Raw genomic sequence first — 288,358 nt, forward strand, 5'->3', positions numbered from 1 at the left:
GTAAAAATGTATGTGCTAATCCGGGACAAATCGTAGACAATGATAAAAGAGTCACCGGCCAGTTTGAACTTAGGGTGTCAAAGGACGTCAGAGGGTAAGACTTGACTAAACATTTATCTCCTGGACAAATCAAATAATTGATTTTTTTTTTTTGGTTGTTGTTGTTATTTAACGTCCATCCGGAGAATTTTTCACTCATATGGAGACGCCACCACTTGCAGATGGAGAGCTGCAAATTTAGACCTATTCTCGGCACTCAAGCCATTGAGCAGTGAGGGATCTTTTTCGTTGCAACATCTACTGCGACACGGGGCCTCAGTTTATACGGTCTCATCCGATGGACCGGTCTCCACGTCCCACAGTGGGATTCGAACCCGCGACGTAAAGATCAACTCTTCACTACGTGACTCTAGAGCAGACGTTCTACCACTGTGCCACGCAGGTGACAAGTTCCTTTGTAAATGTTATGTAATTATGTGTAATTTGTTGTTTTGTACATTTTATTCAGTTATCGGCTGGCTTTCGTCAAGACGGTCACGATGAACAGTGCTTTCGTCCGCTATATGGCGGAGCCTGTCCACTTTGTTAATAAATTGTTATAGCTGTATATTTGGAGTCCCGTCTTACAATTGACATCTAGGGTTAAATTCTGGTAATTTTATTAACATCCTTCGTTTGTCTTTTACATGTATATGTGCTTCCTCTCGTCACTGAGCAGCAAAGAACCATTTCAACTACTGCTGTATATTTGGAATAAATAAGGGCGAGTCTTACAGGCGGTAAGATAAAATGGGGTCCTCTTCAGGCTTGAGTGGAGGCGAACGCCGAATTCGCTCTAGCGGACCCAGAGCTGACCTCAAACGAACGCTCAGCAAACCCAGAGCACAACCAAAGCAAACCCATTTTTTTTATTAATCAGTCGCTCATTTAAACCATAATTTGATTAAGAGCATTAAATATAGTAATGAACAAAGTTCTATAATGTCAATGTAGGTAAATACGTGTTATAAGACGACAAATCAAATTGCATTGAGAGAGCGAGTTTCTTCTTTTTCGCCGCTTCTCCCTCGCTAAAGTGGCTTTTAACAGGTTAATTTACTATGTTTAAAGTTTTTGCAAATTTTCTCTCGCTGACATTTAAAAAAAATAAAGTTTGGCATCCAACCTCATCGGCAAAATCAGTGATTTGGTCGTCCATAAAGCAGAATAAAGTTTGTATCGCGTATATTCTAGTAAAATCAACTTGAACAACTGATCAGCCATTGTCACCTTTGACGTCACATGGTCACGTGATCCCTACAAATCCCTTTGTTATCAAAACTATGCTTCAAACGTAAGTACGTCTTAACATGGAGGTATCCCATGCTACCTTAAAACTAATGGCATTTCATTTAACATTTAAGGAGATCTATAATGTTTGGTATAAATACTAAGTTAAAGAGATCCAAACATAGCAGAATAGAACAATTTTAGTTTTAAAAAAATAAAAAAACAAAGTTTAATGAAGAGTATATACATGTACATCTTTAAATGTATAAGAAGTCCATGTAAACATATAAACTCTTTTAATACTTTTACAATATTATAGTATATTGTTTCACATACACGCTTAAGTCTTAGATAATAGAACAGGTAGAATTGACGGAATTTCGTTGCAGGATCAGTATAATCTTTGCAATCTTAAAACCCTCAAAATCCATTTCCAATCCCCGCCCGAACCCCCACCAAGTCTTTGCCAGTCTAAGGCTTCCAGCCCCTATAGTTTTGCCTTACTTGGATTTAAAGTCAAGCTACGCCCCTGGAGTACTTACACTTAACTGGCATAGGCAGGTTAATTATCAACATCGTCAAATTCACTAACCTTTCCTTCATTACCTGTGTATATTATCGAAATTAAAACTGAATTTTACAGGAGTTAAAATCGCACACTGGACTAAGAGTAAAACCCAAGAATAAACTTAACTGAATTTCTAAATGGTTATGGGTCAAGGATTTATACGGGCCCCGCATGGATTTGAGGGTGCCCTATAGTTATCACTTTTTCTGTCTGTCTGTCTAGCTGATTGTCTGTCTGTCTTCCGTCCACATTTTTTTTTTGTTTTCTAATAACTTTTTTATGAATGACTAATTCAGTTCAAAATTTGGTGTGTTGGTTGAATAGGCAGTAAGACATATTTTCATACTAAGTTTGGTTCCCTATGCCATCCGATTTCCAGCTGGGGTGGAGGGGTAGATTCCTTAACTTTATATAAGAATGAATGGACAAAGAGAGATAACTGCTTGGAATATTCCTAATGTAAACTCTGAAAGCTGCAATGAGCCCCGTGGGATTAATTAACTTTCCTCTTCAAGAAAATCTAAAGCTTTATCTTTATCTGTCACATTGAGATTAATTAACACCTCTGTCTGCAAAGGGATATTGCATACAATGTCAAAGTCCACAAAATAAAAACTAAAGACGGATAAAATTTCAAGACCACAATACTCAATTGAGCATGTCATAAAATATGTAGAAACAACAACGAGATGAATCTCTGCCGTTCAGTTAACTGAAAGGTTACTAAAAGTTTTTACTGAAAGGTATCTGTATGGCTGTATGGCAGAAGTCTGCTTTGCTGTTTCATTCACCATTCAACTATACGGTTTCTATTTGCCATTTTTATTCCTTCCGTCTTTATTACATATTCCCTCATTGTAATGTCATTATTTTGCTCAAAGTCTAATCCCTGCATTTAAATGACCTAATAGAGACTTAGAGTGCTAATATGAAAAATCAAATGAAAATGAGACCAAAGGACGGCAAGAATATTTATATTGAATGCAATATAAGAATGATTTGTTTAATTTATTATTGAATTTATATATCTCTACATTGATCTGACATATGGATTTTTTTTTTTAAATTCACAATTTGATACAAGGTCATATAGCTCATTAAGAAAGAATATCAACTTGCAAGTTTTGAACGAATCGGGGGATACTTTGTTGCTTAAAAAAATCAAATGTCCAATTTTCAATAATGATAAACCTTCTTTTACGTCCATAAACAGTTGATTTATTTTCTTTAAATGGTATAATTGTGCTATGTTTACAAATGTTTTAGTCTGGCATTGTCTATTTGTTGCACATGCCTTTTGGGTATTCCTTGCGCTCAACCTCATTTTATTTTATTGGAATTTGAACTTGATTTCCTTTCAGTAACTTCTCTAGTTTTGAGGAAGTTATACATAAAGGATCCATCCAATGTCAAATCATGTGACATGTCATATGTGACGATAACTCAACATCTTTTTTCATATAATTGTTCATCTTTTCAAGGAATAAATACTATTTCAGCTGCGCCCTTTACATGTTATCTTAAAAAAATAAAATCACTAAGGTTTCAAAATACGATTTATTATCAATATAGATAATTTTAAGAAGGAATCACTGTGTTGTTTCAGAAGAAAGCAAATGGTCTATTTTGAAAAATCACAAATTTTAAATTTCATGAAAATACATTACATTTAGGGAATGTTGAAAAAATCATCAATCGCCTTCTGTATTTTAAAATAACCAAATTAGGGGAAAAAATACTGGATTTGATGTACCTGTCCTTTCAGTTTCCTTGTTTCCTTTGTAAAATAAAAATTCACATTTTTTGACCGCTGCTATTCCTTGAGCTCTCTATTGTTAGAATCAAACAGTGCTCACAATTTCAATGCAAATTGAAAATTTTTTTTTACCGCTGCTATTTCTTGAGCTCTCTATTGTTACAATCAAACAAACAGTGCTCACGATTTCAATGCAAATTGAAATTTTTTTTTACCGCTGCTATTTCTTGAGCTCTCTATTGTTACAATCAAACAGTGCTCACAATTTCAATGCAAATGAATCGCAGCTTCCTATTTTACATATAAAATTATTACATGCACGTGTCCATTTTAAAACACGAGAAATGTTTAGTTTAGGATTCTTTTTTGGAACATAACTAGACACAGGCTAACAATATAAAATAATAATTGAACTGTTTTTTTTTTTTTTTAAATCAATAGAAATTTATTAACTTTAAAATTTAATAATAAAGATGCATATAAGGAGTATATTTTGATGCATATGACTGAATCAATTCTGTACAATGCATTAAATTAAAAAAAAGCTCTCAAATATTGAGAAAAAATATACCCATGACAGTATTTTCTACTCCTTCAAAATGCTTGCCTTTTTATGGCAATGTATATCTGTATATGTGTTATCATTAGCCTCTTGTAAAGCGCAATTCATTTATTGAGTTAAGCATCAATTTAAACCTGAGCTAAATATGTTTCAAAAATCATGTCGAAATTAATTTGCCATTAAGTCCTTGACAATATGTTTGAAAAAATATTCTTTCAGAAAACGAAGAGATAAACAACACAGACAAAATATAACATTTTCCAGATCTTTTTAATGTACGAATTTACGTGATAGTATTTCGCAATTCGTTTCCATTTTTTAAGTTTGAATTTTAGACACTCGTTTTCCTGATTTTCATGTCTGCAAACTTCAAGGAATAATTATATCCTTTCCAGTCGAGCCAGTTTACACCATTAGCAAATGATGTATGATTTCCTTTCAAGTAGAGACCGTTAAGGTTAGATTGATGACAAGTTTTGTACCACCAGCCCCCTTTAAATCTTTTTGCACAAGTTTTCTCATTATCCCGATCCTTTGAGACAAATGCGACATTATTATGGTAAGACAACGAGTCGCCTAAAGAAAACAAAAAAAAAACAACAAAAAAACAAAAAAAAAACATTGTTGAGATTAGAAACATTAACATGTAATCAGACAAGAATAAATTTAAAATAATTAGGCAATTTTAGAGACCTACCAGCGTCTCCACTGTAGCCTGAGACGGTCAAAAGATATCCCGATTTCTCATTTCCAACAATGAAGGTATTGTAGATTGCGTGTCGAAAATTTCCGGAAAAATCCTTCATGTCAATTCGTAAAGTGTATTTTCCAGATTCTGTCATAGTGTGGATTTTGTCATTTCCTGTTAAAATATGTTTTGATGAGTAGGAAATAATATTTCTTTGCATCAAGAGAAAGAAAACTGTACACCCTTCAGCCAAAAATCCAGTATATATGATAAGTATGCATATAAACCACAAAGAAGATACCTTGTACTTCGCTTTAACATGTATATACTATGCGATTGAAAGAAAAACTTTGAAAATTTTCTGTTAAAATTAATTGAGTGGTTAAAAAATATTGGTAAAACTATAATATTTTAAATTTGATTTTACCCATTTAATGTAATTTCATATGAAAAAAGACGAATCTCGGTAACGGTTCTTTTAAAAATGCCCCAATAATGTTTTGTAACAAATTGTCTCCAAATACTAAGCATATACTACCATTGCTTGAATATTATTGACATCTTCATCTTCTTGAAATTATTTCTTTCACATTAAAAAATCATTTTAATTTGTGGTTGTTATTTGAAAGTAAGAAATGTTAATCAAGTGAAAATGGAGAATTATCTTTCCAGCGAAAAGTATTTCTTTGATTTGAAAAATTAGTCCATTTAAAAAAGAAACTAATTACAGACTGAAACCACTAGTACTTTACCTAGCCAAAACTCATTTGACAAGTTTCCGAATCCACTTTTGTAGTCTTTCCAGGTTCTGAAGAAATCTTCAGATCCATCCTGTCTCCTTTGTATAACCTTGAGTAAAAATAGAAGTGAAAGTTTCTTCTATTTTGATCCACTTATGTTCCAATCACCACTATTTTTTTGGTTTGTTGCTGACTGTTTATGCAAGCGTATTATAGGATTGATCAATAGCGTAGACAGAAAGGAGAGTCATCTATGAGTTTGAAAAACCCGATATTGCCGTACAGTGTAAATGAATTCTTTCTTATCTCCCAAACAATACAAAGATGCTGACAGAGAAGCAACAGTTTTCAACAAACATTTCAGTCCAAGGAAAAATATATTTACGCTTTGGATTAGACCGACACATATTTTTCTTTTAGAATTAAAAATGCTTAAGATGGATCCTCCACAAGAAAAAAATCTTTCTTAAAAAACCAAAATTTTTGAATCTCTGAAACATTTGTATTGTACATGTATGTGGGTCAGAGTTGAATTATCATCTAACTTCAGTCTTGGATTCTTATCAATGACATGTACTTTTTATGGAAAGAACCAGAAGGAATTAAAAATCACTTAAACAAGTATCTTGCTATCCAGTTACACTGTAAGTTTTGGAGAGGAAAAATAAAATCATACAGCAGACTTCTCGTCGATATAGTATTATATCATTTTTCTTAAATTGTTATTATTATAAGTATTGAATATTTTTGACAAACTATTATTTTTGATGGATGAGTTACTCATTCAAAAAATAATCCAGAGTGATTGAAATAGTATAATGCATGAAACCTATTGTGTAAAGTATATGATAGAATTTAACCCAGTTAAGTATCATGCAACAAATTTATAAATCATAGTTAGTAGGAAAATGCGCTAGTTGTCAATTTGAATTCGATTTAATGTGTTTCTTACCGTCCATCCGCCACCGTCTGTCTCCTGATCACAGTAAACCTGGAATCTAGATCCTTCCTTTGGGTAAATTGTGTATACCTTACTTTCTCTATTACCAGTCAGTAAAATGTCATAACAGTCCCTTGGATGAAATGTACTACATATGTCTGTACAATAAAAAACATTAAACTAGTCAAAGTATTGTTTGTTTATGAAAAAAATCTTAAAACTATATAAAACACATAGTTACACCCTCACACACACACACACAACCAAAAACATAGACATGTTGTATTGTTTGTTTGACTTATAAAACAAAATTTAAAACTGTTGGGTAATTCTTTCCGATGAGTTATCCTTCAGGGTTTCTTTTTTAAAACAAAAAATAGTTAATAGACTAAAAGGTAGCAACTGTTTTCTTACCAAGCCCTCGGTACTCTGAAGTGAAAGTTACGGGTCTTTGATGACCTTAAAAACAGAGACCTCGTGTCAAGGCAGGCTTGTCACGATAAAAATCTATCACTGCTCAATGGCTCAGAATATTAAACCCTTCACCTGTACATGGTGGCGTCTATTTATGAGCAAGAAATTGTCGAACGGGACGTAAAGCAACACACATCAATCAATTTAGATCAGATATGAGATGTGAGAGTAAAATAAAGGTATCGCTTTGATAACATGCCTTCAAATATCACAATTTCTTTGAATTTGGAATTTATACGTAAAATATTTTATTTATGCAAAATATTGACGTGGTAAATGATGTGCCTGAAATTTGCGTATGGTTTGTTTTGTATTTCATGTGAGATTAATACGCATTCAGAACTAAATTCAATTTTTTGCAAATCGTAGATATAGATTTATTGTTACCTCTTCCACAACTTTGTTGTAAACTATCCAATTTCATCTTAATTTCTCTGATATCTTCTTTTGTTGCCAACTCTGGTTTTTGGTTTCCCCCCGTTGTCATAATTCTAATTTTGTTGCAGTTAGCTTCCTGTTGCTTAGCAAGTTGTGTAGCAAGGTTAAGAAGTGTACGAGAAGAATCCATTTCCGTTGCACATTGATCTGTTAGTTCAGGTATACTTGCAATTGTGGCCGGTACCAAGAACAGTACAAACAGAACGATGTTCATTTTAATACTGATCTTCTGTTGTAATCTAGTGCAAAATTTAAATTCAAAACAGTATGTAGAATTCATCTCAGTTCATGAAATACCTAAAAATATATAATAAATAGATTATACAAGGTGTTTCATACTATCTGCGCCGATTATAATTGCCTGTAAAATGTTTAATCTTAATCAAATTAAAATATATATATATATTATTCTCAAGACGAAAAGAAATATTATATCTTCCAAAAATCAGGATGATGCCATCTTTGACATCATAAATACACACTACAATGTCGTTGTCTCTGTTTAAATATCAAAGTTGAAGTCGAAGTTGTGTGGCCATACAATTATTGACATTCACCAGTAAAGTTTCATCACGACAATACATAAAAATATCAGTATCAGAAAAAAAAAATCATTACAATTCAATTAGTATATCGTGAAAACAAGAGATAAAAGAATATTTTCCTGTGGTGATCAGAATTTCAAAACATGTTAAACTATTTTGTTTAGAAAAAGCGCGTTATTCAGCACGTATAATGCAAAAATGAACTTTTCTAAAGATAGCTTTTTGAAAGAAATTATAAATGTATATACAAGAAAGAAAGTGTTGAAAACATATTAACTAGCTTAGCAAAACCTTTTAGATAAATTAGTCTTATGTATTTCTATACCAGTGTAACTTCTCTGAACTACCTAGATATGACGTCATAATGGCATATGACGTCAAGTCACTGCAAATTTGAGCAGACATAACGGGGAAAGTGTCATAACTTCTACATTCCTTTCACATCACATGTAGAATTTTTTTTTTACGTTGATGTTTAATTCATGTGTCTGGATTGTTGTTTTAAGGCTGTTGTGATGGTGAATATTTGCAGTATAATATCGTTATTCCTTTTTCTTGTCTAACATGTACGTATTCAAACAATTACAAAAAATGTGAAACGCTCCCCCTTACGCGTCTGTAGACAGAGTGAGAATGTATAAATCGTGTATATATTAGACTGGCACAAGTGAATAACAAGGATAAATTAAAGATATTCTATGTGAATCTACTAGAGAAATATGTCCTCTAACTGAATTTTGCTGGGGGATTGTATGTAATTTATCCCATTTTGTATAAATTGCGATGAAGAGTGGAAAATGACCCCTTGTATGTGGGTAAGTTGAATTTATCGTGAAATATTTTCTCAAGAAATAAAATTCAGACTTGCCCCCAGCACTTTATACAGTGGCTGCAACGTTATTGTTGACAAACCAATCGCGTAGAATTGTTCGTGTAACTTGCGTGATCGTTCGTGTAACGTGCGAGATCGTGCGTGTATCAGACTCAATCGTTTGCGGTTTTAAGCGTGCGTGATCATGCCTTAAGAAACGTGTAAATTTCGTTTTGTTAGTTTTTATCGGAATGTTATTTGTTATAAAAGCACTTCGCTTGTCTGGGTTTTTTTTTCTATCCAAATAAAATAAATGAAGCGCGATTTACATAATTGAGAGCAGAACGAACTAATTATCGCTTGGAAATAAACAATATAGCAAGTCGTACAATATTGTGTTCTCGTCAAATAGCGTGATTTTTTGTGATAAACCGTACTTAGATGTTTAAGGATTTTCCTCTGATGTTAATTATGTTTACTGCTAATTATGGTCAAGATATTTTTAAAAACAATAGATCAAAAAAAGATATTTTTACAAATTAATAAATAAACAATTCTCAATGCTTACATGATATTTAGTCAGCGAATGTACATGTGCAAGATATGATTGTCGGTGTTTCGTTTATCAGTGTTTATTCTGGGGCTTACTTTTAATTATTTTTATATTTTCTGCAAATAAATGATTTGTAAAATAATTGTTGATCTTAAAGATTGACAAATGGAAACTTGGATATAGCTTATAATTTAATTCATTTTCATGCCATTTTTCTCCCAAACTTATCCCTTTCTGCATATTATGAAATCCAATTAAATCAAAACTCACTGTCCACCTACATGTACATCTTACATCATAAAATCAGTTTTCTTAAGTCGGAGAATTACGTAAATAATTATTTGTAATCCAAAATAATTAATAAGTCTTATATGTATTTAGTTCCAGAAATATTCATTTCTACTTCTTTTTTTTCATTTTTCAAAGTCGATGAAATAATATCAATAATTATTTGAAATCTAAAATAAATATTAAGCCTTATTTCGTTTTGAAAATATCCATTCCTAAAGAATTTGAACTATTTTGCGTGAAGAATCGTGCGTTTGCGTTAGCAATCTTGTAAGATCGTGTAACGTGTAGAATCGTGTGCATGAAGGATCGTATCAGATTTTATCGTGCGTTAATCGTGCGGAATCGTTCGTGTTACGTGATCGTTCGTGTAAGTTGTCAACAATAACGTTGCAGCCACTGTATATACCCAAGAATACGTTTAATTGATTTATGTAACAAGTCGTTCACAATTATTTTGTTTTTCACTTGTGCCGATGCGATTTTTGTGCAACATTAAGAAAATTTATAAGTGTCCGTCACGTGATCAACACAGTCATGTGACATCACAGAAATGCTTTTTTTATAATACCTTGTTCAACTCTTACAACTAAACGGTGTATGTATACAAAGAGTACAAATTGAAATCAAAACATAGCTCAAAATAAAATAGTATATATCTAATGCATATTATGCCTTCGGACAGCCTTAACATAGCTGCGTAAGATATATATTAAATTGGTGGAGTGAAAATGCACTCTAGAATGAATTCAAATCTTCGATTTGGAGATACAATTTTACATTCAAATCAAATAATCCTAAACTTTATAGAATGAAAAAAATGAAGAAAACGAACAGTGATTGGTTTAACAAAACACCTACAATCAACACAGATCTGTAAGCAGGGCATAAAACACAGTGTCTAGCTAGGAGGAGTAAGTATCCCTTGAAAACAGGTCACATTCGCAGTGGTCACTATGTATTGATCAAGTAATTGGAATATAAAGTAGTCAAATTTAATATAAAAACAAAGATCTAATAAATCGTAATAAAACACGTCGGCCAATATACGACTCAATGATAGAAATAATTACTAACATGGTTATTATAACGACTATTGAATTCACGAAATGCTAACTTTCAACGAGGTTGTTGAAATCCCCTTAACATCAACTTATCTTTCAACAGGCTGCCTCGGTTTAAAAATTGATTGAAATCACAGCACGAATCTGAGTGAATAAGTTGGTAGAAATAATCATCATATACTACATAAATAAGGAAAGTTGATAATAAAGAAACTAAAGTTCTCTTGTTTTTCATGCAGTTTAGTTGTTGGTTGACCCTAATTGTCTATAGTCAGTAAAACATTTAAATATGAAACAGACGTAGCATATTTTCTGCTGTCGTTACTTTCACGTTCCCTGGAATACATCGATTAAACATATGATTTGAAGTAAATATTGTTAATTTAAAAAAAAATCGTCTATATTTTGGAATGTCGAGTTGAAGGCCATAGGAAGCGTTCAATTCTTCTCACGCACAAGTACAAGTACGTGTTCGAATAAATTTTGCTTCATAGAAATATAAAAACAGGTTGGCTAATAAATGTGCCAAGCCAATGCACATGGGAATTACAAAGTTTGTTCTTGGTTTCCAAAGACTACATATATATTATCAAAGAGAAACTCCAGCATCCACTTAATAACAACCACAGAGTATTGTGTGTACATGTAGAATCAAATTGATTTTTCTAGCAAGTTCATTTTTTATGAAAAATCAAAAGATATAGGCCTGTTTTTATGGACTTTTTTTAAATGATGCATGAATGGCGGTCATACATTGCAGACCTCAAGAATTTAAAAAAATAGCGAATTATGATTATTTTTATCAATTTTATATCAATTTAACACTGGTGTTTTTTTTTTTTTTCTTTTATGATTTTTAGCATTGATTCCGAATAAAATATATTTGTAGTGAAAAAAAAATGAACATCGTGCATTTAAAGTTATTTTAAAAGAGATATGAAAAATCGAATCATGCAATTCTTGTATTTTTTTTCTTCTCATTGTTATGTTTTTAATCATGTATCTGTTGGTTTTTATTTTCAATTATATAGGTAGTTTAATACCAGATTCTAAATATTATAGGTGAAAAATAAATTTATTGAAATTTGATAAAGATCTACCTAATCATGTATATTCAGAAATTGAAAGTACAATCTTTGATTTTATTTTGATATTATTATCATATTTCAAAAATATTTGGACTTGCAACGATGTTTTCTTTCTGGAATGAAAAAGTGTTATTTTCCTCAAAAAGGCATCTCTTTGTAAACCTGATTGAGATCTAGCATGACCTGAATACTTTCAATGTTCAGCAAAATAAGCTTTAAAAATGTATGAAAGGTATCAACTAACAATATTATGGGATACTTGGAGGAATAAAATCAACACAGAAATAAGGAAATAACTACTTACCTTTCTTTAGTAAAGCTTGTAAGCTGTAGTAGTTACACTCACCTAAAATCAAAGAGGAACGATAGTTTTATTCTTCCTTAGCCCCAACAATCGTGATGTTGTTAGTCTGAAATTTGCAACATGTTGGTGTCACAGATTGTTTATGTCCTTTCTATGACTGCAACCCAGGGCCTCTAGCAGATCGTGCCAGAACTCTTACCACTGAACTGTTTAAACCAGATATTGACTGATATTTACACAGCAATCAATCTGGTGACATGATATATTTCCCTTCTATGAAGAAATTCAAGATGCAGCGACTATTGAGCTAATGACTAACTCATATTCACAAACAGGTGTGCATAGAGGATAAATTTTTATTCATACGGATGTTAAAAATGAATTTGAGATTGCTGTTTAAAACTATCCTTCATATCCGATTACATTAAGCAAACTATGTAATTTAAATATGACATTTTAGCATATCTTGAAACATGTGAATGTGAAAAATTTAACCAAGGCTACCCTAACAAAAAATACTATAGTTAACTATAGTTTACTATAGTTAACTATAGCTAACTTTAGTGATAACTTTGAAATTTTGAAAACTTTGATTTACTATAGTGATAACTTTGACACGTTGATTAACTATAGTGATAACTTTGACACTTTGATTTACTAAAGTGATCACTATGAAAACTTTGATTTACTGTGGTGAAAACTTTGATTTACCATAGTAATAACTATGACACTACAGTGTTCACTTTGAAAACTTTAATTTACCATAATGATCACTATGACACTATACTAATTACTTTGAAAACTTTGATTTACTATAGTGATAACTTTGACACTTCGATTTACTATAGTTAACTATTGTTCACTATAGTAAACTATAGTTAACTATAGTAAACTATAGTTAACTATAGTAAACTTTAGTTAACTATAGTATTTCTTTTTTGTTAGGGTTAATTTAACACTGAAGATTTTGTTTACATTTGTACAAGAGTAGGATGAAAATTTCATGAAGTAGCAAGAAAAATAAATTGTTTCTATTAATATTATTACTAAGGCTTATACATGTATCATGATCTTGGAACTGCGAATCAATAATCAACACGATGTTAAATGATGAAGACAAATATACAATAATTTATTTAGAAACAAAGACTTATATTGATATTGGTATAAAATGAAGACAATTGAATGCTACATGAGAAATGAGCAATTGAAAATTATATTTTATTTGCCCGATCATGACAAGGACCACGCGGTTGGTATGATCGGTGAATAGGGGATGCTTACTCCTCCATGGCACTGTTACCACTTCTGATGTTTTAAGACGTCCGTGTTTTCTCTGCTCTAAATTCCTATTGTATTAATGGCCTTGATTACATTTTGTTATCTTCAAAACATATTGCAAAGATTGATTGTATCTTAAATATATTCTGCAGCCTTCAGAATATAGGTGCCCTCCCTAAGGATAAAAAGTAAATGTGAAAGACACAAATAAGAACTCATACCAAATATTAGACGTCGGTATTCTTCCTGCATGATGGATATGTGAAGGTTGCATTGATTTATCAGCTTATACTCATTTTCTCTCGATTTAGTTATAAGTATTAAGAGAGCATGTCAGTAAGCATTGAGCTTTCTATGGAAAGTCAAAAATATGATTTTTTTTTTTTTAAAATAGTGTGTATGGATTATTTCTGTCACAAATAACATGAAAAATACAAAATTAATGATTTCAACCATAATCACTGAGTCGTATCCAAGGAGAAACATTTCCTTAGTTACCAGAACAATCTTTCACATTCAAAACAGGCAAATACTGACATAATTAAATGTATTTTTCACACAAATGTTCTCAAAAGATGGTTTAAAACTACCCATTTTTTAAAAATGACTAAATTGATAGTTCTACTTTGCCTGATTAAATTGGATCAAGTTCTTCTGTTATGTTGCTATGGCAATGGGAAAAAGAGACAAGTTTAGCATTGAAAAAATAGCTGAATTTAAGACATTTTTAAAAGGCATTTGACAAAAATCCGTACAACTGCTTGTAAATTCTATAATGAAATTTTGTAACTGTTTGAGTATACAAAAAAATTAAAAAATAAAATTTGGTAGACTTTCAAAAACATTGTTGCCATGGAGATTCAAAAATATGCAAATCTGGGCATTTTTAGATGATTTCCTGTTAACAATTCAGATTACTAGAAGTAATCTGTCCTTTCAGAAACAAGATATCCTTATTCCACATGGGTGCAGTTGTAACAGGAAATGAGTCATGCACTACTATGACCTTCTCCTCACTTTGACCTTTGACCCCAAAGTCAAATTATTCTGTATTATATATTCTACGTCTAATAATTTCTTATCTAAATCTACATGGTTCTTGATATTTTGAACCTTGCTCCAAATATTTCATACATTGATGCACAGTGTACATACTGTTAGACAATTCAAGAAGATAAATTTATGCTCTACTGTTGACCTTGACCCCAATGGCAAGGTCAGTTAATTAATTGAGGTCAAAGTTAAAAATTTTATCTGTTATGACCTGTTCTTTAAATACATGTATTTGAAACATGTGCAAAGTAATGCATCATGAACAACCTTCAGTCAACACTAAATAATGATGCTTCAACATCAATAGAGATTAAAATGACCTTGATGTTCCCTAAAACGTTCCTCCACTGCACTATGTAAAATTTTAGCCCCAACCATACCTAGAGGTTGACAATCTGAGGGAAAAAACTAAAATCTAAATAACTTGGGAATCTTTGCAAATTATTTAATATGATTTAGTTTGGTCTTGCCTATTCTTGAAAAGAATATCTGAAAATGTGTACATGTATTCTCATTTAGTCTCCATTTTAGCCTCATCTTAGCCCCTGGGACCACAATTAGTACACAATGACATCTGCATTACCCGAGAATTCCTTGCATAATATGACCAATCCTGGCTTCGCTGTTTTTATTTTTTTCTGTATACTTTGATTCCCTGTTGTGGTTTCACCATATATCATATATATCACCATATTTGATATATCAGGAAGCTTTCACATCATCTTTTTCTTAAGATTTATGCAAATATAAATGACCCCACCCTATTTTTGGCTTTCCCTGATTATCTCCTCTTGGGAAGGAGCTCGGCCACTTATTTGAACGAACTTGAAATATGCCCCTTTACTGAAGGATATTCAGTGTCCAGCATGGTCCAATGGTATTTTCAGTAAATTTAAAGATGAAAATGCAGAAGTGTTTAAGATGATGAAAACAACAAAACAAATTTTTTAACAGAAAAGCCCATTAAGTACAGCTATGGTTAATGCCCCTTTAAAAATTTCTCCTTCAGTAGTTCCATAAATACACTACTGAAAGCAATTACAGGAGAAATCCAATGAAAAATCTATTTTATTTCCCCCTCTGCTTATATCATTCAATCTCTTAATTCACATCAGATTGAACTAAAGTAAATGTTTATTTAGACTAAAAATGATTCAACAAAAATTAATTTGACCACATTCATTAAAAACATCCTTAGAGTTCAGCCTAACCCCTCCCCCCCCCCCCCCCTTTGTTTTTTTTTTTTAAATAAATTAAATGAAAAAAATATAATTTGACCCTTTTGTAAAATCGTCAATTTTCTTTTTAAGGAGGAGGTTTCTTTAAAGTACATGAATGATGCTTCAACCTTTGACAACTAGTCCTTAAGAAAATAAATAAAATCAGAATGTTCTTCCAAGTCCCCAGTTTTAACTTGGAAAATCTTTAGAACCAAAAATAGAAATTTAGTGGCTACTTATTCTTGCAAGTCCCATTTACTAATAGCTCAAAAACACAAAAGGAATTTTCATAATTTTTCAAGTCATTATATTAGATCATTTAATATTCAGTTTATACACACATGAGGCTCAAAAACAATACAAAAAGTCCAAGCAAGTCCAAGTTTTGCCTGTGATTTAATTGGGCACATACATGTATTAACTGTCTATATCATCCAAAAAAATACATAACATATGCAAACCTCCATTCCTTCAGATTCAGTTCTGGGGATTACCGGTATGTGGTTATTAGACAGATATCTGATTTGGAACATGGTAACACAAGATAAAACTTTAATAATGGTTCCAGTCAAGATATATTTCCTCCAGTGGCTTCTTTAAAGGATCAGGGTGTCATCTTCAACTATCTATAAAAGCTGTAAAAATAACAAAAGTTTATGTATTAATACTACTGAATAAGTGATACAGTAGTAGATTAACACACTTGTACATCCTATCTTCTGTAAAGGTTGCATTTAGAGTAGATTAGCACACATGTACATCCTATCTTCTGTAAAGGTTGCATTAATGATATATGCATGTATATTCCACCATGCTAGTCAATGTTAATAATTACATGTAGCATGAAATTATTGAACCAGTTACATACATGTATATGCAAACAAGGAAACAATTCAGATATATGAACAAGCTGCAAAATATATATAGGAGTTCTGGATTCTGGAGTGGGGGTGGGGTGGGGTCAATTTTCATAGACAAACATCACTTAATTCCTCCTTCATATGTATGACTCTTTTGACCAAATAATGAGGTCTGGTTTCCTGAAGATGGAGGGGTGATATGATAATTTTATTGATTACTTTATTATATACATTTTATAAACTTGGGAATTGTACCCAATAATTCATATATATTTTTTTTTTCAATTCATAAGTTTTATTCACACTTTTACATAATTATATTAACACTCAGACATATTGATTTATAAACTACCTACACATTTTCAATCATACTTCCTTTCATATAGATTAAACAGAATCCATTGTTTTCTGTAGAATAATTAACTTTTCATTGTGTCAAGTTATATTTTTATTTCATCCAAAACTTAAAGGTAAATAAATTCGATGCTATTTTTCAACATTGAATTGGTGTCAGTACCATTCCCAATCCATTTTGGCAATTGGTAGGAAAAAAAACTGATTTGATATGTTTGTTGCATTGATTGTATGGAAGATGCAGGAGAAAAAAATAAAATGTGAACAAAGTTTTAGTTTTAATGTGAAATAATATAAACTCTGATTTATAAAAGAGGAAGGGGGTGAGTTAGAATGACTTTTTTGTGTGGTTAGGGACTTTAGTCTTACCTGCAGTGTGACCCTATGACCTCTTTAAATACACTGTTTATATTCACAAACATCATAGACATATCTCTAATTATTTTAAATATCATTATAGAATTTATCTATCCTTAGTTGCATTAAGTGTAATCTAACAACTGCAGAATTAAACATTAGTGGTCATATAACAGGTTGCTCACAAGCTGTAGGTACGTTGCATCACTTAGTCTTATGCAGTCAGTGTTTGTATCACATCATGGGAAAGAGAAATGAATCTGTGAGTACCTTCCTAATCTTTAATTTTGCTTTAAAAAGATAAACTTATCAAAAGTCTACCCAAAAATTTACATGAAAAAAAAAAACATATTCAAAATACCACTATCTGTTTTTGTCCAACTACTCCAAGTTGGAAGTTTTCCTTTTTCTCCCGCAATTCCTCTATTGTTGTCTGTTTCATTCTTTCTGACCTCTTTTGCTAGAGAGCTCTTGCAAGGGAGGTAATCCAATCGTTTTTCAACAGTGTTTTACAACATTTCATTCAGATATTTTTCTTAAAATCTTAAGTGTCTACCCAATTTTATTTATTTAATTTATTGAACAGAGTATTCTCCTTCTACAGATATATGTAAAATTTTCTAAAGTTGTCTGGATTTTGCAAACTACGTAGCTCTTCATGCAATATAATTCTATAGGTAAAATCTAATAAAATCAATTACAAAATAAATTTTCCTTATAAAACAGAAAAATGTATTTCAAAGCACTTTATGACCCACATTATAAAATTATACATGGAGTTTGGATGTAAAATACATGAATTATAACAGGATAAGGCAGTCCAAGTATTTCTGTAATAAAATATAGCAAATGCCCTGGTTGCCATGGAAACAAGAGGTCATATGCCTGGGTAGGTATGTTTTTTTGAAAGACTATTCATATGCATCATGTTCACAAAATTTGAGCTAGAAATATTTTTTTCCATTTTCCATGTTTATATAGCATGAAGCTCAATGCTTAGTGACATGCTCTCTTAAATCCTAATACATATCACAAAATACATAATGTATATTAGAAAGAAATTTTTTTTTTGAATTTTATGCTTGATTGGAACTCAGTGTTGTCTCAAAATGATGCAATTGTTCAGGGTGCTCTTAAAAAAAATCTAGTTTTTTTATCTTGAAATGTTCATATTATTTGTTTGACGAAATCAGACATCAGTCTGGCTCTGCTCAGTGCTTCACCTTTGATATCGTCTTCTGATTGTGTAAAACTGTATACAGTGCTATTTTCGCCCTACGTTATTTTCACCCTTTCACACTTGCAAGCAATTAACCCCGTTTTAAGTTTCCCCAGCCACAGTTCTGTTTAGGAAATTGTACTGTGTTCTTTGAATTCGCCCCGTTTTAAATTTGCCCACCTGTCAGTAAGGCGAAAGGGGCGAAAATAAAACGTGGGTGAAATTTGATAATTTCCCTGTATACGTTACATTTCTTCGGTCAGATTAGTAAACAAGAGGCCCAAGGGCCTTATCGGTCACCTGAGTACAACAATTTAGAGGATCCATAAACTGATAAATGAAGCTTTGTTGCCCAATAGCAAGAAAAATACTATGATTATGATCAAAACAATAACTGGTCTAGTATCTTTCTATCTGTCCCCCATTTACCACTATTACCATGCAGACTTTTAATAAAATGTCTATATTATTACCTCTCACATTGGCCTCACTTGGCTTTTGAAGAACATTTAAGAAGATAAGTTATTTTTGTTTCATTTTTATTCATCTATTATTTCCAAGTCTACCTGATTATTAAAACTATGAAAGTACTTTTTGTATTATACAATAAAAGTTCTTGCATAATTATCTTATTCTATTAACCTTTCAAATACATTTTCTACAGTGATTAATTATCAAAAGTGAATGGCAAAGGGGAATAACTTCACTCAATAGAATACAAATTAACAGATCCCTGGCCAGGACCAGAACACTTGACTAAATGGTCCAAATTTCAAAATTCTGGTAAAAATACCCTTGCTCATTAAAACTTTTACTCTGTTTGCTTCCAATATGCCCTGGAGCAGAGGAGATTTTCGAAGAAATAATGCATTTTCACTATTTAACACAGCCCTACCCTAACACCAGAACCCATGACCTTGGGTCATGAAAATTTACAGATTTGGAAGAGGTACTCTCATCATCATAACTATGCAATTAGTTGAAGATTTTCAAAGAATTCACACATTTTCACTATATAATCAAATAGAGCCCCCCCCCTCCCCCTTTAGAAAAACATCAGAACTCCTGGGACAACAAGTTTGAAAAATTTTTGAAAAGCATTCTTGCTCTTCATAACTATACACTTGTTTCTTTGCTTTATAACCAGGAGTAGAAAAAATATTTTGAAAGAAATTATTAATTTTCACTATATAATCAATAGAGTCCCCCCCCCCTTCATCAGAACCCCTGACCCAGGGGCCATGAAATTCAAAATTTTGGAAGAGGAAGCCATGCTCATCATAACAATGTACTTAGTTAGTTTATTTCATACCCAGGAGCAGAGAAGAAGATTTTCAAAGATATAATGCATTTTCACTATATAAACAATAGAGCCCCACCCTAACACCAGAACCCCTGACCCAGGGGCCATGAAATTCACAATTTTTGAAGAGGCAGTCATGCTCATTATAACTATGTACTTAGTTAGTTTATTTCATACCCAGGAGCAGGAAAGAAGATTTTCAAAGATTTAAAGCATTTTCACTATATAATCAATAGAGCCCCGCCCTAAACCAGAACCCCAGACCCAGGGGCAATGAAATTCACAATTTTTAAAGAAGCACCTATGCTCATCATAACTATGTACTAAGTTAATTTAGGTAATTCCCATGAGCAGAGAAGAAGATTTTCAAAGATATAATGCATTTTCACTACATAATCAATAGAGCCCCGCCCTAACACCAGAACCCATGACCCAAGGGCCATGAAATTCACAATTTTGGAAGAGGCAGTCATGCTTATTATAATTATGTACTTAGTTAGTTTAGTTCATACCCAAGAGCAGAGAAGAAGATTTTCAAAGATTAAATGCATTTTCACTATATAATCAATAGAGCCCGCCCTAACACCAGAACCCCTGACCCAGGGGTCATGAAATTCACAATTTTGGAAGAGGCAGCTATGCTCATCATAACTATGTACTTAGTTAATTTATTTAGTACCCTGGAGCAGAGAAGAAGATTTTCAAAGATATAATGCATTTTCATTATATAATCATTAGAGCCCCACCCTAACACCAGAACCCCTGACCCAGGGGCCATGAAATTCACAATTTTGGAAGAGGCAGCTATGCTCAACATTACTATGTACTTAGTTAGTTTATCTAATACCCAGGAGCAGAGAAGAAGATTTTCAAAGAAATAATGCACTTTCACTATATGATCTTTATAGCCCCACCCTAGCACCAGAACCCCTGACCCTGGGGCCATGAATTTCACAATTTTGGTAGAGGGCTCAATGCTTATTACAATAATGCCAACAGTTTGACTGCTTGATGTCCAGGAGTAAAGAAGAAGATTTTTAAAGATTGCATTAATTTTAGTGGTTTTAGCCCCACCCCACAGCCCCCAGGGGGGCAGGGACCATGAAATTCAAAATTTTTGTTCCCCTTCACCCATAGATGCTATATACCAAATTTGGTTGAAATTGGTTGAGCAGTTTCAGAGAAGAAGTTGAAAATGTTTAAATGTTAACGCACGACGACGGACAAAAACAGATAGCAATAGGTCACCTGAGTGACTCAGGTGACCTAAAAAGAGAATACTTCTGTAAACTTTATTCTTATAACGACCTAGCAGACCCACCAGGTAGTAGGAAAAAATATTAAAAGAATGTCCTTATTGGTTTTAATTATGTGTAGTTCTAATAATGGTAGGAGACAGAATAGCACTTGAAATGCATCTGCAGATGGTTTAAGCTGCGTAATTGCGTTAAAACGGAGATTTATGTAGAGAAAAAGGTACTTTTTTCAGTACACGCGGGTGTAGCGTATAATAAAGAGAGGAATAATAACGGCTGTTCTCAGATTTATAATGTTCATAGATTTTTGGGGGGATCGATTAATGTACATCAACACTTTATCTTTGGTAAATTTTATAAATGTGTTAAAAGTCTTAAATCTTTTATTGTTTGTGTCTTCCTTAAGGCTATCTGTTTCTTCATCTATAGATGAATTCATATTCTCATATTCAATCTTTCAACTTTAAGTTTAATATAATGTATGCTCAACCTTAACGCTGCTTGAAACATTGCGTAACAGACGCATTAGTTAAATTCAATAGGAATTTGATAATCGATATCTTTAAAGAGTTTGTTATTCATCATTCCATGATAAATATAGAATACAAAATACCAACTTCCAAAAACTGGATCATTTTTTTTTTTGATTGTGATTAATGCACTTTTTAAATATATATATATATATATATATATATATATATATATATATATATATATATATATATATATATATATATATATATATATATATATTTGCACTTCCTTTGCAAGGGCTTGTACGCTGCGATTTTGAATTTGATTTTGAAGAAAAGAAATTTAGCAGATTAGAAAAAGCGTAGTTAGGATTATGTCAAGACTACATTTATGTGAATAAGACAATTAAACATAACCCCAGATAGCAAGACATTGTTGGGCCAACGTTGGCCCAATGTTGGTAGTCCTACGTTAGCCCACGGTCATTTTGCTCATCGGCCCGACGTTGGTCCAACATGATGGCATATTGTTGGGCCAACGTAGGTATAATTGTAAGCCAACTAACAGCCAACCTTAACAACTGGTTGGTTAGGTTGGCCTAATGCTGGGCTTTTGTTGAAATGTCGGATGGCATATTGTTGGGTCAACGTAGTTACATGTGTATTATAGTAAGCCAACTAACACCCAACATAGAAACAACATTTGCAATCGGTTAGTTAGATTGGCCCAACGTTGACCCTTCATTGAATGATTGGTCCGATATTTACGGTTTATTGGCCTTAAGCTTCTTTCTGTTGGCCACTTGTTGGATGAAACTTACATCTGTTTAAATAAATTGAATGAATACTTCTTGAAAATACATTTATAAATAATTCTTTACATAGACCTTTCTCATAATTGTTTAAAAAAATAATACACACTTCAACCTGCATTCATAATGCATACACGTTCAAAGAAAACATTACAAGTGATTCACTGTAAAATTATTTTATAGATATATATCAATTCAATCAGAATTTACAAAATTACTTTTAAAATAGATAATGGTGGAAATGTATGAAAAAATATTAATTTAAAGTTCTTAATCCTGGCTCACTTCCTCTATCACTGCCCTTTTGTTTTGTTTCCCGCTCTTTCTTTTTTCCTCCCTTTGTCGCCTCCCCAGGCCTCCATCTTGATCTTAGGCATACGTACTTCATACAGTCCTTTATGTTCTTCAGTTTCATTGTCAGTTACCGCTACAACATTTGTTTTCCTTACATTTTCTGATTGAAAATACAAATAATTTGGTATTGGAAACAAAGCAAATACGTACAGACTCCAATATATAGATCATGTAATTAAGTCTTTTAAAGACAACGATGTAAAATACTACTAGTACATGTTGATCTATAAACCTTAGTATCCTTGTTAAAATCATAATCGTGTATGCAATAGACAATAAATGGAGACAAGTTGAAAGATGTTTTTTTACCTTGCTTATTATTGTATTTCTTAATGAGCACTAGAAGTTATTGTAAATAAAGTTTAAAGTACATGTATGTGCCAACTTTATACATACATATATAATTCATATTTACATTAACTTATATAGTGCTTGTGAGCATAAACAAGAAAAGGATGAATTCCGAACAATTTTAACAGTAAACTTGAATTAATAAGAATAATTATACTTACATCGCTTCTAAGATGCAGCTGTAACAATGGTAAAATCCATAGTTTTTAAATCTCCCTTCTTACTTGCTCTGCATTTTGAGTCTATCACCCACCTGTGAGCAATTGAATCTGACAGCTCACCCAACAGTTTGGTGTTTTAATCGCCGCGACTCTCCAAGCTTTAGCGAACGCCTAACTTTTGTTTCAATTTAATTATAAAGCTGTGTTATCTTGATTTATGTATAGTTAGGCTTCATTCACAGCCTGTTTTTGGGAACTTTTTAAATGTTATTCAGTCTTCTCTTATTCTCATGAATACAACGCTCATGAAATAATTCATAATTTAGAGCTAAGGATTAAAACTAGTAAATAATCATGCACCCACTTAAAAAAAAAAAAAAAAAAAAAAAAAAAAAAAAAAAAAAAAAAGAACAAAAAACTTTTTGGTGCTGTGATCACTTTAGTTCAAAGATAAGAATGGTGAAAATATCAGATCTAAACAGATGCAGTCATCCAATTAAAAGCAAGGACATCGAATGCCCTCTATTATTTCAGAATGTGCATCTAAATTAATGTTTTGCAATCAAATAAGCTTGCAACACAATAGTTCAATGGGGCAACATTGGGAACATAACGATTTAAGAACTTGGAACCAACGTTGGCCCAACGTAACGCTCATCAGCTTACATGGACACTATCATTTAGTTGGCAGTACAATAATTGGGCCAACATTGGCCCAATATAAATATCCCATCTTGAAACACTTCTACATGCTAACATCGGGCCAACACTGGGCCGACGTACTACTACCAACTTGATTAGACATTTTCAGTAAGGGTGTATTACAAACATTGGGCCAAAGTTGGGCCAACATTAGAATCCTAACTCCCTTTGAAAGTTGAGCGAATATAGAAGTTGGTTACGTTGGACCAACGTTGGGCCAACATAGGAATCCCAACATGATCAAGAAGGTTGACATGGTTACATTGGTCCAACGTTTGCCCAACGTTGTCCACCCAACGCCAACCATGCAACCATTTACCAATGTTGGCCCAACGTAGTCATGCTATCTGGGACACTAAGGCAATAATGTAATAAAAATTGGACTTGCAGTATGTGTCTATAAAAAAAAGACTATAAATTAGCAAAATAGGTCGCCCCTAAAGCGTGACTAAGAAGATGGACTTTTCGAATTTCCTTGCCCTATGTGTAAATCGCCTTCTTGTAGCTTTTGGGTATGCTATAAGCCGGAAAAAAAAGAAGCATGGTTTGTGATGCTATGAATCACAAATTTTACCTATGTCATGACATGGTGCCAAATAATAATCTGATAAATTTTCGTAATTAACAGCAACTCATTCTATAAATTTATACAGATGAGTATGAGGTTATGTCTTTGTGTGTACGATCCAGGTATAAACAAACTGCATATAAGATGTCCTGATTAAAAAATCACAAATCTAAATAAATCTTTTTTGTACTTACTTATTTTTCAGAAATGATTGCTTATCTGTATTGGAAAATTATTTTCTTGTTTAATGCTTACCGTTTTGAGACTTCATTCAATTTATTTGTCATTGATCAATCAGCAACTCGTAAGTAAGATGTTAACGATATGATTCAAGATAAAATAAACAACATGAACATTAACATCATATAGATGTATAAACATTTGATTTTGAAAATGGAGGAAAAAAATCAAACGAAAAGCAACATTTTTCTATATTGTTTATTCATTTCTGACAAGGACTTTATCTCATACTTCGTTCAAATTTTAGTTGTTTGTTTTCCTTACTTTCATCTCAGTAAATTTCAGGGAGTAATAGAACCCTTTCCAGTTATACCAGTTCACACCGTCAGCATAGGATTTATGTTTCCCTTTCAGGTAGAGACCGTTTAAATTAGCACGGTGACAGTCTGTGTACCACCAACCTGCTTTATGTTGCTTTACGCAGTTATCCTTGTTATCATGATCCTTTGTAGCAAACTTTGCATTATTATGGTAGGCCAATGAATCACCTGAAGAATGGTTTTGTTAATATTTCAAAGATTACTAGATACATGTATAACTTACGTATTTTAACACAATTTTCAAACAATATTAACATTATAAAGCGTTGTGGAAGATGTTATACTAAGCTTAAAATATATCTGAACACATGTTTTTATTGTTTTAGGTTGACTTGAGTCAATATTGTCGCATTATCTATTGTCTGTAATGTCACTTCTAAATATTTTATGCAAAGCAATGTTTGTATTTAATAATAATAATTAAAAGATTGTAACTTTTTAGAAATAATTTTCATATATGGAAAAGTTTATTACTTGTAAATTTTTATATCTTACCGGCATTTCCGCTGAAACCTGACACTTTTAAAATATATCCCGATTTCTCACTTCCTACTTTGAAGATATTGTAGCTTGCTTGTCGAGAATTTCCGGAAAAATCCTTCATGTCGATTCGCAGTTTATAATTTCCGGTTCCTGTTATTGTGTGGATATTGTCATTCCCTGTTTAAAAAAATTGTGTTAGTCGGTAATGCATAAAGATAGATATACATATAAACAACTATTAGCTTTCCTAAAAAGCTTGTCTGACTTGAGCAAATTTATTTTTACGTGAAGAATCAAGAAATGTTAAATACAGTGTAATTAACATGAGTCTGAGTCAAAAAATGAATTCTTTTGCTAAAAAACAAGAAAAGTTCAATTCAGTGGCATCAACATAAAATAAAACTTGACATGAATTTATTCTGTATACTTTATATTAGTTGTAAATTCTTTTTTCTTAGATGTAGGAACCGGAAGGGGGGGGGGTGTGTGCCCCCCCCCCCCCAATAATTTTGCCGATTTATATACATAGCTATTTTATGATTGTGTCACCTAAATCATGTAAATATTAACTTCTGATAACTTTTGTATGCTCTATAAGAAATTATTCCTTGATAAGCGTCCACTCTAAACTGAAAATTTCTGTAATTTCTCCCAACGGGTCTGTTCATGGATACAAAGTTATAACCAGTGTTTTTGAAAGAAAAAGTTGCAACACATAAAAATCTAAACATCAATTGGTGAACAATTTTGATAGTTAAGAAATGTCTTATTTAAAATAATAAACGTAGCTAACATCTTTGCATTTATTCAAAAGAATATTCAACATCTATCCTTCACTTTGATAATTTTTTAACTATGTTATAGTTACATTATAGATATTAATTGTTTATTGGTAAATACACTCACTATTTTTAATTCACGAGGGGAGGAAATCAAACATCTGCAAGTTATGAATATGTGTATATTTACAAAAATTCTAAAGGTAGAGAGACTTATTATGCATTGAAAATAAACATCCATTAGTTAATCTGATACAGATAATCGACAACTGTTGACCTGATCAGTTTCATTCCTGCTGTTTTGCAGGACATGAATGATATTCATTCGAGAATGGCCTAATGTTATATAACCTGTGATGTATAATTTGATAATAATGACATCAGCTCCAACACTCTGAGTGTTTTAGCATGTTTTCTTTACTCCACATGCTCTCCAATTGATAGTTAAGATAGTATGAAGTTTCCAAGATCAAGTTATCACAAGAATTCTATTGAACGACTTGACCAACAAGCCTTGGCTAAATCTAGTACTGTCTGACGCCATGACGTCAGACAAAGAAACAAACAGGTCAATTTCTGTCTCTGCAGAAATGTATTACATGTAACATCAAAACCGGACATTTTTTCATTGATAAACTGTGTATGTAAAAAAAAAAGGAGAAGTACAATGCAAGCTTTTCCTAAAAACAGTTTACAGAATATCCAAGTAAGACAAGTAACTGATACAGAAAAGTGGCACATTTTCTGAAAACTGAGCCGTAAAGAGCAATGTCACAGTGTCTATTTCCTGAGAGAAAAGATGCTTAAAATGATAATTCACTGTGATTTCTTTATTCTGTTTTTTATTCCTAGAAATGGGCTGTTGAAGCATTGCTGCATGTGGAAGAATGTACACTAATTTTGTTTTAACTATCTTTAATAAATCTCAAAAATAATTTAGTTCTTGGTTTGACTTTTGTAGAAAACAACTGTCCTTTTCTTTAAAAGAAAATATATTTTGTAAAATATTGTTCTTTATCCTTGAATCCAGAGGGTCCAAAATACCTACGTTCTACTTATTCTTTTTTTTTTAAATCAGGTTTTGTACCTTTATAACAGTCAGATGTCCAAGTCAGTCCAGGTCCATTTAGCATTAAAATAAAATTACTGAGGAAAATATCTAAACATTTTTTCAATGAGGGATGTATCTATAATTAAAGATATGTTGTATCCCTTTTACCTAGCCAAAATTCGTTGGACAGATTTCCAAACCCGTTCTTGTAGTCATTCCAGATTCTGTAGAAATTTTCAGATCCATCCTGTTTCCTTTGTATAACCTTTAAAATAAAATGATTAAAAGACTTATACGTGTATACTTTAATAAACCTTAATTTATATCACTTGCATGTGATTGGAAAACCGGGTTCGATTCTCGTTCTCCGCGTTGCGTCAAACCTTAAGACCTAAACATAAGTAGTGACAGTTCCTTTGCTAAGCACCAGGCATTATAGGTGAAAGTCAGGGGTCTTTCGGATGAAACCTTAAAAACCGAGGTCCTGCGTGTCACGGTAGGCGTTGGTCCGATAAAGTAGTGCTTCACTGCTTAATGGTTCTTATTGAAATATAGCAGACTAAATAAAAGCCTTTCATCCGTATATGACTACGTCTCTATCTGAGTGAAAAATTCTCACATTGGACGTTAAACAACATACAATCACGCAATATACCAATTTTATATCATATTATAAAACATTAATTAGCAAAATGCACTCTAATTTCTGTACGAATCAGAGGATTTAATTTCTTATTTCATAACTTTTAACTCGTCTCATATAGTAAAAAAAATTCTCTTGGGACATAAAAATACAGAATATTTTCATTCTTGAAATGTCTACATTATTTTTTTATTAAGATTTTATTAGTATAGCAAGTCTATTCGAATTGAATTTTGTCTTATTCAGACTTGTATTAATTTTGTGAATTATTGTGTCGATTTAAGTGTTAATTACCGTCCATCCACCACCGTCTGTCTTCTGATCACAGTAAACCTGGAATCAAGATCCTTTATTCTGGTAAATTTTGTACACCTTACTTTCTCTGTAACCTTTCACTAACAGATCCTGATAGTCTCTTGGATAGAATGTGTTTCTCTTGGCTGTGTGATAATATGGATATTCATTTAAACAATCCATATGTTTTTGAAATTGTTATAAAAGTTCTAGAGAGAAAAAATCCTTTAACCTGAAGTGCTCTTTAGCAAGTTATGCATTGATTTCAATTCCTCCCTTAATTTTCTTATATCTTCTTTTGTAGCCAACATGGTTTTATTTTCCTTCTTTTGGGTTTCTGTTGACTCAAGCTTGTTACAGTTATCTTGCTGAAGTTTGACAAGTTGTGAAACAAGATTAAGGAGTGTTCGAAAGGAATTCATTTCCGTCACACATGGATCTATTTCTTTAGCTTTAGCTTTATTTTTTATAGTTGTAATTGTAGTCAGCGACAAAATCAGTACAGAAGGCGCAAGATTCATTTTGATGTAGATCTCCTACGATGAAAACGTATGAATGATAAAATGTAAACATATAAAATATATGAATAAATATATAGATGTTTTATAAAATGAATTAAAAAGGTTAAAAAAAAACAGAATTGTTAAATATTGTTAAACATTCGAATAAAATATTATTGTAAGTTTTTTTTTTCTCCGTGAAGAGAAGCAGCGAGTAAAATTACTATAAAAATCGATGAGAAATTAAAATCTTACCTTCAAATTAAATTATCTTAAAAGGTTATGATAACCCGACTTCCGTTTAATGAGTTTTATCTGTTTTAGTTTTACCACCAATAATAATTTATTCCAATTCAACACTCACCTTTCCTACGTAACAATGCAAATAAGTACAGTCTGAGATAGGTTTGAGTGATACGAGAAAACGAATCTTTTATATTTTTTTCATTACTTGTGAACGTGCAACATATGTTTCTGATATTTGAACAAAGTCACGCTAATTTATATTCATGTCTATAGTTTTCCGAAACATTTTAGTTTCAAGATACCGTATCGCACAGAAAGCTGTTACTAAAAAAAATTCTCACTGCTCAATACCTTTAAGTACCGAGTACAGGTTGAAATTGGATGGCTACCCCTGATAAATGGTGGCGTTCCAAAATTTCTCTCACTGTAAAACCATATTAAAAAGGTGATTCATACAAAGAGGTTAACTAACTACATAAAATGGTCATCTCCATATACCAATTAACTGACAAAGTCCTAATGTCCCATTTAGAACATGAATTTCCAATAAAAAAGTTTTCCCCTGAGAGTCCAAGTATTGAAGAACAGAATTTGTGAAATTGCAATGTTCTTGAATTTTGAAGAAAATGGGTGAATTTGAGCATCTTCAACTAATAATAAAAATATGAGCCCACCCTGCGATCTAACAAAAAAAATTCTTTCATTATATAATTAGACATATTTTTCTATACTGAAATATGCAAGTTTAACTTCATGATTCGACACATCATGTGCGTTTCGTTTTATTCTCTGAACATACATTTTATATGATTTTCGAGTTTTTGTCTAAGCTTTGCATGTACAAAAAATTATCTGAAAAACTTTAAATACATTTCTTACCCCTATCCGACTTATCCACTTCAGCATGATACCTTTTCATGTTTTATAATATTGAATGTATATTTAAACTAATTTAGTGATGTTTTGCCTTTAAACAAAATTCAAACAAAAAAATATATCTTGTGTCATTACATTTTGTTTTATAACAATCTGCGTCGTCTTCAACGCAAAATCAAATAACGCAAAATGTAACAATCATAAAGAGCGTTATTGCATTCTGCGTTAATCTCGACGAAAATGTAATAACGCGAAATAAGTAATAATCCGAAAATTGTATTATTACATTTTTTATTATTACATTTTGCGTTGATCTTGACGCGAAATGTAATAATGCAACCCGAAATGTAGGAGAAAATAGCGGTAATGAGTTAAATTGTTTTGCAATGTAGCAGTAATTTTGACACACACCCCCCTCCCCGTTTTCCCTTGTATTGTTCACGAGTAAAACGGCGGAAATACACAATGTTTAAACAAGCGATGTGATCTTAAAGTTGAAGTTCCCTAATGCTGAAAAGTATTAGTTATAAGGACAATGATGATTTATAGAATTTATTTAAAAATAGAACTCAAAAATCTTGTGTTATTTAAAAAATAAATAAATAAATAAAGTTACTTAGAGTCATTCTTTTATTAACATTCAATCGAAAAGGTAACAAAATACGACCGAATTATCAGTGCAGTCAATTTTAACTGGAGAATCTCTATGTTGTTTCGGGAGAAAACAACTGGTCTATTTTGAAAAAAATCACGAATCTTACATTGTATGAAAGGACAGCAGCATTTGGTAATATTGAAAACAGTCTGTTTTAAAGTAAATTAACTGAGAAAAAAATACCCTGCTTCATGTACGCGTCAACTCAGATTCTTTTGTTAACAAAACTTTTCCCATTTTTCCGTGTTTGACTTGACCGCAGGTATACTTTGTGCTTTCTTTTGTTACAATAAAACAGTGTTTGCTATTTACAAGCAAATAAATCCAAGCTTTCTGTATCACAAATCCTACATCCACGTGTACATTTACTGGTAAAAACACGAGGAATTGTTAGACAAGAATTTATTTTTGAACTTAATGATATTCTGTCTAAAATCTAATGTTTTTCATCTATTATTTAATGCAATAAAAATATATTAACATTTTTTATAATGAAAGTGCATATGAGGAGTATTTGTTGAAGAATCAAATTTGTGCAACATCTCGAACGAAAACTCACAAATATTGAAAACAAAATATCCTTTTTTCTATGACATTGTATGTAATTATGCGTTATCACCAGTCTCTTTTACAGTGCATTTTGTTTCATCGAACCTGAGTTAAGGACAGATGATACAAACCGAATAAATAGATACCTGTATTGGTATCTATTTTTCGACCTATTTTGGTTTTTAATAATGCGAATAATAAATTTCTAAAATATTAAGAAACTGTAAACTTCCTATGATGTTCAAATTGCTACTTTTCTGCAAACATCCTTATTAATCTATTCAACTTTTTGTCACTTTAAATCACATTTTTTCCGTAGACAGTAGTAACTTACTTAACAAGTTATTTATTTTACAAGGATTGTAATGTGATTTTCTGATCAGAAATTTATTTATTTATTTATTCATTTATTTATTTATTTATTTTTAATATTGAACCATTTTGGCATTGTATTATGGACTAGTTAAAGTTGAATAATAATCTTTCATCGATATCAGTCTTGTGTCATGTTGATTATTTCGTTTATGATAGTGTTATTTCAAGTTTGTCTTTGTGGATTTTATAAAAAAAAAAAATAAAAAAGTCTGGTAGTTTACATCAAAACAATCAAAACGAAATATAAATAACTTGAAAATATCTTGCTTTTCAGTTATTCTGCAAACACCTTATCAAATAGTTTTAACTTTCTACTATTTATGAATGGAATGGAACAAATAATCGTTCACTGAAAATGGTACATACATAAATTATAGACTTTGACATATTACGTAAAGTACGAGAGGTTATTGAAAAGTTCGTGCGTTGATGCGATAAAATTAATCCTTTGTAGTCGATGTTTACAAAATTTATAACATATATAAAATAATATGATAAAATAATTACAGTTTGTATATATTTTTTTCACTAAATGCTCGTGTAAATAGATGAATTTATTTTCATTCATTTTGTCTTTCGGTCTTTTTGATTTACCTATGCTGCGGTTTTATTTTAAAGAGAAAACAACACTATATATATTTTACTGATTGATCCTACAAAGAATAAAAAAAACCTATTATTACGATTTTTTGCAATTAGAAATATACATGTACATGTAGTTCCTTTTTTTTTTTAAGTTTTAAATCTATCGTTTAGATGTTTGACTCATGAGAGAAAAATCAGTTTAAAAAAAAGGAAAACTTAAAGCGCGTAGAATAGTTAAATTAAAAATTATTTGTTTATTTTCTAAAATATTTTAAACAAAGTGTTTTCTTCATTAGTGTATATAAAGGCTTTATGAACCGGAATATTATTAAGAAAACGATTAACGCAATTAGAATTTATGTACAATTCCATTTACAGTACACTGTTATTAAAGTTGAAAATTAACGTGATTGAAATGTTTTATTGATATTTTTAAAGTTTTTTTTTTCTAATTTATTATTTTATTTATTTATTTACTTATTTTCTTATGTATTTATTTATTTATTCATTTATTCTTTCTTTCTTGAATGAATGAATGATCGATTGAATGAATGAATGAAAAACAAGATCACCGCTTAAGCTTCGATTTTTGTTTGTCATTTACATCCATGCCGGCACGTGGGGTTGTTGCACGCCAAACCTCTCAAGGGATCTTTACAACACAAATCCGCTGACAAGCTACATTTCTCTTTCCCCAACCACCCCCCCCCCCGTTCCCCCAACACAACAATGGCAGGGTTGGTATGGCTTCGAATGTGTACAAGCTACATGCCTCCATCGGGAAAAAAAAAAAAAAAAAAAAAAAAAAAAAAACAATAGATTGGACAACAGGGCTTCAATTGGTTGCCTGATATATAGACGTCGTTTAACTGTGCACACATCAAAACCCGTTTCTCCTCAACAGCTGTATCTGCAGTAGAAGAACTTATCCTTGTGTCTGTAAGTATATTTTTTAAAGTTATTAAAATGCGCACGTTACCTCATCTTCACGTTGGTGTAGATACATACAGCTACCTGTCACATATACAAATTATAAGTTACAGATCTTTGCAGCACGATATAAAAAATAATTATTGAACAATTAATTGAAACATCATACGTATATGAATTTAGGAATATTTCAAATAAGTCGTGAACACGTTTATATCTTGGTTAAAATTACCACGAAGAAATTCAAAATAAAATACAGATGTATCTAGCAATGTTTTTTTTTTTTTTAAATACTCATAATTTATTTTTATTTATTTATTTATTTGTTTAATCCTATCTAATTGATTTTAATTACACAAAGTCTAAGAAAATTTGAAAGCGCCCTATGTCAATGTACTACTCATTAAAATTGTCAGAGTTTTGTTGTGACTGAGATTTTCAATACCGTCCCTTATTTTAAAGTACCCCCTTTTTATGGCTTCTAATATTCAGAATCATGCATTTTTTCATTGAAAGCCCCCCCCCCCTTTTATGGCAATGCGATTGAACACCCAGGGTATCCAAGAATAAAAACCTACCCAAAACTAAAATGGGGAAAACGAGTGAACCCTTCTCATGGACGGGGTGGGGTGGGGGGGGGGGGTTAAAGGTCATTTCCTAGGTTAAAGTTCTATAAAATTTATAAAAATTCTGACGATCACATGCACATAATTACCCAAACAAAATAGTTATGAGCATAGTGTAAACTCTTTTTTTTAAATTATAGAAAAAAAATCGCGAGGTGTTCACAGCTGCACGTAGCACGGATGTCGACAATGCTGTTATAGTTTACAAGAACTTCTTTTTGACCTTTTCAGTTCCCTTAGTATTTATATGTAGTTAATCGCAGAATACATTTGAAACACATATCAAAGATATCAAATGTTATTTATCATTGATAACTTATTCAAATTTTATTTTAAAAAAAATCATAAAATGTTTTTACACTTTTTATATGTTTTGTTATTACCCATATTACTGGTAGGGTAAGCGCAAGGACTTTAAGAATTAATTGATTCCTATGTAACATTTTTTACACTATTAACGATGACATTTATTAGTCCCCTACTTGTGAAACCGGAGGGGACTATAGGTTTCCTCGGAGTCTGTCCGTCCGTCTGTCTGTCTGTTAGTCTGTCCCTCTGTCTGTCTGTCAGTCTGTCCCACTTGGTTTTCCGCACTTTTTTTCTAAACGCGTGCAGATATTGAGCTGATTTTTGGTATGCGAATGTATCTTGATGAGTTACAGACCAAGTTTAAATTTCGTTCCACTTCAATGATTTTTGACGGAATTACGACCTTTTCAATTTTTCAGGGTTTTCCGCAATTTTTTCCTAAACGCTTGCAGATATTGAGCTGATTTTTGGTATGCTACTTTACCTTGATGAGTTATAGACCAAGTTTGAATTTCGTTCCGCTTCACTAATTTTTGATGGATTTATGGCATTTTAAATTCTTAACGGGAACCAGATTACACTTGCCGGTAGGGGACTAGTATTGCTAACGCAATACTCTCAGAATGCTTGTTTGTTTTACAATTTCGATATCAAATATATTAAAATCTGTAGTATAATTATTTAAAAAAAAATGTAAGCTTAAATTCATATAAATATAACATTTCTATTCGCATTGCACAATCATTGCTACGTAAGTTTGGAATTAAAAAAATGTGCAATGCGAATAAAAATGTTGTATTTATATGATTTTAAGCATACTTTTTTTTTTAATAATTCCAATCCTGCAAGTTTTAATGTCTTAAAATGAAGGGTGAACAACAATGATTGCTAAAACAGTATTTACGCTTCTTTGGTCTCATCTGCTGAAAACTGTATTAGAAATCAAATAAGAAAAACGAGTCTGAAACGTACTTCCACTTCTTTCTTCATTTTTTTCCCAATAGATATTTTCTTTTAAATTAGCTTCATTCATGATCAATATAACTTTTATTTTAAGGTCAACATCATTTTGTTTTAAGTATTTCATGACATATTCATTCTTTGATCATTCAGGTATATTTTTAACTGTCATACATAGATGTAATTACCGGTAGGCAATAGGGTAGAATTAATCTTAGTTTAAGGTCAAAATGTGGCGAGTTTAACATAACCGCTTCAATGCAAAAAATTCCAACTCCTTGCTGTTACTTTTCGTTTAAACGGCTGCTTATTACAGGTACATATACATGTACCACTACATCTTATCAATTGAGACGATTGGCGATTACAACTCCTTAACCTGTTACGGCTACATACGCAAATCTGTCCCCGACGCGGAATGGCAAAGAATATGTAATTCACTCAAACTATAGACGAAGTACAATTTAATTGAGCAAGAGTTCTATTCAATATATAATTCTTTCAGCCACTAGTCGAAATGCAATGAAACTTTTAAATATTGTAAGTGTGCAGATGTGTAGGGAAAAAAAACTTGCCAAAAAATATGTATTAAAAATAGCCTGGTCAAGAATTTCAAATTTAATAAAGTGAAAATAAAAGAAATCCTGCTTAAAGTTTTAAGTCATCTCCTCCAGCTTAACAAAGGAAATTGTAATCCATGTATATGTTGTAATTAGGAAGCGTTGTACATCTGTAGCGGTAATGCGATACTTATAAATGCTAAAGATTATTTTGAAAACGGAGGACGGTCCAAAAATAAGACTGTTTCCGTCTCTCCCTTTCACTTTAAATTCCAGTTTCTTTATTTAAACATATGGAGAAATGGTGTTCATTCTTCTCATTTACATATCGGCCATATTGGAGCTATAATGGCGACAGATTCCGTAAAGTTTTATATAGAGAACGAACTATTTCGGATAAAGTTCTTCCGCCGATGTTTAAATTTTTCTTAATATCTCCTACCGGAAATGACAATATTGTTGATGCCAAAGTGAAAGTTGCGACCGCCTTTTTGATTTGAAATTCCGAAGCGAGAGTATAATGTTTTAATGAAGGAAAGAGCACAGAATTGGTGTCTTTATCATTTTTGGTGATTAAATGTAAGTGTTTATTGAAAGTTGACAGAGTTCTTCCGCCGATTAATAGGTGCAGACGAATGCCTATTTTTCTAAAATACAGATGATTTATCATTTCATGAAGAATTACGACCGCCTTTTTAATTTGAAAACGGCAATTTCTTGAATCAGTGTGACCTACTTATTACCAAAAAAGATGGTTTCATGAGTTGTCAACTGTTAATAACCCCAAATTCTGCCGAAATAACTATGACGGAGGCTTAAAAAAACAAAACAAACTGTTTTTGCAAGTTTTAATATAAAAATTTAAAGAAATGAAATATTTCGAGTTTATGCAGGATCTTATAAATATTAATGAGAAGTAAATCACGTGGGAGCTACCTCAAGAATAAACTGTACATCATATCCCCATATGATATGTCTATTTATGTACATGTAACCTTTTCTCCATGGAAGTCTCTTTTTTTTTACACCCCTCCCCCATCTTTTTCTCTCTACATCGCCCCTGGCACCCAACTGGCATCGGACTCGCAGTTTGCACTCGTGAAAATACATTCGTGTAAAAGATGTTAAACTACTAAATATAAAGTTCCCATACGCATTGTTGTGTTAAGGGTGCTGGATCCTGGTACCAAAAAAAAAAAAAAAAAAAAAAAAAAAAACTTACCAAATATTTCCTTCTTTTTTTATTTATTTATTTATTTTTTTTTATTATTATTTTATTTATTTATTTATTTATTTATTTATTTTGAAATCTTTTGCTTGGAAATGAATTTAGTGGATATTTCATCGGGATCGGGATCCCTACAAAAATGGGAATGTTAGGTTTCACTGGTTTGCACGTTTCTTCAAAAAGTTAATGCTCAAGATAATCAGTCAGTAGATACTATTCAATATTTTGTGATTAGCAGTGATATTTTAATCAAAAGAAGGTCCAGGTGTAGCCTTCTCCCCGTAAGTCAGGAGAATCGGCAATTTGAAAATCGTTATTTTGACCGAATAAAAACTAGCCATAATTTAGTACTCCAGCATGCTAGAGGTTCACGGCGAGATACCTTTGACCTATCGCCGCGTAACAAGTCCGAGATATATAAGGAGTGTAGGGATGTTAACCAAGGTTGTTACTTGTAGGAGTAGCCCTATCAGTAATTAGGAATTGAGACACATGCACTTGTTTACTTGTACTAAGAGAAACTAAATTAACTAAATTAAATTCATGTAATAATTATCGTCTACCCTTGTCAGATTTTATGCTAGGTTTTATTTTGTGGATGATTTGGACCAGTCCCGCAAATGGCCCGTTTAGGATATCCCAAATGGAAATACACTATTTAGGCTTTAACATGAGCGGATCTTTAAAGGGGGGGGGGGGGGGCTCCCCCTCTGGAACTTGCATTGTTATTTTACATAACTGAACAGAATGTTTTATTTCTAATTTAGAACCCAGAATAGACATATGAAATGATTACAATAGTAAGGAAAGGATATGCCAATGAATAGTATAGAAATATTACATGTAGAACATTATACATTCTTAAGGACATATATTATGCAACGTAGTTTGAACTTAATTGTCTTTTTCAAACTATAGCAAGTGAAATATATTGACGTACAGTACAAGATGAGCTATTGTTTTATTCTCCCCTCGCCCTCACAAATGTCACGTTTTTAACTAAAAAATTTGCAGTATATTTGTTGCACAGCTGGTGAAAATATGCCTAATTTCTAAATCCTGTCTAATCAATCCCAGACTAACCCTCTTCTCGATCGTGGCATCGCTTTACCTCTGAGCCATTTAAATCAGATATTTTGAATAATATTCACACACTTATTTACCTGGTGACATTGTCACTTTTGTAGAACGTTTCAACCGGGACTCACCCTAAAGTTTCGAGCGCACCTTGCTAGCACTCTAACCAATGAACCCTGACACTGGATATATTAATTGATATTAACACTGGAGTTATTTAATGATAAAAGTAGACTTTCAGAGTTGAACGTACTAGGTACGTCTTTGTTGTTCTTTTGAGGGTGTGCAGAAAACGTCGTTTTATTAAAAAAAAAACAGTTCGGGAAATTTATGATCAATGACAACTTTAATACTAGATCATATTAAGTATATTATGTAATGTGAATGTAGCATTTATTTACATATATGTAAGAGTTGTATGAAAAGTTCATCAAGTAGCCAAAATAAATAAATAAATAAATTCATACTAAAGCTGATATTAAGAGTTTCGAACTCAATAATCAAAATGTTGATTTTTTGTAGAAAAAAGTACAATGATTTGAAAACAAGACAAATCATATAACATGCTATGGAACGAGTTAACAATTGGAAACTATCACAGAAATTCTTATGTGTAGATGTACAATGCAGTCTTCAGGCCCGAATCAAAATCATCCACATAATGAAGAAAAAAAAAAGATAAACACAACTAAATGATTCAATATTAATTAATATTGAGTAATATTACAGTGTGTTTGTATCCTTCTGTATGATGACCTCTGGAACTTAATGTTGTTTTACCGCTCACTCAATCTTCCTTTTTGGAAACAAGTTAAAAATACAATGAGAAAATAAAAATGTTAAGGATTTTACACTGCATGAAAAGTCGGGTTTACTTTTACCTTAAATGCAATTTAAATGCTGCGGTTATTTAATGTTTAACTGCATAGTATAACATATTGTGGGATCGTAAACGTTAGAAAATAATTAGCATTTAATACGAGTTTAATAGAAAATTAAAAGAACAAATTTAATAAAGTTTGGAAAATTGTAAACTTACTAATACATTCAGATTTAAGTCTTCCGTAAACACATGTTATACCTTTAATATGCAAAATGTATAATTATTATTAAACATGCACATAAAATAAAGTTTTATGTTTATATTATATTGTTTGGTTAATAAAATTTAATGTAGAGTTTTACCTCATAATTTGTTCTTGTTTAATTCACACTTTACCTTGTAATACATCCCAAAACTGAATTATATACGGAAAATCGTAAACTTACTAATACGTTCAAATTTTACTCTTTCATAAACTAATATTATACCTCTTGTATATGTGATGAAAATATATGGATTAAACCTGCCAATATCATAAAGATTTATGGTTGTTTTAGATAAAATTTAATAAAATTATTTCATCATTCACGATTCTTTTTTACTATATATATATATATATATATATATATATATATATATATATATATATATATATATATATATATATATATATATATATATATATATATATATATATATGTCTGGCTTTATAATTGTGTTTTCTGCAATTATTTTACAATCACACACAAATCCACTTCTCATTCAATTTTATTACATGTTATCTCAATGGTGTACAAACAATGAATTCTAACAAAGAATAAAATATTTCAGAATTTATGCCTAAATGACAGAATTTAAAATTTAAAAATTTACAATGTCAAATTAATGCTTTTATTTAAATTTTTACATACTAGTAGTAAGTACTAAAATACTGAAGTAAATGACAGAATTTTGAATTCTACAAAACACTTTTAAATGGAATTCAAGTTTTAAATTACCCTGACAAAAATGGGTCACCAAATAATTCATGTCCAAACAAATCAATAACAATAATTAAAAAAATAGAATTGTATGTAAAATTTAAATCTGTCGGCAATGAATCAGAACAATAGGTCAAAAATGCAATCTGGACTCCAAAAGAATGCAAAATCCGCGATTGAAACTGCCCCTATAAAAACTACTGCATGGGTTTGTAAATTATACTAAAACTACACTTAATACATGTGATTTCAAAAAAATTTCTAATGTTTTCCAGTATTGAAAAGTGCTTGGGCAGAAGAGAAAAGTACATTATGACCAGACAAATCAGTAAACATTTTTGAGACAAATGATTAAAAATTTTGGAATATATAAAGGAATTCATTTATTTAATTGACACAAACATTGCAAGGCAAACAGCAAATGATTGTGTATCAAGATCTAGAGGAATGGTACATTAATTTTATAACATTGAACATCCTTTGCTGTTTCATTTTTAAGAATGTCAATAAACAAAACAGTCAATAAACAAAACAGGTAGACAGGTACAAGATTACCGTGTTAAAAATTACATATATCCTATTAAAAGCAATTTCAGATTGGAATTCGAAAATGAAACATAAAATTACTTTTCAGTAAATATTCTTCTAGTCTATGCCTAATAAGTCCAGAAACAAGATCTGGCATATGTCTGTACAAATTATTATACATTAGTACATGTATATGTACACACAATAAGAATTCTTTAACTCATACTTTTCATAAAAGGAAAAAAAATGCCCATTCTTTTTCTTACAAGAAACATCCTCTTAGTCTATTTCTTACATGTACATCTAAGACAAACTAAGCCACTGACAGAGAAGCCTCACTCACCCACAAGCAACGGCAAAAGGATCGGTCTTAGACACCACCTTTCTCTTACTTGGGTATCAAGATCTGCAATTTACTGCCAGCAAAACTCTTTCAGACTACCCTTGCATTGTCTCCTAATTATTGTCACAATAAATATCCATACACTAATTATTCAAGTTAAACTTGTAACCAGAAGTCTCTGATGAGACTGTAGCTCTACTGGTTGTATTTATAAAGGAAGATAAAAGTAGCACTTGGACTTGAAACTTTGCAACAGCAATAAATAGAATAATGATCCTTGGTTTAGTCTCTTTTTGGCAAGATTTATTATTATATCAGACTAAAACTGTAGGAGGAGTAGCCTTTTAAAACAATTTTACTGAAATTTTGATTTAAGTAACCATGGCAACATCATTCAACAAAATCAAAAAACAATTATGTATCTCTGTAGTCTACTTGTATGCCACATTATTCTGAAATCAGACAAAAAATGTAGGAGGAGTAGCGTTTTGAAAGTATTTCAAGAAAATTTCTATTTTTAGTAACCATGGCAACACCATTCATCAAAATCCGAACCTGGTACAGAGAATTATGTATCTTAGTGTAGTTTACTTGTATGCTAAGTAATACTAAAATCAGACCAAAACTGTAGGGGTAGCATTTTGAAGGTATTTCAAGGAAATTTCTATTTTTAGTAACCATGGCAACAGTGTTCATCGAAATCAAAAACCGATACACAGAATTATGTATCTTAGTGTAGTCTACTTGTTTGCCAAGTTATATTGAATTCAGACCAAAACTGTAAGAGGAGTAGCATTTTGAAAGTATTTCACAGAAATTTCTATTTTTAGTTACCATGGCAACATCGTTCATTGAAATCAAAAACCGATAGTCAGAATTATGTATCTTAGTGTAGCCTACTTGTGTGCCAAGTTATATTGAAATCAGATCAAAACTGTAGGAGGAGTAGCATTTTGAATGTTTTTCACAGAAATTTCTATTTTTAGTAACCATGGCAACACCGTTCATCGAAATCAAAAATCGATACACAGAATTATGCATCTTTGTATAGTCTACTTGTGTGCCAAGTTATATTGAAATCAGATCAAAACTGTCGGAGGAGTAGCATTTTGAATGTTTTTCACAGAAATTTCTATTTTTAGTAACCATGGCAACACCGTTCATCGAAATCAAAAACCGATATACAGAATTATATATCTTTGTATAGTCTACTTGTGTGCCAAGTTATATTGAAATCAGATCAAAACTGTAGGAGGAGTAGCATTTTGAATGTTTTTCACAGAAATTTCTATTTTTAGTAACCATGGCAACACCGTTCATCGAAATCAAAAATCGATACACAGAATTATGCATCTTTGTATAGTCTACTTGTGTGCCAAGTTATATTGAAATCAGATCAAAACTGTAGGAGGAGTAGCATTTTGAATGTTTTTCACAGAAATTTCTATTTTTAGTAACCATGGCAACACCGTTCATCGAAATCAAAAACCGATACACAGAATTATGTATCTTTGTATAGTCTACTTGTGTGCCAAGTTATATTGAAATCAGATCAAAACTGTAGGAGGAGTAGCATTTTGAATGTTTTTCACAGAAATTTCTATTTTAAGTAACCATGGCAACACCGTTCATCGAAATCAAAAACCGATACACAGAATTATGTATCTTAGTGTAGTCTACTTGTGTGCCAAGTTATATTGAAATCAGATCAAAACTGTAGGAGGAGTAGCATTTTGAATGTTTTTCACAGAAATTTCTATTTTTAGTAACCATGGCAACACCGTTCATCGAAATCAAAAACCGATACACAGAATTATGCATCTTAGTATAGTCTACTTGTGTGCCAAGTTATACTGAAATCAGATCAAAACTGTAGGAGGAGTAGCATTTTGAATGTTTTTCACAGAAATTTCTATTTTTAGTAACCATGGCAACACCGTTCATCGAAATCAAAAACCGATAGTCAGAATTATGTATCTTAGTGTAGTCTACTTGTGTGCCAAGTTATATTGAAATCAGACCAAAACTGTAGGAGGAGTAGCATTTTGAAAAATTGTTTACAGACGGACGGACAGACAGACAGACAGACAGACAGACAGACGGACGGACGACGGACACATTACTATCGCATAAGCTCTTCTGGTCTCTGACCAGTAGAGCTAAAAACATGGAAATAAGTCGGAGATTAAGAATGTTTGGCATGTGTGCTACACAATAAGCCAGTTGATCTGCAAACAATAAAAAATATGACAGCTTTTCAATCATTAACCGAGTACAGTAAACATTTTATGTTGACTGTGAAAAATACACCATCAAGAAAACTTCTTTTATATCATGGTTATGTGAATTCAAATTAAGGAAAAAGCATCACAATTACACAAAACAAATAACAGCTGATAATTTATCTCTAATAGCCCATTTCTGTTCAATCGCTACATCATCAGGTTTATCGCTTGTGGATTGAAACATAGCATATCCTCATCAAATCAATTTTACATTGGAATGTAAGACATTTTGATAACGATATTTTCAGTAAATAATCTTTTAGTCTTTGCCGTAAAATTTCAAGAATAAGCTCCGAAACGTACATATAAAAAGGCCTGTATAAACATATGTACAAGTACATGTTACAAAATTTTTTAGCCTTACTCTTTAATCTTAATGCAAAAAATTCTGGTCTTAAACTCTTTACTTCAAATGAAAGGAAACAAATTAATTTCTTACTCTTGCAATATAATATACATTAAAGTCACTATTTACCCTATTTACTCAGAAATGTCTTTATCTGGTCTATTTTTTACATCTAAGACAAACTAAGCCACTGACAGAGAAGCCTCACTCGCCCACAAGCAACAGCAAAAGGATTGGTCATAGACACCACCTTTCTCTTACTTGGGTATCAAGATCTGCAACTTACTGCCAGCAAAGCTCTTTCAGACTACCCTTGCATTGTCTCCTATTTCTTTTCACAATAATTGTCCATACACTAATTATTTAAGTCAAACTTGTACATAAATGTAATTTATAAATCAAGATTAAAAATGTATGTGCACGTGTACTATACAAAATAAGCGAATCGATCTTCAAACAATAAAAAATATGACTGAGTTTTAATCTGTAACCAAGCATCAGAAAACACTTTAACTGTCAAAAATACAACACTAGGTATATTTTTCTTATATAACATTTGAATGTGTCAATTCAAGTTAAGTAAAAAAAGCATCACAATTATGCAAAACAGTAGCAACTCAGATATTTGATCTCTAATAGCCCATTTCTGTTCAATCGCTACATCATCAGGTTTGTCTCTTTTGGATTCCTTATTTATCCTAATTCTTCTGATGCTCTGCCTTTTAGACAGCTTTGATTTGTGAGTGGCACTTTTGGTGTCTAGTTCTTCGAATACTTTTTAACATTCATCAGAACGCCACTTTCTTTGGTACATCACCATTCTTTGCTTTAATGGAATCAGCTTTTGCAATCGGCGTTTCTTCGTCTTGTATGGATTGAAAGTATATGTGTATTGCACCTAAAATATGACATTGCAGCAAAAATTAGCAAAAGTTAAGAATGTCTGAAATCTTTAGTTAGATACACTATTTAATAAATGATTATTAAGATTCTTTTTCAAAACTTGAGATTACAATCACACATATATCAAATATCCAAGGTTGTAAAGTAAACCCACAGCTAGAGTAACATATACCCTTTATTGACTGTGAGCAAATTAACATTTACATTTATTTAATTCTAGACATTAACAATGAAAAAATATAATTATAAAAAATTTTGAGCTCTGCAGAGCTCCAGATAATTTTTTACCTCAAAGTGTATTTACTCCCTGATTTTGAAATCAATGCAGATTTTGCTTTTCAGCAAAATAATCAAAGAGTATTATGTTAATCAATTGCTCTTTTGACATCTAATGTTGGACAGTGATCAGAAATGGCGGCGGGAATGTTCGAGTAACCGCCGTATTACGTTTTCAACAAGATTTTTAGCTTGTTATTGATACAAGTGTTTTTGAAAGAGGAATGTAAAAGAAATGTTAGTTTCTGCATTTATCAATTAGGTTAATGAAATTTTAAAAATTTTGTCAGCTTTTAGTTATAACTGAGAAACATTTCGGTTTTTTTTTCACAAGAAAGACCATACGATAGGCAAAGTTACCACGGGCACGCTGAACTCCATTTAAGACTAGGCCTATATCGATCGTAGCAAGAGTTACCGAGACCTTTGGCCAAATAAAATTAATCTTTAGATTCTAATCCCCACCTGCCCCTCTCAAAATATCCAGCCCCATTGTTTTTCCGTGTTGTTTGTTTGTTTGTTTGTCTTTTTAATCAGAAATATATACTAGGTTTTGCTATATAAATTGTTGGCATCGACAGAGGTAAAAGTTTTAGAGTTACTCCCTGTTTGCACTAAAAGTCGCGTGGTGCTATTTATAGCACAAGAGCATGTGAAACGCAAAAAAGCAATATTTTCATACAATTAATAAAAGTTGTCGGCGGACTATAGATGATATTGTTGCTACAGAAAATGGTTAATATACAAGAACTGTTTAATAAACAGTGATAACGAATAAATTACAGACAACGCGTGTTCAATTTTGCCCAATTTTGACAATATCACCTGTACGTGTCAAAAACGAAAATTTGGATGTTATATGAACAGTGGGAATCTGTGATATTTTCAGACAAAGTACGAGTATTTAATATTCAAATCTTTCTCTCGAACTGGAAATCGGTCTAGGTTATTCCAAATACGCTTAATCAAAATTTCCTTTTGATAAAAATTCAAACACTGAGCTGACTTCAATTCACATAATGAGTTAAAATCCAATCCATTGTACGCAGTACTTTCGTAGTGTAATGCTTATTTATGATTGCTAATGCGTAAATGTACGCCCTATTTTAAATTTTAATGCGTATTTTGAAAAATTCAATGCATATTTCTGCAAATACGCACCTTATCTGGAGCTCTGGCTCTGTGTCCAAGTCTTTTTGAATTTTGCACTTGGTTGATCTCTTTCAGAAGTTAACAATTCTTTTCTTCCACTATCATCATATGAGCAATGTTTGAATTTTTGACTTGCAAATCAAATAAAAAATTACATGATTAAATTAAAGTATATTTATATAAATGATACCATCATTCACCAGATGTATTAAATATTATACAATTATGGACTCTTTTGGTGTTGAATGTGGTTTGTTATTCACCACTCACCAGAAAAATATCAATATTGACCGAGACGAAGCCGAGGTCAATATTGATATTTATCTGGTGATTAAAAAACTATATTCAACACCATAAGAGTCCATAATTATTGTTTTGTTATATAGTCCAGATTTGAATAAATAAGATATTGAAGGCTGCATGACGACACCATTTTCATTTAAGAACTTCCGTCATTGAAAATAGAAAAAAAATGTTCAGATTACAATTTGTAACTTCCGTGTTTTCCTTTCCGAGTTACGCTATGTGGAATATGTCCAAATAATCCTGCGATAGGTTTAATGTATACCATTTTTCCTGCTCAGATACACAGCTGGCTGCGGCCGTTGCAACCATTGTTTACAATGTTGTTTGAGGTGTTGATTGTGACGTCACAATGCATGCGCACTAACCCTCCGGTAAATAAGGCCTCAAATCCGGTGATTATGTAGTGTTATGAACTGTTTACGCTTGTATAGATTATGTAAGGACTTTAAATAGACTATATAATAATAAAGTATGTTTAACATACATTTAAATATTATTATATAAACTTCACATTTTTTATTCTAGATTAAAGATATGCTTTATACTGACCTCTGACAAATGCTCAGCAAGCTAGATAGATGCCTACGATGTACTGGCATATATGTTCAGTCATTCGTTGTTTCCATCTGATGAAGGTCTGCAACACATGATCTCATCATATCAAATTACCTGAATTCCATTTAAAGAACAGTACTATAAATTTTATTCCACAGAAAATATTCTACATAATCCATAAACTAATACTTTTACCTTTAACATAATCATTCCAGCATTTGAAATTGAATGTGATTCAAAAATAAATTACTAAGTAATGGTATATGCATGTTCTATATCAACATTTCTTATCCACTAGATAGCTATCTCTATCATAGCTTAATTGTTGGTAGATTGTTTATTTTCTCTTGTCTTTCAGTAAAAATTTAATAAATACTTCAAACCAACAAAGGATCCAAAGGCCACATCACTCACCTGAGCAACCATGGCCATAACTTCGACCAAAACAAAAAAAAGGTGGGGGGATGGGGGGTCAGGAGCACCTCATGGGGTCATATAACACTTGAAATGCTACACAAGTTGTGTGGTGTATCAAGTGTTTTTAAGATCTGACAATTGCAAGGAACAAGAATATATGATTTAGTGTAGCCCCACCCTACTTTCGGGTGATCAGCATGTCATAGTACAATTTTCATATGATATGTATTCATATCAATACACAATATTTAAGGTGCCAAGTAGAGTTTGGTCATCTGATATCCTGTTCAACTATGTCTGACACACATGTACAGATATTTAATCACATATCATGGAAAACAATAAGGTACGATGATTTGAACAAACTAAAAGCTACTTTAATTGAGGATGCTTCAACATAAGTTTCAATTTTTCTGGATAAATGGTTCAAGATTTTCTTTTAAATTGCCAATACATTTTCATTACATTTGAATCATCTCCCCTTGAAAATGTTACTAGTTTTTTTATGGTTAGATAGAAAGACATTTTCATTAAATTTAAATCATCTCCCCTTGAAAATGTTACTAGTTTTTTTTTTTTTTTTTTTTTTTTGTGGTTAGATAGAAAGACAGATGGAAGACGACAAAATATGATCAGGAAAACTCGCTTAAGCTTTCAGCTCTTGTGAGCTTAAAAGTACATGTTATTAATATTTTTCTTACTTCAACGTTTGGTTTCCACCATCAGATTTCAGTTTCCATTCAAGCTTTTGTGAATTGTCATGGGGATATCCATCATGCGCAGCAGTCTGAAAGTATACATTCACAGATTAACATATCAATTACAAATAAAACATCCTGATTATGCCTTTAAATGAAATCATTTGAAGCTAGACACAATGATAGTACATCATTTAGCTTTATCATAATACATATTGCTTTATTATAATTGCAGCTTTAACAAAACAAGAAATCTGTGAGCCAATCATGAATGCTCAATAGTGATATAACCAACCAACCCCCCAACCCCCCAACCCCCCTTTTCATGTGAATACACAAGTCAGTTAAAAATAACTGTGATATCATCATGATCATTTGACAAGAAGTTGACATAACATTTAAACAAAAATGAATCCCAGTAATGTATTCCAGAGTTAGTTACGATACTTGTACAGGTACAGTATACATTATTACATTGTATATGGGAATAACATATATACATATACTGCAATTACGGCAATTCTGCAAAACTCCTTTATAGCAAATTTCAAGGGACCAAAGAAAGATCTTCGCTATAATCTTAATTCATTATATGTTTAATATAGTGAATTCATAAGAAATCCTTTACCGAATTTGTTATAAAACAGTCAGCTGACAGTACTTCAAACTATTGTATGTTATATAATCGATATCACCCTCAGTTACAAAAATTGTCAATACAACCTTTTCACTTCCTTAGATGCACAATTAAAGAATTTAGTGTATAATATTTAGATTTGAACATTTAATAGCGATTCTCTGTAACCACTTAAACTTCTTTGCCACGCATGGTCACCGATTTTGATGAAACTTTGCCCATTATTACAACTTGACACCAGGAACATATATTAAATAAAATTTCGTTGCTATGTGTCTTGGTTGCCATGGTAACAGCCAGAAAAGTTGAAAAAATTGAGATTTTCAGCTACTTTGAATCTTTATTACAGTGCAGGGAACTAATTTTGTTACATAAACCAGCATCAGCATAAGCATTAGTAGCATCAGGATCGAGCTAGCATCAGGATCAGTATTTAAAAAACAGCATTACCAGGATCAGCATCAGCAAGCATAGGATAAAACCAGCATTGACCTACATAAAACCAGCATTATCCTACTAGCATCAGAAAATCAATGAGTTTTAATTCAGTAAAAAATTAAAAAAGAAAGAAAGAATGTTGGTTAAAGTATTCACATTATTAATACATAGTGAGATATTATGATCAAATAATTGTAAAAGGCACTTTTATTGCTTTAAACAGCAATGCTGAAATTCATTATCTACTTCCGGTAGCATGATGTGCTTCCGGTAGCATTGACCTAATTATAAAACAGCATCAGGATAAGGATTACTAGCATTTAATCAGCAAGCAAAGGAAGCATTCAAATCAGCAAGCAAAGGAAGCATTCAAATCAGCATAGATGCTGTAACAAAATTAGTTTCCTGCACTGTACGCCTTAATAAAGACTAAGAAAAACAAACAAACCATTCTCTCAAAAACATGACACCTTGTTGCCACTTATGCTATAAAGAAACTATTTAGAATTTATCTCTTAGTAAGTGGTTACCATGGGTACATTTGGAATACATTTTAGATGCTGAAAAATGCTGAAAAACGCTCAATATTCACCAATGATAGATGTTACATGATCAAACTCAATCAACAACCTAAGAAAAACAATAAAAAATATTTGACCTTATGTAATTAGGTATTGGCAATATTATTCTAAAAATAACTTTCATGGTTGTCATGGTAACACAGCGTAACCACGCAAAATCTGTTGCTATGATTGGGTTAATGCTACTATCTTGAGGAAAAACAATAAAATTCATGACTAACACATATGCATCCTTGGAACCTTGCAACACCGACAACATAAGAAAAATTGGGATTAAATGTTACTTTGCATTGTAACCATGGAAACAATGTATCAGTCGTTTAAAGTGATATTTTTTGCTCCTTTAGGAATTTACTTACCTTTTAATCAAGAAACATATTATTTAACTCACCTTGAATACTACTTAACTGGTAGAACTAAAGTTGAATATCATATATTGATAAAGTTTGTTGGAAAATACATCACTGTTGCTATGGTTTCCAAGAAGGGAAAATGTTCAATTTTGTTAATTTTATATCAATATTAAACCTTATGTGCCAGCTTTTTGCATCCAGTTAGAGATTGGATGGTAGTCAAAATTCAAAGTCAGGTTAGTTGTTCATATATATCAATCATAAAAGTTTTGGGAATCTACTTGCAAGGGTGCGTATCCAAGGAAACAGAATATTTTTCAGATTTGTATGCATATTTTTTCGGCTAATTTCCATAGCAACGCTCTATTTAAAGAATTGAGTTTGAATTTTTTGAAATGTGAAAATTAGGGTCACACCAATGCCTTTAAAAATTGATCATCAGTTACATAGAAATATGCTTTTTAAAAAGATAGGATAAGATTAAAACACTAAGAGAGTAAATTTAAAATCCTTTCGAGGTAAATAAACCATAGCAACCGTTGCCAACCTATAAGAAATATCATATTTCGTCCTTGGTATATGTTACAAGGATCTCTTGTCTATTATTTGCTTGCATTTCAACCTATAATTGTTTTTATTCTTAAGTATATGACTTTATAAAATTAAATGAACAAAATTATTACTTTTGAATACTTTGTTTCCATAGTAACGTATGTAATAGTTGATTTACCAAACGTGTTTATCATGCATTTAAGACATCAGGCCTTCAACTTTCAGAAACAGTCATTGTCACTTGTTTGCTTTGCTGCAAACGTTAACTGGGGGACTCTGAACATGTTGAAAAATGCCATTTTTCAAACGTTAGGACATGTTGCTATGGTAACCATGACACGTAGCAACCAATTTTTGCCTGACGGTATCAAAGACTTTTATCATAGAGAGTTTGGAGAAATTCTGAGACTATGCGTGCCACAGCTCCTATATAAAAGTTCAAGTCATTACAGAGAATGGCTCTTAAATATTATCTAACCAATGCATTTGAAATGTCAGAAAATAATGAAACCTGCCATATATATTCATCCTTTAGCTGCATAATCATATCCATGCTATCGGATACATCTGTAACAAATTAAAAATAGAACCGATGAAATAAAGATTTTATTTCCAGAACAATTTTTTTAATTGTGGCAAATATATATGATTTACATACATGGTGACTCACAAACATACGAAGTATTTATTGATGACTCGGGTGTCCACAACTCAAATTTATTGTCAACATGAACAATATCATTAAAGGATCCATTAAATTTCTGAGTTAACAATGCTAATGTAGTGTCATCTGCATCTTCATCGAACTCCTCACCATGATCTTAAAATCTTATGTATATTTAATGAAATTTGTAATGAAAAATATTTGTTATACTTAAATGAAAAAAAAATGCATTAAAATATCTTAAAATTACTTCGTTATAGCCATAAATTTGTTATATATAGCCATGTTCGTTACATACAGCGATTTTCTATAGGTTTATATAAGGACTTTGCTGGACATGAATAAAAGTTCGCTATCTGTATCTATGTTTGTTAAATTTGAGTTTTGCTGTATATAGGAAATAGAATTTCAAGCATCTGCAATTAGCAGTTGCTGAGAACTGTGATGGAAATTCGTTATGGACAAAAAAATGCATGCACAGACAGACAGACAAAAACGGTATTATACTGCCCTCTCATTCTGAAGGGACCTAGCCGGGGTACAATTATTCGGCCTATAAAAAATGTTTTGTTTGGTAATGAATTCTTGCATTCTTTTAATTTCAGCTATAGAAATAATGAAATAAAACTTTTGCACATTAATTCTATTTGAGTAATACAGTACATTTGTGTATCTCTATAATCGCAAAACCCCCTTACTCCTTCACTTTCGGGAAACTGTGAGCTGTTAGTAAACAAATGCGATTGTAATGTCATTTTCTACATGCAGAAAAACTACAAAATCAAATGCCGAGAAATTAGTACAGTCAAGTTCAAGAATGCGATAAAAAAATATTAAATAGCAATTACACTTGATCTATTGTATCTATCATATTTTATGTGAAATCAGCGAATACTTTTTCCTTTATCAGTGAGTGTTTATGCACTAATCCATCGCTATTCCTCCGACATGTGTGTAATAGCGAGTGCAGCGAGGCGGCGCAAAGCGCCGCTCACGTAGCGAGCTCCATAGACAACGTGCATGAACGGAGGAAATTCGGGTTGAAATCTGCACATTGTTCAAAGAAATTTTTATCGTCCCACGTGAAAATATTCCATACTCCCAATAATCCTCTGCGGTGCATAGCAACATGGTGGCATAAGCATAACAACAACTTACTTGATAAAATTAATAAATAACGAATTAATTCAATTTCCATGTGCCGTAATTACCCACAAAACTATCGCTTGCGTCCTTGGTAAACACGACTTTGTACGTGATGTCATATTTTTGTCACTTCACTGACTCGGGATTTCCAATTTTGTCGGAAATATCCGAGAAGCTAGGAATTTCGATCTCGATGCATTGGGAGTCTGGAACATTAGAGAATATGTACGTCAATAACGGTTTAAAAAAAATTATGTACGATACTCAGTAAACGTGCAATAAAAGTGTAATAAGCAGAATGTAAAACGACATTTGAGATGTGTTGAGTTTTAGAAAATGAACTGCGCTCGCCCTAACGGTTTCACCGTCGGACATATTATGCTCATTTTTACATGTCAGTCATTTTTATGAAGGTTTTAGCCAAAGGATTATTATGACATACCATATTGAATAGTTATACGGCTAAAAATATTTTATTTTTCGTCTCAAATTGCCCCAATATGCTACGTTGGATATAACATAGTGTGACGTTCATTATATATACGAGTCATCTATAGATATTGAAGGTCATCATGGTCATGTTGCACGTTTTTTAGTGTTGATGTCGCTGCAGAACTGTAGCTCTCCGAAAAAATATATATTGACAGACCGGAGACTGGTCGTCCATCCCAATTGTTTCAGACCAGCGAGCTAGATTTTGCAGCTAGTGTTGATGTACATGTAAATAATGACTTTTTCGCCATCTTTTTTTCTTAAACAGTATGTTTACCTGCTTGACCTTGAGCATGTTGAGGTGCCCTTTTCTTCCCTTTCTCAAATGTCTTGCATTTTCCCCAACAATTTCATCGATGTATGAATCCGATGGTTCTGGTGAATCGGAACTATTCCATAAGCATGATAAGGATCCATCCTCCTCACTAATTTCCGATACTTGGCCTGTCCGACATGTTTGGTGCTGTTTGGCGGGCTCGGAATATTCGCGATGCTGCTGCCTGATTTTGATTGGCTAATTCATAATTATGTATCGCGTGCGCGTAGAGGGAAAAATCATTTTATATTAGATAGGCCTATTTGATTTTTTTCATTATTATTTCTCAAACTTTAAAAGGAAAGAAAATTAAAAAAAAAAGATTTTGATTTAAATTTTTTGGAAGGGCAGATAACTCTATTATAAAAAAAAAAAACTGAGCCTGAGGTGTAAATGACATATTGATGAGTTTTAGCTCTACTGGTCAGAGACCAGAAGAGCTTATGCGATAGTAAGGTGTCCGTCGTCCGTCCGTCTGTCTGTCTGTCTGTCTGTCTGTCCGTCTGTCTGTAAACAATTTTTCAAAACACTACTCCTCCTACAGTTTTGGTCCGATTTCAATATAACTTGGCACACAAGTAGACTACACTAAGATACATAATTAAGTGCATCGGTTTTTGATTTCGATGGACGGTGTTGCCATGGTTACTAAAAATAGAAATTTCTGTGAAATTTCTTTAAAACGCTACTCCTCCTACAGTTTTGGTCCGATTTCAATATAACTTGGCACACAAGTAGACTACACTAAGATACATAATTTGGTGCATCGGTTTTTGATTTCGATGGACGGTGTTGCCATGGTTACTAAAAATAGAAATTTCTGTGAAATTCCTTTAAAACGCTACTCCTCCTACAGTTTTGGTCCGATTTCAATATAACTTGGCACACAAGTAGACTACACTAAGATACATAATTTAGTGCATCGGTTTTTGATTTCGATGGACGGTGTTGCCATGGTTACTAAAAATAGAAATTTCTGTGAAATTTTTTAAAACGCTACTCCTCCTACAGTTTTGGTCCGATTTCAATAAAACTTGGCACACAAGTAGAATACACTTAGATACATAATTTAGTGCATCGGTTTTTGATTTCGATGGACGGTGTTGCCATGGTTACTAAAAATAGAAATTTCTGTGAAATTCCTTTAAAACGCTACTCCTCCTACAGTTTTGGTCCGATTTCAATATAACTTGGCACACAAGTAGAATACACTTAGATACATAATTTAGTGCATCGGTTTTTGATTTCGATGGACGGTGTTGCCATGGTTACTAAAAATAGAAATTTCTGTGAAATTCCTTTAAAACGCTACTCCTCCTACAGTTTTGGTCCGATTTCAATATAACTTGGCACACAAGTACACTACACAAAGATACATAATTTAGTGCATCGGTTTTTGATTTCGATGGACGGTGTTGCCATGGTTACTAAAAATAGAAATTTCTGTGAAATTCCTTTAAAACGCTACTCCTCCTACAGTTTTGGTCCGATTTCAATATAACTTGGCACACAAGTAGACTACACTAAGATACATAATTTATTGCATCGGTTTTTGAATTCAATGGACGGTGTTGCCATGGTTACTAAAAATAGGAATTTCTGTTAAATTCCTTTAAAACACTACTCCTCCTACAGTTTTAGTCTGCTTCTAATATAATTAGGCATACAAGAAGACTATACTAAGATACATAATTTATTGCATTGGTTTTTGAATTCGATGAACAGTGTTGCCATGGTTACTTAAAATAGAAATGTCTGTGAAATTCCTTTAAAACGTTATTCCTCCTACAATTTTGGTCTGATTTCAATCTAATTTGGCACACAGTTAGAATACACTACGATACATAATATGTATTTCTGTTTTTTTTTTATTTGGGTGAATGGTGTTGTCATGGTTACCGGTACTAAAAATAGAAATTTCCGTGAAATACTTTCAAAACGCTACTACTCCTAGTTTTCATTTGATTTCAATAAAACTTGTCACAAAAGTAGACTACATTAAGATACATAATTCTATTAATTGTTGCATGTTGCAATGTTTCAAATCCAAGTGCTACTTTTCTTTTGTTATACAAACAGACCAGTGGAGCTACAGTCTCATCAGAGACTTCTGGTTTTCCCTAACATTTAGATATGTTAAGTAAATTAGATTTAAGTCGTCTTTAAGAATTTTAAATATATGAGCATTTATTCATGTTTATAGATGAATACAATAGTAAATAACAATCTATGATTATTAAGAGTATAGCACAGTCCAATTTTTACAAAATTCGACATTTGCAAATACAGCAGCGATCACAGTATAAAGTAAAATCTCTTTCGAATTAAATCTCTCTCTCTCTCTCTCTCTCTCTCTCTCTCTCTCTCTCTCATGATATTCTCCTGAATCAAACGTTATATCAAAAATTCAAATATCTTTATTCATTTGGTTCATAATAAAATTGTTAAAAATTCAGGGTGGGGCACCTGTTTTTAAAGTATGTTCTACCAATATTTTTGATGACAGTGGTCTATCGCCAGAATACTTGAATAAGTAGTAAGTCTTGCGTCATTCTCAAATTAATTTTTGTACGTTCAAAGATCTGATTGAATTAATATTTTATGCAATGCGTTAAGTAAAGGCTGAGAGAGAGAGAGAGAGAGAGAGAGAGAGAGAGAGAGAGAGAGAGAGATGATCCTTTGAAACTGGACAATTTTGGCTACCAAACGGGATCGAGTAGGTTTTAGAATAAACAGCATCAAAGTAAACAGAACAATTTGATCCAGTTTCATAATACATTTTTTTTCGACAAATCTAGATCTAGTACTACCGTACTAATAATATACATTGTCAATATTAAATTATTTCAGAGTTAATAAAAAGCCAAACAAAAGCGATATATGTAGGATGCTTTAATGTAAATGTTTTTGTCTTTTTGCAATAATAAATATGTAAACAATATTTATTCTGTATAAAAATAAAAAAAATTACTGACACATTATTTATCACATATATAAAATACCAAAAACATACTTAAACTTAAAGTATAAGCGGATTTACTTTTACATGTCGATTTTCTTAAACGAAGCGTATAATATCTTCTATTAAACTATATTATTCTCGATGTTTTTTGCATTAAATCTGATCATACTTATTTGAAAAATGTAGTAAATTATATTACAATATATTTTATATATAATGTAACGTTATACATAAATTAAATTCAAAACAAGAAATTTAATTAAGTAAACAAATTTATTAAATTATATTAAACGCAACTTTTCATGCAGTGTTAAGGCTCTGGATTGACTGAATCGTCAGCGTATCATTCATATTGTCACTGATACTGAAAATACATTTGATTGGATATTTCTGTAATATCTTAAAGTTCAAATTTTATTTCAAAAATTACACACTTCTCTGACTACAATAAGCTTTTTATTTCAAATAAATACAAGATATGATATGATGTCAAATGCAAATAACAATAATTATGGAAATTTATTTTCTAAATTAAGAACAACGTCAGATAGGGAGGCTCATGAGGATTTTGTCTTGTATGTTTGAACGCAATATCTTCTATTGAAAATATTATATATATATATATATATATATATATATATATATATATATATATATATATATATATATATATATATATATATATATATATATATATATATATATATATATATATATATATATATATATATATATACTTTACGGATTAACCTATCCCTCAGAAATGGTCGATTATCATTATTGAAGATAAAGAACAATGATTATTTACATAAATGCAGTAATCAGAACAGATCGAGAACAGGGCATAAAGGACCCTTGTAAACAGCGGAGGAGGTGGGATCATGTACCTCAGAGGAGTAAGCATCCCATGTTGTCCTGTTATACCAACGTAAGACCGTACCTGTGTATCAACCAGGTATACAGAGTCATAATTGTTATACCAACTTAAGCCCTATGTATTAATAAGGTATTCGGAGTACTCCACAGTCAAAGCAATTACAAAAGCAACGGCCTAACAAATACTTTGAAATTTGTCAAACTATTAAAATATGACTCTATCCTATTTATTTATTTACAAACAGAGTTATTATAAAGACCGCAGAATTTGTGAAAGGATGTCTTTTATGAAAAATGTTAAAATCCTTGTAACATCAACTAATTTTCAGGAGATTGCTTCGTTTTAAAAACTGATCAAGTCCCAAGACCGTAAACTGAGACCAGTCTTTATACAAAGTTTCAAATCAATATAACTAAAAAATAATTTTGATAATGAACCAAAGTTTTAAGCTTACCTAAGCTGAAAGGTCAAGTTAGCTTTTCTGATCACATTTTATCTGCAGTCCGTCTGTCCGTCTGTTTGTCTGTCCGTCCGCCTGTAAACTTTTTCACATTTTCGACTCTTTCTCCAGAGCCACTGGGCCAATTTCAACCAAACTTGCCACAAAGTATCCTTCGGTAAAGGAAATTCAAATTTGTTTAAATGAAGGGTCACGCCCTCATTCAAGAGATAATTCAGAAATAGTGAATTTTTTTAATCTTCTTATGAAGAACCACTGGGCTAAAAACGTTGAGACTTATAGGAAAACTTCTTTACATGTTGTGAATTCAAAGTTCAAATGATGACCCCTGGGGGTAAGGTGGGGCAACAATGGGGGATCAAAGTTTTATATAGGAATATATAGGAAAAAATCTTGAAAAATCTTTTTCTCAAAAAACATTGTTATTTCATACTGATATGGAAGCATTCTTATATAGTTAAGATTCAAGTTTGTTCAAATCATGGACCCTGGGGTAAAATGTGGCCACAATGGGGGATCAAAGTTTTGCATAGGAATTTATAAGAAAAACTTTAAAAAAATCTTTTTCTCCATAACAGCAATATCATGTGTAGTCGTATTGATTTGGGAGCATCATCAGGTAGTGTAGATTCAGATTTGTTCAAACCATGACCCCTGGGGTTAGGGTGGGGCCACAATGGGGGATCATAGATTTACATGGGAATATATAGGGGAAAAACGTTAACATTTTTCTCAAGAGCAGAAAAACCATGTTTAGCCATATTGATATGTAAGCATTTCAGGTAGAATACATTCAGGTTTGTTCAAATCATGACCTTCCAGGGGTATTGTGGGGTCACAATGGGGGTCAAAATTTTAAATAGGAATATATATGAAAAAAACTTTAAAAATTCTCTTCTTAAGCACAGCAAAGCCATGTTTAGTCATATTGATATACATGTTTAGTCATATTGATATAGAAGAATCCTCAGGTAGTATACTTTCAAGTTGTTTAAATCATGACCCCTGGGGGTAGGATGGGGTCACGATGGGGTCTCAAAGCTTTACATAGGAATATATAGGGAAAACCCTTAGAAATCTTCTCCTTAAGAACGGCAAGGTCCTGATTAGTCTTATTGATATGGAAGCATCTTCAGGTAGCGTAGATTCAAGTTTGCTCAAATCATGAAGCCCAGGAGTTTGGTGGGGCCACAGTGGGGAATCAAAGTTTGACACGTGGTAGGCTGGGGCCAAAATGGGGGGTCAAAGTTTTACATAGGAATATATAGGATTTAAATCTTCTTTTCAAAACAGAAAAGTCATGTTTAGTCATATTGATTTGGAAGCATCCTTAGGTAGTGTAGATACAAGTTTGTTCAAATGATCCCCCCCGGGGGGGGGGGGGGGGGGTAGGGAGGGGCCATAATGGGGGATCAAAATTTTAAGAAAAGGATGTATAGAAAAAATCTCTTGCTCAAGAACAGCAAATCCATTTGTTATACTGATATGGAAGCATCCTCAGGTAGTTTTAAGTTCAAGCCTCCAACCCCCAACCCCCATCCCATGTAAAGTTTTTAATACTAAACTGATTTGTGCTTTTTCCTAGCTAATGTGCTCAGGAAATCCATGTGGTCCATAGGCCTCTTGTTTTTAAATATATAGATAAATTTGTATATCATAAAAACCTGCAAATGTTTGTGCATATATGGGAAATAGAACTCAGGATATTGAAAAGTTCGATATTAAAAAGCTTTGGCTTAAATTTGCTCTCAGTTTATGGTTTTCAGGCCAGAGCATCTTCTTGCTGGACAGAGTACTCTGAAGTAAAATTCAGTATAAAAACAAATGTTTTACAATTTGTATGAAATACTGCTAACATTGTTATATTGAATGATTGAGAGTTTGACTACTTCGATATACAAGAAATATGGCGAGTAAAATTTTGATAATCAAATTGTATTTACCATTGCTCTTTAATGAGAATAAGAACTTTCAATTGACGAGTGAAACTTTGACAATTTCTATTCATTCGCCAATTTCGTCAACCTTAAATTTTCCACATATACATTACGTCCGTCAAAATATGACTTTAGAACATGCTTCTGAGTATCGAATCAGCTAAACATAATGTTAAAAACACCATACAGGTGGTAGTAGAATGTTACTAAAAAAGTAAACGATAGCAGCTTGGTTAAAGACTTACACATTTAATTTCAATTTAAAATTTTAATCAGTGTAGCTATTATGACTACTATTTTAAAATGTTATATGAAATGTTTGTGCGGATATATTCCGTAATTTGACAATATTTCAATGCGTATTACATGTACGACTACGTAGGAAACTTAGACGACTTAATTTTACACAATTCTCGAGCATAAGGAAGTTGCTACTAACAGCTAACAAAAATGACGTCGCTTTGACAGGACTCAGCAGTGACATGAAATATACAAATGCAAACAGCAGCAGAATTCCCATTCATCATAAAACATGCTGTTATTTTTTTTTTCTATTTTCTAAATATATATTTATGACGTATTTCCTATTGGAGACTTTATCCTAGCTGCTTGGTGATAAAAGTGGTCATCCAGTTTGCCATACAGTGTACTGTGGAATCTTCAATGTTCGTGGATTTAGTGGGTCAACCTTATCAACGAATTCGAATTTACATTTCCACGAACAATTATTTTTCGAACCTATATATTCATTGAATCATTTGTATAAACGAGATACCCACGAAATAACGTTCCCACGAACAAACAAAATTTTGCTTGCCTACGAACATTGACTCCAACAAATTAAAATGATTCCAAAGCAGTTAATAGTTGACCATTATTGTATTTTGTCAGTAAACCATCCAAATATGAAACCTATGTGGCTGTGACAGATTCTGTAATTCCTTTTTATTTCGACTTGGAAGGAAGTAACAATTCAATTATAAACGGAAAAACGTTCTGGATACAATTCGAAGTCATGGCAAGTGTTTCCCTCTCCTGGTATAGAATTGTTTTATAAATTAATTATTCTGCATAGGAATATTGAAGCAAATCTGTTAAACAAGGAGCACAATAAGATGTCATCGGTTTTCCAAGAGATTGGTCTTCTAACACAACATAGATTTTGTCAGCGAGAACGTCTAGCCTCCTTTGAATATTAACTGCAGAGTACTTGTGTGCGGGATTATAATGATTTTTAACAAAGTAATTTTGTAGACATTACAAATAACAAAATATGAAAATTGCCGAATTCAAGATATATTGAGGAAGCAGCTGTCTATTATCTTAGTTTTTAATCTATCATAAGAAATGGTTGTATAAAGCGTAAGAAATCCCAAACGTTTTGATGTTACTGACTTTTAATAAATTGTGATTTTAAATTATCCAAATGTTCTTTGGAGTGTTTTAAAATCCACACTTAAATTATGCATCATCTCAAATATGCCTCAACACAATACGTCTCTCGTATACAGCAGTTAATATCTTTGTGAGGAATAAGGATAAGGGCTAATTTGATATATAGCAGTTACTGGACCTGCAATATATCTTTATTTGTAAAGATCTTTATGATGTTTAAGAATCCAGTATAGGCGTCGTAGATCAAATTTTCTTTCCTTGAGCGGAAAGGTAAAAGTTTTAAAGACTGAAATATAATTTTGAAGAATGTCCTCCTCAGAAAGCAAACAGTGAGAATAAGCTGCGTTTCCTAAAAAAGTATTGTTGTAATTATGAGCCTTACATTTGAACACCATATTGTTAAAACCTTGTCTATTAAAGCCATAACATATTGTACATTTAATTGTTCATTTTTATATCACTTCTGATCTAGTGAAAACGAAAAATAAATGGTTCGTCTTTTAACTTTTATCATGTTTCTTAAACATATGTCCAACACACTAAATTCATTTGAACAAAGTGTTCCTGTCTTCCCTTTCATATTTCCTCCGGCAACCAGCATTATCCTCTACAAAAGCAAATTAAGAAATGAAGTTCTGATGGCTGTTGAATGATTGGGACTCTCTGTACTTGGGATCTTTTAACTGATTGCTGTAAGCCTTGAAAGCAAGAGTTTGGCAGTATCTGAAGGAACAGCAATGTGTATAATTCGACATGAATTAAGGTGGATTGCAAGACCCCAACTTTTTAGGATTAAGATTTCCGCAAATTTAAGTTCAATAATCAGAGGGTCTAGGAGAAGTTATATTCTGATACACTTGATGGCTCTACAATCCATAATCACAAACACTAGGTTGAATTCTGAAGTTGAAGAAGCTAAGTTAAGACTTGTTTAAGCTTCAAATAGTCCAATCTAAAATTTAAAAGTAACCGAGTAAAGTAAAGTGCGAATGTGTTGAAGTCTTTATTGTTTATTGACGTAATGGAAGAGTGAATCTATTGAGATTAAATTTAAATTTAGTCTATTGTATGATCGATGTAAATGAATACCCAGCGTATGGGTGTATTGTTAAAAATTTTCATCAAATTCACCCTGGCACATTGTGGGCTTAAGATTTCTACATTATTTATGTGGTCGTTGGAATGGAGTACTTAAAGTAAATCGATTATAATTAGAATGTATATTTTTCCCAAAATTCTAACCGGCATTGAAAGGATAAAGTGAACCAGGTGAATTGAAAATATGTTAATTAATTAAGATGTCGATGTCCGTAAACCATTACATATCTCAAACATACGCCCCAACATTTACTTATTAAGTGAACCCTTTGTTACCCCAATATAAATCTATCTGCATACACTATATTCAATTCTACAAACAACGTTTAAAGTTATACTGTTTCTATATCCGCGCAGTTTCTCTCAACTATCGCAGTTCTAATGTGGTCATTTCCTCATTGTGGGCGCGGTTCACGTGCACAAGCGGTACTTACAATGTACACGTCTATCATCATGTAAGTTATAAAAATTTACTGTCATACAGTGGTCTTCTGATGTTTTCATAACTTAAACATCAATGTACTATTAAAGTGAAAAGAGATTTTTTTCACTGTTTTGGGACATTGTGGCAAGTGGATTATTGTGTGAATTCCGACCCGTAGATGTCTTACGCAAGAAATCCTTGACTTGCAACAGCGACTGAGGGTATATATACATATATATATATATATATATATATATATATATATATATATATATATATATATATATATATATATATATATATATATATATATATATATATATATCTCAAGTATTAAATGTGCTCTACATGTAAACTTCTCATCTTTTATATGAAGCACTGAATTATTTTCATTGAATCATTTTAAACAGACTTAGAACAATCTATGTCTTTAAATTTTTTTCCGAGAACAACGAAGCACAATGCAGTCTATAATAGATCGGGGTTGTGAATGTACGCAAGAAGCACTCCCTCTGGTTGGAGCAAATAATACAAGTCGTGTAAATCTTTTTCCCAGAATTCCAAATTAAGCAAGCGCACTTGCAGTTTCATTCCACTGCAAATAGTCAGCCCGTTTGCTGACTCAGTGACTAATAAATTTTGTAAATAAATTCCAAAACGACTGCACCAGAGTTCTTACTTAATTACTCCTCTAGAAATACACTAGATATAAGGTGATGTCCGTAAACTATATTCAGATTTCACTCGTATAGTAATTATCGTAATGTAATAATTACTAATTAAAAGTCTACTTTCATTTTCATTTTCGATAAACAACCTCGATATAGCAAAAAAAGAGAATACGGTGGTGGTTCCGGTTGGCGGATCTAAGTTACTGGCCTTTTTAATAAAACGACAACAAGCAAGCACTTAATTATTTCATAAAACGTCATTAATGAATTATTCAATCAAAACTTGATTTTGGTGATATAAAGAAACAATCTGTGATTGTTGAGTCATGTTTTGTCCGCCGTCACATTATGTCCGCCGTCACGAAATGTCCGCCTCTTTTACAGAAAAATCGTCACGTTATGTCCGCCGTCACGAAATGTCCACCTTTTTTCCAAAAAAATCGTCTTACTATGTCCGCCGCCACGAAATGTCCGCGCCTTTTCTCGGTAAATTCGTCACTGGTCACATTATGTCCGCCGTTAAGAAATGTCCGTCGATATTTTGGATTGGAAATATTGTCTCGTAATGTCCGCCTTCGCGAAAAGTATGCCTTTTATTTCAGAAAATCTTCTCGTTTTAACTGTCGTCACAATTCTTTTGCCTAAATAAAATGAAAATAAAAAAAATGTTTCTGTCACGATTTGTCGGCTAATATTTAATGTCAACTTCTTTTACCCAGAAAGTATTATAACCATACGGAGACAGAAGTATACAACCATACCCCTTTACAGAGCTCGACCTTTACCAACTTAAACACACTTTAAATCAAACCAATACACAATTGTCCCTTTCTATATTTTAAAATAATCACGTGAATACATCATCCAATGGGGAACGTGTTGCTCGGTTGCACCTGGCCGCAGGTAGGTATCAGTTTTTACTTTGACCCCTGCTGCGCCACGTGACAGGTTGATAAGAAAAGTTAAGGCTATCGGGTTAGTATTAAATAAACAATAGCTGCATGCTTGCTGTAAAATAATTAAAACAATATGATTATTAATTTATATTGATATTTCATTACCATCCTCTAATATCTTAATAAATAAAGTCGGTTTAGATTTATTTTCAAGCATATTGTTCTCAAATAAGGCAATGTTTTCTATTTATTTCTCCCTCATACCATTTATTCATGTTTATTTCAATTAAATATTTTTTTCTTCAATTTAAAAACAGTTTTTCAATTTAAACCACTGTGTTTTTTTTTTCTTAATTTAAATGATAACATAATGCAGTATATGTACATTTATCCCTGAATCAATGCATCTTTGTAAGAGAAATATTTGTCTAATTTTACAATCAATACGTTAGTTAACGCTTACTTTTTCTCATAAACTTTGTTTCATTTGTCAATTTTTTCAATGTATGTCTTTTCTTTATCTCTATCTTATGACAGGCAAGAGATTATTTTTTACTTACGTTGATATCCTTTCACATTGTGAGAGAAAATCACTTTGGTATCCTTTCATACTGTGAGAGAATATCACTTTTATTCAGTAAATAATGCACAGTTTTTCACTGTTGAAGATGTAATAAATATATATACACGACACACCTACATACATATGTACTTAAGTTGAACAGTTCAAGATTTTGTTTTGAAGAATGCAGTCTAGTAAAGAAAGAAGAAACATGCTTTCATAAAACAATAAACAATAAGGATATACATGTACTGCCAAATTAACGAAATTTTTTTAAAAGGTATAATAAATCTTCAACATTTATTCATACCGCTGTTTAATAGTTGTGGACTTTGTCTGTTTGTTTGAGTGTGTGGTATATATAAATCATGAATGTTTAACTTCACTGAACTGACTTCAGATCGGAACTTTTATTCTTTCAATGATAATTTTATTTATTGAAGAGTTTATCTTTTAAAGCGTAAAATTTCAAACAAATGTAAATTTTATTTATTTATTTCAGCCAAGTATTGTCTGTGCAGTTGAATTTTAGAAGGAGTATTTCTTACTTTTAAATTCTGGCAGTTTGACAAAATCTATATTACGTAATGAATGTACCCTTAATGCATTTCACTTAATAACTTTATACCCTTTCAACTATAGAACATACATTTTTTGCCGCAAAATTAAAATTCTACATTGCATGCACTATGTCATTGACGGGACACGAATGTCTAGTTCAATAAAGCACTTAACATCTTTTATTCAAAGTCATAGGAACCGTGGAATCACCAGTGAAGATTAGTATTGCATATTTTTTTCATATTTGCACCAGGTCTTTGAAATGTTTTTTGTTCCCGTCACATCCAGTTTCTACGAAAGCTGATCTAGAATCATTCTTGTCTCTCTTTCTGCTGCTTGTTTCATCTATTAACTGGGCATTTCGTCTTTGACAATCCCCAGCTTCCATTCTTGGTTCTAACTTCCTCTCTATGCCCACACCTGTGACGATGACGTCATTATTTTGATCAGATTTCGTTCCCCGTGTTCCATTTTTATTATCTCCTTTGATTAACCATACTAACCCACATAAAATTAACAAAATAGCGAGATCAAATATTGTTACTGGCAATAGGATTCCAAGATACGGATCTGCAGTAGATCTTATTAACATGGATGTTGGTAGTTGTGTTACATTCTGAAGTGTCTTAGATTCCTTGTTTAGTTGAACAGTGTATGAAGAAAATGTCTGCAGGTGTCTTTTCGTCTTCTGTGTGGGACGCCCAACAATGTTTTTCCCGGAATTATATTTCTTCGTAAATTCATTGGTCTTTTCAGGGATGGGACTGGTTTTATTCGTTATCTCGTTCCCTTTTGTGGCACGTCCGACAAAATTTATTCCGGGCATGACTTATTTTCTGAAAGAAAAATGAAATATTAGTTTCTCGTTCAAAGGAATTTTTTTTTTTTTTTTTTTTTTTTTTTTTTTTGGACACTTTATCAAATCTTTGATCGGAAAGTCCATTTTACGTGTGTACATTGAAGTTATTTTTGCTTAAAGTAAAATTCACAAAAAAAAAACTAAAGCATGGTTTTAAACATGTACATATTTCAATAGGACGAAAGTAAATGTTGAAATTTCCAAGTTTTCCTCATTTTCTTGGCCTAAAAATATTTCATAATGACACCGAAAATGTTCATTTTTTAACGACTTTTGTTACATGAACGAGGGTTTCAATTTGTAATACAGCAAATTAAATACCTGCTTGGGTAAATTAGTGGCATTTTTTAATTACATTGTGTTCAAATGTGTTATTGTCGAGACGTAATTATAGCTTAATGTCCTATTGAACTTCAACGGCGCGTGAACCAGGTAACATAACATTATCAGTTTAAGGTTGATACATTATGATATGATATAAGATTCCCCTTGGATCTTTTGATGAATTTTTTTAAGATTAGATCTATCTTTGTGAAATATAGGTTCCTTAAAAGTAGACCAAAACCACTTCATAATATTGTTTATCGGAAAAATTCAATTTTGTCAATTTTCACGATATTTTGTTGAAAGTTCCCTGTGTATGAATACGGTTATTAGAGTAGTATTATTCCAAAACGGTAAAATATATTACTTTTTTCCTTCTCAAATACATATCTCATAACAACACTCAAAGTGAAATTTCTTCCAAAGCTGTTGCTACATATCTTTCATGAAATTAGCAGGATGAGATAAGATTCACAAGTTTAGGTAGATGACTCAATTTGAATATTTCCAGCGTGCACTTTTAATAAATGATTATCTCTAAATTGACAAGTATTACCAGATCTGAATAATGTAATATATTTCATGTAAAGAGCTATACACAGTGCAACAGATAAACATCTCTCTCTCTCTCTCTCTCTCTCTCTCTCTCTCTCTTACAGAAGGATTTGAATGAGACAGTGGTTTCAAATTTAAAAGGAACTTGCTCAATAAAGAAATTAATTCATCTTACAAGTTTCCATCTTTTAACAAGATTGTACCATTCTAACGTTTTATGAATTTAAAAAATATTACGGTACCTCAAAAAACTTACAAAGCCAACTTTTGAGTTATTCCTCTTTTCTTGCAGGAGTATTAATTAAATTTTATTTGTTACATTGGGCATATTTAGATGATTATTTTTCCTTCCAATGAATGCACTTTTACTAAAACATTTTAATGCAACTAAGGTGGAAAATGTTTTGCATGCATATGTTTGGAAAAATAAGGGATAACAACCCCCCCCCCCCAAAAAAAAACCCTTAAAATATTGAATTTTGTGTTTTGAAATAGGGCGTTTCAATAAGAAAACTACTTTTTAAAGCAGCTTTGTTGGCAGAGGCAGCGAAATTAATAAACCATTGCTGATACGCGATTTTTCAGTTTATTGCATGACACGAATAGATTCAAAATGGAAAAATGGAGGCATATTTTATCAAAAGATAGTATTTCTCACCTTAAGAAAATGGACTATATATTCCTATAAGTTCATCAACTTGTAAGCTGTATATTCAATTTTGACGACGCAGTCGCAAAAGTGTACTTCCACGTTGAACCAATGAATTTCCGCAAGGCAATGTTCCGTTATGACTCACTCTCCCTCTGTTGAAGTCATCACAAAGGCCTTATTTAATACCCTTTCATTTAACTTTATATTCCCACGACCCTAACATGAAGACCAGTGCAACCTCCAACACAGTGAAAGCGATATGTCAGAAAAAAAGATTTATAATGCTTTGAATTTATTATCTACTGTAGATATTGTGGATACTGTAAATCTAAACCAAACTAGCATGGCGCGGTGCCATGCCCTTTATATATATATATATATATATATATATATATATATATATATATATATATATATATATATATATATATATATATATATATATATATATATATATATATATATATATATATATATATATATATATATATATATATATATATATATATATATATATATATATATTTAAATCGTCATGTCAGTGTGTGAATTGTATTATGTTGTTTTTCTTTTTTTAAAGTGAATAATTGAAAACAGATTTAAAATGTCATCACCTTTTAATTACTTGTATAAATAAAGATTTAAGCATAATTGTAGTTAAAATACATAAAGTAAAAGTTTATAATTTCAAAGGCACGTTAAAGAGTGCCCCCATGAAATATTGTCGCGGTATAAAGTGCCCCTTTGATTTTTGGATTACCTTTTTAGGGTGTAGATTCAACACTAACTACAGGTGTTGTGTAATCCGGGCTACTTAGGCTTCTTTCAGAAAAAATATGATAATGCAATAACAGTTTGCATTTCAATGTTTGCCGGTTTTTTGCTGGGGGAAAATATGAATAATTTATCTCTTGCTTTATTCAAGTGCTCAAAATATTTTGGTACTGAGAAAAATACGAACGAATTTCAATTGTTTGAGTATATACTTTGACAATATGTATTACTTTTCCCCTGGATTTTTATGAATTTCTCTGTACGTGAAGGCTTTTTCTACGCGCAAATCAATTTTTTATTGTTTATGCAATACATTACAATGTAACTACATGTACATGTATATCCATTCAACGGCAGTAACATAGGAAACCAGATATGAACAAGCTAATTCAGAGAATTTGTGTCCCCCTCTTAAGGAAAAGAGAAGAGCATGCGCAGTTCGGGGGGGGGGCACAATGCCCCCCCCCCCCTGTATTTGTAGAATTATTAAATGTATACATGTATATTGAAGCAATTTTAAAAAAAAAAGCCAGTATGGATATAAAGATTTCATTGATTATCTTTAATGTGTGTATAGAAGATTCTTTTTAATATACTATATACAGAATATTTATCACACTGTAATAATGATTCTATAAGTTCGTACACGCCAGACATCATAACTTTTTCATTTCAAATGTTGAATAGTATCATGTAGTAAATCCAAAACAAAAAAAAATAAATTAATAAATAAAAAAAGAATCGTCCGGGGATTGAACCCGGGCCTCTCGCCTGCTGAGCGAGCAACACACCACTAGACCATGGGGACACTTGATTATACAGCAAAGTAAATGCAAACATTAAGTCACATATAATGTGTATATTCACGTTTGATATTGTCAAACTTTTACACAATAAATGTTGTCTAATTTAGCCTTTACTAAAAAGTTCGGATAGATGTAATTAGAATATAAAGTCAGCCGAAAACCTGTATTATACGTAATAACTTTCATTGCAAAAGCTTAAAAGCCTCTTGAGATATCGCCCGGAAACGAAAATGTTACACACAGACGGAATTTATGAAATTACGACCTTGAACTTTGAACTTTTGACCTCAAAAACAATAAGGCTCCTCCTTAGGCCACAGGGAGTTATGTAAAATTTCATTGCAAAAGCTCAAAGAATTCGAGAGAAATCGCGCGGGAACGAAAGTGTTAAAACAGACAGAATTTATGATTTTATGACCTTGACCTTTGACCTTTTGACCTCAAAATAAATTTGTTTCTTCGCTGGGCCATAGGTAGATGCTATGCAAAATTTCATTGCAAAAGCTCAAAGGGTTCTCGAGAGCAATAGTTGACATATGATTAATACGTTAGAATAAGTTAGAGTTGTTTTCATGACTTGACATATCACACAATAGCGACTTTAAACGTTATTATTTAGTAAAAAAATCTATGACTTAAAACAAATGTTTATGCACAAAAGTATAAAAAGTTTACATGAAATATATGGAGATAACGAACAGTATTCAAGCTCAAAAGTCCATTATATAATACAAAATAGGAGCAGAGCAAACACGGACCTCCAAACATCAGAGGTGGGATCAGGTGCCATGGAGGAGTGAGCATCCCCTGCCGAACGGTCACACCCGCCGTGGGATTAATAGTGAAATGAAAAAAAATATTATCCGTTTTACGTTGTGGATATAAACAGAATTTTTTTTATATCCGTTTTAATACACTGCCGTCGAAGGAAATCACATTTGAACCCTTAAATTTATAAACGATTTATTATCCTACCATTCTAGGGGTACCTGAATATATATAATTTTATATAATAGAATTACTTTTATATAATAGAATTAATTCATTTTTTAATACATTATCAATAGAGCCTCACCCTAACACCAGAACATCTGACCCAGTGGCCATGAAACTCACAATTCTGGAAGAAGCATTCTTGCTCATTATAACTATACACTATTTTTTTTTTTTTTTTTTTTTTTTTTTGTTTTATATCTAGGGCGGAAAAGAGTATTTGCAAAGAAATCATGCATTTTCATTTTATAATCAATAGAGCCCCCCCCCCTTTTAACTCCCGACCCTTGGGCCATGAATCGCACAAATTTTGAAGAGGCAGCTTTGCTTATTATAACCATGTATTTTGTTTGTTTACATAATACCTAGGGGCAGAGAAGAAAATTTTCAAAGAATTAATGCATTTTCTCTATATAATAAGTAGAGCCCCGCCTTAACACCTGAACCCCTGACCCAGGGGAGATCAAATTCATAATTTTGGAAGAGGCATCCTTACCTTTTAAAGACATGCATTTAACTTGTTTGCTTAATACCCAGGACCAGAGGAGAAGATTTTCAAAGAATTATTCATTTTCACTAATCACCGAAATATGGTTGAAATATTGCCGACTCGGCGTTAAACAATAATAATCAATCAATCATTTTCACTATACATGCATGTTTAAAGGGGGAGGAAATAAGCACCGCCCTCAATTTTACCTGGTCTGTGAACCCCTGTCAATCAGATGAAATTAAGCCTGAGATTGGATACTGAAAACTGATTGACATTTTGTTACCTGCCGTTGTGTATATCTTGTATACCTCGGCTGGGGATCGTACCGATCATTGAATAAACATTCAGTCTTTGATGCCTACCGCATATAATTTATAACATCGTGATAAAGAAGCAGCCAGAGCTAATATTATTTTTTTTAACTTTATGATAAAGTAATTAGCCATATATAATTTATATTTAATCAGTCTGTCAAATAATTAAATAAATGAAAAAGAAAATCAGTCATATATCTATTTAAATTGTAATTAAGAAAGGGGGGTTCATTTCACTATACAATCTATAATGCAGTATAGATTATCCAAATTTACACCTACATCGATTTTACTTAATACAGAAAATACCGAACTGCATTTGAAGCATCGTGTAATTTAATAAAATAATAATTCCTTTTTTATAATTATGAGATAGTCATATTGTCCAAGTTAAAAATTTTAAGACGTGTAATATTTCTTCGAGACATTGTGATGAAAGTTACGGTAAAATAACCAGTTTTAAAGAGAACTAAGCATTATTATAAAAGCTGTCATTGCATATACAAGTTATGTTTAGAATTATGTATCCCGAGGAAAAAAGGAGGATAAAGTGATTATATTCCCGTTTCGTCTACCTGTCGGAGAAACAATACGCGGATGCCTTGACCATTTTTTACGGAACATGCATGCGACATGGGTTAATCAAATAGGAATCATACAAAAAATATTTATCTAATTTATTATATATTTTCTACAAAATTTAGCCTTCAAACAGGATTTTTAAGTTTTAGAGACTTAATTATTCAGGACTGCGCTTTTTTTCTACTTTCGTTTTGTGAATGACTATTTCCCTCGGTGTCGCCAGCTTACAACCAAAGATTTGAAATTTATTAAAGCACAAAGTTAAACTAAAATTGTCTCCTTTATTCAAACATATTTTTAAAAAAAAGAATTGAACTAAAGGAATCAGTCTACATAAAAAAATTAGCATGTTTTATTTCATAAATTTGACGATCAACATTTCGATTGACCAACACGCGAAGTTAAACTATGTCTTAGGAAAACATTTACAGGTAATCTACAGGTAACATCCTGTGTATATAGGTAGGTATACACAAGCCAGCTTGGTTCCCTCGGGGCTTCACAGCCGTTTCAATTAAGCTCCACCCCACACCAAACTTACCTGAGGAAAACCGACCGGTTGAAAACCTCGGCCTTTAATCAATAGAGCCCCCCATCTACTCGGGCGAAGCAACTGTCAAAGCGTAAGAGTTTCTCAAGGGTTATATTAACCGTACAGCGAATGTGTTCCTACATTATGATACAAAATTGAATGCAAAATCGTGCGTGAATGTGTGCTGTGATTGTAACTTATTATCGTAATATGTACTTGTATATTATTATGGTAATATCTATATATTATATAGAAAATATGGTCATACTCGTGTGCTGAAATTAAATGGGCTTAGATTGTAAGGGATTATAACTTCCTTCCTTCTTTAGGAAACATGACACAACTCAGAGTGTATTAAATATTGCTTACAAAGGTGTTACACTTTGATATCATCAGAAAAAGAATACGAAGACATGCATGAACATGTGCTGAATTATGATTGTTCCGATCTTTCTACGATTTCAGTGAAATTCTTTGAAATCTAAAATATATCTTTATATCTGTACGAATAATAACATAATTTAAATGAGAGCCAACCTTACATTAATTACCGATTGGATATATTATGAAATGAAGACAATTTTCGAAAAGGTGTGCATGCACTTGATCTGAAATCTGCTATTTTGAATTTTGCAAGATTTGAATCGATTTCAGTTGAAGACAATCCGTGGCCACGTATAAAGGAACGAGACAACATTTAAGAAATTCATTAGAAAGATACCTAAAACGTGCCCTAAAGCCTGTAGGTCCGATTCAAAGGCTCTCAAATAGGAAGATAAGGTAGAAACTGAAAGATAATAGAAAAGTATAAATAAGTACTAAGGATAATGTTACAGTGTGTTTGTATCCTTCCTGTATGGTGGCCTTAGGAAGGACACCTTGTAGATCATGCTACACACGTACTTTCCTACAATTTTAAAAAGTTTTAAGCATTAAATCCTAGATACATACTGTACATGTGCACTTTAAAGGAATCGTTCTTTGAAAATTTGGACTTTATAAGCGGATTTGGACTTATTGTCTAACCCAGGTAAGATTTATATCCAGTGTACTCTTTGAAAGATTTCAGTTTTAATTCCTTCTTTTAATTTTCCTTTGGTTATTTTTTTTATTATTATTATTATTTTTACATAAAAACAAGGGAATAACGGTAGTATCTGCCTCGGCTGTCTTACATTCGATATAGCCTTCTGCTGAACAACCAATAGAATGTCTTTCAACATCCTTTGCTTCTGTTTTCTCCTCTGTTAAGATGTGCAGGGTAATTGATTGTGTTCTGGATGTCATTATTTATTTTCATTTTTTATGATAACAATCAGTACAGCAAGACTGGATGGCTCATTTTATGTTGTTTTACATCACATTCCAGAATTTTTTTCACTCATGTAGAGACGTCACTATAGACATGTACCGGTGAAGGCTTTCAAATTTAGACCTTTACTCGGAACTAAGGGTCATTTAGAAGTGAAAGATCCTTGTAGTGCCAAAGCCTGCAGTGACACGGGCCTCGGTTTTAAGGTCTCATCCAAAGGACCTGCAACTTTCACTTCAAAGTGGCGAGCGCATGGAAAAGGAACAGTTGCTACCTATTTTTATTGACTTAGATCAGTCGCGGCCTTGATTCGAAAACACGACCTTATATTACGATCACGGAGCGAGTGCTCTACCGACTAGCTCATTTATGGTGATGTCTTTAGCTTCGGTTTTCAAGGTCTCATCTGCAAGGTCCACAACTTTCATTTCGAGTGCTTGGCGAAGGAACAGTTGCTACAGATTTTATCGTCTAACATGTAGGTCACTTGCGGCCGGGATTTCAACCCACGACCGTCCGATTACGGATCGAGCGCCAGTACAGCAAGAAGTAGTACTAATAAGGAGGATGATATTACAAGTATTACTACAAATATTCATGGATGGTTTCTAAATTACTAAAAGAATCCTTGTCGTATACTACAATGTATCCTCATTAACTCTGGGTTATTCGGTGTTAATCCTACCCCCCCCCCCCCCATTGTGCAGGACTGCTACTTTCCACACTTCCTCTTTATCTGATAAATGCAGCAAATGCATTTTCGGGGAGGGAGGTCTGTATAAGAAAAAACAATTGAAACAGAGTAATTACCTATATAATATTCAGGGGTAATTTCATAGATATATGAAATAGATTCATTACCTTCATTTTTTTCCCATTTTGATACATTTAATTGATCATGTACTTTCTTTCTTTCCAAATTATGCTTTAAAATTTTCCAGAAATATTAAGTGAGCTGCTACATGTTTAATCGCCTATGATTTTTTTAATGCTCCCTATTCTCAAATAATACATTTATACCTCTATACATTTATTATGCGTTCCCAGGCTTGAAGGATGTTATCCATTAATTACCAATATAGTTTACTACTATATTTTTTATACTTTATTCACCTTTCAACGAAAACAAAAAACCCTATATGGCTTTGGGATGTCAGTTAAAATTATCTCATTGTTGGGTTGTTTCACAATAAGGTTTAAATTTCAGACATCAGATTTCCAGAATCATACTTAAGGAGGTTGGATCCTGTCATCAAAAGTAATGAGAATTTTTTATCAAGTATATTTTTAGAATTTATACACATAGCTTTATTAAAAATCAAAACAAAAAATGGGGGTCAATGCGCTTCTTTTGGCGCTACAGAGCATTTAGTTTGACCTTTTTGCACTGAAAATACATCTTACACATAAATCAATTTTTAAGTTTTTCCTTCAATATTTTTTGTTCAAATAAATTATGGGAACAAAAACAGTCTTATTTTATCTTAAATAGACACATTAAAATTTGTGACAACGAAGAACTTTTCAAATTACTCCGCATGTTCAATTATTTGACCTTTTTGCACTCAAACATTTTCATTTTTCTGGCATTAAAAATTTAACAAGCAAAAAAATCATTTGAAAGTAATGACATTTTACTGAATTTAAGAAGAATGGTAAAGAGTATCGTATATACTCAGAAAAGAAAATTAAAAGTGGGGGTCTGTGATGTTAATTTTTAGATATTACTAAAATAGTGCTAAATTTAAGCTTAAATCAGGGCTATTTTTTTTCTTCATTTTCACAATTTATTTGCTATATTTATCAAATATGATGATAGAATTCATGACAGTTTATTTAATAGATAATTTAGGACCAGTATAAAACAGTCCACTGCAAAAAAATAACTATGTGTGCAGACTGCATGTAAAAATAGGAATCCAAACTTAACATACTTTAGATACTTCGAAAGAGAAAAAATGATCATTTTCTTCTAAAAAACCTTCCGCCACAAAATATAGTTCCTCACTTAATGCTTTTGGTATGGAATTCAATCATGGAGTTTTAACTGAATATAGTTAAATTGGCATTGTAGAATCCAAATTTATTGTAAGAATTAAAACATTATGGAGAATTTTTGAAATATAGGTTAAGATAAAAATCTGCTCAAAAGCTCAGGAGCGAACCTCGTTAATGATAAGTAAACGTTATCGAGTAATAAACCGTTCACAGAAATACCATCTCCCAAAATTCACGAAAAAATTACGATGTCCGTACCTTTTATTTGGAGAAGGTCAGTCAACGCAACACAATCTGCATTATTACGATCCTTTGTAAAGAATTTATTTTATTATGGTACGTCCGCGATTAGGCTGCAGTAAAATTAGATATTATTGAATGGACATACAACAATTAAAATGCAAGCGTTATTACTGTAATCTGACTCATTAAAATACATTTTGATATTCAAATTTTACTTTGGCTGTTCTGTATCTTGCGTGATTCGAAAACATCTCTCATATTATTACATTATTTCCTGTATTCCTTTTTGTTTAAAGTTTCTCCACCTGTTTATCGCGTCAGATCAAAAACAGAAAAAATCTGCATTTATTCCTTTCAATCTGACTTGAAAAGTATCATCTTTTCCAATTTATCTGATATAGCTAGCGACTAGTTCATTTCAATGTTTATGATTGACTTTGTGTGTGTGAGGGGGGGGGGGGGGTAAACAAATATATCTTAATAAAAGTTTAAAGCGCTCACACAGAGATTTCCTTATTTGTAACCTATTTCTTTAAGAATGGTAAATTCAGTTATTACTTTAAAGATTTAATTGTATTCTACCAATATCGTATAATGACAACTGAATGTGCACAAGGCTTTAATAATATAATAATTAAATCCATTCTTGAACAAACCTTATTTTACTTAAACTTTTAAAGCCATCTTTCAGTTTCATCGTACATGTAACATCATAATATCAAAAGACTTTTTTTCTTCTGGTTAACTGTGCAATGCTGCTTTCATTATAATTTTTCCTTAAAAATAAATGACAAAAAGGTAGATTCACCCTGTTTACACATTTCTTCAATAAAATGTATGCGAGAAAAAATATAAAAAAAAAAATAACTTTTCCTGCATGCCGAAAAAAGAAACAAAAAGGAATCTCAGGATCTGTGATTGATTCTTTAAAATGTATAAATAATATGTTGGGAAACGAAAATGAATTTAACTTAAAACCCAATTGTTTCAAGTCAAAAGGGTTGAAGACAGGGCTGCAAAATTAATATTCTACATTGCATGCACTATGTCACTGACGGGGCACGAATGTCTAGTTCAATAAAGCACATTATTTTTTATTCAAAGTCTTAGAAACTGACGAATCACCAGAGAAGATTAGTATTACATATTTGCTTGATATTTTTACAAGGTCTTTGAAATGTTTATTATTCCCGTCACATCCAGTTTCTACGAAAGCTGATCAAGAATCATTCTTGTCTCTCTTTTTGCTGCTCGATTCATCAATTAACAGGGCATTTCGTCTTTGACAATCCCCAGCTTCCATTCTTGGTTCTAAATTCCTCTCTATGCCCACACCTGTGACGATGACGTCATTATTTTGATCAGATTTCGTTCCCCGTGTTCCATTTTCATTATCTCCTTTGATTAACCATACTAACCCACATAAAATTAACAAAATAGTAAGGTCAATCATTGTTACTGGCAATAGGATTCCAATGTACGGATCTGCAGTAGGTCTTGTTAACATGGATGTTGGTGGCTGTATTTTATTTTGAAGTTTCATAGATTCCGTGTTTAGTGGAACAATGTATGAAGAAATTGTCTGCAGCTGTATTTCCGTCTTCTGTGTTGTACGCCCAACAATGTTTATTCAGAATTATATTTCTTCATAAATTCATTGGTCTTTCCAGGGGTGGGACTGGTTTTATTCGTTATCTCGTTCCGGTTCGTGGGACGTCCGACAAAATTTATTCCAGGCATGACTTGTTTTCTGAAAGAGAAATGAAATAATAGATTCTCGTTCAAATGAAATATTTTGTGGATTTTTTTAACACTTTATCAAAACTTTGATGGGAAAGTCCAATTTATGTGTGTACATTGAAGTTATTTTTTAACAAAATTCACAGAAAACTAAAGCATGGTTTTAAGCTTGTACATATTTCAATATGACAACAGTAAATGTTAAAATTTTCCAAGTTGATGCATCATGATATGATATTCCCATTGGATCCTTTGATGGGATCTTTTAAGATAAGATCTTTATGAAATACAGGTTCATTAAAAGTAGACCCAAAACACTTCATAATATTGTTTATCGGAAAACTTAAATTTTGTAAATTTTTACGATGTTCTATAGAAAGTACCCTGAGTATGTATATATATACAGTTATTAGAGTAGTATTTTTCCAAAACGGTGAAATTAATTACTTTATTCCTTCTCAAAAACATATCTCATAACAACATTGAAAGTGTATATTTCTTCCAAAGCTGTTGCGACATATCTTTTATGAAATAAGCAGGGTGAGATAAGATTCACAAATTTTGGTAAATGACTAAATTTGAATATTTCCAGCGTGCAACTTTAATAAATGATTATCTCTAAAATGACAAGTATTATCAGATCTGAATAATGTAATATATATCGTGTAAAGAGCTATACCACACAGTGCAACAGATATACAGTACGTGATTTCCTCACCTTAGGAAAATGAACTATATACTCCTATAAGTTCATCAACTTGTAAGCTGTATATTCATTTTCGACGACGCAGCCGCAAAGGTGTACTTCCACGTTGAACCAGTGGAAGTTTAATAAATTTTTTCAAGCTATTTTTCCCTTATGACTCACTCTCCCTCTGTTGCAGTCCTCACAAAGGCCTTATTTAATACCCTTTCATTGAACTTTATATTCCCATGACCTACCATGAGGACCACTGCTTCCTCCACCACAGTGAAAGCGATATGTCAGCAAAGGATTTATAATGCTTTCAATTTAAAATCTACAGGTGTTGTGTAATCCGAACTATTTACCCTTCTTTCAAAACAAAAACCTTTTATGATATACAATAACAGTTTGCATTTCAATGTGTGCCAGTTTTTTGCTGGGGGAAAATATGAATAATTTATCCCTTTATTTTATTCAAGTGCTCAAAATATTTTGGAAATGAAAAAAATACGAACGAATTTCAATAATTTGAGTATATACTTTGACAATATGTATTACTTTTCCCCTAGATTTTTATGAATTTCTCTGTACGTGAACGCTTTTTGTACGCACAAATCAATTTGTTATTGTTTCTGCAATAACTTAAAAAAGTAATTACATGTACATGTATATCCGTTCAACTGCAGTAACATAGGAAACCAGATATGAAAAAAGCGGTTTATATAGCCAAGGGTGATTTTATGGAGGACAGCCTAAACGTATTTAAACGGTTCCTATAGCTAACAGTGTTTTACCGCGGAAGATTACGAGAGATTTTGCACAAAATCTTAATATTCAATAATGCCTTCTGAATTTAAGCAAACAATTGAAAAAATCAAGTGATTTTTTCTTGAGAAATTACATAGACGCCATCCTCAGGAGAAAAAGTGTTGACATAAATAAAATATGAATTTATTTTCTTTTTTAAAAAAAAAATTAAAAATTTCATAGTCGGTATTTTGCAGATATTTAAAAAAAACTGCATATTGCATAATCCACAAAAACGAAATGATTACAGGTTGTTGTTTTTTTTTTCCAGATATGAATATTTTTCGTAACACACTCAGCTATGCTAAACAAGTCCAAAATATTCAAACATTGCATTACATATGTGCATTACGTAATTAAAAGAGAGCACATTACACAAGAATACAGTGCAAGTGTTCTTACAACATTCATACAATTGTGCTTAAAAAGGTGACATCTGTTTTTACCACTTTAAATTGTAATATAAGCAATAGTTGACATATGATTAATACGTCAGAATACGTTAGAGTCGTTTTCATGACTTGACATATCACACAGTAGCGTCTTTAAACGTAATCATTTAGTAAAAAAAATCTATCAACTCAAAACAAATTTTATGCACAAAAGTATAAAAAAGTTTACATGGGATTAATTGTGAAATGAAAAAAAATATTATCCGTTTTACGTTGTGGGTATAAAAAGATTTTTTTTTTATATCCGTTTTACTACATTGCTTTTGTAGGAAATCACATTTGAACAGGTAAATTTTTAAACGTTTTATTTCGCTACGACTTTAGGGGTACCTGAATATATATCATTTTATATAATAGAATTACTGTAATATAATAAAATTGATTCATTTTTACTACATTATCAATAGGGCCTCACCCTAACTCCAGAACATCTGACCGAGGGGTCATGAAACACAATTCTAGAAGAAGCACTCTTGCTTATTATAACTATACACTAAGTTTCATTGTTTCATATCCAGAAGCAGAAAAGAATATCTTAAAAGAAATTATTCATTTTCATTTTATATTCAATAGAGCCCCCCCCCCCTCCTTTCACCAGAAGTCCCGACCCTTGGGCCATGAATTTCACAAATTTGAAAGAGGCATTTTTGCTTATTATAACCATGTATTTTATTTATTTACATAATAGCTAGGGGCAGAGAAGAAAATTTCCAAAGAATTAATGCATTTTCACTATATAATCAATAGAGCCCTGCATTAGCACCTGAACCCCTGACCCAGGGGAGATGAAATTCATACTTTTGGAAGATGCATCCTTACTTATCAAAAAACATGCATTTGACTTGTTTGCTTAATGCCTAGGAGCAGAGGAGATTTTCAAAGAATTATTGTCGCCAGCGTGGCGCATTGGTTAGAGCGTCTGCTCTGGAGTCGCGGAGTTAAGAGGTTGATCCTTACGTCGCAGGTTCGAATCCCACTGAGGGACGTGGAGCCGGTCCTTCGAATGAGACCGTATAAACCGAGGACCCGTGTCGCAGTACGTGCTGGCACGAAAATGATCCCTCACTGCACAAATGGCCGTAAGTGCCGAGTATAGGTCAGAATTTGTAGCCCTCCACCGGCAAATGGTGGCGTCTCCATATGAGTGAAAAATTCTCAAGATGGACGTAAAACATCAATCAATCAAAGAATTACTCATTTTCACTATGCATACATGTATAATCAATAGAGCCCCCTTTCACCAGAACCCCTGACCCAGGGGCCATAAAATGTACAATTTTGGAAGAGGCACCCTTGCTCATCATAATATGTATTAAGTTTGATTGCTTAATACCCAGGAGCAGTGGAGAAGATTTCCAAAGCGTTAGTTCATTTTCACCATATAATCTAGAGAGCCCCCCCCCCCCTGAACCCCGATCCTAGGGCCACACATTTCAAAATTTTGGAAGAGGCACCCTAGCTTATCATAACCATGTATTTAGTTCATCGGCATAATACCCAGGAGCAAAGAAAAAGGTATTCAAAGAATTAATGCATTTTCAAATTTTCACTATATAATCATGAAATTCACAATTTTGGAATTATACATAGATCAACTGCTGGATGTCCAGGAGCAAAGAAGAAGATTTTTACATATTGCATTTATTTTGATGGTTTAGCTCCACTCCTCAGGTCCGGGGGGGGGGGGGGGGGTATGGGGGCATGAATTTCACATTTTTTACTCCCTTTCGGCCAAAGGTTCTAAATGCCAAAATTGGATGAAATTGTTTAAGTGGATTATGAGAAGATGCTGAAAATGTTCAAAAGTTTACGAACGACGCATGACGGAAACAGCTAGCAATAGGTCACCTGAGTGACTACTGCATTTCTCGGCTGCTGTCGTCTTACATGTCAACAGCGTTCCATGCAAGCACTTGACTGAAGCTCCTTGCATCCAAATGACAATAAAAGCGAATTTTTTCGACGATATGATTTTTTTTTACAAGTGAAAACACTGCTGTTTATTATTTTAAGTATTTTAATACTGTTGTTTGTTGTTTTTATCATCATTATTATTTATTAATTTATTTAGTTAGTTAGTTAGTTATTTTTTTTTAATTTTATTTATTTTTTTTTTCCTATTACGTAGAATATCTATATTTAGCCCTATTACCTGATACAGATCTATTAGGGGGAAGCATCTGTCAAAGCGTTAGAGTTTCTCATGGGTAACATTAACCGTACAGCGAATGTGTTCCAACATTATGATACAAAATTGAATACAAAGTCGTGCGTGAATGTGTGCTGTGATTGTTATTTATTAACCTATGCAGTACTATGAAATTTAAGCCATAAAAAATAAGATACTTTAAGAATATATATGTGAGATAATATCTATATATTATATAGAAAATATGGTCATGCTCGTGTGCTGAAATTTGATGAGCTTAGATTGTAAGGGACTATAACTTCCTTCCTTTTTCAGGAAACATGACTAAATTCAGAGTGTATTAAATATTGTTTACAAAGGTGTTACACTTTGATATCATCAGAAAAAGAATACGAAGACATGCATGAACATGTGCTGAATTATGATTGTTCCGATCTTTCTACGATTTCAGTGAAATTTTTTGGAATCTAAAATGTAGTTTTATATCTGTGGGTATAATAAGATGATTTAAATGAGAGCCAACCTTACATTACCGATTGGGTATACTATGAAATGAAGACAATTTTCAAAAAATATGTGCATGAACTTGATCTGAAATCTGCTATTTTGAATTTTGCAAGATTTGAATCGATTTATTGAAGACAATTCATGGCCACATATAAAGGAACCAGGCAACATTTAAGAAATTCATTAAAAAGATACCTAAAACGTACCCTAAAGGCCGTAGGTCTGATTACAAAGGCTTCTTAATAGGAACATAAGGTATAAAATGAAAGTTAATAGAAAAGCATGAATAAATACTAACTAAAGAATAATGTTACAGTGTGTTTGTATCCTTCCTGTATGGTGGCCTTAGGAAGGACACCTTGTATTTCATGCTACAAACGTACTTTCTTAGATTTTTGAATGCTTTTAGCATTAAATCCTAGATACATACTGTACACTTTAAAGGAATCGTTCTTTGAAAATTAGGGTTGTTATAAACTGGTTTTGGACTAATTGTCTAACCTAAGTAAGATTTATTTCCAGTGTACTCTTTGAAAGATTTTAGTTTTAATTCCTTCTTTTAATTTCCTTGTAACTTTTTTAACTTTATTTATTTATTCTTTTTTTTTTTTTTGTATCATAAAAACAAGGGAATAACGGTTGCATCTTACTCGACTGTCTTACATTCGATATAGCTTTCTGTTGGACAATCAAAACCAATCGAATGTCTTTCAACATCCTTTGCTTCTGTTTTCTCCTCTGTTAAGATGTGCAGGGTAATTGATTGTGTTCTGGATGTCATTATTTATTTTCATTTTTTATGATAACAATCAGTACAGCAAGACTGGTTGGCTCATTTTATGTTGTTTGCATCCCGTTCCAGATTTCTTCACTCATATAGAGAGGTCACCATATACATGTACCGGTTAAGGGTTTCAAATTTAGACCTTTATTCGGCACTAAGTGTAATTGAAAAGTGAGGGATCTTTATAGTGCCAACACTTCATTGACACGGGGTTTCGGTTTTCAAAGTCTCATCGGAAAGATCCATAACATTTATTTCGGGTACAGTTGCTACCAATTTTAACAACTTAGGTCACCTGCGGCCGGGATTTGAACCCACGACCTCCCAATCACGGATCGAGTGCCAGTACAGCAAGGAGTAGTACTAAAAAATTTACACTTTAATCTGTAAAATTTACACTTTTATCTGTACGTTTTACACTTTAATCTGTAAAATTTATACCTTAATCTGTAAAATTTATACTAACACGTTAATCTGAAAAAAAAAACTTATACTGTAATCTGTAATACCATTCTTTAAGCCTTGGAACGCATGCTATATGTATAGAAGTATAAATGTATTATTTGAGAATATGGAGCATGAAAAAAATCATAGGCGATTATACATGTAGCAACCCACTAAATTTTTCTGGAAAAATTTCAACCATGATTTGGAAAAAAAGTACTACACATAATCAATTAAATGTATCAAAATGAAAAAAAAAATGAAGGTAGTGAATCTATTTCATATATCTATGAAATTAACCATGAATATTATAAAGGTAATTTATCAGTTTCAATTTTTTTCCTTATGTATTTTTCTTTTCTCTTATTCTTATGTAGCAACTCACTTAATTTTTCTGGAAAAATTTTAACCATAATTTGGAAAGAAAGAAAGTACATGATCAATTAAATATATCAAAATAAAAAAAAATGAAAGTAGTGAATCGATTTCATATATCTATGAAATTAACCATGAATATTATAAAGTTAATTTATCAGTTTCAATTGTTTTTTCTTATACAGAACCCCCCCCCCCCCTCCCCAGCATTTGCTGCATTTATTATATAAAGAGGAAGTTTTGAAAAGAATCAGTCCTGGCATCGGGGGTAGGATTAACACCGAATAACCCAGAGTTAATGAGGATACATTGTAGTATACGACAAGGATTCTTTTAGTAATTTAGAAACCATCCATGAATATTTGTAGTTATACTTGTTATATTATCCTCCTTTTTAGTACTACTCCTTGCTGTACTGGCACTCGATCCGTGATTGGGAGGTCGTGGGTTCAAATCCCGGCCGCAAGTGACCTAAGTTGTTAAAATTGGTAGCAACTGTACCCGAAATAAATGTTATGGATCTTTCCGATGAGACTTTGAAAACCGAAACCCCGTGTCAATGAAGTGTTGGCACTATAAAGATCCCTCACTTTTCAATTACACTTAGTGCCGAATAAAGGTCTAAATTTGAAACCCTTAACCGGTACATGTATATGGTGACCTCTCTATATGAGTGAAGAAATCTGGAACGGGATGCAAACAACATAAAATGAGCCAACCAGTCTTGCTGTACTGATTGTTATCATAAAAAATGAAAATAAATAATGACATCCAGAACACAATCAATTACCCTGCACATCTTAACAGAGGAGAAAACAGAAGCAAAGGATGTTGAAAGACATTCGATTGGTTTTGATTGTCCAACAGAAAGCTATATCGAATGTAAGACAGTCGAGTAAGATGCAACCGTTATTCCCTTGTTTTTATGATACAAAAAAAAAGAATAAATAAATAAAGTTAAAAAAGTTACAAGGAAATTAAAAGAAGGAATTAAAACTAAAATCTTTCAAAGAGTACACTGGAAATAAATCTTACTTAGGTTAGACAATTAGTCCAAAACCAGTTTATAACAACCCTAATTTTCAAAGAACGATTCCTTTAAAGTGTACAGTATGTATCTAGGATTTAATGCTAAAAGCATTCAAAAATCTAAGAAAGTACGTTTGTAGCATGAAATACAAGGTGTCCTTCCTAAGGCCACCATACAGGAAGGATACAAACACACTGTAACATTATTCTTTAGTTAGTATTTATTTATGCTTTTCTATTTACTTTCATTTTATACCTTATGTTCCTATTTAGAAGCCTTTGTAATCAGACCTACGGCCTTTAGGGTACGTTTTAGGTATCTTTTTAATGAATTTCTTAAATGTTGCCTGGTTCCTTTATATGTGGCCATGAATTGCCTTCAATAAATCGATTCAAATCTTGCAAAATTCAAAATAGCAGATTTCAGATCAAGTTCATGCACATATTTTTTGAAAAATTGTCTTCATTTCATAGTATACCCAATCGGTAATGTAAGGTTGGCTCTCATTTAAATCATCTTATTATACCCACAGATATAAAACTACATTTTAGATTCCAAAAAATTTCACTGAAATCGTAGAAAGATCGGAACAATCATAATTCAGCACATGTTCATGCATGTCTTCGTATTCTTTTTCTGATGATATCAAAGTGTAACACCTTTGTAAACAATATTTAATACACTCTGAATTTAGTCATGTTTCCTGAAAAAGGAAGGAAGTTATAATCCCTTACAATCTAAGCTCATCAAATTTCAGCACACGAGCATGACCATATTTTCTATATAATATATAGATATTATCTCACATATATATTCTTAAAGTATCTTATTTTTTATGGCTTAAATTTCATAGTACTGCATAGGTTAATAAATAACAATCACAGCACACATTCACGCACGACTTTGTATTCAATTTTGTATCATAATGTTGGAACACATTCGCTGTACGGTTAATGTTACCCATGAGAAACTCTAACGCTTTGACAGATGCTTCCCCCTAATAGATCTGTATCAGGTAATAGGGCTAAATATAGATATTCTACGTAATAGGAAAAAAAAATAAATAAAATTAAAAAAAAAAATAACTAACTAACTAAATAAATAAATTAATAAATAATAATGATGATAAAAACAACAAACAACAGTATTAAAATACTTAAAATAATAAACAGCAGTGTTTTCACTTGTAAAAAAAAAATCATATCGTCGAAAAAATTCGCTTTTATTGTCATTTGGATGCAAGGAGCTTCAGTCAAGTGCTTGCATGGAACGCTGTTGACATGTAAGACGACAGTAGCCTAGAAATGCAGTAGTCACTCAGGTGACCTATTGCTAGCTGTTTCCGTCATGCGTCGTTCGTGAACTTTTGAACATTTTCAGCATCTTCTCATGATCCACTTAAACAATTTCATCCAATTTTGGCATTTAGAACCTTTGGCCGAAAGGAAGTAAAAAATGTGAAATTCATGCCCCCATAACCCCCCCCCCCCCCCCCGGACCTGAGGAGTGGAGCTAAACCATCAAAATAAATGCAATATGTAAAAATCTTCTTCTTTACTCCTGGACATCCAGCAGTTGATCTATGTATAATTCCAAAATTGTGAATTTCATGATTATATAGTGAAAATTTGAAAATGCATTAATTCTTTGAATACCTTTTTCTTTGCTCCTGGGTATTATGCCGATGAACTAAATACATGGTTATGATAAGCTAGGGTGCCTCTTCCAAAATTTTGAAATGTGTGGCCCTAGGATCGGGGTTCGGGGGGGGGGGGGGGGCTCTCTAGATTATATGGTGAAAATGAACTAACGCTTTGGAAATCTTCTCCACTGCTCCTGGGTATTAAGCAATCAAACTTAATACATATTATGATGAGCAAGGGTGCCTCTTCCAAAATTGTACATTTTATGGCCCCTGGGTCAGGGGTTCTGGTGAAAGGGGGCTCTAAAATGAGTAATTCTTTGATTGATTGATGTTTTACGTCCATCTTGAGAATTTTTCACTCATATGGAGACGCCACCATTTGCCGGTGGAGGGCTACAAATTCTGACCTATACTCGACACTTACGGCCATTTGGGCAGTGAGGGATCATTTTCGTGCCAGCACCTACTGCGACACGGGTCCTCGGTTTATACGGTCTCATTCGAAGGACCGACTCCACGTCCCTCAGTGGGATTCGAACCTGCGACGTAAGGATCAACCTCTTAACTCCGCGACTCCAGAGCAGACGCTCTAGCCAATGCGCCACGCTGGCGACAATAATTCTCTGAAAATCTCCTCTGCTCCTAGGCATTAAGCAAACAAGTCAAATGCATGTTTTTTGATAAGTAAGGATGCATCTTCCAAAAGTATGAATTTCATCTCCCCTGGGTCAGGGGTTCAGGTGCTAATGCAGGGCTCTATTGATTATATAGTGAAAATGCATTAATTCTTTGGAAATTTTCTTCTCTGCCCCTAGCTATTATGTAAATAAATAAAATACATGGTTATAATAAGCAAAAATGCCTCTTTCAAATTTGTGAAATTCATGGCCCAAGGGTCGGGACTTCTGGTGAAAGGAGGGGGTATATATAAAATAAAATGTATAATTTCTTTTAAGATATTCTTTTCTGCTTCTGGATATGAAACAATGAAACTTAGTGTATAGTTATAATAGGCAAGAGTGCTTCTTCTAGAATTGTGTTTCATGACCCCTCGGTCAGATGTTCTGGAGTTAGGGTGAGGCCCTATTCATAATGTAGTAAAAATGAATCAATTTTATTATATTACAGTAATTCTATTATATAAAATGATATATATTCAGGTACCCCTAAAGTCGTAGCGAAATAAAACGTTTAAAAATTTACCTGTTCAAATGTGATTTCCTACGAAAGCAATGTAGTAAAACGGATACTCAGCTATGTTAAGGAAGGATATGGAAAACGCGATCTAAGTACCTTCTTAAAATGTACTATTTTTAAAAACTTTATAACAGAGTAACTGTTTACATGTAGGAAAGGTAATATAGATATCCATAATGGATAGGTTTGGGTTCGCACACGGTACCATTTACATCGCATGTATCAGCTGTGTGTCAAGTGACTGGTATAAAAATAGAAATGTTAGGCTGAATGTAGAAAATGACCCTAGTGCAAGGGCATACGCATGTTTTTGGAGAAAAAAATTGTTACACATTAAAAAAGATTTAAATCGGCTACCCGAAAAGTGCTGGGAGCTAGTTTGAACTGTTTCGGAAATACTCGTAGTTTTGCTGAAAATGCGTACAATAGCTAAAAATTCCCACTTCGCTTAAATTCCGTCATGAATAAAAATAATGATACCCTGACCAGAATCAGCTCCCAGCACTTTTTAAAATATACATGATATAAGTAATTGATATTCCGTGTTTCAGCTCAAACAGTCTAGTCTATGCCCTTGCACTTTTGAGGTTAATCAGGAATACATTTATCGTCTTAGCGATACTCTTTACATTCTCTGTCGTTGTGCAGCTCCATAGCACCTAGATAAATTGATAATCTACATAACTGTTTTAAATAAATTATTTCCTTTCATTTTTATTGATTAGATTTAAACATTGGCGATAGTTTTATATTTATTTAAGCATTTTTGTAATTATTAAACCAATGGATCCACTCCTCTGGATCACTTGTACTGCGTCAAGTCAAGGCTAGTGACGTCATTTATGACATAAGATTTGCTTCTAATTACTCGGCAGTATTGTTATCAAATGTTGTGATTTTACATGCTTTTATAAATAACTGATAAAATAAATGAATGCAAGTGTCATTTACGCATTATCATGTAGTTTTATTGATTTTTGTCGCTTGTGAAATTTTTAATGACGTCACAATGAAACTTCCCATACGGTGCATCACAAATGTGAACTCAGGCCTTCCTTAACATAGCTGAGTATAAAAAAAATCTTTTTATACCCACAACGTAAAACGGATAATATTTTTTTTTCATTTCACAATTAATCCCATGTAAACTTTTTTATACTTTTGTGCATAAAATTTGTTTTGAGTTGATAGATTTTTTTTACTAAATGATTACGTTTAAAGACGCTACTGTGTGATATGTCAAGTCATGAAAACGACTCTAACGTATTCTGACGTATTAATCATATGTCAATATTGCTTATATTACAATTTAAAGTGGTAAAAACAGATGTCACCTTTTTAAGCACAATTGTATGAATGTTGTAAGAACACTTGCACTGTATTCTTGTGTAATGTGCTCTCTTTTAATTACGTAATGCACATATGTAATGCAATGTTTGAATATTTTGGACTTGTTTAGCATAGCTAAGTGTGTTACGAAAAATATTCATATCTGGAAAAAAAAACAACCTGTAATCATTTCGTTTTTGTGGATTATGCAATATGCACTGGTTCCCAATAAGTTTTTAATGCACTCATTTGCGCCTATTTGGATGACGTTTAGGCTATCATTGGTGTCTGTTGGAGGAGGAGGAGGGGCATACCAGATATTGATCTTAGATGACCTTGAACTTCTATAATTGATATTGCAATTGTTTACCACATTTTTTCTTTGTTCTCAAAACATCATTTTACTAAATAACCTTTATGTTCATTGTGTCAATAAAACTTTACTATGTGTTTCTTTTTTTTTTTTTTTTAGCATTATACATTTATATTACACGTCGATCGCAGCCATTCACATATTTGGTTAAAATGGATCAAGCGTGGAAGAAAACTGAAAGGACTGAAAAAATAAAATATGCAATTTTCAAATTCATGACAAGAATCTTGCCATGAATTTGAAAAAGCATATTTCATGAACTACAATCAGACTGCACGCAAATAATGCATGGGATACAAATTATATTTAGACTGATTGATTGATTGTATGTTGTTTAATGTCACATTTAGAGACGTTACCGTATACCGTTGAAGGGCTTCACATTTAGACCTATGCTAGGCACTCAGGGCCATAGAGCAGTGAGGGTTTTTTTTATCGTACCAACGCCTACCGTGACACGGGACCTAGGTTTTTAAAGTTTCATTCGAAAGATCCGTGACATTCACTTCTAGTACCGGGCTCTTGGCGAAGGAACAGTCACTAGCTATGTTTACGTCTTAGGTTTGACGCGGCGCAGCAAACGAGAATCGAACCAGGGCCTCCCGATCACGAAGGGAGCGCCCTACCACTAGGCTACCGTGACCGGTATACCGGTATTTATTTAGATGATTTTGTTTCCTGGTAGTTGTTTAAAGTTATTGATACCATATCATTTATTTGTTTTGGTTTTCATTCCTCTTCGCGTAGGGCAGTTTTTTTATATCCCTTGGGAGCTAATGGAAAGTCGTTTTATATCATTATTTAAATTAATTATCTATAATTAGTCTTAGTTATTTCATTTAGCGCCCTTTGTTAGATTGTTTAGTAAAATGTTTATTTATAGTACAAATACCTGTTGCTCCTTGTGAGCAGCTGTTGAGTAAATTATGTAACTGACCTCGATAAGAGCGTTGCTCTTCGTGGGGATTGAAAGTTTCTGGGCAGGGAGTTTTTGGGTCAGTAGTCAGTTTTGTGGCTATTGAATATACAGATAGTCAGTGCTGTTCGAGGATATCTTACTTTGTTATTTTTAATGGATTATTAAAACTTGATATCATGTAAATTAATTGTGAAAGGATAACCAAGTATTTTCACTTAAGCAACATTTTGTTGAAGAATGAAGGATTTATTATTGACTTAATTAATTCTGCCAGATGAAAATTTAGTGTGCAGTTTACCGCTCGACGGCGCTACACTAACATAATCAATGTTGCCCTCAACCCCAGTCAATATTCTTGTAGTATTTCAAACCTTCCAAGCTGATTGAATAACTTTTTTTCTGATATCGATTTTACCATTTTAAAACATAATGTTGTACGTAATTCTGCTCCATTTGGATAACTGGCATGGCTTTCTTTCTGGCATCGGACCTCCAAAAACATCAGAGGTGGGATAAGGTACCATGGAGGAGTCAACATTCTTTTTCTACTTGGTTGTATTGTATCAAAAAAGAGTTTGTATTTGAAATGAACAACCTTCCATTTAGCCAATCGTAGCCCCGGTTACATCCGAACGATGCCGTGTAATATAAAGATAAATAGTAAATAATGTCCTCTACTTTTATTTAAAGGAATAAACACTCCAAAAAAATAAAAGAATCTTAAAATCCTAAAAAGGAATCAACAAATCATCAATAGTCTCTGAAATTCTATTACATCCAGAGATTTGTAGAATGTATTACTTTTATAATATCATACGTACATGGTATTTTTGAAAAAGTTTTGTTGCACAAAGTAAAGGTATTTTTTTAATGTTTCCTTAGGTGTTACCATGGTAGGACACGATGTAAAATTAAATGAATATTTCTGTTTCCGAACCAAAACAAATTAATACATACCACTAAACAATATTATATTTCAGCTTGCATTTTTGTGGTAAGAATCATATACATACTATGGTGTTTGCCTAAACAATTAACAATAAAATGTTTTTTGGGGTTTTTTTTCTGTCTATACGGGGTTGAAAAGTTATAACATACCAGAAACATTAAAAATCCCACATAAACCTATTAATATTTTTTTTAAATAATTGGCTCTGTCTATTCTCGTAAGATCAATATTAAAATGCTTTTTATTTTTCATAAAGTCATAAGGGAAATATAAAGGTAAACAGGTATCAATCTAGAAGACGAATTTTGATCGAATCCACATTCCTAAATATTGTGCAGCATTTGTTCTTTGCTTCACTATTCCAAATAGAGTGTTTCTTTAACTAATATTTAGATAGAAAGAACGTGACATAAGCACCTTCCAAATCTATATATTTAGTAACTCTTTCCCTGCATATAATAAAATTTTTCTTATAACTTGAGCTAACGAAAACTTTTCTATTCGACGTAATTTACGGTTATCTTTACATGTATTCTATATCAAAAAGAATGATTCTTGTCTCAGATTTTATAAAATCGTCCTTCAGTTACGTAAAAATTAGTAATTTTATCAATAATCTCAAATTTAAGAGCAGGGGATGCTCACTCCTCCATGGCACCTGATCCCAATTCTGATGTTTTAGAGGTCAGTGTTTGCTCTGCTCCAAAATTTGTATTGCTTAATGGACTTTTGAGCTTGAATACTGCTCTTCATCTCCTTACATTACACAATTAATTAGAAATTAATTTTCAGAGAAATTCACCCTATCCACCTCCCACCACATCCCATCCCCCTTTTCTTTTCGTCCGTGATGCCCTAATTGCAAGTGGTGAAATTTATAACTGGCGAATGCAAGTATTTCAACATTATCTCCATTATCTCTAAAACACAATTGTGTCTGGACAAAATTAAAACGGGGCAAAATTATTTTCAGGTTTTGAAAGGCAATAAGGTGTTGTTACACCGTAAGAGTAAGTAAACATGAAATGGGCCGAAAAAATGACTTTTCTCCATTAGACTCACGGTAAAAAAAAATGTCATATTTGAGGTTGTACATGTAGCTCATCATATCATTGTTTTCAAAGACACTGATAAATTGATAATTTATGAAGATAAACCGTTTGTCTTCAACGGGAAAAAATAATGTTGAATAAATGTGTAAAAAAAATTGATATACCTTGGGCAGTTTAGATTCTATTGCACTCTGCCGTCTATGAACTTTTTACATGTAACAACCCTTAGGTTGTAGGCCTTATTTTTAAACATTTATATATCTGGTGATTGTATTTCATATTGAAGATTTGCTATCATTTCTTTTACTCAAAATAATACAGAAAATATCACATGTTAAGAAAGGTCACATGTATATTTTTCTGAAAAATACTGTTTCAAATTTCGTTTAGCAAAATATATGTTAAATCTGGATTGTTTCTCTATTTTTTATTCATACCGGTGTTCCTTGATTGGAATCTTGATTCGCTAGCAAATTGGATAAGTTTACACCTGCAAATATTCTCTGTTTTTTCCAGTGATATATTAGGAATATTGTGATTGACAATTGCAAGTTAAATTACCATTCACGATTACTATTACTGAGTACAATGAAAATCTGTCTTAGAATTTTCTTTTTTTAGATTAAGAGCTGAAATTTCTTTCTTCATTTCTTGATATGTTACAAAATGTCCAAAATGATATCAAGCACAGATCAATTTTATGACGGGTTATCTATCAATGTTGTTGTAAATTTTTATTCAATGTTCGAAAATTTTTCACTCATATAGAGACGTTACAATTTATTGGTGAAGGGCATCAAATTTAGATCTATACTCGGCACTCTAGGCGATTGAACTGTGAGGGTTCTGTATCGTGCCAACACCTACCGTGACACGGGACCTCGGTTATTGAGGTTTCATCCGAAAGACCCGTATCTATCACTTCTAGTGCCGGGAGCTTGACAAAGGAACAATCACCGCCTATGTTTACGTCTTAGGTTTGACGCAGCACCGGGAACGAGAATCAAACCCGTAACCACCCGATCACGAAGCAAAAGCTCTACCACTAGACTACTCTGACCAGTGTTGGTTTATCGTGTTCTGTATCTGAAACACATAAAAGATTGAGTCTAAATTTTATTAAAGCTATCATTTTGGGGACATTCTAAAATTATTTTTTCCATGAAAGAAAGTATTCCTCACTTTTGTAACTGAAAAAGATTTACTTATGTGTTTTAGAAAAGTGCTGCACTATTTCTGATTATTTATAAAAAGCAATTCTCATTTAAAAAGAATAATAGTTTTCAAGTTATCTGTGGTATTAATAACCCTGTGTCTATATTTAATCCTCTGGGTTTCCCCTTTTATTTTATAGACGTTAAAAAAATACATCCTTGTAATAGACATTAAAAATACATCCTTGAAATAATAAATAAAGATAACTAATGTTATGTGTGGAATACAAAATGAGAAACAAGAAACGAGAAATGAAATACATGTATAAGTCATGACCTCAAAATGACAACCAAAGGGGTAGCTTTTGCCATGATTTAATTTTGTTAGATTAAACAGACGCTGAAATTAAAAATCTAACTTAGGGTTAGATTTATCAGCGATCTGACACTGCTAACCCATAAAGTTTTGACAGATTTGATTAGACATCAACAGCTGAGAAGTACACGATTACATGTAACTAATAAGAGACTGATATCCTCAAATTATTTTCTGACTGTTACATAATCAAAGAATAAACAAAACATATAATACATTTATACGTCTGTTTATCAATAAAAAATATGAATAGTAAGGAAAGCCATTGTACCACTGACATAAAATTTCACCTATATATTACCAGAATTACTAAATCACAAAGAACAAAACATTAATAACATCCCTTTTTTTTATATACTTTTTCAAAGTAGTAGATGATTAGTCCTAGTTTTTCTGTTAAAAGATACACAGTTTTTGAAATGAACAGAGATCAGTACATATCTCGGAAGTATGAGAAATCTCGATTCTGCCTATTATATCGAGGTAGGAAAAAATGATTTACAAGCTTCACACTCAAGTTTTTGAAATATATCAAAACAAAACTTTAGACAAGGAAACCTACCGGTTTTCAAGCACAAATAAAAATGCAACTTTGAAATGTGGGAGTCTGTAAAATATATAAAATAACCAATCAAGTGCTTGATACAGTTTTAAAAGGCCAATGCAGCATCCGAAAAATTCCATCCACTGAAAGTTTGGTCACTACTGTGATCATTTCCTCGTGCCCATTGTTCATAAGCAAAATTAATATATCAAAGACATGTCCGATTTTATATAAAAATAAAATCTCTGATTGTATTAGACAATGTCATCCTGGTTACCTATGATGTGACCAGCCATGTACATCAACTTGGAATTTGATGAATTACGACAATCTGTCGAAAAAGTATATCTATAGCAGACTATTCTAATCTAGACTTACCTCGAACTTACAATTCTGATCTTATCTTCTTTCTCAGGGGTATACTAAATCTATACTTATAAATTAATAAATTTTGCAAATAAACTCCGAAACGGGTGCACCAGAGTTCTTACTTGCTCCTCTAACAATACACTAGATACAAGATGATGTCCGTAAACTATATTTAGATTTCACTCGCATAGTAAGTATCGTACATTAAATTAAAAGTCTACTTTTATTTTCTATAAACAGCCATGAAATAGCAAAAACGTGAGTACGGTGGCGTTTCCGACTGGCGGATCTAAGTTACTGGCAATTTTTAATGAAACTGACAACAAGCAATCGTTTATTTATTTCATAAAACGTCATGACTGAATTATTCAATCAAAACTTGATTTAAATGATGTAAAAGAAAAAAATTGTGATAACCGATTAAAAAGGGAAATGTGCAAATTATTTTCGTCATTCACCGATCTTAATATTGACGGAAGCTTCTAGAACATCATATAGCATCGAGCCCGATGTTTAAAAAAAAGAGGCGCTTAAAGCTGCACAACATTAAAAAAGGCTTTTGTGTGATTGGTCATTGAAATAATGGTAAATCATTGATAAAACTATAAGTTGTGAATATATTTACATATCGAAAGGATTTTACAAATATATACATGTATGTAGTAGGTTTTCCTAATAAATTTATCGGTAAAATTTGTATATATTCCTTACTGAGACAACGTGGCAACGATCCCGAAGTACAATTTGTACTTCGTTTGTTTGTTGGTTTGTATATTGTTTAACGTCCCTCTCGAGAATTTTTCACTCATAAGGAGACGCCACCACTTGCCGGTGGAAAGCTGCAAATTTCGTCCTATACTCGGCACTTACGGCCATTGAGCAGTGAGGGATCTTTTTCGTGCCAGCACCTACTGCGACACGGGATCTCGGTTTATACGGTCTCATCCGAAGGACCGGTCTCCACGTCCCACAGTGGGATTCGAACCCGCGACGTAAGGATCAACTCCTTACTCCGCGACTACAGAGCAGACGCTCTAACCACTGCGCCACGCGGGCGACATTTGTACTTCGTAATAAACTTGCTTACATGTAAAGAGAAAATTAATGAATAAGGTGTTGTTAAAAATCAATTACAGTAAAATTTTGTGCTTTAGTCAATACATTTCATTTTTTTTTTAAAACAGTCTTTTATATCAAATACTCGGCCTATTGATAGGACGTTAGAAGTTAATTTTCCAAAGGTACTTGAGTCTTGGTTTATAAATATGTATGTACCTTATTGATATGTAAAAAAAAAAGTAAGTACATTATTTACATATCAGTAAGGTACAAACATATTTGTAAACCAAGACCCAAGTACCTATGAATTTTTAAACCCCCCCCCCCCCCAAATCAATTTATCAGTAAAATATGCATATTCACTGCTTTTATCCATGACGGAAATGAAATAAGAGCATCTGAAATACAATATCTATGACATAGTATAATAGGTTTCACAATAAACGCCAATTAATGAAAAAATTTGTTAATTTTCAAGTTTTTACAAATGGGGGTGGGGTGGGGATGGTGACTTACATCTACTTCATGCGAGATTTTGAACAAAGTATTTCTTCCTGCTATAAGCCTGTAGGCTGTCAGTAGAAACTACAAAATATTTTCTGTCGTTAGTAGTATAAATTCAATTCCCCGCGCTTGCGCGGGATTTTATCTAGTGTATTTGAATTCATCGGACGATACTACAAACAAATTATAGGCGCGGTGATGGGGGCACGCCCATCACAAAATAACAGATATACGTATGAAAGACATCACTAATGATGTTATTTCAAAATTTTAACATGTCGCAAAATTCATTTCACGACCCCTCCTACGGTTGCATATAGTAAACACGAATATATAGGTGATCTGATAATTAGAACAAAACTTAAATCAAATGAAGTTAAAAAAAAATGATTAACTTTTGCGTAAGGTGGACCTTGGGGGGGGGGGGGGGGGCTTATTACATAATTTTATTGACATGAATTTTTAATACCACCGAAACAAACTAAATTATTTGTGATATTTAGCAATTGACAAATGCTTCATTAAAGGTATCAGGTTCTAATAAGTTTAAGACATACCAGGCTGTTAAGACGCCGTCGTTTTATTACGCTATATCTTTATTGATAAATAGATGTGTAAATTTATTACTCAATGTTTTGTTTATTCTTTAATTATGTAATAATAAGAAAATATTTTGAGGTGATCTCTCTCTTACCAGTAAATTGAGTTCTTTTTGACTATTGATATCTAATCAAATATGTCAAGAATTTATGGGTTAACAGTTAACAGATCACCTACAGATGACTTAGTTTGGGCAATCAGAAGTTAGAAGGTTATTCCCTATTCCCTATTGACTATTCGAATGGCGAACCGGATGCTGCTACCGGTTCCCTATTCAAATTACCGTAAGTGTCCTAATAAATAAATAATAAAAATTGATGACAATGGATAGAAAAGGTAAACCTTCAACAAAGACCTGGTTAACACCGTAGATCCCATATTTTGACCTTCATCTTTTTACAGAGGAGGGGTCTGGGTGGGACCATTGGACTGTCAAAAGGAATTGAGTTTACAAGAGCGGTAACCCATTTAGCTAGCCCGGTCAAAATTGGAAAAATCCCGTATAATACAGTTATAAGAGTACATAGTTCTAGGGGCTGGCTAACACCCTGGATCCCATATTTTGACCTTCATCTTTTTACAGAGGAGGGGTCTGGGAAGGACCATTAAACTGTCAAAAGGAATTGAGTTTACAAGAGCGGTATCCCATTTAGCTAGCCAGGTCAAAATTGGAAAAATCCCGTATAATACAGTTATAAGAGTACATAGTTCTAGGGGCTGGCTAACACCCTGGATCCCATATTTTGACCTTCATCTTTTTACAGGGGAGGGGTCTGGGAGGGACCATTAAACTGTCAAAGGAATTGAGTTTACAAGAGCGGTATCCCATTTAGCTAGCCCGATCAGAATTGGAAAAATCCCGTATAATACAGTTATAAGAGTACATAGTTTTAGGGGCTGGCTAACACCCTGGATCCCATATATTTAACCTTCATCTTTTTACAGGGGAGGGGTCTGGGAGGGACCATTAAACTGTCAAAAGGAATTGAGTTTACAAGAGCGGTATCCCATTTAGCTAGCCCGGTCAAAATTGGAAAAATCCCGTATAATACAGTTATAAGAGTACATAGTTCTAGGGGCTGGCTAACACCTTGGATCCCATATTTTGACCTTCATCTTTTTACAGGGGAGGGGTCTGGGAGGGACCATTAAACTGTCAAAAGGAATTGAGTTTACAAGAGCGGTATCCCATTTAGCTAGCCCGGTCAAAATTGGAAAAATCCCGTATAATACAGTTATAAGAGTACATAGTTCTAGGGGCTGGCTTACACCCTGGATCCCATATTTTGACCTTCATCTTTTTACAGAGGAGGGGTCTGGGAAGGACCATTAAACTGTCAAAAGGAATTGAGTTTACAAGAGCGGTATCCCATTTAGCTAGCCAGGTCAAAATTGGAAAAATCCCGTATAATACAGTTATAAGAGTACATAGTTCTAGGGGCTGGCTAACACCCTGGATCCCATATTTTGACCTTCATCTTTTTACAGGGGAGGGGTCTGGGAAGGACTATTAAACTGTCAAAAGGAATTGAGTTTACAAGAGCGGTATCCCATTTAGCTAGCCCGGTCAAAATTGGAAAAATCCCGTATAATACAGTTATAAGAGTACATAGTTCTAGGGGCTGGCTAACACCCTGGATCCCATATTTTAACTTTCATCTTTTTACAGGGGAGGGGTATGGGAGGGACCATTAAACTTTCAAAAGGAATTGAGTTTACAAGAGCGGTATCCCATTTAGCTAGCCCGGTCAAAATTGGAAAAATCCCGTATAATACAGTTATAAGAGTACATAGTTCTAGGGGCTGGCTAACACCCTGGATCCCATATATTTAACCTTCATCTTTTTACAGGGGAGGGGTCTGGGAGGGACCATTAAGCTGTCAAAAGGAATTGAGTTTACAAGAGCGGTATCCCATTTAGCTAGCCCGGTCAAAATTGGAAAAATCCCGTATAATACAGTTATAAGAGTACATAGTTCTAGGGGCTGGCTAACACCCTGGATCCCATATTTTGACCTTCATCTTTTTACAGGGGAGGGGTCTGGGATGGACCATTAAACTGTCAAAAGGAATTGAGTTTACAAGAGCGGTATCCCATTTAGCTAGCCAGGTCAAAATTGGAAAAATCCCGTATAATACATGTACAGTTATAAGAGTTTTTGTTTTGAATAAACATCGGGTTCGGAAGACTGATATCAATATACACGTGGGAATTATATACAGAAGCCTCCTTACATCCTTTTAAATACGCTTCATGTATTTTGAATTTGCGATAAATATCCAACCTGTTAATTGTTACAGACGAATTTTCTTCCGTCTATGTGTTTAAAGAAATACTGCACGAACAATAGCAATGATAGAAAACAGAAACTTCATTTTTGAGTAGCACTATCTGCGTGGTCAATGAATGAACTCCTGTGACCCCGTCTCAACCGAAAGAACTACGCACGCTAACCCTCGATTTTCGCCTATACTTTACACCCATTTAAATCAATTTTAATGAGAATTATGTCCTTAAAATTTTTTTTCAATGCAAAAATTAATTTAATAGTAATTGATCAATAGATTAAATACCAGTGCCAAATAGTTTATCACTCTTAATGACAGGGCTTTTTAGATTTTTTTTTTTTTTTTTTTTTTTTTTTTTTTTGAGGTGGGGGGGGGGGTGATATCCATTGAAGCTCTAAAGCATTACTGGGTTTTTAAATACTCATGGATATGGATAAATGTCCTTTTAATCTTTCCGTGTGTTATGTTTAACTCATGTAAAATCAAACATATGAGGTTGATAAAACAGATGTAAACTTTTTTGAAATTGGTGATAACATGAACAAATTTGCTATAAACATATGTTCCCCGTCAAACAACAAAGAAGTTGGTTGTTTTTTTTTACGAAAAAAGGGGAAATGTCCTTTCAAAATATTTTCCTTTTAATTTCAATGGATTTCTAATGTGAAAAAAAAGTTTTACTAAAATTATAGACTTCTTTCCCTATTACATGTTAGTGCCGAAATAAATTGTGATTTGTAAAAATTCACATAAATATTTACGTAAGTATGAAAAATCATTCACATATGTTTACTTCTGAAAATTGACTTGGAGGTAGGCGGCAGAACAATATTTTTGTTCGAAGTTCTTTGAATATTCCTGCAACTTTATATTTTAAAATAAATTCAGAAGAAAAAAAATCCAAATTGCCTTGAAGACCTTTCCATATGATGTCCATTAAATGTACGTAATTACAAATTTGGGTTGTATGGATTATTTAAAGTGAAGATTCGAAATTTAATGCAAATCCTGCAATTTCAAAAAAAATAGGGGGGGGGGGGGCAAAAATATTTTTGAACCGTAGTAGATCATATCCAATATTTTTTTTATTTAAATCGACATGTGTATTATTTAATACTGTGTATTATTCAATACAAGATGATCCTTTGATATCTAATATTTTAACTCGACAAAGCTTATAAAACCTTATAAACGCACGTTTTTTCTTATACGTGATGACAGGTATTTAACAATATCGATCATATTCGAAAAATGCACAGATGTCCAACTTCTGGGCCATTCCCTCCAAGAATTTTCTTACGTCATGTTCTCAAAATCGTTGTGAAATATAATCAAAAGATTAAACAAGTCTAATTGTTTTCCAGCTTATTTCTACTTATATTTAGCGGCAATGCCTTACTTTAGCGCATCATGTGCAGTTTTATTAATTGCGTAGTAAAAATTATCTTCATTTCTTAAAAAAAAAAGATTTATAACATATATCTATCTGTATCATTCAATCAAATAGTGTGTAACAAGTAATTAATTTCAATACTTTTATCGATCATTACATTTCAGATAAAGAAAATCATTATCAATAAGTGAAGTCAGTGCATTTTGTTCAAAATTTTAACCAAAAATTCCATTCCAAAAATGCCCATTTCAAAACATTACTATAATGATTCACATAATTACCAAGTCTTGAGGATGGGATGGTATAGCATGAGGGGTGTATGGTGATAGACAACGCAAAGTGTAAAATATGAATAAGGACATATTATACTTATTCATTACTTATATGAACTTAATTAAGAACCTATTATGATGATGTGTTAATTCTATAATCAATAACGTAAGACGTTATGGGTTGTAAAGGCAAAGAAGGCGTTGATTTATAAGAGTTTTGAGCGTGTGTGTTGGGGGGGGGGGGGGGTCATAAATAAATCTAGTTGACTTCATTTTGTAATAATTTCATCTTTTTCGAGAAATCGTTCTCTGCAAGTTTTTTAATTGACTGATATAATCTGATGGCTAGAATCTAACTGTACGTGAAAATTGTAGTCCCCGGGGTAGAGGTCCTCAATATTCCTAAACCTGATGTTTAAAGATTCTCAAGATTTGAGTGGCGGATCTCACAAATTCAAATTCCAAATCATCAAGCGTGTTGAGCCCGAAGTTTATTGACGCAATATACAAGCAAGAGGCCCGTGGGCCAAATCGCTTACCTGAGTTATTTGGTAAGTGAAAAGCAGAAATCAGTTTAGCAATGAAAAGTTTAAATCTAAAAGAGGCCTCACCCAACCCCAAAGGGAGAGGGGGATAAGATCTGAACAAATCTACACTAACTGAAGATATTTCCATATTAATTTTATATGACTAATCATGGCTTTAAAAGATTTCTTATTAATTTCTCTTATATATTCTATGTAAAACATTGATCTTTTATTGTGGCCCCGTCGTACCCCCGGGTGTCATCATTTGAAGAAGCTTGCATCTAAACTACTTGAAGATGTTTAAATATTAATATGATCAATCATTCCTTTATTTGTTGTTCTTGAGGAGGAGATATTTAAGGATTTTTCCTGTATATTCCTATGTAAAACTTAGATCGCTTAACATGGCCCCACCCTAGTCCCAAGGGCCATGATTTGAACAATATTGAATCTACACTACCTGAGGATGCTTCCTTCTAAATATTACTAATCATGGCTTTGCTTTTCTTCACAAAAGAATTTTAAAAGATTTTTTCCTATATATTCCCGTGTTAAACTTTCATGATCCATTGTGGCCCCACCCTAGCCACAGGTGTCATGATTTGAACAAACTTAAATCTACGCTATGTAATGAGGCTTTCACATATGTTTCAATTTTAGGTCACCTGAGTCACTCAGGTGACATATTGCTATCCGTTTTTGTCCGTCGTCGTGCATCGTCCGTCGTGCGTTAACATTAAAACATTTTCAGCTTCTTCTCTGAAACCGCTCAACCAATTTTGGCATATAGCATCTATGGATGAAGGGGGACAACAATTGTGAATATCATTGTCCCTGCCCCCCCTGGGGCCTGAGGGGTGGGGCTAAAACCACCAAAATTAATGCAATCTTTAAAAATCTTCTTCTTTACTCCTGGACAACAAGCAGTCAAACTGTTGGCATGATTGTAATAAGCATTAAGCCCTCTACCAAAATTGTGAAATTCATAGCCCCAGGGTCAGGGGTTCTGGTGCTAGGGTGGGGCTATATAGATCATATAGTGTAAGTGCATTCTTCTCTGCTTCTGGGTATTAGATAAATACCTAAGTACATAGTTATGATGAGAAAGACTGCCTTTTCCAAAATTGTGAATTTCATGGCCCCTGGGTCAGGGGTTCTGGTGTTAGGGCGGGGTTCTATTGATTATATAGTGAAAATGGATTAAATCTTTGAAAATCTTCTTCTCTGCTCCTGGGTATTAAATAAACTAACTAAATACATAGTTATGATGAGCATAGCTGCCTTTTCCAAAATTGTGAATTTCATGGCCCCAGGATTAGGGGTTCTGGTGTTAGGGCGGGGCTTTATTGTTTATATAGTGAAAATGCATTAAATCTTTGAAAATCTTCTTCTCTGCTCCTGGGTATTAAATAAACTAACTAAATACATAGTTATGATAAGAATATATATAGCTGCCTTTTCCAAAATTGTGAATTTCATGGCCCCAGGAAGGGGTTCCGGTGTTAGGGCGGGGCTCTATTGATTATATAGTGAAAATGCATTAAATCGTTGAAAATCTTCTTCTCTGCTCCTGGGTATTAAATAAACTAACTAAATACATAGTTATGATGAGCATAGCTGCCTCTTCCGAAATTGTGAAATTCATAGCCCCAGGGTCAGGGGTTCTGGTGCTAGGGTGGGGCTATATAGATCATATAGTGAAAGTGCATTATTTCTTTGTAAATCTTCTTCTCCAGGCTCCTTGGTATTAAATAAACTAACTAAATACATAGTTATGATGAGCTTGGCTGCCTTTTCCAAAATTGTGAATTTCATGGCCCCTGGGTCAGGGGTTCTAGTGTTAGGGCAGGGCTCTGTTGATTATATAGTAAAAATGCATAAATTCTTGGAAAATCTTCTTCTCTGCTCCTGGGTATTATTTAAACAAAGGAAGTGCATGGTTATGATAAGCAAGAATACCTCTTCCAAAATTGGGAAATTCATGTCCGCAGGGTCAGGGGTTCTTGTGAAAGGGGGGAGACTCTATTGATTATATGGTGAAAATTCATAATTTCTTTCAAAATATTTTTTTTTCTAGTCCTGGGTATAAAGCAAAGAAACAAGTGTATACTTATAATGAGCAAGGATTCTTTTATAAAATGTTTAAAACTTGTGGTCCCAGGGGTTCTGATGTGTCTATGAGGGGGGGGGGGCTCTATTGATAATATAGTGAAAATGGATGAAATCTTCAACTACATGTAATTGCAGAGTTATGATGATGAGGGTACCTCTTCCAAATTTGTAAATTTCATGACCCTTGGTCATGGGTTGTGGTGTTAGGGTAGGGCTGTGTTAAATAGTGAAAATACATTATTTTTTGTAGATCTTCTCTGCTCCTGGGTATATTGTAGGCAAACAGAGTAAAAACGTTTAATAAGCAAGGTTATTTTTACCAGAATTTTGAACATCTGGACCATTTAGTCAAGTGTTCTGGTCCTGGTCAAGGCTCTACTAATTTGTATTCTACTGAGTGAAGTTATTTCCCTTTGCCATCACCTTTGATAATTAATCACTGTAGATAATGTATTTGAAAGGTAAATAGAATAAGAGAATTAAGCAAGAACATTTATTGTATGATACGAAAAGTATTTTCTTAGTCTAAATTGATCAGGTAGACTTGGAAATAATACATGAATAAAAATGAAACAAAAATAACTCTTATAAATCTTCTTCAAGGGCCAAGTGAGGTCAATGTGAGAGGTAATAGACATTTAGTTAAAAGTCTGCATGGTAATAGTGATAAATTGGGGATAGATAGATAGATAGATACTAGAACAATTATTTTTTTTATTTTAATCGTTCCATTTTTCTAGCTTTTTTGCAACAAAGATTCATTTATCAGTTTATGGATCCTCTAAATTGTTGTACTCGGGTGACCGTTAAGGCCCTTGGGCCTCTTGTTCTTTGGCCCAGTGGTTATTGAGGAGAGAAAAAATGTAAATGATGCCATTAAATTTTCACTGTTTTTTAATGATCTCCCCGAGCGTGACACTTCCTGTGAACAAAATAAAACCCCCTTCAACCAAGAATGCTTTGTGGAAAGTTTGGTTGAAAATTGCTCAATGTTTCTTGAGATGAATTCGAAAATGTCGATATAGCGACTCATTAAGACGGACGACAGACACTCTTCGATCAGAAAAACTCACTTGAGCCGTCAGCTCAGGTGAGCTTAAAAGTAAGGGGCAAATCTAAAAAGCTACAAATGGTTCACTTAACTTTTTTCCCCACAGAGTTAGAAGTTTTCCGGTTACTCGGTCGGAACGATGGTAATCTGCAAAATCTGTGATCGGTTAGTCAAAAAAGAAAATGGAATTTAAGTATAATTTCCTATATTCAATTAAAATTATTTAAATTTCTGAAATGTTAGCATGTTCACACATCTATTAAAGCTGATTCGGAGATAATTAAGGTTCTCCGAATTGACGTCGAGGGGTAATAGGCCAGTTTGTGAGATGTTAACTGTGAACTGATTATAATGTGTATCTAACCACTTCTATCATTTGCCGTTACCTATCAAATTATATTGTAAATTAAGCATTTAGCACCGACTCAGTTCTGATTATCCTTATATCATTATTTCTTGTCTGTTAAAATTGAAATAAAATACATAATAACACCCTTTTAGTCTTTTTGTTTATTTCAATAGAGTCTACATGATAAAATAGAATGTTTGATATGATTAACCGATTAATCGGTCGGGAGTCCAACGTTAACCGATTCGTTATTCTGTATTCCATTGTATGGTGTACAATGGAGTATTGTACACCATACAATGGCGTACAATTAATTCTTTGAAACTCCTATGCTCCTGGGAATTATGTCGATGTATGCCGATGATCTAAGTACATAGTTATGATGAACAAGGGTGCTTCTTCCAGAATTGTGAATTTCAAGGGGTCAGAGTTACCCGGGGTTGGTTGGATAATGATTATATACTGAAAATGAATTAATGCTTTGAAATCTGCTCCTTGGTATTAATCAAACATTAATGATAAACAAGGGTGCCTTTTTCAAAATTGTGAAATGTGTGGCCCCAGGGTCAGGGGTTCCTTTGGGTTAGGGCACTACTGATTATATAATAGAAATGCATTTTTCTCTTTGTTCCTCTGCTCTGCCTCTGGGTATTAAGTAATAAAACTAAGCATGCTAAGTGTATAGTTATGATGAGCAAGGGTGCCTCTTTCAAAATTCTGAATTTCATGGCCTCTGGTTTAAAACAAGAACCAAATTCAATTGTTTGAAAGTTGATACCTGATACTCAGGTGACCTATAAGGTCCATGGGCCTCTTGCTTCAGAAATGTGATATATAACAGGGGGGGGGGGGGGGGATTGATGAACCACAGAAGATAACCTCTTATTTCCATTTGATATGCAACATTAGGTGACCTTTCCTGTCGGTAAGTGTAATGTTTTAAAGATATAAGAAAAGTACACGATAAAGGATCATGAGTAATATCCAGAACATAGAGCTATGCACTCCTATAACAGTATTATACGAGTTCTTCCTAATTTTAACCGGGCAAGCTATATAGGTACCCGGTCGTTTAAACTCAGTTCTTTTTTACAGTAAGGGGGTCCCGCTCAGATCTCTCTACTGTAAAAAGATGAAGGTCTAAAGATGGGATCTTGGATGTTAGCCAGCCCCTGGAACAATCTATTCTTCTAACAGTTTAATGAGTGTTCTTACCACTTTTGACCGCGCGAGCAAAATAGGTCACCGATCTTGTAAACTTAATTCATTTCAAAAGTCAAAAGTTACATCTCAGACCCTTCCCCTGTAAAAAAAAAGATGAAAGTTAAAATATGGGATCCAGGGTGTTAGCCAGCCCCTAGAACTATGTACTCTTATAACTGTATTATACGGGATTTTTCCAATTTTGAACGGGCTAGCTAAATGGATTACCGCTCTTGTAATCTCAATTCCTTCTGACAGTCGAATGGTCTTTCCGAGACCCCTCCCCTGTAAAAAGATGAAGGTCAAAATATGGGATCCAGGGTGTTAGCCAACCCCTAGAACTATGTACTCTTATAACTGTATTATACGGGATTTTTCCAATTTTGACCGGGCTAGCTAAATAGGTTACCGCTCTTGTAAACTCAATTCCTTTTGACAGTTTAATGGTCCCTCCCAGACCCCTCCCCTGTAAAAAGATGAAGGTCAAAATATGGGATCCAGGGTGTTAGCCAACCCCTAGAACTATGTACTCTTATAACTGTATTATACGGGATTTTTCCAATTTTGACCGGGCTAGCTAAATGAGTTACCGTTCTTGTAAACTCAATTCCTTTTGACAGTCAAGGGGTCCTTCCTCGACCTTTCTCCTGTAAAATGATGAAGGTCAAAATATGGGATCCAGGGTGTTTGTCAGCCCCTAGAACTATGTACTCTTATAACTGTATTATACGGAATTTTTCCAACTTTGACCGGGGTAGCTAAATGAGTTACCGCTCTTGTAAACTCAATTCCTTTTTATAGTCAAGGGATCCCTCCCAGACCCTTCCCCTGTAAAAGATGAAGGTCAAAATGTGGGATCCAGGGTGTTAGCCAGCCCTAGAACTATGTACTCTTATAACTGTATTATACGGGATTTTCCCAATTTTGACCGGGCTAGCTAAATGGGTTACCGCTCTTGTAAACCCAATTCCTTTTGACAGTTTAATGGTCCCTCCCAGACCCCTCCCCTGTAAAAAGATGAAGGTCAAAATATGGGATCCAGGGTGTTAGCCAGCCCCTAGAACTATGTACTCTTATAACTGTATTATACGGGATTTTTCCAATTTTGACCGGGCTAGCTAAATGGGTTACCGCTCTTGTAAACTCAATTCCTTTTGACAGTCAAGGGGTCCCTCCCAGACCCCTCCCCTGTAAAAAGATGAAGGTCAAAATATGAGATCCAGGGTGTTAGCCAGCCCCTAGAACTATGTACTCTTATAACTGTATTATACGGGATTTTTCCAATTTTGACCGGGCTAGCTAAATAGGTTACCGCTCTTGTAAACTCAATTCCTTTTGAGAGTCCAATAGTCCCTCCCAGACCCCTCCCCTGTAAAAAGATGAAGGTCAATATATGGGATCCACGGTGTTAACGAGCTCCTTGTTGAAGGTTTACCTTTTCTATCCATTGTCATCATATTGGTCAGGCTAGCTACATTAGTTTGGGGTCCTCACTCTTCCTTTTCAAGTGGTGTCTTTGATTTGCTTCTTTTACATGTATTATAATGAGTTATTCAAGTTTTTTGAAAAAAAAAATTATTAGGACACTTACGGTAATTTGAATAGGGAACCGGTAGCAGCATCCGGTTCGCCATTCGAATAGTCAATAGGGAATAGGGAATAACCATCTAACTTCTGATTGCCCTTAGTTTGACTTTTAAATTTCACTCAGCATCTGTTTTCTAAGAAAATTAAGGAAGCGATTGCAAGGCGTCACGTGATCGACTCGTGATGTTTAAAAAAAGAAGATGAACGGTAACCATTTCCGGAATAACAGCTGAATAAGGAGCGTGATTATGATTACGCCCATGACAAAAGGTCTTCGTGGCAATATTTTTAAAACAGAGAAAGGATAAGATAAAGATGTGATTTTGCAGAGTGCTGGTGAGCGTCGACGCAGATTTTTTTTTTATCCCTGTGGTTTTTTTTTCTTTCGACACGTTCTACCTTTTGCCGTAGTTCTGAACACTGAAATCTATTTCAATTTTAATTCATGTCTGGCTCTTTATGTCCTCTAGTTTTATTTAAAATATTAGAATTTTATTTGAGATCGGTTTCTTTACTATAGGATCTACATCTATGAATAGATATATTCATTTCCTAGAAGCTTCAGACAGCGTGATTTTCTAAGTGAAAGTCATGAATATAGGCCTATATGGATGAACAGATAAACGTATGCGATTTTCATTTATTATACTTTCATGTTAAATACTAAAATCTGATTGGTTTAGACGCATTTAACAATCCGTAATGTTACCCTCAGCGTTAGCAACACACTTGACAACGGGTAACATTACAAAAATATCACATGCGTACAAATCATGCGCGTACGGTTCACCGTAGAATTCTCAAAACGTCGGTTGTGCGTTTGAAAGAAGCCGAATAAACGACGTCAATAAAAGCTTGCGTCCGATGTAGCTTACTTGAAAACAACAAACGACAGACGAAACATCCTTGCGAGTGCATTCTTTAGATGATAAAGGACTTTTTAAGTAGCGAACAAACAATAAAGAGGTTGGTAAATCTTTTCCGAAACTTTCTTATTGAGAAAAATAGAAGCGGGGAGTTTGAAAGCTTTCTAAGCGTGAACTTAACGACGATCTCCGAATTTTTTTTATGACATCCGAAATCAATAAGACATTCAGTATAATAAAATAAATAGTGCACGTTTTTGAGGGTAACAGTTGAAATTGACACCCCTCGGAAAACCATTGTCAACCTCCGCTGACGCGTCGGTTGACAATGGTTTTCCTTGGGGTGTCAATTTCAACTGTTACCCTCAAAAACGTGCACTATTTATATAATATACGTGTATAGACCAGTTTGAGGTCGCTTGACATGAACGTATTTTTAAAAATATCGCAGAGGAAATTGTTTTTCTCAGTAAGATCTTCTCTAGCAATTTCAACTCTTACATCGACCATGTAAACAATGAATCGTCGGCACGAAACTAAGAGAAGTTAATTCGGACAATCGAGGTACTACGGAGGTACCAGGTATACCAGAGAGAGAAAATTATTTTGAGCACATAACCTTACATTTAAAAAAAAATTCAACTCATCATGCTCACGGGAATATATTTGAAAAATGAATTTAATCTTTTAAAATTCAGGAGGACATGAATAAAGACGCTTCACCTCAGCATATTTCATGAACTGCGTGGGCATGAAGCACAAATTTATAATTATGTCATTCAACGCGATTATTTTTGAAACAAAACAGTTTGCATTATAGTTTTGACGTCAAGTGTGGCATTATGACGTCACAATGGAGATATGTGTAGGCTTACCTAGTTCATGAGAAAATGAATTGTTTTCTAACTCGCAATGAATCTGAAGGAAAAATATTTGCAAATGTAAATAGCAAATCACTAAAACCTGTCAAATAAGATAATAGCTAGAATTTTTATATACGGTATATATTGCAGGTACAAGTTCTCTGAAATAACCTATTCATTCAATGTGTTCAAGTGACCCCCCCCCCTCCCCTTTCTGATTCCAAGGCACAGTGCAGAGAACTCGATAAATGTTCAGAGCATGAACAATTTGGCCCTTGGACCACTGTGCACTGGTTTAGAATGTATATATCTATATTGATATGATAACGGAATGAATATTTTGGAGATAGGAAAATTAAAAAAAATATATGCATATTGCTTTTTGTGTACTTTCTGTTCGTATCAGGTGGTACATGATACTTTTATCATTCCGCTCTACGTATAAAATGAGCAACCACCACAAGATTTTCAGAAAAAAATATTTATTAATCTATACGTATTTTCTATAGTTTTTTTTAACAGATTATGCATATTAAACGTTCAGCAACAAACCATCAGATTAAAATTTATGAATTCTTTTAATATTTTAGGAAGGGGGGGGGTATTGAAATGCATGTAGCTTAAAAAAGAATGTGATGACCCCACTTCATATTTTAACCATAAAGCACTTATAATAAATGTTACAAAATATATTAATTTTAGGAAAATTCATTGGGCAATTTTTTTTCAAGACGTTGAAAACTGCTCTTGGGGTGAAAATATTACTGCAAATTTACAATGACTACTCCCCAAAGCAACTGTGGCATTACTACATCTATCAATAGTTTCCGATACAATTTTTATTTTCAATGAATATAAAGCATATTATGTAATATCTGGTGAAAATTATTTAATTTGTTTCAATTTTGATACCTGTATGGCATACTTAAAATTCCACTACATAAATATCAAAATATTAAAAAACGGTGGTTACCATGGCAACTATATCTTTCTTATAACCCTGATGACCTTGGTTGACATTTTCATATTATGATACCATTAACGTAAGGCAAATTATATGTAAAAATGAGAAAAATTCATAGAGCGGATTTTTTTCGTGGACCCTTGCAATCTCTTCCTTAAGTCAAAGGCAAAAGCTGTTCCCTTGGGTGACATTTTGAAGTCATAAATAATCCTCTTCATTTCGTTGTTTCTCGTTTCTCATTTCTCGTTCCTTGTTTCTAATTTTGTGTTTTACACATATACCCACATGTTTCGGTCTTCATATATGCTCTCATGAAATCGACTGGACGAATATTCCATCATTATATGTGACAGAATTAATGAATCGTTCTGAATCCTACCCAAAAACTTGACATGGCAATATGATATAATTTATTTCATCCTGCATTTATTAAAAAAAGAAAACAATTTTAAAGGAATGGGTAAACAGTTATGAATGTAAAGTTCTTTCTTTAATATTTATAAGATTGTATGTCTACAGAGTATGACATATAACTCGATTTTTAAAAGAAAGAAACACTTTTCTTGCAAACACCTGAAAATCTTGGGGATAGAAAAGTCGTTTATTTGAACATACGTTTTTGTACTTGTAAATTTAGAGTTGACATAAACAAATAATAAAAGATTTTAATTCTGCCAAAGGCGAGTTAACCATGCATTGAACATAAACCTTGCAAATATAAAACAGGGCAAAATTATTTGCAGGTGGGAATGGAAGAAAAAATCGGTATACAGTACATCTTCTAAGTTCAGCAGGGTGAAAATAAAACCTAAGGACTGATTCATTAGGTGATCTGACATGAGTACAGCGCCGAGGTCAAAAATATCTTATTTGATACGTTGATAATTTGCCAATTTATCTTTTAATACAAAACACATTATCTAATCACTCGGCGCATTCGCAGTTGAGATGATGACGTCTGATAACGTCAAATGTTGAAACCCGAACAGCGCTATTCGACATCAGATATGTCTGTCTCCTCCCGGAATTTCTTTGCAGATGTTGAGAATCGGGACTTATTTAGTTTTTCACCGGTCTGTTCAATCATTTACAAAGTGTATGCGCGGTTTTTTTTTTTTTTTTTTTTTTTTTTTTTTTTTTTTTTCAAAAGTTAAACTATAAACTATGCCATACAGACACACCCAATTCCACTCCTAAAATTTTAAGGAAATTTTTTGCATTCGCTATCGAAGATAAAATCTCAAAGTAATGACAAAATAAGGAATAAAAAATTACAATTTATGGTAGAATTGTGTCACACCACAAGAGAGAGAGAGAGAGAGAAAGATAATACAAGATCGTCTGCGTACAGTAAAAAACTAAGGCATACTTGGTCATCTTTACAGTCAAACATATCAGGCAGCATTTATCAGTATTTTGAACAAAGGATAACTGCACTTAACGCCGGGTTTTGGGTCCTTTTCCGTCGCTTCTGTTGCTTTTAAATCTTAACCTTTTTTTCACTTTTGTATATTTACTAAAGAATTTTGGACTGTGATACAATTGAATAATTATGTTTTTTGTCCTTACTGCTTTCCAAATACATAGATTTTACACTTACCTGCCTTTGATTAAACATAAGGTATGCATGAGAGGTGGAGCTAACATTGTAAGAATGGCCCTAAAATTGGACTAGATGAATAACAATGACATGTACAAAAATACGAGATTACTCTTTCCCATCTCCCCCTTTATTCTGTATGGCACAAGTACATTATTAACAAAGGTTTCAAAACGAAATAAACAACATGAGCACGTCCATGTAAGTAAAGACTATTTTGATTTGATGTCTGACAATTCAACGTGTTCGAGCACATTGTCCTAGTAAGCACAAAACATGCTACCTTACAAGTCATGTGACGGAATTGAGTATTCACAGAGTTACCCGAGATAAGAAATCACCTGGTGAATTATAATATTCAACATGCCAAAACCTTTGGTTACAACAGAGAGAGCGAATGTAAGAAAAAGCAGTTTTTTCTCTTTTAAACCATGAGCGCATGTTTGTCTATTAATCTCCTTTTGACACAACATTATCAATGCAAATATACAACTACTGTTAAACGGAGAACAATAGAGAAACATGCACTGACTATTTATATAGTCAGTGAAAAAGTGGGCGTCCTCATTATCGTACGGAGATTCAAGAATTTGTGACGACCCCCGCCCTTGAAAAAAGCTTTAGCACTTCGTAAATACATACTTTTATCAAATGTAATTACGTAAAGTTGTAGATTAGATGATGACCATTCCTGCAATTTGAAGAAAAATGCTTGTTTTGAAAGTTTATTTTGTCACAATTTTCGCATGTCCTTAAGTGCAGTCATCCTTTGGACTCAAGTTATCCCCTGTCTTACTCCTAATTCTGGTGTGAAACTGAGAGATAATTTATTGCCAATCCGGATAAGTAAACTATTAGAGGTATATATACTTTTTATCACATTGGTGGCGCCTGATATTGATATTAGAAAGTCTGTATGAAAGAGCAGAATGTAGTACAGTATACAAGGCTTTTAAAAGGTCAATAAAGCAAGCATAAAATTTCGATTTTGCAGCTATATAATGTTTCAATCAATGTTCTTAGTACAAACATATGATCAGAAGTTCGGCTTTAGGTTGAAAGCCTATTTGGGTTTTGTTAACAATTTTATTTTTATCTAATAAAAGTAGCTTGCAGCAAGGTATTAAGATTGCTATTGAGAACTTTAGACATGACATATTCACTATTGATATTGATATTAGAAAGTCTGTATAAAAGAGCAGAATGTAGTTCACATGTACGGAGGAACGGGATTGTTAATAGATAAGAAAACCTTAGTAGTTGTCATATGTGTGGTGGTAGGGGCACTAACATATTTTACCGGAATGCTATCAACACATGCAATAAATGATGGGAGGCAGAATAACATAACTTTAAATACCTTATTTGTGAGGGATAGTGTTTCCTTTCAATCCAATTTTCTAAAGGTATCACATAATTAAGAAAAAATACATCCCGAAAGGAAAACTTGGAGGGATTTTGTCAAGGTGGGAGAGGAGGAGAGGGCAGTTGTAGTTCCCTTTCAAGACAATGTAATATGTGCTTTGAAATGGCCCATTATTATCATTTTATTATCTGTTAAACTAATTATTTCTATCGGAAAAGAGCTTCCGTAGATTGTCCATGTGTAATCGTCGGGCGTCGATTGTAAAAGTCAGTGCTTCTCCCAAAAGTCCACTAGGGTTATCAACAAAATTTCAAATAAATTCGAGCAACGATTAATTTTATGAAGGCTGAACAATCACATTCTGTATCATAAACATAAAATGTTTAATGTGAGCGAAATTTGATTACATGTTGGCACCCCTTTCTTCAGCTCTTCAAGGTTTTATTTTTTTTAATCATTATTATTATTGTCTAAATACTTCGGATTTTTTAACGTTTCGGCATGAGCATCACTGAAGAGACATAATATGTCGAAATGCGCATCTGGTGCATCAAAATTTGTACCGTATATGATTATCATGTAATGGTCTCACTTTAGGGGCAGTCTTGAATGTTTTTATAAGAGATTAATTGATTGATTGTATGTTGTTTTACAACCTGTTCGAGAATTATACGCTCGTATAGAGACGTCACTATATACCGGCTTCAAATTTAGATGGACAGATGCTAGAAAGAAGAAAGTACGTGGATGATACATGTAAGCCTTTCAGGTAACATTCTCTGAATCCGATGCTATGCTCGATCTGCATGCACGCACAACAAAATGAACATGTAATATGGTTAATGAAAAGTGCAAATCATGTTTTATGAAATAGGTCAGAAGTAGACGCTCCAGGACAAGTTTAGAGTATACATTAAATAAATAATAAATTAAATAAAATTAAGTATACTAGTGTGTTAAAAATTTAATAGATTTACGGATGACCTGAAAATGAGCGCCGAAGAGTAACGTCATTTAGACATCGCTATATTATTTTCGAATTGTGTTCCCAAGTTATGAAACAAAATAAATTTATGATTTTTAATTTTTAGATTTATAAAAAAAAAATTAAAAAAAAAAAAGAATGGATCATCATGAAGTAATCAACCTATTCATTTCAAATTTCCACGCGCTTGTTGTTGTTGTTGTTGTTTTTGTTGTAATGTCAAGAAGTATCATGAACTGCGTCCTTTCGTCCCATTCCACCTTTCACATACTAATTAGTTTACCCAAACCTCCCACTGTCCACTTACGACCATTTTAAATTGACGACCTACAAAATTTTGCAATCGTCGACACCAGTGAAGAAGTTCATACGTTTTTTTTTTTCATACGTTACTTGTGCATGGATCTCTATATGGACTCTGCCGATATTCTGCCTAATATTAAAACAGTCTATATGTGGCACCTCAATTTTGTCAGGTTTCTAAATATTTGTATTGGCGCCTTATTTTTAGCTAAGAGGCAGCTGGAGTCTAAATTTTAGAAGCCACTTTGAGGCCTGCGTTTCGACGCTCTAGATCTGTCTAGAGTGAGATACTCTAATGGATGTATCTGCTAGCATCATTCCTCCTTGGAGATACAAACTGTTTTTGCTGCCTGTTGACATTTTCAATTTTCACTAACATTTTTTTTTCACATTCCAGTTATTTTCTCAACTCTTAGAGATTTCGAGTTTGATTACGCTAGTTCAAAATATGAAATTTCCAATTAATTTTACTTTTCTACAGGATATATTTTATTAAAGAAATATGACTCTATTATTTCCAAAATATACAAATAAAGTAGAAAAAACAGACAATCATAAAGAAATGCTTCTAAAATTTTCCACTGAAAAGTTAAAACATGATATCAACGATGCTGGTTGATATTGCTAAAAATACTAAGTTTTGGCAAGACAGATTATATCCCTTGCTTTAATGTTCTTTAAACAAAATTGGGCAATATGGTACAGTGCCTGCAACGTTATTGTTGACAAACCAATCGTGTAGAATCGTTCGTGTAACGTGCGTGATCGTTCGTGTAACGTACGAGATCGTGCGTGTATCAGACTCAATCGTTTGCGGTTTTAATCGTGTGTGATCGTGCGTTAAGAAACGTGTAAATTTCGTTTTGTAAGTTTTTATGGGAATGTTATTTGTTATACAAGCATTTCGCTTGTCTGATTTTTCTCAATCCAAATAAAATGAATAAAACACGATTTACATAATTGAAAGCAGAACGAACTAATTATCGCTTGGAAATAAGCAATATAGTAAGTCGTACAACATTGTGTTCTCGTCAAATCGCGTGATTTTTTTGTGATAAACCGTACTGAGATGTTTAAAGATTTTTTCTCTGATGTTAATTACATGTAAGTTTACTGCTAATTATGCTCAAGATATTTTTTAAAAATAATAGATTAAAATAGATATATATTTTTACAAATAGATAAATATTAAACAATTCTCAACGCTTACATAAATATATAGTCGGCGAATGTACTGTACATGTACACGAGATGAATGCAGTTGTTTCGTTCTCTGGAGCTTACTTTGAACTATTTTTATAATTTCTGCAAATAAATGATTTGTAAAATAATTGTTGATTTTAGAGATTCACAAATGGAAACATGGATATAACTTATAATTTAATTCATTTCATGCCATGTTTTTTCAAACTCATCGCTTTCTGCATATTATGAAATCCAATTCAATCAAAACTCACGGTCCACCTACAGGTACATTTTCTGAGAGAACGAAAAAATATCAGTTTTCTTAATTACATAAATAATTATTTGTTATCTAAAATAATTAATAAAGTCTCACATGTATTTAGTTCCAGAAATATCCATTTCTTTTTTTTCTTTTTTTTTTTCAAAGTCGATGAAATAATATCAATAATTATTTGAAATCTAAAATAAGTATTAAGCCTTATTTCGTTTTCAAATATCCATTCCTAAAGAATTTGAACTATTTTGCGTGAAGAATCGTGCGTTTGCGTTAGCAATCGTGTAAGATCGTGTAACGTGTAGAATCGTGTGCGTGAGGGATCGTTCGTGTAACAGGTTTTATCGTGCGTTAATCGTGCAGAATCGTTCGTGTAACGTGATCGTTCGTGTAAGTTGTCAACAATAACGTTGCAGCCACTGTATTTAAGTACATTGTTCAATACAAAAAATGAAGATTGCATATTTACATATTGATTAACAATATTCTTTTTAATCATTGCAAGTAAATTATGCATTTGCAATTTTTTTTTCGTATTTAACAGTAAATGATTTTAAAAAAAGTAGGTAGTGTCCATGCTTTTTGTTCTGCAAAAATATAATGTAGGAAAGACATGTAATTGTTGTTCCGAACATTTGTTGTTCCTTTGAAAGAAAATTTATTTAACTTACATGAACAGTATGTGTGGATTCGTTCAATTTTTTCTGAGCATATTATCTTTCTTTTAAATAATGAGAGAATAACTGCAGAAAATAAACTATCATAACTAATTATTAAAATAAAATGTCCTTAAGTAACATCAATTAAATACATTTTAAAGCATAAAATTCCTCCATTATGTATCAATAGTTTGAGAGATTATTTCTGTTTCCAGAATATTGTATTGTTTATAAATCTTTTATGTCTTAAAGTAGGAAAAGAACTGAAAGTTATGTTTAATAGCGTAAAGAGGCTGAATATGATTTTTTTTTTACCAGGAACAATTGCAAATAACTTACTCAAAGTAACTGCAAATGAAATTGCTATAGGATATTTTTGAAATGCACAGTATACTACATGTTTGTAATTAACACTACACTGTAAAAAATGTGTTTACAATTCAAACACTTTTCTAAACACTTTCTTGTCACCTCCTTTTTTATATGTTTAATTCCTAAACATGTAAAATTCCTAAACATGTCTTAGAAAGTGTTTAGAATTTAAACACTTGTGTGCTTAGAAATTAAACATATCTAAACACATAAATACAAGTGTTTAAATTCTAAACACATAACAGCAGATGTGTTTAAAATCTAAACGCATCATAAGTATAATTTGTACCTGCAGAAAAACAAAACACTCTCGTAAATTTAGGCAAAAAAGTATATGTTTTCTAAATGCGCATAATTGTCAAAATTTTCAAAATATGTAACCGATATTAATTATTTTCCATAAAGCCACTGAACCCTGGGATATGTATTCAGTTATACAATACAATGGACACTGTGCGATGCACATGTAGTTAATTTACACAAATAATGTAGGAGATAGAACTGAATAGATTTGTTTAGTCTCAACAATTCGATCAGAATGACACATAATTTATACGTACACATAGATAACAAACTTTTAATCTTCCAAATTATTAAGAAAAATATATTAAGCTGACAATTTAATATCAAAACTTCATTGATTATTTCTAAAAGTCTTTATTAAAGAATTTTTAAATTAAAAATATATAAAATGTATATTTATATATATATTTATTATAATCGTTATAATTTGAATCTGCTGCAGAGTTTTCCTCATGTCAATCACAAAAATATCAAATTTTATTAACTTTCAGCAAGTCCCAAAGCATCACATATTATAATCTATATCCCATCAATAACTGCCAGAAAGTAATCCATTTCGAATGCACGAGAATAATTGTAAACACTGTCGAATTAACTCAGTAGTCTTCAACAAATGAAGTTTTCAAAGTGTTGATTATGGAAGTCTTCAACAAATGAAGTTTCAAAGTGTTGATTATGGAACAACAAAATTGCATTTGAATATGACACCAGGTACTCTGATACGTATATTCTGATTTCGATCTGGACTACAGTGCCTGTAAGAAAGAAAGCCAGATTTTAGAAAAAAGTACAATATCATTGATATTTTACATTACTTAGAAAAACAAAATAGTTCAAATTTTAGTGAAAATACACTGATATAAATATAGATGTTTTTAATGACATTTAATATTATTTCCTCTCCTGCAAGTCTATGAACGAATTCAAGATATCCCAAGTCAACTTTATTTACGTTGCTCATCGTGGTTAATTAATGCAAAGAAAAAGAAAACAAACCTTTACTGTATTGCAGTAACAAGATGCCCTTTCACGTATTTCACTATTTCGTCATGGTTATCCCTTGAATTGGGTTGTCATAACTCTCATTGATACATCACCTTAGCTTGTTGTGTTTTCTTTGTTTAGATAGCCGCTCAAATTAACGTTCAAATATATGTGTGTCATTTCCGGGAAGATAACTCTGCACTTTACAGTAAAACGTGTTTAATTTCTAAACGCGTTTAGATATAAAACATGTTAAGACATAAGTGTTTAGTTGTTAAACACAATACTCTACACGTTTAGATCTAAAACATGTAATAGAAGTGTTTATTTTCTAAACACAATTTTTACAGCGTACAGAATTTATACTAGTAACGAAAGTCTAAAATTTGTTTTATAGCGTCATTCCATTAGCTACTAAAATATGTCTAGCCACATGTATCTTATTTTCAATTTCTTTCATTGATTACAACAGGCAAATTACAAAAAAAAAATAGAAAAAAATATTTCATTAAGCGAGGCAGCAAAGAACACCGATCTCTATGTTGATTCCTACTTCCGTTACGCATTCACTCACCCACCCACCCATACATACGTCTCTATATCCCTTCCGACTTCGTTGCGAGGGGATAAAAACCTATGTTTGGCAGAAACAATGGCATTTTTCAAAATATATCATTATATTATAATTGTATTTTCAGGGTTTCTCTTTGCTATTTCCGTATACACTATTTTTTTAATTTGATAACTCTATATGCTTTAGCCATAATGTTATTACATGTAAAATAGTTTGCCTTTTGTGTTAAACAATAAATGAAAATATCTGCATATAACATACCCACTGCATCATATGAAATGCTAAACATAACTAAAGTCTATTCTCTACAGAACTAGTCGAGTTGTCCTTCCTCTCCATGAAAAATTGATCCCATTACAACCTGTGTACTAACTCACTTGAGCAATGTACGAGCATTAAGTGATTTAGACGCATTCCCAAGTAACTTTTGACCTATGATAGTAATGAGATATCTTCGAGAAGTTCTCGAGAGTATTTTCTTGCTGAGCTTCTACCATGCCTCCATAAATCTAGATCTTGTTTGGTCTAGTCCTGGTCACTATACGGAAGTCTCGAGAAAATATCACAGTGAACATTTTAATTTCTAGTAATTTTAAATAAATGTGTGCACGATAATTCTTCCCTTTCATGAACGTACGTTTTGGTGTTTGTATGCACACTTTAATTTTTTTTTAATCATTCATCGACTTCCCTTTGTTCCTGTTTTGTACACAAATCTAATTTTACCCAAAACATTCCCTCGCCGTAAGGTGCTGCTGCAAGCGTGTAAACTTATTATCGTCGCCATTAAGTAGAATTCCTTCAATCTTATTCATAGGATTTCTTTTAAACCGGTGTAATATATCACAGAAAAAAATCAGAGCATGTATTTGAGTGGTGAGACGCCCAAGTCCAAAACGTTTTTTGTACTTTTGCATAGAACGCAAGTATTGCTACATGTATAAAATATATGAACACTTTTTAAACAAAGCAATTTGAGATGTAACTAGTACTTGTGTATGAATTCATCTAAAATTGACTGTCATCTTTTTCATTGCATGATGGGAGTAGTTGAAGAAAGCTTGAATCTGCTGAATCAAAGTTTCTCTTGTCATTAAAATTTTTATTTTCTTCTGTATCTTCTTGTATTAAAGATCCACTGTTTTGATCATGAATTATGCCCCCCTTATTTTCATTTGGAAGCACAGAAGTAATTTTTTTGTCGTCATCCATTTCAATGCATTCAGTGTTCGATTTCTCTTTATTATGTCTTTGTCTAATTCTTATCATATAAACAACTGCTAGCACAAAAACAAAAAGGACAGAACCACAGACTATAGGTACAATTTCATCTGAATGCAAGCTAGATCCTGTTCCTGTAAAAGACCAAGTTCCATTTTCAGCTGAAGAAATATTATTTTCACTCGCAGATGAATTGTTGGAAAAGAAACCCGAGAAATTGTTTTCAATAACACTAGAGTTTTCAAGAAGAGCTTCTAAAAGTGTTATTTTGTCTCTCTTTAATGGTGTCGCCTTCCTTCCCATTCCCAGTGTAACTGATTCCGCTCATGTTGATATTTTCTTCTGTAACAATGTTTATTCTAATATTTAATAAATAAATAAAAAGATAAGGTAAACTGTATAATGAATTTCAATTGATGTCCAACTTAGATTTTATCTGGAGGACATAAATTTTATAATATTTGTAGAGGGCTATCTGCTCATAATTATCATGCAAACAATTTTCCTGGTAGATGATCATGCGAATACACCTTAGATTTTAAGAAGATTTTCCCAAAAAAAAATGATTATACACATGTTCAACTTAACACCAACCTCAACCTTTGACCATGTGACCATTTATTTTCCACTTGGGAAAATGGCTGACTTCAGTATTAAATTATTATTATGCAAACAGTTTATCTACTACATCTACAAGATGTCTATAGCTTAAAGATGTTATTTGAATTTCATGATTGACCAACGTAGCAACGCCCTGCCACCTGAACATAGGACAGAGTCATTTTGGAAAAGAGATTTTTCTTTCTTTTTTTTTTTTTTTTTTTTTTTATAATTATACCAACAGTAGGCCCCAAGATTTAAAGAGTCTACACTGTAAAAATTGTGTTTAGGAAATAAACACTTCTATTACATTTTTAGATCTAAACGTGTACAGTATTGTGTTTAACAACTAAACAATTATATCTTAACATGTTTTATATCAAAATGCGTTTAGAAATTAAACACGTTTTACTGTAAAGGTGCAGAGTTATCTTCCCGGAAATGACACACATACATTTGAACGTTAATTTGAGCGGCTATCTAAACAAAGAAAACACAACAAGCTAAGGTGATGTATAAATGAGAGTTATGACAACCCAATTCAAGGGATAACCAAAGCGAAATAGAGAAATACGTGAAAGGGCATCTTATTACTGCAATACATCAAAGGTTTGTTTTCTTTTCTTTGCATTAATTAACCACGATGAAAGATGTAAATAAAGTTGACTTGGGATATCTTGAATTCGTTCATAGACTTGCAGGAGAGGAAATAATATTAAATGTCATTAAAACATCTATATTTATATCAGTATAGTTTCACTAAAACTTGAACAATTTTGTTTTTCTATCAGTGTTAGTGAATAAGTGTACTTTTACTACAATCTGGCTTTCTTTCCTACAGGTACTGTAGTCCAGATCGAGTATCAGAATACCTGGTGGCATCTTCAAGTGCAGTTTTGTTGTTCCATAATCAACACTTTGAAACTTCATTTTGTGAAGACTACCGAGTTAATTCGACAGTGTTTACAATTATCCTCGTGCATTCGAAATGGATTACTTTCTGGCAGTTATTGATGGGATATAGATTATAATATGTGGTGCTTTGGGACTTGCTGAAAGTTAATAAAATTTGATAGTTTTGTGATTGACAAGAGGAAAACTCTGCAGTCGATTCAAATTATAATGATTATAATAAAAATATGTATAAATATACATTCTGTATTTTTAATTTAAAAATTCTTTAATAAATCCTTTAGAAATATATATTCAATGAAGTTTTGATATTAAATTGTCAGATTAATATTATTTATTTAATAATTTTTAAGATTAAAAGTTTGTTATCTATGTGCACGTTATAAATTATGTGTCATTCTGATTGAATTGTTGAGACTTATCAAAGCTATTCAGTTCTATCTCCTACATTATTTGTGTAAATGGAGTACATGTACATCGCACAGTGTCCATTAATTGTATAATTAGACACATATCCCAGCCTTCATTGGCTTTATGGAAAATAATTAATATGGATTACATATTTTGAAAATTTTGACATTATGCGCATTGAAAAAACTAACTTTTTGTGCCTAAATTGACGAGAGTGTTTTGTTTTTCTGCAGGTACAAATCATACTTATGATGTGTTTAGATATTAAACACTTCTGCTGTTATGTGTTTAGAATTTAAACACTTGTGTTCATGTGTTTAGATATGTTTAATTTCTAAGCACACAAGTGTTTAAATTCTAAACACTTTCTAAGACATGTTTAGAAATTTTACATGTTTAGGAATTAAACATATAAAAAAGGAGGTGACAAGAAAGTGTTTAGAAAAGTGTTTGAATTGTAAACACATTTTTTAAAGTGTAAAGTTGCATTATTTTTCATTGTTTTGTTCAAACCCTGCAGGACACGGGGAAGGAAAGGCCATGAAGGAATTTATGTTTCCTTTTACCCACAGATGCTATATATAACCAATAATGGTTGAAATTGGTTCAGCAATTCATAAGAAGCTGAAATTTTTCGATCGAGTTAACACCCGACGCGCGGCGAATATTGACCAAAAGCTTTTTAAGATAACAGTGGGTCACATTTCTGACTGGTTATCTAAAATATTTGAAAGATTTTTTTTAATATTTGAATGACAAATTTAAAATCAAGATGATAAACTATTGCTTATACACTGTAGTAAATCAAAGTTCTTCTATTGATAATTAAAATAATAAATTTGTTTGTTTACTTTGATTAAATCAAGATCAAGAAAAGAAACTGTGCTTCACAATTATGCGAAAAATAGATTCTTCAATTCGTGTTTGTTTCGAGAGTTTCCTTAAGTTACTTTGTTTTGTGAAATGTCAAAATATGGTAAAGCACTATCATTTAAAAATGATAAGTATTCAAGGAAAAGCAATAAACCTGTACTTACAATCAAAAAAAAAGATGTTAGAAACTAGATGGTCACCTTGGGGGAAAGTAAATACGAGTTTTGCATTATTGCATTTTCAAAACTGAAAACTACAGACTAAGGCACTTGACTAAGCACTTAAGAAAAATGTTTTTAAAAGATACATTGACTTTACCTTTCCATGATTTGATAATGTATATTAATTTGCATTGAGGTGGGACTTTGATAACAAAAACGAATATACGGTCAATATCTTCCACAAGGGAATTTCACTTAATGTATCTGACCCATAAAAGCATCAGATTCAATGAATCTGAATGCATAAAAGATATATATTGGCTGAATACTCAGTATATTTAGACATATTCTTCATGTTTTAGTATCAATATGTAAGAGTGGAATGTATCCTAATTTTTGACCTTGTCCTGTCCTTCAGTTATCCCCCTTTGCTTTTAATCAATAAAATTCAATTTTAAAAAATCTTTATGGTAAAAAAATTGTTTTCAATCATTTTTCTATTCCTAATAATTAAATACATTTTTTCCACCATAGCATTTATTGATATTCTTAGTATTTAAATTTTTTTTTCAAGAATTTGTATATCCTCATAGACCTCAATGCAATCTTCGTTAATTAATAACTGCTTAGTTAATTACGTTTTTGAAAATTTCTCTTGGTAAATCCCTCTCTACTCTAAAATGCTTTGAATTTATATCAGAGTATTTAATACATTATGGATATTTAAGGTTAGAAAATTAGATCCTAATATGGGTAGGATACCTTAATTTTCAATGTAGCCTTGTTAAATTAGTTAGTTAACAAAGACTCATAGCAGATGTGACGGAACAGAAAATAAAGATAAATGCTTGGAAGAAAAAAGAAATCAGTAAAGATAAACATTATGCCTCATTTAAGAGAGAAATACTCGAAAATACATGTGGGTTTTTCATATAAACAAGTAGTGCACACACTATCGAGGATGTTACATCATGCACATCCACATCTAAAATAACAAAAGAAATTTCAACAATTTTACTTAAGTTACGATATTATTGATACATTTATCTGAGTCCAAAAACAACTTTATGGCCTAAAATAAGATTTACATGAAGGCTTAATATAAGGAAAAAATGATATTTCACTGTGATATGTTACTACATCGTCTTGATTGAGTTAATCAATTATTTCGATTGATTTTCCGTAGATAATTAATGAAAAAAATAAAGATAAAATCATTGATAGAGTTGAAATAAGCCAGTAAATTGAGCGTAAACATGTCTACCAAAGTTCACGTGGGTTCCACTTAGTTTCACATCATCCAGGAAGTTGCATCATGAGTATCTAAAAGAAAGGTTGTTAATTTAGTTTTACTATACATACTCTTATCTTTAAAATCCAAATCAATACATTTTGCCACATGTAAAATAACAAATATATTGTACCTCTCTATTAATAAAAAAAAATACGCTTGGTAGATTTTCATTGTCATTTATTTGCAAAAGTCTCGCACGAGGAAATATTCCCTTTTACGTAACTATATGACCTTGAATTTAAGAAAACTAATTGGATTCTCAGTGGATAAATAATGAAAAAAAAACTAAATTGCCAAAAATTATTAGTGATTTCATGAGAGGAAATAAGAGAAACATGCTTACTCTAAAATACACGTGGGTCTCACATGGAGACAGTCTACACCCCATCCAGGAAGTTCTATCACCTAAAAAGAATTCCATTTAATATATTGGGACAATTTCAGTATACATTGCCTTTAAAACATTCTAAACATTTGACTGGAAAACTAATATTAAAGGCCTAAAAATAAGGTGCATTCAGGGCACCACATACCGGAGTATACCTTCGCAAAAAGAGTACTTCGATCCCGATACGAATTAATATCAACTAACCCACACAAAAAAGCGTGTTACTATTTAAAAAAAAAGATAATTAAGATAAAATCTTATGTATATGTATATGATTTTTTTCTAGCCCAAGGACCAGGTTGTTCGTTTAGGTGTTGGTACATATGCGATTTTGAAGGAAGAAGTTATTCAAAATCAAAGTTTATCTTATTTTAAAAAATCAAAACATTTATGAAAATTTTTTATGCATATTACATATCAACAATGTAAATATATAATATGTTATGTAATCTAATCTGTACGTGTAATTATCACATGCTTAAGGGGGCGACCGGGGTTTTCCTTTGTGCAATATGTCGCGCAGCATAGTGAAATCAAGAGTACAATTTTAAAGCAACTATTTTCACTTGATTTATCAAATTTAACAAAATTAAGAAAACAAAGCTGAAGTTAAAAAAAATCTGAGACAACTGATTTTAACGATTTTTCAAATGATAGGCAGATGGTCGTCGTAAAAGTGTGTTTGTGACATTAATGTGTCCATGCCTCATATTTGTATCTTATATTGAAATATTTACATTTGCTGTGTTTTTCAAGTAAGCCAACTGTGAAATTGATTTGAATGCCATTTTCGTGTATACTCACGCGTGAAAATAAACAAGGAGGAACTCGCGCTAAAGTGACGTCACAATGAGGTAACAGGGACGTTAATAAAAAATATAACAGTATAGGGCAGTGAGAAATTGCGTATATTTTTGGTACTTTTAAACATGTAGAATGTAAATATATGGAATGCTTTTTTTTTTAGCTTAGTGTGATATATTGGTGTGTAAATCACACAGACTTGCACGTAGGCATATTTTTCATGAAGCGCTAGAAAAAAACATTCCTTAAATATATGTTAACAGCATGTCTCAGAGAAAATCATGCAAAATGGTCCGGAAGCAAGTTTCTCCGATTGCCTTCAAACTTTATGAGCCAATTCTAGTATGCATAAATAGAAATCAGACAAATTTTTATCGTGCTAATCAAACCCGTATAAGTTGTATGGCCTGTTACTAAAAATAGCTCTTATGCAACAAAATTTGAGGTATATTTTTAATTTTTTATTCACATTTAGAGGAGAAATAAAATTGCAAGTCTAAAAATTATTCAAAGATTTTATTTTGTAGTAAAACAACGAAGGTTAGTTCTTCTTAGATGCATAGTCAAGATGATTGACATCCATTTTGTTTTAGTGCAAAAAGGTCATAAAATTGGCATTGTTCCAATTTTTTTAAAAAAGTGACATTTTTCTGTAGAATTGAAATAACTCTAACAACCAAAGTGGATATTTTAATCCAATAAATTTTATTGCTTATTGTTAAGGATGGTTATGTTAACAAAATATGAAAAAACTGCTTGAGGCAAATTTTCATTTTAGTAAAAATTGAAAGTCAAAGTTTGTCAAATTTTCACATCAAAGGTTTCAAGAACACAGTTAGCGCTACTCAGAAAATACGTAAAAACTCCTCCAAAAATACAAAAAAATAATTTCTAGAGTTTTTCATATCTGCATTTTAGAATTTAAACACACATAACTCAGAATTTAAAAGATAATGACTTTGAATCCAAATAATAAATCAAAAAGGGGGGGGGGATTTATGAATCTCCTATAATCCATTACATGGATAATGTACAAGCATTTAAAGTACTTGTTTACTCAGAATAAAAAAAAATCCACTGATGATAATCAAAACTCAGCTATTGAATTACTAAGACACATGTATGTATTGATGACCTACCTTTTTTGCTATTAGCCAATGAATTTATAGCATGAATTCACCATTTATAGATGTGAATTTTTAAATGTTAATACTTCAATCTTTTGACAATATTTTTTTGAGAGCAGATAAATGAAACATTTCATCACATGAATTTATCAGTTATGGTTTGCATTTAAAAATGACATACATTTTTATTTTTTAAATTTCCTCTGTTTCACAATATTTTATGCATAAAAAATAATCTTTTTTCATTCAAATATTCTAAAAATGTGACTGGTGATAACTCTTATTGGTTGATATTTACATATAGAAAGCACCATAAAAGAAATAAAAATAAAACACAAAGTGGGTGTCAATTAATGATCAAAATTATGATATATTTTGTAAATAAAATAATCTGAACTTCCTTTGTTATTTTTCAATTTTATATGAGTAAACAAGTACCTTAATTACCTATAATACATGTATAGTTGTATACATACTTACTAAATATTTACAGAAGTAAACAGATGAGTCATTTGATCATCATATTCATTATGAGTGTTACTTAAGCACAAACAATTTCCACAAATTTCCAATGCATCAATACAAACATTTTTAAAAGATATTTCAGACAACAACTGTCTTTTTACTTGAGGATGTGCAATGACTTGGAATTTTTTTTCATTTTATTTTATTTTATTTTATTTTATTTTATTTTTTTTTTTTTGGCAAATGTGAGACAGTTATGAAATCCTATATATATCAAAGTATGGCGGCCTCCACGACCGCACGTCGCAGTCGAAGGTCCCCCGAAATGAATCAAATACAGGACTCCCAAGACTTTGAACAGGGTGAATTCGATATAGATGAGAACGACAACAGTAACAGTCCACATGATGATCAGTTTGCAGAAGAGGAGATATCAGAAACAGAAGACAACGAAATCAGTGAGTTTACACAAATGTCTGAACACAATCAGAGCAGTAGTCAAACTTGTCATGATTATGAATTACAGCAATCAGATATACAAAGACTAAACACAGAATTGGAAAATCTTCCCAAAGAAAGATACATTGAAAAGTTATTGAATTTGACAAACAGCAATGAGTTTGCAATTGAAACGTACAGAAATGCACTGCACGATAAAGCTAGGTCAATAGAGGGGTTCCCACAGGGCACACTCATAAAAAGAAAGTCTTCTAAAGCAGGTTCGCGTGCTGAAAAGTACGTCAACGACTGCTACAGTCTCTATATGTATTTAAACGACGACCCATCGCATATTGAAGGGTTAATTACAGAGCCAAAAGCTGTGCAACCAGGTATCGAATTTTCACATACTGCAGATACTGAAATTCAAACACAACTCCACAATTTATTAGAAAGAGTGACAAAATTAGAAAACGAAAATCGTGCAAAATAGAACACAATCAGGGTACTTCAACAAACTGTGCAATTATTGTCTCTTGATAACCAAAGGCTCCGAGAAGAGATTTCATCAAAAATAAATAATTTGATATCCCAACAAAAAATTACAAATCAGAAAATGGACAGTGTCGGTGAGTTTCATTTTCAAACATATGAAAATCAAATTACCGCATTAGAGTCTGAAAACAGAAAGATAATGAGGATGTACCAAAATCAACAAAAACAAATAAATAAAATAAAACACAACGATTCAAACAAAGCCTCACAACCCCTTCCTGCGCCCCTCAATTACATTCCTAGGACTAACGGGACCAAAATAGACAATTCTCCCAGAGGGGCCCCACTTTCCACAGAGACTCAAACAATCAAGCTCACACAGGTAGAAAATGACCAGTCACCCGTGACATTTAACAAGTCGGGGAAAACCCAAACTGAAATAAGTATACTGGAAGTCGAGAGTACATACGTGCCCTTTGACAGATCAACTTTTCATACAAAACCCACAACAGTTAACCTAAAGCAATTATATTCTGCACAGATAAATAAATCCAAAGATCAAAACAAGCAAATAACTGACGAGTACGGAAGTGTTAACTCGAACACACAGCAACGAGGCCCTAGCGGATATCGACCAAGAGCCAGAGAGCAGACCAAAGAAAGGAACCAAGATGGAGAAGAAGAAGTGTTCCAAGGTGTAACATATAAGCTGGCTGCCAGATATTATATGTCAGGATTAACTGAAGATACAACTCGTGCTGGAATCCTTGCATTCTTTAATCGTCAAAACATCAAGGTCACGCACATTAGGGTGTTTGAATCAAAGTACGGAAAATCCCCAAAGTCAGCAAAAATAAACATATGTCCTTTTAGCGAGGACTTTGTCGAATCGGACCAATTTCAACTACCGGACGGAGTGCGTATGAGAAGGTGGCTCAGCGTAAAACAGTGGCATCAGAAATGGGCGGACAGAGAAGAACAAGAACAGGAAGAATACTGACTTTCATTCAAATTACGAATATTAAAGTTACACTTATTTCCTTAATGTTGCTTAGTCTAATGACTTGGAACGTTAGAGGCATCATATCTTCATCATTATGTTTGTCAAATATCATGAGACAAATTAATTGTGATATGATAGTCTTATGTGAACACAAGCTTTGTCCACAATATTCAAAGTTTCTTAATAGTATAGATTTCAAGTATCAAAGTTTGGTTAAATGTGAACAAATTTCAACAGGTAGTACTCATGGAAAATCGGGTGTTGGGATACTGTACAAAAAGTCTATGTGTTTTAATGTAAAAGAAATCAATGTTGAATCAAGTAGAATTATTGCATGTGAAATAAAACAAAGGTCTGGGTACCCCATTTTTATCTTTGGAGCGTACTTACCAGCAGATAGTTCTATTGACACATACATTGAAGAGTTAGTGAAGCTAGATAACATGTGTACATATTTTTCAAATTTTGGTCATGTCATAATTGCCGGCGATTTTAATGCAAGCTGCATGGTACAAGATTATGGAAAATCAAATTTGAATAAGTCAAAGGAATTAGTCAATTTTATAGAGTCAAACCGGTTATTTAACCCATACCATAGTTTTAAAGCAACAAACCATAATCCCCAGTACACTTCTATTGGAAATGATACCATGCTAGACTATATATTCCTAGATGAAGGCTTTACAGATCAAGTGAAAACATTTAAAATCTTTAACGAAGGTGAAATTTCGAGCACATCAGACCATCTACCGGTATATATTGAGATAAATGTAAATGAAAATCTCCACATTTTGTCACCTATCGATAAACAACTGCCAGCATGGCACAGGGCATCAAACGAACAGATCTCATCCTATGAGAATGTAATGAATTATGAAATGACCACCACTGACGTGGAATCAAGGATACAAACATCTGAAGAGATAGAGACTGTGTATAATCGTGTCACATCTATGATGATTAAAGCAGCACAAAAGATAATACCAGTCTCTAAATACAACACTCACACTAAACCGTATTGGACACCAGATGTAAAGAGCGCACACCAGAAAGAACGTCATATGAGAAAATTATGGATGAACGATGGAAAGCCACTAGGATTGGAATATATATCCTATAGTAATTACAAAAAAGCTAAGCGTGAATTCAGAAATACTCTCGACAGCGCGTATGAAACGTATATTGATGGTGTAAATAAAGATATCGATGATGTAGCAGGATGTGACGTAAGATTATTTTGGCGCTTACTTAAACAACAAATACCCAAAAAAGACAAGATATATCCGGAAATTAGACATAAAGACAGCGTAGGAAACACTCCGGATAGTGTTGCAAAAGCTTTTGCTAACTATTTTCAAGAAATCTATCAGCAGTGTAATGATAATCAGTTTGATGAGATTTTCTATAGAACTACACAACAAGAATATAAACAAATGAAAGCATTTATTTCCAACGACAGCATACCAGGAGGTCCCATATTGAGTTCTGAAGTTTTAGAAACCGTCTTATCCTTAAAAAACAGAAAAGCCCCTGGCGTAGACCTAATACAAGCGGAACATATTAAAAACTGTGGGAAGAGAACAATACAAGTTATTTGCAATATATTTAATGCTATCTTAGAGCTTAAATATGTACCGTCATTGTGGAAAAAAAGTATTATTGTACCTATACATAAAGGTAACAACAAACCAAAAACAGACCCTAATAGTTATAGACCAGTATCACTGTTGTGTACAATGTTCAAAGTGTTTGAAAAAATTATTCATGATCGAATACACTCATTCATTATTTGTAATGAACATTTCCCTAATGCCCAACAGCAAGGGTATCAAAAATGTTTGAGTTGTACAACAGCAGCATTTGTATTGCAAGAAACTATATACTACAATATAGAAAACAAAAGCAATGTATATACTGCTTTTTTGGATAGTACCAAAGCTTTTGACTCCGTGTGGAGAGAAGGTTTGATGGTTAAGTTGAATAAATTAGGGATTAATGGCAAATTATGGTCTATCATAGATGATTGTCATATAGATACACATAGTGCTATTGTTGTTAACGGATGCATGTCAAAATGGTTTAGTGTAGAACAAGGTGTACGACAAGGAGGAGTTTTATCAGGTTTTTTGTACTCTGTTTTTATAAATGACCTGCTAAATGAGCTTCATAATGCAAGTAAAAATATGGGGATTCTAAATGCTAAAATTTCAAACCCAACCTTGGCAGATGACATAGCTTTGTTAAGTTTGACACCTGCAGGTCTTCAGACATTACTTACAGTTGCCTATGAGTACTCATGTAAATGGCGTTTTACTTTTAGTGCTGAAAAATCAAATATTCTAATATTTAGAGATAATAACAAAAAAGTATTTAGTAATTACGCATGGCATGTTGGTGACAAGGTCATACCAATTTCGACAAATTACGTCCATCTTGGCGTACAACAGACATCAAACCTTCAATCTTTACCGAACACAACCCGCTCCTGCGAAAAAGGAAGGAAATCCTACTTTGGAATAAAAGCAAATATGCTGAAAAAGCCTCACCCCAAAACGTTAGTTAATATTTATAAGAAAGTTGTATTACCTTCAGCGTTATTCGGTTGTGAGTTATGGAACAATTTGAAAACAAAAGACTGGAACATTTTGAATAGGTTTCAACATTTTATTGTAAAAGACATACAAAATTTCCAAAAATCAACAAGATCGGCCATTTGTGAAAGTATGCTCGGATTACACCCAATACAAGCTGAAATTGATAAAAGAAAACTATATTTCTTTGGAAAGCTTTGCTGCATGGATAGTAATCTCCTTCCGAAACAAGTTTTTACGATACGAATGTTCGAGTATCTCAACCACAACCAAACATCAAAATTCGGTATTGTTAGAGATCTTGTTTTTATTATCCAGAAATACTCTTTAGAAAGATTCCTTCGGACATACATAAGCAATACCAGTTTTCCACCAAAAAATATTTGGAAGAAATTGTAAAACAGGCCATTAATTCTTACTACAATTCTTCATGGAAGATTTAATTCACACCGATCCAGATTTTGATGACTTCAAGTTTCTTCATACAACTGTACATTTGGCGTCACTTTGGACATATTCACTTTCAACAAAAGAAATGCAAGCTGTTAAGTACATAGCAAATCTGTGGACTCTTGTACCAAAGAAGAATTCTATAGACCAGTGTATTATCTGCTCAAAACCCTTTACAAACAGTTTTCAACATGCTATAGCGACTTGTTCTATAACATCTAATGAAAGATCTGAATTTATGTTTGAATTATCATATGAATACAATGAAGTTTACATAGATTTTGTTACATTAAACGAGTACAATTTTTACCTTTCTGTTCTTAGGGGTACCCATGACCAAGTTTTAGACAAAAAGAAATTCATGTTAAAATGTTTTTCATTCATAGTATCTAGCATAGCCACTTACTACGATAATGTGTATGATACACACACATGAGATGTTTTTATGTTTTCATACAGAGTATATAAGCAAATTGTACATGCCGCATTTTTTTTTCTTTATTATTTTCTTTTTATATATTTATATATTTTCATTAATGTAGATATGTTGTAATAGTTGTTTCGTTTATCAAATCTCCAAATGGAGGAAATAAAGATTGAATGAATGAATGAATGAATGAGTAAACAAGTACCTTAATTACCTATAATACATGTATAGTTGTATACATACCTACTAAATATTTACAGAAGTAAACAGATGAGTCATTTGGTCATCATATTCATTATGAGTGTTAATTAAGCACAAACAATTTCCACAAATTTCCAATGCATCAATACAAACATTTTTAAAAGATATTTCAGACAACAACTGTCTTTTTACTTGAGGATGTGCAATGACTTGGAATTTTTTTTTTTATTTTATTTTATTTTATTTTTTTTTTTTTTTTTTTTTTTTTTTTTTTTTTTTTTTGGCAAATGTGAGACAGTTATGAAATCCTCTATTCTGTGAGCTACTTAGCCATTCATATCTTTCATAAAATCTTTCATCATTTTCATCTGTTACTTTCTTCAATTCTTCTGCCATAAAACACAATCTGGACAATTTACTGCTCTTTCACATTCTTCACATACAAGTAATCCTTCACTTTGTGGTAGAATTTTTTTCTGTATTTTAATGCCCAACCAATTCTATTTCCTGTTGGCTCTAACTAGATTCCATCAATAACTGTTCCTGATAGGACACTCTACAGTTTGTATCAGTAAAATGTGAAACTCTCTAATGCTTTCAAATTTTGTGGCATACAAATTTGCAACAATATATGTTCTTACTTTATCTTGAATTTGTATACCGTAATAAGTGTGATTTCCAACTGCCAAATGTTTTTCAAGATTGCAACATTTGCAAATACTTTTTGGCCTGATGAATCTGGACAGGAGTAATACATGTATTGTTGAGTACCAGTCTCCTTGCTTGCTACAGTGTTTCCACAACTGGTATCATCTGTCACTTGTTCAGTTAGCTTATGGTTTTGTTGAAATGAAACACTTCCACTCCTTTGTCCTGCAATCTTGGAAAATTCTGTATTACCTATGAAACAAAATGCACCATGAAATGAAAAGAAACATACTATCCTTCTCTAGGCATATATCAGTGAAATATTGAAAGGAAGAATAATTTATTTATTTTTGTACATACAGAACTTAAGTAACTGCAAAATGAAGGAATAGAGACTTTAGGTCATTGGAAAAGTCTAAGTAAGAAAAATATGACAAAGTGATTGCTGTCACCAATACTGACTTAGAATATTAAGTTTAAAATTACAAAAATCAAAAGTCATTTCAGTGAAGAGAAAAAGTGAAGTCATGAGAAAGGTCAAGGTAAAAAAGGACATTGTCAGATTGCTCTTACCATTATGTCTAACTTTTTATAAAGTTTGATAAAATATCTTGAAAAATGAAGTTAAGGTCATAGGGAAGGTCAAGGTAAAAAAAAATTGTGATACCATTGCATAGTTCTTACCAATTTCAGGTTTTGCATTTTAATTAAAATATTAAGTACAGTTTCTTCTTTATTGTGCTAAATGTGAAACAATTAATAGTGAGATTAAGGTCTTATTGAAGGTCATTTAGAAGTTATGACCAAGGATAAAGTTTTTTGTTTCAGAAAGATGAACAGCTAGCTTAACAGCTGGAAAAACAAATGAGATTTAATGTCCCCATGCTCTCGTGAAACAGAAAGCAGGGAACAGAATAAATATTTAATAGTATTATATATGTTAAAATAAAAACATATTTTTTGAAAAAATATATCTACAATGTAAAACTGGTGTATCTGTATGCATGTGCACCACTTCCACTTAACATTTCTGACAAAAAAAGTGATAAAAGTAACTTGTGTCTGTCTAAAAATTGTAATACCAATAATGAAAGACAATAATGTCAAGAAACCTGACCAAAGCTGACCAGCAAGGAAAAAAAAGTTTTAAATATTTGAAAGTCTCAACATCTGAAAATAAAATATAAACAAAATTTCATATTGTTGTTGTTGTTGTTGTTTTTTTTTTTTTTCTTGATGCAGTTGTCAACTTTTGATTGATTGATTGTATGTTATTAAAGGTCCCCATTTGAGAATTGTCAACTTTTGATCTACAAGAACCTCAGGAAAAAAAGTGTTTGGAAAAAAATGATAAATTAGAATTTTAAGTGTAAGGGCAATAATTTTCATGCAAAATGGTCATTCAACATTTACCCTTACACTTGATCTATAGATAAATGAATCGATATTAAGAGTCTACCAAAAATCAACTCTCAATCAACCAAAAAAGTCAGTCTTAACTAACTGGCTGTATGACATTTTGTGTCATTCAAAAGCACTAAAGAGCTTTTGATTATTGTTTTTCTTCACATCAGACTTTAAAATAATTTATTTTTTTGGATTACTTCTTACAAATATTAATGAAGTAGAAGGATAGATGCATTCCATTATTAAAATGCATTATCAGTGAACTTTTGATCAAAGATTGTGCATGAACTTTGATACTCTACCATATAAATCTGGATCAGGACATTTTTCTTCCAATTCAATGGGATGCAAAAAAACCTCCTCTGCACAATGACAAATGTTGCTACAAGAAGTGAAAGTTAATCAATTGTAAATTATTTATAACTTGACCAAGATTTGTAAGACCATTTGAATTTAGCAGTTGAAATCTCTTCAACATATGGTGTAACACATAAGCATCCTAAAATAATCAGTACAAACCTGCTGCTATGAATTCATATTATTATGACCCAAGTTAAATCTTTTAAAAATATCATCATTTTGAAAAACTGTGTATTCATTTGAATGTTTTTTTTAAATATTGAAAAAATATAAGTGTGATAAAATAACTTTTAGAAACAATCTCTGGATAAATTTGAATAAAAAACTACCTATTCCTTCTTCAAAAACCACTTTCATACCCCCTGATTCAGCGTATCTTTAAGAAGCACACTACCTGCAGTTCTAATTTTATTTTTTTTCCCCCAAACAACTGCTTTACATTTAATTTCTTTCAAAAAGTATACATTTACAGTTGTACACACATATTAAAGCATCAACATTACTGTTCATAGTTAGAGTTTAAGATTGTAGACTTTTACACTACCCCCTCCCAAATAGCAAGATTAGCACTATATTTTGTAAAATCACAGGAGACGGCAATTTTATCAATAAGTTGAAAATAAATGAAAAACAGGCATAAATACTACCAGTGAGCTTCGCGAGCGTAGCGAGCGAAGCGACAGGTTGGCAACGAGTTTTCTCGATTTTCTCTAATTCGCTATCCAACCAACATCAAACACCAGATATCAACTCCGAAGTGTCCATTAATTAATTCCTGACATTTTTTACCATTCAACTACCCTACATTATCAATTTAATCACACTTCTTCAAATCTAGTTTACAACCAGCGGCCATTGACAATTCTGCGTGACGTCACATACACTTCAGAAAATATTAATTCATCAAATAGATACATATGTTATTAAAAAAATATTTACCAATTCATTGTGGTTTTCTTTATTTTTTTAATGTTTAAATAACCAAAAAACATTAACCAACTCTATCCCTAAGAAAAATTGGAATATGCTAATTCAAAAAGAAAGGGGGATAATCATGTACTTTCATTTGCGGGAAATTTGAAAAAGGTTATTGAAAATCGTTTCAAATAGCTTATTCAAGATAGTTTAAGATGTCCAACAACTTTGGAGCTTCTGTTTGGTAAGTAGATTTTTTAAAATCACTTAATAATGCTGAAAACACATTAAAAGAGAACCGAAGTTTTGATATTGCCTAAAAATAAAAAAAATGTGGTGTTTACTGCAATGTCACACAGTTTAAAAAAAGATTACACATACACACATATGCACAATAAAAATACTTCAGAACAATGTCTACTCTTATATACATTTTTAAACAGTAAAATATAAATAATAATAGAATTTGGATAACAATTGGGGAAGGTAATTTTAGCATGAACACCACATTTTTTACTCTGAGTCTTTATCAATCTGAATAAGAGAAAATAAAAATACACTGTACATATTTAGGGTTCGAAATTCACTATATACAACTCGCAAAACGCAAGTTAGAAGTCCCAAATTGCGAGTTAAAAATTAGGTAACTCGCAAAAACTTGCGAGTTGATTTTTTTTTTTTTTTTTTGCATTGAAACTATAACAAAATTATATAATATGACAGAACACAATTTGCTTTTGATTTTAATCAGTAATTTAACTAAAACTTAAGTCACACTGTAGTTGTATTTTGTGTTTTGTACAGTAGTTACTTTTTCCTTAAGTTACATGTATTTAATTTATACAAATTTAACTTTATATGAAAATTGCGAGTAGTCTTATAAAATTGCGAGTTCACTTTCTTGGTACTCGCAATTATTTGCAAGTTGTAATTTTAGGGAGTTTCTAACCCTGCATGATATGTAGCATAATCACAAAATTTTGAAGTTAGAAAAGAATATTTCACAGTCTCATGAAAGTTTATCAACTTGATAATCTTAATAAATTTTTCACATGTTTAGGCCACTCCAATTTTTTTCTCTGTTCAGCGTCCTCCATCTTTCAAAACCTACCGACTTATTCACAAAAAACACAAAACCCAAAAATATAAAACACAGCCTTCATAAAAATGACGTCATATAAAGGAATACATATCATTAATCTTTCTTTCTCATAGAAAGATATATATACTTCAGCATTTAATCAATGTATCAAATGCTTAAAATGAACGATATATTGTAGGCAAATATTTGAAGAAATTGACAGAATTTAAAGATTTTGACAAGTATAATAAATTTTAGGACTACTGATTTAGTTTTTTCCCATATGAGGTGTGGAAAACCAAGATCCATGTGGACGATGAACTTAGAAAAAAACATGGAATGGCCTTACTCCTTTATATAGTGGATATAGCCCATATGATATTATTCAATAGTCTTGATAACTTTTTCAATGCTTACTCTTTTACAAAGTGGATATAACTCATAACAGTGTGCACACTGATCATTCAGAAAGGGGTGGGGGATAAATTGTCTATATTTTTCAAGTTAAGAAATTTATTTGTTCTAAGATTTGCTTTCATATGGACTCGTAACAAGTCACACTTGAACATGTTAAACTGAATTATACACAATTCATATATTACTTGTTTTAAAAACATTTCATTATATGAAATTTACTTCTTGTACACAAATATTGACAAGGAAAAAGAGAGATAACTCTTGTATATATATAAAACCAACAGAAAAAAAATTGTCTGCAATTCATATTTTGGCTGAATTAAGAATCTCTACCGTATTGTTAGTCTTATATAATTATATGATTGTTTACCTATTTTTTTGAAGAACGTTTACCACGTCCCTTTCCTTTTTTGCTACAGCCTGAACAGTACCATGTTGTACTTTTCTTTCTCAGAAAGGCTTCATTTCCCTTTAAATTCACACATTTATAGTGGAACCATGTATTGCATTTATCACATGCAATGCTCTCATCCCCTATATCTGTTGGCTCCCACTCACAGTTACATTTGCAAACATTACACGAAAAAGATTCTTCTTCTTCTTCTTTCTCATCTATACTTTCTTCTTTTTATTGTCTTCCCTCTCACATAGGGCTTGAACTTTTGTTCTCAAGACTTGTTTTTTCTTTCGAGGAACAGAGCGTTTGAAATTTCGAAAAGCATCAACATATGAAATCATAATAAAATGCTCTGTAACATCACGATAGAGTTCCATAACTAAAGTTATAAAAATTTCATCATCTACTTCTTCATTTGAAACCTCTGCATCATTAAACAAAGAAATCCACTCATCTGCTAAATTCATGTCAGAATCTACACTTCTACGGACGACATTATGCAAATCTTCATGAAAGAGATGGAAATGCTCTGCTGTCAATTTCTTTTGTACAATTTCATGAAGTGATTTAAAGAAAGAGAACACAGACTCACTCACTACTGTCAATCCCCTGGTTGGTCCTTGCGTATATTCAATCTCTCTCATGCTCTCCTCCCCTTCATCAACATCAACTTCCCTTATCCGAAAGTTTTTCAACATTGTTTGCTTTCTATATTCTAATTTTCTGAGAATTCTACTATTTTTGGAACATTTCCCAGCTTTCCTCAAAACAGACTCTTTCATTCGTTTTGCAACCTTTTGAATACAGGCTCCAGCAAGGTACCGTAATTTTGCCAGTGCTGCTGCAGATAACCCTGGAGAACTTTTGGCCTTTTCTGTCTTCTTGATATGTTCCTGAATAACATCTTCTGCTTTCTTTCCTACTTCTTTATCCATGAACCAAAGAACAATTTTTGTAGACAACTTGAATTCCTCTTTAGTAAGTTCATTTTTCTGAAACATTGTTTTCACTGAAGAAGTATGTTTATCACTTAAAAGAAAAGTGTTCATTTCACTATAAGCAACAGTCCAATCTTGTGGTGATTTGGGGGTTTTACTCAAAATGTCACTCACGTGATAATATAAAAATTTCACATGTCTTTCAAATGACAGAGAGTGAAAGAAGTCATTTGAGAAATCCATCACGAATGGACATTTCTGGTTTGCTGTAATAATTCGTGTATATCCCAGGGTGACTCCATTTCAGGGAAATCTCCGCTTGATTCAAAAATTGGACCAGACAATCAGGGTTCCCCTGATGTAGAGGGCTCATCACTTAAACTCTGAGAGGAAAGTTTTGATATGGTTGGTTTGTCACAACAATGCAGATCTGTGAAAAAGTCTGTAAAGGGGCTTTCATAAAACTCAAAAACCTCATCAGGATGTTTGGTAAATGCAGCTGTAGAGTTGAAGTTCAACACTCTTAATCCACTAATCCTGGTAGCTCTGCCAACTGCAACTCCCATTTGACCAGGAGCAAAGAAAGAGAAGCAGTCTACTTCTACTAAGTCTAATGTTTGCCCCTGCGCTCTGTGTACTGTTAATGCAAATGCTAGTAAAACAGGAATCTGAGTTCTAGAGGCTAATGTCCGCCGTTGCTGTGGGTCATAAACATCAAACTTTACTTTTAGTATTTCAAATAGTTTTCCATTAAAATTGATGATTGGGTGTTTGTCATGTTGAAATTTGTGAACAAATCTTTTCATACCATTATAGAGTCCATCTGCAATATTCTTTATAAGAATAACCTTGGCACCCTCTTTCAAGACCAAGCGCTTTGGAGCAGTACAATCACGCAACATTCTGACTTCACCTGAAATTAAACAGAGAAATAAATATAAACATTTTAATATCATTAATATTAAAGAATGTTTGTGCAACTGCTTCTAAAAATAGACTGATCTGCATATAATATAACAGTATTATTGAACCCTTATATATGTAATCTATAGGACTTAATGTTCTGTACATTAAGTCCTAGAATGCATGTCCCCAACTGCATGCATTTGTACCTGGTGTCTTAATTCTCTTACCAACACATGGAATCTATTTCAAATATCCCAATACAATAAAAGTTCATTAACAAATTGACATTGTTATTCTTAAATAATCCATGCATTTATTACTTGAATTTATGAACTGACCTATTTTAATGATAATAAAAAAATTCTTATTAAATACAATAACATGTACCTTCACCCGTTGCTTTGTAATGGAATGTTGCCCCAGGCATCTCCTCCAAGGTGTCCTGATTGATCACGCTTGCATCAAAATTTGCGCCAAACAGTTTCGTAACATCCTGTGCGGGGGCATCTAGAGACCTGTCAAGGCTTCGCAGAAACTACATCGTCTCCTCAGACGGCTCCCCATCACAGAGCTCGTTCACAGCTTTAATCAATAGAGGCTCACTTTGCCTAACGACCTAACAGAAATTTAAAAAAAAATATTGACATAAATTTACACATCAATGTTTTAAGAGTCCATCTTCACTCTTCACATAAAAATGGTGCAAGATATACTTAATCCTACCTCATGCAAATTGATATGATGAGGGGAGGTTGAAAAGAAGTTCGCACTTTGAAAGCAGTACTGTCCGTCATCCTGGTATCTACGATTAGGGACAGGTAGTAATTGTTTGAAATCACCACATCCTATGACCTATAGTAAAGAACCTAAAATTAATTAAAGTGAAATAAATATTGTTCATGGATAAATGACATTTTCAGCAAAGTTCTCATATAAACATTACATAATACAGTGCATTAGTGTGTGTTAATGAACATAATGCAATGATCATGTGATGACGTCACATAATCATGACATTATAAATCATGTCATTAATTAGAAAAGAAACTTACATGTACTTTTATTCTGTTTGTTATTTTTTTTCATTTTGAACATACCTGTATCCCTCCAAAAACACTGTTATTTTTCTTCCAAATGCGACAGACAAATTCCACCATGTCAAAAGCAGCTGCTGACAACATGCTTATCTCATCTATTATCAAGCATACTGTGCGTTCAATTCTCTTTTTCGCTGCTGCAAAATTGTCGTCATTCTGGAATAGTTCCTCGAGGGCAGCATGGGAGTATCGACCATCATATATCCCTGACCAATGATGAAGCGTGGTCGCTTCATCATTGATTCCTTGAATTAATTCCTTAATTCTTAATTCTGCTACATAATTTGATAATTGATTTTTATTTATGAAACATATACATTTTTTAAGGTAAAAGTGCTCACATACATACCCCCCCCCCCCAAAAAAAAAAAAAAAAAAAAAAAAAAAAAAACATGGGAAAGGCTGTTTACTTAAGGGACAACCATTTGATTTTGGAGGGGTTGGGGACCAAGAGGGGGTGGGTCAAATTTTGTCAAGTCAGCTCATTATGCCCCCATAATCAAGATTCCAGGGTATATATTTTTTGCTCTGTGGATCCGTTTGTCTGTCTGTCTGTTTGTCCAAACACTTTAACCTTGCCCATAAGTTAACTTTTGATTCCTTGGAACTATGGTTTTAATATTTCACATGTGTATTCCTTGTGACAATTTGAGACCTTCCTTTGGGTATCAACATATTGGACCTCTTGACCTTGACCTTGGAGTTTGACTCACTTTTGCAAAAAAAATAACAAACTTTAACCCTGACTAAAACTTTCATATTTCACATGTGTATTTATCGTGACAAGACCTTTCCATATTTTTGACATTGACCTTGGAGTTTGATCCACTCTTAAAAAAAAACTTTAACCTTGGCTATAACTTTGAACAATTAATACTAGGGCTTTCAAATTTTACAGGTAAATTCCTTGTGACAAGACCTTAGTTTGGATACCAACAATTTTGACCTTTTGACCTTGACTTTGGAGTTTGACTACTTTTGAAAAACTTTTAATTTCTGCCATAAGCTTCCATATGGGGGCATCAGTGTTTTACAAACACATCTTTGTTTTCATGCTTCTGTAGGATATTGTACCCATATTAATTATTTTTTGTAAGATGATTAGAGAAAGATAATTCATTTCTTCCCTAGAAAATGACAAAAAGAAAAAAATATGGTGTATGTTCCAAACTAGAAAATTATATTTCAGGGGTAAGTGGGTGTGTGAGTGGTAGGGGAACCACCAGTCACAGTTAGCTATCAGATAATTTCCTTCCAAGTCAAGGATAGGTGAATTATTCTCATCAGATTACTTATTTCAAAAATCTGCTAGACTTCCCAACACCCCCCTTCTGAAAGAAATGGTTATCCTCTTAACATCCATATCAGTCTTCTTAAAGAATAAACTGTTATTAATAGCAAATAGGACTATAATTTCAACTATAAAAATTCCTAGACTCATATTTTTAATTTAGGCTGGCCTTGAATTTAGAAGCAAAGACGGATGGAATGTTTGTAAGCCTTCGAGACATCCATAATGCCTGTGTGCAGGCAATCGGAGCAAATGCACCATGCCCTGAGACACTTAGCAAACTCATAAGAAGACTTTTTGATGTCGAGTCAACATGTCCTAAGAAGGTGATGAAAGGAGACAAGGGGGTCATTCTGTTCAAAAATCTTAGTCCAAGAGTAGTTACAGCCAACAATAGCTCTGTACGGTTACCACCTATGTGTACAGTACAAGAAACATTAATATTTTTTTGCTTTTAACTGTCCGCTACCATACCTCAGAGATAATGTTCGGTAAATTGCACAGTTGGATTTGAACCAGGTAACTTCTGGATGCAAGTAGAAGAAAAAAAAATATCCACTGGCATCTCCGTTCCCCTAACTCAGTCAAACATAGATGGAATTATTCACTTAATTTCAACTTTAAATGTCTGCAAAGGCTTTCGAAAAGATGATGATTATTTTCCAAAATCATTTAACGAGGAGAAATTCTCCGCTACTTTTGAGGCGGAACATGTTTCTGTTATGCAATCAGAGTACTGCAGCATTTTCCTGGAATGGTTGGCTAAACAGGATGTATGTTCCTCCTGCAACATTTCTAGAGTCAGGAAAACAGTGAGAAAAAGGAAGTACCCAGATAGCAGTAAGGACGAGGAATTTAAAGAGAATGTAAAAGTTCAATGTCCTCTTGAAATGGAAAAGGATTCCACTACGGTGAAGAGTATATTGAAAGAAGTGAAGCAGAACATTCAGAGTTCAAACAATGCAACACTTGTCGAACAATCCAATAAGGACTGCAGAACAGACAGTATGTTTAACCAAAACTTGACTTCCGAGGAAAGTGTTGCCCCCTTTATTCTAAACATCAGGACCATAAGGACATGGAAGACCTAGTCAATCTAGTTCTAAAGCAAGAAGGATTACCAGAGCATTTTGGGATTTTATTAAAATCACAGCTTCAGAACTGTGCACGTCCAGATTTAGAGAAACGTCAACGACGTTGGGATCCGAAAATTATTAGCCTCTGTTTAACTTTATATATTCGTTCGCCACAGGCATATGAAGACTTGAAGAAATCAAACTTCTTAGTTAGTATTGCCGTCTAAACGGCTACTGCGTTTTTACAAGAACTCTGTAAAACAGACTCCAGGATTTTGTGAGGAGAATTTGTTGTGGATGAACAAATAAATGGATAAACAGAATATTTCTGAGTTTGGAAGACATGGTGGTCTAATTATCGATGAGATGACAGTTCAAGATGATCTTATTATTACAAAATCAGGTGATGGTTGGAATTTGATTGGATTTGTTGATATGGGAAGTACAAACAACAATATAGACATCATTTGTAACGGAAAGAAAGAGATGAAACTAGCCACACATGTTCTTCAAATTGTCTTCCATGGATTAACTGGATTCGGGTAAATTGTGTTTAATATGTATTGAAATTCACTATGTTTAAAATCTTAAATGAGCTATACTGAGTGCAGTCATACTGATTAATATAGAAACATATATTCTTTCTAACAGATTTCATTAAGTCATTGTCAGTATTACATGAGTAAGTAACAGGGTGATCACTCTTTTTACAGGTGGCCAGTAGTGTATTTCGGATCTAATCCAGGGACAGCACACCAAATCTACAACATTTTTTGGAAATGTGGGGATAGGAATGTTCATGTGGATTATGTTATGACAAATGGAGCTTCAACAAATCGAACGTTTGCGGGGATGTTGTTCGCTCAACCCGAGACACCCAGAAGTTCTGATTATGTTTTCAAAGACATATTCTTTTCAAGATGGTGTATATTCAAGATGTGATGCATTGCCTTGAGAAAATACGAAACAATATAGAATCAAGTAAGTTACAACACAAGACAGAGGCAGGAAGATATTTGCTCCTTGGAAAAAAAATGTATTGTTTGCGAACATTGGGAAGAGAGCTTTAGTTTTAACTTTCAAGGTGGGTTTTCCATTTATAGGAAGCTTACAGAGGAACATATCAACCTTACACGTGTAGCAAAGATGAGAAATGAACTTGCTATACAGGTTCTCAATAAGGACATGCTGTTCTTGATGAAATCGTACCAGTCCACCCTAAAAAATCCAGAAAACCTTGCAGCAAGCATCACACTTCTTGAACATACATCACAGATAGTCGACAAATTCTGCACAACCAGGCAGCCAATTACTTCTTTGGATGACAAGAAATTTGAGTCTATTAAAAAAAACTCTCTTTCTTCAATTCATGGGAAGAGGAAGTGGAAAAATCTGTGATGCACGTGACTTCGATAAATCTAATGACACAAGAAACGAGAAATGACTTAAATTCCTCCTTAATGGGATTTGTTTCCTTGCGTAAATTAAGGTTGAATGGGAAAACAGCATTAATTCCGGCTACCTAAATTCAGACATAGTGGAAAACTTATTTGGTCAACAGAGAGGTATTAGAAATGGTCTAAATACAAATCCTACACTCGCGCAATATTGTCCATCGAACACTGCGATACTTCTTGGACAATGTACAGTATCAAACAAGTCAAACTCTAGTCAGAAAGCCTTATTCTTCTCTGCTACTACTCCTTGTGCGCTCAACACTGTGAGAAAAGTCCAATAAATCAAGAAGAAGAGGGATTCGTTTATAAACTAAAGGTATGAAGACTATAGTACTAAGACAATTTTAAAAATGTTTGTTTTCCCTCTGGTAAGTGACAAACAAAAAAATACCTCACTCAAATGTTTTTATCAGATTTCTGAGCATCTTTTTTTAAATTTACAAAAAAGTTGTTTGCTGAACCATTTTGCATAAAAGTTTTAAAATAAACTTTGCACAAACAACCAAAAAAACAAAAAAAACAAAAAAAAAAAGGTTTAACAAAACCTATCAAGTACAATATTAGTGGTTTGACTTTTCGCGGTAAAACGTCGACAGAATCTTAAAATAAACAACCTTTTCAAAGAATTGTGTGTAATTACTGAATTATAAACTAAAGGTATGAAGACTATAGTACTAAGACAATTTTAAAAATGTTTGTTTTCCCTCTGGTAAGTGACAAACAAAAAAAAATACCTCAGTCAAATGTTTTTATCAGATTTCTGAGCATCTTTTTTTTAAATTTACAAAAAAGTTGTTTGCTGAACCATTTTGCATAAAAGTTTTAAAATAAACTTTGCACAAACAACCAAAAAAACAAAAAAAACAAAAAAAAAAAAAGGTTTAACAAAACCTATCAAGTACAATATTAGTGGTTTGACTTTTCGCGGTAAAACGTCGACAGAATCTTAAAATAAACAACCCTTTCAAAGAATTGTGTGTAATTACTGAATTATAAACTAAAGGTATGAAGACTATAGTACTAAGACAATTTTAAAAATGTTTGTTTTCCCTCTGGTAAGTGACAAACAAAAAAAAATACCTCAGTCAAATGTTTTTATCAGATTTCTGAGCATCTTTTTTTTAAATTTACAAAAAAGTTGTTTGCTGAACCATTTTGCATAAAAGTTTTAAAATAAACTTTGCACAAACAACCAAAAAAAAAAAAACAAAAAAAAAAAACAAAAAAGGTTTAACAAAACCTATCAAGTACAATATTAGTGGTTTGACTTTTCGCGGTAAAACGTCGACAGAATCTTAAAATAAACAACCCTTTCAAAGAATTGTGTGTAATTACTGAATTACCTCAATAAGTAGGTTTTTCCAGATCCATATTGGCCCGTTATTATAAAACTATGCCCTTCTAATGCTTTATGGTAAGCTTTTTCTCAAAGATCCTGCATTTCCATGCTGCTTTGGATGTTTTTAGCCATCTTTTCGGAATATTTCGACCTTTTTCATTTCGCTAATACGTGTTCCGAAAAGTTCAATCTGCAGTGAATGTGACGTCACGCAGAATTGTCAATGGCCGCTGGTTGTAAACTAGATTTGAAGAAGTGTGATTAAAATGATAATGTAGGGTAGTTGAATGGTAAAAATTGTCGGGAATTAATTAATGGACACTACTGAGTTGACATCTGGTGTTTGATGTTGGTTGGATAGCGAATTAGAGAAAATCGAGAAAACTCGTTGCCATCCTGTCGCTTCGCTCGCTACGCTCGCGAAGCTCACTGGTAGTATTTATGCCTGTTTTTCATTTATTTTCAACTTATTGATAAAATTGCCGACTCCTGTGGTAAAATTAAGAACAGCTTCATTCATTATTTCAACTTCCATTGCAAACTCTATATTGGCCTACCTAATCCAACTGTATGGTTTTGCCTCTCTTGTTTTCAACCAGTATTCTTTACAAAAGGTACTGCTAATAACATAATAATAATGAGAGTAATCCCTCGGTCTGGTTTGGCTTTGCTTTCTTCGTTAACTTCAGGATAGGAGTCGCCCGCGTGGCGCAGTGGTTAGAGCGTCTGCTCTAGAGTCGCGAAGTAAGGAGTTGATCCTTACGTCGCGTCTTCGAATCCCACTGTGGGACGTGGAGACCGGTCCTTCGGATGAGACCGCATAAACCGAGGTCCCGTGTCGCAGTAGGTGCTGGCACGAAAGAGATCCCTCACTGCTCAATGGCCGTAAGTGCCGAGTATAGGACAAAATTTGCAGCTCTCCACCGGCAAGTGGTGGCGTCTCCATATGAGTGAAAAATTCTCGAGAGGGACGTTAAACAACATACAATCAATCAATCAATCAGGATAGGAGCACCTTGATTTTCATCTTCGCCTTTTTAACCCCAAATTATCTGCATGTCTTTGACAGATTCATAACTTTAAATGCACTACTGTCAACATGCAACATGGTCAAGGGCAAAAAAGAAATCCATTTCACAATCGAACGATTACCTCCAGTAGATCCATAACGTTTTCCATACAGACTGATAGGGGCATGGTTAGAGCTTCAATCAAGCGCAAATAGTGTGATAGATCCTTAATACAGTCATACAAATAATTACCTGACCATCAAGGCACGAAATGTTTGAAAAATTGCCGAAGTCACATTGTTCTTGGTGACCCTGACACATTGCAATATCATTTTTCCCTTTTTTATATGAAGACTTCCACTACGGGAGATAACTCTTACAGACAAATATTCATTCTGTTATCTTATCTTCTTTTATTATTTTTAGAGTATTTTTTTAAATTTTATCAACTTTTTAAATTTTCATAGACTTTCTAAACATATATTTACACTAAAACATGTTTATTGATCATCAAATGAAGCCAAATTAATAACATTTGATTAATTCTACAGTACAAATAGAGAGCTATGCTAACATCCTAAGGTCATCATTTCAACAATTTATTAAATATATGTTCACTAAATTGCCAACGGTGAATTATTTATATTTGGTAGGACATCAATTAAATATTATAAAGCACATTATTAAATCAAATTATTTTATCCACTTACGTTGTACCACTGCAATAAATATCCATATTAATTCTGAAGTTCCAAATTCAGCCTTACATGTGGCTTCAGCATAGATTGAAAATAGATGTAATCATTGGGAAAAATAAGTATTTGTGATCTTTGACATATATGTTTTGATGATATAATAAAATACTGGATCGGAAATAATTTTGCAGTGGTTTTATGGGGCTGCAAACTTTCCTATTTTTACCTACTATTCAATGCCAATTATTGCTAAATATAGAAACTGGGTTGTTACTAAAAATAGAAGCAAATGACACACTTTTTGAATTTATTTTTTATATCCTGATACAACCTAGATCTTAAAAATATATGACAAAAAGAAAAGTTCTATATACCCTTTCGGATGATTTTTCAGATTTTGCATGTCTTTTCTCAGAGACAGGCTGTTAAGAATATACAATTATATATAAATATAGGAATACGTCATCCTAGTAACGAGGTGATTTAGAGATCGACGAGCTTCAATCGACGGCCATTTTTTCGGAAGTCAACAACACTTTAGCCAAAACAAGCTCTGTAGTGTAGGTTATATCTACTTGGATGTGAAATTAAAGACACTTTGGTGAAGAGCAGAATTTGATATGAATCCAGAGGAGAAGGTAGATGACTGGAAAGCAATTGGTATTTCTGCTGATGTTATTGGAGCTGAGACATCAAGAAGTTTACATGTGGCGGCATGGCTGGATCCTGTAACCTGTGGAACAGTGTCGTTTATTTCCGTTTGTGGGACGATCAGATTAGACAAAGCTCTACTCATTGACTCCTTCTGGTAAGTAGCACATTCTCGGCTATAATTTCTTACAGTGGATTCGTTTTTATGGCCACTCATGTGCATTATATGTCGCAATTCAAATCCTGCATCGTTCATGCCTTGTATGGAGGTTTCACGTAAGCTGTGTGCAGTGTAAGAATTTTCACATTTTGCGTTTTTACAAATGTCAGCCATAAAACGTGTGAATTGGTATTTTTTGATTGGAACGTTAGTGTACCAAATTTCCTCGGTTGTTGGAGAGGATAACGCTTCTTTTGAACATCTGTTAAAAAGAAATGTTGCAGAAGGGTCCATCTTTGAGAGGTATTGCTTTAAAGAGTTAACTGGAAGTGTTCCCCTGCATTTGGTACTGAATGCATTCTTTTTCCCTCAGGGGTTACAGACACATCTTTGCCCCCTTGCCAACTTTTTTGTTTAGTTTCATGAGACAAAACAGCATACTCATGTCCATTTTCATCGAAGTGAAACTCAAATGAGTTGAACCTTTATTTGCTCGTGAGACTCAAGTCCCCTGCTGACAAACTGAATAGCGATTAAATACCAGATGCGGAATCTTAAAGACACAGGTGTTGAATCTCCATAAAGGTACGCTGAAATTTTATGAAAATCATTTTAAGGAATAACAGCCTTGTGCTTTGCTGGTCGAGAGAGCCCTTCTTGTAAATTTTGAACTAAAACTAGTTTTCCATCTAAGACATTATTGCTACCCCTAAATTCTCTGTCACGTACTATGTCAAACTGACGTCCAATGTCGTGGACATGGCGGTTATTTGCTGATCTTATGCTCTTATATGTATTACTGTGATATTCTGTTGCTTGTTCTTTTGTCATAGATTGTGCTCTTTTTTCATTGGGCTTAAGTGTAGCCTCTGCATAAAATTTTTCAAGATGTTTATTCAGCTCAGTAGCAGAAATTTTGTGGAAATCAGTTGGCTGTCCCAAAGCTTCAACACTCCATTCTACAAAAAAGGGGACCTTTTTTTTTATTAATTTATCAAGTCATATTTCATATCAATACAGATAGCTTAAAGGTTAAGCAACCATGCAATATGTGTGGGGAATATGGGTTCAAGTCCCAATATGGATATTAAAAATGTTGATGACTTGATATAATTTACATTAAGTTAAAACATGCATTTACCTTGAAACAAATTTACTCCCCACTTTGTATGAAACTTTGTAGCTTTTGACTGCCTTCTTTCTTTCAATTCCTGCAGCTCTGTTTCATTAACAGTTTTGAATCTTTTTTTCCTGCAGACTGAATCTGGGGCTCTCAGCATGGTTTCCTCTGTTTTTATAGGATTTAAAACCATTTCCATCTCTTCCTCAGCCACCTTTCTAGATGTTGATGCATCAAATTCCCCATCAAAGATTTAATGAAGGGTTTCCCAGTCAATTTCTTCAATTTCAACATTTTCTCCTACCCCAGCATGTCAAAATCTGCCATTGTGCAAACGAAAACAAATCACAACTCATATAGTTCCATCTTATTAGTGCCTTCACTATTTATTGACATAATTAATGTGTAATTTACCATAAGATGGCACAAAAAAAAATTAAAAGAATTTCTTTAAAATTATTTTTATTTCTTTTAAATGATTAACATTTTACTACTATCTCTAATGTAAACAGGAAGTTATGGTAAAAAATAGTTCCGGTTTACTGTTGCCAAGGGGGCGTGGCTCTATACCTACATTCTTTATACTATATAAAAACAAAGTCATGTGACTGTCTTGTCCAATCAAATTACACTATTTAGACTAAATTATATATATATATAGATTTCAGGCCGTTATTTCGTCAAAGAACAGAATTCTAATTTATCAAGGTACACTCACATATAAGAAGTAATCTCAATATCTGGAAGCGTTGAGATAAAGAAAAAATGCAGAAAACCACATTAAGTGGAAAGGCAGACAGACAGACGAGGAGGAAACCTATAACCCCCTCAAATACACCCACCCACACACACACGCTCGTGCGCTCTTTATGAAATATGCCTACATGACAAGTCTGTGTTTTTACAAACCAGTAACTCACACAAAGCTTAAAAACATTTCTTAGATACTAAATAATACAGGGAAAAAAGAAGATATCTTAAATGGTCTCATTCATTAGGACAAAAGCTTAAAAAGAGCTGGAAAACTCTTTTATTTGAAACAGCCAGTAACAAACTTAGAAAAGCGTTTAATCCCTATTAAAACTTTTTGTTCTGCATAGAATGGTGTTTTATGCCTTAGATGTCAATGTTTAGAAATATATTTGGGAATGTCTGATTGATTTCATCCTTGATATCCGATCAAATTTAGCAAACAATGTCATGTGAATGCATCATTTTAATATTTTTAAAGCCAAGGAAATTAAAACTTAATTCAAGATGAAATTTGTCGAAAAGGATACTGTAAATCTGGAAATTTTTACGTCGATTTATTTTTGCGAATCTGGGTCAAAAAGCTGTTGATTAATTTTTATGTTTCAAAATTTTGCGAATTGTCATTAGCGCTAAAATTATAAAGCGCTTAAAATTTTAATAACAGTTTAAAAGTTACGCATGTACATACAATAAATTACACATGTACATACAATATTAAACAATGCCAACGTTCAATAATCAGATAAAAATATTACAAGAGATGAAACATCTAAAGTGTTTAAAGTTTTCATAACACTTTATTAAATCACGCATGTATATAAGGTATATAAAACGATGTTAGCTTTAACCAGCCTTCAGATAAAAACATTCTCTACAGGGTATAAAACAATCTGTCGTGCTAGGGATTCATTGTTTCATTAAAAAACTAGCCTCTCTTTCTTGGAGAAATAATTTAAAAGAAACATACTGCCTGTCAAACCATCGGATGATATTATATGTAGTGAAAGCACTCCACGCACGGATTATCACGGGTAATTAGCTTGTAGTATAAACAGGTTTCTAAAAATGACCACTGCTTATAAACACCTGTTCACCAGGTGAAAAATAGACACCAGCTTTCATCAAAAGTGTTTACATTTTTTGTTGGTGATTTATTTTTAAGAAAAATATTTTTGCGAATGCAATGTTCGCGCAAATTTGCTAAAAATTTATCTACAGTAAAAAATTCCAGATTTACGGTATTATCTGAATTTATATGAAAGTACGGTAGAATGAAAATTTGGTAACACAAGTAATAATTCGCTATTTTCTTCAAATTAATTCTGAGATTGATGTAAAGATTTTCTATTTTAGGATTAGTAATCAAAAAAGGGTTTGGGATGAAGTAAATTATTGACAAATAAGTTGATGAAACAAGAATATCAGCTATCTCGTTTAAAGTCATCATTTCTTAAGTTCTATGGTCAATACAATGACCTTGTCAGCAAATACAATTTATCATTGAGTCAAATGCTGACTGACGTTTTTCATAGTAATTGTTAGGCCATTCTTTACACACTGAATTGTCGACGGATTTTTCCGTTATTTCCCTATCATGACAAGGAGCACACGGAGGGTGTGAACGGTCAGCAGGGGATGCTCACTCCTCCTTGGCACCTGATCCCACCTCTGATGTTTGGAAGTCCGTATTTGCTCTGCTCCTATTTTGTATTGTTTAATGGACTTTTGAGCTTGAATACTGTTCGTTATCTCCATATATTTCATGAAGTAGAATGGTCAACAATTTAAATGCACACTTTGGTTACTGTTTTCAAAATTCAACTTTTTTTGTTTCTAGAATTCCAATTTAGTTGTTGACAATAGTAACGGCATGGGTTTGGTTTCTTCCTTGTGTGTCTTACTTTCGGTAAGTCAACTACAATGTAAGCTATCAAAGTTAATGGAGAATTGCGTTCTTTAGGCAATTTTTGTCTCTGATCTTTGATTCGTTTTAAGTTCTTCAGGGCATCAGAAACATCATTAATGTTGTTCTGGCCGTTGTGCTTTATTTTCTGATGAAAACAATCATCACCACGGGAATAAATATTACTGATATGATATGTAGTTTAATAACTACTAAGTATTGAAGTTATAGTTAACAAATGTTCCACAAAATGATTCTCTGTATCTGAAACAATTCTGTACTCTTCATTAAAACTTGGCTCAATAATGAAAGTTATTCCCTCGATAGGAAGGCTACTACTGTTCACAGCTGTGGATTCCTTATAAGAAAATGACATAGGAATTTTTTTTTTGGGGGGGGGGGGGATTTGTATAAAAAGGGATTTGAAATCTATAATTTACCTTTAACATGTTTCACATCTTCAGAGAGAATTTTATAAACATATGAAAAATAAACTTTAATCTTCTTTCATTCTTTGATACGTGTTATTCGTTATTTTCATTCGCTTAAAACAACAGAAATCAAATTTTCACTAAAACGTAAAATGTGCTAATGCATATTAAGTCGACAAATGTTGTGGAATAAATAGAAGTCTCTAATTCTAAAAGTCTACTCCTTTACGTCAAATGGGGCTGGTGTCTTACTGAGGGGTATAATCTAAAATGCCCCTCAGATCAATAAATTGTCTCATTTTCAACCTTCTGACTCTTTTGCTTGTGCCTATTTTTTTTTCTTTCTAATCACTATAACTCACACTTAATAAACAAAATTAAACATAACCGTTTCATAACCTTAAAGCTTCTGAAATCCTTTTCTTATAAAGTTTGTATCAATACAAAAGTTCATTTCCACTTGAACATAATAGTCAATATCTTTTTATCCATATTTCTTATAGAAATATGAACCATCAAACCATAAAATTCAACCATATTTTGTCACAGTTGCTAAAAAAGAACATGCATTTTGACTTTTTCAAACTGTCAGGTTGCTGTCATTTTGAGAAAAAATAATTTAGCAGACTTGACAAAACATCGCACAAATTATATCAAACAATATTTACTGTGTATCCAAGAGCAAAGCAACCAAAATATGGAAAGAGAAAAACAAAACATGAATTAAATTGTAAGTAAATTAATACCAAGCGATGTTTAATTCGCTAGATATTACCGTACAAAAGTCAATGAAGGGGTAATTCCATTTCCAAAGGTAAATATTATTGTCTTAATGACGATTTAATTACGTCAGATGCTGTTTCATTTTCATTTTGGTGGCATATCTGTGTCATTGTCGCGAGTAACGAGATCTCCCAGTTGATCGCTATTTCCCGAAATGGTAGCTTTATCATAAGGTAAAGATATCGAATAGAGATCGATGTCGTCCATAGTCAGTAAAGCATCTAAATGAAACAGATGAGGCAAACACTGTTTTGTTTCCTTTTCCGAGTTAACCGGGATATGTTGAGTCGACACATGACTGCAAGACACTATTTATTGATAAAAGGTCGTCTGGATGCTTAAGCTTTCTTCTCGTGTAGAAAATATTTTAGACAAAATCTGCTTCATGGGAATCTTAAAGCTAAATCAAGAGCGCCCATCGAACTTCAAATAGTTTTTTGGAAGACCAGGGCCCCGTTTTACAAAAGAATTTACGACTAAGAGCAAAATTTAATACTTCTTATTACTTTCTATTTTACATTAATTTGAAAATGATTTTAATATTTTCAAAAAGAATTTAACAACATGTTTTTATGCTAGCAATTTCAAACAGAATAATTAATTTACAAAATTTTTACAATCAACTTAAGTTTTTGGTCTTTGTCGTAAGTTCTTTTGCACCCCTCCCCCCCCCCCCCGGTTTCCAAACATCTTAGATGTTGTCAATGAGGAAATCCAGCATCTTTTATTATCAAGTTCAAAGTACTTGTATGTAGAATCATAGTGATTTTTAACAAAGTGATATTTAAATCATAAACACTTTTTTATAAAATATAATCTTCTTTACCTTTCTCTGATTTGTTTTAAAATGGTTTTTGGAATAAGGTATAGATAATAAATATATCAAGATTCGAAACATATTCTTTTTCTACACACTCATCTATCCAGAGTGATTTATAATCTCAATCCTAATGTCCTTGACACTTTAAATAAAAAAATATAAAATGTCAGTTATACAAAATTATTATCAGTATATAATTACTTGGAATATCACGTTTATTTAATTAATAGTTTGCAATCTTTTTCATGAAGTAAAGCTATTTTTTTTACTCACGATTAGATTTTATCTTTAGAAAGAAAATAATTCAAGCTAGATCAATTTCAAATGCATTTCTTATTTGTTAGTCAACAGGATGTTTAAATGCTTTCATAATAGTTGGCATTTTAATGTTTAGATTCCAGGGTACTGCACACAATTATGTTCACAAAAGCTTTTTTTGTCTGTAATGAGTTGTCCAGATTTTCAACAATATTTGATTTGGGCAAGCTTGAGTTGAAATTAAATTGATATGAAGAATAGTCTCCTGTTCGGGATAGTTTACTCAAATTCTTCTTTCGTTAATTTGGCTTACCCAAGTGCTATCAATGTTAATTTTGAAGGTCCAACGAGATTTCTAGTACAAAAATCATCTTACAATTAACGTTTCGTAATACTATATGCTGTCCTTTTTGATGCATTTAAATATTTGTTTGGAAATACTTTAATTTTGAATTACATTGTGTACTTGGTAACTTACAATCAAACTCAAGTAATCTTTATCGGTCAGCTCTGATTAGAAGGTCAGCATCTCTTCTTTTTTTTTTATCCACGTTTTAAAACCTGAAAGTCTGAAAAGAGATTTGTCGTGATTAGGGCCCCTAGATCTGTTACACTATCTTTGTTTATACTCTCCTAGAAAGATTCAAGCTGCCTCCTTCCCCTATTAGAGGAATTTTCTTTATGAATAAGCATTCTGAGAGTATTGCATTAGCAATACTATAGTCCTCTACCGGCAAGTGTAATCTGGTTCCCGTTGAAAATCGAAAATGCCATAATTCCGTCAAAAATCAATGAAGCGAAACGAAATGCAAACTTATGATCTTATGATATAAAAATCTATGATTCATCAAGGTAAAGTCACATACAAAAACTCAGCTCAATATCTGCAAGAGTTTAGAAAAAAAAATTGCGGAAAACAAAACCGTGAAAAATTGAAAAGCTCGTAATTCCGTCAAAAATTATTGGAGCGGAACGAAATACACACTTGATCTGTAACTTATCAAAATACACTCACATACCAAAAATCAGCTCAATATCTACAAGCGTTTAGAAAAAAAGTGCGGAAAACCAAGTGGGACAGACAGACAGACAGTAGGACGGACAGCTTCAGAGGAAACCTATAGTCTCCTCCGGTTTCACTGGTAGGGGACTAATAAACAACTTATGATAAAACATATGCAATTACTAGTATACAGATTTTAGAGTTAATCATCACTGAATTCTATACACGTTCTATGAAATGATACTACCGGTAATTTTGTGTTTAATCAACTAAGATTTCTTTTTAAGTCATTGCAAAGATCTCAAATCATTTTATGAGTACATCAAAACTGTGAAACATGGACAATCTTTCATATAAAAAGTCTCCTTGAACTTTTTGAAGCTAAAACTTTTGCTATAGGTAGAAAATGTAGATAAGAAAATTTAACAAAACTAAATTCCATGATTATCTTTTTTATTTCAAATAAAGGTTTTATTTCTTTCATTTAGGTTTCTAAGAACGAATTTCAGACGTTTCATTTCCTGATTTTCATCTCAGTAAATTTCAGGGAATAATAATATCCCATCCAGTGATACCAGTTTACACCGTCAGCATAGGATTTATGCTTTCCTTTCAAGTACAGGCCGTTCAGATTTGAACGGTGACAAGATTTGTACCACCAACCGCCTTTATATTCCTTTGCACAAGAGTCCTTATCATCACGATCCTTTGTGACAAATTTGGCACCATTATGTCGAGACGAAAATGAGTCCCCTGAAGAAAACAAAAATTAGTTAAGCGTTAATCAATTTATTAAGACAAGTTGTGTCATATGAAATAAAGGAGTATATATTCAGTGGATATAAATTTATTGCAAAATTAACACGTAATAAGATAAGGATTAAAATAAAATGATGACGCAAGGGACTTACCAGCGTCTCCACTATAACCGGAGACGTGCAAAATATATCCCGCTTTCTCATTTCCAACATTGAAGGTGTTGTAACTTGCATGACGGGAATTTCGGGAAAAATCTGTCATATCAATTCGCAGTTTGTATTTTCCTGATTGAGTAATTTTGTGGATTTTCTCATTCCCTGTAATATTCATCATTATTATTAGGAGTAGTAGTAGATATTTATATTTTTCATGAAAAGAATCATTCTTCCGGTTTTAAGTAATTGAAAGTTATTTAAAAAGGAATCATCAGTTTGTAGAATAAATTTTATAAGTTATTGGATTGATTGATTGATTGATTGATTGTATGATGTTTTACGATCAATTCGAGAATTTTTCACTCATATAGAGACTTCACCATATACTGGTGAAGGGCTTCATTTTGACCTATCAACGCCTGCCAAAGGACCCGCAACGTTCACTTTAAAGTGCCAAGCGCATGGCGAAGGAACAGTTGCTACCCATTTTTTATCGACTTAGGACAGTCGCGGCCGAGATTTGAATTCACGACCTCCCGATCACAGAGCTAGCGCTCTACCGACTCAGCTCTGGACATGGTGTTGCTTCAGTGTAAAAGTTGTGTGAGATTCAGGCGGTAGTCATGAAATGTGAAGAGAACGATCAGGTCCAATCAAATAATACAATCCATGAACAGAGCCTGTTAAATTAAGATTAGATCTTCCATTCACCTCCGATTTTTTTTATATATGTTGCGCTACATATATATATTTTTATTTTTATTTGTTTTTTTTCTGCAACAGAGCTTATATATCATAACATATATATATAAGATATAGCTATCGACGGGTAAGAATGTCAAAAAAAGATGGAATCACGCATTATTCAGACATATCATACACACTTAAAGACTGAAAATAAGCAGCACTCCAAAGAAACGATAAATTAGAATTGTGCTGAAGTGGATATTTGTTTATATATATATATATATATATATATATATATATATATATATATATATATATATATATATATATATATATATATCAGGAAAAAGAGAGGAAAAAGTCAAACGCAATTGATTGTAGAACTTAACAATTTTAAGAGCAATGAGTTTGATACACTACAGACATACATAATATTTACCGATCCTATTTTTTTTCTTTAATATATTTTCTAAGATAACAGTATTAAATATTTTTAATTTCAAGCGAAAAGTCATCAGGACTATGGTCTTTCCCTTCGTAATAAAAGAACTATAAACGATAAGTAATTTAGAGCCATTGTACTGGTACATATAAAAATGGTAAAATGATTAATGTGAAATAAATAAGTTATTCAGACAAAATCCAAATGTAATGACAAACACAAGGTTGGATGTTTCAAGTTGTATTTGGATGGGATGTTTAAGTCACTTGAAAACAGAAACTTTCAATACTAAGTCTTGTAGTTACAAGTAACATTAGTTTATTAGCATAATTTAATGAGAAAAGAATATTTTGATAAAAATAAATATAGCGCATTTATAAAACAAAATAATAAGTCTATCATACCTAGCCAAAACTCATTCGATAAATTTCCAAATCCGTTTTTGTAGTCATTCCAGGTCCTGAAGAAATTTTCCGATCCATCCCGTCTTCTCTGTATAACCTAGAATTTAAAAAATAACAAAACGTAATGTCTCCTTTATTATGTAAATATATAGGTATGCATTTAGATCTATCATATCCATACATCAGCACTCGATGTTGAATGGGAGTACTGCTTTCATAGAATGAAATATATCTTATTTCAGAATTCACAATACTATTTACTATTCCTTTCTCGAGAATTTCAAAAGAATATCGGGAAGAAAAAAATTACTTAACGTCTTTGAAAAAGGTACGTGTTTGATAAGTAAAATTAAATTGAAACTTTATGTAACAACAGTGTTTAAAAATTAATCCTAATAATTAAAACTATCGTAAACTATAGTTAACTATTGTTAACTATAGCATCAATAGTTTGCATTATAGTAAATCAAAGTTTTCACTATTGAAGATCAAAGTGTTTTCAATAATTATTTGAAGTTTATAATTTTCATCAATTCCTTTTTAATTATAAGAAACTTTTAATTTTATATTTCCGAAATGTTCCTCAAAGATTTTAATATACAAAAAATATATTAAGGCTCTTAATCTCAAAAAAAAAAAAATACAGCGTACATCCTTTCGGCGTAATATATATATATATATATATATATATATATATATATATATATATATATATATATATATATATATATATATATATATATATATATATATATATATATATATATATATATACAGAAATAAACTCATAGGATCTGAATGTATCTGAACGGGGCATACGAGGAGACATAGTATTACTACTGTACGAAATAATTCTTTAGAATGGACTTTTCGTCATGTTTTATATCAAATTGCCAAACAATTACATAACCATTTCATTAGGATAGTTTCTCCTCTTATACATTTTCACAAAAAATTTAAACTTAATCCTTATTAATCACTTGAGCAAGTCTGTTATATACACACTCATATAAACTCTTTTTCTAAAGAAGGTCCTGTAAACGGGAGTATTAAATTTTTAATGTCAAGTTTTGCAATATTTTATTGAACACATTTAATTTGAATTCTGAAAAATTAAAGTAATGTTTGAATATTCGATATAAATACAACACCCACAAGTATAAAGCTACAGACAAGATCTTTGAATTACCAATATTATTCTAACACTTAAGACGAGGTTTGAAATAAGATGGTTAACTTTAGGCCCGAAGAAAGCCGGGGGGGGGGGGGGGGGACCAGCCACCCACACTTTTCTAGTATAGTATTTTGCTAAATTAAATTTAAAAGTTAATCTTCCTTTAGATGCTGCCCCTGCTTTCAATTTTTGTTGCTCTAAGGTCGATCACAGAAAAACATCCAGAATTGGACAGATAATTTTTTTTTCTTGTAAGATTATTTAGGGAAGTCCCCCCCCCCCTCACCTCCACCTTTTGGTCAGTATAGTTTGCAAAATTAAATTTTTGTTAGAAATACGTTTAATATCATAAGTAATCCAGTATCTCCTCGTTGATATTTCAAAATTTACATTAGTTTTTATTAAGAAACAAATACAAACGTTGCATTTCTGTTTCTCTCCAAAATAACATATTTTTTTTTAATTATATAGTTTGCTGGACATCTTTGCAGTCTTTTAGTAAGACAGAATACACTTTTAGCGACCCACCAAAGTCATAATTAATATCGGATGTACGGTTCGCATTGAAATTGATTTCTAATTAAACGATAAAACAGAACTGAAATAAAGGAAATTGAATATTAACTAAAAATTTCTAAATTTTCATTATAATACAAAAGTCCTTGATAAAACAACGAGAGAAACCAAACAAAATCAGCTATTGCCCATTTAAATTAGATACTTCATTTAAGGTTCAGTATTTTGATGCAGGAATGCCAAAAAGTATATATTAGTTTTTTAAAGTCGATTTAAAGTGTTAATTACCGTCCATCCACCGCCGTCTGTCTTTTGATCACAGTAAACCTGGAAACCAGATCCTTTATTCGGGTAAATTGTGTACACATTATTTTCCCTGTAACCTTTCAGCAACAGGTCCTGGCAGTCTTTCGGATAAAATGTTTTACTTATATCTGTTTAATTAAATTATTATATGACTTAATAAATATAAAGAAAAAACATTTTTCTATAATAATACATATATATTATAGCTATAATAATACATATAATAAACTCTGTAATTAGACTAAGTTCAAACTTCCACATATCTTACAAACAAATTCTTGCTACCTTTTCTACAGTCCCGTAGTAAATCATAAATTGATGCCAATTTCTGATTTATTTCTCTAATATCTTGTTTTGTAGCCCACTCTGTGTTATTCTCCTTGCTCATAATTCCTGCTGATGTGGCAGTATCACTTTTATTGCAATTAGCTTGCTGTAGGTTCACGAGGTGTGAGGCAAGGTTAAGTAGTGTACGGAACGAGTTCATTTCCGTCACACATTGATTGTTCCCTTCATGATTAGGTGTATCTTTTATTGTTTCAACAGTAATTGGCAGCAGGAAAAGCACTAGTAGTGCAATATTCATCTTCATCCTGATCGTCTGCGAAAAGGTGATCTAAGGGCAAAAATAAAAACTACAAGTACTGAATTTAAATTAAATTAAAACCTTATTTATTTATAAAATTTCAGAAATCGGATAGTGCGCTCATTTTTTTCCTGGATACGTTATTAAATTGTCCCAGTTTTTACACGTTATATCGATTTTTTTCCACCATAATATTTTGCATGATAATTTAAATATAATCCCTTCAAATTTCCATTTACATTGATTCATCCCAAGAAATCCCGTCCGGTTTAGCTATGAGCTGAACTCAATACAAGTGCTATTAACGCTAATCACCGATATTCCCCTAAGAGTGATTCGAGACAATTTATGGCAGAATCTTGTAGAGGTGGATCTAAAAAAAATACTTTTACAAATATTTTCCTCGGATGTCATTGATAATTATAGCATTTATTTCCTTTAATATGCTCAATATGATTTTGCTACCACGCGTTCTTCTACCTTTTTGCATGTAGAATTCATTTAAATTTTATTTAGAATTAATTAAATTTATCTTGAAATTTAGCGATTTCTTTTTTATTATAGCCTTAAAATATTTTTAAATCTAAGGAGAATCTATAGTGTACAAGTCCCTCTAAGACACCGTGAGTTACCCCATACCCTGCATATTTAACTTACCCCTTTAGAAGAAGGTAAACATGGCCTATTTACACCCTTCCTACTACGCATTCAAAGGCAATATTTCTCAATATTTGAAATTTTAATTCTTTTCCCCCAGACACTCTCCTTCCCATCTATGCCCTAAAATCAGCCCATTCCACCCCGTATACATCCGAAGACATATTTATGAAAAAACCTGTGTTTTTATATGGCACTACTTGCGTGGTCAATGAAAAGGGGTAAAATTAGTAACCTATGATACGCTTATACTTTCTAGAAAAAAAAAATAAGGGTTACAAACTCAAACATGGAATTTAATTTCCTTTTTATTTTAATTTGTTTATCGTTTACTCGTTTATTTTCTATAATTATATGTTTCATTTTAAACTCGTTATTATTATTGAGCACGTAGGAAATTGAAATCACGCCGCCTCCCCCCCCCCCCCTCCAATGAAAGGCCTTATATTATATTGTTCTTTTAAAGCTTTAATCTTAAATCTGAAAAAAATGTTGGATCCTTCCCTCAACAGTGCTGCCATCATTTGTCTCGCATCACTCTCATGGGTAATATAAAGATTAGCGTTAATTGCGCTTTGATTGAATTCAGTCTAAAGCAACACCGGAGAAAATCCACAGAATTTCTTCCCATGTAACAAGATCAAAAAGCCCCCCCCCCCTTTTTTTTTGTTTTGTTTTTTTTTTTTTTTTGTTTTTTTTTTTGTTTTTTTTTTTTTTTTTGTTTTTTTTTTTTTTTTTTTTGTTGAATTGATTTTTAAAAATATGCATATTTTTCCCTATGTTTCGGATTGAGTGAAATTCGTGAAAAACGGAGAGCTCCTTATTTAAAAGCTTGCCATTTCACTTGTAAGCATTATCCATGCTAACGCAGTTTTGAAATCCAGATATTTGACTATATAAGACACAATCCAAAGCCAAGTAAATTCTTCTTAACCGGTAACAAGATCAAAAAGCCCCCCCCCCCCCCTTTTTCAGTTTTTTTTTTTTTTTTTTTTTTTTTTTTTTTTTTTTGTTGAATTGATTTTTAAAAATATGCATATTTTTCCCTATGTTTCGGATTGAGTGAAATTCGTGAAAAACGGAGAGCTCCTTATTTAAAAGCTTGCCATTTCACTTGTAAGCATTATCCATGCTAACGCAGTTTTGAAATCCAGATATTTGACTATATAAGACACAATCCAAAGCCAAGTAAATTCTTCTTAACCGGTAACAAGATCAAAAAGCCCCCCCCCCCTTTTTCAGTTTTTTTTTTTTTTTTTTTTTTTTTTTTTTTTTTTTTTTTTTTTTGTTGAATTGATTTTTAAAAATATGCATATTTTTTCCTATGTTTCGGATTGAGTGAAATTCGTGAAAAACGGAGAGCTCCTTATTTAAAAGCTTGCCATTTCACTTGTAAGCTTTATCCATGCTAACGCAGTTTTGAAATCCAGATATTTGACTATATAAGACACAATCCAAAGCCAAGTAAATTCTTCTTAACCATCCCAAGAAATCCCGTCCGGTTTAGCTATGAGCTGAACTCAATACAAGTGCTATTAACGCTAATCACCGATATTCCCCTAAGAGTGATTCGAGACAATTTATGGCAGAATCTTGTAGAGGTGGATCTAAAAAAAATACTTTTACAAATATTTTCCTCGGATGTCATTGATAATTATAGCATTTATTTCCTTTAATATGCTCAATATGATTTTGCTACCACGCGTTCTTCTACCTTTTTGCATGTAGAATTTATTTAAATTTTATTTAGAATTAATTAAATTTATCTTGAAATTTAGCGATTTCTTTTTTATTATAGCCTTAAAATATTTTTAAATCTAAGGAGAATCTATAGTGTACAAGTCCCTCTAAGACACCGTGAGTTACCCCATACCCTGCATATTTAACTTACCCCTTTAGAAGAAGGTAAACATGGCCTATTTACACCCTTCCTACTACGCATTCAAAGGCAATATTTCTCAATATTTGAAATTTTAATTCTTTTCCCCCAGACACTCTCCTTCCCATCTATGCCCTAAAATCAGCCCATTCCACCCCGTATACATCCGAAGACATATTTATGAAAAAACCTGTGTTTTTATATGGCACTACTTGCGTGGTCAATGAAAAGGGGTAAAATTAGTAACCTGTGATACGCTTATACTTTCTAGAAAAAAAAAATAAGGGTTACAAACTCAAACATGGAATTTAATTTCCTTTTTATTTTAATTTGTTTATCGTTTACTCGTTTATTTTCTATAATTATATGTTTCATTTTAAACTCGTTATTATTATTGAGCACGTAGGAAATTGAAATCACGCCGCCTCCCCTCCCCCCTCTCCAATGAAAGACCTTATATTATATTGTTCTTTTAAAGCTTTAATCTTAAATCTGAAAAAAATGTTGGATCCTTCCCTCAACAGTGCTGCCATCATTTGTCTCGCATCACTCTCATGGGTAATATAAAGATTAGCGTTAATTGCGCTTTGATTGAATTCAGTCTAAAGCAACACCGGAGAAAATCCACAGAATTTCTTCCCATGTAACAAGATCATAAAGCCCCCCCCCCTTTTTTTCAGTTTTTTTAGTTTTTTTTTTTTTTTTTTTTTTTTTTTTTTTTTTTTTTTTTTTTGTTGAATTGATTTTTAAAAATATGCATATTTTTCCCTATGTTTCGGATTGAGTGAAATTCGTGAAAAACGGAGAGCTCCTTATTTAAAAGCTTGCTATTTCACTTGTAAGCTTTATCCATGCTAACGAAGTTTTGAAATCCAGATATTTGACTATATAAGACACAATCCAAAGCCAAGTAAATTCTTCTTAACCATCCCAAGAAATCCCGTCCGGTTTAGCTATGAGCTGAACTCAATACAAGTGCTATTAACGCTAATCACCGATATTCCCCTAAGAGTGATTCGAGACAATTTATGGCAGAATCTTGTAGAGGTGGATCTAAAAAAAATACTTTTACAAATATTTTCCTCGGATGTCATTGATAATTATAGCATTTATTTCCTTTAATATGCTCAATATGATTTTGCTACCACGCGTTCTTCTACCTTTTTGCATGTAGAATTTATTTAAATTTTATTTAGAATTAATTAAATTTATCTTGAAATTTAGCGATTTCTTTTTTATTATAGCCTTAAAATATTTTTAAATCTAAGGAGAATCTATAGTGTACAAGTCCCTCTAAGACACCGTGAGTTACCCCATACCCTGCATATTTAACTTACCCCTTTAGAAGAAGGTAAACATGGCCTATTTACACCCTTCCTACTACGCATTCAAAGGCAATATTTCTCAATATTTGAAATTTTAATTCTTTTCCCCCAGACACTCTCCTTCCCATCTATGCCCTAAAATCAGCCCATTCCACCCCGTATACATCCGAAGACATATTTATGAAAAAACCTGTGTTTTTATATGGCACTACTTGCGTGGTCAATGAAAAGGGGTAAAATTAGTAACCTGTGATACGCTTATACTTTCTAGAAAAAAAAAATAAGGGTTACAAACTCAAACATGGAATTTAATTTCCTTTTTATTTTAATTTGTTTATCGTTTACTCGTTTATTTTCTATAATTATATGTTTCATTTTAAACTCGTTATTATTATTGAGCACGTAGGAAATTGAAATCACGCCGCCTCCCCTCCCCCCTCTCCAATGAAAGACCTTATATTATATTGTTCTTTTAAAGCTTTAATCTTAAATCTGAAAAAAATGTTGGATCCTTCCCTCAACAGTGCTGCCATCATTTGTCTCGCATCACTCTCATGGGTAATATAAAGATTAGCGTTAATTGCGCTTTGATTGAATTCAGTCTAAAGCAACACCGGAGAAAATCCACAGAATTTCTTCCCATGTAACAAGATCATAAAGCCCCCCCCCCCCCTTTTTTTCAGTTTTTTTAGTTTTTTTTTTTTTTTTTTTTTTTTTTTTTTTTTTTTTTTGTTGAATTGATTTTTAAAAATATGCATATTTTTCCCTATGTTTCGGATTGAGTGAAATTCGTGAAAAACGGAGAGCTCCTTATTTAAAAGCTTGCCATTTCACTTGTAAGCATTATCCATGCTAACGCAGTTTTGAAATCCAGATATTTGACTATATAAGACACAATCCAAAGCCAAGTAAATTCTTCTTAACCATCCCAAGAAATCCCGTCCGGTTTAGCTATGAGCTGAACTCAATACAAGTGCTATTAACGCTAATCACCGATATTCCCCTAAGAGTGATTCGAGACAATTTATGGCAGAATCTTGTAGAGGTGGATCTAAAAAAAATACTTTTACAAATATTTTCCTCGGATGTCATTGATAATTATAGCATTTATTTCCTTTAATATGCTCAATATGATTTTGCTACCACGCGTTCTTCTACCTTTTTGCATGTAGAATTTATTTAAATTTTATTTAGAATTAATTAAATTTATCTTGAAATTTAGCGATTTCTTTTTTATTATAGCCTTAAAATATTTTTAAATCTAAGGAGAATCTATAGTGTACAAGTCCCTCTAAGACACCGTGAGTTACCCCATACCCTGCATATTTAACTTACCCCTTTAGAAGAAGGTAAACATGGCCTATTTACACCCTTCCTACTACGCATTCAAAGGCAATATTTCTCAATATTTGAAATTTTAATTCTTTTCCCCCAGACACTCTCCTTCCCATCTATGCCCTAAAATCAGCCCATTCCACCCCGTATACATCCGAAGACATATTTATGAAAAAACCTGTGTTTTTATATGGCACTACTTGCGTGGTCAATGAAAAGGGGTAAAATTAGTAACCTGTGATACGCTTATACTTTCTAGAAAAAAAAAAATAAGGGTTACAAACTCAAACATGGAATTTAATTTCCTTTTTATTTTAATTTGTTTATCGTTTACTCGTTTATTTTCTATAATTATATGTTTCATTTTAAACTCGTTATTATTATTGAGCACGTAGGAAATTGAAATCACGCCGCCTCCCCCCCCCCCCCCCTCTCCAATGAAAGACCTTATATTATATTGTTCTTTTAAAGCTTTAATCTTAAATCTGAAAAAAATGTTGGATCCTTCCCTCAACAGTGCTGCCATCATTTGTCTCGCATCACTCTCATGGGTAATATAAAGATTAGCGTTAATTGCGCTTTGATTGAATTCAGTCTAAAGCAACACCGGAGAAAATCCACAGAATTTCTTCCCATGTAACAAGATCATAAAGCCCCCCCCCCCTTTTTTTCAGTTTTTTTAGTTTTTTTTTTTTTTTTTTTTTTTTTTTTTTTTTTTTTTTGTTGAATTGATTTTTAAAAATATGCATATTTTTCCCTATGTTTCGGATTGAGTGAAATTCGTGAAAAACGGAGAGCTCCTTATTTAAAAGCTTGCCATTTCACTTGTAAGCATTATCCATGCTAACGCAGTTTTGAAATCCAGATATTTGACTATATAAGACACAATCCAAAGCCAAGTAAATTCTTCTTAACCATCCCAAGAAATCCCGTCCGGTTTAGCTATGAGCTGAACTCAATACAAGTGCTATTAACGCTAATCACCGATATTCCCCTAAGAGTGATTCGAGACAATTTATGGCAGAATCTTGTAGAGGTGGATCTAAAAAAAAATACTTTTACAAATATTTTCCTCGGATGTCATTGATAATTATAGCATTTATTTCCTTTAATATGCTCAATATGATTTTGCTACCACGCGTTCTTCTACCTTTTTGCATGTAGAATTTATTTAAATTTTATTTAGAATTAATTAAATTTATCTTGAAATTTAGCGATTTCTTTTTTATTATAGCCTTAAAATATTTTTAAATCTAAGGAGAATCTATAGTGTACAAGTCCCTCTAAGACACCGTGAGTTACCCCATACCCTGCATATTTAACTTACCCCTTTAGAAGAAGGTAAACATGGCCTATTTACACCCTTCCTACTACGCATTCAAAGGCAATATTTCTCAATATTTGAAATTTTAATTCTTTTCCCCCAGACACTCTCCTTCCCATCTATGCCCTAAAATCAGCCCATTCCACCCCGTATACATCCGAAGACATATTTATGAAAAAAACCTGTGTTTTTATATGGCACTACTTGCGTGGTCAATGAAAAGGGGTAAAATTAGTAACCTATGATACGCTTATACTTTCTAGAAAAAAAAAAGGGTTACAAACTCAAACATGGAATTTAATTTCCTTTTTATTTTAATTTGTTTATCGTTTACTCGTTTATTTTCTATAATTATATGTTTCATTTTAAACTCGTTATTATTATTGAGCACGTAGGAAATTGAAATCACGCCGCCTCCCCCCCCCCCCCCTCTCCAATGAAAGGCCTTATATTATATTGTTCTTTTAAAGCTTTAATCTTAAATCTGAAAAAAATGTTGGATCCTTCCCTCAACAGTGCTGCCATCATTTGTCTCGCATCACTCTCATGGGTAATATAAAGATTAGCGTTAATTGCGCTTTGATTGAATTCAGTCTAAAGCAACACCGGAGAAAATCCACAGAATTTCTTCCCATGTAACAAGATCAAAAAGCCCCCCCACCTTTTTTCAGTTTTTTTTTTTTTTTTTTTTTTTTTTTTTTTTTTTTTTTGTTGAATTGATTTTTAAAAATATGCATATTTTTCCCTATGTTTCGGATTGAGTGAAATTCGTGAAAAACGGAGAGCTCCTTATTTAAAAGCTTGCCATTTCACTTGTAAGCATTATCCATGCTAACGCAGTTTTGAAATCCAGATATTTGACTATATAAGACACAATCCAAAGCCAAGTAAATTCTTCTTAACCGGTAACAAGATCAAAAAGCCCCCCCCCCCCCATTTTTCAGTTTGTTTTTTTTTTTTTTTTTTTTTTTTTTTTTGTTGAATTGATTTTTAAAAATATGCATATTTTTTCCTATGTTTCGGATTGAGTGAAATTCGTGAAAAACGGAGAGCTCCTTATTTAAAAGCTTGCCATTTCACTTGTAAGCTTTATCCATGCTAACGCAGTTTTGAAATCCAGATATTTGACTATATAAGACACAATCCAAAGCCAAGTAAATTCTTCTTAACCGGTAACAAGATCAAAAAGCCCCCCCCCCTTTTCAGTTTTTTTTTTTTTTTTTTTTTTTTTGAATTGATTTTTAAAAATATGCATATTTTTTCCTATGTTTCGGATTGAGTAAAATTCGTGAAAAACGGAGAGCTCCTTATTTAAAAGCTTGCTATTTCACTTGTAAGCTTTATCCATGCTAACGAAGTTTTGAAATCCAGATATTTGACTATATAAGACACAATCCAAAGCCAAGTAAATTCTTCTTAACCATCCCAAGAAATCCCGTCCGGTTTAGCTATGAGCTGAACTCAATACAAGTGCTATTAACGCTAATCACCGATATTCCCCTAAGAGTGATTCGAGACAATTTATGGCAGAATCTTGTAGAGGTGGATCTAAAAAAAATACTTTTACAAATATTTTCCTCGGATGTCATTGATAATTATAGCATTTATTTCCTTTAATATGCTCAATATGATTTTGCTACCACGCGTTCTTCTACCTTTTTGCATGTAGAATTTATTTAAATTTTATTTAGAATTAATTAAATTTATCTTGAAATTTAGCGATTTCTTTTTTATTATAGCCTTAAAATATTTTTAAATCTAAGGAGAATCTATAGTGTACAAGTCCCTCTAAGACACCGTGAGTTACCCCATACCCTGCATATTTAACTTACCCCTTTAGAAGAAGGTAAATATGGCCTATTTACACCCTTCCTACTACGCATTCAAAGGCAATATTTCTCAATATTTGAAATTTTAATTCTTTTCCCCCAGACACTCTCCTTCCCATCTATGCCCTAAAATCAGCCCATTCCACCCCGTATACATCCGAAGACATATTTATGAAAAAACCTGTGTTTTTATATGGCACTACTTGCGTGGTCAATGAAAAGGGGTAAAATTAGTAACCTGTGATACGCTTATACTTTCTAGAAAAAAAAAATAAGGGTTACAAACTCAAACATGGAATTTAATTTCCTTTTTATTTTAATTTGTTTATCGTTTACTCGTTTATTTTCTATAATTATATGTTTCATTTTAAACTCGTTATTATTATTGAGCACGTAGGAAATTGAAATCACGCCGCCTCCCCCCCCCCTCTCCAATGAAAGGCCTTATATTATATTGTTCTTTTAAAGCTTTAATCTTAAATCTGAAAAAAATGTTGGATCCTTCCCTCAACAGTGCTGCCATCATTTGTCTCGCATCACTCTCATGGGTAATATAAAGATTAGCGTTAATTGCGCTTTGATTGAATTCAGTCTAAAGCAACACCGGAGAAAATCCACAGAATTTCTTCCCATGTAACAAGATCAAAAAGCCCCCCCCCCCCTTTTTTTCAGTTTTTTTTTTTTTTTTTTTTTTTTTTTTTTTTTTTTTTTTGTTGAATTGATTTTTAAAAATATGCATATTTTTCCCTATGTTTCGGATTGAGTGAAATTCGTGAAAAACGGAGAGCTCCTTATTTAAAAGCTTGCCATTTCACTTGTAAGCATTATCCATGCTAACGCAGTTTTGAAATCCAGATATTTGACTATATAAGACACAATCCAAAGCCAAGTAAATTCTTCTTAACCGGTAACAAGATCAAAAAGCCCCCCCCCCCTTTTTCAGTTTTTTTTTTTTTTTTTTTTTTTTTTTTTTTTTTTTTTTTTTTTGTTGAATTGATTTTTAAAAATATGCATATTTTTTCCTATGTTTCGGATTGAGTGAAATTCGTGAAAAACGGAGAGCTCCTTATTTAAAAGCTTGCCATTTCACTTGTAAGCTTTATCCATGCTAACGCAGTTTTGAAATCCAGATATTTGACTATATAAGACACAATCCAAAGCCAAGTAAATTCTTCTTAACCATCCCAAGAAATCCCGTCCGGTTTAGCTATGAGCTGAACTCAATACAAGTGCTATTAACGCTAATCACCGATATTCCCCTAAGAGTGATTCGAGACAATTTATGGCAGAATCTTGTAGAGGTGGATCTAAAAAAAAATACTTTTACAAATATTTTCCTCGGATGTCATTGATAATTATAGCATTTATTTCCTTTAATATGCTCAATATGATTTTGCTACCACGCGTTCTTCTACCTTTTTGCATGTAGAATTTATTTAAATTTTATTTAGAATTAATTAAATTTATCTTGAAATTTAGCGATTTCTTTTTTATTATAGCCTTAAAATATTTTTAAATCTAAGGAGAATCTATAGTGTACAAGTCCCTCTAAGACACCGTGAGTTACCCCATACCCTGCATATTTAACTTACCCCTTTAGAAGAAGGTAAATATGGCCTATTTACACCCTTCCTACTACGCATTCAAAGGCAATATTTCTCAATATTTGAAATTTTAATTCTTTTCCCCCAGACACTCTCCTTCCCATCTATGCCCTAAAATCAGCCCATTCCACCCCGTATACATCCGAAGACATATTTATGAAAAAACCTGTGTTTTTATATGGCACTACTTGCGTGGTCAATGAAAAGGGGTAAAATTAGTAACCTGTGATACGCTTATACTTTCTAGAAAAAAAAAATAAGGGTTACAAACTCAAACATGGAATTTAATTTCCTTTTTATTTTAATTTGTTTATCGTTTACTCGTTTATTTTCTATAATTATATGTTTCATTTTAAACTCGTTATTATTATTGAGCACGTAGGAAATTGAAATCACGCCGCCTCCCCCCCCCCCCCCCCCCTCTCCAATGAAAGGCCTTATATTATATTGTTCTTTTAAAGCTTTAATCTTAAATCTGAAAAAAATGTTGGATCCTTCCCTCAACAGTGCTGCCATCATTTGTCTCGCATCACTCTCATGGGTAATATAAAGATTAGCGTTAATTGCGCTTTGATTGAATTCAGTCTAAAGCAACACCGGAGAAAATCCACAGAATTTCTTCCCATGTGTACACCATTATAAACTTTAATTAGAAGATTTTTTAACTTTAACCTTGGAGATTTTCTTTCTATGACTATAATAATTAAGTTTTTCCTACTTAATTAAGACAAGTTGATCATGAGATCAGTGAATATAAGTAGTTTAGTTCAGAACTTACCTTTCCTTTGTAAAGAGAGCAAGTTGTTGCAGGTGAATCCTGACGTGAATATTGATGTGAATAAAAGGAAAATGGCATAGTGCATTCTTCGAACTATTATAAAAATGCAACATATGTTTGAGATATGATATTTTCATAACGTCACGCTAAACACTAATCAAATCTCTGTTATAGGGTCGATTTTTTAGTTTGATTTTAGATGTAAAAAAGGTTTCTGTACTTTTCCATCTTACCAATAAATAGAAGACAATTTAAGTTACATGTATTTCATATGAAATAAATAATTGCATCTACGGTCGTTATTATGACCACTTTTGGAAATATAAACTTTCGCTGGGTATTTTGTCTGTTTCCTACCAATGCTTAGGTCGTTAACTAACTATGACTACGGACTACTCCACACACCTGATCAATATATAGGACTCACGGTGGGTGTGATCAGTGGATGCTTACTCCTCCTAGGCACATGATCCAGATTTGGTGTTTCCGGGGGTCAGTATTTTTGCCTTAATCATGATTCGTATTCTTTTCTTGGTTTTTGAGATTGATCACTTTTCCTTATCTTTATTCTAAGGAGGCTGGGGCTGTCTCGACAAAAACTTCCAAAATGCATCAAATTATTAGAAATACTCGATATAATTATTAATTACATTTGATAATGAAATACTTCATCACAGTCAACCTTATTTTTTTTTATTGCATCTGAGTATATTGTAAATCATGTCAAACATGAAAACATAGAAAACAACATTAAAAATAAATATAAAGCAGAGAGAGGCAAAAACACAATAGTTACCTCAGATGAAATAAATACAATAAGAGGTAACTTAATAACAATATAAATGTTAGACAGATATCACGATTAAGTGAAAGATATATTCAAAGTATGCACAATGATTTAAACTTTAAAAAGTAAACATTATATAATTACTGCTCTTTTTGAGAACAATGTAAGAATTTAGCTACCTGAGGATTTCCCGAAGGACTTGGATTTTCCAGTTATTAGCTCTTTAAAGAATGTTTGAACATCTTAACATTCATTCCTTTCTAATAACATTTTCAAACAGATACCATAACCTGGAATTTTATCACCCATGAAACTAAACGAAACTTCTGTTTCGAATAAGTGTGAGAGGATGGTGAATTTTTTGATTATATATACTGTAAAGCACTGAACAGATAAGGCTAGTGATAAGTGGAAGTAAGGTTTTGCCTTGTATTGATATCCTAAAAAGTGGTAAACAATCTTTTTAGAAGCAATGGTTGATAGCATGTTGATGGCATGTAATGTTTAAATAATACCAAAGAGCAGGGAAGAAGGTTTTTAAAGATTTTAAAGATTTTTAAAGAATTAATGCATTTTCACTATATAATAAATAGAGCCCCGCCTTAACACCAGAACCCCTGAACCAGGGGCCATGAAATTCACACTTTTGGAAGAGGCACTCTTGTTTATTATAACTATGTACTTAATTCATCGGATTAATACCAAGGGGCAGAGAAGATTTTAAAATAATTAATGCATTTTTCAGTATATAATAAATAAGCCCCCCCCCCTCACGGTACCCCTGACCCAGGGGCCATGAAATTCACAATTTTGGAAGAGGCATTCTTGCTCATCATAACTATGTACTTAATCCATCGGCTTAATACCCAGGAGCAGAGGAGAAGATTTTCAAAGAATTAATGCATTTTCAGTATATAATCATGAGAGCCCCGTCCTTACACCAAAACCACTGATCCAGGGGCTATGAAATATACTATTTTGGAAGAGGCATTCTTACTCATCATAACTATGTACTTAATTTAATCAGCTTAATACCAAGGGGCAGAGGAGAAGATTATCAAAGCATTAATTTATTTTCAGTATATAATAAATAAGCCCCCACCCCACCCCCACATTGAACCCCTGACCCAGGGGCCATGAAATTTATAATTTTGGAAGAGGCATTCTTGCTCATCATAACTATGTACTTAATTCATCGGCTTAATACCTAGGAGTAGACGAGAAGATTTTCAAAGAATTAATGCATTTTAACTATATACCCGTAATCATAAGAGCCCCGCCCTAACACTAGAACCCCTGACCCAGGGGCCATGAAATTCATAATTTTGGAAGAGACATTCTTCCACATCAAAACTTTGTACTTAGTTCATCAGCTAAATACCTAGCAGCAGAGGAGACGATTTTTAAAGAATTAATGTATTTTTACTATATAATCATTAGAGCCCCGCCCTAGCGCCAGAACCCCTGACCCTGGGGCCATGAATTTCACAATTTTGGTAGAGGGTTCAATGCATAATACAATCATGCCAACAGTTTGACTGCTTGATGTCCAGGAGTAAAGAAGATTTTTAAAGATTGTAATAATTTTGATAGTTTTAGGCCACCCCTCAGGCCCCAGGGGGACAGAGGCCATGAATTTCACAATTTTTACTCCCCTTCACCCATAGATGCTACATGTATATACCAAAATTGATAAAGGAGTCTAATTGTCTAAATTACAGTATTCCCTATAAAAAGTCAAGGTAAGAGTTCTTATTTCTCTAGATAGAAGCAGTTACATATTTTTCTACCTTTTTATGTTATGAAAAACAAGCTTCCCTAATTGTGACAAGTTTTTAGCAAATGTTTTAAAGAAAAATCATAGTACAAAACTATTAACATAATAAACACATTCAATAAAACAACTGATTAATACTGCTTCCAAGAAGATAATATGTATATATTGCAAATTATTCTCTATGCGTTTATTTTATATATATGGCAATGAATTTTCTTCAGTAATTTTCACAAAACATATTAAGGGGTTTGTGAAATATTTCATCTAAGGACTAATGTCTTTGATATTTGAGAAAATCTGTTCAACTGACAACATTTTTGGTTTGTCATTTCTCTGAATCTGGAATTACAGGTATCTTTGGGGTAATACCTTTTAAAGTAATTCTTGATATTAATTATATATTTATTTGCAATGAGCTCCCCATAAGGTCCTTCTTTTCTTCTTCCTCATTTATAGCAAAGGAAAAGCAGCAGTTTCTGCCACATCTGAACTTTCATTTACTTCAGGATCGTTTTGGTCCTTTTTACTTTGCGATTCAGTTCGTGGTTTCTTCGCGTCTCCCTCCGTCTTCTGATGATGATGTATGCAAAACCAGCAAAATGAACATGGTAAGAATAGATATTGCCACGGGAATTATCACAGTTTCTGTTGTACTTTCCATATCCTCATTATGAAAAGTGAAATTGTTTTGTTTGGACATATCAAATGATTGATTACTCAAAGGTTTGGTTGAAAGACTTCTGTTCTTTGTATCTCCTCTTCCAAGGAAATTCAGCATAGACATTTTTTGGCAATTATCTATAAGAAACATTTCTTTAATTCTTACGTAAATAAATGTGGATCAAAATCTTTAATATCGTAAAAAAGAAAGTTTATATCATTTGATTTAGGATTCAACAACTGAGGAAAGTTCCGTATCTTTCACGTTTGAAGGTTAATCACTCTCGTTGATACTATGCAACTTTGAAAACCTCTCAAATTCAAGTATTTCTTTATATATATACCAATGCATTTATTTGTCTCCTTATAAAGTTGCTCATTTTTTTTTCATTGAAAAACAGCACGAATGAATCTTATGCACCGTTTAGTTGATACAAATTTAATTTAACAGATTCATTTTACTAGTTTTAAGATAGTAATAACACATTTCGAACTCAAATTGTATGGTTGATGATGTGGATACTTCTTGATAGTTTTGAGGCCAAGTTATATCCATAAGTGTATATTTTTCTTTGGGAATGTATTTCAAAACAAAGTAATTTTCCTCTTTGCTTTTTTTTCTTTAAAAAAATTTCCATGAGAAGTACATAATAAGTAAATATTAAAGGTAAAGTAAGGATAAAGCTGATCCAGAATACCATGCAATGCTAAAGACCAACTCTTGGCAGAAGATTGATTGATTGATTGTATGTTGTTTAACGCCCAGTTCGAGAATTTTCACTAATATAGAGACGTCACCGTATGCCGGTGAAGGGCTTCAAATTTAGACCTATACTTGGCACTCGAGGGTCATTGAGCAGAGAGGGTTCTTTATCGTGCCAACGCCTCTTGTGACACGGGACCTCGGTTTTTAGGTCTCATCAGAAAGGCCCGTGTCTTTCACTTCTAGTGCCAAGCGCTTGGCGAAGGAACAGTCACTACATATGTTTACGTCTTAGGTTTGATGCGGCTCGGCGAACGAGAATCGAACCCGGGCTTCCGATCACGAAGCAAGCGCCCTTCCAGTATGCTACCGTGACCGGTCTTGGCAGAAGAATAGATACGTATTCGTATTTAGTATTTTTTATCATATTTAGTACTGGTAACGTATATTTGTTCCTCACATACACGCAGGTGTGTTAAGGAAACACTCAGACATTCTGACTTTACTAAATCAGTGATACAATATAACGTCATGTAGGCAAGATGACGTCAATTTTAGAACACAAGTTTTCTTAAAATTGGTATGTAGATATGTAACTTAATTCCTGAAAATGAACAGAAACATGTTAATAATATGTCCGACGGTGAAACCGTTAGGGCGAGTGCAGTCCATTTTCTTAAACTCTATACATCAAATGTCGTTTTACTTTCCGCTTATTACACTTTTATCGCGCATTTACTGTGTATCGTATTTATAAGATATGTGTGTACCAAGGACACAAACGATAATTTGGTGGGCAATTATGGTATGGAAATTGGATTAAATCGTTTTTTTAATATATTTTTATCAACTAAGTTGTTGCTATGCTTAAGCCACCATGTTGCTATGCACCGCAAAGGATTATTGGGAGTATGGAATGTTTTCACGTGGGACGATATAAATTTCTTTGAACAATGTGCAGATTTCAACCCGAATTTCCTCCGTTCATACACGTTGTCTATGGAGCTTGCTAAACGAGCGCGCTTTGCGCCGCCTTGCTGCGCTCTCTATTTACAAAAATAACATTCTTTTATTTTGTTATGCTGTATGTGTCACTTGGATTAAAAAAGCCGACCGATGACGTCATAAGTGTTCAACAAGTAACTTGAGAAATGCTCAAATTGTGTAACGAGAATTTGGCTAAGACGATATGTAAAAAGATACGCAAAAGGGGGTTTAGAAGCAAATACCGTGAATATTGTGTGTGAGTTAAAGTTTGTTAAACAGGTATGCCAATTTATTTTTATCAATTATATCTTCTCTTGGAGACAGAGTTAGCTCTTTATCCCGGTGGGCCTTTCCTCTGTCATTTGTGACAACAATAATGCAAAAAGAACAACACTAAACTGGATACTATGGCATGTCAAACGTTGCAATATTCGATCTTTACCATTTGCATTGTATAATTTTCCATTTGTATTGTATAATTTTTATTTGTATTGTATAATTTTCCATTTGTATTGTATAATTTTTCATTTGTATTGTATAATTTTTATTTGTATTCTATAATTTTCTATGTGTATTGTATAATTTTCATTTGTATGTATAATTTTTATTTGTATTGTATAATTTTCCATTTGCATTGTATAATTTCTTATTTATATTGTAAAATTTCTTATTTGTATGCGATAATTTTTCATTTGTATTGTATCCGCGGACTGTTTATTTGTTTCGTTACGAAGGATTTCATTGGTCAAGTTTCAGCCTGTATCGGGTTGAAGATGTTCCGGATGCTCAAAGCAAACTGGGCTCATATGTATTTGCTTGATTGATTGATTGATTATTGTTTAACGCCGAGACGGCAATATTTCAGCCATATTTCGGCGATATATGTATTTGCGTGCATGTTAGACGGTCATTGGATTCTAAAAAAGGAGCGCTGGTAGATGGCAAATAAATAATCTGTCCTTAGAAATGCTGACTGAGAAAATAAATAAATTGACCTTGAGTGGTGGAACCTACCCCCACCCCCAAAAAACTGAGTTTTCGGGTTTGGGCGGATTTTCTTCTTTTTGTTTTTCTCCTTGTCTCTGGTCATATTGGAAATAAATATTCTCTCCTGCGAGAGAATGAAAATAAATAATCAGATTCGACACCCCCCGAGAATCAAATGGTCGTCCCTTAGCATGCACTGCAAATAGAGGAGCCGAGTTTGTGTTTGTAGAGAATGCGCGATCGGAACTGTGGGAAGGGTACCAGACTAAGTTTGTGATGGACACCTGAGACCTTTATACAGACTAAATTTTATGACCAATGACATCCTTCGTAACGAAATAAATAAACAATCCTCGGATACAATACAAATGAAAAATTATCGCATACAAATAAGAAATTATACAATACAAATCAGAAATTATACAATGCAAATGGAAAATTATACAATACAAATAAAAATTATACAATACAAATTATTTTTTTACAACACAAATGGAAAATATAGAATACAAATAAACATTATACAATCCAAATGGAAAATTATAAAATCCAAATGGAAAATTATAGAATACAAATAAAAATTATACAATACAAATGGAAAATTATACAATACAAATGAAAAATTATACAACACAAATGAAAAATTATACAATACAAATAAAAATTATACAATACAAATGGAAAGTTATACAATACAAATGGAAAAGATCAAATATTGCAACGTTTGACATGCCATAGGATACTTCAAAACATATAACATTTGTACATATTGAAAGCTTGCATACTATGATACTTCGAAAGTGCTGCTAGAATTGCGAGGTAAACATGGTTTAAAGAAATACCTCGGGTTATATGTATGTAATTCAAAACATCGGGTAAGGTTTCGTGCGAATATGTGAAATAATTATATTTCCGACCGGACAGTGGGATTCTAGCAGCACGTTTTCGTCACAATAGATGTTTTTCAACTATGTTATTCACTCGAAGAAGTTATTAAACCACTGGGTAGTGTTATTCTGTTAACGTTTTTATTAAGGAATATTTTGTTATTAATAGCAGTAACGTAATGACGTGGTGGTGGTGCACTTCTTGGCCTCAGACACTCTGTTGTCTGTATGCAATAGTTACAAATAGTTAACGTTTTATCGGCGGCTTTTGTTTAAGAAACGTTCGTGCTACGTTTTTCGGAAATGTTAAGAAATTTTATTTCTTCTTAATCATATCACGAAAGAGCCAGGTACATTAGTAGTGCAATTCGGCCCTTCTTTGAAAATTAAAAATAATCATAAAAAAATGACTTCAGAATGTACACTTTATAAATATATTAACAATTCTTATCTATCTTTTATAGCTTAGTTGCAATAACCCTCTGAAAATGGGATGTATTTTATTGCATTTAACCGCTTTGAGCACCATGACGTCATTATTGCCGTCAATTTTGAATTATATTAAAAAAAACAACTTTTATGTACCATTGTATTTTATATGTAAAGGATGTTAAACTTTTTACGTACATTGCATTGTTTATTTACTTCAAAGAAAATATTGCACAAAAAGAACGTTTTTATTGAAAGAATTTATCACCTCCATAGTGTCGATTCATCTGAATATCATATCTGCAGTCAAAATTGCTTGCTTAATGTGCAGTCCGTTTTTCTCCACAATTTTGTTTTTGATTTTTTTTCCCCGGAACGTTAAATAAAAGATAGACAATGCAAAAAGATCATTGAAATTTAATTTTATCAACAAACAAGAACAGTAAAATATAACTTTCTTCAGCATTAAATTTGACCTATTTGCACTTAGGTTGAAGTTATAATATTAAAATACCAAAAATCGCCCTTTCCGAGATTAAAAACAACAATTGAAAAAATAAAGTATTCATGCAATATAGAACAATGGGCAGCCAAAACATAGACAGGAATAACATGTATATAATCAGGATTTAATGATATTACTAACAACTCAGGCACGACATATCGGAAGGGGGGGGATTTCCCCCCTTTTTTTAGTCATTACCTTTTACTATTGAGAATGTTCACTGAAAGGCAATTAGCTCCCCCCCCCCCCCTGTTTGTTGCAGCTTAGTTAAAATCGAAAAATCGGAGTTATGTGGTAATGTATGAAAAAAATTGATTGTGGAAGAAGTTGAGACGTCGTCCCCCACCAGATAGGATTTTCGAGTTTGATTCTGACCCCCCCCCCCTTTTTTTAAAAATTTAAATCGATACTATGTGTCTGCAACTTATGAAATATCTAGTAAAGATCATTGACTTTAGAATCCTGAAATTCTAATTACTCCAAGGTTTGTTTATAGTAAAAACATATTATAGGTTAGAGTCAGAGGCTCTAGGTGACATACCTTCATCATTTTCACCAGTATTTTCTTTTAATATACGATGACCTTTCAAATTGATCTTTGAATCTGGACCACTGACAAAGGTGTCAACTAACGAAGAATAAATCAAAATCATCTTCCTAACTTCATCAGGGATTTTCAAGAATAAAAAATTAACTAATCTGACTTTGATTTTTATAATAAATAAAAATACTAATCTGACTTTTGTATTTTGATTTTCATTACAAATAAAAACACCATTGTCCAAAGACTTTTTTTAAACAACCCTTGTATACAGCATTACTGACACGAATGGCGCACCTTCTGGTCCAATCGACCTTCTTGGGCCTTTTCGACAAGCGGAGGGCCCGAGATGACGCAATTGATTTTATTTCTTCAAAATACGTATATTTGAATGTCAAATTTAGTTACATATTCATCATAGTTGAAATTGTTTGTGTACAGAAAAAAGATAACGGTATTTTAAATTAATTAACATATACATAAAGTTTAAGGAAAAACGAATGAATTTTCAATTAAGAGCCAAAGAAAAAAGAATACAGCCTTTCTGTCACAAATGATGTTGAAGTTATAAATTGTCAACAAGTCTATATTCGTTGATGCTATTAACAAAAAATCCTTTTAGAATAAATTAGTTCTACTATGCAACACGAGTTCATCTTTTATACATCGACCTCGAATGGAGATGGAACATTAAAGTTTATACCAATACTCCTCAACATTAATACACGCATCAACCAGGTTCATGTTGAATTTATTCCTCTGGTGGTTTCAGATTTAGAACCTGACTGTTGATCATTTGGGGACAAACAACACCAAGAAATTATAATTTGAAATCTCAGTATCTCAGTGACGTAGCATTGTTTTTGAAAGTGTGTGTAGGGGAGGGCAGCCTGAGATTTTACTTTTCAACTTACCCGAAAGAAACTTGACGAGCAAAAAAAATTGTACACACTCGAAAATGTTATTTCGTGGAGGGGGGGGCTAACTTCTTTCAGTACCAATTTTTTTTATTTAACTGCACTGCAACAAAAAGATGGGGGACACTTCAATGAACATTTGCTATGGTAAAAATTATGTCTGGAAAAAACTTCCCCCCCCCCCGAATTTTACGTGCCTGTATCTATTTGTGGATTATAAATATTATAATGCTAACTATTTTCATCTCTCTCTTAAAAAGAAAATATCTTCCTGGTACGTACTTCACCTGAGTTGGTGGCGATAGGGGATTTCAAAAGCAAGGGTCGTTCGGGGGCACCTGCAGATCCCCAGTAGTTTTACTTCCCCTATTTCTGAGATTTTCAGTATGATATATAAGCTTATAAAAAGTGTCCTTCCTGGTTAACTTTATTTTTGCAAATGAAATTAAAGATACAATATTTTGTATATTTTATTTGCTAAAATTAAGAATATCAAGAATGACAATAACCTAAACGGGACAGCCAGGCGCCCCATCCTACAAATGAGTATCAAATTATATAACTATATAATATAAGAAGATATTTTTATTATCAATATATTTTGATTAAGTAAGAGTCAATGGATTTATATTCTGGAGAGTTTTTACTATCCAAAAAGGGTGAGGGTGTAATGACTGAGTTAGAATTCAAAGACTTGTGCAAATAAAGATAATATGAACATATAATATTATTAATATATATTTTTTTTCAGCATTTTATACATGAAGTTGTCGCATTCAGAAGTTTCCATTATAATGGGTATCATTTTAGTCATTTATTTATTCCGCTCATCGTAAATTTTCTGACGGAAAACTTTATAGGTAAATTTAATTCCCCTTTACTCTTTCTCCTTCAATTTACCTTCATTTTTTCATTATTTTTAGGAACATATATATAGCATATACTTATATACTCTACTGTTCTCAACTAAGTATGACTTCAGTTGTTTTTTGAAAAGACAAAAAATCATAATAAAAGGATTTCTAACAGATGTATAAGATGTATATGAATTTAATTCATTGAAGGATTTTCATTTCCTACTTAAATTAAAATATACTAGGTATATTCATGTACAAATAAAGCTTTCGGAGAAAGGGTGGTTAGTGCTAAAATATTTTTAAAAATCACCTTTGCACTGATTAATGTAAACGTTCCAGTACATGTATTTTTACAGACGTAGATTTGAGATATATTACATCTGAGCGCTGTTTTCTTTTACTATGAAATTTCTTAATATTTTTTTTTCATAAATGTTTGATTAAACAACGTATTGTTTATAGTGAAATATCAAACGAAATACCAAAATATGGAGAAAACTTTTGGCATGTCACTGTACGTTGTTAATGTAAACGGTAGAGTCTATAACATAACCCAGTCAGTGCATCCGGAAAAATAAATTCCGATTTGGTTAATATATTATATATTTTTTGTAAGCCGAACCCGATGCATTTTTATTGATATATCAGCGGGAAAATTAAACATAGCGCAGTCCGATGAGAAGAAAAGGAATCGAATGGAGTAATGTTTCTACATGGATGAAGAAATAAGGTATGGATACAATTTATTATTTCATTTATGCATGCATTTTCTCCTCTTTACGAGATCACCACATAACTTGATTCCTGGCTGATCGAACAGACAACACCCCGTGAATATTGCTGCTTTGACAAAAGCAGTATGATTTAAAATTATTCCAGCAAAAAGTCAGGTACACGATTGTTTAAACCCATCCTGATTGTGTCTTTCTCTCCAATAATCATAAAATCATATAGCTTTTGACAAAGTTGCAGTTCAGGGCTGTTGATCAGTGGTGACTCGACATAAAAAAACATAGGACTACTACAGAGCATCCATTAACAATAATCAAGTCTGTATGAAAAAAATTAGTGATTGCAAAGCATATCATTGAAAGAATCACTGTAAAACATAACCTAACAATTGTACATGGAAAGTAAGTCAATGCACAACATACTAGAAACCCTCTCTACAGATCATGCTCATATGTATTCCAATCACAGCAAATCAAGATCCAGTCACTACACAACATAGCCGGGTCAGAACAGAACATAACCCAGTCACTGTACAACATAACTTGGTCACTGTACAACAAAACCCAGTCACTGAACAACATAACCAAGTCACTGTACTACATAACCCAGTCAATGTACTACATAACCCAGTCACTGAACAACATAACCCAGTCACTGTACAACATAACCCAGTCACTGTACAACATAACCCAGTCACTGTACAACATAACCTAGTCACTACACTACATAACCCAGTCACTACACTACATAACCAAGTCACTACATAACCCAGTCACTGTACAACATAATCCAGTCACTGCACTACATTACCCATTCACTGTACAACATAACCCAGTCATTGCACCACATAACCCAGTCAACTAAGTCACTACACTACATAACCCAGTCACTGTACAACATAACCCAGTCACTACACTACATAACCCAGTCACTGTACAACATAACCCAGTCACTACATTACATAACCCAGTCACTACACAACATAACCCAGTCACTGTACAACATAATCCAGTCACTGCACTACATTACCCATTCACTGTACAACATAACCCAGTCATTGCACCACATAACCCAGTCAACTAAGTCACTACACTACATAACCCAGTCACTGTACAACATAACCCAGTCACTACACTACATAACCCAGTCACTGTACAACATAACCCAGTCACTACACTACATAACCCAGTCACTACACAACATAACCCAGTCACTACACTACATAACCCAGTCACTGTACAACATAACCCAGTCACTACACTACATAACCCAGTCACTACACAACATAACCCAGTCACTGTACAACATAACCCAGTCACTACACTACATAACCAAGTCACTACATAACCCAGTCACTGTACAACATAATCCAGTCACTGCACTACATTACCCATTCACTGTACAACATAACCCAGTCATTGCACCACATAACCCAGTCAACTAAGTCACTACACTACATAACCCAGTCACTGTACAACATAACCCAGTCACTACACTACATAACCCAGTCACTGTACAACATAACCCAGTCACTACACTACATAACCCAGTCACTACACAACATAACCCAGTCACTGTACAACATAACCCAGTCACTACACTACATAACCCAGTCACTACACAACATAACCCAGTCACTGTACAACATAACCCAGTCACTACACTACATTACCCATTCACTGTACAACATAACCCAGTCACTACACTACATAACCCAGTCACTACACTACATAACCCAGTCACTGTACAGCATAACCCAGTCACTGTACAACATAACCCAGTCACTACACAACATAACCCAGTCACTGCACTACATAATCCAGTCACTACACAACATAACCCAGTCACTACACTACATAACCCAGTCACTGTACAACATTACCCAGTCACTACACTACATAACCCAGTCACTGTACAACATAACCCAGTCACTACACTACATAACCCAGTCACTACACTACATAACCCAGTCACTACACAACATAACCCTGTCACTACACAACATAATCCAGTCACTACACTACATAACCCAGTCACTACACAACATAACCTAGTCACTACACTACATAACCTAGACACTACACAACACAACCCAGTCACTACACTACATAACCCAGTCACTACACTACATAACCCAGTCACTACACTACATAACCTAGTCACTACACAACATAATCCAGTCACTACACTACATAACCCAGTCACTACACAACATAACCTAGTCACTACACTACATAACCCAGTCACTACACAACATAACCCAGTCACTACACGACATAACCCAGTCACTACACTACACAACCCAGTCACTACACTACACAACCCAGTCACTGTACAACATAACCCTGTCACTACACTACATAGCCCAGTCACTACACTACATAACCTAGTCATTGTACAACATAACCCAGTCACTGTACCATGTAAACCCAGTCACTACACTACATATCCCAGTCACTACACTACAAATCTCAGTCACTGTACTATAGTAACCATAGATTATCACCCATTCACATCCTAACATCATAGTGTCACTGTTATTCTGAAGCATATCATACTCAGATTTTATACAAAAATAATTCAGTCATTTCACCTCATAACTGGGTCACTTAACAATAACCTTGTAACTTAACTGTGATGCATGGCTAATGTACGAGATACCTTTACATTTATTCACTGGCAGTGATAGCTCCACATACCCATGGGAGTATCTTTTTGATGAAAAGTTTTCCTCTCATTGTGGATATGTAACATCATCTTTGAAGTTAACTGATTTGTTAGAAGAGTATGAGTAAGCAACATCATCTAGATTTTGGTGTTTGAAAAGTGGAAAGCAGTTTGGAAAATTATTTGGTAAGTCCGAAATGAAGATGGCCATATATACCAGGTAGTTCATATGCATGTATTTAATGTTTCCATAAATTTAAAGTTCTCTTATTCATTTAATTAATTATGTATACCAATCCTTCTGTTTCACCACTTCAATTTTCTTTTATTACAAGATATTACTGAAATTTCTAGTTTATATTAATATTTGAAACAACCTAAGAATGTATTCAATTCTATATTTTTTATTTTTATTTTTTAATCAATGATTTAGTTCAGTTATGAGAGAAAACAGCAATAGTTTTAAAAAAAATGAATCTGTATATAGAAAAAGAAAATCATTTACCGTATTTTGGAATTTTAGATATGTGAAACTGAATTTGCTATCTGCAGAGGAATCAATGCAGTACTATCCTGATATTCCCATTTTTTTAATTAATCGCCCAAGAAATGTTGTAAAGCACTGCTTTAAAAGATGGGAAGAAGCAGGAAACATTTTATTAGATGAAATAGATCCCATAGGAGAAGACCAGTTTCTGGTAAAGAGTCAGGTTCCTGAGAGCTCACAAGTTTATTGTGTCCATTTTTCAGCACCTGACTTTCCAGTATCATCCTGTGACTGTGAGGACTGGACCAAACATCATTTGCCTTGTAAACACTTTTTTGCAGTCATTAGAAATGTTTCTGGTTGGCATTGGGAAAAACTACCTGTAGAGTGCAGGAACAATCCCTTCCTGACATTAGATGAGAGTGTTCTTTGCGAGTTCAGTTCAACATCTACTGACACTCACACCGATTGCAAAGAACAAGAGTCAAGAAGGGAGACCAATACAGACAGCAACATACAAGAAATTGTTTTATCATCAAAATCTAGAATTTCTTAAATTAGATCCAGCATCAACAGCTACTGTCAGATGATTAGGGACTATTCTTACTCTTGTAAAGATGAAGAAATTTTGCAAACCCTCAATTCCAAATTGCAGGATACATTAGATAGTTTTACAACTAGTCTCCATGAAACTAACATACTCCTTGTAGATCATCCAAAGAAACAAATGACCCACATCGCAACAACAGCACCAAAACGAGTAAATAGGCTTTCCCTTTCAAAGAGAAGAAACAAAGGAGTTGGGAGGCATGGTTCATCTGCTGAGAGTATGCGAAAGCATACATCCAAGGGTGTACATGACCTATTAACACATGTTAATGGTTAGTTAAATGATGACCTTTTTTTGAACAAATCCATGTAAGAATATATTGTAGGAAAAAAATAATTAATGGTTATTTTCTTATTAAAGAAAGCAATGAGGTGGCAGAGATCATTACCATTGAAGATTATCAACATCAACATTTAGAAACAAATGGTAAAATTTTCAACTTGAATAAACTTTTAAAGGTCCAATATAAAATAAGTTAAACCTCTGTCCAGGAAAAGGGTTAAATATGTGTCTGGCTAACCAATGATATATTGTTATATATATATATATATATATATATATATATATATATATATATATATATATATATATATATATATATATATATATATATATATACTTTAGGAAGGAAGGGTATATTAAAGAAAACACACGAATGTATAAAGCAGGTGAAGAAGGTACATTTTCCAGATACTGGTACCATGCCTCAAACAGTTACAAAATATGAAGAAATGGATTATAAGGAAGGTAGGTGCTTTTAACCAGTCCCAAAAATTAAGTAATGCTGAAAATATATATATCATTTCATTAGGAAGCTGTTTTTTAAAAACTTATCTTTACAGCTTTCGAGGAAGTGAACAAAATTTGGAGTATGGAAAAAAGCACAGGGTTTTTTATTGGAAGAGTAAGCAAGTTCAACATCACAGATGAGGACATAAGGTCCCTTAATGGTACAAACTGGGTGACTGATCAGGTAATCACATCTTAGCTTTATAAATTATTTAATAGTTAACACTTTCCTTCATTTTTTTTCTACATATACATTCAGTTTTAACATGTACATTAATTTCTAACATATTTGCAGGTTATTGATATTTATTATTGCATATTTAGCTGCCATTGTTCAAAAAGAAATTGAGAAAGGCAACAAGGTTGCTCTATATCCATCATAAACTATGACTCAGATAATGGAAGGAACTTTTTCAGTCAGAAAGAGTCGCAGGAAGGTATACTAGTAATAATTACTCAGAAATCAAGTTTAATGAAAGATGGTTTAAATAATGTCTCTTTATGCTATATACATGTACTGACTATTTTGTTTTTCAGTTGAAGTTATATGAGTGCTCTGCAATAATTGGAGCTATCTATAAAAATCGTCATTGGACTCTTGTGGTAAATACACAATTTTTAGTTTTAATGAGGTTGGTACAAAAAATTATTAACCACATGGAAGCTAGTAAAATTACTGAAAATGGAAAGACACATGTACTCACAGCTCATGCATATTAGGTAATTAGTATTACATGTTCACTCTGTCTGCAGCAATCATCAATTGATTCTGCTGATCAGAATAAAAGGATCTGCATTGTTGAAATTCAGTCTATTTTAATGGATCAAAATTTACACATTAAAAATAAGTGAGACAAAACCTCATTTTTTTCAGATTGTTGATCCTTTGAAGGGTGTCATACATTACTTTAATCCCCTGAAAGAGACCAGAATACAACTTGAAGAAATAAAGAGAAACTGGTGGTAATTAATTAAGATGCTGTCAATGAAACAACTTTATGGCTCTATATCTAAAATTCAATCCCTCTTTTAATTAACACAGTAAAGCATTACATGGATTGTGGTTAGTTTTTCATTCTGGTATTTATAGATTGATTAAATTGTGTATAATTTCCATTTTTAGTTTGTACACCAGTGAGAGGATGCTTACATACAATGAAGTGGAGACAAGGAATTGGGCTGTTCTCACAAGAGAACACTCTAAACAGACAGACAGTTTCAATCGTGGCATGTATTGTTTGATAGTGAGTAATGTAATTCTTATCATTAGTACAGTTCTTCAAATATTTTTCATCTCATCATATAGTAAATTATGGAATATGTTATAATTGTGTGTAATAATGTGCAATTTATGCTAAGTATTACACACAAAAAATTATCACATTTAAAGTAATTTCTTTCTAAAATTTCTTTAGTTTGCTGAACAGTATTTCAACCAGCAACCCATTGACAATGTTTCAAATGCAGACCTAAAGAGAGCAAGAGAAAAAATAGCAAGTTCTCTAATGATGTACAATGGTAAACAAAAAGCACTAAACAGTACTAACAAAAATATATTTGTGAACCATTCTTAGACTATAACTTTGATGAGCATTGGTAAGCAAAAATATCTTACATTTTAATAATTGGACATATATATGTCTGTTGACTTCTGTACTTTACTTGCCTAATGTAAATTTTTATAATTTCGATGAGAAATTAAAATGACCAATTCATTTTTGTGCTAGCATATATCTTAATCTATTTATTTATTTTTTTTTTTTTGTAACTCATGCAGTTAACAGCACAGACCGCTGTCCTTGTTGTGGATTTTTGACATATGCAGAAGAAACAGTAAGCTACCCATATCAAAAAATAATACATAAAAGTATATTTTTAATATATTTTTAATACAATCATTTTCGTATTGTTTAAAATTAATACAGAAAAAATATATTATTTTTGTATCACCAACAAATAGGTAGATTATTTTTGTATTAAAATCTGACTTTGGTTTTTTACAGGGTATTATTTTTGTATTTTTTGGGACTTAGATTATTTTCAGTATATCATTTTTGTATTTTTGTGGACTTAGTTTTTTTCAAGTGTATTTTTTCTGTATTAAAATTGAACTTAGTAATTTTACAGAAAATTACATACAGTTAATCTGTATTATTTTTGTATTAAAATTGAACTTAGTAGTTTTACAGAAAATTACATACAGTTAGTCTGTATTATTTTTGTATTAAATTTGGACTTAATAATTTTTCAAAAAATACTATACATTCAGTATGTATTTTTTTATATTTATTTTGGACTTAGTGTTCTCTTTTACTGAAATTTGTATTTCTTTGAACTTAGGAAAATTTACAGAATGTCCTTGCAATAAGTCTGTTGGAATTAATATTTTTTCTCAGATTTTATTAATTAAGACCATTGCTATAAAGGTTGCTTTTATACTATTTACATTTAATTGCTATTTAGAACAGAAAATTTCAGTAGTTTAAATTTGTTAACTAAACAATTTCATTTTTAAAACATGTCTTTACTAGGTGTGAAATTGTCATTTGGAAAGAGATAGATACGTCTAAGGGAACACCTGTGCTGTACATGATAGTTGTAAACACGCGGTAAATTTTGAAGTTTCAGAGTTTCAGACTTTCTTTGTGTTGAAAATTTTACAGCGTGTTTACAACCGAGTGTTTACAACTATCGCCAACAGCACAGGTGGCCACCTGAAGGCTAACAATAGAGGAGTACATGTTATACTACTCAAAGAAATAACATGATTTACCCGTGAAAACACATCCCAACCAAAACAAAAACAAAAACAAACAACATGGAGAGTTCCACTAATTACAGTACCTACGATGTTTTCTTGACTATACAACTCAATTTAGTATACATTATATTTAATTCAGTACGTATTACAATTACATGAAATAGAACTATTTAATCATCCGCTTAAAAAAAAAAAATTAAATAAGAAATTATTACGAAAGAATATCATAAAATAATATAGAAAATGTTGTGAAATTGGTGTAAAGGATAGTTGTTAAACATTATTTCAATCTCTGGTACCGTATGTATGAGTTAAGTTGTCCGTCAATATATATTATGTATCTCCCGCTCGTTTTGATCATTATATTTGAACTTTATGGTCTACTTCACAGGTCAACTTGAATATAAAAATGGCTGCTCTCAGCGGAAATGATGACCGGAAATAACGATGTTTCGTAATCGGTAAATTCCGTAAGGAATAAAAAAATGATTCTGATGATTAAATTGAACATCGTTTTTTTCTAACATAATTTTAGGTTTGTTCAATTGATTCAAGATATTTAAAACCATGTAAATATGTTTTCTCTAACTGTTCCGATCTCAACATCGGTAATTTTCGTATATATGACACAATATGATTGGTCAGATTTTAAAACTCTTCCGTACTGTTCTCTGATTGGTCAACAATATTTCACCCACGCCATTTTGAAAATTCTTCCCGGGACGTGTTGAGAAAGCTGGAGGTGATTTTGAATAAACTCTCATTTGCTCGCGAGTAAAATGGATCGAAAAACAGAAGTTCAGCATAATCATGGTACACAGGATCATATATATGAACCAAGGAAAGCAAATACATAAGAAGACTGACGTTTTTTAGGCATCATATCCGGACTTTTCTGGTGTAAACAACGACAGTTGCGGTAAGATTATGTATATTTTAGCACATTAAAGTTTCAGTTTTTTAAATAATAACTTAGTACAAAGATAGAGGAACAAAGAATGCCTTTCTTACCCATTTTGTAGTATTGTAGAAAGATAAAATAGTACGGTTATTGGCCATGTGGGGAACAAGGGTTTTTGTGATAAATTCTCATTGGGGAGGAAGGGGTGGAAAATGGGGGTAATTTTCAAGCCTTTGGCTTCCTAGTTCTAATTCATTCCAATTTTTTCAAGTTTACCAGAGACGAATTATTTATTTTCCCTTCAAAAACAACTCTGTAATTTGTATAAACTCAAATTTTTTCGAGGGGGGGGGGGGTAGGTTGGGTTTGGGGGGGGGGGGGGCAGTTTATTTAAATAACATTGGGGCACATATTTTGTTTACTCTTTCAACATTTTCAAGGACAGATTGTTTATTACAAATATTTTTTTAAAAATATTTTATAAATCAGCCCCCCCCCCCCTTTTTCTTCTCCAGATTGTCAAATCAAATGGTTGTTCCCTAAGAAACCCTAGATTAAAGAAAGGTAATTTCAATGGTACAATTGTATGGAATTTGGTGAACTCCGCTGGATCTTTTGGAATTTCAATTTATAATTATTGTTAATTTCAGTCAGCAGAACATTGAAGAAAAGCTGATTAGTCATGGAGGAAGAAGATCCCTCTCAAGAAAGTATTGCAGGTGTGTGAGCTAAACAAAATCTATATAGAATTATTTTGGATGTGAAAATGTGTGTTTTGTTGAGGTAATGGTTCATTAAATTTTATTATTATATCATTCTGTTCTATATTTCACAGTGATTAAGTCAGATGAGATGACAGGTTGTGTGATTTGTAGATGGACTTCTGCAACAAAGTAAACACTCCTCTACCTTTTCCATACAAAAGAAACAGCAAAGCAGAGAGATCGAAACAGTTGGTAAAAGTACAAAGAAAACAGGATTAGTTAAACTTGTGAAAAATATCAAGACTATTGAAGAGCAGATTATATGTAAAAAGAAAGATCAAGACTAGCATTGGTAGCTGAACAGTAGCCTGGCCACATTAATTACTTTTTAATTAGCTATTTGTACATTTAAGGTAATCTGACTGAGTTACTAAAATTGTTATTTAACAAATATTTCAAATAAATAAAAGATTTTTGAATAACAATCAATAGATGCTATTAAGAACCTCAATCTCCAACCCCTTTTCTTTAAATAACAATTTTTGCCCATGATCATTTTTGTAGTTTTTAAAACTCTGTTTTGTATTATTTTAAGCATTTAAATGTATTTTTTGTCTATCATTCTTGTACTTTTTTGATATTTTTGAAATACAATCCTTCATGCTGATAAAAATACAAAAACAATACATATTAATACAAAATTAATACATTCTATATTTTTTTCATACTTTTTTGTGTACTGTATTATTTTCATATTTTATATCTTTTTTGTACTTTTAATTGTTCCAGATGAAAAAATACAAAAATAATATATGCTAATACAAAATTAATACATTCTATATTTTTTTTTGTATTTTAATTCTTAAAGGTGAAAAAATGCAAAAATAATATATGCTAATACAAAATTAATACATTCTGTATTTTTCCTATACTTTTCTATGGACTGTATTATTTTTATACTTTGGAGAGGAAAATAGAGAAATAATACAAAAGTACAAAAACAATACGTTTTTACAGGTCGTGTATCATTTCTGTATTATTTCGAAAAAATAAAGTATATTAAAAATATATTTTTCTGTGTTTGGCTTTTAAAAAGTCTATTATTTTTTACCTAAATTGGAACAAGATTTAGAGGGTTCCAAATTTGGTCATTAAAAATATACTTTTTTTGTATTATTTTAGTATTTTTTTCTTGTATTATTTTTGTATTCATTTTCGATATGGGTAAGTCTAACCAAAAAACAATATCAATGGAAAAAAAATATATAGTTTTATCTTTCATTATAAAGAAAGAGGACAAAAGAAAGAAAATAGCTTCATTACAATACTTTTTAAATCGATTTTAAACAAAAAAATAAAAAAATAAATAATATTGCAGATTACATGTGAATTGTGCTTAAGAAAATTTCACAGGACTGAAGCTTGTGTAGGGTCTGGATACATGTCATTGGAATCAATCACTTGCAGAATGTGTTCCATGAAAATCACGGTATGTGTCTAAACATTCATTTTACCTTTGCAAATCCTCATATTTACTGAAATTCATGTTTAATGTTTCTTAAAAATTAGGGGAGAATGCCCAAGAGGAAATCGGACGATGGAGAAATTGGAAATGATAAAAATCTGAAGAAATGGAAAGCAATGGAAAATGGTTTGAGAATTTTAGGTTATATCTGCATATCATATTAAAACTGAGTTTTCACTTCCAAATCATTGTATTACTAGTAGTATATTATACCAGTACTTAAAATGTTCTATTGAATTTCAGCAGATTCTGATGTGCTGTTCACAAAGAATGGGTCAGATCAAAACTTGGAAGTATCGGGAAAGAATACAAAATTCCTTGTGAATAATAATGGTTGGTAATTGTTTGAAATTTTTTACACATGAAATGTATTTGTCATTGTTAATTTTATATTTATATTGTCTAATTGTACTCTCCAGGCTATGATTTGGTAGAGAATTTATGGCCATTAGAAAAGGATTTCAATTTTCCAGTGGCTAATGTATTTGGTAATAAAAGTAATCATGGACACAGACATTCGTTCATTAAAAAGCAATGAATGTCTCACTGACAGGGTATGTATAATAAAGATTAATGAAAAAAGAACTCAATTGAATGCCAGTTCCGATAAATTATATAGCCATATTCATAAAGAATCATCTAAACGATGAGTGAATTCAAGTTCATATGTCTTGACCTCTTCACACAAAACAGGGCCTTGCAAGGAAAATCAGGGCAAAGCTAACCCATATAAGCATGACTGCCCATAGCAATATTCTTTAATTCATTTGTTGTTCCCCGACTTAATGCCTACATCTATTTCATACCAGGTCATTGACTGTTATTTGTTATTGCTGGTCACACAACAAAGTGAATTAGGAAGAAATGTTGTACATTATGACCAAACCAAAATGACAGGGATCATAAATTCAGATTTCCTATTACCAGATGTATCCCAAAACTCTGTAAGTGAAAAGACTATATTGATAAATTATATCAAATAAAGTTAATTTACAAACACATGATTATATGTCTTAACAAAATAAGACAAAGGTCACTATTTTGATACCAGTCTGCATAAAAATGTATTCACATTTACAGGGTATAGATTTAGAGGCTGATGTTATTGTGGGAGTGTATCACAGGTCATATCATTGGACTTTAGTGGTGAGATTTTTTGTTCACACTCTGTTTTGTAAAAAGGAGTTTGTAAACCACACTGTTATTACATATGTACCATCTTTCTTTTAGATTGTTGAAGTAAGAGAAGGCAAGATTTTTTTTCTATAATCCATGTGGAGAGAAGAGCTATGAGATGAAAAAAATTGAAAGGAGTTGGAGGTATCCACTAAAAATAAGCTTATGTTGAACTTGAGTTGAGCCCATATATGATATATCTGGTAGTGCTTTCAAGTTTTCTCACAAGTCATTAATATATTTTTCTTAATTGTTAAAGAAAATATGACCATGAATATCGGCACAAGTACCAAATAAGCAACAAGTCACCAGATTGGAAGATATGTTCAAGTCCACATGCTCTTCAGAGGGATTCATTCAACTGTGGAATATATTGCCTTGTGGTATTGTCATTTTTTTTTTCTATATCAATAGATACCATCTTAATAATTTAACTAGCTTCAATATTTGTCCATGAAATAGGACATCATGTTTTCCACAAAAAAATCTCATGATGCCAATACTTCATTATATCATTAATATATCTTTCCATTATGATTGATACTAGCTGTTCTGGGTATTTGTTCATTTTTTTTTCTATAATAGTAGTTCATGTTTACTTTTTGAAATTTTTTTTTAGTTTGCAGAGAAGCATTTAAATGGACACTTACATGATCTACAAAGTATAACTAAAAAAGATCTGCAAATCATGAGGAGAAAAGTAGCTTTAGAGTTGATGCTTTATAAAGGTAGGTATTTTGTATTCATTTTTAGACTTCCAGTTATAATAATAGAAAAGAAATCAGGACAGGCCTAGTTTAACAGAAATTTGAATATTACAGAACTGTACCTTCTTTTTTCATTGTAGTCTATTTGACGGGATGCTGCCCAAAATGTGCTAAAAAATTGAAAATGAGGAAAAGGTAGGTCTTAGAACCATAGCACACCATGCATATTAATGTTTTCCTACAAAATGAGAAAGGATGTTTACCACCAACTCAACTCAAATTAATGTTTGACATTAACACATATAAACAAGATTTGTCTTGTTTAATTCTAAATGATTGAACCACACTAAATGATCTGACAGCAAAATATTTCTAGATTGTTTCTTGATCATTTCATTGTTTTTCAATCTTGTTTATTAACTCTGAAAGAATTGTACATCTCTTTTTTAAATCTACCATAGATTGAATGCTGCATGTGCAAAAGAACCTACCATTTTAAGCCTTTCTGCATTGAAGAAGACATTATAGATCTTGAAGATTTGACAGACTTTAAATGCAGAATGTGACGAATAAATTTCTGGGTAAAAAAAATTGAATCAATTCAAAAGACATACTTTCACTTTGTACTCCAGCATTAAATGCTCCCCATCCTTTCTCTCTCTCTCTCTCTCTCTCTCTCTCTCTCTCTCTCTCTCTCTCATTTGGTCTCTAATTCTGTATCAATTTGTGTTGAAGGGAAAGTGTGAAGCTGACTTGGAATCAGTTAACAAAGAAATTGCCAAGGTAAAACAGCTTTAAACAAGTTCAATTTCATTTATAAAATAACAATAATAAAGGATTTAAATTTATTCAAAGAATCACTATTACTTTCAGTGTTTCATAATATGCATGCTTGCTCAACTCTACAAAATTTCATTATGACATAAATGATGCATAATTAATAATGTAAATATTTTTGTTTTTCAAGGATTCCTTCACCCCTTCATATGACTTAAGAAAACATCCAATAAAGGTATTTTTGAAGTTTGGGTTTTTATAAATCTTGAATCTTTGTTTGCAAAAACATATGCACATACAAACAAGTATGTTATAATCAGATACACAACATACTTATATGTTCACTTGTTTTTCAGATGAAAATGACCATAACTTTGTTTTCTCTTTATGCTGATATTCAAGAGGAAAATATGTCTTTTGAATATATGAATAGTTATTAAACTTTATTTCAGAAGAAAAAAAGAAGTTCTTTTTTGTATCCTGATATTAGGGGAAGGTAGAGATTCCCTTTAAAAGAGCATGATGTTGCATTTTTTTTCCTGCATAGTTTTCTGTTGTTGTTGATATATGATTATGAATCTCATAGTTCTAAATGACATATTTTAACCACCAAAACAAACAATGAAATTTGTTAGGAGTAATGACTAATTAATGTGTTTTGTACTGTCATTGATTTATGAGACAGACACAAATTGTATATGAGATACATAAATACATTAGTTTTCTTTGCTGGAAATCTGCATGACTGTTCAGAATCATAAGGAAATCTGGGAAAAAGTATGCATGTGTACCCTGAACAATTTATTTGTTCCTTGGGTGAATTTTTTTTCAGTTTTTCCTGATTGATGTCATTACAGTGATGTCACATGACTTGGGAATAAAAATGTTTCACAAGTAAAGTCAACCAAAAGAAGTTAAAGTTTACATATTTTACAACATTTCTCAGATTTTTTTTATCACATGCATTCAGTAGATTAGCTGTATATATTTATATTGCAAGTTAATGTCATGTTGATTTATACATTCAGCTTAGAAAATTATGACCTGCATGAACAATCTTCAAACAATAGGCCCATGGGTCACAAGACTTACCTTGGTCACAAAGTTGAATTTACACTATGAGGTTGCTGTGAACACCTATTGTGGCTCCACCCCACCACTGGTGGTCATGGTTTGAACAAACTTAAATCTACACTATGTAAAGAAGCTTTCATAAATGTAAATTTCATCTTTTCAGACTCAGTGGTTGTTCAATGAATAATTTTGAAAGATTTCCATTTTTCACTAATTCTTTATTATCTCCCCTTGAAAAAAGAGATGGCACATGGTCCTTTTTTTGAACAAAAGTGAACTGTGTTCATCCTTGTATGCTTTATGTCAAATTTAGCTGAGATTGGCCCAGTTGTTTTTGCGAAGTGGATATGTGAAAAATTTACAACAAGATAGACAATGGACAAATATTGATTTGAAAAAGCTCACTTGTGCTTTTTGGGTCAGGTGACCTAAAAATCAAGTAAAGAATTTGTTAAAATGAACATTATGAACCTGCTAATCTATTATTTACATCCAACAGTATTAGCCTTCTAATCTTTAGTACACCCTTTCAGCAAGTTTACTAAAACTTGCATTGAATTATGCATTACATTATAGTTGTTATTTAACTCAATTTTAAATGATTTACTTGTTTTCTTGTGATTTTCATTAAAGCATCTTGATATGTCTTTATCAATCTAGTATGATTATTATTTTAGAACAATATGATCACCTAGTAATGGAATTATAGGAAGGATAATAAAACCAATCAATTTCTGAATATTTACAATTCTGTTGTAAATTTCCCGACGAAAAGTATGGAAATGATTTTTAATTTTTTTTCTTTAGATATCTATCTGTCAAAGAAACGTATTTAAGTACGGATGATTGCAAGTAAGTGTAAATATATTCAATCATTTTTTTTTAGTTTATACGTTTAAAGGACAACAATCTTTCTAATGATAATTATTAAACTCTATCTATGGGGTATGGAAAATTGTGAATTTTTGCTACTTGGAATTAATAATCTAAACTTATATCATTTTATGCTAATGTAGACTTACTTGTGAAACAAAGAACCAGATACAGAGTGAAAATATGTGAGTGCATGTAGCTGAGTCTGTATACTATTTATTTAAGCCATTGATATTTCAAATACAGAAATGCTAAGCTTTGGCAAAACAACTTATAGATTGTTTTGCAGATAAATGAAAAGAACATTTGCTCAAAAAAACTTATTTGCAATATATTGATATTATTAAAGACTTCATTTGCATGGTAAAAGAATTACTGTTAACAAACTTGATGTAATAAATATGCAGGGAAAAAGAGGACACTGAAAATGAGGAAGAGGAGGTACAAGAGGCTGGTGTCATGACACACTCTTCTGGTGGGTAGTTCATATGTACTTTACTATGTTCAGACAAATATATTGCTATGTTATTTGCTGAAAATTTTAATAAAAAGCTCTTTATTTTCAGTAATAGATACAGATTATATTAACAGTCATGTGAGTATAAGAAAGTTTGATACATTATTCATGTTTAATCAACATAATTAAATAGTTTCCTACAATACATATTATTGATATTCTTTTTGCAGATGAACAGTGTAGTAGGTGCTCTGACAAAAATAATGAACTGCAAAATTAGTGAATGGTAATTTGTTTTGTTGATGTTTCCATACAAATATGATATTAATTTGATGAAATTGTATACACTTTTCTATCATAAGAAGTATTTAGATAAAGCCTTAGGTACATATACAACTCCCTTTCCACTTAAATTTTTCAGTGGTGAAGCTGATCATGTCCGCCATCATATGTTTGTAAAGAGTCCGGCAGATATGTATGAGAAATACATTAAACAGTACTTCTTTGGAAGAAAATTTTTAAGTTCTCAGGTAAGAATTAAAAGAAGAATTATATTTGAATTAATAGTGTATCTATTTGCATTTAAATGTTATCATATCCAAAATTACAATGAAATAATTATGAAAGCTTTTGATTGTAACTTAAGATATGTGCAGTTCAAAAATATATTTCATTTACATCTCAATGGGCAATATGATGACTTTCTTTTAACAGGAAATGGAGCATCTACAAACAGTTCTCCAAAATGAAATGTTTTGCAGCAAACCTTTGCATGGGTATGAATTTACAGATATTTATTTAAGAAATAAATAACAAGTTTAAAAACTTCAATGGGAATTGAAGTGGGTCGGTCACGTGATCAAATCCTGTGAAGGCCGAAGGCCTTCTCAGAAGATTTGATCACGTACCGACCCACTTCAATTCCCATTGAAGTTTTTAAACTTGTTATTTATTACTTATATATACATTTGAGACGGACAATCGAATGTAATCGAATATAAATATTGCACTAACTGTACGTCGTAGATTTTGACAAATTACGCTAGGTGTAAATCGGCTTGAGAAGCGGTTACGCTTCAAATTCATCTGGCAAAGGATTCTGTTTTGAAGGGAATATTCTGTGAAAGGCTACTTGTGATCAATTATAGTGAGCATATAGGTGTCTTGGAATTTTTGTATTCATGAGATCCCATATTCGATGTTAAAAAAACACAAGAAACACGTCCGATGTTTGATAATAAAAAGTTGGAGGAATTTCGGTCGGAAAGGGATGGATGGAGACACTTGTCCGGACCAGATAACTTGAAATCAAGTACAAAATTTGATCAAAAACATAAAATCTACGATTTCAGTAAGGCATATTCATTAATTTATGATGTTGACATGGAGACACTGGCGACAGCTTACATTGTTAAGACAACGTCACAACAATCTCGATGATGGAGGTGTGCCTACCGAACTTCCAAAGTGCAGTGTTTGTCAGCTGTTTGTGGCGTGATTGCATTGATATTTTTCAACAGATTTTCAAATTTATTGTGAGTAAAGTTTAATGAAAAAAAATTATTGCATTCAGAGGTCTGCGAGAAAAATAAGGGTAAACGTCGCATTGAGACTATGCAGCTCAGACATGAAACTTATAACACGTAGTTGCCTATTCTCTATGTAAAATCAATCAAGAACTGTATTAAATACTCGTTTACATTGTAAATAAAATGATTATTATTTTACTTGCGTATTTTGTACATTTTTATGCATGAAAAACATGCTATATTGCTTAGTGGAGTAAGTCTTTTTATGTAGATATTACTGCGCTTTGTGATTAGGTCGCGTAATGACCTATGACCTTCAAAAAACTTCATACAGGTATGAAGATATTTGCTCTCTGCATGTTTATATAATAGAGAGATACCACAAATGTATATATTTTCTTTTGAAGCCATGAATGCATTAGAAATTAGAACTGTATTCAATTGGTATTTCTTTGTCATTTATGATCTTATTTCCAGTTCTTTTCAGTTACATTTTTACCATGTTTACATAAAATTATAAATATATTTCCAGATCAATTTTCACTCGATACAGAACCTTCCAAAATCTTAAAAATGAAGAATTGGAAAGTATCTTAATAAATAGTCCACTGTATGTATGCTTAGTATTTTTTATTTTTTTAAGCACACCAAATATATGTTTTTTATGCAGTTTATCAATTTATGAGTGTACTTCCTCTTCTAGTTAGAATAGCTGTAAACATCTATTATTTTAAAAAGAATTTTCTTTTTTCAGAATGGCAGTTCACTATTTCTCACTCATTTTACTAAAGGAAGCAATCGTTTATCTTATTTGCACAAAAACAGGATTGCCTTATGAAGAGGCTGATGCAAGATGTTCATCAACAGAGTGTTCAGTAAAGGATCTCCATCTATAAGAGACTGTACAATATATTAAATCAGAGTTTTATGTGTACATTCTAAAAATTAATTATGCCATACAATAAAACAATAATTTATTCTTTGTTAGTTAGTATGGTGATAAATGGTGCAGCTTGTACAGAAAAAATACATAACCCGCATAAGTGGGTTATGTTTATTTAAACTGCAATGGCGCTGCAACGTTAATTCCTGTACTTATAACTAAGAAAGACATTTTATTGTTTATCTTATATCTGGGATATGTTGTACGGTGACTGGGTTATTTTGTTCTGTGACTGGGTTATGTTGTTCAGTGACTGGGTTATGTTGTGCAGTGACTGGGTTATGTTGTACAGTGACTAGATTATGTTGTACAGTGACTAGATTATGTTGTACAATGACTGGGTTATGTAGTGTAGTGACTGGGTTATGTTGTTCAGTGACTGGGTTATGTTGTACAGTGACTGGGTTATGTTTTACAGTGACTAGGTTATGTAGTGCAGCGACGGGATTATGATGAACAGTGACTGGGTTATGTTCTACAGTGACTGGGTTATGGTAACATTGACTGATTTATGGTGAACAGTGACTGAGTTGCACTGTGTAGTGACCGGGTTATGGTGTATAGTGACTGGGTTATGTAGTGTAGTTACTGGGTTATGTTGTTCAGTGACTTAGTTATGTTGTACAATGACTGGGTCATGTTGTGCAGTGACTGGGTTATGTAATGCAGTGACTGGGTTATGTTGTACAGTGTATGGGTTATGTTGTACAGTGACTGGGTTATGTTGTGTAGTGACTGGCTTATGTAGTGTAGTGACTGGGTTATGGTGTACAGTGACTGGGTTATGTTGTGTAGTGACTGGGTTATGTAGTGTAGTATCTGGGTTATATAGTGTAGTGACTGGGTTATGTTGTGCAGTGACTGGGTTATGTAGTGAAGTGACTGGGTTATGTTGTACAGTGACTAGATTATGTTGTACAGTGACTAGATTATGTTGTACAATGACTGGGTTATGTAGTGTAGTGACTGGGTTATGTGGTGAAGTGACTGGGTTATGTTGTACAGTGACTGGGTTATGTAGTGTAGTGACTGGGTTATGTAGTGTAGTGACTAGGTTATGTTGTACAGTGACTGGGTTATGTTGTACAGTAACTGGGTTATGTTGTAAAGTGACTGGGTTATGTTGTACAGTGACTGGGATATGTTGTACAGTGACTGGGTTATGTACTGTAGTGTCTGGGTAATGTTGTACAGTGACTGGGTTATGTAGTGTACTGATTGGGTTATGTAATGCAGTGACTGGGTTATGTTGTGCAGTGACTGGGTTATGTTGTACAGTGACTAGATTATGTTGTACAGTGACTAGATTATGTTGTACAATGACTGGGTTATGTAGTGTAGTGACTGGGTTATGTATTGAAGTGACTGGGTTATGTTGTGCAGTGACTGGGTTATGTTGTACAGTGACTAGATTATGTTGTACAGTGACTAGATTATGTTGTACAATGATTGGGTTATGTAGTGTAGTGACTGGGTTATGTGGTGAAGTGACTGGGTTATGTTGTACAGTGACTGGGTCATGTAGTGTAGTGACTGGGTTATGTAGTGTAGTGACTAGGTTATGTTGTACAGTGACTGGGTTATGCTGTACAGTGACTGGGTTATGTTGTAAAGTGACTGGGTTATGTTGTACAGTGACTGGGTTACGTAGTGTAGTGACTGGGTAATGTTGTACAGTGACTGGGTCATGTAGTGTACTGACTGGGTTATGTAGTGTAGTGACTGGGTTATGTTGTACAGTGACTGGGTTATGTAGTGTAGTGACTGGGTTATGTTGTACAGTTACTGGGTTATGTTGTACAGTGGCTGGGTTATGTAGTGTAGTGAATTGGTTATGTTGTGCAGTGACTGGGTTATGTTGTACAGTGACTGGGTTATCGTGTACAGTAACTGGGTTATGTAGTGCAGTGACTGGGTTATGTACAGTTTCTGGGCTTTTTAGTTACCGGATTTTGTTGCTCAGTGACTTGGCTTATGTAATGTAGTGGCTGGGTTATGTAGTATAGTGACTTGGTTATGATATACGGTAACTAGGATATTTACTGTATTTATTGGGTAACATTATACAATGACTTGGCAATGTTATGTTGTGATATAGTTATAATAATGTAGTGACTGGGTTATAAAATTCATAGAATGCTTGTCTTGTAAATATTGGTTTAAGTCAGTAAATAATTCTAAAAATGGAATATAAAATAGCAGTAACTCATTTCATCAAGTTCTTTTTTGTGTTAAGTACATAATAATTCGTAATGTGCATTTCTTTCTTTTTCTTTTTTCCCTATTAAATATAAAATATAAATGGCTATCTTGAATATTTAGAGTACAAGTTTGTCAGTCAGATTGATTGTACCACCTGTTTTTTACATTGTATAATAATATGCTGCTATTATTATACAGTTATTGACTGGGTGTGAGGGCAACATATGATTTGTTGGACCTGAAGGTGAAAATGCTGCCTGAGGCCGCAGGCAGCATTTCATCTTCAGGCCCAACAGATCATACATTGCCCGAATCCCAGTCTATTTCTGTTTTGTTATACCCTTCACTTCAGATAGAATAATTAAAATGAAAACATCTGAACAGATTTAATCAATATACAATCAATTACTTTCTTTGGAAAATTTTGGCTTGATCAATAAAAATAAAACAATTGGAGCAAATGAACAGATTAATAATAAAATTATTACATAACAAAAATCATTTATCACAAAACATACTCTTTCATATAACAAACGACAACTCTTGCAGCTCTAAACTTCGGCTATTTCTGTGTCACCAATATTGAACGACAATTAATTACTTGTGACGTTGTGGTCTAACAATTCTTATGTTGAACTGGCAGGCCGGTCAACAATGAAATTGTTAGACACATGCAATAAACATTTCTTTAGTTGGACTTTTTATTAGTAACAAATATATAGAAAGATATTTGTAGGGACAACAATATATATATATTTATTTATTTATTTATTTATCTATTTATTTATATATCTGGTTTTGTATTTTCTTTCCATTTTGTTTGACCTAATTTAGAAGATTGTGGAAATGTTAAATATATCAAGTACTAGGGCAAGTCGGTTTAGAATGATTCTGAAAATGAATGCATGCATGCCTAAATTATCAGTAACTAATTATCAATTTTGAATAAAGTGTAATTACTTGCATTAATGTACATTTCTTTCTCTATATTACTTTCAAGTGTGTAATGAATGAGTGTCTTGAATACCTATGAGTACAAGTTTACTTGCTAGGCAGATCGACTATGCACAGGCCTAATGTTCCTTGGTACCCCTTGTATTCAAGCCACCTTTTTACTCTGTACTTATTTTTTAAAAGTTGTAGTCTCATAACTGCAACAATGTGTGGAAACAAATTAATTGAGGTGTGTTAGTGTTTATATTGAAAAGTTGTATTTAAGTTACTGCCTTCTCTGGAAATGTGACTTATATTTCCATAATTACATTCAGAGCTCCAGATAATTTTTTACCTCAAAGTGTATTTACTCCTTGATTTTCAAATCAATGCAGATTTTGCTTTTCAGCAAAATAATCAAAAAGTATTTTGTTAATCTATTGCTCTTTTGACATCTAATGTGATCATTAGCTCGTTATCGAAATAAGTGTTTTTGAAAGAGGGAATGTTAAAAAAAGAACAGTTTCTGCATTTATCAATTAGGTTAATGAAATTTTCAAAATTTTGTCAGCTTTTAGCTATAACTGAGAATCATTTCGTTTCTTTCACCAGAAAGACCATACGGAAGGCAAAGTTACCAAGGGCACACAGAACTCCATTTAAGATTAGACCTATATCTATCGTAGCGAGAATTACCGAGAAAAATATCCTTCCTTTGGCCAGATAAATTAATCTTTTGATTTTCATCCCCACCTTCCCCTCTCAAAATGTCCCGCCCCGTTGTTTCATATTTGGATGTTTAACATGGAAAAAAAACAATAACTGCAAACTTACAACAAAACTTTGATAATTAGTTATGACTTCAACTTTTCTATCATCAACTCAACTTCCCTTATTTATGTAGTAATATACCTCAATTACAATCATAGGGTTTATGTCTCCCAGTTGATTCGATATGCAAGAGCATGTTCTACATACAAATGATTTTTAAAACGAGGCATGCCATAGTCATATTAGTTATGAATTCAAGGATATCAACAGTCAAAATTAAAATCACCATTTTGCGAATTTTGTAGTGGATACGACTGGTACGTTGGTTTCAGAGAAAGGGCTGGAAATTCTCTTCCTCATGACAAAGTTTTATTTTATCATTTAAAGCTAAGCATTTCTTAAGAAAAGCATTATGTGTCATTTTTTGAAGTTAAACAACTGTAAAATCCTGTTTACTTCTTTTGCACGTTACACTTGAATATTCAAGAGGCCCATGGGCCTTATAGGTCACCTGAGTATCATGCAACAGCTTTGCCACAATTAAATTGGGTTCATGTTTTAAACCAGAGGCCATGAAATTCACAATTTCGAAAGAGACACACTTGCTCATCATAACTTTACATTTAGTAAGCTTACTTAATACCCCGAAGAGAGCAGAGGATTATCAAAAAATTTATGCATTTTCACTATGTAATCATTAGAGCCCTGCCCTAACACCAGAACCCTCACCCAGGGGCCATAAAATTCACAATTTTGGAAGAGGCACCCTTAAATATCATAACTATACTCTTAGTTCATCGGCTTAATACCCAGGAGAAAAGGAGAAGATTGTCAAAGAATTATTGCTTTTTTACCATGTAATCATTAAAGCCCCGCCATTAAAAATTGAAAATCAAAAAAATAATTGAAATTATGCTTACATACCTTTCCTTTAAACATTTGAAATTAGGTACTTCGGTAACTTTCACCCAACATCTACTTTTTTTCGGGGCTCAATTAAACATTTTATCTAAGGGACCTTCTTTAAAAAGCATCTATCTTTGGTTTGGACTGGTGCTGATAGTGTCGTTGGAAAGATAATTAAGTGTAGAAATTAATATAAATTGTTTAGCAAACCGTCGAGGTATACAAGTTATCAGCTGCTAGTTAGTTCTCTGAAAATATTGTTACAACATAAAGAAATCCTGAATTATATAATCGATTTTTACTCACAAAGTAAAAATGACAATGAAAAAAAATCATAATATCAATACTGAAAATAAATTTATCAGAAAAAAATTTCTAGAGATACAAAACTGTAACTGATGAAGAATGACCGAGTTGTTTGATTCAAGGCAAGCAAAAATTATACCAAAGGAAATACAGCTTGGAGGATGAAAATATTTCAAGGTAGCCACAAAATCGAATCACCCAAACAAAACAAATAAAAAGTTAGAACAAAAAAGTAGCAACTAATAAATCATTAAAAAGAAACATGCAGAACTGAAAAAAATATCAATAAGCAATAATGCATTTACCCTGAAAATTGTAGAATTGAAAGATAAAAATTTATAAATATACAGTATAAATTATACATCCCACAATTTTGAAATCCTTGAATATTGTCCAAACACTCTAATTAATAGTTTTCTAGAGTAGAATCTGGAGGATTACTGGGTGCCCCGGACATGCACACTGTCTAGCTGTCTTAGTCACTGTCTCGTTTATCCATATTTTATTGTGAAGCTAAACCAAAATATAAACATCCTGATGATGAGCGACTCTATGACAAGAATTCCTTGATAAGCACCCGTGCTGCTATCAATTTGAGGACATCAGACGTAACACCAACATAGTCATCGACAAGTAATTTCGCATTTACAACGGAATGTTGGAGAGTCTCTTTAAGCAACAAACACTGTGCTTATCAAGGCCCTCTTCATACAAGCAGATCAACAAAGACATAACCTCGAGAAAATGTACGAATATTTCCAGCTCGCATTTCTGTCTCATATTGTATGGTACTTCTTGATAATATACTTTGTTCCCAATGGTATCACCAGCTCAGGATTCACAGCTTCAAGTTCACTTCTGATGAAATGGGGAATCAGCAATTCCCCTCCACAAAACTCTATAAAATAAAAATCACAAAACAACATAAATGACAGAGTGTATGCTGTAGACAATGAAAGTTGTCCTATCAAGCTACTGAAATTACTTTTAGAAAAAGTGACAAGAATGCAAATCATCTTTTCAATCAGTATATCAATGATTTCATTTGACATTCTATGTCTATTGTAAAGAAATATTTTATGACCCGATGTTGAAAAACTCCAAAGACTGGTAAAAACAAATGAAATAAAAATTATACAATAATAGCTATTTTAAACGAAGCTTCGATAGCATGTTTGAAAAACTCTTAATATATGTATTTAGTAAAGTTTGGGAAGTTGGTAGTCTAAAATTCTCTTCTTATTCATGTAAATAATATAACCAATAATTCCTTTCTTTACCATTACATTTAAAACGAATTTCAGTGATTGATCGATAGAGGATACTTCCTGCAAGGAACCTGACTCCAAGATTAATAATTTAAAACAAAATTCATTCACAGTTTTAAAACCTTTATTTTTATCTAGCAAACATGACTAAAAAATAACAAGTTTGTCTTTTATTCAATTACCAACGATAATGAAAATATTTTTCAATCATTGCTGTTTTTTAGGTCAACACGATAATTGACCTACTTGTACTTTGGGAGAACAATAAATTCGTTAAGCAAGCCATGTCATCTTACATTGCTGAATGCCTAGCTAAACGCAGTGAGAAAAGCAGAGTTAAAATAAACATGTGCGAATGTATAAAGAACTAAGTACGTTAGGTTTTATTCATAGGCTATTCAATTTACTTATTGGGGGTATAGGGGGTAGGATCAATTTAAGACGGAGGGATTAGACAATTCTGTATCAGAAGGTAGGGGGCAACGAAACTTTCAATGAACATTTTCGTGCTAAATTGATAGTTTGAAAATAAAGTTCAGAAAAAATGTGGGGGAGAAGAGGGGATCCCATCCCATCCCTGATTCTCTGTGCTTTTATGTTCATCTGGACGGAAGGCGGATGCAGGAGAAATGCCTCTTCAAAACTATTTTTTTTATTTTGAAAGTTCTAACTTTATTTTTAGTTCAACATAGAAGAAAGGGTGTTCTTTTTTTTTTTTTTCAATTGTAGAACACAGCCAATCAGAGAGTTAAGAATTATTGATCATATAATTATCTGTTTCATTTTCAAAAATATTTCCAAAGTAACACTAATACATACTTAAGACAACATTCTAGCAATCAACCTCTGTAGTTTCGAGGATTTGTTTTCCCTGTTCTCAATTTTGAGTATTTCATTTCATTTTGAGCATGAGCACTTGCACGCTTCATTTTCATGATGAAGTTCATGTTTATCACGATTTTGTGTCAGAAAAACTGAAAGCTATTCTTTTTTTTTTTTTTTTTTTTTTTGTCTAATTCACAATTCACAAATTTTACAATCATAAAATGACATAAAGAGTTGGGCAATACCAATAAATTAGGCCTTCAGTATGCTTAAAGTAGAACAGTGGACAATATTGATTGTTTCAAACAAGTGTCATATCAAATTCCTTTATTAACAATAGCTTTCATGGTTTTTTTTCTTACTGTTTGATTTTATTATTTCAAAGTAGAGCTGTATTAGTTATACTGTTAATCTCTTTTTTAAGAGTATGAAATCAAGCTTGATCTATGTTTCATAAAATTTGTTTTTTTTTTTTTTTAAGTCTATGATTAGATATAACTGAGGACAATACATAATATAGACATAAAATATGTAAATTTGTATTTACAACAAATAATATAGAAAATTGAGATAAAAAAAAAAAGACAAACGAAAATTAAATTTTCTTTGGCATGTTTTGTTTTTATTTTGAATACTTTTTTCTGCACATTATGTGCTCATTTCTTAATTTGATTTACAAAAGTTTGCTTTTCTGATTTTTATTTCAGTAAACCTCAGGGAATAATGATGTCCTTTCCAGTAATACCAGTTAACACCGTTAGCATAGGATTTATGCTCTCCTTTCAGGTATTGACCATTCAAATTAGAGGTATGACAGTTTATGTACCACCATCCGCCCTTTAATTTCTTTGCACAACCACGTCCATCATTACGATCTTTAGTGACAAATTTTGCACCATTATGGCTAGACAATGAGTCGCCTAAATAACAAAGTTTATATTTATAAAAAAAAAAAAAGTATTAAGTTTTCTGATAAAAAATAAACTGAGAATGATCACGCAAATAACTTACCACCGTTTCCACTGAAACCTGAGACTTTCAAAACATATCCAGATCTTTCATTTCCAACCTTAAATGTTCTGTATATTGCATGACGAGAATTTGGGGAAAAGTCCCCCATATCGATGCGCAGCTTGTAATTGCCTGATTCTGTAATTGTGTGGATTTTCTCATTCCCTGTAATATTTTTTTTCTTATTATTGAAAAGGAGTTTATATTCTCTCGTTCTAAGTAATTCAAAGTAACTTTTTTAAAAAATATGGAACTATTAACAAAATATATTATATGAGTTGTTTGAAAGAATTTTCCAAACAATGAACTGATTGTATATCATCAAATGCAGAAAATGATTGTGAAATTTTGGCCTACTTTTTAAACACCATTTCTAAGGAAAAATGAACCATTTTGTAAGGCAGACATTCTAGAAGATTTGATCCTTATATCAGTTTTTTTTAAGAAATTCAATTATATATCCCCCTGATAGAAAATGTATATACAAAGAATAGAATTTCCTTTGTTCCTACAATGATTGCAATTATTCCCACTGTGCAAATAAGGAAATACATTTTATTGCTTACATTTTATCTGTATAAATTAATTATATAAATCAGGTGAAAGTACAAAAAATAATGACTTAACAGCTCTAGTATTTTAAAATGATTATTATCTATGAAACAGATGACATCGGGACCTTCAGAAATCTTTCATAAGGATGGCTGTAAAGGACAGATTTTTAGAGCATTATAATCATGAAGGTTTTTGAGTAGTTTCTAATTAAAAAAAAAACCACGTCTTTCCTACTTGAACGTCTTTAGATCAACTGAGCCAAAGCTTCAAGTGAACTTTTCTGATCGAAAAGTTTCCGGCGTCTGACTTTCTGTCGTGTCTCGTGTGTCTGTGTTGTCTATAAACTTTTCACGCTTTGACTTCTTCTCCAGAACTACTGGGCCAGATTCAACTATACTTACTACGAAGCATCCTATGGTAAAGGGCAATAAAGTTTGTTCAGAGGAAGTGCGACGTTGTTAAAGTCATCACTTTTATCATTAAGCTCTGTTGTTAGATTACTATTAACGTCTTTTTCTAATAAAATATCTAAATATGAAACAGATGTGTCAGACTCTGTGGTGTCTCAAGCTCACCGGGATATATCGTGTCGACATCAGAATGGAAACAAGAAAACATTGATGTAACCATCAATTGTCGCCCGGGAAATAAATAAACAATAAAAATGAGTCTTGATCATCAAACCACTTCGATATGTGTGAAAAAGGCATGCGTCTAAATGATGGAGACGATATTTTGAAAACTTAAAGTCGGATGAAAATCGAACAAAAACGACACCCTTTTAAACTTTATCAATTCCTCAAGTAAATGTTGGCTGCATAAAATATAATTTGAAACCAGACACATGATTCACCTATTTTCAAAAATGTCTTTCACTTTAAGAATATAAAACACGAACTGTGTAAAGTACATTTTTACGTTTTTATGCGATAAGTAAAATTCGATGTTCTAAAAAAAGGGACCTGTCTTTTTTCGATAGTAAATGATAAGCAACTTTATATATTAAATATGAAAAACATCTATATTTTTACAAATTCACTTTATGGAAGTAAATATATTGTGTATCTCGTAATTTATAAAGGGAAAGAACATTCTGATTAACAATCTTTTTAATGTTTAGAAAACCTTTAATTCTGAATAACTTCTCCCACCTCAATCCCCATATACCAACACTTAAACTTATATGTATAGAGCAGCCCGGTCCTCCGGGCTGCAATAACCATTGTTAATTGACAATACGTCGTCGATATATCTAAATGTCGAGTTGAAGGCCACATAGAGAAGGCCACATAGAGAAGGCAACATAGAGAAGGCAATTGTGCAGCACGATGCACGTCATCAGTATAGAAGAAGAACGATGAAAATGAATAAGCATACCAGGTTAATTTACTTAAATTTCATATGAATCGCATACAATTTTCATAGATAGACTTCTTAAAACCCGTTTAATTTACATGTTTATACTCCTTTTCTGCCAAATCATTTTCATTCGTTATATTCAACAATAATGGCGTCTTCGTCTTAAGTATCCCTTTGACAGATATGTAGCATGAGAAAGCAGAACGATTATTTATGCAATATTTCTGCTTGGTTTTATTCCTTTATAGGTATTCATATAAATCATCCTGAATTACAGATATGAAGAAATCATTGAATTTCACCATCACACAGTTTACTGTAATATTATGCTTTCATGTAAATTAAATAGCTGAATCTGATTCGTCGAGAAACATTTGTTAAAAAAAAACACTAATACCCGCTAATAATGAAGCCACGCCCTTCAGCGTAGCAACATTCACCACATCTTGACGACGGGTGATATTCCAAAAAATATTGACTACGCAGAAATTATGCGGGCAAGGTTCACTGTAATATCTATGTGTATAAAACATTCGGTATTATATAATAAAAATTATATATTAAAATGTTTCCTATATCTACTCCAAAAGAGCATGTATAAAGTGTGAAACAAGTTTTTAAATACAAAATGAAGACATAAAAATGAATACAGTGAAGTCTCCACATTATATGCAATTACAGTGAGAGCAGTTGTGTTCAAGGAAATCTAAATGTAAAGTGAATACAGCTTTGTAAAGAGATAAATTTATATTTGCTTGAATATTATTACCTCTTTATCCACTGCGTGAAAATTCTAACAATTAGAAATTTATTTTAATTGTATGAGCACAAATAAGGTATCAGGGTGAAGAGAAATTTGAGAAAAAATGAAGCGGAAAAAAATCTTAATTTAAAGAATGGTGAATTTATAAAGAAACTTTTTTATTTATTATACCTAGCCAAAACTCATTTGACAGATTTCCGAATCCAATTTTGTAGTCTTTCCAGGTCCTAAAGAAATTTTCAGATCCGTCCTGTCTCCTTTGTATAACCTTGAAAAAAGTATTTTTCCTTTTTTTTTTTTTTTTTAATTTCTGTATTCACGTCAATCATATACATAAATCAACACTCATATTAAATAGAAGAATTGCTTTCTCAGCATGACAAACTCTATATATTCTATTTTAAATTTAAAATTTAAATAAATAAAAGAAATAAGTACTTTTTTCGAGAGGCTTAAAAGCCTTCATCAATAGTGTGTAATTTGTGTAATCTTAGTTGTTATTTTGAAAATTAATTTAGTTTTTCCGCTTGAATTTTTCGACAGCGACTCTGATTTGCATCCAAAAAATACAATCAACTTTTTTTTTTTATTTCTTCTACTCTCTTCATTTATTTCAAGAAGGTTCTTCTAAATTAGATATTGGGCTCCTTGCAGTTATATTATGACAGTATGTGCTTCTTTGCAAACCACCAATTGCAATGATCAATTTTATATGTACAGTTCGGGATACAAAGTAATTGATACTCAAACGATTAAAAGACCAACAAAAAAAATTACAGAAGCTTACACCAAAATGTTTCGAATTTGTCAAGGACCAATAGCCCTGGATTAAAATGAGGAAGGAAAAAGTAAAAAAAAAATTATCACTAATTTTAAATTGATGTCAATTCTCTGGAATTGTTATTAGATTTTTTTAGATCGATCACTGTTCGTTATCCTTACCTTTTACATGGTAAGTAATTGGAAGTAGTAATTTTATCATAAGTATCTACATGTATTGCTGTTTAAAATTCAAATAGACATGTTAATTACCGTCCATCCACCCCTTTCTGTCTCTTGATCACAGTAAACCTGGAATCTAGTTCCTTTCTTTGGGTAAATTGTGTACACCTTACTTTCTCTGTTACCTTTCAGGGGATATAAGAGAATTAAAAAAAGAATTGAAATCAATAAATAATTTACTACAGAATTGTAGAAGTCACCGAAGTAATTTTTTTCTTTCAAGAAAATTAATTTCAAGTTTGTTTACAAATTGAATGTTCAATTATTCCCTCAAATACATTTGTAGATATGGTTTATACATTTTATCCAGTCTTTTGGATAAAATGTATAAACCATTATTGATTTCAATTCTTTTTTTAATTCTCTTATATCCTCTTCTGTAGCCAACACTGTTTCATTTCCCTTCCTTTGAATTCCTCCTGTTGTCACACTTTTTCTTTTGTTACAATAAGCTTGCTGAAGTTCAACAAGTTGTGAGGCAAGATTCAGAAGTGTACGAAAGGAATTCATTTCCGTCACACAATGATTAGTTGGTTTTGGTTTAACATCATCTTTCATAGCTTCGATTATACTCGGGAGCAGAAATAGTACAAATAGGACAAATTTCATTTTATTGGTGACGTTCTGTAAAGAAATATGAAAATGATTTAAGTATTGTCACAATATCACAGTGTTAAATTATTTTATTATATCTTTACTCCGAAATACAGTTGATGTGCCTCAATGGATATCTTTTCATACCCACTGTTGTGACAACACAATGGTTTTACATGAATTTGATCAAGTTAATTGTTGTTGATTCATATATATAAAACAGTGCAAAACATAAAATAGCAATGTTGAAAACATGTGATAAAAAAGATTGTCAATGCTCAAGGGAAAAAAGACAACTCGTTAATGGTTACACAATTATTTCCAATCAAGGAAGATTCTATATTTATATTATATAATTCAACAAAAAAGTAGTTCCATGACATATTATTGTAGGTTTTTTTCTTGAAGTTGAAAACTGTAATTAACTCAATCAATCCCCTTGAATGGAAGAACAAGGCTTACAGAATGCCTCAGATATATAGAAACATTCAATTTGTGAATTAAGTATTTAGAGTAAAGTTCTCATTATCGAGATTTATGAAATTATGATAAACAAAACCTTTCAGAGAAAAATATTTCTTGGCAAAAAGTATACTTTTTGTTATAATGTGGTCGTGGGATTCGAACCCTAGCAATCCAGGTTTTTGTTAACTAAAAATTGAATATCTTTACGTAAACTTTTATGATTAACTTTCAAAAAAATGAAGCGAAGACTCACTCGTACAGAAAAATTGCGTTAAAGTATGAGAAAATGATTTTTTTTTTTTTGCCCTCTTTAGAGTGTGTGTGCTATTTCATAGGCAAATAATTTCAATCTTTGTGATGTTTGCAAATTTTAGGGATAAAGTATACTTCAATGTTAGATGAAATATTAAGGAGAATTTTGATGAATCTGAGATTTGATTTTTAACCTTTATGTTTGTTACACTATAGCATTTCGCTCACCTTGTTCACCCATCTTCTTTATACATGTATGTAAGTCAAACAATTTGAAACATTGTAATGTAAGGTATTGACGCTAAAAGTATGAATAGATAAAATTGCAAGACATTATGCATGTTATATTCACTGTTTTACGTCTAGAACAATAGATTTTTTTTTTTTTTTTTTTTGGAAAAAGTAGTTTATGTGTTTGTGACGTAAAGGGTCGTTCAATAAGTAATGCAACATGTCAAGATAACACAGGTAATCAAAGATTACGAAGCTCACCTCGACGAATGCTATCTATAAGTAAGACAAACCTCACATTATATTATTTTAATTAGTGTCCATCCCATGATCAATATCTATGCAAGTTTGGTTTAAGTACGACTTATAGTTACTTGGAAATGGACTTGCTAAAAAAAAACTTTACCAATCAAGAAAATTTCAGTCAGTTCCAACATTCTATGCAAATTTGGAAGTGTCCATCCTTAGATGCACTATCCATGCAAGTTAAATCATAAAGGCCATAAAATTTTATAGAGCTACTCCAAAACATTACCCTGATAGGGCTTACGGTTACCTCGGAAACAATATTACAGGAATAGAAGTGGCATAAAACACTGATAAGGAACATGAATTCATCTCTTACCTATCCAAAGTAATCCTTGTAAATACAATGTAGTAGATAGCTTTGGTTAAAATTGAATATTTTTTTTCAGTTAATGTGAATGTTTATGAATGTTAACGTGTAACATGTGTATGATATATGATGTTTTGAAGAAGTCACGCAAACTGATAATTATTTAGGAGTTTTTACTCTGGACTTTTTTTTGTATTTGAAAAAGAATAAATTATGTATTTTCCCTATTGGGCCAGATTTTCTTTACTAACGAGGAAAGGAAAAATATTACGATGGTAATATTTGATAATCACAGGACTAAGCGAAAAATGAGTCATTGTATTCAGTAACATGTTTCAACAGGAAAAAATAAAAATGCAAAAAACTTTGTCTTTCTTAATTAACCTGTGTTTATCCTAACCTATCCAGATGACACAATTCTGACTCTTCTTTTCCCACCATTACCTGTGACTAGGTCCTTCGAACATGCTATGTTTTGTGACCCCTTGACCTTGACCTTCATGTTTGACCTAATTGTCAAAACTCTTAACTTTGGTCATTACTTTTGAATGACATATGATAGGGTGTTCATGATTAACAAGTGCATTACCTGTGTTAAAGTGTTTCTGAATGTGCTGTAATATTTGACCCGTAACTCTGACCTTTCTGATTATGATCTTTGACCTGATGACCTTGATCTTGAAGTTTGATGTAAATTTTCAGAAGCAATAATATTTACCATAACTGTTATTAGTTCAATAACTGTAATTGATTTTTTTTTTTGTTTAATGCACATACAAGACAGGACACACATACAAGACAGTTACAATATGCCATAATAATGGCATCCCATCCACTGAGACACCGAGAGCGGGGGACCACAATTCTTTCAATTTGCTTGTCTTAATTAAAATAACAAGAAAAACACTAGAGGTGTTATGAAATCGATAAAAACAGAGTTAATTTTTCTTGTAAAACGTATTATATTTTGTATGTTGTTTGACTTTTCCCTCATGTCGATTTAGTCAGTACCAAATTTCGTGGAACTTGGAAAAAGCTTTCAAACATATATACTTATCCTATGCATCCAAAAATTAAGGAAGGTCTACGTATTGATTATTTTATTGGGCAAGCGCTCCAGGATTATCCCTCCCCACCCCATCCCACCCACCCACCACACTCCATTAGATTTATTTCACTTGAGCTGAAGGCTCAAGTAAGTTTTTCTGATCGAAATCTCTGTCATTGTTGTTGTCTTTGTCGTAAAGTTTTTTACAATATCATCTCCTTCTGAAGAACTGCTGGACTAATTCAAACAAAAGTGCTTCGAAGTATCCTTGGGTAAAGGAGATTGGAGTTTTTTAATAGCGAATCCTGCGGTTCAAAGGAAGGGTCAAGCCCTCTTTAAGAAGAAATAAGAATTACTGAAAATCAAAAATTTTCTCTCAAGAACTACTGAATCAGAAAAGTTTAAACTAATATATAAAAGCTTCCTTACATAGTGTAGATTCATTTTGTCATAATCCCAAGCAATAGGGTGGGTGCCACAAAAGGCGATCAAAGTTTTACATGGGAGTGTATAGGGAAACCTTATAGCACATCTACAGGACACCACCAATCATCTTCCAAAAGATGATTGGTCTACTGAGTAAAATTTAAGAGGACATCTGGAACCAGGGGCCTTTTGTATTTAAAAAAAAACGTCATTTTTCGACCCATATTTGATCCTTGGGGTCAAAATGAAAATTCCAAAACCTTATGGCACATTTACAGGACATTTCTAATCATCTTCCAAAGGATGATTAGTCTACTGCGGAAAATGTAAGAGGAGTTGTGGGAACCTGGGGCTTTTTTGTATTTAAAAAAATTTCGACCCCCATTTGACATCCCAGAGTGAAAATGAAATTTCCAAAACCTTATTGCATATCTACAGGGCACCACCAATCATCTCCCAAAAGGTGATTAGGCTACTGCGTAAAATGATCTTATTAGAAAAACATCATTTTCGGCCCCCATTTGAACCCGAGGGTAAAAATAAAAATTCCAAAACCTTATTTCACATCTACAGGGCATCACCAATCATCTTCAAAAAGATGATTAGGCTACTGTGTGAAATGTAAGAGGAGTTCTAGGAACTAAGTTTTTGCAGAAAAAAAGTTATTTTTGGCCCCCATTTTGCCCATAAGGCAAAACTGAAAATTCCAAAACTCTAATGTACATCTAAAGGACACCAACAATCATATTCCAAAAGATTAATTGGTTACTGCTTTAAAAAAGGAGTTTGAGGAAGAAAAAGAAAGTGTGACAGACAGACGGACGGACGGACAGACCATTGTAACAACAATATACCCGAATTTTCTTTAGAAAGTGCGGGTATGATGAATTGAAACCAGTACAGGCTTGATAGCATAAATGCCTTATACAAGTGCAAGACCTTGAAAGATATGGCTAGAGATGAGATAAATACCCTGTGGAATGCTTTTAAAAGTTGTGATATCGAATTACGCTGTAAAATTTCCCTTTATCAACATGTCTGAATTACACATATTTGTAGAATCGACAATATTTACATGAAGTTTTAAGCTGTGAAGTCATCACCAATGTCTTCCTTTACAGGTAATCTCAAGAGGTTGGTTCCACGAATTTTTTATTCTGTCAGAATCCGTTGGTTTGATAAAATTCCATTTTTTTACAAAAATTAAATAACAAGCATTCTGAGAGTATTGCATTAGCAATACTAGTCTCCTTCAGGCAAGTGTAATCTGGTTCCCGTTATAAATTGAATATGCCATAATTCCGTCAAAAATCAACGAAGCAGAACGAAATGCAAACTTGATCTATAACTCATCAACGTAAAGTCACATACCAAAAATTCAGCTCAATATCTGCAAGGGTTTAGAAAAAAAGTGCGGAAAACCAAGTGGGACAGACTGACAAACAGACAGAGGGACAGCTAGACGGACGGACGGACAGACTCAGAGGAAACCTATAGTTCCCTCCGGTTTCACCGGTAGGGGACTAACAAGAATTGATACTACCTATACATCTCAATTTCAATTATTTTTTTTTAAATAATTGCTTCTGTCTATCAGGTTTAAAATGAAAGCAAACACCTATATGTTGAGACCTTTAATCTGAATACCAAAATAATCCTTAAATAATGTATTTTTGCAGATAATTTAAGCTAATTTTGCGTAGACATAGTACACAAGGAGAATGTTAAATTGTTGAATTTATTTTTGCAATTTTGCAACGGAACACTTGTACAGTAGTATAATCATTTCTTTTTGGATATTTTTTGCATTTTATATATCATTTTATCGCAGAATTAAATTCATCGATATCACATTATATTTATAGTCTTGTATGAGATGATCTATCATTGAGTATCTCCTCTGCTTTTATTCTTACGTGATTAAGGAGTACCGTTTCAAATTTAATGTTTCACATAATGATATATACTTATGTATGATTCTAAGTTGTTTAAACATTTTCATTCACAGATTTCATCTAAATATTACAACAAATGGATACACAAGAATTATAAGATATATATTTTAGTATATCTTTTGTTCCTTTCGTACAGACTACTATTCTCTCGTAATTTGTTTTATTAAAGATGTTTAGGTTTCATTTGGTGTGAAAAGGAGACGTTTATCTTCTAATGATATCTTTTGGTTTAGATAGGATAATATTTCTCTGGATACGTGGTAGTTATCTTTCTTTTTCTCTATGATTAGATTTTAATGTCGATTTATAGAACACGGTCATAACGAACACGCTTATTATAAATTCACGATTTATATGAACTTAAGGGTCCTCCAAATCCCGTGGTCTGTGACTTATATCGAGAAAAAAATATCTTTACTTCCGGTTTTTAGGTCACCTGAGTCACTCAGTGACCTATTGCTATCTGTTTTCGTCCGTCGTCGTCCGTCGTGCGTCGTCTCGTGTGTTAACATTTGAACATTTTCAGCTTATTATTCAGCTTATAACCAATTTCAACCAATTTTAGCATATGGCATCTATGTGTGAAGGGGAACAAAATTTGTGAATTTCATGGTCCCTGCCCCCCTGGGGCCTGAAGGCTGGGGCTAAAACCACTAAAATTAATGAATCTTTAAAAATCCTCTTCTTTACTAATGGACATCAAGCAGTCAAACTGTTGGTATGATTGTAATAAGCATTGAGCCCTCTACCAAAATTGTGAAATTCATGGCCCCAGGGTCAGGGGTTCTGGTGCTAGGGTGGGGCTATATAGATCATATAGTGAAAGTGCATTATTTCTTTGAAAATCTTCCTCTCTACTCCTGGATATCATTAGAAGGCCCCGGGGAAGAATAGTACCTTGTACTAATCGGGTTACCTTCTCTAAATAAAGCATTATTATTATTATTATTATTATTATTATTAAACAAATTAAATACATAGTTCTGATAAGCAAGAGTGACTCTACAAAAATTGTGAAATTCATGGCCCCAGGGTCAGGGGTTCTGGTGCTAGGGCGGGGCTATATAGATCATATAGTGAATGTGCATTATTTCTTTGAAAATCTTCTTCTCTACTCCTGGGTATTATTGAAACAAATTGAATACATAGTTATGATAAGCAAGGATGACTCTTCCAAAATAGTGATTTTCATGACCCCTGGATCAGGGGTTCTGATGTTAGGGCCGGGCTCTATTTATTATATAGTGAAAATGCATTAATGCTTTAAAAATCTTCTCTGCTCCTAGGTATTTTTGATACAAACTAAGTACATTGATTTGATAAGCAATGATGCCTCTTCCAAAATTTTGAAATTCATGGCCCCAGGGACAGGGGTTCTGGTTCTAGGGTGGGGCTATATAGATCCTATAGTGAAGGTAAATTTTTTCTTTGAAAATCTTCTTCCCTGCCCCTGGGTACTATTTAACTTAGTACATTGTTATGATACGCAAGGATGCCTCTTCCAAAATTGTGAATTTCATGGCCCCAGGGTCAAGGGTTCTAGTGAAAAGGTTGGAGTGGGGGTCTATTGATTATATAGTGAAAAATTTAAATTTCTTCGAAAATATTCTTTTCTGCTTCTGGTTAAAAAGCAAAGAAGCTACGTATATAGTTATGATGAGCAAGAGTGCTTCTTCCAGAGTAGTGAATTGCATGACCCCTGGGTCAGATGTGCTGGTGTAAGGGTGGGGCTCTTGATAATATAGTGAAAATGCAGTAGTTCTATTAAACAATCCTGTCTTCTCCTTATTGTTAAGCAGATAAACAAAGTGATTACTTATGATGAGCAAACTTCTGGTCACAGGGTGAGAGGCTCTGGAGTTTCCCGGTGGGGACGGGGGGGGGGGGGGAGGAGGGGGGCTCTATTGATAAATAGTGAATCTATAGTAAAAATGCATTATTTCTTTAAAAATTTTCTCTGCACTTGGGCATATCAGAGGCAAAAAGATTAAAAGTTTTAATAAGGAAGGGTATTTTTACCAGATTTTTAACATCTGGACCATTTGGTCAAGTGTTCTGGTCCTGGTCAGGGCTCTATTAATTTGTATTCTACTGAGAGGAGTTATTCCCCTTTGCCGTTTACTTTTGATAATTAATCACTGTAAACAGTGTACTTGAAAGGATAATAGAATAAGAGAATTATGCAAGAATTTTTATTGTATAATACAAAAAGTATTTTCGTAGTTTTAATGATCAGGTAGACTTGTAAGTAATAGATAAATATATACATTTGTGGTATCTCTCTATTATATAAACATACCGAGAGCAAATATCTTCATACCTGCTTAAAGTTTTTCGAAGGTCATAGGTCATTACGTGACCTAATCACACAGCGTAATTAGGTAATGTAATATCTACATAAAAAGACTTACTCTACTTAGCAATTAATATAGCATGTTTTTCATGCATAAAAATGTACAAAATACGCAAGTAAAATAATATTAATAATAATTTTATTTACAATGTAAACAAGTAATTAATACAGTTCTTGATCGATTTTACATAGAGAATAGAAAACTACGTGTTATAAGTTTCATGTCTGAGCTGCATAGTCTCAATGTTACTCTTATTTTTCTTGTAGACATCTGAATGATATAATTTTTTTCATTAAACTTTACTCACAATAAATTTGAAAATCTGTTGGAAAATGTCATGTAATGCAATCACGCCACAAACAGCTGACAAACACTGCACTTTGGAAGTTCGGTAGGCACACCTCTCTCATCGAGATCGTTGTCTGTTAACAATGTAAGCTGTCGCCAGTGTCTCCGTGTCAACATCATAATAAATATGCCTTATTGAAATCGTAGATTTTATGTTTCTGGTCAAATTTTATACTTGATTTCAAGTTAACTTGTCCGGACATGAGTCTTCATCCATCCCTTTCCGACCGAAATTCCTCCAACTATTTATTATCAAACATCGGACGTGTTTCTTGTGTGTGGTTTTCTTTTTTTTTTACATCGAATATGGATTCTCATGAATACAAAAATTCCAAGACACCAATAAGCTCACTATAATTGATCACAAGTAGCCTTTCACAGAATATTCCCTTCAAAACAGAATGCTTTGTTAGATGAATTTGAAGCGTAACCGCTTTTCAAGCCGATTTACACCTTGCGTAATTTGTCAAAATCTACGACGAACAGTTAGTGCAATAATTATATTCGATTATATTCGATTTTCCGTCTCAAATGTATATATAAGTAATAAATAACAAGTTTAAAAACTTCACTGGGAAATGAAGTGGGTCGGTACGTGATCAAATCTTCTGAGAAGGCCTTCGGCCTTCACAGGATTTGATCACGTGACCGACCCACTTCATTTCCCAGAGAAGTTTTTAAACTTGTTATTTATTTCTTAAATAAAAATGGAACAAAAATAACTTGTCTTATTAAATGTTTATCAAAGACCAAGAGAGGCCAATGTAAGAGATTTCAACAAGAAATTAAAATAGTACAGAAGCACTGATAGGTTTTTAATATACTGTATAGTGATAGTGATAAATGGGGAACAGATTAGAATCTAATTTATAAACTGTCAATGAATACTAGATTAATTATTTTGTTGATCCTGATCACCCTATTTTTCTTGCTTTTGGACAACGAAGCTTCACCTTTTAATTCATTTTATACTGTATGGATCATCAAAATTGTTGTATTATACTCAGGTGACCGTTAAGGCCCTTGGGCCTCTTGTTATATAGTTTGTGCACTAACAATTTCCCTGGCACCGCCTGTAAGAGAGTCTTATAAACGCTTTAGAGATGATGGTTTTGTCAAAGGAAAATAATGCAGTAAACTGAGACATAAATCATAAACAATGAAAACATCTATACTTATAAATTAATAAATTTTGCAAATAAACTCCGAAACGGATGCACCAGAGTTTTTACTTAATCCTCTAAGAATACACTAGATACAATCCGTAAACTATATTTAGATTTCACTCGCATTGTAAGTATCGTACATTAAATTAAAAGTCTACTTTTATTTTCAATAAACAGCCATGAAATAGCAAAAATGTGAGTACGGTGGCGTTTCCGGTTGGCGGATCTTAGTTTCTGGCAATTTTGAATTAAATTGACAACAAGCAATCGTTTATTTATTTCATAAAACGTCATCACTGAATTATTCAATCAATACTTGATTAAAATGCCACAAAAGAAATAAGTTGTGATAACCGATTAAAAATGGAAATGTGCAAATTATTTTTGTCATTCACCGATCTTAAGCTTCTAGAACATCATATAGCATCGTGCCCGATGTTAAAAAGAAAAACGAGACGATTATAGCTGCAGGAACATAGAAAAAAAACGCTTATGTGTGAATGGTCATTGAAATAATGATAAATCATTGATAACACTATAAGTTATGAATATATTTATATAACGAAAGACTATTACATATATGTAGTAGGTTTTCCTAATAAATTTATCGGTAAAATGTGTATATATTCCTCACGGAGAGCATCGTGGCAACGAACCCGAAGTACAATTTCTACTTCGTAATAAAATTGCTAACATGAAAAGAGAAAATTAATGAATAAGATATTGCTCAAATACAATTAAAGCTGTAAATTTTTGTGCTTTAATCAATACATTTCAGGTTTTTTTTCTAAATACAGTCTTTTATATCAAATACTCGGTCTATTCATAGGGCGTTAAAAGCTAATTTTTACACAGGTACTTCCGTCTAGGTTTATATACATGTATGTACCTTATTGATATGTTAAAAAGGTAAAGTACATTTTTTACATATCAGTAAGGTACATATATATTTACAAACCAAGACCCAAGTACCTGTGAATTTTTACCCCCCCCCCCCCCAAAAAAAAACCAATCAATTTATCAGTAAAATGTGCATATTCGCTGCTTTTATCCTTAACGGAAATGAAATAAGAGCATCTGAAGTACAATATCCATAACATAGTATAACAGGTTTCATGATAAAGATCAGTTTATGAAATTTTTATTTTTTCAAGTTTTTACAAAAGGGGGTGGGGGTTGGGGTTGGAGATGCACATGCGGGATTTTGGACAAAGTATTTCTTCCTGCTATAAGCCTGTAGGCTGTCAGTAGAAACTACAATATATTTTCTGTCGGTAGTGGTATAAATTCAATTACCCGCGCTTGCACGGGATTTCATCTAGTGGTTTTTAAGACCTGCAACTTTCAGTTCAAAGCGCCGAGCGGTTGGCGAAGGAACAGTCGCTACCTCTTTTTTATCGACCTAGGTATCTCTGGACATTTTAATCACCTTCTTTTCTAAGACTTCAATTTCTCTTGTCTTTTGAAATGAGGATGCCCATACTTAACCTATAAAGTTTGTTTACATTTAGAAGCAGAGTTCAGAGTTATACAGGACTCCCCGTAATAGATATTATTATGCTTATGATATTCAAAGCAGAAGATTGTATAAAAACAGAGAAAGATACAATTCTGAATGATATTGCTTAACACTTAAAATTGTAAAAGAAAACTATTTTTAATTAAGAGTGAAACTAGAAGTTTGAAAATGCGAAGATATGTTTCAAAAGATTGAAAATGAAGGAGATTTCAAAATAGATATGTAAAACACGGGCACGGTAGGTCATTGCTTTTTCTAATACAGGATATCGTATTTGTTAGGAAATGAGGCAAATTTTTATTTGATATTTTGATATTTGCATACGTGTGTAAATTTTTTGACGCACATTCAGTGGCTGAAAGAACACAGGTAGTTAACATATTACCAAGTAAATTTAATATGCATCTAGTCTGACTATATCCAAATATTGCACTAGTAGTAAAAAGACGTACGCCCTCTTTCTCCGGAAGACATCCTGGTGCAAGGTTTGTATATAAATTAATTTAGAAAACTGTTAGTATTATAAATGGCCCTATGTGACCTTTGAATATTGATTCAATGTTTTACATGGCATTTTATATGAAATAAAAAAAAAACATAAATCTTTAAGGCTAGAAGGACCACAATTTGAGAATTCATATTTTCCAAAATTATACTGATCATTCAAGTACCATTTATATTTTTTTACAACTTCTTGAGATTTTGTGATTATTCTGACTCAAAACCCGAAGAAAAGTATAAAATCTCCTCCAGAAAAGTAAAGCATGTAAGCCATTTGAAGTATTACCATATTTTGTAGATTCAAATTTGGTTATATAAGTACCGATTTTAGCTAAGGTAGGCCCACAATATTAACAATATTAGAGCAACAATATTCAATGTGAATAAATAGGGAAAAAATATTTTCTAAGTCTTCTATTCATGAACGAAAAGTTAATATTTGTAGGTGTGTGTTGTGTCTAATTACCTCTTGTTTATTATTTATTTAAATGTATTCATATTTTGTTACTAAAAATATTCAAGGACATCAATATACTTTGAATATCAATACTATAGTTGTGTTTATTGTTTAGATGTTATCTGTTTCCTAATATTTATCAATTTTTCTACATGTGTAGACTTGATGTATGCCCAATTCAACCTGTAGTACTTTCTTTTTGTAATACATGAATTTTTGAAACATGAGGAGATTTCCCTACAATCCTACTAATGTGTTCGGAACATTTTATTTTCGGTGTTCTGCGAATTGTAAAATCCGAGAAGTTTCCAGTAGCTCTCACAGTACATGTAGCTCTGGCGAGAGCTATCGAGGCTATAACGAGATAAGGTAAACTATTCGCGGAAATGTGGCTAGGAAGTTACTAGCACGTGGAGACATGGTAAACAGAAAAGTTATCTTGCGTATCATTGATATCTGTAGAAATGTACTTCAATATCTCTTGGATTTATTCAGACGTCAATAAGTATTCTTCATGACATTATTTTCTGCACTTATGTATTAAAATTTCTCTTTTGGACAAACATGCTTGCATGGGGACTATATTTTTTTGGCGTTTGGTTAGCAAATGGGGTACCAATATAGCTTAATTTGAATGAGTTGAATTGTGGGTTACTACGGATACTACAGGAATTTTACGCATGAAAAAAAAAAACAAAGCGATAAGAAAGGCACATAGAACATTTTTTCCATACATTTCCATGCTGTCCATTTTTATTCTATTATTTCCATGCTCACAATTACAAATAATTCATTTGTAACATGTGAAATAAACGTGGAATTCTAGGTTTTACAAAGTCATACTGTAAGGCGACTTTTCTGCATTCCTTTGTTGTACTATCGGTGAATACAATTGTCAGGTGGGTTCCCTGACCAAAAAGCACAGATGATCACGGGTATTGTAATATGAAAAAAAAAAATGTTGTTCATTTAACTGTTTAAGTGCCTAAGTTATGTTGCTCGTCTTCCTTAACCTTGAAGCGCTAGTATTCTGAACGTGGCACAGATTACATTTTTATATGCATTTTCTAGTAAACAACGTAACAACATATTACAAACGCCCGTGGCATCTTTCATAGTTTCTACTCTTTGTATATTTTCATATTAAAAATTTTTTCATTTATTTTTATTTATTTTTTTTATTTATTTATTTCTTCGCAATCCATGTAATAATCTATCGTAGACTGAGTTGAACCACGTGTTCGAAGTGAAATGTAAACACATAGGTGTCAAGTTAACGTTGCTATTCATTCAATGATTGGTCACTTGTTCGTGTTAAGATCCTCTGTGTGCATTAATAATAAAAGCCATACAAGGTAAACAAAGGTTTGTCATATACATTTTTTTCTACCAGCGTATCGGGCGATTTTGGAAAAAATTAACACTACTAAGCTCCAATTTAAGCGAAAATTAATTAAGTACATTGTGATTTTTTATATCCCACTCATTTCTGTTTAAAATCTTGAAAATCTTTCTTGATAAAGTTTTTCAAAGAAACAGATTATAGTAATTTCCCGTTTACTGCCAATTTTATTTATACAACCGGATCTACCCAAAAACCTTTGAATCGGTCAACCTACACCACGTGCCTTGAATTTAAATCACAATACCATCAGTTGTGGTGCCCAGGTTTTACAATGGAGTGTTATAAACTGTGGATAAACAATTGCTAAAAAGAAACATAAAGGTATTGATGTATTATTTTTAATATATATTATTATTATTGTAATATTATATAATTTTGCATGTATGTAATACATAGATTATGATAACGTTATCCCGCTCATCAGATATATGTTTAACAATGTATGGGAGAAAATGTCTCAGTGTCAATACTTGTGGGATTTATCCCATTTGAATAAGTTTGTAGGAGAAAAAATCCCAACGGGAGAAAATGTCCCATCTGACACTCATTCTCCCATGGGAGAAAGTTGGAATATTTGTTAGGACTAAAAATACCACCATTCTCCCATGGGATTCTGACTTTTAGGACTCCATATCTTTAAAAAAGAGATGTTTGTGAGTTTAACATGAGACCATGTGATACTGCTAAGAAATCCCACCAACTGCTAGTTCAATGTCGCACTGTTTTTCTTTTTAAGTCAGTCATACTTCGGCCGCAAAAATAATGTCCGAATATTTGCATTAATTTAAGACAATCTCATAATTCAAAATTATTAAATTTTCTGTTTGATAAAGTTTCTATTGATGAGTCTTTCACTTCGCTTGATATCCGTTAAACACATTTCAAATGAAAATTTGGTCATTAGGAAAGTCACTGGTTATATTACTTCAGACATTACAGACTTGGAGCAACTCGCCCCTTCTCGCCTTCTGTATGAACACCGCATTGAATCCTTTGCTTATCGAGATGAGAGAGCTATAACAGCAGACAGTTTTATCCCGTCTTATCTATAACTATACAATGAAGTTTCAAGAGGGATAAAGTATTACACAGTTTTTGGATGCGTTGGTGAAATAAATGCATTTATTATTTTGAAGCTTCTGAGTGACCTCAAAACTTTACTTGCTGCTGGTCAAAAAATTTAGTCACCAATGCAAATTTTTAGTCGATAGACAAATTTTTCTTAGGCGCCAACTTTAAAATCTTTTATTAGTCAATATACGGAACCATTGGGTATTGCCATTGTAAAGTAAAAATCAACCAGAAATAGAAGCCAGAAGCCAGCTAAATGCCAATGGTTTAACTTAAGCATGCATGCTAAACTCTATTGAATCAAACCATTGTCCGGAGTCCGCATATAGCTCTCTCCTTTCAGCCAGAATGGGATTGAAGATCGTGAATTTTCGCCGTGGTTTAGGACGATGGTATAACTATTATATTCAAAAAGTTTAATTGATCATTTCTTAAAGAAATTTGATTCTCATGAAATATATTCTTTAAACCCATAAAAAATATGAAGGATTGTTTACACGATTTACATTTATGCTTGTTCATACAATTGGGACCTATGGATAAACAATAGACCGTATATTTTATGAGTGAGAATTTAATTGATAAACAATTGACCACATCAACCGTCCAATTTACTGAGTTTCACAATTTTCGATTTTCTGAAGCCAACAATTACCCGGGACTGCTATTGTCTTATCTGCTCTGTGGGCACTTATTGGATGCGAAAATTCATTTGCACGTGCGTGTCTTAAAAAAGCAAGGTGACAAAGAAAACACAAGACATGCCCATCGCTAACTTTTAAACTTCTTTCCTCCTCTTTAGAAAAAAATGTTGATAGTTCTGATCTTTGACGATTGCCAATTCAATTTAAAAACTGGTCGCCAAATTGGCGACTTATAGAGAAATTTTAGGCGCCAATCAAAAATTTCAGGTGCCATGGCGACTACATTACTCGCCAGTTAGAGCCCTGAACCTACTATTCAAACAGTGAGAATCCTCCGTAGTACATGTACAAATGGCCTGCAAGAAGTGATGATCAAGACAATTCAATACAAAAATGAACAAATTCTAATTCAAAATTTAAGTGTCCCAACATCTCGACTATCGACATTATCGTGTTTCGTCCAATTTCACACAGCCAAACTCGTCAAAATTTTCAATTATATCTTTTACCATCAAGTATTCTTGATAAATCTTTGAGACACCTTTATTTTCGTTTGATAACTTGTTTCTGTTTGGATTCTTATTTTTAACGTTTTTCATCTTTTGTTCGATGCTACCATCATTTGTGATGCAGTCACATCAAATCTGATGTCATTTCTTCAAAGGGCAGCTACTATAAATTCAAAACGGAAAAAAATATGGAAAGTGGTTTCCGTAATTAATGACTTTTTAATATCGAATGTAAGCGCAATGCGTCGGCCATATTTCCAGATTTTTACCCCACCCCCCCCCCCCTTGTCGGACATAGATATATAGCCGGCAGTCACGAGTCGCATTTAAACCAAGAATATGCAACATTTCAATTCGAGGGAAAATAAATAAATATATTGGGTTTGAAATTCAGATGAAGAGATGCGCAAATGACATTCAAAATTTCGTTATCTTGACAGAGTTCACGTTGTCAGGATCATTTGGAATAATTTCTCCTTCATTTACGATCTTCAAATATCAGCTTACCAGGAAATATTCGAAGAACATATTTAACCAACACCATATTACAAAAAGTAATTATTTAGCCGGTATTTATCATTTATTTGTTATTGTTAGAAACAACTTATAATGACACAACAATTTGTGAACATTGTTTGTTCCTTATGTATTACTCCGCATATGAATACTTAGGTCAAATATATTTTGAAGTTAAGCTTTATGTTGGGCGATCATTTGTTTTCATGTTATATCTCATCACTGAAAGATAATTATCAAATATTGTTTCATCGAGGTATCAAAGAGACTTTGAAAGGAAAACTTGTTTTCTTCTATGCGCTACGCGCTTTGATGAAGTTTTCCGTCCAAGTTCTCTTTGATACCTCCATCAAAGAAAAAAAAAATTTAAAAATTCGTTTCTTAAATAAGCACTAGCATTAGAGAGTCAATTTATGGTTTTTCAAGCAGTATTATAGCATCTTTACATATAACACCGATACAGTTGATGACTGTATACTATGAGTTGTACTTGGTAAGATGGCGCAAAAAAACTGATAAAATATATATTGTTGATTTCCCCCAAATTTGCTTAGTTTTTAACAAACGTCGTAAACATCATCCTAGATTTAGAACTAGAATTTCCGTCAAAGGAGTGCTTTATGGAACCAGATATGGATCTTAGATAGAAGAGTAATCCTCTGGAATCATTATCAGATGGAAAAATCCTCATGCGGTGCAGACGATTACGGTTTTTTCCTTGTTTAAATATTTTCATGATAATTAATTGCAGGATTATTTCGAACTATTTCATGTCACTCAGGGTTTGCCGCATCTAAAATTTGAACATGGGATAATTCGCGTAAAAGCAAAATACGATCGAAAGTAAAAATGTGTGTTACCGACCTTCTAGGCTTCACTTAATCAGTGGTTGATTTCACAAATATTGTTTTATTTACTATGCCAACAGCAAACGTTGAAAAAAAAATACAGAATATGTATCATTGTTAAGTCTATAAGTGTGTTAAGTTCATCAAAAACTGGACCAAAAATGTAGATGAATAAGCGTTTTGAAAGAAATTCAAAGAATCTTTTTATTTAGTAACCATTGAAACAATGTAAATGTTTATCGATTTTAATTCAAAAATTGATACAAAGAATTCATGTTGCATCTTGTATGATAAGTAGAAATCGGACCAAAACTGTGGAAGTAATACATTTCAAAAAAAAATATAATATAATTATATATTTTTAAGTTCTGTTATACATGTAATATATTCGCGTAAAAGCGTAATATATGCTGTAAATCAATAAAATCATTTCAGTGTAGTCGATATTTTATTGCAAAAAATAATGAAAAAAAAGACGGGATTTAGAATTTTTCTGTATATAAACGCTCGATATGCATATATTTAGGGCGCTCTTGCATATGCGCTTATAAAACGTGCATGTTCTGTACTTGCATGCGTGTACATTGTATGTGTCCGTAAAACCTTAAGAGATCTGATAAATGTGTCAAGTTTAGTAGAAAAAATAATTTGTTCAATGTTAGGTGTCTAATAAATTTGTAATATTAAAATACAGTTACGCATGTATGTCTCATTCTACATATTTTGGAGGCGCGTGTGAATGTGGGATTTTGTATTTCCATGTATACTTATAAAACTCTCGATATGCGTATATTTGGGGCGCTCTTGCAAATGTATATATACAGTTGTACATTTTAAGGGCGTCGACAAAAAACGTATATTAGATTACATATATGTACATTTAAGTTTCAAAAGTTCCATTACTTGTAGGAATTAATTAAGGTAACATATTTTGAATTTTATTTTAAATAAAACAGACAATTACCTCGATATCGAGAAATAAATTGTTTATAAAAATAACTATGCAACTTTCCTGTAATTCAACGAATAAAATATTAAATAAAATGCACTAGCGATTTAATCAAAGATATTATGAAATAATCTGAAGGATTCAACATATTTATCCACTCATGACTTAGTTTACAAAATGAATTTGGAATGGCCATTCTATGATTTGTTTTGTGTATGACTAGGTCGCTGGATCACACGCCGATTGATCCCCGATGACCTTCTTTGCCACGCGCTATCGAGGGAGGTGTTACATAATTGTAAACACACAAGGTAAATGTAAAAGGCGTGCACTTAATGGCTGTGAATAGTCTATGCTTCAAAGTTATGTTTTATTTTCTCACTATATTGTTTGTTTTTATATGATAAGAAGAAAAGGTTATCTTTTTCCCTTTTTTTTTTTAAAGTAGACTGGTTTATTCGACTTTGAAAAAATGAAATAAAAGGAAAAGTTGTCAAAAAATAACTTGGAAATAAAGCACAAAACACTTCAAGAACCTTATTCTAAAGAATATTAGCATCTAATGTAGCCAGATTTAATATTTACAGTAAGTTTATTTTAGTTACACGCATGAAGAGCTCTCGTTTACTTGCTGAATGAGAACAGTTACCTCTATATGGGTCAAGCTTCTGGCGCATTTAAAACACAAGACTCGAACAAAATAACATTTTCATGTTATCAATAAGATGTTAAAGAACAACTTTCTTTACGACAGCCATTTCGAAATATTTACCGTTTTTGAGTTATAAATCAAAAAATTTAAAGGGCTCCAGATCCCTTATTTGAGGGGCCAGCCCCTTTTTAGTGGTGTCAAATTAAAGGCCTTGAAATTGTACACAACTTTTATTCTACATGTCTTATCAAAATATTTTTAGTTTTATAGATACAAAGGAAAATATGTCTAAATTTTCGCTCTTTTAGGCGTTCTAAATTTTGACCCCTATATAGCGCCATTTTGAATACAGAAATCGAAAAACAAAAACCGATGTGCACAACTTCAATCCTTCTATTATTTAAATTCGGTAGAATTTCTGCTCCAGCTTTTGTAGTCTCGGAGCCTTTGTCTGGAATTGATGCCTCCTAAATTTTCATTCAAAGGGAAATAACTCAAAAGCGGAAGTGACTTTTTGAACTATTTGACAACATTCTGATAGAGTTTTGCAACGTCTATAAACTCTGCAAATTTGAGCAAAATCCGTTGAGAAATGAGCGAGATATGAGGTCTCAAAGTTGGCGTCTAGAAAGGAGAAGAAAAAAAAAAAAGAATAATAATCTTAACCATCAGAATCAGTAGAAGTTCTTCCGTTGGAACGGAAGAGCTTAAATAGATTTTTAAAAAAGAAGGTAGGGTATTCTTGACAGGATAATAGGATTTCACCACTAAATGTTAAATCCATTTATCAAAGGGAAAAACTATTAATTTTTATAAATACGGTGTTTTGGGATTGTTTATTTTGGTCCTGCGTCAATTAGTCTTCACCTCAACACATTTTGCTTACGTCATAAGTGCACAGATTCATCATCAGTCGAAGCAGACGTTTTCAAAGGTAAGGACGGAATTTTACAGTGGTGTGAATTTTCGATTGTTTATAGCTAATACCTTTACTTTTTGTCAAGAAATTGTTGTAATAAAATTTTAAATGCTCTTTTATGGCATATTTATCCAAATTTAATCATCGATGCTAACAATTTTCGTAGATATTTGTTGATTTTAACAGGCACTCATGTACACGTGCATTCAAAGTTCAGTAGTCATATTACATTAAAGTTTGATGACAACCCATGGTTAACAGATTTTTTCTTTGGTTATATTTCGAGATTCGAAATGCCTAAGCGAAAGACGGCGAGTCAGACCCAGGCTCAGCCACGGAAACGAGCAGGGAGACAAGAGCCTTGTCTGGAGACAATTTCCGAAGTTCCTCCGTCGGCGAGCATCACGGACGGAACAGTCCAGCCTATCAATTGCCCTTCTGATGTACAGGCTACTGCACCCACGATAATGCCTACCAACGTTATGCCACCCTACCAACTTCAGGATCTGGCTCAACGCATTTCCACAATTTTGTCTGAGCGAAAAGACCCAGCCCAACCTCAGGGGACAGAAGGTATTCCTTCATCCAATGCGAACATAAGAGTTTCTAGTTATGATAATGATTTGGGGCATAATGTATCCAACTATATTAAACTCAAAATTGCCAATGGCGAATATGTTAATTTAGCTTTATTGATCAACAATAAGCTCGAAACTGACCCCCATGATGATACTAGATATTTCTAACTGCAAAATGGCAATTTGGCTTTATCATCAAAATCTAAATTAAAACCCATTACTGACATCCAAATGTGGACAGATGCATTTCTTGTTTATGCAGCCATTTATGTGCTGGCTCGCCCCATGGAAAACGCTGCTCTGTTTAAATATATCCACACAATACGTCTCGGGGCAAGCCGGGTTAATGGCCTGGGTTGGCGGGACTATGACATTCAATTCAGATTGAAGAAAGAGTGCAACCCTTCAATGTCATTTGCGTCAGTTGATCAGGAGCTTTGGCTCCTTTACATGTATATAATGCCCTTCACCGACAGCCTGCTATTCAGCCATCCCAACCCTCAAAGTGTTATGATTTCAACTACAAGGGTTATTGTTCAAGGCAAAACTGCCAATATAGGCAGTGGTGCATTTTATGTTCACAACCCAATCCCTTTACAATGTGTAGAACCACTACTAGAAATTCATTAAATTTTAGATCTGGGAACTCTCAGTCAACCTGGCGTGCTCAATCAACAGTCAAGCCAGATACTAGCAGTTTCAGAACCCCCTCCTCAACACCAGTTAGACATCAGTAGTATTGCTTACAGTCCAATCAAGACTTCAGTTTTATCAGATTGTTTGACTAATTATCCTGACACAGAAAATGCACATGAACTATTGCAAGGGTTTCAATTTGGTTTTAAATTAAATTACCAAGGTCTTAGACAGCCATACAACTGTAAAAATCTTAAGTCTTTGAATTCACTTACTACAGAAGCCATACAATTAGTCAATAAAGAAATAAGTTTAGGTCGGGTTGCTGGCCCATTTTTCTGCCCTCCATTTCTCAACCTAAGACTGTCCCCCATAGGTATGGTACCTAAAAATGATGGTACATTTCGTCTTATTCATCATTTGTCCCACCCAGTTGGTGATAGTGTGAATGACTTCATTGATCCTCAGTATTGTTCAGTTAAATACACATCATTTGATGAAGCTTTGAGAATGTTGGAAAAGTTAGGTCCAGGAACTTTTATGGCTCGTTTAGACATTAAGAATGCTTTCCGTTTGCTACCAATTCATCCCTCTGATTTTGAGTTGCTAGGGTACAAAATCAACAGCAGTATTTTTATCGACAAGTGTATGCCATTCGGCTGTTCTGTGAGTTGTGCTAAATTTGAAAAGTTTGCTTCCTTTCTGGAATGGTGTTTAAAGCAAAAGAGTCAATCTGATAATGTAGTCCACTATTTGTATGATTTTTTACTAGCAGGTGCATCTGGGAAAAGGCAGTGTCATTATTTAGTCTCAACATTTACCAATCTATGCAATGATTTGGGGGTCCCATTAGCCCACGAAGAAACCTTAGGCCCTACAACAAAATTGGTATTTTTAGGCTTGGAAATTGATATAGTCACAGAGACTGTTAGTATCCCCTCTGAGAAGCTGGGTCAGCTTTATGATCAGCTCAGTTATTTCCTATCTCGTAAAAAAGTTACAGTTAGGGAAATCCAGTCCCTCACTGGCCTTCTAAATTTCTGCATTAGGGGAATTCCAGCGGGTCGAGCATTCATCAGGCGCTTGTATGATGCCACTGTTGGGCTTAGCAAGCCTTATCACAAGAGACACGTTACTCAGGAAATGAAGCAAGATATACAAATTTGGCTAATGTTCCTAGAAACTTTCAATGGTACAACATCATATAGACAAGTAGACTTGGCCAGTGACTTTCAATTAGAGTTGTATACAGATAGCGCTGGTTCGGATAAACTAGGGTGTGGGGCTATTTTTGGAACTCATTGGGCTTTTTTTACATGGCCAGAATCTTGGCAAGGGACTAGCATATTAAGGGACATTACCTTTTTGGAACTGGTACCCTTAGCAATGGCATTGTCTACTTGGGGAGATCAGTTGGGGGAAAAGCGAGTTATTTTACATACTGACAATATTGCACTTGTCACTATTTTAAATACTAAAACATCCAAATCACCCAAAATTATGCATCTCTTAAAGGTGCTTAGACACAGATTTGAAGTTAATATTTACTCAAATTTTCTGTATAATTTCATGACTTACATGTTGCTATAGCATTTCATACGAAAATTTGATAAAAATCTTATTTTATCTGGAAGTTATTGAAACTTCGAATTTCTGGACGCGTTTGATAGACACAATCTTGCATTTTCACAAATTTTAACTTTATCCTTATTACCTTAGAAAAGTAGCAATTTTCTTGTTTATTAATGAAAAATGTTAAAACTATAATGCAGAAATTTCAGAGTAGAAATGTAGAAGCAAAATCCTCTCACCAGTATTGTCAGTCCGTGCTCAGTGGTGTGTGCAGAGTTTAACAATTGAACACACCCGGTGAAACGTAAACATTAACAACAACAGAGCTCGTGCCCTGTTTACAAAAACAGTTTACGTTTCACGGGTGTATTCAATTTGTTAAACTCTGTACATAACTACACAACACCGAGCACGGGCTGACAATACTTAAGTGAGTGGGTTTTGTTGTCGCACATTTTTACTCTGAATTTTCTGGATTATAGATGTAATATTATTCGTTAATATGTTGAGTTGTACAACAAAATTGCTACTTTTCTTAAGTATTAAGGATAAAGTTAAAAATTGTGAAAGTGCAAGAATGTGTTAATCAAACGCCTCCCGAAATTCGTAGTTTCAATAATTTCCAGATTAAATAAGTTTTTAATTTTATTTTCGTGTGAAATGCTATAGCAATATATAAGTTGTGATATTATATAGAAAATTTGAGAAACTATAAACTTCAAATCTGTGTCTATGCACCTTTAAGTGTTTTGGTCTTGAAGGGCCTCATGAACAATATTCAATTTAAAGGGCAGCATATTAGGGGAGTGAAAAATGTTAAGACTGATTCTCTTTCTCGTCTTCAGTGGCACAGATTCAGACAGGTCTTTCCAGAAGCCGACCAACTACCTACGACAGTCCAAGAATCTTTTCTCAGACTCATCTACAACATCGAGCCCAAGAATTGTTAAACTTTTCCCTATCAGTAAACACGAAAAAGCTATATCAGACAGCATTGCAGCAGTTCAGTTATTTCTGCGAAGTGTACAAGTGTAATTAATGTTGACCACCAAATTCTAAAGACCTAATTCATTTTGAAGCTTATCTTTCATTTAAGCAGTTCTCACCAAGCACAGTTAAAACATATATGGCTGCAATATCTTATTTTTGCAAAATCCAAGGTTTACTAGATACAACAAAATCGTTTATGTTACAGAAGGTTCTACTTGGGTGGGGTCGCCTTAGCGCTAGGAAGGACATTTGCAAACCTATCACTATCAACATACTTCAAAGCATTTTGTCTATCCTCCCCCAAGTATGTAGATCTGACTATGAGTCTGTGTTATTTAGTGCACTGTTTTGCTCGGCATTTTTTGGTTACTTTAGAATTGGGGAGCTCGTTCAGGATTCTAAAGACCAACCCGGTCATGCTATCCAAGCAGGTGATGTCAGATTAACAACCAACAATACTATTGTAATGTCCTTAAGTCACTTCAAAACTGATCAAGAAGGGAATGGGGCCACAATCACATTAATTCCTTCTAGTCCAATCTGCCCAATTCAGTTTCTGCGCAAATATTTACTTTTAAGACCACATGCTTATGGGGTTTTTTTCATTCATCTGTCAGGCTGTCCAGTGACCAGGTATCAGGCAGAGTCTGTATTTAAAAAGGCTATAGAAATGTTAGGCTTAGATACTAAAACTTACAAGACCCATTCCTTCCGTATTGGTGCTGCTTCCCATGCTTGGGCTAGTGGTACGAGTCAGCAAGATATAGCGGTCAAGGGTCGTTGGAAATCTCAATGTATGTACCGTTATTTTAGAAAATGAGCTTTTAAATGTCATATGGTGCAAAATGTGCAGTTCAGCAAGTTAAGGTAGCTTTACCTTTACTGACTAAGAATACAGTTTTTCTTTTATGTATGCTCAGGTGTAGAAATGAAATATTGTGTACAGAAATTTTTGTATTGTTCCTTTTTTCTTGTTTTTCAACTCAATTTTGTATTGTACATATTAGAATTTGGATTGTGGGTTCTTCCATTGTTGAAAAGGCCTTTTGCCAGGCAAGGCAATCAGATTTTAGAGCCAACCTTGAACTAGAAAGGCATCATAACTAGAAAGGCATCATGCATCCATATTTTGGCAGGGTAAGGGGGGTATGAGATGGGCTGAAGTTATGCCAAAGGTTAAATTCTTATTAAAATTAGAAGACCCTCCTCAGATTTTAGTATTGCATTGTGGAGGCAACAATATTCCTGATGCTAGGGGTGACAAGTCAATCAAATTAAGATTAAATATTAACACAACCTTGGTCAGCTTGGCTAAGCTGTTGCCAGATACCATTTTAGTGTGGTCTCAAATCCTTCCCCGCCAGCATTGGCGTGGCGGTATTAACCAAAAAGCCTTGAACAAGGTTAGAAAACGCCTGAATAGTTTCATTGCTACGACATTAATTAGGTCCGGGGGGAAGTATATTCGTTATCCCGAAATCCAATTGACAAGTCCAGAATTGTTTGCTCCCGATGGAGTGCACTTGTCCGAGCTTGGCAACCGTATGTTTTTGTATCGCCTTCAACAAGGCTTGCAGACATTTTTAACAAATCCTTCTGAAAAAAATTGTCACCAAATCTAGGGGAGTTTGGGCCTTGGCTGCGCTATGACTAGTTAGTGGGTCATAGTTTGCCACAAATTGGTGGCTGCATTGAATTTATGAGTGCTACTCATTTGCATTTACATACCCAGTTTTGTTGAAATTTGCAATGCAGGCGATGCTTTTGCCATAAAAAAATTGTGTTGGCAAACTGCAATTTTTTATTGTTATTACTTGCTGTTAATTGGGAATGCATTATTTGTTTTGTTTGGGGATGGGGGGTTTTCTATCGAAGCTACTGGTGGCGCAGACTATGCCACCGCATAGTCTCGTGGCGGCTTTCAGGCTTACCAGTAGGCTCAATGGACTTGCTTGATATATATCCGATTATTTTGTCTGAAACTCAATTATTATGCTGTGAACATCTGTTCCCAGGGTTCACCATTTGCATTTTAAGGGATGCCATATAAGGCTATATATTGATGCCTCGGCTCCCTCATTTTAAGCGGCCATGGCCCATTCAGCCAAATAAAAACAAATTCAGTTTGATATTTACTTGTTGTAATTACTTACTTTATTTACTGGGTATAGTGGCACTCCCTGTTAACTTTCATCTTTGATAAATTCTTTCTTGTCACAGAAACGGTTCAGGTGGGTACAGTCCACTAATTGTTTTCCCATAGGCGACAATGTTAACATTTCTTCACATAGCAATGTCCCTAATTTTCGTTCAGCAGTGAGTGACCCCTCAAATCAAAGCACATCAAGTTGTCTTTCCTTGGTTAAAATCTCGAGGTGGCATGTCAGATTCGTTTTCCGGCAAAATGCGTCTGTCTGCGTTAACCTCTGAAAATGAAAGTGAAAGTAGGGGAATTCCAGACTTCTCACTGGTGTTATAATACATAAAATAATTCTGCTGATCTTATTGATAAATTACATCTGCCAAGCTTTTTTGCAAGGGAACATACTCCTTATCAACAAGTATGAGGCTCAGTTTAATACATTATCACAGTTTTTTTTATTCAGGTCTGCAAATTAAGGAACTTGTAATTTTTTCTGCACTACTTTCTTCCCCTACCGATTCTAAAAATAATTAGAGGTATGTACCCAATATGAAAAAGTATTTTCTGGATTTTACAACATTTTACATCATAAGTCATACTACAGTCTATGTAGTGACACTATGCCAAATTTCAGGAAAATTCAATCATTAATAAAGATTTTACAGCATGCACAGTTCTATATGCAAAATCCTTTAAAAATGCTTCCATCTAGCCACAACTGCACCCACATTTTAAGTCATCGGTTAGCCTATTAATGTACTTATACCACTTTTATTCTCTTTCATGACTTTAAATACATCAAGCAAAATTACAATCAAGCACTCATATGGGTCCATTTCTCTTATTTCAAAAAATCAATGCATTTTCGCACAAAATTTGATCATCCCTCGCTCTTGAATTCATTGTTTCTCCATGATAGACAAAAAAATTAAGTTTACAAATACCCCAAAAGTAGTAAAAATAGAAAGTACTGATTATTTCCTGTCCATTGATGTATCATTCAAGAAAATTGGTGTAGGAATAAAAAAGTTATAAGCCTATATATTCTTGTGTACATTCATCTGTTTCAAAGCAATTTTTACGCCAATGCAAGTTCACTCATCTATGACGTCATAATGACATCATAATAATGGATTGCTTATTACACATGTAGTGTTACTTTTCCCGTACTTTTAATTAAAGATGAAATTAGAACTAAAATATTCATTATAACTATAAGATAATAAAAATACTAGCATGAGCAGATCAAATAAATAGTCTACAGAAAATGTTTTGTTTCCATGGTAACCATTTTGTAATTTGTAGAAAAATGAAAGAGAACTTTGAAAATTTTGAATTTCCTTACAAGTCGCTCGTTTTGACTGACAAATATTAAAGAAATTTTAACTGTTATATTTTTTAATCTTAATATTTTATCATACACAATACTATGAATGTTAAATATTGTTTTGAAATTCTTTTCAAATTATATTAGCTGTAAAATATATAGCATACACGTACAGATTAGTTTGATGGTCACTTTCATAGCTCAAATATTCATTTAAAATCTACATTTTCTAAGCTTTAACACCACCTCCCTCCCCTCCACCCCCCCCCCCCCCCACACACACACACACAAAGAAGCTTTAGAAAATTCAACTTACATATTGAAAGTACTGCCATCATTTTACATGTGAAGACTCAAGATGTGTTCAAATGAGTTTGTTTTTACTGACTGATAGCTTTAAACACCATCTGCATGAACCTCGAAGTTGTCCTGTATCACCATGAACCTAAAAAAAAATCAATTTAAAAAATGGTGCAATAATTTATCAGCATCAAAAGCACCTAAAACATTCACAGACAGACACCAAACACACACAATCCTACCACATTCCTTTTATGCCCATAATCTAATATCAGTTGAAAATTATGAATTTGCACTGATTAGTCTCAACATTGTTAAATTACATGTAAATTAATAATACAGGTAAAAAGCATGTTTACTGACAATAATTATACATTAGACAAATACATGTAATGCAGTTAATACATGTAAAATATAAAAAAAAATGTTAGTGTGCATGTTCACGCACACACTGCTTAACTTCCACAGAACTGTAGCCTGACCAACTTCTTTGAAAGAATGCACATGTATACTATGTCCTCATTCATGTAATTCTATTCCATGAAAATAAAAGTTTTCATTTACAAATATTGTAATAAGGCATGGAAACCTTTCTTTTTCTTTACCTCTTTCATAAAATGACAAGTGCATATCACCTACATACTGCAAGACTCTGCACTAGGTAGCACTAAGCAGTTTCGATAACTTACTGCCACTCTACTTTCACTTTGACCTTGAACTTCACTGAATACTGATTCCGACCTCATTTGTGAATTTTTGTGTATTGAAAATAAACAATAATGGTGGATGTACTTCTAAAATAACTGTTCTTTTTCTAAATATCTATTAATGGCTCTGGATTAATAAATTGCATAAAATCCATACATTTAATTTACATGCTACATGTACATGTGTACACAATGGAAGATATGAGCATAAGCTGTCTGTTCCTAAGGGGGTAAGGGGGGGGGGGGGTTATTAACAAATCAAATTTGATTCAAAATATGTATAAACAAATTGGAATGTGCTTCCTTCATAAATCTAAACAATTGGAAATGATAGTAAACACCGAGTTCAAAACAAAATAAAGATCTATGAGAATTTTCTCTTACCAATAGGCTCCACATATTGGGTACAGTCCACTAATTGTTTTCCCATAGGCGACAATGTTAACGTTTCTTCACATAGCAATGTCCCTAATTTTCGTTCAGCAGTGAGTGACCCCTCAAATCAAAGCACATCAAGTTGTCTTTCCTTGGTTAAAATCTCGAGGTGGCATGTCAGATTCGTTTTCCGGCAAAATGCGTCTGTCTGCGTTAACCTCTGAAAATGAAAGTGAAAGTAGGGGAATTCCAGACTTCTCACTGGTGTTATAATACATAAAATAATTCTGCTGATCTTATTGATAAATTACATCTGCCAAGCTTTTTTGCAAGGGAACATACTCCTTATCAACAAGTATGAGGCTCAGTTTAATACATTATCACAGTTTTTTTTATTCAGGTCTGCAAATTAAGGAACTTGTAATTTTTTCTGCACTACTTTCTTCCCCTACCGATTCTAAAAATAATTAGAGGTATGTACCCAGGTGCTTGTCAATTATGAGAAATCCTTACCATAGTTACTGTCCTGAGCTTCTTCTTTTTTTTTTTTTTTTTTTTTTTTGCATGCATATATCATTACACTTAACATATGTCACAATTCCCAAAATTACATGTAGTACAGAAAAATTAAATCTTTTTATAAGGAGATTTCTGCTCATTAACTTCATAAGTCATTTGGACGTAGGTGTCAATACTAAATTGCAATAAAAAAAATTAATCATTGCGGCCGCCAATTTTGACCATGACGGAGTGCATTTAACCATATATATATATATATATATATATATATATATATATATATATATATATATATATATATATATATATATATATATATATATATATATACGAAAAAGAATCCGCTGATGAAGAACAAGAAGGGCTATAGTTAGTTGAGCGTTGTGGCCCATGGGCCTCTTGTTTATATTTTTTATTTGTTTGCTGATCAAAGCCCTGTTTCCTTCCAAATAGGTATTGCGGCTGTTCCTTTTTCTTTCAATCAATTTTCCCCAAATCCCTCCCCCCCCCCCCCCCCCATTTATGTTATGTGCAGCAATATTCTGCAGTTTATAATTTACATTGAATGATGAAAAAGTCTTAAAGACTCATGAAATGAAGGCGACTGTTGTTAAACAATTTAATCTACTAGATAGCGTTTAAGTAAGATAAGTAAATAATAATAAAAAAAGAAACATCGCGACTTTTTTAATGTTAGTTTTTCGTTATTACGCCTTGTTTCCTCTCCCTTTTAAACTCTGGCTTTTAAATATATGTCTGTGTCTCAGTGCTACTTTTTGTCAAGTAATATTATGTGTCGGCCAAAGTTGAAATCTTACTTGGGAAATGGCTCTTCTAAAAATCCCTGATAGGTCCTCAAAAAGTACTCTACCAGAAGGCCAAAAATCATGTGAACACATGAGGGGTTGTGGACACATTTGAGTGCCCTTTCCTTACAATATCTTTGACAACCAATTGAGACGGCTAAAGAGATTTATAATTTCTTCATAATCTGTGAAAACCACTTTCTAATTCTGAAAAGGAAGTTTGACATTTGGTTTACCAGGCATTGACAGTCTTAGCCTTTTCCCTGAACTGCCCCTTAAAATGCTATCATGACAAAACAATTTTCTAGTGAAGAGGAGCATAATAAAATAATATTCCACCATGGTCCAGTTTTCAACTTTTGAAAGTACATTACACATGTCTGGATATTTTAGTTTACAATAAATAAATGATTTATAAAAAGGAAATGTTTGTTAAAACATACGTTGATTTTAGTACAATTCTCACACATGTATTTTGTAGTCGAATAGCAGACGCATAACCGATTGAAATAATAACAATGAAAAAAAACATGACCGGGGTTATATCTCCCCATCTCAACTTTTTTGTCATACGATACACCTAAAACCGTAATCTGAGCATTAATGTTTATCATTAAACCTCTTAAATTGTTTCTTATATAAATCTACTAGATGTAATCCCGCGATATATACCACTACCGACAGAAAATATATTGTACATACATATTTATAAAGCTGTGTAAAAATTAAACTTTTAACGCTCTATGATTAGGCCGAGTATTTAAGCCTGTATTCAGAAGGGAAAAAATGAAATGCATTGATTAAAACACAAAATTTTACATTTATAATTGTATTTGAACAATACCTTATTCATTAATTTTCTCTTTTCATGTAAGCAAGTTTACTACGAAGTACAAATTGTGCTTCGGTTTCGTTGCCACGATGCTCTCCGTAAGGAATGTATACATACAGATTTTACCGATAAATTTATTAGGAAAACCTACTACATATATGTAATAGTCTTTCGATATATAAATATATTCACAGCTTATAGTGTTATCAATGATTTACCATTATTTCAATGACAATTCACACAAAAGCTTTTTTATGTTCATGCAGCTACAATCGCCTCGTTTTTTTTTCTTTTTAACATCGGGCAATATGCTTTATGATGTTCTAGAAGCTTCCGGTGTTATTAAGATCGGTGAATGACAAAAATAATTTGGACATTTCCCTTTTTAATCGGATATCATAACTTAATTCTTTTATATGATTTAAATCGAGTTTTGATTGAATAATTCAGTGATGACGTTTTATGAAATAAATAAACGATTGCTTGTTGTCAGTTTCATTAAAAATTGCCAGTAACTTAGATCCGCCAACCGGAAACGCCGCCGTACTCACATTTTTGCTATTTCATGGCTGTTTATAGAAAATGAAAGTAGACATTCAATTTAATGTACGATACTTACTATGCGAGTGAAATCTAAATATAGTTTACGGACATCATCTTGTATCTAGTTTATTCTTAGAGAAGTAAGTAAGAACTCTAGTGCACCCGTTTCGGAGTTTATTTGCAAACTTTATTAATTTATAAGTATAGATTCTTTAAAAAGTCTAACTAATCTAATGTTTAACTGTACGATAAAACATCGATAGTGACTTGTTTGGTAAGATGTGTGACTGGTTGATGATTTGTTGGACCGATATGACTTTTTTTACGTCACAGTCTACGCTTCAAAGTAGGCTGGATCAGCTATATTTATCTAATTTGCATTCGTTGACGTTCTACAGTTGCAAAATTCACCGTGTTAAATCTGTAAAGGGGGATAACGAAAGAACTATTTTCTATATGGCCATTTTGCGGCCTACAATGACTTCAAATTTTCAAGTAGTATGTCTTCCTTTCAAAACTGCATGAATCAGTAGGCTAATGATCTATTTTTAAAATGATATATGTTGATTGGTTAATGATGCTAGTGCTATAGTATTTGTTATGATTTATGGTCACAAAGTAATGTACTATCAGTCCGCATTAGCATTAGAGTAATGGGACAACTCAAGAGGGTGGGTGTGTTAAGCAACTCATGTACATGTTATATCCACCTTAAATTAACACCAAAATTACATGCTAACTTCTTATAAACATAAAAGTGACTTCCAGATAATGAATTTGGTTTAAGGTGTTTATGACAAGTAAAATAAAAATTTTCGCTTTATTTTTACATATTTGCAGGAAAATCTAATAAATGAAAATGAAGCTATCAGCTTATATAGATTATTTTATATTCTTAACTTTCAGTTAGAGCACATGTCTAATTGTTAAATAAACAAAACAAATATTTCATGCATTTTTACTCGAAAGAAGTCAACCTAAATTCAAAGTACTGGAAACATTGAAAGTTATGAAAGAACACGTGAATACAACTTTCATTAAACTTGAGAATCCTCTTTACTTCAAAATTTTGTCGTTATCACAACAAGCATAGCAAGGGACGAAATATCTTAAAAGTAAAAGGTATAACATTATATTTCTTGACTGAATTTTCGAGCGGGAAGCGTTATGCCAAACCCTCGAACCAAACTGTTGCTTTCGGCATAATAATTTCAGACAAACAGTTTGTTTTGGGGGTGCCAAGAAACGCATTTAGCCAATTCAATCAATACATAATATGATTTTTTGAGAATAAACTAAAAAGAAAAAAAGTAAAATAAAAACATAAAAGCAAATGAAAACAATCAAGAAAGAATGTGGCACTTTTCGATCTTTTAGGTTCAACTCACAGTATTTAGAATTAATGACCACATATCATTTCCTTTTCAATAATGTTTCGGAAGTTCTTTCACTTGATACTCAAGCCAACGATATCTGTGATGTTATTTTTCTGTTGATATTCTTGTTCTAATCAATAATTTAGCACACCTGATCGCCGTGGAACAATGTACTACAAAATTGCAGAATAATTACATGCAGAATACCAAACCATGCACATACATGTAAACTCTCTCTCAAACTCTCTCTCTCTCTCTCTCTCTCTCTCTCAGATCTTTTCTATTGCCAGCTGTATCATAAGCCATATTGGCAACAGTACATGGATCAAGTAAATGATCATACAAAAATAATTAGAATCATTACATATAAGTGTCATCATATTCTGACATATTTCTCAATAGAATGTATAGAGAGAACCCGAGCATTTACAGAGCCAAATTAGATCGAACTGTATATGCTCGGGGACTGCGTTTGAGTTGTTACGTAACAATATATCTTCTCGTCTCTGCATTGAACTGGAAGTTAATTAATGTTAAGAGTGTTTATGAGCAGAAATTTCGAAAGATATCAGTGATATAAATCGGGGAAAAAGTATTGACATTAAGATACGTAATAAAAATTAACTGTTTTGCAAGCTATTTACTAATGAGCATTAATGTTGTAACAGAAACAAGAAGACCAAGGGTTTCTACGATCACCTGACTATAATAAAATACTGTAGAGAATCCACACAAGTATAATATAAAACAATATAAAACAATATATTAAACTGATAGATTAAGATATGTAAACCAAAAGCAAGAGAAATTTAATGATCAACTATTAAGAATATATATACTCAGTAATAAATCATAAGGTATATCGATTTACCTGCCTGTAGTAAACAGTGCTAATACATTTGTCAATTTGTCAATATCACCGCTCATAACAACAGGCCCTGGGCATTTTTAGTAACCAATCATATTCTTTAACATTGGCCTCTTTTAGTCTTTGAAAAATATTTAATGTATTTTCGTCTTGTTTTACTTATATATTATTTACAAATTTACATGACCATTCAAAAATAATGAAAGTATTTTTTTGTATAAAACATTAGAAATTCTTGTATGATTTTACATGTAGGTGACATGAGCCGAAGGCTCAAGTGGGCTATTCTGATCAAAATTTGTCCGTTGTCTGTCGTCGTCGTCGTAAACTTTTCACTTTTCTTCTCAAGAACCACTGGGCCAGTTTCAATTAAACTTGCCACAAAGTATCCGTGGGTAAAGGGGATTCAGGTTTGTTCAAATAAAGGGCCACGCTTTCTTCCAAGGGGAGATAACTATGAATTTGTGAAAAAATAATGGCATCATTTAAAAGTATTCTTCTCAAGAACAGCAAAACCATAATTGGTCATATTTATATGGAAGCATCCTCCGATAGTGTAGATTCAAGTTTCTTCAAATAATGACCCTCTTGGGTAGGTTGGGGCCACAATGGGCTAATCACAGTCTTACATATGAATACATAGGAAAAAATTTTTAATCTTCTCAAGAACAGCAAAGTCATGATTAGTCATATTTAAATGGAATCATCCTCAGATAATGTAGATTCTTATTTGTTCAAATCATGAACCCACAGGAGAAAAGAGGGGCCATAACAAGAGGATCATAGTTATATAAAGGAATACAAAGGATATATCAATAAAATGTTTCTTCTTAAGAACAGCAAAGCCATTATTTGTCATATTAATTCAAAAGCATTCCTATGAAGTATAAGTTAGTTCAAATCCCCCCAAATCACTTTTATATCTTAACTTTTCAAGACTGAACTGATTAATTTTCTGCTTTTTCCTAGGCAGAGTGCTCATGTGAATGATTTGGCCCCTGGGCCTCTTGTTTATTCAATTGACCAATCAATTACATTATTTACAGGGATTATTTTTCGTTGGTGATTAGAAATGGGAATAACTTCTCTCAGTGGGGTACACTTTTCCGTACAAGATCAGTAGAGCCCTGTTCAGAACAAAAACGCTCATCAAAGTCCAGAATTTCGCAATTCTAAAAAAAACACCCTTGATCATTACAACTTCGTACTCCCTTTTCCTTTTAAATGCCCAGATGCAGAGAAGATTTTCGAAGATAAATGCATTTTCATTATATAATAAATACAGCCGCACTCTAATACCATACCTCTGACACTGGGGCCTTGAATTTCACAATTTTTGATAAGGCACCCTTGTTTATAAAACCATGCTCTTAGTTCATTTGCTAATAACCTATATAAGTAATATACCACATCATAATACCAAAACCCCTAGGTCAGAGGCCTTGAATTTCCCAATTTTGGAAAAGACACCCTTGCTCATCGTAACCATCCACTTAGTTTTTCCTTAAAGGACATGTCGCATGCTCTTCAAGAAATCATATATTTATGAAAAACAACCCTGTTTATTAAAATACTGAATGCAATACTGAATACAATAAACGTTGTTGTAAGCATATTTTAAGCGAAATATAGAGTTGAAATTCCAATATTTCAGTCGGATTTAGGCGCCATACTGCTGTTACGTCATATGCGACAATTCAGTGATAGAGAAACTGCATAATTGTAGGAACGTTTTTAACGACAAATGCGAGATAATTTTAAAAAATCCTGAAAAAATCTTACGTGCTTTTCAATTACAATAGAAGTATGAACTTGTTCTAATTTAATAATAAACATTTATTAAAAAGTTGAAGTTATAAATACATTTATAAATGTATTATTAGCAAACTTCATTATGGGTAAACTGCAATGCTCAAATTCAGTTATCTTCTTCCGGAAGCATGATGCTACTTCCGGTAGTATTGACATAATTTTAAAACAGAAAGAGTAACATCACTATAAGGATAACTAGCATTAAATAAGCAAGCAAAGGTAGCATTCAAATCAGTAAGCAAGGGATTTTATAAGATCAGGATAAATAAGTCTCTTGCACTGTAGCAGAATATCCACTTAAGTGCCATTATGTGGCTTCTATCTCCATAAAAATCAAAAATAAAAAAAAAAGTAAATTGTATTTAATCATAAAAAATATTTTTTTTTTTAAATATAAAACATAAAACGAAAAGATAAAATTTGATTGCTTGTTCATTTAAGAGTATCCGCTCCTCAGCCAGGAACGACAACTCTTAAAATCATTATTTAATTTTATTTTTAAAAGTCTCAAAATTGTTTGAAAGTTTGAAATAGAAATCCTTTCGTGCAACAATTTTCATTTTTTCATATCAATAGGATTCAAGGTTCTTTGATGTCTTAGAAATGGTCTTGTAAAAAGCTGACATCTATACTACAAAAAGAAGAACCAATAGAAACGCATTTTAAGAAAAATCGAATTTCATTTAATCTTGTCTTAGATGCATATGTTTATGTAGGATATGAAATGAGAAGTGATCTGTGGTGTTTTGCAATGATTACATTAGCTTTATACACTATAATTATGTACTTAACAGTTGAAGTAAATAGAAGATCTTAAGTACGTATAAGTATGTACAAATTACAATTTTCTCCAAATGCTCGGGCTAAATTAAAAAGTACCTTTGTTTCCCCTACCGCGATCGACCCACTCAAATCATGCCGACTGAAAAGTTATTTTAGGTAGATTATTCAAATAAGTTTTTATTATTAATCATCTTTATAAAATACAATTTCAAAAAATTTAACACTTGTTCTACTCTGATTTGGCGCTCACAACATGTGGTTACAGAGAGTTAGTTTGTGTTATAGAACAACTGCTACATATCAATTTTATTATAATATATCTTTAACTTATTAGAATACTACACTCTTGAAACATTTCGTGAATTAAATATACCATGACTAAGGAGTGTTTCGATGGTATTTACAAATTTACAAACGTATTTACAAATGTGTCGTCAAAGATTAACGTACGTAGTAAGCATGACAAAGCCTGTCTCGTGAGCAGGTGAGGGGCCCATCTTGTGTATACTTACACATTGTATCAATAAATTTTACTGTATTTATCTAAAAACAGTTAATGTATGATCCTATTTTTAACTATATGGGACCATAGGAGTTGTAAATGTCTTTGTATAATTATTTCACCTTGATAAATATAATTAAGGCGCTGTTTCTTCATTCCTTTCATTTATGAGTTAAACTTCTTGACCATAACATTAGATATCATTTTTAGATGTGGTTTGGTTGAATTAACTTTTGTTTATGCATGTACGCTCATTCCAGATAGTGTTGAAATCTTTAAAACTGGCTTATGGTACGGACTCCTGAGACGTCCAGTGCATTTTTCTCTAGTTAGGCCTTTGAAAATGATGTAGTTTCTTTGCTTTAAATCCCTTTAAAAATTGTTGGATCGACACCATTTGAAAACCTGCCTGTTGGATGGCTCCTAATTTAACGAGGCCGAGTCTGATTACTTCTACCCTAGATATTTTGATAAAATTTCTTGAATGAATTTTTTCTATTATACTAATCATTTTAAGATTAAAAAAAATCAAATGATTACCATCCCGATTTCTTAGGGAGCCATCTCAAAAATTGTCAAATTTTACTATTGGACCCTATGGGAATTTGTTGGAAAAGCGCCAAATTATCACATTTTCCCCATACTTTTTGTATTTCTGCCCTAAGGATTTCCTTTTCAGTCAAATACATGAAAGTTATTTTGAAAAGGCACCAAATTGTGAAAACTCAAAAAAGTTCACAATCTGGTTTGGTCTAGGAGTTATTACAAAGTTTATTTTTTCCAATGCCCAATACCTCTAAATTTGCCATATCACGGCATACATTTTGTATATATCGGTGCAGATGAATTATTTTGGTAAAATATAACTATGTTTGGATTGATGGTATGTTCTGTCAACAGTTTTTAATAAAATTTCTATGGATGTCTTGAATACTCAAGCGAGTTATGCGTCATTCTTCAGCGTCATGCATTGCTTACAGAACCAGAAAACGTGACGTCTTGAAAGCCATTTCAGCGTTTATTCCTTGTCCTTAAAAACACATTTTAAGACCCATAAACGTTACAGATAATATAATATAATGTTAATTTGTATTAATATTACAATACTTATGATAGGTGTTATGTTGCAACTACGACTGCATGAAACTAAAAAGCTGCGCAAAGACATGTGCACTCAAATTAGACTCGGCCTCGTTAAACTTTTACTCGGCACTTATGGCATAAATAAGCATCAGTAAGGGATCTTTTTCGTACCAACATCTACATCTATACTGCGACACTGGACCTTTATGGTCTCATTGAACTGACCAGTCTCCACGGTCCACATCGGGACCTGTGACTTAATTAGAATGAGCTCCTAAATTACGTCGTGAATCTAAAACGAAACACTCTAGAATCATAGCACCACGCGAGGCCCTTGACATTTTGCCTTTGTTAGCACTTGAAGATGATAGTAGGTTTGAAAGTCCAATGGTCGAGTATTTGCGAATCTTGTCTTTTTGTAAATATTCGATTTCAATAAATTGACACTGGCCTGAGATATTTCACAAGTTCAAATGAATATTTGTGAATTAATTTACCATACATGTTGCTTTTAAATATCATTTGTATTATATTGGGTTTTAAATCGGTTTCTTCTGTTCTTTCTTATTTATAAAGATATCATTCAATTTTTCAGAATTTTTTTGTCAAAACTGCTGTCAGAAAAAAAACAATTTACTTACCTACCTACCCAACTTGAGATTTTAGGGTCGGGTTTGGGGAAACAAAGATATTTTTAATGATTGCTTCGGCTTAATATATTTTTCTATCCTAAAATATATTTGTTGATCAATTTTCAGTTAGAAAATGCATAGCCCCCTTACAAAAAAATACTATAGTTAACTATAAGTAAATCAAAGTGTCAACGTGATCACTATAGTAAATCAAAGTTTTCAAAGTGATCACTATAGTGTTATAGTGATCACTATGGCAAATCAAAGTTTTCAAAGTCATCACTATAGTGTCATAGTTATCACTATGGTAAATCAAAGTTTTCAAAGTTATCACTATAGTAAATCATAGTTTTCATAGTGATCATAAAGTAAATCGAAGTTTTCATAGTTATCACTTTAGTAAATCAAAGTGTCAAAGTGATCACTATAGTAAATCAAAGTTTCAAAATTATCACTATAGTAAATCAAAGTTTTCACCATAGTAAATCAAAGTTTTCATAGTGATCACTAAAGTAAATCAAAGTTTTCATAGTTATAACTTTCGTAAATCAAAGTGTCAAAGTTATCACTATAGTAAATCAAAGTGTCAAAGTTATTACTATGTTAAAAATCAAAGTTTTCATAGTGTCAAAGTTATCACTATAGATAACTATAGTTGACTATAGTTAACTGTAGTATTTTTTGTTAGGGCCGGTTCTTTTATTTGCATTCCTGCATACATATTTGAGATCTGATAATTTTCATTAATTATTAGGATGAAATTTGAAAAAAAAAAACACCATAGGTAAATACACATACTTTGGGAATTCAGAGACATTTTTTGAGCAATTTCTATTACTCGACTCCTTTCAGAACCCAAGGATCAGACTACTTAAAAAGATGTTATTTGATTGCTTTAATGAATAGAATATTATAAATGTATTCTACAGTATGAAAATAAATAGCACGAATTTCCAAAACATATACTGATTTAATCATTTAAGGGTGACATTTAATCGCCCGCCTTCTTGCGGCTGATAAAAAAACACAGTGGGTTTTAAAGCTAACGTTATTCAATTTAATATCTTATTTCAATGCTGGCTTTAAACGACTAATAAGTCCATGGTATTATTTTCACTTTAACGCCTTATAAAGTTGGATGTGTTTCCATATTGCAGTTGTCCTGAAAATAACCTTGCACAGATACTCCTGAGACAAAAGTGTTTATTACATTGTAGATGTCCTACAAATAACCTTGAGAAGACAATTCAAAGAAGAAAGGTATTTTTTCTTTCTGTTTTACCTAAGTAACATCTTTTTAAACTTCTAGTATTATTTACTTTTTACTTTGTTTCTTATTATTTTCCTTAAACGAAGTTTGGGAACACATTGCTTTAACTCTGTTTCTTCTTCTTCTCCTTCTTGTTATTCTGTTACTGTTTTTTTATCTTTTCTTTTTCTTATTAGTATTGTTCTTATTTTCTTACCAATTTTTTTCACGCAGTTCCTCGGAAACGATTCGATGAACATGAATTTTACAGGAGAGATACATCGTAATATAAACAAACCGATTGTTTTGCTTATTTTTATTTATTTATTTTTTTTTTTTTTTTTTTTTTTATTGTTTTATTTTTTTTTCTTAAATTCACTTCCGATCGCGCTGTTTTCGAAATGAGATTTTGTCCACCTTTTTTTTTTTTAAAAAAAAAGATTTACAGTTTAGTCTTGATTTTTTAAAGGATGATAGATCGTGACTCAAAGTTGTAACATAGGGGGTCAGTTTTTGTTGCTGTCACGTACGTTGTTCACTGGAAGTAGTTTTAAAATCCGCGTTTGGGGAATGTTTCTAATAGTGCAAAATAGGGTGTTTCAAATCATATTATTTTTCACCGGAAGTTGTTTCTTACAAACCGTAAAATTAGTTTTTTCTTCGAAACATTCAGGGATGATTCCTGAACGTTGAATGAGAAGTTTTACTTCCGGTGCATGAAAAAGAAACGCAAGATGTTTGAAATTGATACATCGCAGTTTTTTTTATGTGTTTCTAAACATATTCTGTAGAATTCATGTGCATACTTCTTTCTTCTATAGTTGTTCTTCCTTATATTATCTAATAAATTATCTCACTCAAGATCTTATCCCACCAGACGGAAGACCTACACGCAACGAGATCTCATCTTGTTGTTATTATGTTCCCCAAAAGAATTTTGGGAAAATTGTTTTTACCCTGTTTCTTCTTATTTTTTTTTCTGAGTGATCTCGGAAACTACTCATGCGATTAAGGTGAAACCTTTATAAATAGGCATGTTGTATAGATTTGCGAAACCAAGGTCATTTTGCGTGCACGTGCATGCACATAAAATGACTGATATACTTAATATTGTCTTTTTTTTTTCTTTTTTTTTTTTGATGAAATGCTTTGGAACTCAAAATGTATGAAGATATAATTACAGCGTAGACAAGATGACATGGTCAAGTTAGCATGAATTCACGCTGGAAGTGCTGGAATTTGATCGGCTGAAACTTTAAACGGCTTTATCTTCTTTAGTTTTCAACAAAACATGATGAAATTTAGCTAATAGTGTTAGTATCTATTAATTTCTCAATTGTTAACGAAAGAAGTTGAAATTCAGAGTATTTGTAAATAATACAAGTTCTTGCATTATTCAATCATCAGAAACGAATAGGAGGACATGGATGCACGTGTGCTGATTTCTGATTGTTTAATATTCATGCTGCTGTAACTTTCTATGTTTTCGGTGAATTCTTTTTTATCTAAAATGGAGCACTTTATTATTACATTCTATGAGATGGTAATTTTCGAAATGATGTGCATGCACGTGTACTTAATTATGATATGCTTGTGATCATTGTGCTATATGTGCATTGTTATTTTTTCAAAAGACTTCGGAAAATAAGTTGTAAAAGTTTATTATACCAAGATTTTACTTAATTTGATTAAGCTTATAGGAAATGGATCCGTATAAGGAGGAGGTTTGGGGAACATCTGAAACGGTCTCCGTAGATATTGTTTACTTTGCATTAGTCCGAGCTTTTTTTTTTATTTACGAGGGTTGTCCCAAAATTCCGTAGACTGGTCTCATATCTTTTCCAGAAATAAATATATCTTTATAAAATTTTCTGGGTGGATAAAGTGTGTTGTTGACTGATAATTTACGGAGTTTTAACAAGATTACATGAAAACAATTCGAGTAATAAGAATTATAGTGCTATCGTTCCTCAAAAAAGTTAAAAGGTCACCGGTTCAGATTTGTGGGGAGAATACATTTATTACCAGAATGAAATTCTATAATTCATCATGAAGATTATAGATATAAATGTGGATTATGTTAATCATTATGAAATGATTTAACATGAAAATGTGTGAACAAAGTATGTACATGTACCTGCATCAAAAAATAATATTTTGAAAAACTCATGTTTCTACGGGTATATCATTTGTCTAAAGGAGTTGTAAAGTGTCACTCTTGCCCGATTCTTCAACCGGTCTCTCTTTTTAGTTTCCCTCCTTAACATACTTAGAAAACTGTTTCATTCATTTTCATTTACTAAGGACCAGAAAATATTTCCAGGTGCAACAAACATTTATGACTTAAGCGTTTCTGTAGGAGTGAATTAAAGATCAGAACAATTGATCACAGTCCAGTGCGCCGCCTTTGTCAAAACAGCCGCCATTTTTTAACACGTCAGATTTCAAACTGGTGGATATTAAATGTTATAAAATTCATATTAATTAAAATGTATACACCAAAATTTGAGGAAAGGTTATTAACAATGCAATATTAAGATTTTTTTTATTTTTATTTTCGAAATTCTTAGAAGTAAATACTTTTTAGTATGATTTTAAACATTGTATACCGATTTTTCATTGCAAGTTGTTGGTACTGCGCCGCCTTCCTACACCAGACAATGAAATATTTCATTTAAAAAGGGTTAATCTGTATAATTACTCAATATTTGTCCATAAATTTATCAGTTATTGTTGGTTTAATCCATGTACAAAGTTTCATTCATATATGACACCAAGTTCCTTCAGAATAACACTTGTCTACGGAATTTTGGGACAACCCTCGTATTTATTTTCTTTAATTCTACTTCATTCAATTTATTTATTTCAAAGAGATAAATAGTTATATATTTTTTCATGTCTTTTACCCATTACCAATAATATATTAATTTGTAGAAAATATTTTTCATTTGTTATAATTTTGCATTTAATCAACCTATATCGTTTTATACATGTAAGTCATAAGATTTTTTCACTAAATAGTTAAATGCAAAATAGATCAATTATTTTAATGACTATTTTATTGAGTATATTACAAAATTAAAAAAATGATTTAAAAAACAGATATAAGAAATCATTGCAGTATTGGTATTCTTCCTGTACGGTTGCCTTAAGCATACCATTGACAAGTCATACATTCTTGTTCCCTAGATACCCCCACCCCCCCCCCCCCTTTTACATTTTAAATGCATAATTTTATATTATCTATTTTGAAACAATTTTTCTTTGATAGGAATGGTATTTACTTAAATTGAAGTCGATGGTGTGAGTTATAAAATATCCAGAGTGCTTCTTGATTTTTTTTAAATTTAATCATGGAATTTCAATTTTTGTTTCCGTCGAAAGTAGAGGTATAACATTGGTATCTGCCTCCCCTTTCCTGGTTTCAACATCACCTTCTGAACTATCAAAACCAGTAGAAGGTCGATCAGTTTCTTTAAAAATGGTTTGATGTGTCATAATTTGAAGATCCCGTGAATTATAATCACCGTTTTGGTTCTTCTGGCCGTTGTTGCTCATTTTCATTTTTCTGATGAAAACGATTAATACAGTAATTAGTAGTACTAATATGATAGTTAGTATGATAAGTACTACTACAAGTATTGTAATACTTGTCACTGAATCACTCAGAGAATCAATCTTCTCGTTCAGCCCTCGAATGTTCTTTTCATAAAATTCGGGTTCTTCAGTGACGTTAATCATGTTAGACCGGACTGAATGGTTGTTACTGTCCCATTTTTTAAGGAAATGTAGGAGAGGCATTTTAGGGAAAAGATCTGTAAAATAAAAAAGAATTTTAGGAATTCATATGTTAAATTTATTCCATATATTAAGTCAAGTTATATACATTATGAAATACATGTAGATTTACTGCATTCTTCTAACGCTCTTTCTTCAACCTTTAATTTTTTTTCAAAATATTTAAGTACAGGTTTTCATTGAGTTAGCTTAGGTTAAACCAGCAAATATTGTGATATAAAACGTATTTGTAATCTTTTCAAACTTAGCCTTTTCAAAATGCACGTTACTACGTTACAGTTGGAAAATTTAACGTCAGGAGTACTCGGTCAAGACTGTGACGTCACACGGTCGTCATATTTAGTTTCATTTCCATTACGAAGTGAACTCTAATGGCAACGTTTTCGAATGGAGGAATTCTACACATTGTTCAAAGAATTTTTTATCACTCCACGTGAAAAAATCCTAAAACTTCCAGTGTTTTTCTGCACATAGCATTATTATGTCTAAAGCATAGCAAAGATTTACTTGAAATGATTTTAAAAAGAAGTTTATGGATTCTACTGACATAAACAACACATGCATCATCAATAAATATGATTGTATATGTATTGTATATCATTTTTGTTACTAAAATCGTGTCGGGATTTGCGAATTTGCCGGCATCGATCGAAAATTATTTTCGAAATTCACTTTGTGAATCGACAAAGTTTCAGGACATTTTATCAGATTTTTTTTATTTGTCATGATATAAAAACCAAATAGAAATCAAGTGGAAAAAATCGTTACAATTGCAGGAAAGGCTACAGGAGTTTCCTGAAAGATCATGACGTCATTTGTAGTCTGCAAAATGACATTTTAGAGTTGTAGATTTTTTTTTATTTAATACACAAAGGAAAATGTGTTCGCCGAGTACGCTAGGGAGTATTATCGAAGAGCTTTATATCCAATCTTAAGCTATTTCGATTAAAGTTTTGTTTTTCGTTATGAACTTTTCGATGGTTATCGCGAGAAAGTAATTCAGGCAGCCATTTTCAGCTTCCAGGGAACTGTTGGTATCATCTTTATTCTGCAAAAATAACTCAGCTAGATAACTTTGCTCTCAGCATAAGTTTTCCGTAGATTTTACCATTCGCTATTATTTCAGCATTTTGGCACTTTCTTCCACATCCTTTTTTAAAGGATGAATTGTCATAACTTATGTCAGAGGCTCCTTTTTTCTACCACAAATTCTCATAAACCTACAATGATCTTAATAGTTTGTTTTCAAACAAGAGTAAATAAAAATGACGCCTATGAACAGTTCTCAATAGATTGGATTAATAGTTATAAGAAAATTGCTTTATCGTTTTTTGTGTGTGTTTTTTTTTTTTTTTTGGTTTTTTTTTTTTTTTTTTTTTTTTTTTTTTTTTTTTGGTTTTTTTTTTTTTTTTTTTTTTGGTTTTTTTTTTTTTTTTGGTTTTTTTTTTTTTTTTTTTTTTGGTTTTTTTTTTTTTGGTTTTTTTTTTTTTTTTTTTTTTTTTGGTTTTTTTTTTGGGGTTTTTTTTTGTGTGTTTTTTTTTTTTTTTTTTGTTTTGTTTTTTTTTTTTTTGTTTTGTTTTCTTTTTTTTTTTTTTTTTTTTTTTTTTTTTTTGTTTTGTTTTTTGTTTTTGTTTTTGTTTTTGTTTGTTTTTTTGTTTTTTTTTTGTTTTGTTTTTTGTTTTTTGTTTTGTTTTTTGTTTTGTTTTTGTTTTTTTTGGTTTTTTTGTTTTATTTGTTTTTGACCCTAGTTTGCGACCATTTGTTGTTCAATGAATAAAGCTGAAAAGAATTTAATTTAAACAATATTTTATTCACAGCAATGAATAGGACTGGGCAGCAGGCACAGCCTATTTTAGCCCTCTCCCTACAAGCTGAAAAGAATGGGTGAGTCTTTGTACAATAGAGGGATATTCATGTCAAGACAAGATGTTTTCATATCACGTGACAATGTTTACCAGTCGAAAATCAAAGTACAGATGTATTCTTGGGAGTTGAACACCTCAAGCAATCAGTTAATTATCAAAATACGGTAATGTAGTTTAAGTAAATGATTATCATTTTATTATAAGCAACAATTAACAAATCTATTGTTTGATAATCTACTTATATAAAGGAAGCTAAAATCGTAATGAACTGAAAAGTAGGGTCTACTACATGTGAGAAGAATGTAAACCACGTGATACACGTACTAAAAATAGTAAAGTGTATTCATCTGGACAGGTGATGTATTTTATGAGCTTTTTAAAGTTAAGGGGGGTTAAAAATGAATGGGAATTGGATGTACAGTGTAAACTGTACACCTACCTGAAATTAAGTTATATATCTTAAATATGATCTTCTTATTTTCGATAAAATTGGTATTCAACGGTGGTACATATATCAAAGATTTAGTATATGCAAAAATTAGAGTAAAATTCGTATATTCATTTTTTGTCAATCTACCGAGAGCCTGTTTGGCAACATAGTACAACATAGTACAACATACTTCTCCAGTTATGTTACAAATTAATGCATAACAGACCTATCACCCCAGAAATACCGGTTAATAATAATTTATATTCCGACTCTGTAATTATATTCCTTTTACATGAAGAATGGGTGAGCTTCAAAATTCTTTCTTTAAGGTTTGCAGGTATTATTTTGACTTTCTTAAACTTAAAAAGTGAAGACATATCTCTGTATAGATGTCTATTGAACAGAATCTAGAAAAGAATATTTTTGAACATTTTCAGTAAACAATCCTTCCGCCAAATAAATTCACATTCAAAAAAGATGAACAAAACAATAGTTCTGGAAGTAAGAATATTTTTCCAAAACAACGCTAGTACAAATAAAGCAAACAATGAAGGACAAGAATTTAAATTTACGCAGTAATAGAATGTTTAATTTTTTTTAACTTAACTTTACAGTTAAATGCACGGTAAGATACATATTGAAATGTGTCTAAATGGAATAAAACATATATACTTACATTGTAGGCTGTAATACTATATTATCTTTCAAATTCTAGATTAAAAAAACAGAAAAATGGTTCAAATATATCGAAACCTCTTAGTTGGCTGATACACGTATTGCTTTTTGTCAACTGAGCATTCACATTCATGAAAGGTACTACAAAGGGTGCATTAACGTGTTACTAAAACGTGGAAAAGGAAAGTAGCTTAATATAGTGAAAAAATGGCTAAACTGAATATCAAATGATAAAATTATCATTTATCGATCAAAAATAAACTGATGTTTGCGAAGAAACTTCTTTTTTTATCGACTGTCAATGTACAAGAGTGTCAGGTGTTCCCTGCCAAAAACGTAGGTAGTTATGGTGCTGCTATAGCTTAATGTTGGAGGTGCACTGGTGATATTTAACATCATCTGCATGCAAATTTTGTCGAAATGAAATGAAAAAATATTCTGAAATAAAGCGAAAGAAACGATTGAATGAATCGTAGAGCTTTTTTGACAAGAATTGGTATGAAATGGCAAGTAGATATGGTACACCTGCATATCAGATTTTGGATGGAAATGAACTGTTTTAACAGAAGCGAATATTGCCGAGCGAAGTCCCATAAAATAAGGTATCTTCAATATTTTAGATTAAACATGCATATATGCTTGTTTAAAAAAGCGTAGCTTCTCAAGTTGTAAATTAAGTATAATAGATACTGATATTTATCCTTCATTGGACCTCAACTCTTAACAATTTCCAGTTTTTCTTTTATTTCCCTCAAAAATGTTTAATCAGAGTATTAATAAAATACGATGTATTTTAAATATAGAGTGAAAATGCACCCTAAATCTTCAGAGTGCAAAACTGGGAAGTGTTTAGAAAGAATCATTCAACATGTGTGCAATTGAATTTCTATATAAGAGTACAGCTTCTTCAAAGAATGCATTTGAAACACATTATTACAGTCTGATCATATGCCTAATTGATATTCTTTTCATCTTGCTTTCCGTTCCCTCCCTTTTCCGTTCCACGTTTTAGTAAGATCCAAATGCAAACTATTGTGGTTTTCAAGTTTTTGGGGTCCATGGTTATTCAGAAGTAATTTTTAACAGAAATCGCAACCTGATCCATAAGGACTTTTCATATATTTATATGACAGAGAATTTAGCTGTTTATTAATCTCATTTTAGTATGAAAGATGAAGACGAAAAATATTCATAATCAATAAGAAAGGTGAAGATACCAATGTTGATCGATCTCAGAAACACCTACAAACAAAACAAAGTAAACAGTGTATAATACACGGAACCACCCAAATTCTAGAGGTGGGATAATTTAGCTAGTAGGAGTAAGCGTCAACGGTCACACCCATCATGTACTCTTTGTCAGGTAAATGGAAAAATCCGTAGACAATTAAATATGAAAATTATGACTTAATAGTTCGCATGAAAGATGTCAACATTCGATTTAACGATAAAGTGTATATGAGAATTTTTAACAAGGCCATCGTTGCTATCTGTTTTTGTCCGTCGTGTGACGTGCTTCGGTCGTCAATTTATTTAACATTTTCAGCTTCTTCTCTTAAACTTCTGAAACAATTTCAACCAATTTTGGCACATACCATCAACGGGTAAAGGGGTACAATAATTGTGAATTTCATGGTCCCTGCCCCCCCCCCCTTGGTCAAGGGTTCTGGTGTTATGGCGGGGCTCTATTTTTTATTGATTATATGGTGAAAATGCATCAATTCTTTGAAAATCTTCTTCTCTGCTCCCGTGTATTAAACAAATAAACTAAGTGCTTAGCCGTGGTAAGCAAGAGTGCTTCTTTTAAAATTGTGAAATTTGTTGCCCCTGGGTCAGGGATCTGATGTTGGTGGGGGGAGACTCTATTGATTGTATAGTATAAGTGCATTATTTCTTTCAAAATCTTCTTTTCTGTTCCCGGGTATTAAGCAAACAAAGTAAGTGTATATTTATGATGAGTAAGGGTGCCTCTTCCAAAATTATGAATTTCATGGTCCCTGGGTCAGGGGCTCTGGTTTTAGGGTAGGGCTCCACTGATAATATAGTAAAATGCATTAATTCTTTGAAAACCCTCTTCTCTGTTCCTGGGTATTTAGTAGAAAAACTATGTGCATGAAAATGATAAGCAGGTTTGACTCTTCCAAATTTGTTATTTTCATGGCCCCTGGGTCAGGGGTTCTTGTGGTAGGGCACGGCTCTATAGATCAGGTACTGAAAACGCATAAATTCTTTAAATATCTTCGTTTTGCCCCAGGGTAATGATAAGCAGGTTTGACTCTTCCAAATTTGTTATTTTCATGGCCCCTGGGTCAGGGGTTCTTGTGGTAGGGCACGGCTCTATAGATCAGGTACTGAAAACGCATAAATTCTTTAAATATCTTCGTTTTGCCCCAGGGTATTTAGCAGACAAATTAATTGCAAAGTTAAGCAAGGAAGCTTCTTCCAGAATTATGAAATTCATAGCCCTGGGTCAGGAGTTTTGGTGTTAGGGTGGGGCTCTGTTGAATATATCGTGAAAAAGCATTATTTCTTTGAAAAGCTTCTTTTCTGTCCCTGGGTATTTCACAAATATACTTAGTACATATTTATATTGAGCAAGGGTGCCACTTCCAAAAATGTGAATTTCTCGGCCCCTGGGAGTAGGGCCTCTGGTGCAAGGATGAGGTTCTTATAATTTTTAGCTCTTCTGAGCCAAAAGCTTAAAGAGCTAGAGCTAATGCTTCGGCCATTTGTGCGGTGTGTGTAATCTTTTTAGAATATTGGCTATATCTCAAGAACCCCTTGGCCAGTTTTTGTCAAATTCATAACTGAGTATCCTTGGCCAAAGGGCTCTCCTTTGTACTTAAACCAGTGATATGGCCCTTAAACAAGGGGAGATAATTAGGAAAATAAAAGCAAAAGTACTGGTGGCTGAAAAACCATCTTCTCAAGAGCCACTGGGCAGATTATCACTAAACTTACACACAAGGATGAGATGTTGTAGATTAAAAATTGTTTAAGCATCACCGTGGTGTAAAAGGCGTTGTGTTAAGGTCACTTTAAAGTTGACCAAAACTGATGTTTCATTAAAACTTTGATATTTTGCTTACTATAAGGACCAGGACCATCAAATCTTGTCAGTTGATGCATCTTAGGACCTCATATCATATTGACTCAAAAGTATGTCACAGTGACCTTCTTTTTGAATTCTGCATGTTTTCATTTTCAATTCATTTTGATGCATATCTTGGAAATTATGAAACCTATGATCATTAACACTTTTCAGTTTATGTATTATGGCTAATCATTTTCAAAACATTTAAGGTCATTATTTCAAATACGTATACTAAGAGGTTAAGAATCATCAAATCTCGTAAATTGATGCATCATGGGGACTTTAAACATATTTATTAAAAAGTACGTCACAGCTTTATTCAAATATTTCAGATACTAATTGGCTTTCAATCATCAGATTTTGCCAGTTGATGATTTTTGAAGCCTCAGAGTGTGTCAACTTAAAAGTTGGTCACAGTGACCTACTTTTGAATTTCTTAAGGCAAATTTTTAAATATTTCTAATAAAAGACTTAAAATCATTAAACGTTGTCAGTTGATGCATTTTTGGGTCCTCGGGATATGTTCACGAAAATGTAGATCACCATCACCTACTTTTGAAATTTCATGGCTTTATCTGGATATATAAGATAATAAGGGGCCTCATATCACCAAACTTTTTCAGTTATCTTGGGTTCTCTGAGTATTTTAACCAAAATGTAGGTCACAATGACCTTTTTTGAATTAAGGCTTTATCCAAATATATTGGATACTTAAAGGCTTCAAACAGAAGTGGTTGTTTGAACAATTTATCAGAAGAAGCGATTCAAGACCCTTTGGCCTCTTGTCAGACTACAAGGTATTACCTTGTCCATCTGTTTGTGCAATCCTATCCAGTAACTTATTACTGGATAATCATTTGAAGCTTATACTTGACCCAGCGATTAAGACCCCAGAGTATGTCTTGGTCTTGTACAAGGTCATTTTGGCAAGTTCAACATCAATGACAGTAAAAGTATAGTATTAATGTCTGGGCTATAACTTTGTAATAATCATTGGAAACTCATACTTGGTAGAAAGATTATTTATGAACTTGAGGGTGTGTCATGACCTTGACCAAGTGTCATTTCGGGAAGATCAAAGTCACTGGCATAAAAAGCAAAAAATTCTTGTTTAGGCTACAACTTTGTAATGGAGAATCATTCGAAGCTCATATTCGATACCAAAGATTGTTTATGACCTGAGTTTGTGCAGTAACCTTGAACCAAGTTCATTGTGGCAAATTCAAGGTCATTGGTATAAAAGTGTTAAATTCATGACAGGTCTATAATTTTCTAACCGAGAAACATTGGATGTTCAAATTTCACTAAAAGATGACTTATGACCAGAGGATATGTCATATTTTTAAAAAAGGTCTTTTTGGCAAGTTCAAGGTCACATTTACAAAATTTGAATGGGCAAATTTTAAAAAAGAAAGGTTGCGGGGGTATTTATAATATCGCTCACAGTACCTTTAGAATTATACTTCTATGGATCATTTACAATGTTGTATTATAATCGGGTATCTGTTAAAGACATTTAACCTTTTGTCATGTAGAAATATTTGAATACATTCTTCTTCATAAGAATAAAAGAACATGTTAGCTAATAATTGGACACAATTAAAAGTAATATGCAATGCATGAAAACACTAAAAAATGAACTCAATACATCAACTTTTATCAGCTGACTTTTTTCTTAATTTGACGAAACTCATATTTGTGACGTTCTCAAAATAATTAATTTTTTTCTGATTCAAACTGAATAATTATGTCTCTTTTTAGAAGACTGAAGTCCTTCAAACAACTCAGCATCTTAGTGAAGTACAAAGGTTGGAGCCGCTGTCATTGTCAGCATGTTGATCAGTATTGCTACCGTTTGGTGGACAGGAAAAATTCATTGGAAGTGATAGATGGGCTTTTAGCGGTTTAGGTTAAGAACAGAATCAGTTTTATGTTTGATCAACCTTTGCGTGCCATTCCGAATGTGTAAACCTTACGATCGTACGTTCTGGCACTTAGAATCGATTTTGAAAAGAGGGGGACAGCCAGAAAAAAAATAACTAAATTAGCTGAAAAACTTTGACAAAAAGGGTAATTGTCCAAACTCCAAGATCCTATTCGTTAGGTGCCTGGAGGAGGGTAGATTACAATTTTACTAAATAATTACCAGATAATCATGATTTAACTATATTTCAACAAAAGGGGGCCAGCCTTTGAATGAATACTTTCAATAGTAAGAATGTTTGTTGGATAAAAATGAGCAAGACAAAGTTTATGAGACAATACATTGCCTTATTTAGATAATGTTTTAATTCATTACATACATGTGTTTATAACTAATTTTTTTCATATGATTTATTTTTTGTAATTTAATTAAAGGAGATGGCAGAATGGATAGCCCTGGTCACACTGCTCAGTAGTGCTCCTACACATATTTATACAATGTTACATTGAATTTCTTAATTTGAATGTTAAAAAGTATTAATAAATATGAACTCATTCCGGACCTCTGTGAAACACATACGCTCTGTCTGGTATAAGAGAACTATACTAGTTTATTATATCAACAAAATAAAGCTTTAAAAATATACATATTACTGAAAAGTATTTATAAAAAAAAACATATTTTAATTTGGCTTAAACATTAATTTGTTCTTTTAATACTTTATATTTCTTTAAAGGCCCAAAAACAGTCCAGTAAGTTACCTGTAAGTGTCCAATGAGTTAAAAATTCTGTCCATTATTAAAATAATGGACAGTATTGGACGGCTACAGGTAAGTTATTGGATAAAGAACAAACAACAAAGACACAAATACATTTTTTAAAGTAATGAACCCAACATGTTTCACAATGTTATGAAATAAATATTCCACGTCACAGAAACAAAAACTGAAACTTTGTTCCAATAAATGATGAAATATATATTCCAAAACACAATGAATGTCAAAACTGAAATTTGAAGGAGATGTCTCCAAATTTTATATAAAAAATGTCTTGTCAATAGTTTTTGCCCGATTCGTTTCTCACTTCAGCGATGAAAAAGCTTATAATTTTGCTGATTTTTTTTATCACGCAACATCTTGATGACCTTAAGCATGAAAAACATCAACATTGGGTACTGTGTAATATTCCCTTTGTCAGTTAAAGATCACAGTCACTGCCCATATACATTTCTCCGTTTTCTGCGATAAGTCTCTTCTAAATCGTCTTTAAAAATATTGTTGATTTCATTACGGAAGTCTTCCTACGTTCCCCTTGTTTTTCTGCATCCTAGAATAGCCTTGACCAAAAGTTGAGAAATATTTTTAAAAACGTCCACTTTGAGTTCAAAGTTCTTTTTTTTTTTTTTTTTTTTTTTTGACAATCATAAGCTCAAAATCCAAAATATCACTTGAGAATGACTTCTTATATCCTTAATAGATTGGTCATCATATCTGAATTTTTTTGCATCAAAAATAGAAGAAGACATCCTATTACAGTTACTTAAAAAATAATACTTACCTGTAACTGTCCACTAAGTAAACAATTACAATGAATGTTAGTTTCTTTTGATTGTCAACAACCTTTACCTGATGCAGTGAAATAAGTAGCCAATGCTTACTAATACAATGGATGAGAAACAATTCTATGAGAGTACATTATGAACACAATAGAGTAAATGTTTTAAGTAGATTATAGGCCGAAAACTGTCCATTCTGTCAGATTAAAGAACTTTTGTCGGGCCTAACGACCCTCCAACATTTCTTTCTTCTCACAGAATGGACAGTTTTCGGCCTATAACCTTTACATATTCGAAGTATTTTTTCTTACGCATCGTTCGTGGGATGAGCTTTTTAAATAGCCGATTCATTTTTTTTTCTTTTTCTTGCTTATTTCCAGCTTGGAAAAGCAAATCCATAAATTAAAACAATTTTAAACAATTTTGAATCCCATTTATAAATGCAAGTATGCCCATGACTTAACTTGAAATTGGTTGTGAAAAGTTTATACACTAGCAATTAGACAGACGGATAGACACACAAGTGGGCGGGCGCTGGAAAACGGGGAATCACATAGCTCATTTCAAAGTAGCTAAGGTAAATACATGTACATGTAACATACGCTATATGAATGGAATTTTTAGCTAGGCGCAAATTAAGCGATCTTTATTTAAAAATCGCTATTTAATTTTAGCGAGAAGTGTAATTTTAGCGATGTTGTGATGCCTTGAAAGATAACAGTAATCTCAAATCTGGGAATAAATATTTAGCGATATTTAATTTTAGCAATCTCAATAACTTCGCTTAAAATGCCAAATTTCAATCATCGTTAAAATTTCTGCTTATATGGTATGTATTTGTTACAGCTGAAGTCAAAATAGTGTTTTTAACTGTCCATCCCCCACTCTCTGTATTTTGATTACAGTTAACCTGGAACCCATAGCCTTTCTATGGGTAAATTGTGTACTCCTTACCTTCAATATAGCCAGCAACAGGCCATAACAGTCGTTTGGATAAAATACATATCTGTTCGACGAAATGAAAAAAAAAAATAAATAAATACTTCTCAAAGGAATCGGTATGTAATCAATATATAAACAAAACTGAATTAAACAATCTAGTGATAGAAAAAGCCACCCCCTATACACTAATCAAAAGTTTTTGGACATTCAGAAAATCATAGAGGTGTAAGTACTGAGCCTAGCTATTTCATTTTAAACATAGGAAACTTGTCATTTACCCTCAGGAGAACAATTTCAAAGACAACATAGCATTGATGAACACAGATCACTGCTGCTTATTTAGAATGGGATAATACATGCAAATAAAGTGTTCAATTAATTTATCTTGGCCTGATGAAATGCCGATGAATTACAGATTAATTCAATATAAGATCTAGGGGCAGATCACTCTAACTGTAAAAATTACCAAGGAATTTGAATTTTTTGGGCAGTGTATTAAGGGTCGTTAATTCTTTTACTCTCTCTCTCTCTCTCTCTCTCTCTCTCTCTCTCTCTCTCTCTCTCTCTCTCGCCCCAACACTGTTTCATTTTGATTTCTCTGAATTCCTCCTGTTGTCTTAGTCTCCCGTTCGTTGCAGTTAGCTACCTTAAGTTTGACAAGTTGTGAGGCAAGGTTCAGATTTTTTACGAAGGAAACTTATTTCCAACAATTATTGATCTGTTTGTTTAGCTTTAGTTTTAACTTTTATACATATAGTTTGAATTAAAGTCGGCATCAGAAACAGTGCAAATAATAAGAAATTCATCTGCTCATCTTCTGTGTATATATGTTCTGTATATATTCTGTATATATATATTTGTTTGTATATATATATATATATATATATATATATATATATATATATATATATATATATATATATATATATATATATATATATATATATATATATATATATATATATATATTAAAGAATGAAAAAATTGATTCAGTTTAGAAAGTTTAAAAAGACATTGTTAGTTGACTTATGTGCATTATTCATAAGAGACTCTTGAATTGATAAAGTGTCGGAAAGAATTCCAATGATTTACATGAAATATCGTTATATATTTTTTTCTGAGGAAAACTGGCGAAGTCAAATGGGGTGAGATAAATGGTAACTCTTTACCTTCCCAGTAACATTTCCAGCTGATGGCGGTATTTTGAAGAAAATATATCTGACACATCTTTGCGTAAATATAACTTCATTATACATGTACCACCAATTTGTGAACAATTTTCGGTCTATACATTACATTCGTGACTGAAAGACTGGTTGGTAGTGCTATGGAATTTCCTTCATTTGCCTATTAATAATGGAAGCACACTGCATGGTTCTATCCTGAGTCTTATGAGCATCTTTAAACAATATGAAATTTGTATGATATACATGTAAACTTATAATAATAACAAATAGGAATGTGTAGGATAGATAAACTTGGTTAAAGTTCGCTTGCGCCTTTCGCTAAAGAGAATGCAAAATCCTCATGGATAATATTCAGTATCTTCTTCAACCAGATTTGTTATTCAGAACAAAATGCAGCTTACCAAATACAATCAGCCGAGTTCGAGATTTGGGACAGCAAAAGCTCTTTAACAGAAACTCGATCTTTCATGAGATCATATGGAAATTATTATTGTTTCAAAACGTTCATTATATTTTACTTATATAAGGATACCGGGAATGTACTAGTTGCAGAAGGCTTAAATCAGATGATACTGCGATGCGATTCCTTTGAAGGATAAAATGTTGAAAGGAACGATATTTATCAAAGAATCAAAGTACTGAAAGTACTGATGGGAGTTGATTTTAATGACGGTTTCAATAAAATTCATATTATGTAATCTTGTTCACAACTTTTCAAATTATGTACAACATTAATGATTCATAATTTGGTATATGAAAAGCAAATGACTAAGAGGATATCACGATTCTACACAGTCAAAAAGGTAGGGTTTATTCTAATTTGACAATAACTTTAAAACGATATGTGACAACGTGTTAGATTTTCTCCTCTGCTGAAATTTTTTCCAGTTATTTAAGGTATTTTTCCTGACCAAAAGTTCGTTTAAAAGTGCTGTAGCAACTAAGCTTTTCGTCAGAATTTGATACAAGTTGTGAATTCCATTCCTTTATACAATATATGAATAATCAATTTTTAAGTGCATTTTTGAATTTACATATGGAGAAGTCGCCCGTGTGACGCAGTGGTTAGAGCATCTGCTCTAGAGTAGCGGAGTAAGGAGCTCGAATCCACTGTGGGACGTGGAGACCGGTCCTTCTGATGAGACTGTATAAAAAGAGGTCCCTAAGGCAGTAGGTGTAGGCACGAAAAAGATCCCTCATTGCTCAATGGCCCTTAGTGCTGAGTATAGGTCTAAATTTGCGGCCATCCATCGGCAAGTGGTGGCGTCTCCATATGAGTGAAAAATTCTTGAGAGGGACGTTAAACTACAAACAAACAAACATATGGAGAAATTGTGTACGTTTTGCTAATTTGCATAGTGGCCATATTGTTTTTAGTATGGCAGATTTTTGCTCAATGCATTATATACGGAAAAAAAAGATTAAAAAATATCGACTCGAAATAATTTCTTCCTTATTTGGTTATATCTTTTAATGTGTCCTGGATCGGAATGCACTTTTTTTGTTACAAAATGACGAAAAGTTGATGGTTCCTTCTAAGTATGAATATCTGAAGCGAAGCTTCATTACAGTGATACAGAAAAATGTGGTAAAAGAGCTTAAAAGGTCTTTATCAAGTATAAAATTAGAAAGATTTACCATTTTACCAGATTTCGTCCTCACTTACGTGATGGTATGGAACTTGTACTTTCAGTTCCTAAAATGGTTCTTTTTGAAGTTGAAAATCACATAATAGATAGAATTTAGAAAAATTGGACGACACCAGTGGGAAAAATGCTATTGTTTTGGCCTGGGGAAATACTATTATGGAACAACATAATGGACATAACATGATGAGAATATCCTCAAACGGTCACGTCACCATTAATTCACGTATTAAGTGGAGAGCATTTCTCCATATGATGTAATAATTGAAGTTATATCATGAATACCATCTATACTGTTGATAAGAAAATTACTGGAGCTATACCAAGAAGAAAGATTTCCTCAAATAGTGACTTGGATTCACAATATGCATCTTGTAAAAGTGGAAAAGACTGACCTAGATTTTGAAGCCTATACCAATAATTTATCATTGATAATATAATGTCAACATGAAGAGGAAATCTACCCAATTCAAATACTACAGCAAAATTAGTTTCAGTTTTATGCACACAAAGTATCAATTTACAAAATTTCAGATGAAGTTTGTCACAGATTCAGTTTGAGATTCAGATTCTGTCAATAGTTCAACCAGGAATGCAATTTTTTTTTTTTTTTGTTAATGGATTAAATCCCAAAATTTCGTTATCTGATACATACAATGAAATAGGTTTTAATAGTGTTGTCAAACATGTGAATAATGGTTTTAATGTCTGGATTCAGCGAAATCATTTTTTCCCTGTTTTTAAGAAATAATTTTAATGGGTTTTTTATGAAGTTGCTTCTGAGCAAAAGAGAAAGAGCCTGAGGAACAAAATTTGTATTCAGACATATAATGATGATATATAATGTAACAGTGTATTTAAAAATAGACTTCGTTTGTTTATGACAAATTAAGCCTTATTGCCTGGCATAATTCATTTTGAAATGTATCATTATATATTTTTGGTACTGATTTCTCTAAAATCTTATTAAGATTGCAGCGAATTTAAAATGTCATTATAGATGTATATTAACCACAAAGCATAGGCGTCGGAACCGGGGGGGGGGGGGCTAAGGGGGGCTTAGCCCCCCCCCCACTTTTTTTCAAAGATAGACATAATATAGGCATTGAAAATTGGGGCTTACCTTTTTTCGTTGGTTTAGCCCCCCCCCCACTTTCAATTAGCCCCCCCCCCCACTTTCAATTTGCTTCCGACGCCTATGCAAAGCAACATATTGGTCTTTGTTCCCCATATAAGTACAAAGTACCGGTACACGATTTTGTGTTAGAGGGAAATGGGTCACATCTTTACCCCACTCCACTCCCAAAATATTTAACGTGCCCACAATTTGCAAAAATCTGGATCCACTCCGAATCCTGCACTTTCAACAGTCAACTATAATTATTGCGGCAATTATAATTAGTATATACATGTACATATACAACATTCCTGAAAAAAAAGAAAGCAGTGAGCAAGCTTCATAAATAACGCATCTAGAAAAATCAATCCTGTGTATACTATCATTAATTATCATTCTGGGCACAAAAGTAAAAGGCTGCTAAATCAGAAGTTTGTCCATGTAGTAGGTCACTTCTGCTTTAGTGGAGAGATCTTATCTGCAGCTGTAGAACTTAACACATATTAGAGATTCGGAAGTACACAATGCCCGCTGTGATAATCATTCATGCACATACATTTTCGTAAATATAACAGCTAGACGTTGCATTTACATCAATTGTCTGTATCAGTTTGATACAGTTCTCTGTATACCATCATCCATTTAAACATATATCTGTTTATTAATTCCGTTCTTATTGAACTATTACATATTGTCTACGTATACTGTTACAGTAGTTAAACGTGTTTATGCCTTGTCATACCTTCAGCTTTTCTCTAAAAACTGAAGGAATGGCGTACCTAAGCTATTTTAGGAGCGAATTGCCTGTCTTAAAATTAGAATACATGCACGATGAAAGAACACAATGACATATCGGAAGCGGCATGAAAATTGAAGTGAAAATGCATACCTATAACGAAAATAAAATGACAGAACAAAGCTGACTACAAAGCGATTGTCAGGAATTATAATTTCTTCAAAGTAAGTTCAATGAATAACTATTTTCTTATATGCAATACCCATTTCTCTTGGTAGTTGTTTTTCAGTTGTATTTTCATATTGATGCGCCCCTCACCCGCTGACTATGAGAAGATGATTTAAGCAACTCCCAAAAAAGCAACGGGACACCTCGACCGATTCGTCTCTCAAACATGATGAAGGCGAGGGAATTATCCGAGGTTTGCCGAATAGATGCTATTGGTATAAAAATAAAGGCCACGTCATCAAACTTGGTTTCCTCGGGATAATTTTAAAAATCTACGTCAGCGTGAGTATTTATCAGCCAATCAGCACATCCTGCAAAGGACCTTCCATTGCTGATCACATGGTCTTTATGAGAGGCTGAACCAGATAATTGAAACCTGCCGCACTGTGGCCGAGTGTGGGAAAATTTACAATTGCAAATACTATTATTGAGAGTTAGTCGTAGCATCATTTAAAGTTCAAATGTTTTCAGTGTATTGAAATTGAAAAATTATTTTTCTTGATAAATAACGAGTTCAGAACGTATCTATCTATACTACTATATTAAAATAAATCACGGTGTTCAAATCAGAGAAGACAAAAGAAGTACTAAGTAGATATATATTTGTTATTTTAAAATTTCTCTAATAAGAAATAAGAAAACAAGAAATCATAAATATATATGAACAGAATATATAGCAAATTTCCAATGAAAATTTACACGTATTTGTATTATCTTTCTGAGTTTATCCATACAAATGTGATATTGTGGCCACGTGGGTAATCATTTGCCATCTCGAAGACACATTTATTATATGTTATTTATATCTCTGGCCATCTCAACGAGGGCAAAAAACTCATGATCGTAGGAGCAATATTAACGTAACTACCCGATTTTATTTTATCCTTCCTTTCTTTTATGCTTTTTTGAGGAGAAAGGGGGGGGGGGTGTTACAACTCCAGCTTGAATCACATCTTAGTGAAGTAAGCATTCTTTTTCCGCCAAAAATTACAATAACATTATTTTTTCTTAACTTTGAAATAAATCGAACTAATTAAATGACGTCAATATAACCGATATTTTCAATTTGAAATGTGTCTAAATGATTGCAACTTGAATTTGTTCGCCATGTTTACTATTACCTTCAATTCACTGCTGAAATTTATAACGCGGTAAATATGAAACATAAACTAAGGGCAAAGAAATATTTGATTCCATGCAAAAAATTCACATTATATTTCTTAGAAGTGTAGTGAAATCAATAGCATTATTGTAGGTTTATAGCTTTGTTATGTAAATACATGTAATGACCTCTGACCCTGGTCTGTCATTAATACGGTGAACACCCCCTGCAATGCCTGCGCCGTGCATTTCCCACGTGAACCATCAAAGAAAGCATTTTATTGTTTATATTTAAATTCACCTCTCAAAATTTCTTTAACTTTCAAAAAAAGTGGGTGAAATATGTAAATTATTGTTATTGATCTTCAGTACGTTATACAGAAGGGACAGCCTGTTCTTCTAAATATGTAAAGGTTGTCATGTTAACTACACTTGATAGGTAGTCTGAAGTCAGCCCTTGCGGTCCGTACAGTTCATTCTATCAATGCTGCTAAAATATCGATCGTTTGTAAAATATAATCCATGCATAGTAAATCTCAAAACTATAAGGTGGGACAAAATTAAGATCGTAAAAATATTTATTCAGTGATGAAAGGAATTATATTTAATCGTAGCAAACAAACTAACGTTTTATTAAATCGCCACAAGAAAAAATACACCAGCGTGAAAACAAGTTGTCTTCTTCAGCAGCCATGACAGTTCTCAAGTGATGTACATGTAATGACTTTTGATTGAAAACGTTTAATACTGCAGTAGATTACCTTTTGTTATCACTAAACAGATATATAAATGTTTATGAGGTATGTATTTTATTTTTGCTGCATTATTTACGTACGAAGTAAGAAAAATTCCCATATTCAGTTCAAGATCCCGCTCCCAAATTCTCATTGGCTGTCCCAAAATAAAATCGGTCAAGGTCAGTAAACTCAGACTTTACTAAATATTTTGGAAAAAATTATGCTCTGAATAATTACATCAGAAACATTTATTTTGATTATTGATCCAAAAAGAGTTGTACCCCCCCCCCCCCCAGGAAAAGGCTTCATTATTGCAGCAAGAAGTAATTTCAAGTTCCTATATACTTTCCTTCTAAGCTTGGTTTATCTAATAATTATGATAATTTATGTTTTCCATATATTTTATACTGTACTAATTGAAGGATATCACATTAATTTTTATCAAAACAGACAATCATGAGAGCATTTTCTTATATCATATATAAAGTACATTTGATATTCTTAATTTTTATTATGATCTCTTGAACAACCAGTATGTTTTTTTTTTGTTTTTTTTTTGTTTTTTTTTGGGGGGGGGGGGGTTATTTGCAAGATAATCTGTTCTGCTTCACATCTGTTAAATTGTGTAAAAATACCAGTGTAGCACATTTGTCCATTTTCATTTCTGCTTTAACAGATTCTATACATGTCTATTACCTGTGTATATATAAAGTATATGTATTAGCCGTGCTTAACTCTTTTATTGTTGAGGTCATATTTTGAACAAGTTGAGACCTGCAGTGTTAAAATTGTTACAAAATTTTTTACACCTTTAGTTTAATAACTGATTGTGTAAAAATACCAGCTTAGCACATTTCTTCATTTTCATTACTTTGCTTGATATGTAACAGCAGTGATGAACTCTTTGTTGTTGTCATATTTTCAATAAATATCCATAATTTCTTTCATTAAATTTGTTTGGAAAGGTGAAATTTATGTAAGCTCCGGCGTGATTCTAACTCATGACTTGATTTATAGCTAAGTGGTGGTCAAAGCCATTCTGCGCTACGCCGTTACGCAACAATTTTGCCAAAAAAAAAAAAAAAACAAAACAAAACAATACAAAAACAAAAAAAAATCCCAGAATTATATTCACATTCATTGTTTATCTCAAAAGTACCTTACAATATGAATGTGTCGATGTATCTATTTTGTAAATGTCCGATATGCACATGGATGCATTCATAACAATGTCAACCCGTGCACGCACGGGTCAAAGTCTAGTATCATCTATTTTCTTAAACATTTCAAGTACTATTTCTCGTCAGCGGCGATAATTTTCCATTGATGATTTTTCTCGCAGAGAAGTGATTAGGTCGAAACACTGTTTGGTCTGGGGAAGTGAGAGCTGATAAAATCAACTCCCAAAAATTGTATAAAATAAATTGCTGCTCCAGGAGAGATATTGAAACCGGTAGAGTTTTACTTTCGATTCTATTTTTATACCAATATGAATCATCAACTAAAATGTTCATGCTGGCTTTATTTAGTGTATGATGTCATTTTAAGTGCATCACTCTGTGCAGCAATATTTAAAGGATATCGTGATGTAAAAGAAGTCAGTGGGAAGACAAAAAGAAATCAATCATCATTGGTTAATCACATAAAGTCACCCAAGATGTTGTGTGGTAAGTTTAGTAATAAAATAAAAATATTATATGTTGCTTTTGACACAGAATGACTTTAATCACTAATTATTTTTTTCCGAATTGGCGCTGAGAAGAATCTGTTTTTATCAAAAATATTATATTTAAAACATTTAGCTTCAAGATTATCTCAAACTGAAAATCAGCAACTCATTGCCTTAATTCTCAATAACAAAAATCACTCCGTAATATTTTGATGTTATTAAAACCCCTTCTTGAAAAGCAGGGATCGATGTAGTACATGTATAGTAATGGGGTGTCCGTCCGTCTGTCCGTGTTTGGGGTACCATCTACTATCCGCAACTCCTCTTATACCACTGGATAAAATTGAGACTTTCACAGAATCTCGTTACATTGTGCAATTCCTATTTTAAGTTTTGATTGGACATATATTTTGGGTTTTCCATTGAAAAACATGCATGGACACTGCCATTCTTTCTATAGTATTAGGGGTACCTATCTCCTAAATCCGCAACTCATCCTATACCACTGAATGAAATTTATTGAGACTTTCACAAAATCTTTGCTATATAGTGCCTTTTTTTTACTTTTTCATCGGATATATATTTCGGATTACCCATAGCAAAACATGGACACTGCAATTCTTCCTTATAAAATTGGGTTACCCATCTCTTCTCCGCAACGCCTCGTATAGCACTAAATAAAAATTATTGACACTTTCACAGAATCTTTACTACATACTGCCATTATGCACTTCCTACTTTATGTTTTGATCGGACAGATACACGTATGTGGACCATCCCAAATAGCAGAAAATTGACTTTGCCATTTTACTTATATGGGAGCGGAGGTATCATTTCGTGAGCTCAATGCTCATGGTACCTCTAGTTTATAGATAAAAAGAATATCGGTAAGAAACTTACACAAAGTAAAGAGGAATAAATGGAAATTCTTCATTTTTATGCTGACGAGATTTTTGTCAAATATTGCCAGTTTAATAATTTTTCTAACGTATAGTTTATAATCACCTGAGAGCATGAAAGACTCTCATAAAAAGAATCAGAATTCTTTTTCTCTGCATACATGAGAGTTATCTATCTGTATGGATAATTGATAGAGCATTGATAAAACATAACAAGCAGTAGAAGAATAGCAGAAAGTTTATTTATTTATTTAGTTTAATAAAAAATTAAGAAATTAAACAAATAAAATGTTAGTAAAAATAAAATATGACATATCAAACCATATTAAAAATAGCACAATTATTAACAATAATACCTACTCGCAGTTTCTTTTTGTGTAAATTTTAAAGTCGGTGTAGAAAACAAACTACCTCATTGTGATTAATCTCTGTTTATCTTTTTAATGCCAAGCATTTGTAAAGATGAGATATAAGATATATAAAGATTTTTTTTAATCGCATTTTGCAAAACTATGCATGTAAATACTTTAAGCAACCGTTATAACTGTCTTGCTTACTTATTATACAGGTAACATTGAAGATATTTAATATTGAACGATATTGAAAATTATCCGTATACATTTCATCTATGCATGCTAAGTTAAGATATAGTTCTACCTGTAAATTTCACTCAATATTTATAATACTTGAGTACGTCATCCAAGGACCAAAGTTTTTGAAATTTGCTGAAAAGTTTGTTACTGATATATGTAATTTTTTTGTTTGTCTTGGTGCTGATCCTGGAATATTATACGGATATCTTTGGGAAGATACTTTTATGAGGTACTCCCATCAGTTTCGATCAACTCCCCACCATCTCCATGTCTTTATCAGGTATAAGCAAAGGTGAACCACTGGTATCGGCCTCATTTTGAAGCTCGTATGTGTCTAATTTCTGTTCAGTTGAATTCCCATCAGAAACTGATTCTTTCCTAACTTCAGGGTCGTTTATTCCGTGACCGTCCATATTGTAATTTCTTGTGGTCGATCTCCGTCTTCTGATGATATAAACGTATGCTACAATAAGCACTACGCATATGATAAAAATGGAAATTGCTATGGGAATTATAATAGTTTCTGTGGTACTTTCTGACGCATGTCTTTCCATATCCCCAGTATTAAAAGTGTAATTTTCAGGCTTGTATATATCAGATGATTGATTACTCATAGGTTGATTTGGAAGACTTCCATCCTTTGTATCTCCTCCTCCAGGGAAATTTAGCATAGGCATTTGGGGGAACTATCTGTAAAAAGACATTTTTTATTCTTACTTAAATAAAAATGGCTCAAATTTATAAAAATCGTAAATTCAAATTATTTTTTATGATTCAAGAATTAAGAACTGAAAAAAAGTTCTGTATCGGTCACGATTTGAAAGTTGTAGTCATGTCAGTTGATACTATGCAATTGTGACAAACCTTCAGATTCTAACATTTCTTTCCTAAGTAAATATTTATGCATTTATTTGTCTCTTTATAAAGATTCTCACTTTTTGCCATTAAAAAACAGTAATAAAAAAAACTAATGCATTGTTGTGTACAAATCCAACTCAATGAAATACATGTATATGGAGATAACGAACAGTATTCAAGCTCAAAAGTCCAATTAAACAATACAAATCAGGAGCAGAGCAGACATGACGTTTATCAAAAAGCTTTGTTGTTAGATTACCATTAAACCTCCTTTTCTAATAAAATATCCAAATATGAAATAGATGTGTCAGACTCCGTGGTATCTTTTATTTCAAGCTCACTGGGATATATCGTGTCGACATATGAATGGAAATAACCATTTTAATTAATAATACGTCGTCGATATATCTAAATGTCGAGTTGGAGGCCAACAGATTGAACTTTACTGATTTGAAGACAGTAACAACACATTTCAATCTCCAATTGTTTGGGTGATGATATGTATTGTTTATGAATCTTTTGAAGCTAGAATGTAATATTCATAATTAAGTGTTTACATGTAGTTTTTAAAACATGTTTTAATGCCATTAAACTTTATTCAAAATGATAAGAAATGATGCTGATCCAGAATACCATGATGCTAAAGAACAACTCTATAGCCAGAACAAATAGATACTGTAATTATTATTTCTAATCATACATGCATTTATTTATACCAGCAACGTACTTGTTCTCTACATACTATATTTTACCTATTATAAAGGTTTTTTGAGACCTATCATTAAAAATAGCTTTCTATGACCTGTTTCTAAAATAAATTTGGAAAACCTTATTTCTAAAATTAAAATGAATTAATTTATCCACCAGTGTGTTATGACACTATCTTTTGATATGAATTTATTTTCAGTGATATAGATAGTAATCAATATATATAATTTTTTTTTTTCATTGAAAACAAAATTAAAACCCAAGGCATTTGTCAATTTAGGCAGAAAACTATCAAGAACAAAGTGAAAATAGACATTTGTTATTATTGTTGTTAGCAATATTTAAATCAAAACATTTATGGAAATACTTTCATTGATTCTTTAAAACAATATTGTTAGGGCCCACAGGTATATCAAACGAACATACTTACATTATAACAATAATAATCACTCCGACTCTTTCTTATCGCTGAATAATGTCAACAATTCAAAGTGTTTTAGTGAAAATTCTAATGTTTAAGGAAGTTGACGTATAGGTACGGTGAGCAAAAGCGATAGAAATCGATAGTTCCATAACATTTTGATCTCGATTAAAATCGGTTTAATTTCACTAAAGGACGAATTAATAACTTTTTTGTTCGTTCTTTTGTCACCTCTACTTACGTAAACTTGGATTACATTTCTTTACACCTTATGGTAAAAAATAACAAAAAAATTACAAACCCTCTTTTAACCCGTCAAATTTCTCTAGAAATAAAATAATTATAATTCAACCTAGTAGCTTTTTTTTTTGTTAACGAAAAATATTAATAACCGTACCTGAAATATAGTAGAAATACTGTTACATGAAAAAAAATATCTAAAAGTTCATATTTGGTGCATTCGTCGTGTTTTGATAGGAAAGAAGAGAGTTATCCAGTCTATAACGAAGGGACAACTCAATCTTGGACATTCTGCTGAAGATTGTTTTATGGAATGGACCTTCATTTTAGCCAACCCTTTGTAGATGGTTTGATAAGTGCTGCTGAAGTAAAATCATGGATGCTCTAAGCTTGTTTTTAAGAGGCGACGAAACCTATGAAAAAAACTGTGCTTCATTATCAGAAACCAAATGATCAGGAATTCTTTTCTTGGAAACATCCTTTTCAGGACATTGAAAGTGATCGCAACGGTCATGGACATTTGAACTTCTTGCGTCCATTTTGAGTGTGGGCCAACAGATACCAGAAATATACTCAATCGGAAAGGTCCCACAAAGACTGTGTGAACTCTTCACCATCCACTACTCCTAAGGATTATTTGGAGTTTCTAAAAGCATCAATTTTGGGTATGTTTTTGTTTTGTTTTTTCTGCATTAACCTAGTGGTAGGGCGCTCGGCTAGTGATAGAGAGGTATCTTTCGATTTTCATTTAAGTCACCTTGTCAAACCTAAGACGCTAAACATACCTATGATTGTTCCTTTGTCAAGCACCCGGCATTTGAAGTAAAAGTCACGGGTCGTGTTGATAAGATATATATATATATATATATATATATATATATATATATATATATATATATATATATATATATATATATATACACACACACACAGAACCCCCACTGCTCAATTGTCCTGAGTGCCAGGTTTAAATTCTCTGAATTTGAAGCTCTTCCCTGGTATATGGTGACGTCTCATATGAGTAAAAAAGGTCTGGCAATAAACGTAAAACAACAAAAAATCAAACATCAACCAATATCATCCTGGGCATTTTTAACCGTCTTATTAGTCCGAAATATCTGACGTTTTCCAGGCTATTTTCACGATTTTGGAGGCGGCGAATTTCCAGTTTTCTTAACGGCGCCGGTTCTGACGTTTTCCTGGCAAGTAAAATATCAAAATCGTGAAAAAAAAAGCCTGGAAAACGTCAGACATTTCGGACTACCGTCTTATGTGTGCATGTCCTTCATATACCTTGCCTAAATCAGCATGTGTAGAATTATCACATGAATCCCAACATTAAGCATTCATGACGAATGGATCACTTTTGTTTCCTGAAAAAAGAAAATAATTAAAGTTTCTTTTTCTATTGTTCTTGACCATCATGATTTTATTGTAAATTCGACATACCACTTAGAAATGAGCTTTGAACATTCTTACATGTCATAGGTTAACTTTAAAGCTGCCATGCTACTCAATGATATTAATATCAGCTGAATCATATTTCCATCTGCATATAGATCTATCCTCCATTTTTGATTATCGATTTCTGTAATTGATTCTTTTTATCAACAAAGTGCGAAAAGCTGATCATTATTTATTTTGAGAGAGAAATGTGAGTGATGAAAAAAAAAAGTTTTAGTTTATTTTCTCTCGCAGAATTATTGAATTTTTATCGTCAGTGCTTTCCGTACGATAGCCTGAAGTCATTTTTTAAAAGTATAATTCAAGCTATCGATATTTTTTTCAACAATAAAAGCGGGTTCGATTAAATTGTTCAGATAGAGTTTATATTAACCAAAAAAAAAAATTAAAATAATTTTTTTTTATCTGAAGAACATCCTATAATATCTTTCTTGCCGTGAAAGTTTAGTTGGTTCTAATTTTAAAAATGGTATTTCCCTTTTTAAAAAAGGACGTAAACACTGTACTGGTGCATTAGTTCAAGCAACAAAAATTACCAAGACTACAACAGATAGTGTTTATCTTGAAAAGTTATATTGAATTCTTTGTAAATAATTACATTTAAATTTCTTTATCTGTTTATAATTTGTTTTATTTATATATTTTGTGTAAAATTCAAATATCCTTTGAAAGCTTTCGTCTTTTCTGCAATTTTACACACACATTTAGGGACTTCGATTATTTTTAACAACTAATGATGTGCATTTCAATTTCATTTTGTGTGATAAGTGTATGTAATAAGATTTGAAAGTAAATTATCGTGGGTTTTTTTTTGTTTTTTTTTTGTTTTGTTTTTGTTTTTTTTTTTTTTTTATGTTTGTTTTTTTTTTTGAATGGTGTATGACAGACAGTGCACTTGCTAAATAGTACAAACAAGTTAAACTGTCAAGGGCAGAAGAAGATGTGTTAAGATTCGCCACTATTGCGTAATTTCAAAGGTCAAGTTTAAAGGTCACAAAATCAGGAACTCTGGTAATTTACAAAAGCCATTTTTTTCCAAACAATACTAAAGCATAACATCAAATTTCTACGATTAATGTTTTTTTAATCCATAGATAGAACCTTCTTGCCAAATGTTAGGACAGACTACGCCCATCTGATCAAAACATAGGGCACAGGGCGGGTGTGACAGGTGACAGGAGGGGCCTACTCATCCCATGCTGACACCTGATCCCACCTCTAGTGTTTCAAAAGGCCTGTGTTAAATTGCCCTGTTCCAAAATTTATGTGTTGACCACTGTTCGTTATTTTCATCTTTTACGTAAACTAATTGGCGGGCTTTTTAATTGACCCAAAATATCACCAGACCGTATATTTTTTGATTTTTTTTAATCACTCATTGTATGGTATAATGTAAATCATATAGATATTTAACAATAGAGAAAAAATATATGCATATATATGTATGTACAAATGTATATCTAAAAATGTTCTTACCTTTAAAGAACATAAAAATAATAAGTAATTAATGAAGTTAAAATTAGATTTTAGTTATACACGTTCTGTAAGAATATAAACACTACACATTGTTAGAAAAGCTTAAAATAAAACAATTTTAAGAAAACCGTGTCTTCAAAAAAGTTAAACTGGCTGCCACTTAAGATTTTTGCTGATTTTATCTAAATAATACAATATGGATATAACTTTGGCAAGAAATGTTATGAACTATCAATAATATTTAATAAACATATACTCAATGAAATATTCGTTTAATAACATAATTTTGGTATATCGAATACCATAAAAACAATTATAAGTAATGATGATGTGTGAAAAAGTATAATTATGAAATAACAGTAATTGTAAGTATGTTTTTCTTAATTTAAGGAACAAGCTTCTACGTATGGTTTACAGTAAACTATGCTGCCAATACTTCTTTGTGAATAGTAGTAATCAATATACAAAAATTTTGTGCCATTTTTCTGTTTTTAGTCAAAAGCTTGATCAGAAAATAATGACGTGTAAGATAAAATCGTACTTCTGTTATGTACATGTACTAAAAATCATACGAAACAAACGATTTATATTTCAGGGCATAATACTGAATGAAATGAACAATCACTCAGTTGAACAAAAGTGACTTCAAAATCTCTGACGAGTTTAAACGAATACTGCAGTATGCTATTACATTTTTTATTTCTTTCCTTTCAAAAGAAAAAAAAATCTTGCATCAAGCTGATGTAAGCTAGTGTACTCTAAAGTAAATGTAATTGGCTCTAAATTCGCTCTTGAGTACATCTTGACCTATGATTTTAACAAGAGGAATATAAAATAAATTATTTAAAAAATTGAAATAAGAAATGTTTTATATTGAAAAGTATATTGCAAATATATAAAAAAGATAAAATAAGCAGATTTTTTCATCAACTTACTTTTTTTTCTTGAAATGAATTTGATAATTCCACTAGAATTACGCATGTGTAGGGGGACATTTTCAACCATGTCAAAATAAAAGTCAAATATACGGCGATAATACCTTGTACACAGAATATTTTCATTCACTACTGTTTAGGAAGGATAAAATTAACATATAAAAGTATTTTAATGCACATTATGTCTAAAATAAAAGAAAAATTGGAATTTATTTCTTCTCATATTTTGAACGTAACGTCTGTCAGACTCAATACACCGGGTACATTGTTCTTAAATGGGCCATTGTTTATGCAAACTATTTTATCTTTCTTGTCTACTGATAGAAAATTTACCTGTTTATCAATTAAGTGATCGCAGATTCAACAGAAAAGCACGTGTGCTTAGAAATTAACAAATCTGTGGGATGCTTCCGGTGTCTGTCATGGCAAGTGGGCGTTACGTTCTATTTTAAGAATGGAGCTTGGAGATGCTTCTTCTTATACATTTGACTTAAAGGTTATGAATATTGAAATTTTCTCCAGTGTTCTATGCAAATGTGTTTACATTTCGATAAGAAGAGCTACAGAGAGAGCCCGAGAAGCCATGAACGTTTGTCTGTCAAGTGTTACGTTACACAAAGTATGTTACGTTCATGAAAATATAAGTTGTCTTTATCCTAGATTTTAAACACATATCATCAAATATTGTCAGCTAGTAGGTGTATTTTGGACTTTTTTAAAAAAAAAAATGAACTTGCGCTCTTCATCACTACGTAAACACTTAAAATTTGACATTTCTTACATAACGTACCGATTGACAGACATTGCCTGAATACTATCGTAACGGTGACGGACAAAACGAATGTCTGTTCATGTTACGTGAATCAAACCGGTGCATTCAGATTTGTATGTTCAGTGAATTAAATCAAAAAGTATTTTTATTTAAGAATATTAATGTATCATGAGGCAAAATTTGTCTTTATAACTTAAACAATATAGTTTTGTATAGTTGTTTTCTTGCAGTTTTTAAAACGAGTCTGTCAGGGTTACGTGCATCCGTACATGTTACGATATAGGTTTGACATCTGTGAATAGCTGTGAATAACAAGTTACTTAATTTAAGGAGATATGTAAAAGCCACTATAAATATGAAGCAATTTGTACGAATTTTTTTTGTTTGAAATCCTTCCGTGAGCAAGACTAGTCCCCAGAAAATATCTTTTAAAACGCATTTGACTTTCTGTCTTTTAATAACATTATGTAAGGTTGTATTTATAAAAAAAAATTAAGACGAAGATATGGAGAGACATTTTAAATATATTAATCCGCGGTCACTTTAGAATCCAGATGCTTAGGAGCGTACTTCCTTAAGATACGCTGTGTAATAAATTCATACATGACCAGCTTAGCTCTATTTTGGGGATCATGAGCCTGGATGACATGAATTTTTTTCTTTTTGAAGACTAACTGCTCATCATAACCAAGAATCATGCCAGCTGGAATCCAAGAGAAAAAAAATTAAGAAGAATATTTCAAAGATGTAATTATTTCAATGCATGACAAAATTACTTCCGTCCAGGGACAGAAGCAAGGACCATTCCCATGCAATTTTAGCTCATCTGAGTCGAAGGCTCAAGTGAGCTTTTCTGGTCGAAATTTGTCCGTTGTTTGTCGTTGTTGTCGTTATCATCGTCTCGTCGTACTTTTTTTTTTTTTTACAATTTTATCTTCTTCTCCGGAAGCACTGGTTCAATTTCAAGCAAATGTAGCATAGAGTATCCTTAGCTAAAGGGGATTCAATTTTATTCAAAGGCCATTTCCAAGGGAGGATAATTTTTAAAAATAAAAAAATAGGGATGAGTTATTTAAAAATCTTGTTCTCGAGATCCACTGGGTCAGAAAAAATGAAACGTGTGTAAAAGCTTCCTGACATAATGTACATTTAAGATGTTTTTTTTTTTTCAAATCATGACAGGGGCTAGGGTGGGGCCACTATGGGCGATCAAAGTTTTACATAGAAATACATAGGGAAAAGCTTTAAAAATCTTCTTCTCTAGAACAGCTCAGCCATGATTGGTCATAATCATATGGAAGCAGATTCGAGTGTGATCAAATTATGGACAGAATGGGGCCATAATGGGCAATCAAAGTTTGAAATTGGAAAACAGAAAAAATCTTTATTGTATGTTGTTTAACGTCCCATTCGAGAATTTTTCGCTCATATAGAGACGTCATAGACGCCACTGAAGGGCTCTAAATTTACACATAAACTCGGCACTCAAGGCCATTGAGCAGTGAGGGTTCTTTATCGTGCCAACGCCAACCGTGACACGGAACCTCAGTTTTTAAGGTCTCATCATGAGTTTCACTTCACGAAGGAACAGTCACTACCAATGTTTACGTCTTAGATTTGACGCGGCGCGGCGAACGAGAATCGAATTCGGGCCTCCAGATGAGCGCCCTACCACTATGCTACCGTCACCGGTTTGGAAAAATCTTTAAAAATCAACTCAAGAACAACAAACCCATGATTAATTATATTTGTGATGATAAGTCATATTTGTATGGAAGCATCTTTAGGTAGTGTAGATTTAAGTTGGTTCAAATTATAATCTCCGGGGTTAGGATGGGGGCACAATAGACAATCAAAGTTTAATATAGGAATACATAGGGAAAATCTCGAAAAACCTTCTTCTCTAGAACAACTAAGCCATGATAAGTGATATTTATATGGATGCATCCTCAGAAAGTGTAGATTAAAGATGATTCAAATCAAGACCCCCAGGGTTAGGGAGGGGCCACAATGGGCAATCAAAGTTTAACATACATAGAAATAAATAGGAAAAAGATTCTGCTGATGAACAAAAAGAAGAGCCATAGTAACTCAGGTGAGCGTTTTGGCCCATGGGCCTCTTTTTAAAAGTTGATGAATAGCTAACTTAACCCCATCCTGGACTTGTTTAAATATCATTTTAATATTAAAAGTTTCTAATTAATGTTTCTTTATAAATATGTATAAATTGTGGATATACCCAGCTAGCACAAAAACATTTTTAAAATGTTTTAATCACGTGATTTTGTATGGTAGATTGATTGATCGTATGTTGTTTTACGTACCATTCGAGAATTTTTTACTCATTTAGAGACGTCACCATATACCTGTGAAGGGCTTCAAATTTTGACCTTTACTCGGCACTCAGGGCCCTTGAGCAGTGAGGGATCTTTATCGTGCCAACGCCTGCCGTGACAAGGGACCTCGGTTTTTAAGGTCTCATCCGAAGGACCCGCAACTTTCACTTCAAGGTGCCGAGCGCATGGCGAAGGAACAGTTGCTACCCATTTTTTATAGACTTAGGTCAGTCGCGGCCGAGATTCGAACTCACGACCTCCCGATTACGAAGCGAGCGCTCTACCGACTGAGCTACCTTGTATGGTAGAAGTAAAAAATTCGATAAATGCTTTGCCAAAAATCGATGCAAACTTTTCATACAAAAAGGACAAATTGAAATTTTACAGGCAAGATAGCATTTTCCTTAGCATAACACATAAGTTTTAAATGTGCACGTGAAAATTGGGTTTTGTCAGTCTTCGCTTGATAGACTAAGTTAAAATCGTTAGACAGGTCGAGGAAACTATTTTCTATGACGTCAGAATAAATTTACATGCTAAATGAGGCACCAACGTGACTGACAAACAGACCAATCGGCTAAATGAGTTGCATTATGGGTTACTACAAAAAATACTAATTCTTCAATATATTAAAGCGGTCAACACCTCTTTACTAGATTTGTCTGGGAGTACAGGATCATATATCTGAGCCTAGTTTAGATCATATGTTGTTAGTTAATGTATCACCTAGTCTTTGTTATAAAAAAAAAAATTAGGTGATCCTCTGTGTGACAATTAAAGGTTATTAGTTTTTTCTACATCTCTTTCTTTTGTTTCTGGTTTTATTCTTTATACAATTCCAATATGACGTTGCAAGGAAGAAATTGTTTGTTTGTTTGTTTGTTGTTTAACGTCCCTCTCGAGATTTTTTCACTCATATGGAGACGCCACCACTTGCCGGTGGAGAGCTGCAAATTTTGTCCTATACTCGGCACTTAACGGCCATTGAGCAGTGAGGAATCTTTTTCGTGCCAGCATCTACTGCGATACGGGACCTCGGTTTATACGGTCTCATCCGAAGGACCGGTTACCACGTCCCACAGTGGGATTCGAACCCGCGACTTATGGATTAAATCCTAACTCCGCGACTCTAGAGCAGACGTTCTAACCACTGCGCCACGGGCGGCAGGAAGAGATTGTATGTAAGAAGAATCATTTTGTTTTATAAACTTTCTGTACTGTTACAACACAGACTCCACCCCATGACTCCATGTAACTCCACTCCACTTCAACATTTACCATATGAGTTACAAAATAAAATTTTATACTATGTTATTGAGTTAAATTGGTTGCGGGATTTCATATTGATATTTTTTTGTTTGAAAATTTACATTTCAAGCAAATTTTCAAGCCCAGTCGTATATTCAAAACTAAAAAATATCCATCCGGGACATTCACATAACCTTAAATGGAAGGAACATACATTTAACACCCCTAAAAATGATCACTTGTGAAGCAGGAATAATTTGAATAGCAATATTTATAAGTATTTTTTTACTCATATACATGTTGTGTACTAGTTATGTAAGTTGTTAAGGGTATAAACGCTTTTGGGACAACTTTCTCAGATCAGAATCGATTATAACTGATTTAATTATAAATTCTTTAATGATATGATGTCTTTGCTTGTACGAGTACTTGGTATTTAAATTTAAAAGGGAGAAAAATTGCAAATTTTGAGTAAAAAACATAAATTTCAAATGAACAAAAGTCCCTGCCGGCAGATTATAGTAGTTAGCTAGTTTGTTGATGCTTTATCCGAATAATTGCGCAGTTTAAACCATTTAAAACCTCGTGATTATGAGTCACGAGCATATGATCGATAAAAAAAAATGAAAGGATTGCACAAAGTGTGAAAAATGTTAGCTTCGCAATCTTCTCCCCCTTCGAAATCTTCTAAGATCAACAAGAATAACATTTCCTAACATTCACCGAAAATACATATATATAAATATACTCACAATTAAAGCAAAATACTAGTTAACTAGATACAGTCTTAGCAACCAATGCAACAACACAGTGGCTATTTAAAGAACTTAATCATAAAAATTATATAAAATGTATACTTTCTGTTTCCAAACTATGTCATGAAAACGTGCACGTGGTCAAAGGTCGGTAATATAAAGACGAATAATGACCCCGTTGAATAATGACCGTGGATCAATTCGACGTCAAAAAACGATTCCCGGTCATTATTTGATGTCAAAAAATGCCCCTAATCTTAAATGAACCTTTTGTCCGTAGAAAGTGGCATCGCCCTTAAAATCTGCATACCTAAAGTGAAGAAAAATGACCCTGGTCGTGGAATAATGACTCCTGCTTTTTCGGAACCTTGTTGCTTTTCCGCGAGTACTCTATTCTGTTTTTCTGCGAATGGTTTTTACTTTATGTTATGTGTGATCTCCTTTTTGTCCCCCGCTTTCGGGAAAGCGAAAGGGACATTAAATCTCATTCGTCCGTCTGTCTGTCTGTCTGTCTGTCTAGCTGTCAGTCTGTCAGTATCACAAAAACTTTAACCCTGGCCATAACTTTAGAATGAGAAGAGATAGGGATTTCATATTTCACATGTACATTACCTTAGCTGCAGAACTGTAGCTCTCCGAAAAAAAAATATATTGACAGACTGGAGAGCTACAGTGCCACTCAACTGTATATTTATTGAGCACAAAAAGTTGCGCTCGGTTCTGGATTTATTTCTCCAAATTCTTACTTCATCTGCACAAAAGTTCGATTTCAAAAAATTCCTTAGACCTCTGTCAACTATTCTTGTTGACATCTTTATGAAGCTCGTTTGGTTGAATTGTCTTGCCACCCAAAATGGCAGTTTAAACAGGCGAAATTTTGGATGGTCTCAATTTCAGGCCCAGAAGGGTTATTTAAAACAACGGTTATATGAAATATTTTGATGTGGAAATAGTGAAAGAATGTGTTGGGAACACACGGTCAGTAATATTTTGAGAGTGCGGATTAAAAATACACAGAAATAATTAAATCGAGAAACAGGGCACTTTTTTGTGCGCAATATACACTTTTTTTTTCCAATGGGTGGCACTATATCTCTCTGGTCGTCCATCCGAATTTTTTTTCAGACCAGCGAGCTACAGACCTGCATCTAACATTACCTGTGACAAGACCTTTCCATATATATATACTATGATTTTTTACCCCGTGACCTTGACCTTGAAGTTTAACCTACCTTTCAAAGATTTTAACATAACATTAAATTGGTCATACCTTTTGAATGAGATAAGATAGGGCTTTCATATTACACATGTATATTACCTGAGACCAAGGCCTTATTAAATATACTTTGACTTTTGCACCACGACCTTGACCTTGAAGTCTGACCTACTTTTTTAAATTGTCTTTGCTTAAAACTTTTGATTGAGAAGTAAAGCTTTCATATTTCACAGGTACATTACCTGTGACAAGATCTTTACAAATATACTACGCTTTTTATGACCCCTTGACCTTGAAGTTTGACCTGCTTTTCAAAAATTTCATAATACTAAAAATTGTCATAAAATTTGAATGAGAAAACTTAAGATAGGGCTTTCATATTATACATGTATATTACCTGAGACTAGATCTAATTTCTAAATATACTATGACATTGACCATTTGACCTTTACCTACTTTTCAAAATTTTTATCTTTGCTTGTAACTTTTGATGGAGAAAAGATAGGGCTTTCATTTTTGACATGTGCATTACCTGTGACAAGACGTTTCCGAGCATGCTATGATTTTTACCCTTACCTTGACCGTCATGTTTGACCTTATTTTCAAATTTAACTTTGGTGATTACTTTTGATTGACATATAATACGGCGTTCATATTTGACAAGTGCATTACCTGTGGCAAAATGTTTCCGAATGTGCTTTGATATTTGAACCCGTGACCTTGACCTTATTTTCAAACATTTTATCAGTGTTGCTTACTTTTGAAGGAGCGAAGATAGGGCATTCTTATTTGACATGTGCATTACCTGTAACAAGCATTTCTAAATGTTCTATGATTTTTGACCCCATGATCTTGACCTAATTTTCTAACATTTTGACACTGCTGATAAATTTTGATTGATAGTTGATATGGCATTTACATTTGACATATGCATTACCTGTTTCAAGACCTTTCCAATTGTATACTCTGGTTTTTTACCTCGTGACCCTGACATTAATAGTTTAACCTACAGTCTTTTTTTCAAATGAATTTTACATTTGTAATCACTTTTGAATGAGAGAAGAGAGGGCTTTCATATTTCTACATGTACATTACCTGTCAACACCTTTCAGAAATGTACATGTATATCATTTTTGACTCAATGACCTTTAACTAGAAGTTTAACCTACTTATTAAATTTTTTAACCTTGACCATAATCTTTATGCTCCATAAGAGGCGGGGCTTTCATTTTTTCACATGTGCATTACTTGTGACAAGACCTTTCGGATGTATTATAATATATGACTTCATGACTCTGACCTTGAAGTTTGAAATAGTTTTGAGAAGCTGTGATCTTTGCCATAACTATTATTAATTCAATAATTTATGTCTTTTTTGTATGAAGACAAGAAACACAAACAAGACAGTTACACAATATGCCATAAATCATGGCATCCCATCCACTAAGTTATCGAAAGCGGGGGACCGCAATTCTTTGAATTTACTTCTTTTTTTTTTTGGATACTTCCATTCCGCGATTTTTAAATGCGGTCCCGCTTAGCAATTAACATCAAACGGTTGACGATATTTACCTG

General features: G+C 32.6%; 6 protein-coding genes, 4 long non-coding RNA genes and 1 pseudogene across 11 annotated transcripts; 5 read left to right on the forward strand and 6 right to left on the reverse strand.

Moving 5' to 3' along the window:
• Window positions 1–4,420: 4,420 nt before the first annotated feature.
• On the reverse strand, window positions 4,421–7,565 carry LOC133195038 (ryncolin-4-like). The gene is made up of 5 exons (XM_061330924.1): window positions 7,385–7,565; window positions 6,536–6,681; window positions 5,596–5,692; window positions 4,853–5,017; window positions 4,421–4,731 (listed from the first exon to the last, which is right to left on the reverse strand). The coding sequence occupies exons 1-5, from the start codon at window positions 7,563–7,565 to the stop codon at window positions 4,487–4,489; spliced, it is 834 nt and encodes a 277-aa protein (XP_061186908.1). The 3' UTR covers window positions 4,421–4,486.
• Window positions 7,566–24,895: 17,330 nt separating this feature from the next.
• LOC133195039 (ficolin-1-A-like) lies at window positions 24,896–211,638 on the reverse strand. Its single transcript, XM_061330925.1, has 5 exons — window positions 211,380–211,638; window positions 211,111–211,205; window positions 210,250–210,346; window positions 207,402–207,566; window positions 24,896–25,140 (listed from the first exon to the last, which is right to left on the reverse strand). The coding sequence occupies exons 1-5, from the start codon at window positions 211,636–211,638 to the stop codon at window positions 24,896–24,898; spliced, it is 861 nt and encodes a 286-aa protein (XP_061186909.1).
• Window positions 46,259–52,518, reverse strand: LOC133194570 (uncharacterized). Of its 2 annotated transcripts, none has more exons than XR_009722119.1 (3): window positions 52,451–52,518; window positions 47,314–47,399; window positions 46,259–46,277 (listed from the first exon to the last, which is right to left on the reverse strand). It is a non-coding gene; the product is annotated as an uncharacterized LOC133194570 (long non-coding RNA). The 2 variants fall into 2 exon arrangements; XR_009722120.1 differs by having other exon boundaries at window positions 46,259–46,309.
• Window positions 139,226–140,075, reverse strand: LOC133194571 (uncharacterized). The gene is made up of 3 exons (XM_061330510.1): window positions 139,921–140,075; window positions 139,547–139,675; window positions 139,226–139,439 (listed from the first exon to the last, which is right to left on the reverse strand). Exons 1-3 carry the CDS (start codon window positions 140,002–140,004, stop codon window positions 139,359–139,361), a joined length of 294 nt encoding a protein of 97 aa, XP_061186494.1. The 5' UTR covers window positions 140,005–140,075; the 3' UTR covers window positions 139,226–139,358.
• LOC133194238 (techylectin-5A-like) lies at window positions 155,185–159,705 on the reverse strand. Its single transcript, XM_061330236.1, has 5 exons — window positions 159,399–159,705; window positions 159,096–159,241; window positions 157,118–157,214; window positions 155,582–155,746; window positions 155,185–155,423 (listed from the first exon to the last, which is right to left on the reverse strand). The coding sequence occupies exons 1-5, from the start codon at window positions 159,703–159,705 to the stop codon at window positions 155,185–155,187; spliced, it is 954 nt and encodes a 317-aa protein (XP_061186220.1).
• On the forward strand, window positions 186,109–188,520 carry LOC133194239 (uncharacterized). The gene is made up of 7 exons (XM_061330237.1): window positions 186,109–186,189; window positions 186,290–186,355; window positions 186,627–186,715; window positions 186,876–186,996; window positions 187,168–187,270; window positions 187,530–187,585; window positions 188,416–188,520. The coding sequence occupies exons 1-7, from the start codon at window positions 186,139–186,141 to the stop codon at window positions 188,518–188,520; spliced, it is 591 nt and encodes a 196-aa protein (XP_061186221.1). The 5' UTR covers window positions 186,109–186,138.
• On the forward strand, window positions 192,148–193,200 carry LOC133194572 (uncharacterized). The gene is made up of 5 exons (XR_009722121.1): window positions 192,148–192,197; window positions 192,453–192,587; window positions 192,724–192,789; window positions 192,874–192,963; window positions 193,079–193,200. It is a non-coding gene; the product is annotated as an uncharacterized LOC133194572 (long non-coding RNA).
• LOC133194240 (uncharacterized) lies at window positions 196,318–199,137 on the forward strand. The gene is made up of 8 exons (XM_061330238.1): window positions 196,318–196,322; window positions 196,658–196,725; window positions 196,817–196,845; window positions 196,938–196,993; window positions 197,129–197,237; window positions 197,422–197,483; window positions 198,769–198,846; window positions 198,991–199,137. The coding sequence occupies exons 1-8, from the start codon at window positions 196,318–196,320 to the stop codon at window positions 199,130–199,132; spliced, it is 549 nt and encodes a 182-aa protein (XP_061186222.1). The 3' UTR covers window positions 199,133–199,137.
• Window positions 211,639–230,818: 19,180 nt separating the features above from the next.
• Window positions 230,819–231,840, forward strand: LOC133195040 (uncharacterized; annotated as a pseudogene).
• A 4,693-nt stretch (window positions 231,841–236,533) lies between these two features.
• LOC133195659 (uncharacterized) lies at window positions 236,534–239,486 on the reverse strand. Its single transcript, XR_009722228.1, has 3 exons — window positions 239,163–239,486; window positions 238,088–238,188; window positions 236,534–236,727 (listed from the first exon to the last, which is right to left on the reverse strand). It is a non-coding gene; the product is annotated as an uncharacterized LOC133195659 (long non-coding RNA).
• A 10,596-nt stretch (window positions 239,487–250,082) lies between these two features.
• LOC133194573 (uncharacterized) lies at window positions 250,083–262,521 on the forward strand. Its single transcript, XR_009722122.1, has 3 exons — window positions 250,083–250,169; window positions 255,774–255,840; window positions 261,782–262,521. It is a non-coding gene; the product is annotated as an uncharacterized LOC133194573 (long non-coding RNA).
• The last annotated feature ends 25,837 nt before the right edge of the window (window positions 262,522–288,358 follow it).

The sequence above is a fragment of the Saccostrea echinata genome, unplaced genomic scaffold (assembly GCF_033153115.1).
Source record: "Saccostrea echinata isolate AGI-Se365-2 ecotype Australia unplaced genomic scaffold, CSIRO_AGI_Sech_v1 ptg000029l, whole genome shotgun sequence".
Classification (NCBI taxonomy): domain Eukaryota; kingdom Metazoa; phylum Mollusca; class Bivalvia; order Ostreida; family Ostreidae; genus Saccostrea; species Saccostrea echinata.

Coding starts and splice junctions, on each gene's coding strand:
- LOC133195038 (XM_061330924.1), bottom strand. CDS start 7,565: ATGGATTCTTCTCGTACACTTCTTAACCTTGCTACACAACTTGCTAAG. Junction 6,682..7,384: donor ACAACAAAGTTGTGGAAGAG/GTAACAATAAAT, acceptor TTTATTGTACAG/ACATATGTAGTACATTTCAT. Junction 5,018..5,595: donor GTCAAATGAGTTTTGGCTAG/GTAAAGTACTAG, acceptor ATATTTTAACAG/GAAATGACAAAATCCACACT.
- LOC133194571 (XM_061330510.1), bottom strand. CDS start 140,004: ATGTTGTCAGCAGCTGCTTTTGACATGGTGGAATTTGTCTGTCGCATT. Junction 139,676..139,920: donor GTGTTTTTGGAGGGATACAG/GTATGTTCAAAA, acceptor TCTTTACTATAG/GTCATAGGATGTGGTGATTT. Junction 139,440..139,546: donor ATCATATCAATTTGCATGAG/GTAGGATTAAGT, acceptor AATTTCTGTTAG/GTCGTTAGGCAAAGTGAGCC.
- LOC133194238 (XM_061330236.1), bottom strand. CDS start 159,705: ATGAAGATGAATATTGCACTACTAGTGCTTTTCCTGCTGCCAATTACT. Junction 155,747..157,117: donor ATCGAATGAGTTTTGGCTAG/GTATGATAGACT, acceptor TGAATATTACAG/GGAATGAGAAAATCCACAAA. Junction 155,424..155,581: donor CGGTTATAGTGGAGACGCTG/GTAAGTCCCTTG, acceptor TGTTTTCTTCAG/GGGACTCATTTTCGTCTCGA.
- LOC133194239 (XM_061330237.1), top strand. CDS start 186,139: ATGACTCAGATAATGGAAGGAACTTTTTCAGTCAGAAAGAGTCGCAGG. Junction 186,190..186,289: donor TCAGAAAGAGTCGCAGGAAG/GTATACTAGTAA, acceptor TTTGTTTTTCAG/TTGAAGTTATATGAGTGCTC. Junction 187,586..188,415: donor TGACATATGCAGAAGAAACA/GTAAGCTACCCA, acceptor AAAATTTTACAG/CGTGTTTACAACCGAGTGTT.
- LOC133194240 (XM_061330238.1), top strand. Junction 197,238..197,421: donor GAAAATTTTTAAGTTCTCAG/GTAAGAATTAAA, acceptor TTCTTTTAACAG/GAAATGGAGCATCTACAAAC. Junction 198,847..198,990: donor ATCTTAATAAATAGTCCACT/GTATGTATGCTT, acceptor TTCTTTTTTCAG/AATGGCAGTTCACTATTTCT.
- LOC133195039 (XM_061330925.1), bottom strand. CDS start 211,638: ATGAAAGATGATGTTAAACCAAAACCAACTAATCATTGTGTGACGGAA. Junction 207,567..210,249: donor GTCAAATGAGTTTTGGCTAG/GTATAATAAATA, acceptor AAAATATTACAG/GGAATGAGAAAATCCACACA. Junction 25,141..207,401: donor AGGTTTCAGTGGAAACGGTG/GTAAGTTATTTG, acceptor ACCATTCTTCAG/GTGATTCATTGGCCTACCAT.